This window comes from Macaca fascicularis, chromosome 20 (genome assembly GCF_037993035.2).
Source record: "Macaca fascicularis isolate 582-1 chromosome 20, T2T-MFA8v1.1".
In the NCBI taxonomy this organism is placed as follows: Eukaryota; Metazoa; Chordata; class Mammalia; order Primates; family Cercopithecidae; genus Macaca; species Macaca fascicularis.
The window spans coordinates 8715453-9003810 of NC_088394.1; the positions used below are offsets into that span (position 1 = coordinate 8715453).

A 288358-nucleotide genomic window follows, 5' to 3' on the forward strand; every position below is an offset into this window, starting at 1 on the left:
AATAATTACTATAGATTTACATATCCCGCCACAAGCAGAAACATGGGTCCTTCAGGGCTGCACAGAATGGAAAGCAGTTATATGAGAGAAGTGTGTATATATATGTATATACATACATACATACATACATATATATGTGGATATATACACACACATATATACGTTCCTTTTTAAAATAGAACCTTTTTCTTATTGAAATGATTGTAAAATAGGTAAAGACAAACTTACAACCAGAAAAACCATGTAGCGAGTTGAATAGTGACACAGACACACAAAATATCCAAGTTCTTATTCCTGGACCTTTGAATTTGACCGTTTTTTTGGAGATGGGATCTTTGAAAATATGATTAAGTTAATGATCTCAAGGAGTGGGCCTTACTTTCAATGACATATATTCTTATAAAGAAAGGTTTGAGGCCAGGCGTGGGGGCTCACACCTATAATCCCAGCACTTTGGGAGGCCAAGGTGGGAGGATCACTTGAGCCCAGGAATTTGAGACTAGCCTAGGCCATGTAGTGAGAACCCCATCTTAAAAAAAAAAAAAAGAAAGAAAGAAAGAAAGAAACCGAGTGTGATGCCTCGTGCCTGTAGTCCCAGCTACTTGGGAGGCTGAGGTGGGAGAATCACTTGAGCCTAGAAAGTCAAGTCAAGGCTGCAGTGAGCTATGATTGCATCACTGCACTCTAGCCTGTGAGACAGAGCCAGATCTTGTCTCAAGAAAAATCCACAAAAAACAAAAGACCCCAAAGTAAATAAAAAGAGAAGAAAAAGAAAGTTTGACAATTTGAGACACAGAGTATAGACTAATGCTCAGGCTCATAGATCCTGTAGAAACACTATCTTACAGGATACAGATTTTGGACAGACACAAAGGGAAGAAGGTGATGTCAAGACTGAGGCAGAGACTGCAAATGTATTGACAACCCGAAGGACACCACGCATTGCCAGCAGCCACCAGAAACTAGGAACGATACACATTCTCCCCCAGAACCTCCAAAAAGGATCAACCCTAATTTCTTTCTTCTGGCCTCCAGATTTGTGAGATAAGTTTCGCTTGTTTTAAGTCACACAGTTTGTGGTTATTTGTTATGGGAGTCTTAGGAAGCCGATACAATCAATATTTCTGTTAAACAGACAGAAAATCATCATTGCCCTCTGCATGTGAGAGAGATGTGATATATGAGATAGGTGCTATCAAGAGCCCTACTTAATGGAGAAGAAAACTAAAGGACAGAGAAAGTAAGCAATTTGTCAGAGTGAAATAGGTAATAAATGATTACACTGATATTTGAACCCAGGCCTACAGCTTCTAGGGCTGTGTTTTTCAATATGGTAGCCACTAGTCACACATAGCTATTTACATTATTTAAATTAGCCAAGATTAAATACAATGAAAAGTTCAATTCCTCAGTCCCAATAGCAACATTTCCAGGTCCCACAGTCCACATGCGACCGACTCCTGGTTACTGTCTTGGTCGGTGAGGATTTTAGAATATTTCCACCATTGCTGAAAGTCCTATTGAACAATGCTCCCATTTAGTCCATGAAAACTAACCCCTATAATACCTCGGCAATATTTATGAAGTGTTTCGCTCAGCGACTGTCATAAATTAATCCGTATATATCATCATTGTATCTTTCTAGATTATAGGATCTGTGTATGTCATAGTTATTACATCTTTCTAGATTTGTGTTGTGTGTGTATGTGTCTGAGTGTCTATACTCTCCTATCCATGTGTGTTTATGGGAGGTGGGATAATTATATTCACAAATGTATGTTTTATGTGGTTAAGAACATACTGTGCATACATGTAATTCCATTTTCTGTTTTCCCCACCATAAACAATACATTGTAAGACCTTCTGGTGGACATTTCAATTCTTTGAAACAGTCTCCCCAACTTGTTCCTGGAACTGTACCCCTTTTCAGACACTGTGAAATTTCTTTCTTAGAAGTAACAGTAGCTGGCTATCAGAAAGACTAGAATCCCAAATTAGGGGAACATGACATGGTAGTCAGTCTGACAAGGAAATAGAGTTTTCAAACATATTGTGAACATGTGTGATGGATGATAAATCATCATGATTCTCTGTGTAATAATTGACTTGCTCTGTAATAACTGATTCCCTGAGTAATAACTGACTTTGTATAATAACTGATTCTGTGTAATAAATGGTTCTCCATAATAATTAAATTTCAGTGTAATAATTAACTCTGCACAATTGGTGACTATCAGTATAATCGTGGACTCTGTGATAATTGACTGTGCGATAACGGATTCCCTATGTGATAATTGACTCCCTGTGTGATAGTTGATCCTGTGCAATATTTGACTCTGTATAATAATTAACTCTGAGCAATAATTGACTCTGTGTGTAATATTGGACTCTGCCCATCGGCACAAACATGCAAATGCTTGGACTAGTGGAGATTAGAGTAATAAGGCCCTGCTGGTTGCAAGTGGGAGGAAACCAATTCAAATCAACTTAGGATAGTAACAGGAGGAGGAAATAATTAGCTCACCCACCTGGGCCGCCCAGAGGTGAATTGGCCTTAAGTCCACATGAATCCAAGTGTTCACATGAGGTCTTTGGGATCGTGCACCTCTTTCCCTCTTTGGGCTCTTGGCTTTATTCCCAGATGGGTCCATCCTCTCCATGGTGGGAGATGACCTTAACAACTCGGGCTTCTGTGACACTTAGAGTACCTACCTGATCCCAGGAAATTTAATAGAGCAATGCTTTGCTTCCAGCATCCATGTCAGTTCCCCAAAGGAACTCTGGCTGGCCTGGTTTATGTGCCCACAACTGAGATGGTAGAGGCAGACACCTTGATTGACGGCTACATCATTATCACAGGGGGTGGGTGTACTTCACAAAATGAATGGATGTGGAGTAGAACAAACAAGTAACAGATGTCTCCTCTTGTTCACAACCTGTGAGCTACCGTCTCCTGAGGGGTGAGCATGAGCTGCAGGAATTTGTCCCAGCAAGTTCTTTAATCCTTGGGTGAACCAGGCACTGTCTTTAGAACAGGGACATGATTAATATCTGTTATAAGCATAAAGAAAACAATGCAAAGTCATTTAAAATATCAAACTTACAGCAATATTTTGTCTTTATGAATTTTCTCTATCAATGGCTACTAAATATGTAACTACTACCTGTAGCATACCATAATATATATTTCTTCTAAAAAGCTCCACATGAAATACCTACAAAGCATTGAAATACATGTGTTACTACCAGTTGGGGCCTTTGACTCTATGAGATTTTTGTCAATGAAAGTTTTACAATATATATGAAAATTTTGAATTATTACCCAAAATTAAGTTGCCCTGACTGAGACTAGGAAAATGAACCTCAAAGAAAATCTCAACCGTCTTTATGCCCCTTCATTCTCCTTTTGCCTGGTTAACCACTACGTATCTTTTAGGTCATAATATAAACATGACTTCTTTGAGAAAGTCTCCTTCTGAACTCTCTAACGAGGCCTGTTTCTCTTTTGTTGTATCTCTTATAATTCTATGTACCACCATCAACCCCTGCCCTCAATATGTGCACTAACATATATTATAGTTGTCTATGTGACCATTTGAACACTCTTTTTTTACTAGATTCCAAATTCCAGGAGAGCAGGGTTGAACCCGGTTGTATCCCTGGGACCCTAGTTCAGTGTTTGGGACATAATAGATGCTCACCAAATATTTGCTGAATAGATGTATGAGTCCGTAAGTGCATAAACACCAAAGGGTAATCACAGAATCAAATCCAATTTTCTTCTTACAATACATAAAATTTGGAAGACAAAGTGCCCAATTTCTTACGATCACTGGGACACAGATGCTTAAAGATTTTACTATGTAACTATATCTTTCCAGTTCATAGGAAATTTTTGTTGGTCTTATAAATGCATTCAGAAGAAATCATGGTAAACCATCAGAGATGAAGGGAGAAGACTTTACGAGAGAATGGGAAAGGTAGTTCAAATAGGCTTGATTGGCCAAGTGTGGTGACTCATGCCTATAATCCCAGCACTTTGGGAGACCGAGGCAGGCAGATCACAGGGTCAGGAGTTCGAGACCAGCCTGGCCAATATGGTGAAACCCCGTGTCTACTAAAAATACAAAACTTAGCTGGGCGTGGTGGTGTGCGTCTGTAGTCCCAGCTACTCAGGAGGCTGAGGCAGAAGAATCACTTGAACCCCAGAGGAAGAGGTTGCAGTGGGCCGAGATCACGCTACTTTACTCCAGTCTGGGCAACAGAGTGAGACTCCATCTCAAAAAACAAAATAAAATTTAAAAAAGGCTTGATTGACAGAGAACTTCAACACTATTGTCTAATTTAGAAGAATAAAAATTTAAGTTTTGCCACATGCAGAAACAGAAATCTTAAGTCAGAGCAATATAAAATCCTCCCAAGAAATAACTCTTGCTGGCCCTTTTAGCGGAGATCAGGCCAAATAGGTTGTGAAACCACAGATGGAAATACTGCTGCCGAAACCCAATGCCAATGGTAGTGAGTATTCCCATATTTGCCTGCCCAGCATGTCTTCTGCTGAAGAAGCAATGACTCTTTTGAAGAACCCATTTCATAAACTTGGCACTGGCTCAGATTTCCCACCTACCAGGATATGTATCCCAAGTCAGAGGGATTCATCTCATGGGTCACTGTCATTGGTCCTGAGATGAACATGTGATCTCAGCTGAGCCACTCAGAGTCTTCTCTGGGACTTTTCTGCCAAAGATAAGAAGGAAGTTACTCTCGTTGTGATGGGTGGGGTGAGCTCTAATATATGGGTTTGGGAAGGCTGTGAGCATGACACCTGCTGCATGGGTGGACCCACCTGAGGAATGAAAAGACAAGGATGCATGATTGCATCCTCTGGGACCTTGGCTCAAGTAGATGAGCCTGGTGGAACTTGTTAGTTATTTGAGTCAATCAATGAGTTTTTTGTTTTGCTTGAGTTAGGGTTCTGTGACTTGTGACTATTAAAACAGCTGTAGTTTAATTTATGTTAATGTGAATGTAAACATTTCTTGGATTGGATGAGTGGTGTTCTACAATTGCTGAGGCTAAAACAACCATTTTGTAGGCCTATCCATGACTGGTCTCAAATGGGCTATTACATAGTTGTTGCCATGTTTTAGGTTTCTGTGAGATTCTGCTACAGTTGTTGAGTGGTCCATTAAATGGTATATAACCAGACAGTGTGTTCAAAAGGCATTCTGAGAGTGTAGTGTTTTTCTTTTTTTAAATCTTAGAGAAAAAGTGGGACATTTTTCCTGTCTCTGGAAGCTCCATTATGATGCATTTGGACATTTTTGATAAAATTATGAGGCATAAAAACTTAGAAGCATTGAAGATTAATTTTCCTCCATAAATATATAGATCATTGTCAAATTCTATATGACTAGTTTTGCCCAGAGCAAAAAATATTTTCCATGTAATTTCATAGCAATATAGAAGTAGATAATGGGACAATGGCATTGAAAAAGGCTTTTATGGATTGTAAGTGTCAGGTTAACATTCACAACCTGATGAATCAAGCAGAAGCTGCTGTTAAAATGTAGGGCTTTGTTGTTTTAAAGTTAAAAATAAAGTTGGGAACTGGTACAATAGTAAAATTAAAGTAAAAGAAAATAAATAATCCATATCTCTTCTGTTCTGTTTAAATATTAAAGTGTCAGCTGCAATTTTGAAATGACACAAAGAAGCTTGCTGAGCTGAAAAAATGCTTCATTTGTTGGATTTCTATGCTGTCTGAACTACAATTTTGTCTAAGGATGACTTTCTGGTTAGAGGTGCCTGAGTTGTATGGTCTCTTACAGGTTAAGAGGCAAGAACACCACACAGATGATGATTTTTGTTTCTTCTAATTCCTCTCTGACCTCGTGGCCTCTTCCAGGAGTGTACTGTTAGGTGCCCAGGAGAGTGAAGTCACTCATTCTAGTTGGAATTGCAATTCCATCCTAAAGCCTCCAACTGCACTGTTTATCATGGCCAACTGGTCATTCCTTCTTCATGGGATTCCCAGAGGCCAAAAAGTCAGTATCTTAAGTACTTCTTTTCACATGAGGCCATCAAGGTTCCTTGCTCCGACCATTCAATCCCTTGAAACTTAAAGTCTTGTGCATAAGAATGGCTACTGATTTCTGAATATTGGTGTCTTTGTTGGAATCCACTGAGGAGCTTTGATAACTGGAAATGCTGCATCAGACATCCTGGCATGGCATGATCTGGCTGTGTTCTCTCCATGTTGAATTGGCAGCCTTGTTGAGAAAACCATGAGGAAAAGTAAAGGAATATTGGAGCTTTGCTTTTTTTGAAGGTGTCCCAGGGTAGGATTCCAAGAGCCACAGGGCTCTGGTGGAGCAGTAGAATGGGGAGTTCACATGGTCAAGCCAAGGTACCTAGGAAGCATCAAGAAACCAAGCTGCCCTAGATCCGAAGGCAGATATACAGGGGGTAAATCTCAGGGCCAAGAATTTGGAAAAGGGTTGAGATAGCATTGAAGCAAGCAGATGCCAGAAATAAAAGAGGAGGATTCTAGAACACCAACAAAGATTGCCTTTGTGGTATCTATTTATAGTGGAACTTTTATTATTTTTTTTTAACATCAGAACTCCCTTCCTCCGTGTAGGGAATTTTCCATTGCAGAAGTTTTTGGAGAGGCAGAGCTCACTTCTCACAATAGAACATAAAGTTTTAGCATACTAATTTTTCCAAAAATCCCTGAAGCTAGGACAGGGTTTCTCAATCTCAGCACTGTTGACATTTTAAACAAGATAATCTTATGTTGTGGGAAGCTGTCCTGTGCATTGTAGGATGTTTAGCAGCATCCCTGTCTTCTATGGGTGAGATCCCAGGAGAACCCCAACAGCTAAAACTGTCTCCAGACATTGTCAAATGTACCCTGGAGACAAACAGTCCAGTTGAGAACCACTGGTCTAGAGGGCGGCTCATGATCTAGATTCAGCCGATCAAATGCATTCTTCTCCAGAACTGGGACCTTGAGAGTCCATGAAGAAGCCTCCAGGAAGTTTATCACCTTCATCAGCAATGAGGGCTGCACCACCAGCAGCACCAGTAGTAGTCAGTTCTGAAATTATAGCAAACTGCAGGTGTCTTTGATAGGAGATTCACCAGTGTCCAGGGCCAGTCAAACTAGCAAGCATTTAATGTCAGTGATGTCACCAAACTAGTTCAGGACCATGATATTGGCTGAGGCACATTCTGCCTATATCCTGGAAGAAGGGAGGAAGGGAGGAAGGGAGGAAGGGAGGAAGGGAGGAAGGAAGGAATGAAGGAAGGAAGGAAGGAAGGAAGGAAGGAAGGAAGGAAGGAAGGAAGGAAGGAAGGAAGGAAGGAAGGGAAGGAAGGAAGGAAGGAAGGAGAAGGGAAGGAAGGAAAAAGAAAGAAAAGAAAGAAAGAAAGAAAGAAAGAAAGAAAGAAAGAAAGAAAGAAAGAAAGAAAGAAAGAAAGAAAGAAAGAAAGAAAGAAGAACCTAGCTGTCCAGTTTTTCTAGTGAACAACCAAAATAATCTTTCAGTAAATTGCTTATCTGCTTAAATGAGCTATGATCCATTTTGGTTGCTTAAACTAAGAGCCATAACAAATAGACCATCCCTTATATTTAACTGGAAAAATAGCCAGATCCTGGGACAGCAAGGGAACTCAATTTAGAGGTCATGAAAGAAGATACACCTAGCTGTATTCAGGTCTGAAGTCCAGTGGATGTCGAATGAAACAAATACGCCCCCAGGAATTTTCTCCCCTGCTCCACTCAACTTTTGCCTAACCTACCTCTGAAACTTCAGGAGATATACAAGAAAATGGTGCATAGATGCTCTCTGCAGAAAGCTTATGTATTTAAGAGTGCATTAGGAGGCCAACTCCCTGAGTTTACACATAGGCATGTAATAGCAGGTAAGTTTGGATACCTAACTGCCTTGTAATTCAGTCTCCTCATCTACTCTACAAAATGCAAGTGAAATTTCCAGTGTTAAAGACAATGGAAAAAAAAAAAAAAAAACCATGAAGGATGACTGGGTGCCATGGCTCATGTCTGTAATCCCAGCATTTTTGGAGGCCGAGGTGGGCAGATCATTTGAGGTCAGGAGATCAAGACCAGCCTGGCCAACATGGTGAAAACCCATCTCTACTAAAAATACAAAGACTATTAGCTGGGCATGATGGTGCGCTCCTGTAGTCCCAGCTACTTAGGAGGCTGAGGCAGGAGAATCAATTGAACCTGGGAGGCGGAGGCTGCAATGAGCCGAGATCGCACCAATGCAGTCCAGCCTGGGTGACAGAGTGAGACTTTGTCTCAAAAAAACAAAACAAAAAACACCCAAAAAAACCATGAAGGGGTTCTCAATTGATTTTGCCTGCTCTGCATACATTTATCCTTTTTGGTTTGTTTGTTTGTTGTTGTTGTTACATCACATCAATTTCCTTTTTCCTTAGGTGAATTGTCTATGTGTGGGAAATTGACTGAAGCCTACCAATCAGCATTTTCTATATCCTAAACCACAGTGATCAGTTTCAGGTGAAATCATGACTCAAACTTGTCTAATCAGTCAGTTTTTGAATGCTGGCTGAAGCAAGCAACAAGAAAGGTTGACTGTTCCCAGGACAGTTTCTGGGGGCTGTAAATATAAGCGTGATGCTTCTGGCAACCTTCCTGCTATTGTGAGGAAGGATTAGCTTGAGAATGGGGGGGTAAAGAGAAAAGTGCAGCAGAGAGAAGAGAGTAGAATACAGTTTGATATCTGCATTTGAAGCCCTGGATCCAGCTGTACCTTAAGCCAGTACTAGCCTCGAAGTTCCCAATGCATTCCCCAATGCATTCCCCTTCTTGCTTAGGGCAGTTGGAGCTGAGCTTCTGTCTCTTGCAACACAGAGTAGCTGAATTACATTGCCACCTAGCGCGCAGGGAGCCCTCACTACAAAGGTACCAACAGTAAAACCACAATAAATGTTTGAAGAACTAATCGTGATGATTGTTCTTTGATTTCCGTTCCCGGCATCTGGCACAGGAGACATCAATAATCACGTATTGTATTGGAGTTTAATTGCATGAATGCAAGGAGCCAGGTCTCAGGACATGAAATGATGAATTTCCATTCGTCAAGGCTACCGAGTTGAGACAGTTAAAGTCTTTGGGGAAAATTAGCCTCTTGCACTTGCACAGAGGACATTTGTGCTTCTCAAACACTCTATAGCTCTCCAATTCTGTGGGGATTAAGGTTTGTATGTCCAGGAAGGTATTTAGAATGCTTTTTTTCCAGGATGCTTTTAGGGTAATGAAATTGTGACAAGCAATACCAACCTGCCCCGAGGCTCAGTCACAAGTCCCTCAGCCTCAAACTCTGCAGCCAGGAGCTCTAACATGATCTCTGGCATAGAATGTCCATATTTAAAAGTCACTGCCAAAGGACTTTCAGATCAATATTATCCCCCGGTAGCATTTCCTCACCTATTACATTAAAAAGACTAATTCCTTAGAGAGTTGTAAAGATGTTTTAGTGCAGAGCATATATTATGAATGTTTCATCGTTATTCCTCAGGATTTATTTAACATTTTACTCGACAGTCCCTTTGGATTTTTGATTGATTACTAGGCAAATTAGATAAGAAAACTCTTCCTGTAAAAGATTCCCATGCAGCATCCATAGCCGTGGTGGTGATAACGACGATAGCTTAGTGCTTCTTGTGTCAACAACCACGCTAAGCAGTTCACATACACTGCTGTCATTTAGTTTTTACCCCATTTGAAGAAGATATTATCTCCACTGTACAGATGAAGAACTGAGCTTTAGGGAGTTCATGAGTCAAAGCCAGGGTTTGTTGAACTTCAAAGCCAGTGTTTTTAATACATGCTCTTTTCACAGTCACTTAGTCCCCACAACGTTATCATGAGGTGGGTGGTCTTTTTATCAACCCATTGTACCAAGGGGGCAAGAAATATTCCTTTTAATCCATTGTCTTTAATACTGGAAATCTCACCTGCATTTTGTAGAGTAGATGAGGAGACTGAAACATAAAGGAGTTATGTATTCAAATGTACCTGCTATTACATGCCTGTATGTAAACCCAGAAAGTTGGCCTCCTAATGCACTCTTAAATACATAAGAGTATTATTTAAGAGTGCATTATGTATTTAAGAGTGCATTAGGACTCTACCAGTAGAGACTAGTTTGATCCCCAATAGCTGAGATCCTCAGCTAGTGCAGGAGACAGTTGTACTTCATTGTTACCTGATACACCCTGATTCTCAGTGTGGATACGTTTAGATTACTGTTGCCATGAAAAACAAGTTTCAGGTTCAACTATGACAGGAAAGCATTGTTTACTCTCTTTTCTGTCTTTGGGATTCACAAACATATGCCCCAGTGAAAGGTTCTGAGACAATCTATGGAGAAGAATCCGGTTTTAAGTTTATTTTACAAATGTGTTTGGAAGGATCAGGTTCTGGAACTTTTGGGTTTGTTGGTTGTGTTTGTTGGTTTCCTCCTTATAGCAACAACTTGCTTACTTGAGTATATTAAAAGAACAATCAGGCCTTCAGTGTGATCTCTTAACACTCCTCAGGCAACACTACGGTGAGAGGGTGGGCTCAGTATAGACATAAGGAACCCCATGTGTGATGGCAGGTTCTAAGTTTCTTTACTAAGTAAATGACAATCATTAGATTGACTGACTCATTTTTCTTCTCTCCCTGGAAATATTATCCTAAGGGATAGGTAGCATATATTCTTACTGGTGATTCTACTAGAATCTAGAGAGGACTGACAAGTAGTTCATCTTCATCTGGTTTTTGAACAATTTTATAAAGTCTGTAGCTCTACTTTTCAGTATCTCAGTGAGTTTGCAAGTCATTAGGATTCTTGATGCACAGGGTCCAGTAGATGTAGAATGAAACAAATATGTCCCCAGGAATTTTCTCCCCTGCTCCACCCAACTTTTGCCTAACCTACCTCTGAAACTTCAGGAAATATTCAAGAAAATGGTGCATAGATGCTCTCTGCAGAAAGCTTATGTATTTAAGAGTGCATTAGGAGACCAACTTTCTGGGTTTACATACAGGCATGTAATAGCAGGTACATTTGGATACATAACTCCTTTGTGTTTCAGTCTCCTCATCGACTCTACAAGATGCAGGTGAGATTTCCAGTATTAAAGACAATGGATTAAAAAAAACCATGAAGGGATTCTGAATTGATTTTGCAGGCTCCACATACGTTTCTCTTTTATTTGTTTCATTTTTGTAGTTGTTGTTGTTATATCACACTAATTTTCTTTTTCCAGTCAGCCTGGACCAGTGGTTCTCAATGGGAGTGATTTTTTTTTAAGCTGCCCTAACCATTGTCCCCTTCCAGGGATTTGTCCTGTTAATAGTTGATATAGAAAAGTTCAATTTTAAGAAAAAATATAATTATTGTATCCATAATAGAAGGAAGATAAAAAAAATCGAAATTTCTCAATGGAAGGAGAAAAGACACCAGGAAAATGTAACTACAAGGTGGAGAAGAATTAGTAGTTCTTTCTTTTTTTTATTATTATTAAACTTTAAGTTCTGGGATACATGTGCAGAACGTGCAGGTTTGTGACATAGGTATACATGTGCCATGGTGGTTTGCTGCACCCATCAACCCATCATCTACACTAGGTATTTCTCCTAATGCTATCCCTCTCCTAGCCCCTCACCCCCCACCCCAGCCCAGGTGTGTGATGTTCCCCTCCCTGTGTCCATGTGTTCTCACTGTTCGACTCAATGGGAGTAATTTTTAAGCTCTTCCCACTCCCACGGAGCATTGGGCCATGTCTGGAGATAGTGGTGGTTGTCACAACTGAAGGGGGGCAGTACTGGCATCTAGTGGGTAAAGCTAAATATTTTACAGTGCACAAAACAGTCCCCTGCAGCAAGCAAATGTTCAGACCAAAATGTCAGTAGTACTGAGGTTGACTCAGAACTACTGGGTTAGACCATGTGGTGATAACACATAAACCCTGCATTTTGGGGGCTTAACACATGTTTTTGCTATGTTTTTAGCATATGTTTTTGCTGTGTTTGCTATGTTTTTGTTTTTGTTTTCTCAAGTATGCAAGATCTAATGGGAATGTTTGCAGCTTGTCACTCTTCTGAGAGATGCTTCTCCAAATAGTTTCTGAAGGATACAGACTTCCAAGCTTCTTCCATCATGTGAACTGCTGACTTAGAAGCCATAGTTTCCAACTAGAAGTACAGGTGAAAGAATACATGGATGACCGGGCACGGGTAATCCCAGCACTTTGGGAGGCTGAGGTGGGCAGATCATGAGGTCAGGAGATAGACCCATCCTGGCCAACATGGTGAAACCCCAGCTGTACCAAAATACAAAAAATTAGCCTGGCGTGGTGGTGCGTGCCTGTAGTCCCAGCTACTCAGGAGGCTGAGGTAGAGGAATCGCTTGAACCCAGGAGGCGGAGGTTGCAGTGACCTGAGATCACAACACTGCACTCCAGCCTGGCGACACAGCATGACTCCGTCTCAAAAAAAAAAGAATACATGGATGATTGTGCAGATCTTTCAGGGCTCAAGTCCAGAAATTAGGTACATCCTTTCCACCTACGTTCTTGTGGCCAGAACAGTAATGTAGGTATATAAAGACTCAAGGGGTTGTGGGGCAGTGCTGGAAAATGGCCTTCCTGCATTTTCAAAAGGAAAACGAAATGTTTTGATGAACACATCATATCGTCTCTGGCACGCACAGAAAGTTCATTTTGAATAAATGCTGAATAAATAAGGCACAAGAGCCAAAATGTTTATACAGCAATTAAACAGTGGCAAAACATAATTTTAATTTAAGAGACTAGCATTGTTGCTGAGAAAATAGTTCTCAGGTCCATGCATCAAGATTTAAGCAATAGAATTAATATTTACTAAGTACCCACTACTGTCACGCACTTGGAGTGTGTTAGTTCATTAAATCCCTCTGTGATATCGCTATCACACCTGTTTCATAGATTAGGTAATTGAAAATCAGAGAGTTCAAGATTCCAGCGTGAGTGCACACAGCAAATAAGTTACAGTGTCAGTATCCAAATCAAAGACAGATTCCAAAACCCCTGTCCTTTTCATCAACATCTTTCCAACCAGCCTTTGTCATGCATTATTCCTATGACATGATCCTTGCCAAAATAGTCTCAGGAGCTAAAGCATTTGAAAACTTCTGAATGCTGTTTTTTGTTGCTTTTTTTTTTCTATCTTGAAGCATCACAATGCCTATTAGGCTATGTAAAGCATATACAGCTTATTTTAAAGAGACCAATTAGACCAATTAGATGAAAGATTCCTATATTTTCATTATATGTATTAATATTCCATGCAATTAAGTAAAATAAGTCTTGGGAAATATTATTTTCTTGCAGCAGTTCTATTTGTAATTTGGAATTTAATTTTATGCCCACACCAATGCATATAATAGGTACTATTATATCTAAACCACTGTTTTTAGAAAGCAGTGTGGTGTACCTATAATGGTACTAGCTGGGCAATTCGGAAATAGAGGTCTGGTTCTTATTATTTTTAATTTTATTTTTTTAATTAGCACAGTGATTTTTCCCTAGATTTTATGCTTTATTTGATTAGGATATTTACTTTCCTAGATTTGGGGTTCATCATATATGATGGGGGGTGGTGCTGAATTAGTTAAGGGGTGGCAAGTAGGTCTTATCTTCTATTCCAAATAAAATATGATTGTGTTTTGTTTTGCTTCATCTGGTTTTATTTTGTTTATTTGGTGTCTCTGGGGATTAGCTTCCGTTCAGAGCCAGTATCAATTAATCCCCAAAAGAGTTTTACCTTTCATCAATTTACAGTCACACTAGTAAATGGCCTTACTTGTGTCTGGGGAAAGTTTTACTGAAGATTCACAAAACACACATGTGTTCACATTGCAGGGTCCTTTGGGGCCCCAAGGATGTGAGCAGGTTTAGTTCTAGCACCTGGATAAGAGGTTGTGAATCCTCACCCCGGTGACTTAGGTTGGGTTCCTGCCCACCAGCTTGGAGTCATTGCCTGAGTATGTCAGGAAGCCCCACGGTTGGGGCTGCCCTTGTACTTAATTCCTAAGGTCTTGTGACCAATTGTGCATTGTCACCTATCCCTAGAGGTCCTGCACTCTGATCACTACTTCATCTCTGTGGGTTATTCTGGTAATTGTACTCGCCTTGTGTTACGGGCTACCTGTTTGTGTCCCTGACAAAAAGACCAAAAATTAAAAATAAAAATTCCGAATCAAATATATTGAGTGTGACTGCCCAGAACAGTGTGTTGACAAGGAAGCTAAGTCCAGATTCAATAGAAATGAAGAATTCTCTGAGTGGTGCATAGGGTCTGCCTTGACCACAGATGGCACAAGTGATATCCCATGTGCTGTAAATATGCTGTGTCTGAACTAAAGGAAGCCTGAGGTCATTTTCAATTCTAGTATCTGTGATTGCTGTGGAAAATTAGATAACGATATGCTCCTCCTCCTACCTACAAATACAATGTGGTGGGAGAACAGGGTGGGTCATTGGCCAAGCATAACCTACCAGGTCCATGGCATGTTCTAAAATCCAAGTACAAGGGAATGCGAACTCTCTGGATAGATCAGAGAAATACATTGCTGATAGAGGCTGTAGGACATTTTGTAAGAAGTCAGATTTCAGCTAGATTCTGAAGAAAGTATAGGAGCTTGGCAGGCGGAGATGAGGAAAAGGCAGTCCAGGCAGAAGAAATAACTGCTAGCGGCTGACAAAGGAAGGTCTGTTTGATGACGGTGAATGCCCAGACTAGTGGGAGCATTTAGAGACTTCGGGCCTGGAGCAGGGACCAGGAGAGACCGTGGAACAGACTGGAGCCAGGTAAGTGGAGATCAGTTCTCCACGCACTCTGAATGCTAAACTCTGCAGGTTGCTGGCTTCCTGGTGTTCCTGTAGCTGTGGGGACTCATGCTGCTTAAAGCAGCCTCAATAGAGTGTCCTTGGAAGAACTGTCCTTGCTGGTGGCCTGCTCACTTGCCCACTGCTGACAGAGCTGGCTTGGGGCGTCTGTCCCCTCTGCTTTTCCTCACCGCCCAGGGCTGCCTTCCTGGGACTGGGCCTAATGAAATGTTTCCCGTTTTAATTTCAGCTCTGCTGGGAGGAGCTCTTTTATCTCAGCTGCTTCTCTGCCATCAAAGCCCACTCAACTTTGAGTAGCTGCCCGCCCCCTCGCTGGTCCTGTCCTCCCCAGAATCCTGCCTGGAGGTTTTAATTCAGAGTCTCAGAAGATAAGCAAGGGGGTTGCTTTTGATTGATCAGTCAAACACAATCCCCTTCACATTTGTCTTTGGAGACTCAGGCTCCAGACATGAAAGATAAAAACAAGAGATGCCAGCTTGGTTTAAGATGGAAGTTTGTGCTAGATCTTTCTGTTCTTCCTTCAACTCAGAAAATAAAATAAAATAAAAGATTTCTCTCTCTGTTCATTCCGTGCCTTGTTTCCTTTTCTACCCATCTTGCTCCATTTCCCAAGGGAATTTTTACTTATTTCAGAAGTAATAAAAGCCATCCAATCTTTACTGAGGTTCCTCTGATCACTTTATGTATATTCTAGGCATTCTACTTATATGACTTTTTAAATCTTAACCACTATCTGATGAAGTGGGTACCATTATTAACCCCATTTTACAGATACAGAAACTGAGTCAGGAAGTGCTTAAGTAATACATCCCTGGTAATGCAGCTATTAAGTGATGAAGCTGAGATTTAATATCAGGCAATCTGGCTCTCCAGAGTCCCTGCTTTTTTCCAACATGCCATGCTGTGTCCCTGACATTTCACTTTTGAGGTGATACACTATATGTTGACTTACAGCAAGGAAATCTACTAATCTACTGAAACTTTTTTTTTTTGAGACAGAGTTTCACTCTTGTTGCCCAGGCTAGAGTGCAATGGCATGATCTCAGCTCACTGCCACCTCTGCCACCCGGGTTCAAGCGATTCTCCTGCCTCAGCCTCCCAAGTAGCTGGGATTATAGGCACCCACCACCACGCCTGGCTAATTTTTTTGGTATTTTTAGTAGAGATGGGGTTTTACCATGTTGGCCAGGCTGGTCTCGAACTCCTGACCTCAGGTGATCCACCCGCCTTGGCCTTCCAAAGTGCTGGGATTACAAGCGTGAGCCATCACACCTAGAAGCATTTTTTTTTTTGTCACCGATGCATGGACCAAGAATGATGGGTTAAATGAAATGAAAATATGTAACCTCAAGGACTGAGAGCAACTTTGTGGGAGGTCTCCTAGGTGTGCCTATTTTAATATTTTAACCTAGAAAATAGACAAAGAAAATATGAAGGATTCTTCAAACTTCTATACTGCAGCCAATAGGAGAAGGATAAAAACGGGGTAAGGAATGAATACCATAGGATCGTGTCTTAGTCCATTTTTTGTTGCTATAACAAAAAATACCTGAGACTGGAGAATGTATAAAGAAAGGAGGTTTATTTTGGCTCATGGTGCTGAAAGCTGAGAAATGAAAAATCTGATGGCCACACTTGATTGGCTCCTCATGAGAGCCTCATGTTCATCATAACATGTGGGAGAAACAGAAGCAGAAGCGATTAAGCAAAGGGCTAACCATGGGAGGCAGCTTCACTGATATAGTTTGAATATATGTTCTCACCAAATCTCATGTGAAATTTTAATCCCCAGTGTTGGAGGTGGGGTCCAGTGGGAAGTGGCAGCAGATCCCCTATAGCTTGGTGCTTTGCTCACCACAGTGAGTGAGTTCTCATGACATCTTGTTGTTTAAATGTGTTTAGTATCTCCCCACTCTCTCTCTTGCTCCTGTTCTCTCCTATTCCTATTCTTGCCATGTCAGACACCTGCTCCCCCCTCAACTTCCCCATGATTAAAAGCTTCCTGAGGCCTCACCAGAAGCCAAGCAGGTGCCAGTGCCATACTTCCTGTATAGCCTAGAGAAGGGTGAGTCAATGAAACCCCTTTTCTTTATAAATTACTCAGTTTCAGGTATTTCTTCATAGCAATGCGAGAATTGCCTAACACACTCACTCTGTAACAACCCATTTTCATGGGAACTAATCCATTCCCTCAAGCACTAACCCAGTCTCACTAGAAAGACATGAATCCTTCTTAACAACCTTATCATCTCTTAAAGGCATCACTTTTCAACATGGCTGCATCAAGCACCAAGCCTCAACATGAGTTTGGGTGAGGACCAACCATATTCAAACCGTAGCTACAAGAAACACTGTCATAAGAGAAGGGAACTTGGCTAATTTAAACCACTTTCTATAGCTCCAGCTAAAATTTGGGGCTGATAAAATATTAACGAGTTGCATCTAATATGATTAAATTTTCTTTGCGTAAACAAGCTCTAACACTCACATCCAAAACTCCACTTATAATGTACATGGAATGCAGAAGCCAAAAGTCACTTGGAGACTATGAAAGAAAAATAAAAACTGAATACACTGAGAACACAAAATATCCCCCATGGGACATCAGACATCCCCAAAAGTGTCTAGGTTCTTAGATGGCCAGAGAGTTCTATTCCAGACACCAATACGTGGCCCACAGACTGGAAACAACTCACTGAGACTTTCTGGTGTGACCTGCACAGGTTTTGTTCTAATTTTATTATTTGAAAACACTTGAAATTTGGAATCATTTACATCCTGTTGATAACATGGCAGATTCAGAAAACCGACTTTGAAAAACCCTTAGGAACATACTTCACTAAAGGTAATGAAAAAAGTTGGAACTCAGTAGCAGCTGCATTTTATGGAGGGTCTGTGATCTTTGGTTGATAAAGGGCCTTGGCACTTCCTTTTTTTTCTTCAGCCAACATGCTTTTTACTCATGCACTTTCTTTGCTGGGGTCTTATAGATCCCACAGGAATATCTGTTGTAAGAGAAGTGATAAAATTATCTGCTTTCTGCTTGTTGGGCTACTCCTAGACTGTGGTGTTTCACTGTAGTCAAGAAGGACCAAGAAGAGGCAGAGCATATACAAGATTGAATGATGACTGTTTTCTGTTGACCTAAATGTGACCAACCAGAAGCTTCAGGAAAATTATTGTCCCAAATATAAAGACTTCTTGAACAAATCTGTTAGACCTGGACTGGGTTGTTTTAGGTGACAGAGGGCTTTCTTACGGGAAATTAATAAACTGGATCTGGTTGTGGTTGTTTTCAGAAGATTGTAGACATTCTACAAACACCATGGTAATAATCATTGCAGGTAGGAACCATCAATAGATGCTAGAATTAGGGGAGAAAAGTGCAGTGACAACAGGATATGTGTGCAGTCTCAAAGTATCTCCCCACAATGTCCTTATTAATTAAAGAGGGAAAAATGTTCACTTTGCAGTGGAGAGGTCTGACAGCTATTGCCTTAGCCAAGAGACGAGGGTTAACATCACCAGTAATAAGACATATCAACATCATGATACCCAGGCAGAATGCACTGGGGAGTGCACATCATTTTCTGTGGTATTCTTGCCTAAAATGCAAATCTTCCTTCTAATTGGAAGCATCTAATGAGGAAACATCAGATAAACCCAATCGAGGGGGGCATTTTACAAAATAACTCCACAGTACTCTTCAAAAATGTCCAAGTCGTGAAAAACAAAGAAAGACTCAGGAGTTGTCACAGATTGGAGAGGTCTAAGGAAAAATAATGAACGAAGTTTGAGAGCCTGGATGAGTTCCTGGAACAGAAAAGAGAAATCAGTTGAAAAACACTATTGAAGTTGCAGCAAGATCTGCAGATTAGTTAATAGTATCATATCCATAATAATTTCATGGTGTCAATTGTGCTATGGTTATGTAAGATGTTAACATTAGAGGAAGGTGGTTGAAGCATGCGTAGAACATCTTTGTAATGTTTGGCAATTTTTCAGTGGGTCTAAAATTATTTCACTGTTAAAAAATGTTTTAAAGATGCTGTCCAGCAGATTTATCAAATGTAAAAATAAAATTGATTTTTAATGTTTTTTTTCTCTAGTGTTGAATGTCTCCACAAGCATTTCTCGTCCTTTTCTTCTGAACTTTCTTTCTCGACATTTTTTTTTTTAAACTTTGCTGGTGCAGTGGCTCACACCTGTAATCCCAGTACTTTGAGGGGCAAAGGTGGGAGCATCGGTTGAGCCCGGGAGATAGAGGTTACAGTGAGGTCTGATGGCACCATTGCACTCCAGCCTAGGTGATGGAGCAAGACTCTGTCTCTAAAAATAAAAATAATAAATAAAAATAAAAAAGATCTTTGGGTCCAGATTACTTTTTAACCTAAAAATTTCTGAATCTTTCTTTGACACTTTTGAAGGGTACTGATGAGTTGTTTTGTAAACCAATGTATTTTCTCTTTCTCCTCCTCCTGCTCTTTTTCTCCTCCTCTCCCTTCTTCTCTCTGTCTCACAAGCACTTTTTAAAAATCACTAAAACACTTGCCAGATTCTGCCAGAAAACACTATAAATTATCCTGTCCTTTCTAGGGGAGAAGATGCAGAGAAGAACCAGCAGCTTGGAGAATAAAGAAATGGAGGCTGAGGTGAACCCAGGAGGGCATTTTCAGCCTGATACCATCATCAGTGATACAAAACTGCCTCGTGCAGAAGGAGAAGCAAACAGGTACACCAAGCACCCAATAATCAGTTAAAAGAAAAAAGTTCCAATTATTTTCACAAATTCTTGTGGAGACAGAGCCCTATTTGTTGGTAACCAGTGAACTATGAAATCAACCAAGGTAACTTTGTTCTACTGTATCTTGAGAACAGGGTTCTCTAGAGGGATAGAACTAATAGGAACTAATACATATATGGGAGTTTATTAAGGAGTGCTGACTCACACAGTCACCAGGTGAGGTCCTACAACAGGCCGACTGCAAGCTGAGGAGCAACGAAGCTAGTCCAAGTCCCAAAGCTGAAGAACTTGGAGTCTGATGTTCGACGGCAGCAAGTATCCAGCACGGGAGAAAGATGGAGGCCAGAAGATGAGACCAGTCTACTGTTTCCATGTTCTTCTGCCCACTTTTGTTCTGCAGCTGATCAGATGGTGCCCCCCCAGATTGAGGGTGGGTCTGCCTCTCCCAGTCCTGACTCAATTTTTAATCTCCTTTGGCAACACCTTCACAGATACACCCAGGAACAGTGCTTTGTATCCCTCAATCCAATCACGTTGACACTCAGTATTAACCATCACATCTCCTAACCATCACTCTCCTTGTAACCAACCTCCTGTCGCCTTAGTTGCTCCCCCACTAAAGGTTGCTCTACTTATCCCACTCAGCCTCCTGCAACCTAAGCATGATCAGCCAGTCCACAGCAAAGCCCTCCCCTTCCTGCTTGGACTCCGACAATCAGTGCTGGTCAACCTCAGGAACAGGTGGTTTCGTTTTCCTGCTAACCTACACCACCTCTTACCCTTTACCTAAATGGGGATGCCTGCTCTTTCCATTAGAGTCCAGTAACCTGTATAAGGCTACTGCTAAATAGAGATGGCACTTCTTTCCACTAGGGCTCCATCACCCCTTATAAAGCCACCCCTCAATAGGAATGTCCACTTCTCCCCACTAGAGCTGTGGCCGCCCTTTCTTGGGGACACTGCACTTACCCACTCAGGCTACAAAACCTTGCTCTGCTGTCTTCCTTATCCTGTTCCAAGCCATTTGCCCCAGCCTCCAACCAGGATGTCTATATTACTCAACCCCAACTAAAGTGGTTTTTTTTTGTTGTTGTTGTTTTTCTTTAACGTCTTGCTGAGACGCCCAGGCTGGAGTGCAATGGTGCGATCTCGGCTCACTGCAATCTCTGCTTCCCAGGCACAAGCGATTCTCCTGCCTCAGCCTCCAGGTAGCTGGGACTATAGGCATGCACCATCATGCCCAGCTAATTTTTGTATTTTTTTAGTAGAGACGGGATTTCATCATATTGGCCAGGCTGGTCTCAAACTCCTAACCTCAAGTTATCCACCCGCCTTGGCCTCCCAAAGTGCTAGGATTACAGTCATGAGGCATCGTGCTCAGACCTATCTAATGATTTTTGGACTGAGGCAAGGGAAGACAAAGAAGGAATACTGTTCTTTGCTTTTGTCTTCCTTTTTGTGTCTGAAAAACTCCTCTAAAAATATGCAGGTGTGTGTCTGCCCCCCCGTTCAACATCAAACTAAGCTGGTCCTACCCTTTTGCCAACAAAGATGAGTTCAGTCCAGGTCAGCCTGGGCACTGCAATAGCTTTTGCTCCTCTTCTCCCTCTCCCAGACTCTTTCTATTGTCACCTTGGCTTTTACTGCACAACAGCCTAGGGGGTAATGTAGCAATGAAAAAAATAGGACTAGGGCTTTCTACAAGGATCTTTGATGGCCTGGGTAGCTCCTTTGTGTGACTTAGAAGGATGCACTGTTTCCTCCAGGAAGACACAGCCCCATGGTAGGGTGCAGAACTTAGGAGCCATAACCGGAGTGGGAATTTACTCCCCTCACTGCACAACTGAACTCAGGAGACTGGTCCTGCTTATTAGCTGTGTAACAGCGCAGCCTTGAGTCATTGACTTAATTTTCTAAGACTCACTTTCCTCATATATAAAAATTAGAGACACTTAGAGTACCTATCTTAAAGGGAGGTGGTAGAACTAAATGAAGTAAGACTTTTCAAGTATTCATCGCCATGCCTAGCCTGTGGAAAGCACTCGATAAGTTGCTTTTACGCAGTCTCCACATCAAGACTGCATGAGGTGCACACTTCAGACTTCAACAGAGTCTTTCTTTCCCCCCGGCTGACTGGTAAGGGCCATGAAGGCAGCACTTATGTCTGACCTTTTTTGTTGTATTATCAGCACCTAGTATGGTATCTGATATACAGTCAGTATTTGATTAAAATGAATGTATGAATGAGATTTTTGAGATCAAATGAGATAATATATAAGTAAAAGCCTGCACATATGCTAATAATAGGTGTAGATTGTTTACCCTTCCTCCCTTTCGAAACTCACAAGAAGTGTCAGAGACTCTCTGAAATGGTCTGACCCCTGCTCTCAACTTTTTCCCAGGGCTTCAAGTATGTATGCCTACAATTTCTAATTTCTACCAATCATCAAATACTTAAGTAGATAGTTCATCATCTTTCACAGCACTGGACTGTTTACACATATGTGTATGAAGATCACAGTGTGGACCCCAGCCTTCAAGGAGGCCCCAGTGATGCCTGCTCACAAATTTGTGCCTTTGTGTAGTCCCCTCCCATGCTGAGTCAGGTCTGGGTACTGTGACTCCTAGAGTATAGAGTAGGGGGTGGTGTGTAATACCTAAGGCAAAGTTATAAAAAGCATTATGGTTTTTCTCTTTGCTTCTTTTCTCTCATTTGTTTTCTGTTTTTTTTTTTTTTTTCTTTTTTCATTTTATTTTTTTTGGAAACTGAGTCTTGCTCTGTCACCCAGGCTGCAGTGCAGTGGCATGATCTTGACTCACTGCAACCTCCACCTCCCAGGTTCAAGCAATTCTCCTGCCTCAGCCTCCCAAGTAGCTGGGATTACAAGCATGCACCACCATGCCTGGCTAATTTTTGTATTTTCAGCAGAGATGGGGTTTCACCATGTTGGCCAGGCTGGTCTTGAACTCCTGACCTCAACTGATTCACCTGCCTTGGCCTCCCAAAGTGTTGGGATTACAGGCGTGAGACACCAGACCTGGCCTCTTTGTTTCTTACATAATTGGCTCTGGGTGAAGCCAGCTGCTATCTTGAAGACATGAAGCTGTCCTCTGGAGAGGGCCACACACTGAGGACTTTCACCAACAGTCAGCACCAGCTGCCACTAATATGACCAAAGCATCTTGGGAGTGGCTCTTCCACCCCCAGTCAAGCCTTCAGATGACTGTAGCCCCAGCTGACACCTTGGCTGAAACCTCAGGAGAGATCTCAAGTGAGAATCTGCTCCAAAAATCCTCAGAATTTTTTCTCTCTCACATGTACCACAGAACATGTAAGAGATAATAACATTTTGTTGGTTTTGAATCACTAAAGTGTTGGAAATATTTTGTTATTCAGCAATAGATCATTGCTACAATGTGTTCTAATTTTTGAAGGCAGAGCTTCAATTTCTCATTTTCTGCCCAACTGTCAAATCATGTGTTCTTAACAGTGCTGAAAAAATTTATTTATGTATTTGTTTTAGAGACAGGGTCTTACTACGTCACGTAGGTTGGACTGCAGTGGCGCCATCATAGCTCACTGTAAACTCGACATTTTGGGTCAAATAGTCCTCCTGCCTCAGTCTCCTGAGTAACTGGGACTACAGGTGTGCACTACTATGCCCAACCAATTTTTAAAAAAAATCTTTAAAAGTGTCATTAGTTTACTTACTAGGTGCCTCTGTGTTACACACTTTTAGACACTCTCATTAATCATCAGTGCATTACTATGAAGTTATCTACTATTAAATCACTTTTCAGATGAGAAAACTGAGGCTCAGAGAGAATATATTGCCAAAGACCGTACAACCAGTAAATAGGGACAGCCAGAATTTGGATCTGGTGCTGGCTAAATCCATGGCTCATGTTCTTAACCATGGTGCCAGATTGTCTCACTGCTAAATTGTTAATGATTAATTATCAAGTTCTGGGCTAAGTCTCTAACATGTAACATACATTATCCAATCTGACCTTCACCACTGTGAAGTCATTTTAAAGATGAGAAAACCATGGCATTGGAATTCAGGGTCCAGTGTTTTTTGTGTGTTTGTTATTGTTTTGCTTTTATTGTTGTTGTTTTTTGAGACAGAATCTCCCTCTGTCACCCAGGCTGGAGTGCAGTGGCATGATCTCGGCTCACTGCAAACCCCGCCTCCCAGGTCCAAGCGATTCTAGTGCCTCAGCCTCCCAAGCAGCTGGGACTAAAGACGCCCAACACCACGCCTGGCTAATTTTTATATTTTTCATGGAGACGGGGTTTCACCGTGTTGGCCAGGTTGGTCTTGAACCCCTGACTTCAGGTAATCCACCCACCTCGGTCTCGGAAAGTGCTGGGATTGCAGACATGAGTTACTGCACCCAGGCTTCAAGTTGCATATTCCTATGTATCGTTTGGGGGAAAAGCATCATGCAATAAAATTTGCCACATCCTTGAGATGGTAAACCACATGACCTTTCTGTATATCATTCACAGTGACTGGAAACAGGCTAGGCACATAGGAATTGTTTAGGAATTACTTAAGGGAAAGAAGGGAGGAAGAGAAGGGAGGTTGGGAAGGACAAAGGGAGAAAGGAAAAGTTAAAGAGAATTATAAGATTCCCCTCAAGTCCAAACCTGGAGCGAGGGGGCAATGAAGAGATCTGGTTGCTCTACGATCTCTTCAGGGATGGAGAAGAATTATAGACCAGGGTTTGAAACAGGATCTCAGTAGGTAAACATGTGACATGGGCCTGGAAATGCATTAGAAGGAAGTGGTGACTTAGCAGTATGAAACACACTCGTCCAGTTTAAAGAAGGCCAATCTTTTCCACTTAGCCCATTAGACAACAGATATGCTGGCTCAATGTTGCAGATAGTTCCTTCCTTCCTCCCTCCGTCCATCCCTCTCTTCCTTCCTTCCTTTCTCCCTTCCCTCCCTTCCTCCCCTCCCTTCCTCCCCACTTCCTTCCTTCCTTACTGAAAATCTGAATTTCTACGTGAAACTTCCCTTTCTTTAAGAGTTGACAGCTACTTGTTTTTATTTTATTTTTTAAAACACTAGGTGGACCAAACAAAATACGTCTGCAAGCTTGTAGTGACCAGCAGGCTGTAAGACTGTGGTCTTGGCTGTAGAGAAACAAAAGGGCAGGAGGTAGCCAGACTGACAAGGACCAACTGCTACGAGAGAGAAGAACAAAGAGAAGGAGAAATCAAGAAGATTGTTGCTTGATTTTCCTCCCATCTTGTAACTTACAACCCAAAAGCTTGCTGGTATCACCACCAGAAGGTGGACTTGGGTGGGGCTGGGAGATCTTTGGAAGCTTGTGGGTGAAGAACAGCCAGTGGCCCATTCTGGCAACTGTTGACTTTGTACCCTCTGTTCTTGGGGGAGAAAAAGTGTTGTCAAAACAGAAAGAAATTTTATCCCAGCAGCCCTTGGTAGGACATGAGATCTATTCTTTGTTAAAGAACGCCTCTGATCGCTGATAGCCTTTTTTTTTTCCTTCTTTTCCCTTTTGACTGTGGGACAGAAGGGATTGAGCACAAACCGGCAGTGAATGATATCCCTCCCAACTTTGGGTGATTATGTTCGTTAATAATGATTATCGCTTCTATGTAATATTTGCATGATAAACTATAGACATCTGGTGGAGTGTGCATGTGCGCGTAGTGTTTGTTAGAAAACAGAAGCAAGTTAAATGCTGATGAAATGTGAAATCTAACCGTTCAGACTAAAAATAAAGTCGGCAGGCTTTAGGATTTCTGCATGCCAGCAATTCTGAACTGCTTACATACACCGTCTTAGTTACCGTGGAAACACTTGGCTGTGCATATACAGACACAGAGTACACAGTTTGTGGGCCTGGCCCCTGGGGGTCCCATTGCAGAATTTTGTATGTTTAGAGATATTTTGTAATAAGGCCCCTTGTGTCACTTATTAGTGATAAAATGTACAACTGCCTTCATCAGCATCAATCTCAAATTTGTTTCTTATTGAAATGAACCAGCACGCTTTCGGGTAAGACAGAGAGTGTGTATATATAGATGTATATGATTTTATGTTCCCTAAAGTGTTGGGTTATAGTTTAACTTTCTTTTATTTTTTTCCTCCGGAAATTCTCTTTCTTTTTCTTTATCCTGCAGAATCTACTGAAATTTCTAGGTGATAGACAAACATGTATTTCTCAAGGCCAAGCTCAGAGGCAGAGATACATTGAGGGGAGCATGAAGCCTGGGGTTTGCAGGGTGTTTTCTCTTAAAGTGCAGATTTTAGATAATGGCCGATTTTCAGCATCACTGACATCATGAATTCCAGGAGTCCTGGATGGGAAAGCCTTTATCCAGTTGTCAATGCTGTGTTGTTTCGGCACCATTTGAGTAACATTCACTTAAAGGGTCTAAAAGTAAAGAGATGACTCTGATTTTTTTTTTTTTCATTACCTGCTCTGTGTTGCCAGGACCGAATGACTCCCGTTGATATTTACTTTCTTGGTTCTTTTCCAAAGTGTTAATCTAAATGTCTTCGGTAGCAGAGAATGGAAGGCTCTCCTCTGTTAATGGTTTTCTGCCTGTTTCAGGAAGGCCTGCAGTTTAACACTCCCTGGTGGATTCTACAGAGTTAGAGGAAGGACGTGCATTGCAGAAACTCCAGATAGCCTGGCGCTTTCTATGCAAGTCCAGCCACTAGCTACAGACGCCCTGGGCCACACTGACTGGTCTGAGTTTGAGCTGTTCTTGTAAATTGAAACTGATGCCCGGTGGAGCTGGGAGATCTTTGCTTCTGTAGTTCATCACAGCTGGGGTGGAATACTGACTCTGCCATTCTTTCATCATGACCTTGAGTAATTCTCTTAATTGTTTTGAGTCTTTTCCTCATGTCAAAAGCTGAGGGACTAATCCCTTCTCCACCAGAACTTTAAAAACATTAAAGGGCATGAAGTTATATAAAGTTTCCAAAACACAGTCAATAAAATTTTAAAAAATACTAATAGTAACAATTAACAGTTAAGTTGATGACTTAGTACTGTATTGAGCAATTAATACATATTTTATTTTTGTAGCCTCACTATAATGCTTTAAAGTGAGGAATGATAATAATAATAATAGTGATATTTTTGTTTTACAGTTAAAAGAAAACTAGAGGCTTAGAGAAGTAAATACATGGTCTAAAGTTTACAAAATCAGTTGATGCGGTGTTCAAACCCAGGGCTGACTAAATTATGGGCATTTTCTACACAAGTAAGTGCGTGCTAAGCACTGTTGTTAATAATAAGAAAAATGGAAATAATTGGAAAATTTACCGCTGCAATTTTTGAGGTGGGAGGAAGGATGGGATTGGGGCATTAAAAACAGCTGAACTCCCGGGAGATTCCATATTGATGGAATGTTTACCAGGGAAATGATTCCATTTACAATCCAAGCAGTGAAAAAAAGGTAGATTTCCAGTTTGGAAATTTTATATTAGAATTTAGAACTAAACACATCAAATGGTTAAATACATTGGTGTGGCTAGCTCTTGTCATGATGTATCAATGGTGGGATTGGGATGGGCTTTCTGGGATGCAGGAGCTGAACCTCTCTCTCTCCCTGGCATTGGGACAGAGGTTAAGAAGAGCCATCCATGCATGAGCTCTCTGCTCCAAAGTGAGATTGGCAATGGTGGGAGCTGACACATCTAGTGCCATAGTTGCTTATTTGTTCAAAAGAAATTCCATTTACATTATAGATGAAGGTTGTTTTACAATAATCCCATTTACATTGTAGATTTGTATTGTTGATGTCAGAAAATCAAGCCAATATAGCAAGAGTCTTGTCCTTCGTCGATAGCTTCATTGAACTGCACTGTCCTAAGTGCTAGGGATAGCAGTATGGAGACAAGATTCCTGCCCTCTGGGGTAGCACTGTGCAATAGAATTTTCTGTGATGATGAACATGTTTTATATTTGTGTTAAACATTACAGCTATTGAGCTTCTGACATGTGGCTGCTGTAACTGATGCACCAAATGTTTAATTCAATTCCTTAAATTATAAATTTAACTAGACACATATGGATAGTGGCTACCAGGCTGGGCAGTGCAGATCTAGAGGATGAGATGTGGGATAAGGTGAACCAGTGACTGTGAAGAAGGCTATAACTTTAAGACTTACAGGAGGTGCTGGAGTCTGCAGCATCCCCTACTGCAAGTGGCGTAACTTCTGGAAGGTTAAGTATTTTATCTGAGCCTAGACCATGCATCTGTAAAATGGGGACAATTATAAAATTATTTCAAGATTGTTGTCAGTATGAGCTATTCTACACAAGTCTCTTAATAGAGCTTAAAACGGGGTGGAGAAAATACTAGTAGTTATTATTATTAATAGTGTTGTTATTATTATCATTATTTTGTAACCAAAGGATGCACAGGTTGCTACAAGGGTCATTGAGAGATTAACTCTGCTGTGACTGAGGCAGACATAGAAGGAAATATTGAAACCTAATTCATAGAAGGGATGATATTTGAGCTTCATTGTCTACTAGTGTGAATCACTCAACAAGGCGACAGAGGGTGACTCAGGCAGAGCCTTTGCTTGGCTAAAGCACTATGATTTGAAGGAGTCAGGTTTGTTTGGGGAACTGGGGAACCACAAGTAATGAGTCTATAGGGTCCTAGTGTCTCGCAACCACAGTGGATGTTTGGAAGCATCTCGTAGATTTCAGTGATCCATCATATTCATTTATAGGAGGAAGTGAGATCAAATTTTCATATCAAAAAATAAATCCAGCTGCTGTGGGGGACTGAATTAAGGTAGAAAGAGACTGAAGGCAGAGAGATCAATTAGAAGGAGGTCTTGCGCAAGATGACTGATTTGTTTTATGCGACCACCAGAGCAGGAGCCAGAGAAAAGGCAAGTAGGCAAGGTAAAAAGAAACTTTATTAACTAGCCAGTATGAAGGAAGAAAAGGCGAGGTTCACCGGCCTCCCGTGGCGGGGGCCGGGGAAGTCGCCCCGGCGTTCTCGTGCGAGGTTCCTAGGTCCGCATATGAGGAGGGGCCGAGGGGCCGGGCGCGGTGGCTCACGCCACCACTTTGGTGTAATCCCAGCACTTTGGGGGGCCGAGGCGGGCGGATCACAAGGTCAGGAGATCGAGACCACGGTGAAACCACATCTCTAAAAAAAATACAAAACATTAGCCGGGCGCGGCGCCTGTAGTCCCAGCTACTCAGGAGGCTGAGGCAGGAGAATGGCGTGAACCCGGGAGGCGGAGCTTGCAGTGAGCCGAGATCGCGCCACTGCACTCCAGCCTGGGCGACAGAGCAAGACTCCCTCTCAAAAAAAAAAAAAGGAGGGCCCGAGGAAGTTCGCGCCCTGCGACGGCCCGGAGCGGCTTTTGTGTCTAGGGCCTGGGAGTGGGAGGGCAGTAGGCGGGACATGGGCGGGTCGGGGGCGTGCGGTAGGCTCGGCCAGGTTGGTTTCTGTTTCCTCGGTCGGACGTCATGTTGCGCCTGCGCAGTTGACCTGTGCTTTTTCCCGGGCGCGGGAAAGTTGGTGATGAAGAACCCGGAAATATGCCATCTTAGTCATCTTTGTTCTTTGTTCCGCTACCCCTCCGTCCAGACAATGACAAGACATTTAATAAGGTCAGCAGCCATGGTGATGGGGAAGGCGTTTATTTGAGAGGCAGGTAAGAGGAAAAATTGACAGAGATTTTACAGAAAGAAAAGTTGAGACTTTATATTCAAAAGCTAGATTTAGGTCAATAAAAACAACAATGATGATAATATTGATTCATACATTTATCATGCTTTTCAGTTTATCTGAAGGAGTGTTTATCTCCTTCAACCTTCCCGGTAACCCAATGGGTACATCAAAGATTAAAATTGTTAATGTGTATAATGTGCTTAGTCCTGGCTGTGTATGCTACTGAGTACTCAATCAGTGACGGTCATAGTTGGGGTTATTGTTGGCCTTAATCAAGATTCTCGTTGTTGACAATGTTCTTTTGTTAAGAAAAGTGGATTTTATCCACTTGAAGAGGTTCAGTCCAGAGAGAAGCCTCGAGAGACCTTAGCACAAAAGAAAAAAATGAGGTACTAGAAAACCCTCAGAGACAGCCTCTCGTCTCCGGGGTGAGATACTAATAGAAACAACGGCTATCGGGTGCTTCCCAGGGCTGCCCCACCTGACAGAGACTCTGGTGTCCATTCATGAAAAATCTCTGATTATGAAACTGATCATCCGCTTTGCCCCGTGTGTGCTTTCTTTCCAGGTTGTTGACTGTATCTTTACTTGGACTTATCCTTCATGTACACAGTGTAGTGAAAGGAACTCTGGCTACAGATTAAGCAGCAGTGGACTTGCATATTATTTCAAGTACTTCTTTTTTATTGGTACAAATTTCAGGGGTACAGTGCAGTTTTGTTACATGGATGTGTTGTGTAGTGGTAAACTCTGGGTATTTATTTATTTTATTATTATTATTATTATTATTGAGACAGTCTTACTCTATTGCCCAGGCTGGAGTACAGTGGTGCAATCTCAGTTCACTGCAACCTCTGCCTTCTGGGTTCAAGTGATTCTCCTGCCTCAGCCTCCCAAGTAACTGGGACTACAGGCATGCACCACCATGCTTGGGTAATTTTTGTATTCTTAGTAGAGTTGGGGTTTTACCATGTTGCTCAGGCTGGTCTTGAACTCCTGACCTCAGGTGATCCTCCCACCTCGACTTCCCAAAGTGTTGGGATTACAGGTGTGAGCCACCGTGCCTGGCCAACTCTGGGCTTTTGGTGTAACCATCACCCAAATAGTGTACATTGTACTCATTAAGTCACTCCTCACCTCATTTCTTTTAAAAAAAAAAAAAAAATGTTTTTGGCTTACTGTTTAATTCAGAAAGTGGGTAAAAAGTAACAAAACTTTCTGGTTTCTCCTTGTTTCTCACCTGTCAAAATCAGGATAGTATCTACCTCATAGCATTTGTTTCATGCTGGTGGTATCCTCATATATTTTCTATGCAGGGGGGAGTTGAAAGATGTAGATTTATCTTTTTTCTGCCTTTTTTTTCTAGTATTTCTGTGGCTTGTGTGACCTTAAGACTTTGACCAGTAAATCTGAGAGGAATCTGGAGAATTCCAAATGGCAATAATCAAATTTAAACCAGCTTTCAGGGCAGCTTGCCTTAAAATCTTATTAGCCAGGGATGGCTAAAAAGAGGCTTGACAAACACTTCTAGCCTCAGAGCTGAAATGTGTTTCTCAGGATCAGTCCATGGGTGCTGACTCTTTGCACCCATTTCTCTAGGATGGGCAACGCTGACTCCTTTTTCCTCTGATGTTGTTCACTGTTCTGGACCAGAATAAATTCAACCATCACACCAGCACTGGCAAATATGCTGTAGTGGGCAGTTGGTGCCAATGTTGGTAATTTTTTTTTTTTTTTCCAGATTTCAGAAGCTTTAGATTTAAAGGTGACGAGGTCTCAATAGCAGGAAGGGGCTTGCAACACTGCCTTAAAATCTTTGGTTTCTCTTGGGACAGGTTTCTCTCCTTTCCCACCATGATAGCACCTAGCCATATATCATCTCTTCTGTTCTGATAACTCATTTATCAGGCAACATAAGAATGTGAATTGCTCTATGACAATTTAATTTCTAAATAACTTAAGTTTGAGCTCTTTATATACTCAAGTGATTTGTTCTTACTTTACCTTTTATTTTTCATAGAAGCATTTTAAATAAACATCTCACTTTCCCTTCTGCTCTCTAAAGAAAAATTTATCCAACACAATATACCTTTTCTCTAAGGATTCAAGGTCAAATGTCAAACAGGTTCTTTGGGCGAGGGTAACATAAAAAGAGGATGCTCTGGGGTTGACTCAGGTGGGAAGGCAGGTTTGTCTTAGCACTAAATGCCCCCAGAAATCCTCAGCTTTTGAAACTACTCTGTCTGCTTTTTGTGTGATTTTTAAGACTTGCTCTTTTTCCTCACTGTAAGTCTGGCATCCGATTTTACTTCTAATTATCATCAACTTCCAGAAAACTCCTTTTCTTCTCGCAATTTGTGGCTTTTAATCTACTTCCCTCTGTGAAGCTAGATTATGAAAGTTTATTATACTGGTTACCCAGGCAAAAGAAAACAGGCTTGGAGAAAAAGTACCGGGGGGCAATCCCCTAGGTCAAAGTGCTTGAATTCGAGAGGCTCTATTTTGTGAAATATTCTCCAGCCACCCAGAAACCTGACTGCGTCTTGTTCATTGTTGCTCTGGTTTCAGTGATGGTGTCCTCTTTCAAATTCATGTTGAAACATATTCACTAATGCAGTAGTATTATGAGATGTTGCTTGTGGGAGGTGTTAAGTCATGTGAGTTCTGCCCTCATAAATAAGATGAGCACTCTTATAAAAGGGCTCAAGACTGAGAGGAGCAGACTCTTGCCCTTCTGCCTTTCACCATGTGAGAACACAGAAGCAAGGCAGCATCTTGGAAGCAGAGAGCAGCTCTCCACAGACACCAATGCCAATGCCTTGATCTTGGACTTCCCAGTTCCCAGCACTGTAAGAAATTAATTTTTGTTCTTTATAAATTACCCAGTCCAAGATATTTTGTTATAGCAGCACACACAGAACAAGCCAGTTGTGAAGACTGATAACTGGTGATTCATTGTTGACAGTGGCCACAAATGGGCAGATAAAAAAGCATCACCAGCATTTTGATATGTGTAGCATTTGTTTGCTTTGTTTTGTTTATTTATATTTATTCTGATATCAAGACTCTGACTCATAAAGCATAAGAGAGGTAGGAGAGGAAATTCTATCTCAGTGGAGAAATATACGTGAAGGCATATGATACAGAGACTGTGTTATCTACTGGAAGAATAAAATTAGTTAAGGTAGGATTTCGTAGATAGTGCAAAAGCCATCTTCACACTGTTTTGAAAGGCATTGGAATGGGCTTCCGGCCAATAATCTCCCTGATACCCAGGTAAAAATGAATCTGAAATCTCATTAAAGATGTATCTTCTCCCAAGGGCTCTTACCAGGAGGGTAAACTCTTCAAACTCACATTGGGACTCTTGCTTTACCTTTTCTTCTGTTTTATGAGGATCCAGAATCATCAGAGTCATCATAATTTCTTCTATCATTCTTTATTGAAGTGAGTACTACTAATTCACATGGAGGAGTCAATGGTGGTCATTTTTTTAACAGCAAGAAGCAATAGTTGAGTGGTTAGGCAAATATCAGAAGAAGTGGGAAAGGTCTAGAAAAAATAAACCAAGGAGAATAAAAAACAATTGTGCTATTTTTTGCAATTTTGGACAAAAGTAGACTCAAAAAAGTGGTTTTACAAACATCTTCTTTGCCATTTCCTAGAATACTGGCCAGATTTAGGATCCCATGGAAGGAAAGTTACTGTGTCAAACCCTGTGTAAATCAACAAGAAAGGATTTACCTGTGGCTTGTCTAGGTTGCCTCTTGAATGAAGCCCTTGAAATTAACGTAGAAAAAGCTACTGCCTCCCATAATCACTATCTTTTCCTAGTTAATAAGCATTATTACCCTATCACTTATCCTTATAGAACTATTCCACAAAACCTCCTCCAGGAAAGAAACCTTATCTTCATTGTTTTCTGAATACTTTGCTGAAGATCTCCTGCTCTTTTCCCAAATTGTCGTCCAAAACTCCTTATTCACCTGGCTCTCGAGTCTGCAGATCTTGTCTTCATGAAATTTTTATTATATCCAACGTCTGCCCAATCTCAGGGTTCTCAATAGATCATCTTTGCCTTTTTATTTTTTTTTTCATGTTTTGTTTTGTTTCTCCATTTCTTTTCTTTCTTTCTTTCTTTTAATTTCATAGGTTTTTGGAGGACAGGTGGTATTTGGTTACACAGTAAGTTCTTTAGTGGTGATATGTGAGATTTTGGTGCACCCATTATGTTGGATCATACGTAAGAGTAGGCCAAAAACTTTTGAAAATCTCAGTGCTAAAGGTTTGAAAATAAAGTTGCATGGAAGTTGATGTGATCTCAGTTGGGAAAGGATATAAGGGGTCGTGAGTTGTGTTGGGTTAGAAGTTGGGAAGTCCACTAATATGGCGCTATTTTCAAGTAGTCTTGGGCCTATGGTTTCCACTAAAGTGAAGGAATACTCTTACCGTTGATCATCTTGGAAAGCAATTATTCCTGGGACAGGGAATGAGAAGGATTAAGTGTAGGTGACAGTTTGGCATAAGTAAAATCTTTCCCCTCCATTTGGGACAGAATCAATGGTAAAGAGGCACCCATTATGTTTCAGTGTAGAGAGTGGTAAGCTGCCGAATAAAGAAGTGTCAGAGGCACAGCTTTGTACAGCACCAAAGGAGGGTTTCTGTCATTGTAAGATTTATTTGCAATATATTTGCTGTCTTAATCCCCAGCCTTCCATATATTTTCAAAGCTGCAGCCCAGACTCAGGTGTGCTTGAGGAATTAGGCAAGGGCCCTGTCCTCACTTGGGAGGTGGCCCGGTGTGGTAGCAACAATGAACTCTGAGAGCAGAGCCACGTGCAGTGACAATCTCAGGAGGTCAGCAGCAGTGTTGGCAGCAGTGTGGTGGCAGAGCAAGGAGGCCAGAACAGAGGAAACGCAAGCACCTGTTCCTCAGCACACTTGAGCTTGCATTCTGCAAAAGCCTTAGGCAGCGGTGGAGCATGCATCAGGGCCAAATTCCAGCAGCCCCTGTGGATTGCTTTTCCTTCTTTTCTTCATCTTATTATCTCTTGCTTCATTTCTTCCTTTCTGTCTTTCTTCTTCCCCTTATTTCTTTTTGTTTTCCTTTCTTTCCATTTTTTTTTCTTTGTTAGGGGTTAGAGTTCTCTTTCCTTACATTTTCCTTTCCTTCCTTGTTTTCTATCTACCTTCTTTCAACATTTCTTCCTTTCCTTTTATGACCTGACCATATTAGTCCTCTTTCCATTGCAAATGAAAACATCTAATAACCTAATACTGTATTGGCTTGCAAAATGTATTGGCTTGTGGAAAAAAAAAATTGAGTTTAACCCAGCATTTGATTGGCTAACAAAACTGATGTCTGGAGGGCTCTATTGAGGCAGTGAGAGCTGCCATTCATTGCAACGATATCATCAGGGCTCCATTCCTCTCCACGTGTTTGCCTGCTTTCCTCTCTGCTGCCTGATCATAAGGCAGGACTTCTCCAGTAAGAGCATAGATGATGACCAGTAGCTACAAATTTATATTCTCCCGTTGCAAAGAGAGTGTATTATTCCTAGTGATGCAATGAGGAAAAAGATAGTTTTTGGCATTATTGCCAAAAGATGCAAAGCCTAAATTTAAAAACGGGAGGAATGGAGACTATTATTCTAAGTGAAGTAACTCAGGAATGGAAAACCAAACATCGTTATGTTCTCACTCATAAGTGGGAGCTAAGCTACGAGGATGCAAAGGCATAAGAATGATACAATGGACTTTGATGACTCAAGGGGAAAGAGTGGGAAAGGGTTGAGGAATAAAAGACTACAAATTGGATTCAGTGTATACTGCTTAGGTGATGGGTGCACAAAAATCTCACAAACCACCGCTAAAGAACTTTCTCCGGTAACCAAATACCACCTGTTCCCCAAAAACCTATGGAAATAAAAAAATTTTTTAAATGAGGGGAAATCAGGCAAACCAACATTAAGGGACATTCCAGAGAACAACTTGCCTTCAGTTTTCACACAATTTCACTGCCATGAAAGACAAAGAAAGGCTGGGAAACTGTTTCCAGTCATGAAACATGGCAGGTAGGCAATGTGTGACCTTGGCTTGGATCCTGGAATTTAAAATGTTGTAAGGGACATTGTTAACACACTTTACTAAATTTCAAAACATTAGATAATGATATTGTGTCCACATTAAAGTGCTTGAATTTGATTTTTTTGGTTTTTTGGTTTTTTTGTTTTTTTTGACAGAGTCTTACTCTGTCACCCAGGCTGGAGTGCAGTGGTGCAATCTTGACTCTGCAGCCTCCACTCCCAGGCTCAAGCAATCCTCCCACCTCAGCCCCCAAGTAGCTGGGACTACAGATGTGTTCTACCACACCCATTTAATTTTTGTGTTTTTATTACAGGCAGAGTTTCGCCATGTTGGACAGGCTGGTCTCAAACTCCTGACCTCAAGCGATTTACCTGCCTTGGCCACCCAAAGTGCTTGGATTACAAGCATGAGCCACCGTGCGCCAGCCTTGAATTTGATAATTATATTATGGTTACATAGGAGAATGTTCCTGTTCTTAGAATTTACCTGCTGAAATATTTTGTAATAAAGTATCATTGTAGCTGTGACTTGTTCTCAAGTGATGCAGAAAAAAAATATAGACTTTATGCTCACAGATTCATATATATACGCACCCCCCCACACACTGAGAGAGTGAGAATGAGAAAGAGTCAGAACATATTGAAGTGTTAACGTATTTAAAAACTGTAAATCTATTTGAAGGATATCAAGATAATCGCATCTTTGCAATTTTCAACTTTTTAGAAAAGTTTTAAAGATGTTTTTAAATAGAAAGAAACAAAAGCAAAACAGTTTCTCTTTCACAGTGTTCACAGAAAGTATGAGAATTCAATGATTTTGGTTTGGCTATTTTAATATCACAAGCTATAGCTGGACAACGGTTGTGGGTCCTCATGGATAGAGGAGCTCAGGTCATATGGGTGTTGGTTCAGTGCCACCTAAACAAAGAACGGGGGTAGGGGGAGCTCCTAAAGGAGAACTGAGGTCCTATCCCCAAATAAGGGGAAGCGGATGCTGATAGATAAAACAACAATTGTCTAGTTCACTCTTACCTCCCTTCACTGTAAGACAAAACTGCAAAATTCTGAAGCATTATCTTCAGTGTTTGCCTTCAACTACCATTAAAAGTTTGAGCAGCACTTAATGAGCTCAAAGCAACCTTCGCATCTGAAATTCTACAAAGCCATTCCAACTTCTTTTTCCTGTTTAGATGAAAGACAGTGAACTCATTGGCTGATCTTAACACACACATCAATTAATTTAATTGACTTAAAGGTTGTTCTTACATAAAATACTACTCTTTGAATTGTTCTAAAAGACATCAATTTGTCATTAAAAAAATACCTAACGGAAGCTTTAATTTTTTCCTCCAATTCCTTTAATGTCTGTTTCGCTAAATGCTTAGCAACAAAAGGCTGGCTTGGGTTAGGGTTTCTTTGCCAAGATAAAAATAATCTAAAATTTAGATGTGTCTGCAGTGATCATGGCAGTGTAAATTAATTAGCCACGCTGAGCCTGAATCAGCAGTGTCTCTGAATTGATCTTGCTTTTATGCTGCTCTGTTTTCTAAAATGTGTTCACCCTTGAAAGTAGCCATTCTTGTGATTACTTCCCTTTCTCACTCAGAAACCACAGTTGGCAAAAAAGTTCTTTTTTTTTAGTGTCGAAGTTAATAATACATTAATAAATATTGGAATTTGAATTTTGTGCCCCCAGCCAAGCTAAAGGCTACATGCCAAGGATGAGGATACAAACATAAATAAGAGATTATCCCTATCCTCGGGGAGTTTACATTCTTTTGGGGAGGTATTAAAATATGTATACCAAAAGTTAAATTATGCAATGTCAAACAACAAGCCATGTCATGAGGTAAGTTGGGTTTCGATGCCAAGAAATAACTACAAATACAGTGATGTAGAGAAAGTAGTTTATGTTGGGTGACAGGACTAGTCCGAGAAGACTTTTTGAAAGAAGAGAGTTGGAATAACAGTGTTGAATGTGTCTAGATTCCATCCTAAAACTTTATATATCTTTTCAACAGCTTCAGTGAGGTGTTATTTATATAACTCAAAATTCGATTATTTTAAGTGTACAAGACAATGATTTTTAAGTGAATTTACAGAGTTGTGTAACCACCACCACGATACAATTTTATAACATTTCCATCACCCTAAAAAACTCTCTCAAGCCCATTTTCAGTCAATCATTGTTCCTATCTTCAGTCCCAGGGAGCCAGTAACTTGTTATACTTTGCCTTTTCTCGACTTAATGGGTAACCAGAATCACATAATATGTAGTGTTTTCTGTCACTTCATATAATGATTTTAAGGTTCATCTCTGTTGTAGTATGGATGAGTACTTTGTTCTTTTTGATTTCTAAATAATATTTCATTATATGGATAGATCACATCTGATTTATCCAGTCATTAGTTGACATGTATCTGAGTTGCTTCCATTTTCTGACTATTATAAATAATGCCACTATTAACATGCACATAGCAAATTTGGGGGTGGATATATGTTCTCATTTCCTTAAATACTTAGGAATAGAATTGTTGGCCGGGCGTGGTGGCTCACACCTGTAATCCTAGCACTTTGGGAGGCTGAGGTGGGCAGATCACCTGAGGTCAGGAGTTTGAGACCAGCCTGGCCAACATGGTGAAACCCCATTTCTACTAAAAATACAAAAATTAGCCGGGTGTGGTGGCACATGCCTGTAATCCCAGCTACTTGGGAGGCTGAGGCAGAAGAATCACTTGAACCCAGGAGGCAGAGGTTGCAGTGAGCAGAGATCACGCCATTGCACTCCAGCCTGGGCGACAAAGCAAGACTCTGTCTCAAAAAAAAAAGAGTGGCTATCACGTGTGGCAAACTTATGCCTAACTTTAAGGAAACTGTCTTCCAATGTGGCAGCGTCACTTCACAAATCCCATCAGTAGTGTCTAAGGTAGAGCTTTACCTATATTATTTCACTTAATTATCACATGAGCTCTGTAAGGAGGAGAATTTGAGGAAGTAAGAAATGTTGATTGTCTTACCCAAGTTTATCTATCCCACCATTAGAGAGGCTGAGTTCTAACGAAGGTTTGACTGAATCCAAAACATTTGGATTCAGATTTTGAGGCACACTTAAGAGCTTTCGAAATCGGATTCAAAGGGTAATAAGGGTTGATTAATAATGTCTGCCAAGGACCCAGGCTGGAGATCAGCAGCCACTCTGCCGCCTTTATCAGCCCTGGACTGGTGCACAGGCCTCAGTATTCTGCAATAACATGCAATTCTTCTCTTGGCTCCTCACCGTCGTTGTTGAAGCCAGGCTAAAGATTATTTCAGAAAAATTCTCTTCTAAACTCCTCTAGCATGGAGACTATCCTCTTACTGCAAAACTGATTGCATTGTATTATAATATTCTGTTCAATACCTGTCTGTCCCGCTGGGGGGAGAGCATCCGACGGAAAGATGATCGCTTCTGCTCAGTATCCCTACCCAGTAAGAGTGCCTCGCTTAGAAATGGTGCCCAATGAGTGCTACTTTGATTGAATAAATGGAAGAATAAAAGTGAGCATAAAATTAGATTTCTCCTTTCTATTTTAAACATGGTGAAGCAAAGAGATGTGGACTTTGAATAATGTACCACATCTAGAGAACCAAAGAAAGACAGAGAGAGGAGCCTTGAGTCCCCAGATTTCTTAATCATTGAGCTTCAGCTCACTTCTCGAGAGAAATTGGCCTCTGTCTGTGACTGCAAAGCGATTGATGTGGCCCGTTAGATTGTGCTGATGCTGGAATGTATTGAGACGAAGGCTTCCAGGATACAAGGCTCTCCCTTGGTTTAAAGTGAACAAGCCATGGTCTACCCGATGTGCAGAGAAGAAAACACAGAACGAAGGATTTCCCAGCAACATTTAAACAAAACTTTAAAAGGTAATGTTTTGACCCAATGCAGTTGGTCAGTGGGTGGCCTGTGAATGTTATGTAATTATATCATCAACAAAGAAGGATGCAAAGTTCTTTAATTCAGAAGCATGGTGCTGGAGCCCACAGTCCTCCTTTTCTCCAATCTCTCTCTTTCTGTCAGCAGAAAGACAAAAGAGAATGTGTTAACAGTATTCAGTATTAAAATGATGAAGTTGGGGTTTATTTTTTTTTATAATTTTCAATGTTTTCATGCAAAAACGTTAATTATAGCAAAATACATATTATTTTTAAGGCTTCGATACTCTTTTAAGCAGTGATTTTTCATTGGCGTAAACATATCAAGAAACAAAGTCATATTAGATAACAAAAATGGTTTTATGCAAATGACACTCTCCATCTCTGTTGGAAAAGCGTTATGCCAAGCTCTAATTCCATGAGATCTTACCTAGCAGAGGTGAAGGTGAGCAGAAGGGAGTTGCAGGAAGAGTGGTCTATGAAGGGGCTGGTGGTAGAACTCAGCATAGTGAACTTGAGAGATTAAAGGCAGAACATCTTAGCTGAGTGTGGTGGCTCACGCCTGTAATCCCAGCACTTTGGGAGGCCAAGGTGGGTGGATCATCTGAGGTCAGGAGTTCGAGACCAGCCTGGCCAACATGGCAAAACCCCACCCATCTCTACTAAAAATACAAAAATTAGCCGGGCGTGGTGGCATGCACCTGTAATCCCAGCTACTGGGCAGGGAGCTGAGGCAAAAGAATTGCTTGAACCCAGGAGGCAGAGATTGCAGTGAGACGAGATTGCACCACTACACTCCAGCCTGGGAAACCGAGCAAGACTCCGTCAAAAAAAAAAAAAAAAAAAGCAGAACGTCTGGATTTTAGAGCAAGGGATAACATAAAGGGGAGGTGTGCACCAACTGTTATAAGACCTCAAGTAGGGTATTCAGGATAGGATGCAACTTGGTAGTTTAATATTTATCAAACTTAAGGATGAGTTGTAAGAAAGTACAAGAATACTCTTTACTCAATTGTTTACAAAAGTATCTCCTTTTGAATCACTGACTTTTCGTTCTATATACCTTATATCTGTAAGTATGCACCAGTACCTTTTCGGGTAACACACATATACATATATACAAATATATAATGTACACATACAAAGATTATAGATAGATATAGACATATAGATATAGATATATTATAGATAGATAGATTATAGATTATAGATAGTAACTATTAGAGAGAGAGATAGATTTAAATATAGATCTAATTTCCCTCATTTGGGGTAAATTGAATTATCATATCCCTTTATTCCTAAATTCTTCAATGTCTTTTTGAAAAGCAAGGATAGTCTCTTACATAAACACAATGCAATAATCAAAAACAGAAACTTCAACTTTGACACAATGCTATAATTTAATCCAGAGCCCATACTCAAATGTGACAATAATCCAAATATTGCCCACTATAGCTAATGCTTTCCTCTGTGTGCAATTCAGGATCATGCTTTAGATTCCTTTAGCCCACTTATGCCTACTGTTCCATTATTGGAACACTAAGCATGTGAGAGTTATATCCTACTGCTCAAGGTTATTATATACGATTAACATATATTTTTAAATAAATAATGTAAATGGATTATTTATAACTTGAAGGATAAATGCTTGAGGGGATGGGTACCCCATTCTCCGTGATATACTTATTTCCCATTGCATGTCTGTACCAAAATATTTCATGTACCTCATATGTGCACCTACTATGTACCTACAAAAATTTTTAAAAATTAAAAATTAAAAAAACATAAAAATAAATAAATAAGTGTGGCCACTTTGTTAAGCTGGCATCTGCCAGGTTACCTCTTTGTAAAGTTACATTGTATGTTTTGTAAATAATAAGTGATTAGAGGAAAATTCATTTGACTATGTGAATATCCTGTTATCCATCAATCTTTCACTCTCTAATTTTAGCATCCACTGGGGGTTTTCTAAGTCTGCCATTTATTCAATATTTGTTTTTTGGCAATATAAAATAAGAAAAAGCTTCCCTTCCTATTAGTTAATCTATAAATATCATCATGAATTCATAGACTCTTATTTTACTTAATAGGTAATAATGCATTTCTGTCATTGTTTATTTCAATGCTTACATTGTCCCAGATTCGGCCAGTGGGAGCCAGTGTAGAGTTCTGGCCTTAATCCCATGACCAGTGGGAAACATATCACAGGATTTTAGGCAGATGGGTGAAAATATCATATTTGCTCTTTGACAAATTACTCCAGCTAAATCATAAAAAATGATTGGAGGATATTATTTATTGTTATTATTTTATTGTGGTAAGAACACTTAATGGGAGATCTACCCACTTAGCGCATATATATGTAAGTATATATATGTATATATCAGTATATGTATATATGTATATATATGTGTGTATATGTGTGCGTATATATGTATATATAATTTTTTTAATGTTTTTTGAGAAAGAGTCTTGCTCTGTCACCCCGGCTGGAGTGCAGTGGTGCAATCTCAGCTCACTGCAACCTCCGCCTCCCGGGTTCAAGTGATTCTCCTACCTCAGCCTCCCAAATAGCTGGGATTAGAGGCATGCACCACCATGCCAGGCTAATTTTTGTATTTTCAGTAGAGACGGGGTTTCACCATGTTGGCCAGACTGGTCTCAAATTCCTGACCTCAGGCGATCTACCTGCCTTGGTGTCCCAAAGTGCTGGGATTACAGGCGTGAGCCACGGTTGCCCAGCCAGCATATTTTTAAATATTCAATACAGTATTGTTACCTATAGGCATAATGTTGTACAGCAGACCTCTAGAGCTTCTTTATCTTGCATGAATGAAACTTTATGCCCATTGAATAACAGCTTCCTGTTTCTCCCTCAGCCCTACCCCTGGCAACCACCATTCTACTTTCTGCTTCTCTGTATTTGAGTATTTTAGATACCTCATACAAGAGGAATTATGTGATATTTGTCCTAACTGACTAATTTCACTGACTGTTATTTCCTCGAGGTTCATCTATGTTGTAGCATATGTCAGAATTGCCTTTTAAAAGCTGGAAAATATTGGCCAGGCGCGGTGGCTCACGGCTGTAATCTCAGCACTTTGGGAGGCTGAGGCGGGTGGATCGGGTTTAGGAGTTTGAGACCAGCCTGGACAACATGGTGAAACTCTGTCTCTAATAAAAATACAAAAATTAGCCAGGCTCGGTGGTGCTCATCTGTAATCCCAGCTACCTGGGAGGCTGAGGCAAAAGAATCGCTTGAACCCACAAGGTGGAGGTTTTCTGTGAGCCAAGATTGCGCCACTGCACTGCAGCCTGGGCGACTCTATCTCCAAAACAAGAATAAATTAAATGAAAGCTGGAAAATATTCCATTGTATGTATACACCACATTTTACGTATCCATTTAGCCATTGATGGACACTTGAATTGCTTTTATATTTTATCTATTGTAAAGAATGCTGCTATAAACGGGGTATACAAACATCTATTCAAGATTCTGCTTTCAAATCTCTCGGCTAAATATCCGGAAGTCTGATGTCTAGATAAGATGACAGTACTATTTCTAATTTTTTGAGGAATCCTCATACTGTTTCCTACGGCAGATGCACCATTTTCATTCCCACCAACAATGTATAAGGGTTCCATTTTTTCATGTCCTCACCAACACATGTCTTCTTTTAAAAAATAATTCTAAGGTAATAGGTGTGAAGTGATATGTCCTTGTGGATTTGACTTGCATTTCCCTGATGAGTGCTGCTGAATATCTCCCCTTATACATGTTGGCCATATGCAGAAATGTCTATTCAAGTCCTTTACCCATTTTCAAATTGGGTTGTTAGGTTTTTTTGTTTTTTGCTATTGAGTTGTAGGAGTTTCTTAAATATTTTAGTAATTAATCCCTTATCTGGTATGTGGCTTGCAAATATCTTCTTCCATTGCATAGGTTTCCTATCACTTCTTTGATTGTTTCTTTTGCTGTGCAGAAGCTTTGTAGCTTGGAAGTTGTCCCACTTGGTGATTTTGCCTTCATTACCTGTGCTTTGATACATTATCCATGAATTAATTGCCAAGACCAATGTCACAATGTCATGAAGTTTTCCTCCATGTTTTCTCCTAGGAGTTTTACAGTTTCTGTTTAAGCCTTTAATGCATTTTTAGTTGAGCGCTGTGTATGGTATAAGCTATGGGTCCAAATTCATTATTTTGCATATGGATACAAAGAGAGGATGGTGCAAGAGCTGTGAAGAACATGGGAGGAACATACTGGAAGCTCTCTGTCTCTTTATCCTTCCTATCTATGTGTGTGTTTCTGCCGTATGTGTGCATGTGCATGCATGCGTGTGTGTGTGTGTGTGTGTGTGTGTGTGTGTTTCTCTGTCTGTGCTGGTCTTACTGTCTCTCTTTTATGTAAGTACATAGTTTCTTTAACAGTGTGTACTTTTCCCCTAACAACTGTACCCTGATGCTTTTAGAAATTCTCTGAACTATTTTTCCTTTTACTATGGTAATAAGCCTTCAGAAACATAATTGAATTCAGATATTAAATACTGTAAGCACTATCATTTAGCTTCTGATAAAAATGTGCATTATTGTATTTGAAATGACAAAAAAAAGAGTGAATCAAAACAACATTTTTTTTCTTCCTCCTGTGAAGTCTTTGTGTGGAATAACTCAATCTCTTGTAGGCTGCATTCTCTGTGATGTGGGAAATAGAACCAGGGCTATTATGCAGCGATAAGATGTGGTTTCCAATTCTGCAGCACAGTGGGAATCTGCTCCATTGTAGGTTTTATCACCTTCCGATTTGCCAAGTATTTCTAGCAGGGAGAACACAGCACTAATCATGGTGGAAGATGGATACAGGAAAAGAACATGAACTTTGGAGTTAGCCATTCACTTGCTCATTCATTCAATCAAACAATACTTATTGATCACAGATGCTGGACACTCAACTAGGTGCTTGGGGATACAATACCAGACAAGAGTGACAGGATCTGAATTCAATAGAGTTTGCTAGCACTGCTTTTGCTACGTGGTGGGGGCTTTCATTTTGGTCATTATTTAACTTCGTTGACCCTACTTTTTGATTTGTGCAGCTCTGTCAACCCTATTAGGGTGATGCCAAACATAACTGGGGGCATAGCAAGAGTTTCTTGCTTAAGCAGTATGGGTCAAGGTGGTCACCACTTTCTATTTAAAGCATTTCGTTTTCAGATTATTACTTTTTTTGAGACAGGGTCTTGCTCTGTTGTACAGGCTGGAGTGCAGTGGTGCAATCATAGCCCACTGCAGCCTCAACCTCCTGGGCTCAAGCAATCCTCCCATCTCAGCCCTCCCAAGTAGCTGGGACTACAGACATGTGCCACAACTTCCAGCTGATTTTTTTTTTCTTTATGTAGAGATGGGATCTCATTGTGTTGCCCAGGCTGGTCTTAAACTCCTGGGCTCAAAACAATTATCTCACCTCAGCTTCCCAAAGTGCTGGAACTATAGGCACCAGTCACCGTGCCTGGCCAGCATTTTCTTTTCTCTTCCACTGAACCCCCAAATGAGGCTTTTAAAATGCTTCTCACTTTTGCTCTTGGTTGATGCATGAGCTCTGTGCTATACGGGCAGCCAACTGGACCTTGCAGATTCATGCTCCAAGGAGGTTAGAAAATTCTCCATTTTTTAGGTTTTTATGCATAGAAAATTGGTCATAAGATGCTATAAATTTTCCTAAAAGAAAGTAGGAGACATCAGAGGGAAAAGAGAAACATTTCTGAGGCAAACTATGGTATTTTCTTTCCCCTGATACTGTTCCCATCTGGTTCCTTTTTCGTAGAATTTGGGCGTTCCTGTAGAGTTAGGAGAGGCACAGAATTAGGAAAAGTTTTGAAAGCTCTGCAGAGTCATTCTCGTGACCTGTGTCAGTCTCGGTCAAAAATATATATGCCGAAACAGACAAGAGGAGTTTCATTAACTGTCCCACTTGTAATTCTTTCATGAAATGAAAATGCTAAAATATTGTACATTAATCTCAGGTAGCTTGGACTTTTCGTCCATATCAGCCTCTGGGCCACTCATGGTCTAATGCTTTGAGACGGGATGCTGGATGCTGCCTGATACTTATTCTTGCCTTCGTTCTTCTTTCTTAGTGACAGAATTCTGATTTTCAGCTAGATACATGACTTCCCAACCAGAAGTTTACTCTTTTTTTAACCTCTCTCAAAGCTAGATGTGATGTGTAACGAAATTCTGGCCGAAGGTCTATAGGTAGAAGTGTCACAAGAGTCTTCTGGAGAGTCTCCTTGAAAAAGAAGAGTATGTCCTTTCTCCTTCTTGTTGGCTGGAACCTGGTTGTGGTGGCCGGAGCTAGGTCAGCTCTCTGGTACCATGAAGTCAACATGCTGAGGATAGTGGAGCAATAAGATTAAAAGCCTAGGTCTCTGAAACCATAGAGCTACTGTACCGGTCTTGACTTACCTACACTGGGCTATTTTTATATGAAACAGAAATAAACTTATCTTCCTTCCTTCCTTCTTTCCTTCCTTCCTTCCTTCCTTCTTTTCTTCCTTCCTTCTTTCCTTCCTTCTCTTTTGTTATAGACAGCTGAACCCTTCAATACACTTTTATTTTAAACAAGAAGAAACAACCCAGAGAGGGTATATGACTTACCTTGGATTCCAGTGGCAGGATTGTGATTAGAATACAGCTTTCCTGACTGGAAGTACAAATCTCTTCCAATAATCTCAAACTGCCTCTTGTTAATTTTGAGTCAGGTGTAAAAACAGGAAATACTGGACAAGTCAGATATATATCATTAAAATTGTTAGAGGATCACCAGTGAATGAGATGAAGGAACACCAAAGGCGTGCTTCTAGTATATCATGGATATTCTGGAACATGTGGATGTCCAAAAATGCATAGATTTCTTTCTTTTTTTTTTTTTTTTCAAGAATGAAGTAAGACAAATTGAGAGGTTAGTCTATCAACCAATATTGGTTTCGTCAAAAATGGTTGGTGTGGAACAATTACACCTACTGACTAGTTGATATAACAAGTTGTGCGTTGAAATGAAGTGGAATAACTTGGTCTTGGTGGAGTCCCGGGGGGTGCATGTGTTTGTAAGTTGAGTTGAGTTCTTAATGGTACTTTTAGAGAAAATTCCTTTAGAAGCTTTGTTTAGAGAAAGCAGGGGCATAATAGCCCTCTTGGATATGTACACATAATTAAGTGGCTTTTACTGCTGAATCGGGCTTCTTTTCATGCTGTGGTTACATCTTATTCTTGTTTAAAGGTTTTGTTTTTAAAGTATGAAATGGTTTATATGTGGAATCTAAAAAAGTAGATTCCACAGACGCAGAGCGGAGAAAGGTGTTATCAGAGGCTGGGTGGAAAGGAGGAGGGATTGGGAAAAGGAAGATACTTCTCAAGGGGCACAAAGTTTCAGTTAGACAGAAGGGATGTTTTAGAAAACTATCGTACTGCGTAGTGACCATAGTTAAAAATGATGTATTGTACGATTCAAAGTTGCTAATAGATTTTTAAAATTCTGACCACCAAAAAATGATAAGGTGGTGAGGTGACAGGTATGTTATTTAGCTTGATTGAATCTTTCTGCAGCGTACACACAGATCAAGACATCACATTGTACTTCATAAATATACACACTTATTATTTGTCAATTAAAAGTGAACTAATTTTAAAAATCATGAAACAGCTTGTAAAATGGGAACAGTTGTGATGTAGTAAAGATCAATACATTAAAATATTCAACTTAGTGTTTATTGGTGTAATGTGAAACAAGAAAATTTATTGTCTTCTGATAGCTAGTGCTGTTTTTTGTTTGTTTGTTTTTTGGTAGAGTCGCTCTCTGTCACTAGACTGGCGTTCAGTGGTGCAATCTCAGCTCACTGCAATCTCCACCTCCCACATTCAAACAATTCCCCTGCCTCAGCCTCCCGAGTAGCTGGGACTACAGGCTCCCGCCACCATATCCGGCTAATTTTTTGTATTTTTAGTAGAAATGGGGTTTCACCATGTTGGCCAGGATGGTCTCGATCTCCTGACCTCGTGATCTGCCTGCCTCAGCCTCCCAAAGTGCTGGGATTACAGGCGTGAGCCACCGCGCCCCGTCAGCTGGTGCTTTTTTAGAGTCAGGACACTGTTTGAACACTGTTTGCCTTCTGAGGAGGCAGGAGTCTGACTGACTTGGAATGTGGACTGGAAAATCACAATCTGAGTCTTTAAAAATCCATGAAATGTTGAAAGTGGTAAAAGTAAATTGAAACCCATTCTGTGAAGATGTCACCTCCTTCAGAAAGCCTGCCTTGATATTCAAGTCTTGTTTATCGGATCCTCCCACTGGCTCTCAAGCACCCTGGGGTTTAACTGTTAGAGCACATATTGCAATGTGTTACTGGAGCTTGTTATATGTGCACCGATAACAATACTTACCCAGCCCTTAGCATCATCTATTCAACCTTCATCAGGACCATCTTAGGTAACATTTGTATTGTTACTACTGTTTTTTATTGTCATCATTTTGCAAAAGTTTGGAGTCTAGACTTGTTCAGGGTCAAACAGTGAGTAAATTAAAAAAGCAGAATTTAAATTTAGTTTTTTTTTTCTACCCAGCTAATAACAATGAACGATTATGGAAATAAGAGAAAATTCAGAGGACTGAAGATTGGCACATGGTAGACAATTTAGCAACATATGTCAAATGCTTCAAAGATGTGCATCACCTGTGAGTTATCCTTTTTATTTCTAGGAATGTATTGTACGGATGCCATTGAAAATGCCATCTTAGTTTTGAAGGCTGAAAAGAAAGCAAGGGGCCGGGAGTGGTGGCTCATGCCTGTAATCCCAGCACTTTGGGAGGCTGAGGCAGGTGGGTTACCTGAGGTCAGGGGTTTGAGACCAGCCTGGCCAACATGGTGAAACCCTGTCTCTACTAAAACTTCAAAAATTAGCTGGGCATAGTGGTGGACGCCTGTAGTCCCAGCTACTCGGGAGGCTGAGGCAGGAGAATCGCTTGCACCAGGGAGGCGAAGATTGCAGTGAGCTGAGATCATGCCACTGTACTCCAGCCTGAGTGACAGAGCAAGACTCTGCCTCAAAAAAAAAAAAAAGAAAAGAAAAGAAAGCAAGGGTGATATTTTACCTCCCCCAAAAGAAGACTATTTGATGTCTAAAAAGCATAGGGTGTCTATTGTGCATTTGTTATAGTTGTTTTTAGTTCTAAAGAAAAGCTAATTTTACACTCTTCATTTCTAGAAGAAACAAAGTAATTTAAGGCTAAGCGTGCCACTGAGTTCTGAGGTTTTCCTGCTGCAGAGGTTCTCTAAAAGTCTTAATTCCTGTAATGCAGTTTGGATATTAACTTTTGGCTATTTTGCCCCCAAACCAACATGAACGTAGGAGGCTAACGGTACACTGACGTCCTCTTCCAGATTTCCAATACCCCCAAGACCTCGGGCAACAGCTTTTGGCCTTGCAGGGAGGTCTCAAACTACAACTGCAGTTTCTGACAAGTGTTTCCTTCTCTCTCCACATTTTGCCTCCCCTCCAAGCCCAGTAATGAGGAATCCAGTATAGAATAATTAGACTTTCTGCGATTGAGGTGCCTGCCAATTATGCTGATGGAACTGAAGTCTTATTAGACTAATAAGGTTTTCTAAATTGGACTTGGGGTTCTTGGTGATGTGAGGATTCCTGAGAGAAGTTGCTCAAGTATTGAAAATGAGTTTACCTAAGGATAAATGTTCACCTTGGATGAACTGGAGTGAGAAGTGGGTTCACACTCGAATTCTGTCACTCATCCGCTATGGGACCTCGGGCAAGCATTTCAATTTGCAGGTGGGGAATCAGTCTCCCGCCCTATCAGTAAAATGGCAAAATTAATTCCCACACACCTGAAAAGATTATAAGGATAATGAGCTAAAAAACACAGCACAACATGGGATATTTTATATGAATTATCTTATCAAGCTTAACTTTAAGCCTGGTTACTTAATCATTCTACATAGTAAACAATAAAATACAGGTAATCATATTATTATTGTTACAAACGTAGCATAATCTTGAAGAGTTCTGCAGACAGGGAAACCTGAATTTGAATCTCATCCACAACACTGACAAAGACTGTTTCGCCACTCTCAACCTTGGTTTATCTCTCTCCTTAAATAAAGATAAAAATAGTAACAAAAGTCGTTAGGTCATGTGACATTGTTACGAGGTTAAATCAACGAATACATGAAAAGTACCTTTACCACGCTGCCTGACTTAGGAAAGGAATTTCCTATGACTGACTGAACGGAAGTGTGATTGAGATAATTATTTTCAGTGGAACTTGAAATGTATTGCTGGTACAAGTTTTCCAATTCAAGGTTGTCCAAATGTACAAAACATATTTACATCAGGATTGTGGTGCTATTCGTGTTACGTGTAATTCCATGCATTAAGATTATTTTGGAAATAATTAGATCAAATCAACTAAAGAAAAAGTACTTTTTCATATAATGATTAGTTAAGTCTAGAGTTTATGTTGGATTCAGGATCTTGAACCTCATTAGCAACAGTGTGTCTTTTTGTTCATCTCTTGCGTCTCTTTGTCTTTAATCACCTATCTGCATGTGGATCTTAGCCCTCCACGTGGGAAGTATGGTTCGCTCTTCCAATGCTCAGATATTAATCATGGGGAAAGCTCTGAGACACTTTGCTTAGGTCTAATTTTAAAAAGTGCTATTGGGTCAACTGGAGTTGCTATCCCCATTTAAGCTGCTAAAAGCCTTTAGAGGCATCCTGGCCAGATTTCTCAAAGTCCTTACATAGCTTCTGACCCCTAACCTCTGTCTGTGCTAATCTTAGCAGCAACAGGGTCCCCTACTCTAATGACATCCAAACTCCTATTTTAGAAATGTCTCTAATTCCATATTTCCCGACAATAAGAGTTAAGCAGAGAAGGGCATGGAACTCTGGTAGCTAGTGAGGAATTCTTCCTTTCCTAGAAAGGACAGAGCAATGTTAGCATGACCTAGAGAACATCCACTTAGTCTGCAAACACACCTTAACCATGCTGTTAGAAGGCTCTTTAACCCCAGGGTTTGAGATATGAAGATGTAACATTGGGTTGTTTGGAGCTCCCATGTTTAGAGGGACAAACATTTCACAAATGACCAAAGTTAATATTGAGAAGTTTTCTAATAATAATAATAACCCTGAGTGAACAGGCCAATAAACCAGCCAGAGTTGGGTTTGCAGTGTCTAATAGGTCTCCTGGAGAAGGCACTCCCTCATTTGGATCCTACAGGATGGGCAGAAGTCATTTTCTCCTGAAATGGAGAGCAGAACCATTCCATATGATTGGTTGCCCTCCAACCTGCTGTCTTTGGGAAAAGCAGCCTGAAGAGCTGCGTCACAGGTGGTCTACACATCCCCTGGCACAAGATAACATCATGCTTTACCGAGGTGGATCCATCTGGGTAAGACAAGAAGAAATATTTTTAAAAAGAAAAAAGAAAACAAATGAAAGAGAAGAAAAAGAAGCAAAAAAAAAAAAATGTGTTTACCCAGTTCCTGTATCCCAATGAGAAGAGATTGAACTGCCAATAATTGAGCAAGGCTCTCTGATGATATAGATTAAACCAGAAGGGCCAACAGTAAACAAGAAGAACTTCAAACGAGCAGCGTTCTGGCTCTCTGGGGACCTCCATTAACCAGTCACCAGATAGGCAATTACTGTACAGTTCTTGCAATGACCGGGATCAAACACAAGCATTCTGCACAGTAGGCAGTCAGAAAGCAGGCAGACAAAAAACTGTGAGAATATGCCATTAAATCTTAATTATTCTTCAAAGGGAACAAGCACAACCAGGGGGCAGAGAAGGAAGGAATATTCGGAATCTCACCAATGCCTGGGGCTCGGGGCAGTAGCACAGCTACTGTTTCAACGCTTGTGTTTACTTAAAACTGAACCTCTTCTTCTGACTTCTGCATTGGGCTGAGGAATTCGGTTTACCTAAGCAGCCCAGTTTCTCTGACCCTCTGTATCTTCTTCTGGAGTATATGAAGGCTGTGGTACCCAGGCCAAATTTTGCACACAAGGTTTGAATTCGAATGATTGATATTTCTATGATGCCAAGAAATAGCACACCCTCCAGTGCTGACCACAGATGACACTTGAAATCAGATTAGTCTTTTAGCATCTTTGGAATGAATATTCTCTGTTCTGTAATTCACAGGCATCAAGTGTCATACTAGTCATGTGTCATTTCCCTGAGGCATGCAACTGAGGGGTCCTTGATTAGTGCATGGAAGCCCCTGCATCCTAAACTTAACACGTGATCCTGGTTAAATGGAAGGCTTAAAGAACTTGAAAGGTATTAATTTTGAATCCTGATTTTTAATACTGTATGTATCACTCTGGTGTATGTGTGTGTGTTTGTGTGTGTGTGTGTGTGTAAGAGAAATTGAGATTTTACAGAATATATGAATCTAGCTCCCATTTTTATCACTTAGCATTATGGTTTTAAATATTCTGTATCCGTAGTAGAAGCTAACCCAGCACTCACAGTGGAACATACAATGTGAAACGTGTGTAATTTTAAGTTCGCCAGTAGCCACATTAAAAAAAAAAGAAATAGCTAAAATTAATCCCAGTAATATATTTTATGGAACCCAATATATTCACAATATTATTCTAATATAAAAATTATTAATGAGATATTTTACATTCTATTTTTTTTTTTGGCACTGCCTGAAATCCAATCTGCATTTTACAATTCCTGCTTATCCCAGCTTGAACTAGCCACATTTCAAGTTCACTTGGGGCTGCTGGGTTTCATATTGGACAGCACAGGAGTAGACTGTCACCCAGTTCCATTCTGGATCATTTCCACCTGTAAGTTGTCATCTAAGAAAGACATGGTATGCTGTACAGAAAGTTCTATGTGGCTGCTGCCAGCGTAGTAAAATAGATTCGACATCTTATAACCTAAGAGCCGCAAAACCAAAAATGAAGAGGCCTGTGATGGGGTCAACGTTGAAAACTTCATACCACGATAGCTGTGTTCGAGGTCACAATGAGGACTGCACCAGTGAAATCCTCTTCACTGGTAAATTTGAACTTGGGACAAAGGGAGACCACCTAAGTCTCTTTCCTTCACTCTCCATTCAGCCATTGGAAGCACTCTGTAGGATAAAGGGAGGAGGGCAAATCGGAGTTCCCAGGACATATTTGTGCATACAAATCACGACAATGCTTTTGAAAATGCAAATTCCCAGGCCTTACCACAAGACATTCTGAATGAGTTTGGAGGTATCTGTCCAACAAGTCACGTTTTCAATTTAAAAGAATTCATTATAGAAGCAGCCTGTTGGGCTTGGAAAGGAAACACAAAACCCCATTACCCTATTCTGTAAATCCCACCACGTATTGCTGTGATGGTTAATATTGAGCGTCAACTTGATTGGATTGAAGGATGCAAAGTGTTGTTCCTGGGTGTATCTGTGAGGATGTTGCCAAAGGAGATTAACATTGGAGTCAGTGGGCTGGGACAGCCAGTCTCACCTTGAATCTGGCACCATTTAATCAGCTGCCAGCAAGGCTAGGATAAAAGCAGATAAAGGAATGGGAAAGGATTAGACTGGGCTGAGTCTTCCAGCCTGCATTTCTCTCTTGTGCTGGATGCCTCCTGCCGTCAAACATTGGACTCCAAGTTCTTCAGCTTTTGGACTCTTGGGGTTGCACCAGTGGTTTGCCAGGAGCTCTCAGGCCTTTGGCCACCGACTGAAGGCTGTACTGTTGGCTTCTCTACTTTTGAGGTTTTGGGTCTTGGACTGCCTTCCTTGCTCCTCAGCTTGCAGACAGCCTGTGTGGGACTTTACCTGGTGATTGTGTGAGTCAATACTCCTTAATATACTCCCTTTCAGATATACATCTATCCTGTTTATCCTGTTCCTCTAGAGAACCCTGACTAATACAATGATGTTTGCCTCACAATCTTTCATGTTTGGGGGTAAAGAGGTGAGAAACTGGAAAACGAGAGTGACTTCTTAACCGTGCTCTGATTGGAGTGTTCTATTCCACGCCCCCTCCCCCCCACCACAGACACACACACACAATTGTTCCACCTTCCCTGCACTGTGTGGCCTTACTTATAATGTGGCAAATATGTAGACATGTTGGATTGTCCAGATTTTACCCCAAGTGTTTCCTTCCCATGTTCCTTACTTGTTCTCAGCCCAATTTACTATCCTTAGGTACTTGTAAAATCAAGAAACAAAATCCCTGCTCCAAAGACATATGCAGAAGATAAAACAGACCTTTCAGGAGAAGATGATGGCCTATGACAGGGGTTCCATAGCAAATGGTACATACAGGAGCCACTGAAGATGACATGTGGAAGTTGTCCGTTCTCACACTACAATGAAGAAATACCTGGGACTGGGTAATTTATAAAGGAAAGAGGTTTAATTGACTCACAGTACCGCATGGTTGGGGAAGCCTCAGGAAACTTACAATCTTGGCAGAAGGCAAAGGAGAAGCAGGCACCTTCTTCACAGGGCAGCAGGACAGAGTGAGTGCAAGCAGGGGAAATGCCAGACGCTTGTAAACCCATCAGATCATGTGAGACTCCCTCACTATCACAAGAATAGCATGGGGGAAACCATACCCATGATCCACTTACCTCCACCTGGTCCCAAGTGGGGCTTACAGGAATTACAATTCTAGGTGAGTTTGGGTGGAGACATAGAGCCAAACCACGTTGGAAGTGTTGTTTACATCTCCTTAGCTCTTCAAAAGCTAATTGCTCCAATTTCAACCTGACTGTAAATGTGAAATCTTCATTCTTCCACCTGTTTGCATCACCTTTGATTGATTCCTCAACCTAACCAAAGAGTTCTCTAGTAAGAAAATTAAATACTCAAACCTTGCTGCTCTTATTGTTGTAATCAATACTAGAGCCTTGACTTTCATAACACATCCTCACTTAGAAATGGTTCATAATCTCATGACTTTGTATATATGACTGTGTTTTGTGTGGACTTGAACCACAATGAAGCTTGATGTTCATAGTATTCATTTTTTAGAGGATACTTTACTAATCAGAAAATATTTGCACTTACATTTTCTCTTCTGGCCCTTGAAATATTCCTTGTGTGGCTGAAGAAAGTCAATAGTGGAATCATTTAATAGATAAGGGCATTGAAGCTCAGGTATGTTAAATGCAAAATCACAGCATGGTGGGATGGCACAGCCAAGGAGAGGATGCTGGTCTGAGACCTCATATTTTGGTCCTCTTTCTACTTTACCTCTCACTGCCACTTTCTCGAAGAATATCAGATGCTCGCATATATCTGGCATGTGTGTTCTTTTACACATTCTAAGCTTCATCTAAAATGATGCTTCTGTGCAGAAATTCAGCCCTGACCACAGGGCTCCTGGAAATGCCTATCATGAGCAACAGTGAGAACTGCCCCCACGGTATTTGTGTTTCAAATCTGTCTACAGAAAAGATTGAGAACCAGAAGCCCTTTTCCTTTTTTGAATGCTAGCTGACTCACTGTTCAAGAAAGGAGAACACTTTCAATTATGCTGTTTGACTGCAGTGACAGGGATCCAAAGGAAATGGCTCCGTCCCTTCCCTTTCATCCCAACCTCAGTGACATCAAACTCTGATGTGACTGAGGGTTGGCTTGTGAAGGAGTCATTAGGAAATTCTGCCTAAGCCATGGTCCGATGAGAAGGATGTATCCTACGGTGGTGATTTTCCTGTGTCCCCCCACCCAGAGGAGAGTTGTCAGATGAGCAGGAGGAGTATATTCTATAACGAACAGCAAGCTAATAGGTTATACAGATAACTCGCTGACTTTGCCTTACAGAACCTGTGCTGTAGACCTTAGGACAAGATTCATGCTCAGGGGGCCAACTCTATGGGTTAGGATTTGAGTTTAAGCAGCTTATTCTCATATTTCATGGCAAGCCCAAAGTCCTCTGCTCTCTAGTGAGTAGGTCAGTCTATGCTGGTTCCATAGTTAGTTAAATAAAGCAAAACTCAGGTGTCTGAAGCCTAGGTCCAAGCTGAGGACATGCTGGTTGCATTATCTCAGGGAAGCAAGAGTGAAGCATCCATATGAAATGCATCTCATGACCATCTTCGACTTTTCCACTTGGCAAATATGAGTACTTGAAACCTGAAAGGGACTGTGACTTTCTAAAATCATACAGGGAGGGGCCAGGCACAGTGGCTCACATCTGTAATCTCAGCATTTTGGGAGGCCGAGGCGAGTGGATCACCTGAGGTCAGAAGTTCAAGACCTCTCCGACTAACATGATGAAACCCTGTCTATTAAAAACACAAAAATTAGCCGGGCATAGTGGCACACACCTGTAATCCCAGCTACTTAGGAGGCTGAGGCATGAGGATTGCTTGAACCTGGCAGGTGGAGGTTGCAGTGAGCTGAGATCACGCCACTGCACTCCAGCCTGGAGACTCTGTCTCAAGAAAACAAACAAAAAACCTCAATGAAATAAAATCATAGAGGGAGTAAAGAGAAAGTGTTTCTCCTGTCTTCTGGTCACCTGTAATTCTTTTCTCCTAGACCAACTGCGCACCTGTCACCTTAATGTTTATGAGTCTATGTCTGGATACTTGGAAAACAAATCCAACTTCTTTTCTAGGTTTTCACAGCTTTGAAGAAGCTCCATCCTGTGTCCTGAGCCTCATTCCTTCCATCTTCTAATCTCCTTCTCTTTGTTCACTTCCTTGAGCCATAGTAGCCTCTTTTTGTTTATTGAATGCAATATGTCAGCCCCAGAGCCTTTTCCCAACTGTTCTTGGTCTGCAGTTCTCTCCCTTTGATGCATCTGCAGATTTTTCCTTCCCATTCTTCAGATCCGGGCTTAGAAGTCACTTTCTCTGAGAGGCATTGCTGTGGGGCAATATTCAAAATTGTCCACCTTCTTCATCACATTACTTCACTTTCTTGTTCTCTTAATATCAACCTCCGAAATTATCTTTTGACATGTGTGTTTAATTCATTTTCACTTTTGTTCCTCTTGCTCCAGAGGGCAATCTCAGAGAGTACTTTGTTCATCACTCTATCCCTGGTACCTCCGACAATGCCTTTCAAATAGGAAATGCTCAAGTAATATATACGCAATGAATTGATACATGAGATGCACCTTTATTTGCTTGTGGTTTCTTTTCCTTGAATTCAGAATCCACCATGAGTCTGATATCTACATTTTCAATGGTAGTGCTGCTTTTTGCTGTATTTCTATAAATTCAAATACCTACATATCTATAGCAATGTCGATATACATATTGATATTTTATCTATTATTATATTAGGGGGTTTACCCTCTTAGAGCTAGCTTTTGGACTCTTCAATCACCTTCAACTTTTCAGGAGTCGACAGCCCAGTCTTGGTTGATACTACGACTCTCAACTCGACCACATGGCTGCAACATTGGTAAATTTTAATTTTCAAATACAAACAAATTGAATCGCTGCAACATTGGTAAATTTTAATTTTCAAATACAAACAAATTTAGTCCTTATTAATTTTCAGTTGGGAGCTCTCGGGGTGTTGAGTAAAAATTATGGCAATAACTAGGGACGTCTTTTAATGTTATTAATTCAGACTTAGAACTACCAGCATAGGAAAAACTTCTGTTTCCTTGAGTACGAAGTGCAAAAGCAAATGGTTTGGTCACTATTATTTCTGTAGAAAAAGTGATCTTATAGAATTAAAGATACTAGCTTCCTCAAGATTTCCTTCTCTCCCTCCTTCTTTCCCTCTGTACATCCTTCTCCTCGTCTATTTTCCTTTCTCCTTTCCTTTCTCCTTTTTCTTCTCCTTTTTTTATTGTCTCTTTCTTCATGCCCTTTCTTTTTTACAAAAAGGGCTTTCTGAAGCAGTAAAACCACAGTCTAAAATGAATGCAAGCTCACATTCCTCAATGGGGAGGTGATTTTCAAAAAGCTCATCTTTTTAAAGGCAATTTTTAAAAGGAAATCCTCACTTTCTCCCTACAAAAATCACCCTCGTCAGATGGGCTTCCGAGATAAAGATGAAGTGATCATTGTGCCCCCAATTATACAAGACACTGTATTTTTACAAAGGAGTTTACCTTGGAGAATAAAATTATTTTTTTCCTGATTTAAAATTGTTCTTACAAAATTGCTATCTCCTTTTCTCAAGGTACATACAGTGCACCATGATAACCTCAGCAAATAAATGTAGTTCCAGCAGGAAAGGAGGCAAAAGACTGTGTGGTATAACACTATCTGGCTGACAGATCAGCCCACACTGCAAAACACAAGGAGAGTAAAACAAATGACGAATAAATGAGAAAGCAAGCAGGATAGTGGTTGACTCCTACTCCACAAATGGAGGGGGGCTTGCACCCAGGGAGAAAATCCAATCGTGCATTATGATTGCAAGTACACTTTTATGGGTATTCTTGAGAAGGCAAAGAAGAACTTATTCCAGTCCTGCCTCCATGTGGACACGTTTTCCCTCTGCCTCCAAAACTGCGATTGTCTCCCTTGTGGTGTTTGGTAATGAATCCTCAGCTCTGTGACATAAAGGCCAAAGAGCTTTGTTCTGTATCCATGGAGTTTGCAAAGAGATTAGCAGGGTCTAAAGAAGTGAAAAAAATAAATAAAAACATCTGGAAACAGGGACTTGGCATTTTGCTTCAGGTGTGGGTGTGTTTGGAAGCTGAGAACTAGGGAGAGGACCACTGATTTTCCCCTTCTTTCTTTCTTTCTTTCTTTTTTTTTTTTTTTTTTTTTTTTTTTTTTTGAGAGATGGAGTCTTGCTCTCTTACCAAGGCTGGAGTGCAGTGGTGTGATCTCGGCTCACTGCCACCTCCACCTCCCGGGTTCAAGCGATTCTCTTGCCTCAACTTCCCAAATAGCTGGGGTTACAGGCACATGCCACCACACCCAGCTAATTTTTGTGGTTTTAATAGAGACAGGTTTTCACCATGCTGGCCAGGCTGGTCTCCAACTTCTGACCTCAGGTGATCCACCCACCTCAGCCTCCCAAAGTGCTAGGATTACAGGCATGAGCCACCACACCCAGCCTGAATTTCCTTTCATATTGCCAAGCCTAGTACCCACCGTAATTCAAATAGGTAAATAGGACAGGATCAGTCAACTCTCCTGCTAGGAGCACTTGTAGCCAAAATGATGACTGCCATTGTAATTTCTGTTTCAGTTTTTTTCCAATCAAAGTAGTATCTTGAAGCAGAAGTACACAGATAAAATTTTTGAGGCTTCTTTCCAATGCAGCAAAAATAGATTGAGCATTTTATGTATGTTCATCATTGTTCCAGGTGCTCTGGGAGTAAAATTAAATAAGCCTGTTCTTGCCCTTATGTAAGTTAGTGATATAGAGGGAGAGGCAGATATACACACAAGTACTTATAAGTAAAGGTCAAACTTTGTATTTTACTTATGTATTGTATTTGGCTATCTTTCCCATCAGAACGGAAATTCCTTGAGGGCAGGGATTTGAGAAAGAAGAGTTTAGTTTGTTAACTATTTTGTTCTATTCACTAGAAAATACTAAGCACCCAATAAATAATCACAAAATGAAGGAATTAGAAAAGTAGGTATAAAAGCCAACACAGAGGTTCCAGAGAATCAGAATTGTTCCGATAGATTTGCTCTAGATGAAATGGTGTTTGAGCGTGGATTTAAATGATAAGACACGGTATCCTTCCCAGCCTCTGGTAACCATCTGCCTCCTCTGTGTTCATAAGTTCAATTGTTTAGATTTTTAGGTACCACAAATAAGTTAGAACATGCAATGTTCACATTGCATGCCTTTATCAAAACATCTCATGTACCCCATAAATGTATACACCTACTGGTATGGTTTGGCTGTGTCCCCACCCAAATCTCACCTTGAATTGTAGCTCCCATAATCCCCTCGTGTTATGGGAGAAACCTGGTGGGAGGTAACTGAATCATGGGGGCAAGTCTTTCCCGTGCTGTTCTGGTGATAGTGAGTAAGTCTCACGAGATCTGATGGTTTTATAAAGGGCAGTTCCCATGCACAGGCTCTCTTGGCTGCTGCCATGTAAGACATGACTTTGCTCCTCCTTCACCTTCTACCTTGATTGTGAAGCCTCCCCAGCCATGTGGGACTGTGAGTCCGTTAAACCCCTTTTTCTTTATAAATTACCCAGTCTCGCGTATTTCTTCATAGCAGTATGAAAATTGACAAATAAACCTACTTTGTACCCACAATATTTTTAACTTTTTAAAAATGTAAAACTAAATAAATAAATATCGTGCAGAAGGTGGATAGTGAAGCCAGGAAAAACATGATGAAACAACTTTTAGTTCTTTAATTATAAAGTTGATATCATATCATATCGTAATATAAATTAATTTGGGGAAAAATAAAGAGCAGTGAGCAACCCAGAGGCTCAATTACCTGAGAACCACACATATTACAAAGGTGCATTCTTCCTTTTTTTTTTGTTTAATTTTCCTCAACATGTTTATCCCATATAGCCGCAGAGCCTTCCCTGTACTCGTGACACAAAACCTTACTTCTTTCAAGTAGCATGCATGTATCTATGTGTTGTTATGCAAGCCTTCATAGGTATTATTTTCAGGAAAGGAGTGAGATCCTCCACCAACTTAGCCAAAGCATAATTCGCTCAAGTATTCAATGAGTTGGGTTGTAAAAGACAGGTCAGCAAAAAACCAGAAGCAGGCAAGGACAGGTGGTCCTAATGGAAAGTTGAGGTGTGCCATGATGGGTGTATAATGGCACAATATAGTATATACTAATAATTATAACATAATATAAATTATTATTTGTCAATTAATTAGCTAACCAATACGTTTTTAAAAATAGTAAAGAAACTTACTGGCATAGTTTATAACTGGATTTTGGTTTTATAAATTATTACACACATGGACGGTTCAGCAGCCAGTCAGCAACTATGAAATGAATTAATTCAAAGTGTCCTGCCTGAGAAAAATTCTTGGCAAATGTTTCCTTATATCTCATGATCTTCCATTCCAGGGGTGGCAGACAACAGCCTGCAGGCTAGCCACCTGTTTTTGTAAATAGAGTTATATTGGAACCCAGCCATGCCTGTTGGCTTATAGATTGTCTATGGCCACTTTAGTGCTTCAAGGGCAAAGCTGAATAGTGGCAGGGCAGACTGTGTCCCCCACTGTGCCTAAAATATTTACTATTTGACCGTTTAGGAAAAAAGCTTGCCAACCCCTGTCATATTTCATTACCATTGTTATTGTAAAAGTCCTGGATTCATCCAACCATATATTTTGTCAAGAAAAATTGTGGAAGACTCTGATTTGAACAAAGAAGATTACTGGGTATCCTGTGTCATGTACCCTCCTGGGTTATGTGTGCCTTTTCCTCTCTTTGACCTCTTTTACAATTCTATAAGTGGTAGAAAACTGAGACGAATGCAGATGATCCTTATCCAAAGAAAAGCAAATGAATTGTGTCCTGTGAAATGCAATTGATTTATACCCTTTGGATATTGACCAGTTTCACTGCCATATTTGGGTCTATTTAAAATTCATTTCAATATCCTTGATTGCATATAAAAATATGGGATTTTTAAGCTTTCCTTTGAACTAATTGTAACATCTTACTGGCTCCCTTATGAATTGACAAAAATATAAAAATCTTTGTTAGCTATTCGTTTTCTATTTGCATGTGAATCATGATTTTACCATTATAAAAATGTGTCTTTTAACAACTTCTATATTGCACATATGCACACCTAAAGCCCTATGCTGAACAGGAAGCACAGAGTTAGGGTTAAAAGGGAATCCTTGAATTAGAGGACTTTCATTTGTCTCGTGACCACACTATTAATTAGTTGTTTGAAGTCGTGCAAATCACTTAACATCTCTGAACCTCAATTTTCTCCTCTGTAACATGGTTATCGGAATAATTCCTACCTCATATGGTGGTATGAGGATTAAATAACATAATCCATGCACAATTATCTAACATTCAGTAAACAACCTGGCAGTGTTAACTATGGCTGTAATTGTCATTGGAAATTGCATTCTCATTCATTAACTGAATGAAATTTTCAGCATCCACATCATCTTACCTTCTGCCAGTTGCCTGTATGCAACCCCACTGACCTGGTTTGGGTTCTTTTAAAAGCAGAGCCTGAGATAAGACTTGGAGCAGATTATTTTTTACAAAATGTCCTTGGAGGCAAGAATGAAGAAGCAGCAAAAGTGAGAAATAGAGGGAAGAAAAGAGGAAAAGATTGTTTTTTCCCTCCACATGGGTACCACTGTAGGAGCAGGGGCTCAGTCTTGCTTGGAACTCTCCAAAAAACTGTAGGATTTGCCTCAGAACTCTCTCTTCTAAAGACAGGAGGCCAAGACATTAGCCATCAACATCCATCACTCATTGATAGAAGATATTATCCAGGGACATCAATTCTCCCTCAATTCCTGGCTACTCAGATTGAAGGCCGAACAAACTCTGGTGGCATGGGAATGAACCTTGAGACAACGTTAGGTGCTTGGGGAGGACTGCTGTTGGTGTGTTTGGGAACTGTTCATAACAATAGATGCATTGGATACCCAAAGACAGGCCTAACAGATATGACAGGAACACAAAATGCTTGCGTATACCCACCATTGAAAGCAGAATCCTGTCCAATCTCTTCTCACAGCACTGCTGAACGTACTCTCTGTGTTCCCACAGCTTTCTTAGAGGCAGAAAGCCTAAAGAGTATGAGCATAGCAGCCATGCCAGGACCACCAGATGCAACAGTGTGGGGAAGTCAGATCTTGCCTTAGCGATGAGGCAAGCAAGATTCCTCTCTATCCCTGCTCCAGAGACTTATCCTGCTCCAGGACTGGGGTTTGCAGATACAGCAATTGGACCTTCTGATTTCTCCGCTATGGAATGCTTCAAGGAGGGCCTTAGGGAATGCCACAAGCCTGGATGTACCTCCCCAGTAGCCAAAAACTCAGGAGGAGAGCTGACTGGACTTTCTAGATCTTTCGTTTGCTTGCATCTAGGGAAATCACAATTGGATAGCTTATCATATAGACATTCCTCCTCCTAGAACTTCTCAGGTTGTTGGTCAACGACCTGAAATTTGCATTTTAAATACATGGCATTTGAAATTCATATGTAACTATAATGCACTGATGCTACTGTAGTTCAGCCATTTACTGAACAGTCAGTCTCTTCACCTGTATTATCTCAAAACTTTATAGCAAAGGTAAACTACAGAGACAGTAAAAAGTGGTTGCCAGGGCTCTGGAAGTAGGAAAGGAAGGATAAATGGATGGACCATAGGGGATTTTTCGGGCAGTGCACCTATTCTGTATAATACAGTAATGGTCAATCCATGATATTATAGATTTGTAACAATCTGTATAACTGTACAACATAAAAGTAAACCCTAATGCAAACTGTGGACTTTAGTTAATAATAAGATATTGATATTGTTTCATCAATTGTATCAAATACACCACACAAACACAGGATGTTAGGAGAAACAGTGTTGTGGGGAGAGGAGTATAGGGGAATTTGGTACTTTGGTACTTTCTGCTCCATTTTTTAATAAACTTAAATTGCTCTAAAAATAAAGTCCATTAATTAAGAAAAAAAAACTTTATAGCAAATCCTTATAATTGTATCCTTGTTACAGATGAGGAAAGCAAGGCTCTGACTGGCTAGAGAAGTTCCTGTGGGGGCCACGAGGCTGGTAACAGACCAGCAGAGATGGGAACCCTGGTTTATGAGGCTCTGAAGCTCAGGTCCCTGCCATTCGGTCTCCTCACTTCCTTCTTCACTGGCCTCCTGCCTCCTGGTGCGGTGCTCTCTCTCCTCCGTGGCAAGCTGCCTTTGCTCTTCACCCTCCGTGCTGCTTTGACATGGTCTGTCCCGTTGGGTCAGCCTGCCAGCACTCTGCAGTCACGCTGGGCGAGTGGCTCATCAACCTGAGGCTTCCTAATGAGTCTGTGAAGTGCCATCAATCCTCGGTCCCCATTTCACTGAGGCATCTTGGCGCTGTGATGTATGGATCAATCTAAGCGTTTCTGGTCTTTGAAAAACCTAGTCCAGTGGCAGCCCTGGGAATCCGGCTCACTCGGTTACCCTTTTGCTAATTTATAATTTAGCTGACACAACTCCACGGCTGTTTTATTTGTCTCAAATGAATGTCAGTTGGTACAGAGGACAAGGCGTTTGGGAGGTAAATTAACTAAATCATTGCATGAATTAGTTAGACTGCATTGAAATACAACACCCTTTCCTTCTCCCACTCTTTTTGTTTTTTTAACATTTCACAAAAAGCCTTCCCCTCCCCACACTGGCACCCTGACACACTCCTATATCCTCTCTCAATCCTACACCTCAAAATAATTTACTCTGGATGGAGTAGCACAGCTAGGAGTATAATGCTCCAAATATATAAATAATAATGAGAACCTTTAATAAAATCAGACATAAGTTATACAGCAGACATCAATTACAATGGATTTTAAAGGTTTTGATCTAGAACCCGGGTGGTGTTACATTTAGACTAATAACTGTAACCATGATTTATGTGTTTGCAACCAAAATGGTTTCAGTGCCTCGATATATGTCCAAAGTAAAATTTATAGTCTGCTACAGAATGTATAAATAATGAACAGCCATATGTCATCACATATTTAAAAATGTGACTCCTTATGCAGCAGCAATGGGATAAAATGAATTAAAATCTTAAGTTCATTGGGAATAAACGTATTTGGGAGCACTTTAAGAAATGTGCACAAATGCAAACATTGATTTAATATATTTTTTTCTCAAGTCAAAGAAAAATGGCTGTTGTAAAAATGACAAACCACTCTGGGGAAGCCTCAGGAGTCATCAAATTAAAGAGTAGCATGAAAGAGAAAAAGAACTGGTTCGAATATGGAAGAAATGATCCTGGGGAGGCTTTTCTCTGACTCTGCTGTGACCTCAAATTATTACAAAGAGCTTATAAATGATCAAAACCCATAAAAGAAGTTGATGATGGCATTCTACCTTACAGTTCCCCATAAAGTGTATATAAGGTGTTTGGAGGTTGGGGAGATGCTACTGATGAGGGCTGCAAGCCAGTTCACTTATTTCGAGTCCTCACGGAAGTTGTATACCAGTCTGAAACTCTGCTTTGTCATCTGAAAATAGGATGAATACGGTCCAGTAGATAGCATTGCTAGGATTTACTAAAGGGTGTCAAAGCAACTAGTATAGTGCCTGGCACAAGTAGTTGGAGCTCAATAAATGTTAGTCCTGGTCTCTCGTTTATCCCTCCCCCAGTGGAAGGTATGGTGTCGGAGGCATGAACCATGTCTTATTGATCTTTCTGTGGATGACATCTAGAAAAGGAATTCAGGGTGAGCAGATATCAATGCATCTTCCCTGAATGAATCAATGAATCAATGAATGTGTTTCCGTGGCTCTAACAGCACTGGGAAATCCAGACATCAGAAAGAGTTATGAGGCAAGCATAGGTTGCCAATGTAAAACTGTTGGGGAATTGACGTGGTCTTCATTAATACATTTACAGAAAATCAAAGCCTGCTCCTTAAACTCTGGGACAATGTCACAGTTTAATTTTTGACAATCAAAACCTTTTTTCAAAATAACGATTCCTTACCTCCGTGGGTGCTCCAATAATATGCTAATGAGAATGTAATCTTTCTTCCTAACTTCAAGCTGTCATGAATACATGATTCTTAAGTGATATAATTTAGTAATGTTTGTGGGGTGGAGCTTTGCACTGGGTTTGGTAGTTTTCTCACCTCTCTTCCTGCTAAATGGTCTCCAACTGCTGTGTTTGGATTTCTTCTTTTGATTTTAATGATCTCCGTTCCTTCCCTCGAATTTAACTTCCAGTTCCTACTGATTTCAGGTCTTACCTCAATTAGTCTTCTTAACTGCTCTTACAGAGCTGGAAATTTGGTAGCCAAGTTTTTCAGGTATCTATTACTGCATAACAAAACTCAAATGCATTGGTTTGAAACAATTTTTTAAGGTAGCTCACGGTTCTGTATGTTGTCTAGGTTAGAAGGCATTCCCTTAAACTGCCTCCCATGGTTCCAATCAGATGGCAGCTGGGGCTGGAGTTACCAGAAGGTTCAGCTGGACTGGACTTCCAGGGCTGCTCATCACACAGCTAACAGTGATGCTGGTTGTCAGGAGCAGGCTTAGCCGGGATTATGATGAACGCACCTATGCATGGATTTCTTGTGTCCTGAGTTTCTCACCGCTGGGTTCTGAGAAAGAGTAGTTCAATAGCGTGCATCGCAAAAGATCCAGCTGGTAGGAGTAAGTCTTCTTGTGGACTAGGCTGCATCACTGTCATCACTTTCATCCCATTCTCTAGGTCAAAATATGGAAGAAGACAACTCAAGGGTGAAATACCAGGAGATGTGGCTCAATTGGGAACCGTCTTTGGACACTGGCTCCCCCATCAGTTGTTGAAATTACGTCTGCAACATTGCATAGGGGGTCATCAAGATCCTCCAGAAGAAAAGTTCCTGGATTTCAATGCATAGAATTATGTATTTTATTTTGACTTCTCAAACACTTTTTTTCTTCCACCACTTGCCTTCCAATTATTTCCCTATCAAGGTTGCCATTTACACGATATTTAAGTGAGTGAGGCTTGGCAGTACTTAGAAGTCAATGGACGTTCAGGTAAGACTTATTAATGTATCTCATGAATTTGCCATTGCAAAGCACTTTTACTATACTAGAATTCCCCATTGCAAAGCACTTTACTACACTAGCTTGGGTACTTAGCTCTGGTTGTTGGTTACTTCTTTTTTTATGATGGAAATTAATTTTACTTAAAGCACATGGTTTTTTTCTATAAGCTAGAGTTTGGAATAGAGAATGTGTCTGTTTTGTGTATGAGCATTGCGGGTAGATAAGAGTCCTTATTTTAGGAGTTTTTCTAAGTGTTTATTCCCATGGGACCAAATACCAACTCGGTATAGTAAGAAGAAAAAGAAAATCATTCTTACAGGCTATTTGGTGTTCTGTAGATCACAAATGAATGAAAAAAATATTCAAGAGTCAGGTCATCTATGTCCCTTCAGTGGCTGTACTACAGTTCATTTAAATAACTCTCTATTTTTAAAGTATTTGCTTACTTCCTTCTCTTCTATAGATAAATCTTTGTGAGCACCCACTCTCTCCTCCTCAGCAAAGATTTCCCATGTTCATTTCTATCTTTGTGCCATCCATATAGCAGTCAACAACCACACCATTTGAAACTTCACCAAAGTATATAATTTGTATCTTACTTTTTAGAGTCCTGTAGCCTTGCACATACGTTCTGAAACATTTCATTGGTTGATACAAGTCACTGAAGACAGGAGTGTCCCTAGGGCTCTAGTCTTCTCTCCTTGAGCATTGGTCTAAAATTGAAATCAGGTTAAAGTATTGGGCACTGGGTCCTCTTTAAACTTCAGCAAGCAGCTTGATGGACTGAGTGGTACAGGGAAGAAAACGCCTGCTTTGATGCGTTGGGCAAGATGCTTCTGTCCTCTAAGCCTTCATTTCTTTATCTGTGAAATGGGAAGAATGTATTTTCCCTCCAAATGTGATGAAGAGGCTGGGCATGGTGGCTCACGCCTGTAATCCCAGCAGTGTGGGAGGCTGAGGAGGGAGGATCAGTTGAGCCTAGGAGTTTGAGAGCAGCCAGGGCAACACAGTGAGACCTCATCTCCATATTTTTTGAAAAAGTAAAATAAAATTAAATAAAAATGTGATGAAGAAGCTTCCAACAAAAATTCACACCCAGTCTCTGGTTCAGTGAGCAGCACATCACAAGTTAATTACAAAGGTGAGTTCTCTCCTCATCCACTCCCCTAATAAACATATGTGTAGTGTGTGTGTGTGTGTGTGTGTGTGTGTGTGTGCCGGCGTGCACACACATGCGCATTCCATCACCTTATTATCTTGGAGGCTACAGGTGCTTCTAGTCTTGCTGTCCAGGTAAGCACCTCTATTAATCAAAGTCCTGGTAAGGGAGGGGTGCATACTCAGATTGAATGATTTGAGGAGAGTTTATAAAAGGGGCTAGTTTAAAAAGTCAGGGGGGTTAGGGAAAATTACAAAGGATAGTTCAGTATCCCTGAGGTAGGGGACTAGTAATAGTGGAAAGGAAGGGGATGCCTGCTAAGATTTATGGCCAAGTAATTGCATCCAGCCTTGGTGACCTGAAAGGAGGAACCTAGGAGATCAGGATCTCCCCCTGCATATGCTTCCTTCCCTCTAGGTCAGCTGGTGCTTCCCATGAGATGAACCATTACCAAGCTCAGGTCATACTGGAGTCTGAAGCTTGGGCTTATGAGAAGGGCTGTCTTTTTTATTATTTGTTCTCAAACTGAAGTTCACCATGCCTCTAGGGTCTGCAGATATATTGTTGAGATCTCAGGATTCTCCAACAAGTGTTTTATTTCTATCTAGGTGATAGCCTAATAAAATTAAAACATTTTGGGATTCACCTTATTACCAGATACTGCCACACAATTACTGAGCCTGTGCTTTTGTGTGTGTGTTTCTACTTGAGTTTGGCCCAAAATTGCATTACCGTATATTGCAGAGATGAAGGTTTTGTGGTGAATAGAAAGAAGTATGTGTGCTCAAAGCAAAAAAATAGTATAGGAAGGCCAACCTGCAAATGTGTTGCACCAGAATTTTTAAGATCACAGTCTCTTGTGAGTGGATGTGTTTCATAGATATTATCTTTGTTTGCATGTGTTAACTTTGTAATGGTTCACAAGCAATAAGTTTAGAATAAGTTTTCTTTTTCTGACTCCAGTCAAACTATGATTATATGTCCATTTAATTCAGATTCCAAAAAGTGACAATGGCTAACCTCATCTTTCAGTGAACTAGTTAGCTTCATGGAAAATCAAGTGGCCTCCTCATAAGCTGACCTCACTCAATAGCAGAATTTTGGTTATGTATGGGAGCCTTATGACCTGATTATTCTAAACTAACAAGTAAAAACTCAGGATATATTAATGCCACTCAATGCAATATAATTATTGGGGAGTAGACATTTCTATATTACCATCCCTGAAAGAAAACACTAAAAGGGACTAAGTGTAAGCCTATACCTGAGATGAGTTTTCTACTATTGAACCCAATTATGCCATTTGAAAAAAAAAAATCTTTCACTTTAAATTAAGGCAGCAAATTTGGATTTCGTTGGTATCAGAGCTTGTGTGCATTCAGTTTGTAAAATCGTTTTGGTTTTTGTAGTTGCATAAGAGCTACAAGCATGAGCGTTTATGTCTACCTCATTGGTCCTACATCTTTCACTGAAGATATTATAAAACTAATGAGTCAACACTGAAGGTCTTCATTCCTCTTCTTTACCGAAAGTTATCCGAGCAACAGTGAAGTTTGAGAAAATGCTGTCAGATAATTCTTTCTCTTTGGGGCTGGTTTTGGCAATGGTCTTCAAAAGTATTACTGTGTTATCAGGTTCCTGCTGCTGGGAAGACAGGATCAGTCACTGTCAGAGACCCTAGAAACAGAAAAGAAAAAAGAAAAAGTACCCATAGCTCCACCACCTCCTGCTCTCAGCTCCAAAGTCCCCTTTATGGTGACGAAGGTTCACTTTTATCCTTTCGGAAAGTGACAGGCTGCACTGCTTCCCACCTGGGGAGATGTAGAAATAAAGAAAACTCAACTTGTTCTGGAGCAAAGCTGTCAGCCATAGGGACCCCTCTCCTTTAGCAAGCTGCCCAGCATTATTGGGAAGTTATCTAAAGTGTCAGAGAAAACACTATTGATTTTTTAGTCTGTTTTGTCAACTAGTCAATAAACCTTGCTTTTTCCAGGATATTTTTTCTAGCTCCCTGCCTCTCACCAATCTTCTTTCTCTTATCCTCGTTTCTCTTTCACTTTCTCTCTCTCTTACTTTTTCTCTTTTCCTTTTATTTCTTTCCTGCTTTCCTTACAGTGTCAGCAAGCAGGTACAATAACTTCTCATGAATTTAAACTTAGCTAATATCAGATTCATGATAATTTATCCATATAATTATTTTTTTTAAATAAATGGAGGTTGATTTGTATTGAAGAACGCTAGCTTCGAAGCTGCTAGAGATGTTAAATATATTCATTGTTCATTCTGCCTGTTTGCTTCCTCATACAGCCAGACTTTGCAGTTCCTTGCAACTCTTCCTTGTTGTTTAAATGATTACATAAAGAAGCCATTGGCAGACTCCATCACCATATTTAAAGCTCCTTCATAAAACCTGAAGGGTTTGTGAGATCACAGTTAAGTAGAATTCACTCTACGCCAGGCACTGTTCTCGGTGCTTTACATATGGTAACTCATTTAATTCCTGCAACAACTTTGTAAGGTAAATTCTATCGTTATCACCATTTTATACACGAGGAAACTGAGGGGCTAAGATGTTTCTTCCTATCTTCTACTTGCTGAGGAATGCCTATGCTAAATCATCTAAGACCAATATTTGACAGCCAGGTATTTATTTTTCCCCAGAACTGATTCCACAGGGCAGAAATGATGATGGCTGTCATGAATGTCTCATTGTTAGGCATGCAGGCCACATACCCAGTGTGTCTGACCTGTGTCACACCAGTGTATACAGGGGTAACATAGCCCTTGGCTTCTCCCAGGGCCATGAATAACTAAATACACCCTCCCTCACTTCCCCAGCTCCTCTCTTTTCCTGGCTTTTTCCTTTAATCCTAGAAACACACTCAAGTCTGTCTGATTACTTACTCTCCCCTTTTTTCCCCACTCCCTCATTTCCAAGTGACAGCCTTGTGTTGGTAAGGATGGGTTAGGCTTTGCTGCAGAAACAACAAAGCAATCTTTGTGATTTAAAATAACAAAGGTTATTTCTTGCCCATGCCAAATGTCCATTAGGGTCACCTGGGACTCTGCTTGATACGGTTTGGCCATGTCCCCACCCAAATTTCATCTTGAATTGTAACTCCCATAATTCCCACATGTTCTGGGAGGGACTTGGTTGGAGATCATTGAATCACGGGTGCAGTTTCCCCCATACTGTCTCGTGGTAGTGAATAAGTCTCCCAAGATCTGATGATTTTATAAGGGGTTTCTCCTTTCTCTTGGCTCTCATTCTTTCTTGACCGCGACCATGTAAGACGTGTCTTTTGCCTTCCACCATGGTGGTGAGGCCTCCCCAGCCACGTGACCTGTGAGTTTATTAAACCTTTTTTTCTTACACATTACCCAGTCCCAGGTATGTCTTTGTCAGCAACATGAAAACAGACTAATACATTGCTCTTCCCAACTGGGAAGAGCCCTGAGCTAATGGAGACTCTATCTTGACAAATTCTTCAGGAATTACCGTGGTGAGGCAGGGATAAGGAGGTATGAGAGTAGCTAGCTCCTTTTTTTTTTTTTTTTTTTTTTTTTGCTATCTTAGCCATTTTTAAGTGTACAGTTCAGTCGTGTTAATTATATTCACATTGTTGTGTGTGTATCCATGTGATTCTTACAGACTAAAAATATTGATAGTACTTTCTCTTTCTCTCATGTTTCAAGTTCAAAGGAAAAAATTTGTAACTTTCACAAGCCAAGGATTCCACAAACGTCAAGGTCTTAGTAGCTCTGTGCCTTTCTTCTTTGATCATCTAATGGAGTTTCTATCAGTGATATATGAACAAAGAAATACTAAGTGTGAGTCATCATATTCACATTTAGTTTAATACTACATATTTATGTTAATTGACAATATGTATGTAAGAAGAAAATTGTTATTTAGAGTTTCAACTGTCTTCTAAAGAAAGAAGATGTTGGAAAATGGCTCTGTATTTTTCAGGGTATTTTGATTCATTTTGGAATTAAGATTTGAAGCTAAGAGATGATATGTTGAATTTATCTCCTCCTTCTGTCGTTTCTCCATTCCTCCTCCCTCCCTCCCTCCCTCCCTGCCTCTCTCTTGATTTTCTTTTCCTTTCCTTCTTCCTTTTCTTTTATGCACAAATACATATGGAGCTTTCAGTATGTTAAAATATGAATTCTTGCCAGGCACGGTGGCTCACACCTGTAATCCCAGCACTTGGGGAGGCCGAGGCAGGAGGTTCACCTGAGGTCAGGAGTTCAAGACCAGCCTGGCCAAAATGACGAAACCCTGTCTCTACTAAAAATACAAAAATTAGCCAGGCGTGGTGGCGCTTACCTGTAGTCCCCATTACTCGGGAGGCTGAGGCACAAGAAGTGCTTGAACCTGGAAGGCGGAGGTTGCAGTGAGCTGAGATCGCACTACAGTACTCCAGTCTGGGCAACAGAACAAGACTCTGTCACACACACAAAAAAAGTTTTTAGATATGTTGGGAATAACACGGGAAACCAGGCAGATAAGGATCTCAGAAAGTCTACATTCCTAATGGGGGAAGAAAAGTAAATTCATAAGTTAAAAAGGCAAGAGACTGTCTGATAGAAATGAGACAATTAAATAGAACCATGTGGCAGAGCATGGCCAACTGCCCACAGGAGTCTGAGAGGCAAAGGAGAGCCTCTCCAAGAAACTATCCCTTGAGAAGAGACCTTAGAAAAAAGATAACCCAGCAAGAACCACATTTAAGCAATGACTGGCACAGAAACGATGGCTGGGATGAACATGATGCATTTACAAAACAGAAAAAAGGCCGGACTATCTGGAGAAAGGGAAGTGAGGAAGGATGTTGGCATACCAAAGACATTTGTGCTCTCATGTTTTGAAAATGATATTTAAGCAAACTATTGAAGCTGAGCACAGCGATGGCCCTCCCTGAAATTCTCTGAAACCAACAAATCATCTTTGAAAAGAAGAAAATCATTAAGGCACTGGCTATTTTCTTTAGGTGGCCTTGCCCCAAACATTTTTTTTCCAACTATGAGATGACATTTGATTCACCCTTATGAAAGAGACATGAGATGGGTAAAACTGCAGCGGAGGTCTGAGAGGGGAGCTACCCTTCCTCTGAAATGATCATGAACATCATTTTGTGAGTCCAAAATAGCAGGCTTGATTCAGCAAGTGCAAGCTTATTCACTTGAAGCAACAGGGTACTGGAATACAGACCATCTGAGCAGATCCAGTACAAATGGTCCTTGTATTTTAAAATGAACATTTGTTAAAATGTCTTTTCAAATGATGTTTTATTAAAGTATTTTCCTCTTATTACAAAGGAAACATGTTTATTGTAGCCTAAGGCAGAAACTAATGAGAAAAACACAGACCATCCCATCCAGAGCTCACCAGAATCAACCTAAGTGTGCATAGCTTCCTCAATCCATCCTAGATTATTTCTTCCTCAAAATTAGATTATGTTTTATTAACTCATCCTTGCATTCAATCAACAAGTATTTATTCAACCCCTATGGTGAGTCATATGCCTAGGATACAGGCTTGAACAAAATCGATATTACCATTGAGCTCATGGAGAAATTAGCAAGGAAGACAAGTTTTTTTTAAAAAACTCCAGACTTTCAGTTTTATAATAGTAAACATGTTTTACTTCATTCTTCCTTCAGCTATCATTTCAAAACAACAGAAAGAGAAATTTAAATGCATACTTCATTTTTGAAGACACTAAGAAAAACTTGTAGCTCAAAATACACACACACACACACACACACACACATAACTTCCAAATGCGGTGAAATTCATCGGAAAAAGGAAGAGAACAATAGTTACTATGTGCAGAAAGTTTTCCAAAATCAGAGTTACAACCTGAAGAAAAGAATCATCTATTCATCTTTTTCAGTATCAGAAACAGTGTATAGAGAATAACTAGTGCCTCTTCTTTCTACTTAGCCTAATAGATAAGTGGTCGGTGGAGACCAAATAAAGCACACATGCATAAACCCACACACACCTATACACACACATGCATGCCATATTTGTAGGAAGCTATTTGTCAACGAGGCAAGGTGAAGAGAGCTCTGACGCAGAAGTAATACTGTAGGTTCCGATCTTGGTTGTCTGGCCTGAAAAATATAATAATAAATTACCAAAACTCATTCTGGGAGTGAAAGAAAATCTAAGTATATTAACTACTAATGAATGTTGTTCAATAATAACTGAAATAAACCTCTTCAGAAAAGTGCTGGACTCAGATGTTTTTGAAGGGGAGTTTTACCAAAAGGTAAAGGATCAGACTACTCCTATACTATTTAACCTCTTCTAGAGCTTAGGGGAGAAATGTGAAACCTCCCAAATTCTTGTTGTGAACTGACCGTAACGTTGATAACAAGCGCTTCAAAAGATTGCAAAGATCAGTTTCATTTTAATCAAACATAATCCAGAAATAGATATGAAGTCTTCTGACTCCTTGAAGGAGTGTGTATGACCACCTATCTATGTGGTGTTTGACTGCTCCTATCAAAGCTTATAACTAATCCACATTTTCAGTGTTTTTTCTCCCTCTCTCCCTCACTGCTGTTCCTGTGGCCTCTGATTTTCTGGATTTCCTGGGTTTGGCAGAAGGCTTCAATTCATTTCTCATTAATACGCCTCTTTTTTGGTATCTAATTCTATCTTCTCCCTCTCACTCTGATAGGCAGGACTACTTTTCCATTCACTGTCTAACTTCAAGAAAATGTTAAGATCCTTCATTCATATAGGTCTCCTCCAATGCCTTTATTTCTACAGGTTTTTATTTACTTTATTGCCTCCATCTCACTTGAATGGCATTTCCAGAGGAAGAGCCAACACATACCTATGGCCCATACACCTGTTTAATCAGCAGCCCTTAGCATAGCGTTTTAAATAAAATCACTACAATATTATAATTGCACCTAAAAAGTAAACCACTACAATATTATAATTGCACCTAAAAAGTAACAGTAATTTCTTAGTATCATCCAGTATCGAGTCAGTGTTGAAACTTACTCAATTGTCCCCTGAATGTGTTTTAACACACTTTTTCTAGCATAGCTGTTTTAATCTGCTTTTCAGGGTTAATAATCATTAACTTTTAACATCATTAATGCATTTCTATGTTAGTAATTATTCAGTAATCACAATCCTAATGAAGGACTAGTATTTAGCGTACAGATAAATCATAAGTGATGTCAATATTTGCCATTTTAGTTACTTCAAAAGAAACCCAACTAAACTGTTCAGTAGCTAAACATTTTTGCATGCTTAAGTCCTATTTCTGCAAGTATAAATGATACACAAAGAGTATGTTTCTCTTCTAAAATTTTTAAAATACACTTTCTCCTAGAGTTGCTGTATATGTAAGTGCCTTGTTCTCAGACCCAGCTAGCACTACTATCAGTTTATCAGTTTTTTTTATATCTACATGAATCGTAGGAAGCTACATCTCATTTTTCTTTTAAAAAAAGTAATTTTTAATAATTATGGGTATATGATAGTTGTAAATATTTATGGGCACATGTGAAATTTGGACATAAGCATACAATGTGTAATGATCAAATCAGGGTAATTTGGATATTCGTTGCCTCAAGCATTTATCATTTCTTTGTATTAGGAACATTAAAATTCCACTCTTTTAGTTACTTTGAAATATACAATAAATCACTGTTAACTATAGTCACCCTATTGTGCTACCAAATACTAGATCATATTCCATCTATCTAGCTGTATTTTCACATCCATTAACCATCCTCTGTTTATTTCCCCCTCCCCACTACCATTCCCAACTTCTGGTAACCATCCTTCTACTCTCTTATCTCTGTGAGTTCAATTTTTTTTTTTTTAGCTCCCACATATGAGTGAGAACATACAGTATCTGTCTTTCTGTGCCTGGTTTATTTCACTTTCACTTCCCATATTCCAGTTCCATCCATGTTGTTGTCATTGACAGGATTTAATTCTGTTATATGGCTGATTAACATTCTATTGTGTATGTACCAGGTTTTCTTTATCCAGTCATCTGTTGATGGACACTCAGGTGGCTTCCACATCTTGGCTATTGTGAACAGTGCTGCAAAACATATGGGCGTGCAGACAGCTCTTCGATATACTGATTTCTTTTCTTTTGAGTATATGCCCAGTGGTAGGATTGCTGATTCATGTGGCAGTTCTATTTTTAGTTTTCTGAGGAACTCTGTGCTGGTTTTTATAGAGGCGCTAATGATTTGCATTCCCACCAATAGCGTACAAGGCTTCCTCTTTCTCTGCATCCTCCTCAGCATCTGTTATTGCCCATGCACTACATAAACACCATTTTAACTGGGGTGAGAGCATATCTCATTGTGGTTTTGATTTGCATTTCTCTGATGATTCGTGGTGTTGAGAGTTTTTTCCTGTACCTATTGGCCCTTTGTATGTCTTCTTTTGAGAAATGTCTATTCAGACTTTTTGCTCATTTTTAAACATATTTGTTTAGTGTATATACCTTTCTTAATGAGACTGACCTCTTTGATATATGCTTATTAGCCATTTGGATTTCTTCATTTTATTTGCCCATTTACCCCTTCTAGGGTTTTATTCTTAGACTTACCAGTTTGGGTGTTACTTTGATTCTAAATACTCCACTTAGAAAATAAAATCAACATGGTCAAGTTAGAGAAGGATATGCTAAGAGGAGCTAGGGCCCTTTGTAGATATGGTTGAGGTTTTTAGAGAAGTGAGTTCTCTACAAGAACAAGTATTCAAGGAGAAGTCTTAATGCTTTGGAAAAGCTGTCATTGGAGAGATTCAAGACTAAATGTGAAAATAATCCAGGCAGTTTTAAAATTTCTTGATATCTTGAGATCTTCCTGTCAAGGAAAGATGGATGCTTAAAAAACAGGTATCCAAGTCCTCAAAACTCTGAAAATTATAAAACAACTTGTATCCTGCAAAGGATAGCTTTTTATACTAGCTGGTTGAAATCTTGCCTTGTTTTCTTTTCTTTCTTTCTTTCTTTTTTTTTTTTTTTTCCAAGTCTCACTCTGTCACTTAAGTTTGAGTACAGTGGCGTTAGCTGAACTCACCACAACCTCCACCTCCTGGGCTCAAGGAATTCTCCTGCCTTAGTCCCCCGAGTAGCTGGTATTATAGGCGCCTGTCACCATGCCTGGCTAATTTTTGTATTTTTAGTAGAGACGGGGTTTCACTATGTTGGCCTGGCTGGTCTCGAACTCCTGACCCCAAGTGATCCACCCACCTCGGCCTCCCAAAGTGTTGGGATTACAGGTGTGAGCCACCGCACCCGGCCTTTGCCTGGTTTTCAAACTAACAAGATTGTAAGAATCAAGCTCTTTCATATAAAAGCTTACTGTAATTTCACTGATCATGAAGATCATTTAATTTAGGAGATGAGAGAGAGAAATAAAGAACACAGAGAGATAGAGTCAGATATAGAGATTGGAAAGGGAAAGAGAGAGAGAGAAACATGGAGAGAAAGAGAAGGAGGGAGGAAGGGAGAGAAGGCAGGAGGAGTAGAGAGGGGAAGACAGAGATAAAGAGAAAGAAAGAGAGGGAGATAGAAAGGGAAGAAACCCTTCATTAACTCATATATTGGCCTGAGCCACTGGATATGATTTGTATGATGTTGAATTTAGTATTTTTGTTTAAACATCCCCCTGTCCTCCTTTTTTCAGTGGTGGATTTCTTTAGCCTCTAAAAATATTTACAAAATATCAGTATCAGGTTTTTTTTCATGTTAGCTGAGTGCCATTGTTGAATTCCAAGATACAAAACCAAACAAGGATAGCGTGATAGCCTTGAATTAAAGCCCTGTCAAGGGTGACTTTCCGGAACACTACTCACAATATCAGCAAGAAAACTGCAGATGTGCAGCCTCTGTGCACAAACCGCCCTCCCTGGTTTTCAGAATGTATTACCCTTCCTGTTAGCACTTCCTATAGGCAGTGTGGATTCCAACATTTATTGACAATGTCCCTGAATTTGCGGTTAATGCTGTTTCTTTTCAGTGCTTGAGTGAAAATAAGAAAAATACTGAACAACTCTTGAGTAGGTAAGATGAATTAGGCATTGCATTAAATTGTTTCTCCACAAGAAATAGAATGTTTTTATTCTGTAATCTCAGTTTCCAGTACTTGCATCCCCAAACTTTAATCTCACTTTGTAGAAGGCCCAAGTCTCCGTGACCCGTCAGGAGTATCACTTAGAGTCTGCAACTCTAACTTCCTTGAACTCTGAATTCTATGAAACTAATAATGATTGCCCATATTCCTTCTGAAGAAGAACAACCAAACATAAAAGTCTAGTCAGTTAGCTTGATTATAGAATGGTTTCAGAAAGAGAAACATGTTCCATTCAGGGGTTAACCCCTGGATTCTGTGTTAGGACAAAGTAGATGAAAAATACTTTTTACAGCTCTTTGGGAATTGCCACGCTTCTTTCCACAATTATTGAACTAATTTACACCCCACCAACAGTGTCTCAGCGTTTCTTTTTCTTTCCAGTCTTGCCAGCCATCTATTATTTCTTGACTTTTTAGTAATAGCCGTTCTGACTGGTGTGAGATGGTATCTCACTCTGTGTGTGTGTGTGTGTGTGTGTGTGTGTCTGTTTTGAGACAGAGTCTTGCTCTGTTGCCCAGGCTGGAGTGCAGTGGTGCAATCTTGTCTCACTGCAACCTCTGCCTCCTGGGTTCAAGCAACTCTCCTGCCTCAGCCTCCCAAGTATCTGGCATTACAGGCACCGCCACTATGCTCTGCTACTTTTCATATTTTTAGTAGAGATGGGGTTTCACTATGTTGGCCAGGCTAGTCTCAAACTCCTGACCTCAGCCTCCCAAAGTGCTGGGATTACAGGCGTGAGCCACCATGCCCAACCTCATTGTGGTTTTTATTTACATTTTCTTGTGATCCACCTATCATGAGCTTCTTCTTTTTTTCATATGCTTGTTGGCTGCATACATACCTTCTTTTGAAAAGTGTCTGTTCATGCCCTTTGCAGTAGACTGAATAAAGAAAATTGGTACATATACACCGTGGAATACTATGCAGCCATCAAAAAAGAACAAACAACATCCTGTCCTTTGCCAGGACATGGATAGAGCTGGAAGCCATTATCCTTAGCAAACTAACACAGAAACAGAAAAAGAAATACCGCATGGTCACACCTAAAAGTGGGAGCTAAATGATCAGAACACATGAACACATAGAAGGGAACAACACACTCTGGGGCCTATTGGAGCATGGAGGGTGGAAGGAAGGAGATGAGCAGGAAAAATAACTAATGAGTACTCAGCTTAGTACCTGGGTGATGAAATAATCTATACAACAAACCCCCAATTCACAGATTTAGCTATACAATAAACCTGCACATGTCTCCCTGAACCTAAAATAAAAGTTAAAGCGAACATAAAATAAAAACATACTTTTATAGATTGTCCATGGCCCATATGGCTTCTAAAGAAAATCATGGGCCAGGCATGGTAGCTCACTCCTGTAATCCCAGCAATTTGGGAGGCCAAGGCTGGTGGGTCACGAGGTTAGAAGATCAAAATCATCCTGGCTAACACAGTGAAATCTCAACTCTATTAAAAATACAAAAAATTAGCTGGGCATGGTGGCGGGTGCCTGTAGTCCCAGCTGCTCAGGAGGCTGAGGCAAGAGAATGGCTTGAACCTGGGAGGTGGAGGTTGCAATGAGCAGAGATCATGCCACTGCACTCCAGCCTGGGCGACAGAGCAAGACTCTATATCAAGGAAGGAAGGGAGGGAGGGAGGGAGGGAGGGAGGGAGGGAGGGAGGAAGGAAGGAAGGAAGGAGAGGAGAAGTAATAAATTTTCACCTTCAAATGCACCGAAAGAACCAAAAGCCTTCTTTTGAAGATCAAGGGCAATGTCAAAGAGCAAGTATTCCAGGAAGGGGAGGATCTTTTGAATTACATACAGAGAATGGGATAGAGAGTTGACAAAGGCACCAAGAGACCCCTGCACAGCTTAGGAGGCCTAGTTTATGTTGATGCCTTCATTTGAGCCCCCATCTGATGCCATACCTGCATTTAATTAGCCCCGGAAACACAACGATGCATAAACATGGTCCCTGACCTCAAAGAGTTTAAAGTCTATGATACCTGCAGGGTGGAAAGCGGACATCTGTGTATACTTTTAACTTCTGTTGAGCAGGAATAGGCAATGGCTATTGTGATAAGTCCTGGGGGATACAGGAATAGAAGGGGAGATATTCAATCCAGATCAGAAGGCTTCATACAGCAGGTGATACTTGAGCTGAAATAACAGTTAAAGAGGGGTAGTGGGGAAGAGTACACAAACGGAGAGAGTACAGGATTGAAATCTCAGAGGCAAGAGAATGCAAGACTTTTTGAGGGTGGGGTAGTGTTTCACTATGGCTAAAATGTTGTCCTTCTGTTTTTCAAATGAAGCAACTGGAGCTCAGAAATTCAAGTGATTTACCCAAAGTCACAGAGTTAATAATGCGTAGAACCCAAGCCTTAGAACTGACAGCGCAGTGTTCTTCCACTAAACCTCACCCCTGCTTCCCTACTGAGTCACCTTAAGATAAGGACCCACATCACTGACTCCTGTTCAGCTCTTCTTCCTGTTTCCTTCCAAAGATGAGCAAGAAGACGGAAGCAAAGAGAAATGAAACCTCCCAACTTGGGGCAAAGGCGCCATATGTCTTCTAACTCCTGGGCACCACAGGGAGTCTCTTTAATGACCTTCCTAATTCTACCCACCCTCCTGCTCTTGCATCACAATGTTGGCTGCACATATGGTGCCCCTCCCTTCCCGAGGAATTGCTTTTACTGATATCGTTTCCTGTCACAACCTTAATATTCTTTTAATGTACTGCCATTGCTTGCTGCAGAGCTAATCTGTTATCCCTTGTTATGGAGACCTCATTCCAAATGCCAGAGCAGAGAATCGTGTCTCTGAACTAGAAGCAACACTTTGTGTGTTAGTATTAAACTTTGACTTTCAAACGATGGACATTATATTCTGGGTTGTGAAATCTTGCATTTGCACAAGACATGACTATAGTACTTTAGATTGCTTTCCATTGTCACAGTTGTTATAACAGCAACTGCAACTGCAATAGCAAAAAAAAAAAAAGTTATACTGTTTTAAAAGCATAATTCCACAGAACTGAAAAGTCCAACCATAAAGTGGAATACAAGTAAGGCTATATCAAGCAGATCACCAGTATCACCAAGGATCAAGGGATTTTTAAAATCTCTTCACTCTACCTTCCTTGGTCTTGGTTCCTTTCTTACCTAGGGTACACTGTTAATTCCAAAATGATTGACAGCAATAACCAGGTTATGAGTTTCCCATTTTATAATAAGCAAGAGAGGAAACATCTCCACCTGAAGTCTCCAGTAAATGCCTTAGTCTCATTGCCCTGAAATGCACCATGTGCCCACCTGTCACATGACCAGGGATAGGTGATGTGCTGATTGGCTTAAGGCCAACCAAACTAAACCTCAGTTCCAGATCTTTAGGAAGCATGGTAGGGGACTGGGTACGGTGGTTCACGCCTGTAATCCCAGCACTTTAGTAGGCCAAGGCGGGTGGAACACTTGAGGTCAGGAGTTCAAGACCAGCCTGACCAACATGGTGAAACTCCATCTCTACGGAGTCTCTCTAAAATACAAAATTAGCTGGGCATGGTAGCAGGCACCTGTAACCCCAGCTACTCAGGAGGCTGAGGCAGGAGAATTGCTTGAATCTAGGAGGTGAGGTTGCAGTGAGCTGAGCTGGTGCCATTGCACTCCAGCCTGGGCAACAAGAGCAAAACTGTCTGCGGCAGTGGGGCGGGGTGGGGAAGAAAACAAAAACAACTACAAGGAAGCATGGTAGCAATGTGGGAAAGGGTACTGAAATGGCCACCAATGAGTCAGAATGTGCTTTAGGGGGTCATTATGGAGATAAGGGTTTAGGTTCCAATTGTTTCCATATAAATACTAGCCCCATCCCTCCCTGAGTGATTTTGGGAATCACTCAGTTACTTAATGTCTCCGAGCTTCATTTTCCACATTTGTAAAATGGGATTTGTGTAAGAACAAGCTAGTAAACTAATTTTAAAAATGTAAAATCTGTGTGTGGCATTTAAAGACCTTCCAAAAGCTATAATAAAGACTAAGATGATGAAGGTTCATTTCATTGAGGGTGACTATCCTCTCCAAACTTTACAGTTGTATGAAGTACCACATTTAGTTAAACTCTTCCATTTTCCCCCACTGCCTTCAGCCATACAATAACGACATGAGGCAGGGAAAGAAGGGGCTCTTGTACCCACCTTACACAAGAGAAAACCAAGGCCCAGAGGCCTTCAATGACTTATCTGAGTTGAACATACAGATCAATTGACAAAATTGTTCTTTGGGGTTCAGAGCCCTTTTCAATATGAAAAGCGGGCATTAGAGTCCTTGACTTATTTTTCAAGGTTCTAAATCTGTGCTGTCCTATACAGTGTACACAAGTCACAAGAGACTGTCTAAATTTACATGAATTAAAATGTAAAATGAAAACTTCAGTGTCTCAATCATACTAGCCACGTTTCAAGGGCTCAAAAGCCACATGTGGTTAGGGAATACCATATTGGTCAATGCCGATATAAAAACATTTCCACCATCACTGAAAGTTTTATTGAGCAGTACTGGTCTAAACCAACAAACACATTAAATGTCTAATATTATGTTACTTTTTCACAGAGCTCAGACAGTAAGTGATGGGGTTAAAATACTTGGCCAACATTCCTTTCATTGTCTTGGTTAGATTACAATGCAGGTAGATTAAAGTAGTGGTAAGATTTATTTAAACTGACTGGTTAGGATTCTCTTGTCTATATGGGCTTTTTTGGTTCCATATGAAATTTAAAGTACATGTTTTCTAATTCTGTGAAGAATGTCAATGGTAGTTTGATGGGAATAGCATTGAACCTATAAATTACTTTGGGCAGTATAGCCATTTTCATAATACTGATTCTTCCTATCCATGAGGATGAATTGTTTTTCCATGTGTTTGTGTCCTTGAGCAGTGGTTCATAGTTCTCCTTGAAGAGGGCCTTCACATCCCTTGTGAGCTGTATTCCTAGGTATTTTATTCTCTTTGTACCAATCGTGAATGGGAGTTCACTCATGATTTGGCTCTCTGCTTACCTATTGTTGGTGTATAGAATGCTTGTGATTTTTGCACACTGATTTTGTATCCTAAGACTTTGCTGAAGTTGCTTATCAGCTTAAGGAGCTTTAAGGCTGAGATGATAGGGTTTTCTGAATATAGAATCATGGCATCTGCAAACAGAGGCAATTTGACTCCCTCTCTTCCAGTTTGCACACGCTTTATTTCTTTCTCTTGCCTGATTGCCCTGACCGAAACTTCCAATACTATGTTGAATAGGAGTGGTGAGAGACTCGTGCTGGTTTTCAAAGGAAATGCTTCCAGCTTTTGCCCATTCAGTATGATATTGGCTATAGTTTTGTCATAAATAGCTCTTATTATTCTGATATATGTTCCATCAATACCTAGTTTATTAAGAATTTTTAACAAGAAGGGATGCTGAATTTTGTTGAAGGCCATTTCTGCATCTATTGAGATAATCATGGAGGCATCACACTACCTGACTTCAAACTATGCTTCAAGGCTACAGTAACCAAAACAGCATGGTACTGGTACCAGACATATAAACCAATGGAACAGAACAGAGACCTCAGAAATAACACCACACATCTACGACCATCTGATCTTTGACAAACCTGACAAAAACAAGCAACGGGGAAATTGTTCCCTACTTAATAAATGGTGCTGGGAAAACTGGCTAGCCATATGCAGAAAACTGAAACTGGACCCCTTTCTTACACCTTATACAAAAATTAACTCAAGATGGATTAAAAACTTAAATGTAAAACCCAAAACAATAAAAACCCTAGAATAAAACCTAGACAATACCATTCAGGACATAGGCATGGGGAAAGATTTTATGGCAAAAATGTCAAAAGTAATTCCAACAAAAGCAAAAATTGACAAATGGGATCTAACTAAAGAGCTTCTGCACAGCAAAAGAAACTATCATCAGAGAGAACAGGCAACCTACAGAATGAAAGAAAATTTTTGCAGTCTACCCATCTGACAAAGGTCTAATATCCAGAATCTACAAGGAACTTAAACAAATTTACAAGAAAGAAACAAACAACCACATCATAAATGGGCAAAGGATGTGAACAGACACTTCTCAAAAGAAGACATTTATGCTTCCATCCAACATATGAAAAAAAGTTCAACATCACTGATCATTAGAGAAATGCAGATCAAAACCACAATGAGATACCATCTCATGCCAGTCCGAATGGCAATTATTAAAAAGTCAAGAAACAATAGATGCTGGCAAGGCTGTGGAGAAATAGGAATGCTTTTACACTGTTGGTGGGAATGTAAATTAGTTCAACCACTGAAGATTCCTTGAAAATCTTGAACCAGAAATACTATCTGACCCAGCAATCCCATTACTGGGTATATACCCAAAGGAGTATAAATAATCTACTATAAAGACACATGCACACGTATGTTTATGTATGCCTACTGCAGCACTATTTACAGTAGCAAAAACATAGAACCAACCCAAATGCCCATCAGTGATAGACTGGATAGAGAAAATGTGGTACATATACACAATGGAATACTGGGTGACAGAGCAAGACTCTGTGTCAAAAAGAAAAAAACAACAAAAGATTTATTAAAACTGAGAGAAGAGATAACCTCCATAATGGGATAGTATCTGTGCAAAATATACATCTAATAGAGGGGTAATATCCAAAATATACACATAACTCAAACAACTCCATCGTAAAACAGACAACCTGATTTAAAATTGGGCAAAGGACCTAAACAGATATTTATCAAAAAAAAAAAAAAAAGACATACAAATAGCCAACATATATATTTTAAAATGCTGAACATCACTAATTATCAGGGAAATGCAGCTCAAAACTGCAATGAGATATCACCTCACACCTGTTAGAATGGCTATTATAAAAACGACAAAAGACAACAAGCAGTTAGTGAGGGCACGGAGAAAAAAGAACCCCTGCATCCTATTAATGAGAATCTAAATTAACCCTGCCACAGTGGAAAATAGTATGGAGGTTCCCCAACACATTAAAAATGAAACTACCATATAAGCCAGCAATCCTGTGATGCAGTATATATCTAAAGGAAATGGAATCAGCCTGTTGAAGGGATATCTGCCCTCCCGTGTTTATTGCAGCACTATTCACTATAGCCAAGGTATGGAATCAACCTAAGTGTCCATCAATGCATGCATGGATAGAGAAAATGTGTCATATATACTCATAGAATATTACTCAGCCTTGAAAAAGAAAGAAATCCTGTTACATGTGACAACACAGACACACGTAGAAGACATTATGTTAAGGGAAATAAGCCAGGCACAGAAAGACAAACCCTACATGATCTCACTTACATGGAGAACCTTAAAAAGTCAAACTCCCAGAAGCAGCAAATAGAATGGCAGCTGCTAGAAGCTGGGAGCAGAGATGGGGGTGTGTTTACAGAGTCGTTGGTCAGAGAACACAAAATTTCAGTTTAACAAGTTCAGGAGAGCTATCGTATCATGGTGACTATAGTTCATAATATATTGTATACTAAAAAGTTGCTAAGAAAGTAGATTTTAAGGGGTCTCATCACACACAAAAAATGGAGAAGTATGTGAAGTCATGCACTGAGTTAAGTAGCTTGAGTCAGCCATTCCGCAATGTATACATCGATCAAACCATCCTGCTGGATGCCGCAAATATGTACAATCTTACATGTCCATTTAAAATGATAAATAAATACATAAATACAATCACAAGTGGCACCCACATTTTGGTAGGCCAGGTGTAATTGTAAATAACAGCATGAAGAGGGTGAGAACACATTTTTTAAAAAGCCCTGCAGATTATGGCAACCAAATAGATTTTTTTGAGAGAATCAATAAAAGAGAGAGATTGCTGTTGATCACCCAGAATCCTTTCTGTCTACATTATAGGTGCTATTTTATTGGATATTAAAATAAAATAAGACAAAGAAAGAAAGAAATCTGTTTGACTCCGTTTAAAGCAAATTCTAACTTAGAGGAGTTTTAAACTTTCTTTCTCCCCTCTCCCCACCCCATCTTTTATTTCTGCTCTCCAAAAATCACTCTTCTCTGCAGCAAGGAACATCCAGAGTACAGAAACAGTGAGCGGAAGGGCTTTGGCAATTTTAATATACACATTGAAAGCTACAAGGAACCTGGCATCCTACTTTGGAATGGTTTGGAACCATCTCCTCATTTTCATGCCAGACAATGTTTTTATAATTAGCTTCTCTAAAAGGGACTCATTCCTCAATGCATGTTGTGATTTGTGGACATGCTGCAAACAAAGAGGTTCCGTGGCAAAGGGAATGTAATGGGGCCTCTTCTGTTTACTCTCCCTCATTTTTCTCCATAGCTTATCTTCCTCACAAGGCCTTAGATGTGCCGTGTGTGTGTGTGTGTGTGTGTGTGTGTGTGTGTGCGCGCGCAAGTTGAAAGTGGCAAATAATATGGGTAAGTGGAAATATCATTGAATGAAAAAAAAAGTATTTCTTCTTGCTCATCTGTTACCTGGCCAGCCAAGACCATCACTGGATGGCAAGCACTCGGCCTCTGTTTCCCCAAAGCAGCATCTGGCTTTCTGGCTGACCCTCGCATGCACGTGTGCAGAAACACAGCTTGTTTCTCTGAATAATGACAAGCTCCGAGCTGCTTCCTCTCTCTAGAGCCATTTTCTTTGGCTCCCCTTTGACCTAGTCATTGCAAGGTTTTCTCCCCATTTGGAAACTTTTTCCTGCATTCATTTTTCATGAAGACTTTATGTGTCTCTGATCACCCTTTTAAGAAAGGGATGAGACAAATGAATTCTTCATATGCCTCTCCTATACCTGTGTGTCATATATTTTAGAGCCTCTGGTGGACTAAGCAGGACTTTAATGCCCTTCTATGTCAGGGGAAAACGATATGTTGATCTGAAAGAAATGTCATGCCAGCGGTGACATGTATGTTCTCTTGCGTATTTTCGAAGAGTATTGCTCTTAAAATCACCCTAGTTAAAACTGTGAAGTCTTTAAAGAGAACAAACAAAAACAAAGGCAAAATAAACCAAACAACAGCAAAAAATAAGGTTTGAGAAGTATATGCATGAGATGGCTTTATCTGCAACTTAAAGTTGGCTTTTATCTGCAACTTTAGTTCTAAAGATTTTAAAGAGAAGGATCTCAAATCTAAAGGTGAGGTTACGTATCCCCACTCCATTACTTTAAATGGGGTCAGGGAGAAAGAACTAGGAACCCCATGCTAACAGGTCCCCACAGCAGCTCTGCCTCTGCTCCCACTTCCTCTCACTCCCTGTTTTTCCCTGCTCAGAAGGAGGCTATACTGTTTTTCATGCACCATCATCAACCTAGTTCTCAAGGAAACATTCTAGACTTCACCTTTGATTCTTTCCCACCTTTTAAATGTTTGGCACCAAATACCTTAGCAAGCTCTGGACGTTCTATGTATAAAATATCTCATAGAATCTAGCAACTTACCGGAACCACACTCTCAACACCCTACTCCAAGCAACAAACGATCTCTCATTTGGATGATTTGCAGTTGCCTTCTGACTTGCCTTCCTGCTACCATTCTCCTTTTCGGGATTCTTATCTCCCCCATCAAGCGCTTCCTTGGTGAAATGTGAATCAGGTGATACCGTTCCACTCTTGAATACCCTCACCTCTTGCGCTTAGATAAAGCCCTTGTCTTTTCTTGGTTTGTAAGACCCTGAATGTTCTGACCCTGACTTGCACCTCCCAATGCACCCCACTTATCTGTTTCCCTACTCCCTATGTTTCAGCCACATCTGCCTTAAATGAATCTGTAAAGGCAGGCTTTTATCAGACCCTAGGTTTTCCCCATGGGCTGCTTCCTCTGCATAGAATGAATTTCCCCAGATCTTCACATGCCTAGTCCTCTGTCTTCCATTAGATCTCATCCAAAACATGACCTTAAATTTTGTTTCTGAGCACTTAATTAAGGACCCCTACCTCACTGCCTCCAGGAAGATCTTCTATCCTTGCCTTGTTTGTTTGCTGCAGAGCACTTATCCCAACAGCTGTTATTTTGTTGATTTATTTGCTTTATTTTTTTTCCCTTCTGTCTCACCCATCAGGATGTCTCCTCCATTGGAACAAGGGTCTGGTCTTCTTTTTACCTTTGTACTCCCAGAGCCTGACTAAGGTTGTGCATCTAAAAAAAAAAAAAAAAAAATCAGTAAATATTTTTTGAGCAAATGAATAAATGAATGAATGGATGCATGGATCTTTTTTTTTAATTGATTCTCATTCTGTGCTCCATGCTGGAGTACAGTGGCACAATCTTGGCTCACTGCAACCTCCGCCTCCTGGGTTTAAGCAATTCTCTTGTCTCTCAGTCTCCCAAGTAGCTGGGACTATAGGCACATGCCACTATGCCTGGCTAATTTTTGTATTTTTAGTAGAGATAGGGTTTCACCATGTTGGCCAGGCTGGTCTCAAACTCCTGACCTCAGGTGATTCGCCCGCCTCGGCCTCCCAAAGTGCTGGGATTATAGGTGTGAGCCACTGCACCCTGCCCTCTTATCTCTCTTCTGGATGGAATCTCTTTGTTTAGGTATGAGCTGTTAACCATTCCAGAAATATTGATCTTGAAATCTGGAAAACTCTGAAAGGATTCTATTTCACGTGGTCTCATTGCAAACACTACGTCAAGAGGTTGGGGAAAATTTTAGAGTGAAGGAGGACTTTCTAATAGTCAACAAATTAACAAAACCAAACAACAAAACAAAAAACAGTCAACCTGCCAGCTCAGTTCTGCATAGCAGTTCATACACATTATGATGTGCTGACATAAAAACCCTTGGCATTTGGGAAGGTGCATTTGTCTGGAACAGCTGGGGGGGCCCAGACACAGAGGATGAGAGGGTCTCACTCATGGGGTATTTCCCACAGGCCTCCATGAGTTCTCACCTATGACTGCTGACAGGGCAGGTCATCAGAAAAAGACCCCTCTCTCATTAATGCAGGTGTGCAAGAGATAGCTGAATGCCACAGTAGAAAGAAACAGACCCTGCTCCCCACCTTAAGCTCCTACAAAGCAAAATCCTTAAGCAGCAGGGGAGTAACAGAAAGCATCGTTGCCTCTAGAACACAAGTAAAGACCAACTGCTGCTAAGGGAAGGGCAGGAGCCATCCACAGGTTAACGTCAGCTTTAGACTGTACGAAACCAAGAGGAAGCGACCTGTGGCATCAAAGAGCACAAATTTTAGAGTCAGACTCTCTGACTCTATCTTTCTCATATGTAAAATGACAATAATAAAAGCATGATTATTAATACCTGTTAATATTTTTGTGAGGTGCATAGAACAGAGCCACACACTGTATTTATGCATCAGTCAATCAATGAGTACTTAAACACACACAAAAAATACAATCTATGTCAGTTCATGTTTAGTATTACACTTTGAAGACTATGGAGATGATTTCTTTATTACATGTTTGATACACGAAAAGAGCTAATCATTGTTATCTTTCAATTATCCTCATGTAACGATTGAAACTTTTATAAAATGTGTTTAACTTTCCTGTCTTGCTATTAGCCAGATTTCACTGGTTCAAGGTTGAAATTAACCAGGTAGCATTAATATTGAGGGAATTCTGGAATTAAACAGTAGAAAGAACCTGAAGCTAGCCATTTCTCTTTACCCTAGTACATGTCAATCCACATCCCATCGGAGGACAACGTAAGCTTCCTCTTCTCTGCTCACCAGTATCAAAGGAAAGTCAGCTGCCAATGAAGCAGAAAGATATCACTGATGCTTTTCAGGAACAACCTCTTCCTGAATCTCCTTCCTGGTCCTGAGATGATGATGGGCGTGATGTAGTTACAGGATCTCGCTTGGACAAAACAGGCTTTGTTCCCATGTTAACTATAGAGTTGCCGACAAAGAAATGCCTCCCTCCTCTACCATTGGATTGGCCACCTAGCACTGTTTACAGTTAAGCAGTGATATTGTTTCAATGAAAACAAAATTTATTTATTTATAGCTGAGTGACCTTCTGTTCACGAGTGTTAAGGATCCCTGGTGCCTGACCAAAAACCACATTCCTCTGAATATCTGGCTAACACCTTGGAATTTAGGACCTTTGGCTGTCTTCTAAGAGGGGGTCACATTTGAGCATTCTTTGTGCTGGGATCTAATGCTGATCTGATACAGGATATATGCAGACAGCAATCTCTCCTCCAGTGATTAGTCCGTCTCCCCAGTAGGCCACTAGGTTTTCTTCCTCCAACTCATTTATCCCATACTGGTGGTTCAGTGTGAATGTAATAGCTTGAAAGAAAGATTGTTCTGGGTGCCATGAAAGAGTTCTAGGTGTGGAAAAATCAAACCTAGTTCTGTACCTTGAATTAGTTACTTTCTGTACCACAACAGACAAACCTTTCGATTTCTTTTAATCTTAGTCTCCTGAACTATTACATACAGAGATTAATATCTATTTGCTGAGCATGGTTGCTTTGGGGGAATCGAATATGTAATACTAATAATTGAATTGAACCTGGTGCTTCTGATATGCCAGGTATCATTTGAAAACTTCACCTGTTTTATTTTATTTAATCCTTAAGCAACTCTAGGTGATATCTGTTACCATTATTTCCATTTAAGAGATAGGGAAGCTGGCCGGGAGTGGGTGGCTCATGCCTATAATCCTAGCACTTTGGGAGGCCGAGGCAGATGGATGACCCGAGGTCGAGAGTTCAAGACCAGCCTGACCAACATGGAGAAACCCCATCTCTACTAAAAAATACAAAATTAGCCGGGCATGGTGGCGCATGCCTGTAATCCCAGGTACTCAGGAGGCTGAGGCAGGAGAATTGCTTGAACCTGGGAGGCGGAGGTTGTGGTGAGCCAAGATTGCACCATTGCACTCCAGCCTGGGCAACAAGAGCGAAACTCCATCTCAAAACAACAACAACAACAACAAAAACCAGCAACAACAACAAAAACGAGATAGAGAGATAGGGAAGCCAAGTATTGATTCATTGATCTGCTAATCCATGCATCTAATGAATACCAACTGGCTTAGACCCTATGCTGGTAATTGAGATTCCCAAAATGAATATAGCCTACCTTCAAGGAGCTCACTGTATGGAAGACAGGAAAAAGCACCAAAATAAAAACTGCTTCAAGATGAATAGATTCTAAAAGAAGTGTAAACACAGTGTCCTAACCTCATGAAGTGGTGGCACTTACAGCAAGAAAAGAAAGCTTCAGACACACTTATAACCAGAGTGCTCTCTTCCTGGCCCTATGCAGAAATAAAACGGTTGTGGTCCCTGTCCTTGTGGGGCTCACAGGTTAGCAGGGAAGATAAGACGCCATAGAGAAAAACTTACAACAAGGAAGGAAATAACGAATGTCATGAAACAGATGCAAATAGGAGTTGAGGATTCTGGGGAGGCAGAAATGCACCCAGTTGGGGATATCAGAAGGCCTTTCTGGAAAAGGTGGTATTGGGTCTGTTTCTGAAGCTTCTGAGCATACATAATGCCCTGGGGCACTGGGCATGGAAAGATCCCACAAACAGTAGTACATTCAGTTTGATTTTGTACCTGACTTCTTGGTGCATGTGGCATTATTAAGTTCCTAAACGTAAACATATGCCTTTTAAAATCCATCTTCAAAGTAGACTGGAGTTTCAGGGCTGTGGGGACTTGACATATCAAAAGAAACTTGCTGACACAAACCGGAGTATGCAGCATGATCTGTTCTAATATATGATTTTAATGTTTCTCATTTTGCAGCCGTGCCAGCCTCCATCTATCATCCACTGTCACATTTAAGTTTCCTAAATTACTGCTTTTTAACTTTTGTCACCTATTCAGCAAAGAGATATATTCCAAAGCCTGACCTCCCCCCAGTCCACCCCGGTGATTGTATCTCAATATTAATAGAGAGAAGGAGAAGAGAAATCTTTGCTCCATTCACAATAAGCCAAGGGTCTTTTTTCAAAAAAGAAAATAAGAGCATAATATGTTTCTGGTTTCAAATTCAAACATTGATAGAATTCTGTCACCTCTCAATGATTTGGCATGAAAAAATATAAAACCAGTAGGAGTTGGAAGAATAGAATGTATTTAGAGTTGCAATTAAAGGAGAGAGGCAGGGAGGGAAGGGGAGAGGGAGGGAGAGAGAGACAGGGAGATGGGGGGGGATGGGGGGGGAGAGAGAGAGAGAGAGTTCTTTGTAACATTTCTGTATAAAGGATCAAAGGAAATATCTCCCTCTTCTCCAAAATGTAGGAGGGAAAGAGTCATACATTTCTAGACTCAGATGCTGAGAAAGAAATAAGCGTGTTGTAGGCTCTGCTTTAACATTACCATTCTGTGTGTTTTTTAATCTGACCTCCAGTTGATCACCTCTAAAGGTGCCATGATGTTAGGTGAACTTCCTGGGTGGATTTAGCTTTTTCCATCAAGTGGAAATGACTTATGGTGGGCAAAAGTGTGAACTAAGCACAGATGATGTGAGATAAAGATACTTATTTTAGGATGACCACATGCTCTGCTTTTCTCAAAACGAGTTCCAGTTGACACCTGTTTTCCCAGCATTTCACCTAGTTAGTATTATTTTTCACTAGTGTCTTGGTTTAGACAATGAATTACATGTTCACCCTGCTCATGGGTGAAATACACTCAGCATACAAAGCCCACAGCACAGCGAAGAGAACACTAAGAAACACGGAGATGCCTCAGTGTCTGTGGAGCCAGGTGAGTAAGGTCAGTCTCTCTCTCCTTATCCAAGGACAAGAGGCCAATATCTGTTCAAGTTGCTCTGTGTGACTCTCCCTGTAGACCAATTTAGCAATATTAAACCTGAGAAGGTGCTTGGTAAAGCCCCAAGTACTTTTCACAGAATGGTCCTTTGGTAATATTATTGGAAGCAACTCATCTGTTGGAGTAGCATGCAATCAGTAAGTGATACTTGTCCAATGGGAAAAATATGCTTAACTATCATCTCCTAATTTCTGTTCATTTAATCTCCATTAGAGACACCACAGGCTCTCTGTCCATGTTTTTAAAAAGAAATGAGAGCTTCTGGTTCTAGCTAAGATGAAATAAGGACATTCCATTCCATCTTCCCCACTGATTGCAACTCAAGACTCAAAATAGAATATATAAACTATGTGATCATTCTGGAAAGCAAATGATTTCAAGGAAATTGGGGAGGAAAATTAAAACTCAAAGTATAATTCATAAGGTGAAGAGTATTCTAGATATTTTTTCACCCGTATTTAAGGTTTAAATTGAAGAGCAATATAAATCCCAGAACTACACAGTATACGTGGACAGAAAAAGCTCTAGGAGAAACCCTCTCTGTCTTGTCAGAGGATGGAAAGGGGGATATCTGCAGATGGGAAAGATGGAAGGATGGAAGAAACCCTTGTGTGGCCTTTTCCCTATTTGTACTCCCCAGGTCCTGCACCCAACGCAAGCACCAGTCAGGAACCTGCCGTCCTGCAGCAGCAGTGGTAACAACAGACCTGCAGACCCTTAAAAACCATCCAAGATAAAATATTTCTCTCTGACCAGAGGAACTGAAAACAATAAAAAGCTCTGTATTCTGAAGATAGTGAGGGGATTTTTGTTATCTCTCTCTGTCTCTCTCTCTCTCTAAATCACTGCTTTCAGCCTTACTGGAACCTAGCTATAAGAAATATGTGGCAGTAAAAGAGACTGAAACCCAAATTTTGTAGTCAAAAGACCAGGAAAAGGAGCCCACAGAAGCCAGTGAATATAGGCGGATTCATAGAGAGGTAAGGATTAGAAAAAATATGTACTGTAAATCTGTACATGACATCCTGGCCTCACTACTGAGCGTATGTCTGGAATTGACACGACACAACACAGAAAATGCTGTGAAAAGTGAACTACAGAGTAGAAACACTATCCAGAGTCTATATTGGTCTCCGGGTAGTACCCCCTTACAGGGAGGACCAAAAGGCACCTCCAGCTGATCAAAGCCTTTAAAAACTTAACCAACAAAGAACCACAGACACAGAAGTCAGGTCAGGACTTGTGATCTGAATCTAAGAAAGTCAGGACCAGCTAAATAAAACATACCAATCCTGTCCAGATAATTTTAATGGGATCCTGATTCTCATAGCCTAATCTTCAAAGTCACCAGAAATCATTCAAGTTTGCTAGACATTAAAGGAATCAGTACAATATCAGTGACTCAAGGAAGGAGACAATCTACATACACGAATTCTGAGATGGTCCACATTTTGAAATGATCAGACAGACTTTAAAGCAGACATGTCCTATGAAACAGCAGTGACCAATTATTAAATAAATCATAAGATAGAAAGATTCAATGGGGAATAAAAACTCTAAAGAGAATTCAGTAGAAATTTCAAAAATAAAAATTATAATAACAAAATAAAACAAAAAACATCATTGGATCATAAAGGCGATAAAGGAAAAAGGCTTTGAACTTGCACACAGATCAAGAAATCTTACCCAATCTGAAAAACAGAAAGAAAAAAATGTAAAAACATAAGTTAAACAGTCTTAAAGACCAGTAGAACAATATATAAGATCTAAAATTTTTATCACTGGAGTTCCAGGAGGAGAGGAGAAAGAAATTGGTTCAGGAAAAAAGATTTGAGAATATAATGGCTGAAAACGTTCCCAAAAAGTGAAAGACGTACATCTAGAACTTCAAAAATCCAAGTGACCCTTAAAACAGAATAAACTCAAAATAAACCATGCTCAGAAAAATTATAATCAAAGTACTGAAAACTACAAATAAAGAAAAATTCCCAAAGCAGAAAAAAAGCGATGCATTATATTCAAATGACTTACAGATTTATCATCACAAACCATAAAGAACAAAAGATAGTGTAACAGCATTTTTACCACGCTGGGAGGAGAAAAAGAAAACTGTCAACCCCAAATGTTATATCCAGCAAAAAATTTCTTAAGAATATTCTGATACAAAGTAACAAAACAGTCATATATGTATATGCACCTAACAACAGCAATTCAAAATACATAAAGCAAAATATCATAGAACTGAAAAAAGAAACAGACTAATTCTAAATTATGTTTGAAGACATTAGCACTCCTATCTCAGCAAACGTTAGAACAAATAGAGAGAAAAACAGTACATATATAAAACACTACCACTCAACTTGACCTAAGCTACAATTATAGAATGTTTTATCCAACAACAGTGGAGTATATATTATTTTCAAGTTTATATGGAACATTCACCAAGATAGAACACATTCTGGGTCACAAAACCATATATTCATGACAAAAGAACAAATCTTTCGGCAAACTAGAAATAAAAGAAAACTTTCTTAATCGAATAAAGACCACTTATGTAAATTCTTAAAACAGTGCTATATTATAATTGTGATAGTGGTAACACAAACCTACACATGAGATAAAATTGTGTGAAATGACATACATATGCACACGTGCACACACAGAAATGTACATAAAACTGGGGAAATCTGAATAAATTTTGTGACTTATACCAATGTCAATTTTTTGGGTTCAACATTGCACTATAAGACCCAGCACGGTGGCTCATGCCTGTAATCCCAGCACTTTGGAAGGCCAAGGTGGGTGGATCGCCTGAGGTCAGAAGTTTGAGACCAGCCTGGCCAATATGGTGAAACCCCATCTCTACTAAAAATACAAAAACTAGCTGGGTGCAGTGGCACAGGCCTGTAATCCCAAGTACTCAGGAGCTGAGGCAAAAAATTTCTTGGGCCAGGGAGGCGGAGGTTGCAGTGAGCCAAGATTGCACCACTGCGCTCTACCCTGGGCAATAGAGCGAGACTTTAGCTTAAAAAAAAAAAAAAGATTGCACTCCAGTTATGCAAGGTGCTAACTTGGGAAAAATTGAGAGAAGAATACATAGGACACATCTATGCATTTTTTGCAACTTTCTGTGAATCTGTCATCATTTTCAAATAAAAAGTTAAAACAAAAACTTATGGCTAGCATTAAATCCGTTGTGAAAGGCTGAATGTTTTCCATCTTACATTGGGAATAGGCAAGGATATTCACTCACCATTTCTATTCAATATTGTACTAGAATAAGTTAAATGCAATAATGTAAGAAAAATAAATAAAACTCCTACAGATTGAAAAGAGGAAAGTTAAGTTGTTTCTCTTCTCAGAAGACATAATTGTCTGTATATAAAATTGCAATGACTTTACACCAAAGCTCCTACACATAAGAAGTGAAGTAGCTTTGGTATACAAGGTCAATATGCAAACATAAATCTTATTTCTTTACCCTAACAATGAATAATTAGAAACTAAAATTTGAAAAATAATGTCATTTACCATAGTTTAGAAAATAAAATAACTAGGTATATATCTAGCAAAGTGTGTGCAAAAGTCCAAAACATGAATGAAAGGAATCAAAGACCTAAATAAATAGAGGGATATATTGTGTTTATGGATTTGAATACTCAGTGTTGTCAGTTATTTCCCAATGAATCTATAGATTTAACATAGTCATCGTAAAAGTCCTAGCAATTTTGTGGGTAGATATTGACAAATTTATTATAAAATGTATATGAAGAGGTAAGGAACTTAAAAAGCCTAAACAATTTTGAAAAAGAACAACATTAGAGTACTCACAGTGAATGATTTTAGGACTACAATAACGAAGACTGTGTGGTATTGGAAAAAATGTAGATATGTAGGTTCAATGGAACAGAACACAGAGTCCAGAAACAGACCATCACATAGGGTCCAGTGATGTTTCACAAAGGTACAAAGGCAATTTAGTGGAGAAAGAATAGACTTTTCAACAAAGAGTCTGGAAAAATTGGACACCTATACACCAAAAAAGAAAGAAAGAAAATGTTGTTTTATACCAAACACTTTGCATGACAAAGTACTCAAAATGGATTATAGTCCTAAATATAAAATGTAAAACTGTAACACTTTTAGAAAAAAACATACATCAAAATCATCGTGATGATGGGTAATGCAAAAATTTCTTAATATAGCATGAAAAAATACATGGAATAAAACCAATAGATTAGGCAGGGCACAGTGGCTCACACCTGTAATCCCAGCACTTTGAGAGGCTGAGGCAGGTGAATCACTTGAGGTCAAGAGTTCAAGACCAGCCTTGCCAACATGGGAAATCCCCGTCTCTACTAAAAACACAAAAATTAGCCGGGTGTGGGGGCACATGCCTGTAATCCCAGCTACTTGGGAGACTGAGGCACAAGAATTGCTTGAACCCGGGAGGTGGAGGTTGCAGTGAGCTGAGATCACGCCACTACACTCCAGCCTGGGTGACTGAGTGAGACTCCATCTCAAATAAATGAATGAATAAATAAACAAATATAAATTAGCCTTAATCAAAATGAAAAACTGTTGTTCTGAGAGAGACATCATTAAGATAGTAAGAACATAAATTACAGAATGGGCTGGGCGCAGTGGCCCATGCCTGTAATCTCAGCACTTTGGGAGGCTGAAGCAGGTCGATCACCTGAAGTCAGGAGTTCGAGATCAGTCTGACCAATATGGTGAAACCCCATCTCTACTAAAAAGTACAAAAATTAGCCGGGCATGGTGGCACATGCCTGTAGTCCCAGTTATTCGGGAGGCTGAGACAAGAGAATTGCTTGAACCCGGAAGGCAGAGTATGCAGTGAGCTGAGATCACACCACTGCTCTCCAGCCTGGGTGACAGCAAGATTCCATGTCAAAATAAATAAATAATTAAATTACGGAATGGGAGAAAATATTTGCTAATGGCATATCTGAAAACTTATATTTAGGCCACACACACAGACTTATGTGTATATGTATATTTATATGTTGTACATATATAGTCAAATCAACAGTAAGATAGAAAACCCAATAAAAATCAATAAGAAAATTGAACAGACATAATAACTTATCACAGCACACCTTTTAGAATGCCTTTGAATAAAATAACAACACAAAGTGTTAACAAGGAAGCAGAGTACCTGGCACTCTCACACATTGCTGGTGGGAGTGCAAAATGATACAGCCACTCTGAAAAGTATTTTCATAGTCTCTCAAGAGGTTAAATATACCCTTATGTTATGACCAAGCAATACTACTAGTAAGTATTTATCATACAGAAATGAAAATAGAGGTTCATACGGAAACCTTTTCATGAACGTTTATAACAGTGTTATTCATACAATTCTAAAACTGGAAACAGCTCAAGCCTCCTGCAGCGGTAGAGAATGGATTAAAAACAAAATGATTCATCCATGCAATGGAATCGTACTCAGCATTTTATTGTTGGTATACACAACAACGTGGGTGAATGCATTATTTTTAGTGAAAGAAGTCAGTATCAAAAGATTATTCATTGTAAAATACCATGCATATGACATTCTGGAAAGGTAAAAAGTTCAGAGAGAGAGAGAACAGATCAGTGGTTGACAGGGGTTATGGGTTGATGAAAGTTTGACTGCTAAGGGGCAGCCCCAGGAAACCATGGAGTTGAGAAAACTGTTCTGTGTCCTCCTGTGGATGAGGTCACATGTCTCTGCATTTGTCAACATTCGCAGAATTGTACATCAAAAAAATGAGTTATACATGATGTACATTAAATTTCACTGTATGTAAATTTAAGAAATCAAATAGTGACGCTGGAAAAAATAGTCCTAGGATCAGTTAGATCACAAGATGTATCTCTGCAATTTTGACCTCTTTAAACCACCCTGGCCCACACAACAGGCATCCAGCATCGAGATAAAAAGAAATGGTCTAATGTTGTACTGAGAGTTGCAGACATGGTCCCATGTGCTGGAAATAGGAGCATCATTTAACTTGAGTAATAGAGTATGAGGATTTGGTTACGTTTTCTAAAATTTGCAAGTCTAGAGCAAAACAATTTATATCTTATGAAGGGACAAGTTTCAAAGATGGGCTCGCAATCATATTAGCAGAGTGACTATAGTCAATAATAATTGTACATTTTAAAACAGCTTAAAGAATGTAATTGGATTGTTTGCAACACAAAGGATAAATGCTTGAGTGGATGGAGAACCCCATGTTATATGATGAGATTATTATGCATTGCATGTCTGTATCAAAACATCTCATGTACCCCTCAAATATATCCACCTACTATGTAACCACAAAAATTGTTTTAAATAATAAAAAAAATTTTAACTTAGCTTGAACTCAGGTGGAAATTCCATCTACCTCAGAAGTAACCACTATTCCAAATGGTGTTCATTGTTTTACTTGATTTAAAAGAGATACTTCTTGCACACATACACATAGTTTAGCTTAATTTGTTAATATGCTTTTTAAAAACAGTATCAAACTGTATCTTGCTTGTGGAACTTTGTTTTCCAAGCAATGCTCCTAAATCAAACCCATAGTTATTTGTTCAGCATTCATTTTCATTGCTGTATGGTATTTTATTGTATGACTATCTCTAAATGTATTTACCTATTTTCTTCTTCCGGAATTTAGGTTGTTTCCAAGCTTATTTTCTTGTATATTTGTTTTCATAGTAGATAATGCTGCTAGGACCAATCTTATATGTGTTTCCAGGGAGTCACGTGACAACATTTACCTGCAGTAAAATTGCTAGGCATAGAATTGCTAAGTTGGGAAGTATATGCAAGTATCAGATTTCACAATATAATATAAACTTGTTTGCCAAAATTCTTGGACAAAATTATACTCATATCAAAAGTTTATAAAATAATCCTCTTCATCCATACCCTTTTCTACCCTTAGGATTATTAAGACTATTTAAGTTTTGCCAACCTATTTGGCACAAATGTTATTCTCATTGGGGCTTCTTTTACATTTATTTGTTTTCTAATTTTTTTCATATTATGGAATATATTAAAAGTACCATATTTTTCCTTGTTATTTCATAAGTAACATAAGGCTGCTCCAAGCTAGAAGTGACTTACCCAGCAGATTTGGACATTTCAGATCCCATGTGGATATCCTGAGAGCTGAAGGGATTAATATCTCATTCTACTAATATACCAAATAAGTTGGGGAGGTCTGGATGAAGAATACATTGGATAATGGTGCCTGGGAGAACTGGAGAACTGTCCACAGGGCCAATTAATTGCCCACATGAAATTGATGACTTTCATACACACGCAGATAAGTTCAGATGTTGATGGGAACATGGAGGATACAAACTCTTTCTAAGGAGACTTCTCCTTGATGTATTTTCTGCTAAAAATTGAGTCATGTACAGTTGCTAAAGTCTTGGGCCCTCAGCATCATTGGGCAAGTGTAACAGCTTGGGATATCCCAGCCCCATAATTCAGTTTCACAAGACAAATGAACCTATATTTCTCAAAGCTATTGTTAGTTGGGCCTTTGTTGCATACAGTCTAACATGTTGCTAATTGATATACAGCTCAATATTCGTTGAACACCTCGTATTGTCATAGTACTAGACATCTTAATAATGTCAATAAATAGAGAAAAAGAAACCACCTCCAACCACTGTCACCAAGAGGTGATATGTAAGAAGAAAAGATAATGGTAATAATAATATCCATCATTATTGAGAGACTTCTCTTTTTTTTCTTTTTTTGAGATGGAATCTTACTCTGTCCCCCAAGTTGGAGTGCAATGGGGTGATCTCGGCTCACTGCAACCTCTGCCTCCCAGGTTCAAGCAATTCTCCTGCCTCAGCCTCCTGAGTAGCTGGGATTAACGGTGCCCACCAGCATACCTGGCTAATTTTTGTATTTTTTGATAGAGGTGGGGTTTCACCATGTTGATCAGGCTGGTCTTGAACTCCTCACCTCAGATGATCCACCCGCCCTGGCCTCACAAAGTGCTGGGATTACAGGCACAAGTCACCACACCTAGCCTATTGAGAAACTTCTAAGGGTCATATTCCTTATTTCTGTCATCTTTAGTACCAGTCAGGCAACTGGGGACATGCATGTAGCCTAGACAAGTAACTTGATGTTTGGCTGACTTCTGTCATACCAAGATCATTCAATAAATTAGTGGTAGAACATTTGTTTGAGACAGATTTATGAAGCTCCAAAACCCACACTCTTTCTCCTAAGACTTTTTCATCCACTTCTATCACTCACTTATTCCCTAACTCACCCTTGCAACGACAATAGAATTCAAATATGAAAGAAAGATTCTGACACCAGTAATTCAAGACAAACGCTATAGCAAGACCTGTGCACCAGCTACAAATGGTGCATTGGCATAAGTTAACTGGACTTAGGTGGGAGTTCTTACATCCTCATTTGCCTAGATTAGTCCTGGTTTATTTCTGTTGTCCCATCCAGTTTGTGGCTCTGTTAACTCTCAAAAGTGTCTCAGTTTTCCTTTCTATAGGAAACATCAGGATGACAAACATGTACATGAAAGTCATGGTTTGCACCGAGAATTAATCTCTTACGGGCTAATGTTTCCACTCAGTTGTCATCATTGCCATCAACATGTTTCTTTGATGGCTGTCATAAAGTGTGACTCTAGATGTTTGCATGTTCTTCTATTTTTTCTGCAGCTGACTAAGTGAAGGAGAAAATAGGGTGTTTGTGACTTTTCTTCAGCTGAAAATCATTTTGAAGTAGCGAGCAACTCCTTTAAGAATTAATTTAACCCTGATCACAAGCAAAGGATTCCCACTTTGCAATCAGCTTTCTGGGGTTTTGTGAGATGACATTTAAAGAGATGGAGATTTCTCAGCACTGCAGCATTTGCAGGTGCAGCCAACACATTGTAATTTTTGCTTCTGAAAGACAGGCAGCACATGGATAATTAAAATATATGGAAAACTCCCCAACCGTATTTTACTCTTAAGAGATGCAGTAGAATATAATAGTTAGGCATTCAATTGGATGTAAGATTAGAGATGGGAGGACATAGTGTTACTCGGAGGTGGTCTCCGAAGGCAAACTGCCTGGGTTTGAATTTAGATTATCCCACGAACCAATCATGTGGCCCTCTTCAAGGTATTTAACTTATTTATGAAATAGAAATTTTAATAAGACACGGAGACTCTACTGAAAATTATATGATAGAACATATGCAAAGCAGTCGGGATAGTTCCCTAGCCTGTAGCAAAAATTTGATCTTATCATTGTTAACTTAAAGAGAGATGGAGGCAGTGCAATACACATCTGGATTCTAGAGATGAGGGTCAAACACTGGGGAAAGTGAGTATAGATATCTGTTTTTACCTTTATGTCTAATTATGCAGAAATTCATGTCAATGAAACATTTAAATGCATCTTTCAATTTCCTTCACTTTTTGTTTTCATCTCTTTCACCAGCCTAGTTGTAGTCACCAGTATCTCTACCCCACAGCTGCTGCTGCTTCTTCTTTTTTTTTTTTTTTTTAGATGAAGTTTCGCTCTTGTTGCCCAGGCTGGAGTGCAATGGCACGATCTCGGTTCACTGCAACCTCCGCCTCCCAGGTTCAAGCGATAAGCGATTCTCCTACCTCAACTGGGATTACAGGCATGGGCTGCCAGGCTCAGCAATTTCTTTTTTGTATTTTTAGTAGAGACAGGGTTTCACCATGTTAGCTAGGCTAGTCTCGAACTCCTCATCTCAGGTGATCTACCCACCTCAGCCTCCCAAAGTGCTGGGATTACAGACGTGAGCAACAGCACCCGGCCCCCGTAGCTTCTTTCATTAGTCATGGTGTATCATCCGCTTCTCCTCTCTTCCAATCCCTTATGAACAGAGTAGCCAAGTGGCTTTTGGAAAAGTAAACATAATCATGAAGCTTCGTTGTGTAAAGCCCTTCGTTGTCTTCCCACGGCTCTCCTAATGTGGTCAACAGGGTCCGGGTAAATCAGTTTCACTGCCCTTCCAGGCTTGTCAGGTGCCAATTTGCCACTTGCCTACTATACTCATTCCGTATATATTCTCAATTCCTTAGTCAAGGCCTCCCCCACTGAAGAACCTGGGACATGTACCCCTCACTATCTCTCTTGTCTTCTGTGTACATCTCAGTTATTATTAAGTCTCAGTTTAAATGGTATGTCTCCCAGGGACCCTCCCCTTATCACTCAGACACAGGCAGCTATCCTGTTATTTGGTCTCCAAAACTGCATTTCCTACATACCTATTTCTTGCTTAATAACTTTAATTAGTTACTGAAACCCACCCACTAAATGACAAATACAAAAATAAAATATTTACATTGATTTTAATGGGAAAATTATTTGCAGTTCTGTATCAAATCAGTATATCTAAATAATTCATATAGCTAGCAATAATATATAGGAATTGAATGATAAGAAAGCAAGGAATAAGCAATAGTTTGAAAGTAAATAAATAGTCTGCATGTGGAATGTAATCTAATGAAGATTTTACCAGTCAGGGGAGAGAGAATAGTTGACTGTGGATAGTAGCTAGAAAAGCAGTGAAAGAAAAGGGAAATTATTTGGAAGAATTCTTTCTCCTGTATAAATGTTGCAACATTTTGGGGGAACTCATGCTACCTTTCACTCAAACTGCACTTGAAAGCGAAGTTATATCACAGAAAAATATCTTTAAAGTAAAATTAAGACTAAACACAAAACTGTCTAGTTTTTGCTCTGAAATAATACTCAAGTAAAAAGAACATATGAGTAAGATGCTATATCATCATCCCTCTCACTTGGCATATGCAAGATATTTGAGGTTCATCTAAACATTGCACATAATTCAAATTTGTTACACATGACATTCTCTTACTAGAAATTCTTATAAAGAGAAAATGTATTGTAATGTCCAAATATAACTTCTTAAAATGTGCTTTTTTTATGAGAAATTGTATTGAAAGAAAGGGTTTTATTAAGCTAAAAGTAGTATACGTTTTCAAAACAGCTTATAACTTCATACTTTTAAATTATATATGTAATACGTGTGTATAATTGTGTTAGTTATAATTTATAACTTTAAGTCAATAACTAAGATATAATTCTCTAAGGCAAGTCTATAATTACATATTTACTTGCATAAATATTTGTTTAATATTCCATGTCTACCACTAGGGAATAAACTCCATGAAGGGAGTTTACCGTTGTATTCCTGGCACCTGGCACAGTGCAATAAACAATGTCTTAGGATGGTGTCCCATGGTACAGAAATCGGAGCCAGGAAAAAGCAAGGTTGAATTGAAAGCAAGAAATAAGCAAGTTGGTGGCAGGATAAAGAAAGGAAAGATCTTAAACCATTACCATGAGAGAAAGGGGTGGGGGGGACTATGTGACAAACACACACGTTACTTTCAAGCATTCTTTTATACTTACACTGGTAGATAGTTGATTGTTTTTGTTTCTGCATTTAGACCCAAAAGTAGAAAAGATGTGATCGGGTCTCTATATAATGTCTCTTTTTCTCTCTGTCTTTCTATACAAATAAAACATCTGATGTGATGGTTGTTACAGGAAGTGACATGACCCAATAAATGGCTTGCATATTTCACAGGGTAATTTATTTCTCAAAATACAAATGAACAATATAAGTTATGTGTGCCATTAGCCCAGTGTGTGATGCCACAACCACATATACGCTAAATCATGTGTGAGCTTTTTAACACCTTCTCTCCCGGTTTCAGCACCGTGGGGTTGGACACTTCCTTTTGGCTAGATGGGTTTGGCCTTTCTAAGCCATAAGTTCAATTAGATTTGACAAATAACCTTTGTACATGCTAAGATAATTTAAACATGAGACAATGTGACCGAAAAACCACAACCTCAAGTCTTTTCCTACAGGGTGAAGCAAAATGTGCAGCGGCTTTGAAAATGACCTTCTTAATGAAGACATAGGTTGGACTGGTAGCAAAGTTTTATTCAAGTGCCTTTCAGATTCATACCTGTTTTCAATCTAGTTAAATCGCCCCCCGCCCCACCCTGACCCCCACCAAAAGGGAAAGAAACAAGTTTGACCTGTCTTGAGCCAAAGTCACACTGTTCTGGCTGTTAAGAATATGATTAGCTTCTGAGAGTGACTAATGCCCTGGGTTTTCAATCATGTTAGAATTCTGGAATAATGGAATTTCTTATGAGGTCCATGAAAAGGTCTTACAGACTTTCAACAGCAACTTCCTTCTCCTTCCTGGGAACCAAATTTACTTCTGCCAATCAAATTCTGTTTACTGCTATCTGGACATACAGGTTTATAGTTTGGTCTGTGTCAAAAGATCTGAAAAGTAGTGGTGCATTTAGTAATTCTCCTAGGTTCAAATGCCAACTGATCTTGCTTTGATGGTAGTTCATTAGCTTTTTCCAGCATTAAAAATTCAAACAAATATTATTTTAATGAAAAATGGTATCAGTCTAGGCCATAAGTAAAAGTAAGACCCCATTATCCATATAGAAACCTGTATTTGAATCCTAGATTCACCACTGACAAGCATTTGGTTATTTCTTATTTCCATGTGGCTTAATGTCCTTATCTACAGGGTGGGAATCACAGCAATATGTAATATGGCAGAGTCCCTGGCATATTACTATTAACAGTAGTACAGAAGTATCAATGTCATGCTTGGTATTATTTTTATACTTGTGGAGTTTTTTAAATAAAATATAAAACTTAGAAACCATTTTTCAATGAAGAAACTGCTTTGGATTAATATTTCAGTCTTTCACCCAAGAGGTGGAAATGTTGAGATACGAGTTTATCTCCTTTAACTTTTAGAGGTATTTTTATTGATAGAGATTGAGAAACACTATTACAAGTTTTCCAAACTGTGTATGTGGTTAAATTAAATGCTATAGTTATAATTTAGACACATTTCCTGAGATAAGCCCTATGCTTTTATCAGATGAAGTTATAATTTTTGGTTTGCATTTTCGTTGAGTTTATTACCTAGTATAAACACTTATAAATACATGAATCATATTAATTTGTTAAAGAATATATACTTCCGGCCAGGTGTGGTGGCTCACACCTGTAATCCCACCACTTTGGGAGGCTCAGGTGGGAAGACTACTTGAGGTCAGGAGTTCAAGACCAGCCTGGCCACCATGGTGAAACCCCATCTCTACTAAAAATACAGAAAAATACAGAAAAAAGAAAATTAGCCAGGCATCGTGGTGCACGCCTGTGCTACTCAGGAAGCTGAGGCAGGAGAATCGCTTGAACCCAGGAAGCAGAGGTTTTGGTGAGCCGAGATCGCACCACTGCACTTCAGCCTGGGTCACAGAATGAGACTTCATTAAAAAAAAAAAAAAGAATATATAATTCAGTTTGTCTTCCATATGACTGAGAACCCTTTTATTCTACTGACCCTCCCATAAATAATAACTATAACCTCCATAGAAAATAAAAACGTAGCCACTTGAAGGCACTTGGAAACAAATGAGCAAAACATGCATGGACACATGAAAAGGATCATTATTTGAAAGAAGGGAATGACACTGGGTGAGTTTCCCATTTTCACAGCTTCTAGCTGATGGCAAGCCACCCCCAATATGCTATATTGGGTGATTAAAAGTCCAATGGAAAACCACAGTATGTTTTACCTAACACACTAGAGGATAGAGGTGGGGACACTCATAGCTACACAAAGTGAAAAGCGAAAAGGGTTCCAAAAAGAGAGAACAAGAGAGGAGGACTCTAGGTTTTGAATATAAACTTGACCTGGATCTCTGACTGACTGTTGAAACACCCATGAATAGGAAAGCCTACCAGCATCCAAGCTACACAGAAGATAAGTAAACTGAGATTGGAGCTGTTTCCCAAAAGGTAAAGGTTACAGTTTGAGTTCAACAACCAACTTGATTATCTGCTAAAGCAGAAGAGTTATCAATAGGTTTTGGAGGCATTTAACAAAAATTAAAGTCTCGGCTGGGCACGGTGGCTCATGTCTGTAATCCCAGCACTTTGGGAGGCCAAGGCAGGTGGATCATGAGGTCAGGAGATCGAGACCATCCTGGCTATCACAGTGAAACCCCGTCTGTACTAAAAACACAAAAACAAAATTAGCCGGGCATGGTGGCATGCGCCTGTAGTCCCAGCTACTCGGGAGGCTGAGGCAAGAGAATGGCATGAACCCAGGAGGGGGAGCTTGCAGTGAGCCGAGATTGCGCCACTGCACTCCAGCCTGGACAACAGAGTGAGACTCCATCTCAAAATATAAATAAATAAATAAATAAATAAATAAATAAAGTCTTGACAACATAATATCAAAATAGCCTCAATACAATCCAAAATTATTTACCATATTGAAAAAAGGCAAATATGATTGATTTTCACCACAGAAAGACAATCAGTGGAGACAAACCTGGAGATGCTAAATAATTAGAAAATTTTAAAAAATTATTTTAAAACAGTTTATGTATGCTCAGTGATGTAAGTAAACCTATGTTTATAATACATAGAATGATAAGAAGTATCAACAGGGATATGTAAACTATTACAATGAAGAAAATTGATATTTTAGAAGTAAAAAAATACTTTTGAAATTAAAATTTACTGGATGAAATTAAGTTACATTACAGATCATAAAGAGATGGTAAACTTAAATATAGATCAGTGAAAAAGTATCCTATCTGTAAAACCTAGAAAAAAAGTAAAAAGAAATTGAGTCTCAAGGGTCTGTAGGACAATATTGAAAGATCTAACATATGTGTAATTGGAGTTCCATTAAAAAGAAGAGAAGGAATGGGGCATGATAGTTTTTTTAAGATCTAACATGTATAAGCTTTGCACATTTGGAGGAAGAAATGAATTTACAGAATAAATGCATATAGTGAAGCCCATTCAGAATAAATATAAAAATTTCATGTCCAGAAATATCATAAATTGTTAAAAGCAAAAGTAAAGAAGCTTAAAACCAGCCAGAGGAAAAATATGACATACAGGGAAATTATTATTGAGTTCTCATTAGAAACAATGGAGACCAGAAGATGATGTAGTAACATTTTTAAATGCTGAGAGAAAAAATAATCCAAAATTATTTTAATATATACTTCAAAAATTAAGATAAAATACATGTATTTCCAGATAAAAGAAAACTAAGATAACCCATTGGTAGCAGATGTTCAGTATAAAAAACCCTAAAGGAAGTTTCTCAGGGTGAAAACAAATGACTCCTGTTGGTAACTCAGTTTTTAGAAAAAGGGAGAAAAGCACTGGAAATGACAAGTATTTCGGTAAATGTAAATTACTATTTTCAACTTAATTTCTTAAAAATACTGGTTTCTAAAGAAAAAAAAAAACTTTTAGGTTCATGAGTACATGTGCAGGTTTGTTATATGGGTACGGTACACTTGTGTCATGGAGGTTTGTTGTACCCAGGTATTAAACCTAGTACCCATTAGTTATTTTTCCTGACCTTTCCCTCCTCTCACCCTCCACCCTCCAAAAGGCCTCAGTGTGCGTTGTTCCCTTCTATGTGTCCATGTGTTCTCATCATTTAGCTCCCACTTATAAGTAAGAACATGCAGTATTTGGTTTTCTGTGCCTGTGTTAATTCATTTAGGATTATGGCCTCCAGCTCCATGCATGTCCCTTTTGCAAAGGACATGATCTCGGTCCTTTTTCTGGCTGCATAGTCTTCCAGGGTGTATATGTACCACATTTTCTTTATCCAGTCTATGATTGATGGGCATCTGGGTTGATTCCATGTCTTTGCTATCATTAATAGTGCTGCAATGAACATACGCATGCATGTGTCTTTATAATAGAATAGTTTATACTCCATGGGTTACATACCCAGTCATGGGATAGCTGGGTCAAATAGTATCTGTTTTTAGGTCTTTAGATAATAGATGCTTAGTAATCTGTAGTTGAATGAAAAAAAATGGGGAGAGTAAAGGGAAAGTTGCATCAAAGAGAAAAATGAATGATGCTGGCTACTTTGATTCTGATATGACCAGTGTATTTGTAGAACTCAGACATGGTGATTTCATAATAAATCAAAGGGTCATTTTAAAAGCCTGTCTTGATTGTCGACTAAATTCAAGGAACTTTGCAGGTGTTCAGTGTATGGTGGTATTGAGCAGGACCCTGGCATAAAAACCGATGGCACATTCAAAAAAGGGTGATGAAAAGCAGTTTAATGAATGAATTCCTTATAATGTGTTGGAAATCAACCAACAGGGGATGCAGGAGTATCCTGAAGCAAACAACAAGGGGAATGCCATTATCACCCCTCGATTACTCCACCGGGGAAAGTGAGGAAAGTCACTGCTAAAGCCTGATGAGAGCTGTAGTTGTGCAATAAGCCTGTCTGGTGGAAGCTGTGGTCTTGGCTAGAGGAACCCAGCTATACTAATGAGCATAAAGCTCTAGTAAACGTACTAAACCATAGTCTAGGAGGAAGAAAACTGGGGAATAAACATTGTAGCATCTCTCTCCTCTCCTACTTCATCTGATCTCCTACCAGTTCCTCCCATGGGCTTAACTAAACTGGGGGCGAGAAGGCAAGGAAGCCCAACTAGTGCAGCTTCTTAGGGCTTCAGTGAACGAAGCAAAGTGGGGATGGTTAGAAGGCGGGTCCTTTCGATGGAGGAGAATGAGAACAGAGCAGACAAAGCCCCTATCCTTCAGTATTTGTAGTCGAGTTGTTAAATAACAGGACAACAATAGGCTTGGTCTTTATCACCAACCCCTCAAATCACCCCCACAAAGTGATCTCGCTTGAACTATTCTATAAAACCAACATTGATTCCCTCATTATGAGCATTTTCAAATGAACAGTCAGGCAGGGTTTGGCCTTAACATCTCCAACCTGGGGATGTTTAATCACCAAAAAAACAGGCTGAGAAATATAAACATAATTTGCCTAGGGTTACATGGTTTGTTATTGTGAGGACCAGGATTGGAACCAAATCTTCTTAATTTAATCTCGCCAGCATTTCTTCCGTTACAACTTTAAACATAAAAGTTTAAACATAAAATGCAGCCATTTTATTCTGGTTGCCAGTGAAGTCTCTTGCAGCCTGGTTTTAGAGCCTTTTACCATTTCAGGTATGTTTCCTCCGGCTCTAATGGGATCTGCAACAAGTGTCTGCTTCCCAAGCATAGAGCACACGCACAACGTTAAATCCCGGTTGGTTTCTCAAAATAATTAACGTACTCCTAAGAGCAACAATGCAATGAGTGTTTTTAAAATACCAGACACTGAAAAAAAAAACACCTTTAAAAAAGTAATCCTGGCACTCTGGGATGCCGAGGTGTGTGGATCACCTGAGGTCAGGAGTTCGAGACCAGCCTGGCAAACATGGTGAAACCCTGTCTCTACTAAAAATATAAACAATGAGCCAGGCACGGTGGCGCGCACCTGTAATTCCAGCTACTCGGGAGGCTGAGGCAGGAGAATTGCTTGAACCCGGGAGGCAGAGGCTGCAGTGGGCCAAGATCACACCATTGTACTCCAGCCTGGACAAGAAGAGTGAAACTCCATCTCAAAAAAAAAAAGCATTAATTCATTGAATTATTTTGAAGACCACGCAACATGGGTAATATCATCCCCATTTTACAGATGAGAAAATTGGAGCGCCAAGAGATCAAGTAACTTGCCATATGTCCTGTTATTAAGATGAGAGGATAACCAGAAGCTGAACCTCTGTAATCGAAGCCCTATGCTGTTAACCATTCTATCACCTTGGGGGTAAGTGAACTGAAGCCATGCCTGACCTTGGTGGCTGGTGATGTATTAGCACCAGGCTGATGGAGTGGGAGCCAATTCATAATTTATCTCTGTGAAAAAAATGCTTCCTGTATTGTGCCCCTGACAACTGAACCCTTTAGCAGCATCAAGGGGAATTACGTTGGAAGAAAAATGGCATGTCTGTGAATACTACATTATCTTCGGGTCCACTAAATTGATTTTTATTTTCAGAGATAAAATATTTCCAGGAGTGCTGTCTGCATTGGCAGGATGCCAGGGGCAGTTGAACTTTTCCTTCAAGTCTTTTGGGTTAGTCCACACCTTCTAGTTTCAGAGTCTTCTTAGGGAAGCCTGTTGGTGTGGAAAGAATGTAGACATCTCTGCCTCTGTTAGAATTCATCTTTGGAATTAAAGAATGTATGTTCTTCACATTTCTTATCAAAGAGGTCCAGCACAGGAGAAATAAAGCAATCCAGAAAGAGGGAGCTTTGCTTTTATCAAGAGAAATTTAGGGGCCGGGAGAAGTGGCTCATGCCTATAATCCCAGCACTTTGGGAGGCCAATGCAGATGGACCACTTGATATCAAGAGTTCAGAACCAACCTGGCCAGTGTGATGAAACCCCATCTCTACTAACAATACAAAAATTAGCTGGGCATGGCGGCATGCGCCTGTAACCCCTGCTATTCGGGAGGCTGAGGCATGAGAATCATTTAAACCCAGGAGGCAGAGGTTGCAGTGAGCCGAGACTGCACCACTGCACTCAAGCCTGGATGACAGAGTGAGACTCTGTCTCAAAATAAAAATAAAAAAGAGAGAGAGAAATTAGGGATTCAAACCTCATCTTGGAGCCTTTTAAACTAACTGACTCCAGTGTCTTCTCTTTCCTCTGCATCACTGCAATAAATATTCATAAATCAAAAAAACATGGCAAGAATACCCAACATTCACTAGGGCTTTTGTATGTGCCAAGTACTGTCCCAACTGCCTTACATGGCTGATTGCGTTCAATCTTTGCAACCAACTGATGAGGTTGGTGCAATTATTAACCACTTTTTCCATATACGAAAACTAGAAATTTAGAAAATTCATCACGAAACCAAGATTAAAATTTAAATTTAAATTTTTAAACTTAAATTTAAAAATTTGTGACTGGGCGCAGTGACTCACGCCTGTAATCCCAGCACTTTGGGAGGCTGAGTCGGGAGGATCACCTGAGGTCAGGAGTTTGAGACCAGCCTGTCCAACATGATGAAACCCCATCTCTACTAAAAATACAAAAATTAGGCAGGCATGGTGGCAGGCACCTGTAATCCCAGCTACTCAGAAGGCTGAGGCAGAAGGACCGCTTGAACCTGGTTGCAGTGAGCCAAGATCGTGCCAATGCACTCCAGCCTGGGCGACAGAGCGAGACTCTGTCTCAAAAATAAAAAATAAAAAATTAAAAATGTAATTTAACATTAAATATTAATCATGAAACCATGATTAAATTTCTAAAATTTAGAACTTTAATCATGAAACCAAGCAGCTCAGTGTTAAAATTTATATTTTAATTTAGATCTGGTTTGACCTCAAAAGTTGTTTTCAACCCATCTTTGAATCACTTGTAGAAAACATTAAATCTGCTGGTACCAAAACCCCTAATCACAAACCCAGTACAATCGATCTGGAATAAGCACTGTGCAATGTTTTTCAAAGCTCCCCAGGTGACTCTGATGTGTAGCCGAGAAACTTTAGCACAAGAACCCAGCACAGGAGAAACAAAGCAACCCAGAAAGAGGGAGCTTTGCTTTTAACAAGAGAAATTAGGGGCCAGGAGCGGTGGCTCACGCCTGTAATCCCAGCACTTTGGGAGGCCAATGCAGATGGATCCCTTGATATTAGGAGTTTGAAACCAGCCTGGCCAACGTGAAGAAACCCCATCTGTACTAACAATACAAAAATTACCCGGGCGTGGAGCGCACCTGTAACCCCAGCTAGTTGGGAGGCTGAGGCATGAAGATACATCGTATCAGCAAGCAAGCTCACTGAAACAATGAAGTCGCTTAAGATTGGTGGGGTTTTTGTTTTTGTTTCATTTTTGTTTTGAAATGGAGTCTCGGTTTTTGTTTTTGTTTCATTTTTGTTTTGAAATGGAGTCTTGCTGTGTGGCCCAGGCTGCAGTGCAATGGTGCGATTTTGGTTCACTGCGGCCTCTGCCTCCCAAGTTCAAGTAATTCTCATGTCTCAGCCTCCCAAGTAGCTGGGATTACAGGTGCCCACCACCACATCCAACTAATTTTTGTATTTTTAGTAGAGATGGGGTTTCACCATGTTGGCCAGGCTGGTCTCGAACATCTGACCTCAGGTGATCCACCCACCTTGGTCTCTCAAAGTGCTGGGATTACAGGTATGAGCCAAATAATGGTGTTTATCTTCATAATACTCTACACATCACGCTCACCTCTTATAAGAAAAGATTCAAATCCCTCTATAGATGAAGACTTGCTGAATTGCTTCTAGCAGCCAATATATAAGGTTGACTTTTAGACATCAACTTATGCAGGAAGTGTTAATATTTCATCTTGGTGGCTCTGTAATATTTCAGGCCCATCCAACTGTCCTCGAGGCAACATTCAGAAAGAATAATCTGAGTGACCAAGAGGGAGATTTTCTGTCATTGATAAAATATAACATGCCAGCCCCATGTCAAGCCTGAGTGCATCTTTACCATTGGACCTAGCAGAGACCACCAGAAACCTAACCATTCATTCTGTAAAATAACTACTCCGACATTTAACATGACTTATCAGCGGAACAGAGCAGTTTTCGTATTAACCCTTCTGATAGAAAAGGCATCCATTTTTGTAGGGCAACAGACACTGACTACAAGATTATCCTATCACCCATCTTTAATCAGTTGAATGGGAAAAGTCTTTACTATCAAAGGGCAGTTGAGGAAAAGTGACATTTCTATAGATCATTATGGATAATATTTTGTTAAAAGAGAATATTCATTGCCTAATTTATAAGCAGCATGACTTTCAAAGGGTTTTCATTCATAGAGACCATGTCTTTATTAAAGCAGATTTAAATATAAATAAAATATGGCTAAACATCTAGGAAAATGGACTCATTGCCCATTCATTGGACTTTCCCTGGACTGAGAAAGTCAGAATAGAAAGATTGCCTTTTCCTCAAAGTTCTAATATTTACCAATATGTAGTTGGTAGGAAAATGAATACTAGGAGAAAGCAATAGAGTTACCTGATGAGTCCTTCCACAATTAAAAATATATGCACTATTTCATGAATGAAAATGTATTACTGATTTATAAATTATAAAGTAATATATAACGGTATACCAGTCAATCACTAAAGAGAAAGAAGAGCATCGAAGGTTTCGATTTTGAAACCTTTCTTGTGTAGCCTACCTTTAATGCATCCTCTTACATTCAGCCTCAAGATTTTGAATGTTGTGATGATCACATCTTCACTTTTCTTTAAAATTTTACCAGGTTTTGCTTTTGCTTTTCTTTTCTTTTTCTATTTTATTTTACTTTAAGTCTGAGATACATGTGCAGAACGTGCAGGTCTGTTACATAGGTGTACACGTGCCATGGTGGTTTGCTGCACCTATCAACCCACCATCTAGGTTTCAAGCCCCTCATGGATTAGGTATTTGTCCTACCACTCTTCCTCCCCTTGCTCCCCACCCCGCGACAGGCCCTGATGTGTGATGGTCCCCTCTCTGTGTCCATGTGTTCTCATTGTTCAAGTCCCACTTATGAGTAAGACCATGCAGTGTTTAGTTTTCCGTTCCTGTGTTAGTTTACTGAGAATGATGGCTTCCAGCTTCTTCCATGTCCCTATAAAGGATGTGAACTTATTCTTCTTTATGGCTGCATAGTATTGCATGGTGTATACGTGCCACATTTTCTTTATCCAGTCTATCATTGAAGTGCTTTTTCAATATGTCATTTACTTTTCAAGTTTGGAAATAATATATAAAAGACATCATACTGTACATATTATTTTAATATTTGTTTTTGTTTTATTTCTTGCTCAAAGTATTTTGTGAGATGTACTTACGATGTGTGCAGATACTGTTTATTTTTATTTCTGCATAATATTCCCTGTTATGAATAAGCCCCAATTTATTTACCCATTTGACCATTTTTGGATTGGTTGGATGTTACCAGTTTTGTTGTTTCTTTCTTTTTAGGTGTCCTGCTGGAAGCAATGGTGTTAACAATGTTGAAGAGGTTCCTTAGGGCATATTCCTAGAAATGGAATTGCTGTTCTCTAGGACGTAAACTACTTTAACAATATTACATAATCACTAATGCATTCTAAAACTGTTGCAATGCTCCCAGCAATCAAGTTTATGCAAGTACCCATTCTCCACATCCATATTTTCAGACTTAGTGATTTGGCAAAACTGATAAATATGAATATTTTTTATTGTGGTTTTAATTTACATTTTTCTGATTACCAGTGAAAATGAGTGACTTTTTCTATTTTATTGGCCATTTGTCCTTTATCTTCTGTGGAGGTTGTTTTATTGATTTTGTCTGTTTTATTATTGGTTGTTTGGTATTCCAGCCTGACCAATATAGAGAAACCCTATCTCTACTAAAAATACGCACACACAAAAATGCAAAATTAGCTGGGCGTGGTGGCGCATGCCTATAATCCCAGCTAATCGGGAGGCGGAGGCAGGAGAATTGCTTGAACCTGTCAGTCAGAGGTTGTGGTAAGCTGAGATCGCGCCATTGCACTCCAGCCTGGGCAACAAGAGCAAAACTCCATCTGAAAAAAAAAAGAAATATTGTCTTCTCAGAAATCTGTACCAATTTACCATCCCAACAGGAGCATATGTGTGCCTATTTTACAACACCCTTCTCACCACATTAGAGCATCATCTTTCAAACAAGCATTATTGATTGAATAAGTAAAATGTAATTCCATTGCTTTTGTAATTAACATTTTTTCTTGGGTTATGAGTCAGGTTGATGTTTTTCTGTAAGTTTCTTGAGTAGTTGTAATTCTACTTCTGTGATACTTTAATGTTAATGTCTATCCTTTTCTGGTTTATCTGTTGTGTATACCTTGATTAATTTGGAGGAGCTTTTTATATAGTAAAACCATCAATCCTTTGCCGTATTGTTGCACTTCTTTCCGTTTATTTTTTGCCTCTGGTTTTGTTCATGCACTTTAATTATTAGTATTTTAACAAATAGTCATTTGTTAGTTGATTTTATTTCCTTGCATGTATTAAATAATAGTCGGTATCTGAGGTTATTTTTTCTCTCCAGCAAAGTAAATAAAATGGTAATTATGAAGAGATTGAAAGTGGTTATGATATTGCAATACTGTCAAGCCAGTTTTGGAAGCAGGGAATGTCCTACCAGACATATGACCATACCAGGTCATATATATCAAGTCCTGCCACAGTGGATATGTGGCTCACTTCAGCTTTTGTGGAGCGGGGAGCTTAGACAAAGTTTGGTCAATTCAGAATATGTATTTGGGCTCATTGACCCTGTCTCTAGACATCTCACACTCATGCTAGGTCTCTTAATTAGAGAAGTCTACACTTGCCAATGTCTTATCCTACTAGCACACCCTTTTAAGCATATTAGCTTAGGTAATCCTCAAAACTTATGAAGAGAGTATTAGTCAGGGTTCTCCAGAAAAACCGAACCAATAGGATGTATATATAAATATATAAAAGCGCATTTCTTTTAAGCAATAGGCTCATGCAATGATGGAGGCTGGCGAGTCCAAAATTTGCAGGGTGTGAGGTCAGACTGGAGACCCAGGAAGAACCAAGGCCACCATTGAAGTCCAAAGGCCATTTGCGTAGAATTTTCTCTTGCTCAGAGAAAGTCAATCTTTTGTTCTAGTCTGGCCTTCAACTGACTGGAGGAGGGCCTGCCCTCATCATAAAGGACAATCTTTTGACTCAAATCCACTGATTTAAATGCTAATCTCATCCAAAAACACCCTCACAGAAACATCCAGAACAATGTTTGAACAAGTATCTGAGCATTGTGGTCCAGCCAAGTTGATACATAAAATTAAGCATCACAAGGCTGGGCGCGGTGGCTCATGCCTGTAATCCTAGCTCTTTGGGAGGCTGAGGTGGGCGGGCCACAAGGTCAGGAGTTCAAGACCATCCTGCCAACATGGTGAAACCCCGTCTCTACTAAAAACACAAAAATTAGCTGGGTGTGGTGGTGAGCACCTGTAGTCTCAGCCACTAGGGAGGTGGAGGCAGGTGAATTGCTTGAATCTGGGAGGTGGAGGTTGCAGTGAGCCGAGATCGTGCCACTGCACTCCAGCCTGGTGAAAGAATGAGACTCTGTCTCAAGAAAAAAAAAAAAAAATTAAGCATCACACGAGGTACTTTTATTAACTCCATTTTATAGAGGACAAAGTTGGAGCACTCAGAGGTTAAGCGGTGAATACAATTTTGGAATCAGACCTTGGCCCAGGCAGCTGGGATCTTCGCCACAGAAGTAGGATTCGCCCTGCTCTCCAAAGTCCCTGGGATGTTAGTCAAGTTGATGTGTGTAAAAGGTTTAGTTTAATATTTGACAAAAAGTAACTGTTCAATACAGGTTTTTCAATAATAAAATCTCACCAAATCTAATTTCTGGATTTGCATAGAGTCAGGAAAGATCTCTTCCTGAAAAGAGTGAAATCCATAGCAGCTCTGCCTTTAACAATCAGGTAAAATGCAGTCATTTCTGATTTCCTTGATTAGAATTTATATTAATAATGCTTATTATCCTGGTTCAATTAAAAATACCAGAGCTGGGGAATATACGCATGTGGGTTCTAAACTGAAAGACTTAATTTTACGTTAAGGTTTTCATTCCATTTTTATTTCTATGATCTTCATCATTCAAAAAGTTTTTGTCTGATCAGAAGCATAGACACTGGTCTAAGAAACCTAATTCCTGCACTCTCATTTAGCAGCTAGGTGGTATTAGCTATATGAGGCATGAATGTGCCCATTTCTGAAATGGGAATGTGACTCCACACTGTTGCAGGATGACTGGGTAAATCATTAAAGCACTCTTCCCAAGCAAATGTGAATACAAATGAATGTTATTACATAAAGACTTTTCCAAAAGGCAGATAATCCTCATGCCTATGGGGCTGCACTAAACATTACAGAAGGAATTTGAAATTAAAAACAAAAAAAAGTTAATTCTATCTGAATAGGTACTATATTAATAATAATAAATGATAATTCTAGATTGCCAGATTTAGAGTAATTATTTTAATTGCATGTTTCACCATCTGGATGACAGTCCTGGGTGTTTAAACAAGTTTTCAATTAGTATTTCGAGGAAGTGCCAAGAAAATTGTTCTCTAAGCGTTACATTTCTTTCCCTTCTTTCATAATAATTTCCCTTTGTTTTCCCTTTTAATTTTAGGTTTTAAAAGATGATCTGTACCTCTGGCAGAGTGAATACAGTGACAATGACAAGTAAAGGCAACAATTTGGGGATGAACTTTGGCTCCGCTACTCAGGTAGACAGGACTTTGACTTCTTGGTGCCTCAGTTTCTTCTTGTGTCAAACTCGAAAGGATACCTATTAAACAGAATTGTAGTAAGGATTCAGTATGACAAGCCACATAAAATTCTTGGCATGGTGCCTGACTCACAGAAGTTCTATGCAACCTACCTCTTATTACCAATGGCAAGAACATCATTCTGAAAAGTGCAAAGCTATTTTAGGCACATATATGGTTGTATCTTCACATCAGCCCTCCAAGTTGCAGATTATTAGCCCCATTTACAGACGTGGAAACCAAAGCTCCAACAGGTTAAGAAATAAGCTCCGGGCCAGGCGCGGTAGTTCACGCCTGTAATCCCAGCACTTTGGGAGGCCAAGGCGGGCAGGTCACCTGAGGTCAGGAGTTCAAGACCAGCCTGGCCAACATGGCGAAACCCTGTCTCTACTGAAAAACACAAAAATTAGCCGGGCATGTGGTGGGCACCTGTAATCCCAGCTACTCGGGAGACTGAGGCAGGGAGAATTGCTTGAACCCAGGAGGTGGCGGTTGCAGTGAGCCGAAATTGCGCCACTGTACTCCAGCCTGAGAAACAGAGTAAGACTCCATCTCAAAAACAGACAGAAAGACAAGAAAAGAAAAGAAAAGAAAAGAGAGAAGGGGAGGGGAGGGGAGGGGAGGGGAGGGGAGGGGAGGGGAGGGAAGGGAAGGGAAGGGAAGGGAAGGGAAGGGAAGGGAAGGGAAGCAAAGCAAAAGAAATGAGCTTCGTCTCACTTGGCTTCAAGTGTCTTCACACTGGAACCAGTCCTTCTGATTCCAAGTTTCATGTTTTCTCTTACTGAGCTATGGAGTTTCCCAATGTACATATTTTGTATTAGAGATCTTCCTAAGAACAATTTCGGTGAAAAATGATGTGAAACAAATCAGAAAGAATTCAAATAGCTTACATTCACATGAGGCACTATACCAGGAGTTACTTACTTTAATCTTCCAACCACCATGCAATTTAGTTTTTGTTCTTCTCATTTGTAAATGATGAAACTAAGGCTCAGCTAGTGTCACACACAAAAAAAGGTTCACATCTAGAAGCTTCTGAATCGAAGCCTGTATTTTTTGCTGTGTTTAAAGGAAATCAAGAAGGATGGTCACAGATGAAAGGTACAGCCCGAAATGCAAACACAAATATCTCTCAGCCTCACTTTCCTCTGGGGCATGATATGAGGCATTCACGGGTAGCACCTGGCAAAAGCAATGATCAGCTTGTGAGATGTGGGCAATAAAGCTATTTTAAGATGCTTGAAAAAGATTTTCCGTGAAGGTAGACCTGAGTTGGAAATGCAAAGCTGAACCTTCCTGCACACCAGGGAGGGAAAGATGGCAAGAGTGGTTCATCGTTTCTCTCTTGATATTGAGTGATTTGCAAGCTGGAAGTGAAGTTGGCTTGGAAAGGGAGAGAGATAACAAGGGGAAAATATTCAATTTGAAGTTGCCTTCAAGGAAAAAATGTCACCCAGAAAATGATTTTATCAGGTTTGAAATGCAAATGCAATAAAATCCTTGACATATTTGGATTGGTAAAATAATTTCTCAGTATTGGGTGAGGAGAGGTTTTCAGTGCAGGGGAAGTTGTACGACTGATTTCTATGTGGGCTTCTTTTGCTCTATGTATATGAAACAACCTTGATTGGTATTTTTGTTCTATTTAATAATATAGATAGATGTTTTTATATAGAGCTCTCCATGTAAATCCTATATAGATACAAGGTCAAATACTTTAGTGTCACTGCACCTAAATACCTTAGGTGGTGTAACTCCTTTTGTGGAAATAATTTGCCAGCAATTGAGCCCTATGGGTCCATAGCTACATGACTGAAGCTGGCCAGTACCAGAGGCAGGACCCACTGCTTTTTGTCATCTGACATGGAAGCTTGGGTAGTGTGCACTCTATGTTAAGTTTGTTGGACAAAGACTCTTAGATGTCTATGGAATCGCAAAATGGGGGGAATCTAGAAATTTTCTCGGAATTGGGTTGTGATATCAATAGAACATTTTATGACCTAAAACAAAGAAAAATAAAAGACCCTTAATGTAACAGCAAGCTGTATTAAATGGGAAAATGACTAGGATAAGAGAGAGAAGGCATTTGACTGCAGTGCTCTGCAAAACCTGGTATTTTATATTCAGTTCTACACAGTATTCTTTAAGAGGGAAACTGAAAAACTAGAATTTTTCAGTAGAAAGTAAGCGGAGTGGGATGAACACTAGAAGCTCAATGTAAAAAAAAAATAGTTGAAGGAAAGTGAGCTATTTTTGTGTTGAGAGGCGAAGCTCTTAGGAATATAATTATCTTTTTAATATCAGAACCTTAGTTTACTGGAAGGAGTGATAAACAGTGAAACCCTGTGATTGCTACTAGGATACGTGAAAGAAGCTTAAGGGAGGCAAAGTTAGGAGCAATATCAGAATGACACTCAAATCATCAGAAGTCAAGGCCCAAATCTCAGACATTTTGGTGCCAGCTTCACTGCCTGTGCAGAAAACCCGTGCTATGTTTTCGTCCATCTTTCTTCTCAATTGACTTTCTCATTAAATACAAATAAATGTATTATAAAAGGATATTTTACATCATTACCACAAATGGAAAATAAGTATCATCCTTCATAAATAAGAGGACAAATAAAATAAATAAGACGAAAAGAAAACAACGCTATGCATTTCAGCTGTATACTGTCATGTGCGTAAGGCTCCAGGTCTGAGGGCTACTACCTCTTTGTTAAAAAAAAAAAGAATATTAGAAAGCATTAGGGCCAGGCGTGGTGGCTCATGCCTGTAATCCCTGCACTTTGGGAGGCCGAGGTGGGCGGATCATGAGGTCAGGAGTTCAAGACCAGCCTGGCCAACATGGTGAAACCCTGTCTCTACTAAAAACACAAAAAATTAGCTAGGCATGGTGGCAGGTGCCTGTAATTCCATCTACTTGGGAGGCTGAGGCAGGAGAATCGCTTGAACCCGGGAGGCAGAGGTTGCAGTGAGCCACGATTGTGCCACTGCACTCCAGCTTGGGCAACAGTAAGAGAGTTCATCTCAAAAAAAAAAAAAGAAAGAAAGAAAAAAGGAAAAAAGAAAGCATTAGGTGTTCAAGACAGCAAACAGAGATTGCTGCGGTCTCCTCCTTGACATCTGAAGAAATGAAAGCAAACTGAGGATGTAACTTTCACTCTATGACAATTAACATCATTTAATGTTTCATATGTGCAATGTAAGATCTTTTTAGAGGTGGATCTCACATTTTGGGTAACACTGACCAGAGTGTGCAATGATGGGCCATTTAGGAAACAGGAAGCTTCAAGTCAAAGTTTTCCGAAGAGACCTGAGTCAGCAGGGCTGTTGGTGAGAATGTCACCTGGCTGCCAGGTGGCCTCTAGAGCCCTTCTGGCTCAGGGCAGCTGGGCTTGCTGTCAAGTCCCTGGACCTTGCCTCCATCCAGGCCCATGGTTGGAGCTCCTGGTGGGCTCCACACGCTGCTCTTTGATGTCTGCGTGTTCATTATGCACCACAATTAGAGTTCCCTGTTTTCAGAGACAAATGTGAGAGGGGCCATTTGTGCTGTGGCTGGCAGGCATACAAATCTGGCCGTACAGTGCTTGTGGCAGGCCCTCATTTCTCAGCGTCACTATGGATCTTGTATAATGTGCATTGTTTCATTTTCCTAGCAATGTAGTCATGATTTCCTACTGACGGAGTGGGAACTGGTGCCAATGGGTGCCTGCTCCCATAGTGAGGAACCCTGGGTGCCAGTTTCCAGGGCAGCACCCAGGAAAGGTGAATCAGCTTTCTCACTTCTTCTGCATAAAATAAGAGCAGATGAGGATGAGGTGCCTCTCTCATGGGGACAGTGAAGACCACATACAACAGAGTGAAAATTAGCACGAGTTTTCAAGCTGAGGTAGCTGAGCTCTAATACCAGCCTTGTCCTACACAGCTTTGTAAATTTGAGTGATGAGGTGATTTAACCACTTTAAGCCTCAATTTATTCATAAATAAAATGAGGTTAATAAAGTAACAAGTCATGAGACTTTTCATGAGAAATGGCTGAGATGATGTGAAACCAGTGCACATAAAACTTCTGTCTAGTCCTCCCTTCTCTTCTTCATATACTGGTGTGATGAGACAGAAGGACAGGCAGGAAGGAACCATGAGCTTACCCCATCATTGACTCGCCTGTGTATTGTCATTTCCAAGGAAGATGAGGCTGGGAATTAGAGGAGGGTGCTTCGTGGAGAATTCAAGATAACTGAGGCAAAAAAAGAAATTAGCCCTTTTTGCTAATTGCTGTGGCATGCATTCATTTGTTTACTTAGCAACTATTTTTATTAAGCAGCTACTATGCTCCAGGAATAGCCTTAGGATTCATTGGCACAAAAGATAGGCACCATCCTTGTGCTGGTAGAGTTTAGAGTCTACCGAAATGGAAGAGACTCGCCCTGACTTAGCAGAAACACGTACAGGGAGGCCGGGCATGGTGGCTTACGCCCGTAATCCTAGCACTTTGGGAGGCTGAGGCGGGCAGATCACCTGACATCAGAAGTTTGAAACCAGCCTAGCCAACACGGTGAAACCCCATTTTTACTAAAAGTACAAATATTAGCCAGGTGTGGTGGTGTATGCCTATAATCCCATCTACTTGGGAGGTTGAGGCAGGAGAATTGCTTGAACCTGGGAGGCAGAGGTTGCAGTGAGTCAAGATTATGCCACTGTACTCCAGCCTGGGTGACAGAGAGAGACTCCATCTCAAAATAACAACAACAACAAAAAACCACATACAATAAGCGTTCTGAAGAAAAGTGACAAACATAACAGGTGTCTATTACAGAAAGATTAAAGTCTCCAGAGTCAGAACATATTTTTAGGAGCAGGCAGTTTTTAATCCAATCCTTGTTGAATGAATTGAGCCAGCAAAGTCATAAGGTCTGGAAGAGGACAAGGCTATGTAATCAGAGCAATAACAGTAAGTCCAGCCTGTCTAGCGGCCTTCAAAGAGTGGCCAAATGTTCATTTTGCTAATTAAGTAATCCATTAAAGCAACTATTTAATATTATCATTTTATGAAACAAAAGACATTTTAATGCCAAGAAAATCAGGAGATACCATCAGATTAATGTCAGCCCTTTAAATTGAAAAATTTTATGTTATAAAGAATTCACTTCGTTTTGCTTCCTTTTACTTAAAAATATGTCTGTGACCACTGTAGGTTCCTGAGAGAGGTATAGAGTGAGCAAAATCATTCTTATTAAGTAGGGCTTTTGGCCCCAAGTCAGTAAGTTATTTTCTACCAGGGCGGCAACCCTGCAGATGGAGGAACAGGAATGAGCTGCATGCATTCACCTATTCACTCATTGGGCAATATTCACTGAGCTACCACTATGTGCCAGGCATCCTGCAAGACAATGGTGAGCACAAAATAGCCACAGTGCCAGCTGTCATGGAACCCAACATGGAGAAAGGCAGACATGGAAGTCAAATGTTTATTAAATATAAACTTACAACATCGTAAGTGCCATGAATGGGAATTCAATGAGGCTATTTTTTAGGGGATTTGATGGCATCTGAAAGATCAAAGAAAGGGTTCCAGTGGAAGAAACTGCTCTTGCCTAGATCAAAGAAAGCTTTGACCACCTGTTCCTGCTTTTTTCTGCTGGCCCCCTCCTGGTCCCACTTTATCTTCTAAGGAAGCTATTTTCAGAAGGGAAGGTAAGTTCTCTCCATGCGCCATAAGTGGTGATCATAAGTTAGGCGGGAAGATTTCTAGAAACTAAATCAGAAATGAATTCAAAACCCAAGAAGGACTATTTCATGTGAAAGTAAAAGTTTGTAATTTAACTATTTATCTCATCTCACTGGAAAATTCGTTTTTCCAATATCATCAGATCTTCTTTTCCTAGTGGAATGGAGTAAGGTTTAAGTGTATTTATGGAGATGAAGATGGGTAAGAAGAGGGACCCTAAGACAAGTTGGGGTATGTCATGAACAAATCATATATTAACTAATCAATCCACTTATGTGTTAATTCACTTACTAATTATCTAACAAATTTGTCTTTTGTCACAAACTTCCCGCAATTTTGAAACTGGCATTTTAAAAATCATTGACTCACATAAAGCTGAGAGGTAGAGTAGGCCCAGAGTTGGAAAACATTCTTATTCTGAGTTGAGGAAGTGTACATTATTATTTAGGCAATGTGGAGTCCCCGAAGGACTTTAAGTTTATAAGTAACATGATTAATTGATTCAGTTAATCAACCATCAAGTATTTATTATCTGTTATACATGAGGTACTTTTAAATTTTCGTTTTCTAAACAAAATGGCAGCAAATATAATTTCATGAAGAATGTAAGCGTTTTTAGTAGTTTGCCCCAATATGGTTTTCTTTGCGTTTATTTTGCTTGTGGTTTGATGGTGTTTTTCTAACTATAGACTGTTGTTTTTGCACCAATTATTATTTTCTTTCTATTTTCTCTTCAAATATTTATTTTTTCTGCTCCATTCTCTTTCTCTTCTTCTTTCAGAACTACAAGTACATGTATGTTGAATGGTTCGATATTGTCTCACGTACAAATCCTAGATTCAATATTTCCTCCTCCTCCTCCTCCTCCTTTTTCTTCTTTTCATTCTTTATTTATCACTGTGCTTCAGTGTGGGCAATTTTTATTGACATGTTTTCAAATTCACAGATTTTTCTGCTGTGCTCAATCTTCGTATAAGCCCGCGGAGTAATTTTGTCTGAGATTGCTTTTCAGATCTATTTGCTTTTTTAAAAAAAGCTTCTACTTCTCACTGAAATTTCCTAGCTGTTAATGTGCTTGCAACATTTTCTACCAGATGCTCTAATGTATTTATTGTAGTTATTTTACTTGTTTCTGCCAATTCTTACATCTGTGGTATCTGCAGATCTTCTTGTGTTGGCTATTTTTACTCTTGATAATGAATCATGTTATTTTCCAAATGTGCTGGAGATATACGTATACATGTGTTGTGTGTAAACCAACAGTAGAAACAAGAGGATAATATTTGCCCTTGGAAAATGCGTATCTCTTCCTTTGTCAGACTGATAGAATTGGGGCAGAGTCAATATAATCTAAGTTAAGCCTATCTAGGTTTTGTTACAGTTCTAGTTAGATTCAGTTCACAACTGGCCTATAGTATTTTGGGAGTAGGATCAAGACATCCCCTTCAACGGAGTTTGGGATCTGAGCACTGGCTACACTCTTAAGATCTCACTATACTTAACTGATCAGCCACGAGCCTTGGGGTCATTAAAAAGCTCTTTTTGTTGCTCAGCCCAACCCATCTTTCTCTGCCTCAAGTGATTTCTGCGCACCACACTGTCCTGCTACCAGCTTCATCAGGCTACTGTCTTGTACCTGGTGAAGACTCCATGTTTCTTAGGGGATGTGTCTCAGTTCTTCTGTCCTGCCCCAACCTTTATCCAACCATGGCCAAACAGTCTGTGCCTCAAAGTTTTCTCCCAGCCCATCTGACCATCAGCAGGCCATTGCTATGCACTCAGAGAAAAATCCTTACTCCTTGAGATTCCTTTAAGCCTTTCTTTGCTACTCCCAGCCTCAGCAGTCTCCCTCTGTGCACTGCATGAAGCCATCTCGCCCAAAGTGAAGAGTTGTCAGGTTAGTGCAGACTGCATCTTTGACTGGGGCTTCATAGATTGGAATCTACTGTGCCAGTCCACAAGGCCTATTAAAGGTTTGGCTAATTTCTCCTTTCAATCCGTGTTGAGTCTGTTCCCTCTTTACCTTTCCCAGAGATGAGAGAAGTCATGGGTTTCTGGGTTTCTTCTCTTTCGTAAATAGCTCAGCCCTTTGTGCAGTTTAGTTTACTTGGATTTTTTTTTTCTTTTCTTTGATATTTTCTCTCTCTCTCTTACTCTCTCCCTCTCTGTAAATAGAGCTAAATTTCACATCCTGCCCTCCTCAAAGACATTTTGTTACCTCTTCCCTGAGGAAATAATAGATTTTTTGTTCCTATGGCCCATCTTTTGTATACATTGACTAATCATAAAAATATACAGAGTATGTTAGTAATCTAGATAAATTATATCCTATTATGCATACCATGCTGAAATTGAATTTGTTCATTCAAGGATTCTGCTTTTTCAATATCCATGTAAATGCTAACAGATATAGTTCTTAGATTTCATCTTCTGTATAGGGTTCCACTGTATGAATAAGCTACCATATACTTAATTAATTTGTTATCTTCCTTATGGACATATAAATTGTTATTTATTAGGGGTCAAGAATATAAACATAGAAGAAAGAAAAAAGTAAAGGTAGATAATTTGAGCACCTATTTTACCTCAGATATTATTTTGGGACTATAGACACAGGGAAAGATATAATGCCTTTAGAGTCTAATGGGAGAGACAGGGAAGTAAACAATAATCACATTTGCATTTTGAGACGATTAATCTAGCAGTGTATAGGACATATGGGAAGAAGGAGCAGTTGGAGACAAGGGAACCAAATAGGAGTGGTCGCTAATGATCTGAAGAATTCAAGTGAGACCATGCAAAATTAAAGCAGTGGTAGTGAATTAGTGAAGAAAATACGGATGTGGTACCAATATGAATGAGACTGAGATGGCAGAGTGGGAGATAAGTTCACTTCTGTCTTTCCCCAAAGCCTCTGCTTGCCCACCAACCAAACCACATGCTGTCAGGACAGACAAAGGGTCACTTTGTGGGGACACCAGATGTTTGGTATAAAATAGTATGTAGTTCTCAGCATCTGCTCCTAAGAAGTCCTTAGTCTAGTGGGAGAGACAAGCAAACTGACTTTACAACATAAAGCAAAACCATATTCTCTGCTGATGTATCCAATTCCAGCATTAAGCAGGCACAAAGAATGAAGAACTGACCTGGACAATGTTTTCAAGACATGCTGCCATTTCAGCTGAGACTGATGGAGAAGTAGCAGGTAGCCAGAAAAAGAAAAAAGAATCGATTTAGTCATATTTTAGGTAAAACAAACAATTTGCAGGACAATATGGCCAGGACACATTATGTGCTTGAATCCTGTGATGATTACCATGTGCTGGGCACAATTCTAAGTTTATCTCATTTTTACAACAGCCCCATAAGATGGGTAGTATTATTACTATTACCTCAGTTTTCTGGAGGATTGAAGTGAGGCAGAGAGAATTTAAAGTACCTGCCCAAGGTCACATAACTAGTCAGCAACACAGCCAGGAATTAAGCCCTAACAGTGAAGCTCAGGGACTCTCCTCTCAGTCACTGTGCTAAATCAACACTTGCTGTCATTACAGGCCGTTTAGCACAGATGCAGCCAGTGGCCCATATTCCAACTCAGGATTTAGTAGGATTTTCTGTGTAACAATGTCAGGCAGGAAAAGCCAGAGTGAGAAAATGGGGCCTAGGGATAGGTGGTAAGAAATATCGAAGGGAGGAAGGATGTAGCGGGTGTACCATGGAACCCCCCAAAAGCCAAGTTTTGGTAGGAAGTAAGAAAGGCTGGAAGTAACTGGAAATGACATTCAACTGTACCCACAGGCTGATGCTCCTGGGTCGAGCTGTGTGTGGGGCTTCACAGGTCCCTTACACAGGTGACTTTCAGTTTTGATCATTTCTCCCACTTCCCGGTCCACATAGCCAACTGTTTTCTGAACTTTTTCCAACCAGAAAATGCCCAGGCAACCCTGTTTTAGAACAGGAATTGTATAAAAGTCAAGTCCCTCTCTTCTTCCTTTCTATCCTCCCTTTTTTCTTCACAAGTTGGATGAGAATCTACTATTTACAAGACCACGTGTTTTGCGACGCTAGAGTAGGCATGAAGATGGTACGGATAGTTACAAATGTGAAATAACTATGAATTCCTGACTCCAAGAGCTTGCAGTCCAGTGGAAAAAAACCATTTGCCCTAAACTAATTTTTTTTTTCCATCTGAGAAGTCTTGAGGAGTAGGTTATGTGATGTCAGAAGTTTGAGGGCAGAAGAGTTTTTCTTTCTTTTATTTTCTCTTTTCATACAATGCTCAGATCAGAAGAAAGCTCAGAAATAATTTTATATTTCGTTTTCTATCTTTCTGCTTCAGAACTCTGTGGTCTTCCCAGAGTTTCTACACATACATCTAGTCTTTTCTGAAAAATTAGTACTTCCATGATAATGTTTTTAAAAAGTCATTATGATTTGTGAAATATAAATTAATAAGAATAGCTGAGATTTACATAGCATTTACTATTCTTCAGTGCTCTTTCTAAGTGCATTCCAAATAGTAACTCACTTGATCTTTGCAATTACCCCATGAGGGAGGATGCTATCATTAGCCTACTGTTTAGAAGAGAGAGCTGAGACAGAGAAAGGTATACAATTTGTCTAAATTCACATAGCCAATAAGTGGCAGATGTGAAATTTGCACCCAAATGGTCTGAGTCTGGAGGCTGCCCTTTTAACCACTATTAAGTGTTTTCTCTTATTTATAAATATTAAATTATTGAATACACACAAATTGTATTTTCTTTATTTTCTCAATGACTGTTAAAAAAACAAACATATTCGGATGCTTGAAAAAATGTTTTGGCCTTTTTAAAAAAAGGCCCACCCACTTTAATAAACTGTGATTTCTACAAATTTAAATCAATCTTATTTTACAGATAAGCAAACTTAGAAAGGAAGTGACTTTCTCAAGATCACAAAGTAAGGTGGTAACCGAAGCTGGATTTGCATAGAGAAACGTTGGTGAGTCTAAGCTTTGAGATAGGGACAGCTAGATCTAAATCCCAGCTCAGTCCCTTGTTAGTTCTGCAGACTGGCACATGTTGCTCATTTGCCCTCTGCCTTCGTTTCTCCATTTATAAAATGGGCATGACATTATATCAACCTTATTAGGGCTGTTACAAGAATCAATGGAGACAATGTATCTAGGATGCCTAACACAGGGCCTGCATACTGTACCATCTATGTTTTCCCCGTTATTGTTGTTGTTGTAATTATATTATTTTAATTCATTCAGATCTCTTTGATTTAAGTTTGGGTCATGTCTACCCCCCTGGCCTCCTGGACCAATGACTGTGTCTGAAAGGAGAGCATGCTCTCATGGCTTAACTGCAGTCACATGGCAACCTTATTGGTTAAGAAGACAGACAGAAAGGGCCGGGAACAGTGGCTTATGCCTGTAATCCCGGCACTTTGGGAGGCTGAGGTGGGCAGATCACCTGAGGTCAGGAGTTCAAGATCAGCCTGGCCAACATGGCAAAACCCCATCTCCACTAAAAATACAACAGATAGCTGGTCATGGTGGCAGGCACCTATAATCCCAGCTACTTGGGAAGTCAAGGCAGGAGAATCGCTTGAACCCGGGAGGCAGAAGTTGCAGTGAGCCAAGATCGCACTGCTGTGCTCTATCCTGGGCAACAGAGCGAGACTCCATTTCACACACATACAAAAAAAAAAAGACAGAAAGGACAGGATGAGAAATTTTGAAAAGAGAGATTCCAGTACATCACATACTATTTCAGGCAAAACAATCTGCTTATGTGGATGCGTGCCCCACACTTCTAGATTTTATCAATAGAAGCACCCACTATAGCCAAATAAAGTTGGCTAAATGACTTCTTATCATCATTTTTGAAATGAACAGAGTTGGTGAACAAGCACACGGCTTCCTAGCTCTGTCAACAATCAAAGAATCATTTCTTCAATTGTGAAGCCCTTCAGAAGGTTCTGGATTTCCAGCCGATGTATCATGTTTCATTCATTGCATTTCTGATAGTCTATAGAAGCGATCTAAAATAAAATGCCAATGTGCAGATTCTAGGATGAGAATTTAAATATCAGCTAAAGATCTTCATCATCACATGTTCAGATGCAAAAATAAAAATAAAAAGCAAAAGGAGGGGCAAAGAAAGAAGAATACAAACAAAAGGATAATAGGAAATGCTGGTTCTTTTCACGTAGTGGCTGAGAAGGATTGATCACAGACTGTCGTATCGCAGCATGAAGAAAACTTAGTTTGGGATCCTAATGGCATCCTCCTTGTCCAAAGAGACCCATTATTCTTCTAATAGTGGTGAAAGTAAATTCAAGCTCACATTTGAGCCTTCAGAACCTGCCGTGTGCAACTGCGCTCGTCTGTTCATCTGTGGGCAAAGGTTGTTCAGTATTCTCCATGGATCTCTGATTTTTTAAAGCAATTTCCTACCCACTTCAATATTTGTCACATTTTCTCCTCGGCTTCTTTCTGTCTTCGTTTTTGCTGCTTTCTTTCCTTCTTGGGCTTATGAAGACATCCATCCTGCTCAAGGAGACTGTCAATAAAAATTACCTTGTTTGATGCTGTGGTCGGCCAAGAACAATGCTCTGCCTTACATGAGGTTTTGCCAACTCAACGACACGTGTTTCTGCCTTTCTTTACCTCTAGGATTTCAGATGTTGGGAAGTATTATTTTTTAAATGATAAATGACTAAATCTTCCTATAATGAGAGGATTCCAGGAGAGACATCTGGCCGACAATGCAGACTTTGCTTCAGCAAACACCCCTGTCAACACTGAGTGGGTCAGGTTCATAGTTCTTGATAAGCCATTTGAGCAGAACTTGAGGATTTGAATGAACCTTTTATAGACACGGCATGGCTTGAATATAGGTCAGCAATGGACATCTAGTCTGGTATGTTGCCCAATATCTCTTCTCATCTTTCTAATTATAAAATCTCTCTCTCTCTTTTCAAAATCCCTCATTCTGTCCTTTCTGTTTCTTAACCAGTAAGATGGCCATGTAACTGCAACTAACCAATGAGAGCAACCTATCCTCCTAGACACAGTCATTGGTCCAGGAGGCCAGCGGGGTGGACATGACTCAAGAAGGGCTAATCAGGTATTGAATAAGGCTGCTAAGAAAGAGATCCCTCTTCCTCAAAAACTGTGAGGTCTATGTAAGTCTGGAACTTTACATTCACTTAAAGTGGGTCTGGTTGAGAAATACACCAACAAAGAAGTAAACAGATCTAAGAGTGGAAAGACAGAGATAAAAGAACGAGAGAGAGAGAGGAGTAATAGAAAACTGGTGATATTATTTAAACCCCTGCAATAAGTGACACCTGAATCCAAAATCCAGTTTCATGCAAGGAATTTTTGGTTCTATGACCTAACAAAATAGCCTCATTCTCACACCATTCCTCTCTCTTTTGTTGCTTAATTTAGTCTTAGTTGGTCATCTTTCACCTGCAACTAAGAATCTGAACTGATTTAATATCGTATTTTACAAAATTCTTCATCCCCAGTAGATTTTACAAAACATTTGTGCTAGTGTATGGTCAGAGGGCTCCCCAAAATTTTATGGCAAGGGCAGAGATAGGTTCAAGTCGCCTGTATTCTCAAGTATCAATGACTGCTAGTGAAGGTTTGGAACCGCGGAGGGAAGGTCACTGATGTAGGGGCTGGGAAAGCTGAATTCTAACTCCTGCTCTGCACCTGACTTGCTATGTGTTACTGTGTACATCACTGCACCTCTATGAGCCTCTGTTTTATTTCATTTCATCCTTTACTTGTAAATAGAGAAGTGGGTGCTAATAGTGGGGATTGTGGTCAGGCAGAACAATACCAAAACTTGGCTCTTCCATGTAGGATTTGAGTGACCTTGGATTGAAGGAAAAGAAAATTCCATCTTTCAGATTCTTCATCTATAAATTAGAGATGAAAATAGCAAGTAAAGTATTTGGCATAATGTCTAGTATATAGTGAATCTCAATACACATAGGCTAATTTTATTACCTTACTAGGTCTTTGGGAATCCATCCAACAGATGTGACATGCATAAGCCTGGCCATCAATGCAGTGTGTGTGTGTGTGTGTGTGTGTGTGTGTGTGTGTGTGTGAGAGAGAGACACAGAGAGAGAGACAGAGAGCCATATTCAGTGGATTCTGAATGCACAGATTGAATCACATCTCATTGAGGGATCATTTGATTGATAAGATCTTTCTCACTTTTCGTCTTTTTTTTCTCCTTTGCTTCAATAATGTATTAACATATACAATGTGCCAAACCTTTTCTAAGAATGAAGTATAAAATAGCAACATCGTACACCTAAACCTTTCCCTCATGGACCTTAATATTTAACGTGGTCTTTATGATGATTTTCCCTGCAACCACCACATGTATCTCTCTACGGAGAATTCACACTGAGCTCTTGTCAAGTGCTTGTCTGTGTCATCAATGTTTTCCCCTCCTTTTCCCGCAATTTCTGGGGGAAAAAGGGAGGTAATAAACCTTGTGGGAGCCAGTGGAGTGCGGAGACTGATGCATGCATTTTTTTTCCCTAAGTTTCGGTCATTGGAATTGCAGAAGCGATTGGTAGCTACCTATGGGATTAGACCTGCATTTTCTTTATCTGGGAAAATTAAAATACATGTAATGAAAAAGGCATCACTCCAATTGTCCCAGATTTCACACTACAAGCCAGATCGGTCATGCCTGGATCTCTGTGACAAGGGTAAATTATAAACCAAGAGCTGCATTTGTTCCTCATTCCTCTCCCCTTTACGCCTTGCTGCGCTCCCAGGTGCCCATGATGGAGATGTGATTGCAGTTGCACAGAAGGAAATATTTTAAGACCTGCCAAAACCCTTGGCTCAGAACTCACTTTTCCAAGCAACCTGTCTGAGCATGGTGACTGCGGTGAATTATTGAGATTCTGGAGGGTTCGCTGAGAGGAATGTTCACTGGAAGGGTGGGGCTGGAGGCTGCAGCTGGAATCCTGTTACCTTCCCTGTTTCAGACACCAGCTGGGCTCTGGATTCAGTATCTCCTCTGCAAGCTGACTCCTGGGTCTAGACAGGAAGGGCAGAATGGCATCAGGCCAGGGGCAGCTGAAAATCCAGGGCATCACATTTATCCTCGATGGCAAGAAGCAAGACATTAATAGATTATTATCCACATACATCTGACTTCATGTCTCAGGAGCAGGATTGGGTAATTAAAACACATGAAATCCACCTTTGTATACATGACAAGTAAGTACACCTTCTTTCCCGTATGGAAACAATCACAATGACTGTCCCTCGTTCCAGGCACTTTCCATGTATGTGTGCAGTTAATCTTCGCAACAATCCTATCAGGGAAGTGCTATTTTTATCCCTCAGTCATGGGGAAACTGAGGCAGGGAATATAAAGCCTTGCGTGAAGTCACATATCTAGAAAAATACAGACGGGATTCAACCCAAAATGAGCAGGTTCCCAAGCCCAGACTCTATACACTATTCAATATTTCCTCACTTTGATGATGATGACAATGACAATGATGATGATGGGATCCAGCGCGTCACATGTATCCTGGATGATGAGAAGCAAGTACCTAACATAACTACCTATGCTAAGTACTTTGTCTGCCTGCTTGTATTTTTTTACTTCAAGAATTCTCTAAGTCCATGTTTTTCACAGTTGCACAAAATTAGGATAAGAGAAGTTAAATGATGTTCACAGGATCACACGGTTTAAAAGCAAAACAAAAACATTAGAACCAGGACTCTAACCTAAGTCTGTTCAACCCGAAGGTTCATGCTTCCTGAAATACAGTGTACTCTCTTCAGGGAAGCTGTCTCTATCTATGAGGGAGAAGACCCAAGACCTTCACTAATCCTTAAATTTCTAAATACCACCAGAGCAACATTCAATATTCCTCATGAATGCATAAAGCATGACGGAAGAAGTGCAAATTACTCCTTCAGAAAAACAATGAGTCTGTAAGTATAAAACTAAATTCCCACATGAAATGTGTTTCTGTCTCAGAATCACCACTTCCGTAAATCCCTGCTACTTCTTATCATTTCCATTTCCAGGACAAGCAGTGGGGTTTCCTGTAGAGAACATTTATTTCACAAAGTAACAAGTTGTGGTCACTTTCTGATGGTTCTCGTGATAGGATGACGGGCTGTGAACAACTGTGATAGGCTATGTAGGGGAGGCTGAGCCTTCTTGCTAAGCCAGGCACTCATTCCTGCACCTTGCATTTCAGGAAAAGAGAGATGGCACAGCATGTTCCTGTGAGGTTGTCTATAAATAGAGAAATCACACATTTTGAATCTGTAAGGATAATAATAACATTCGCTCTAATTATTATTATTATTATTGTTTTGAGATGGAGTCTCACTTTGTCACCCAGGCTGGAGTGCAGTGGCGCAATTTCGGCTCACTGCAACCTCCGCCTCCTGGGTTCAAGAGATTCTCCTGCTTCAGCCTCCCAAGTAGCTGGCATTACAGGTGCTTACCACCACACCCAGCTAATTTTTTTTTTCATTGTATTTGTAGTAGAGACGGGGTTTCACTATGTTGGCCAGGCTGGTCTCAAACGCCTGACTTCAAGCGGTCCTCCCACCTTGGCCAAAGTGCTGGGATTACACGTGTGAGCCACCGTGCCCAGTCAGCTCTTGTGTTTTTGGTTTTTTTTATTTTCGAGAGAGAGTCTCACTCTGTTGCCCAGGCTGGAGTGCAATGGTGGCATACTCTCGTCTCACTGCAAACTCTGCCTCCCGGGCTCAAGAGATTCTCTTGCCTCAGCCTCCCCAGTAGTTGGGATTACAGGCACATACCACCACGCCCATCTAATTTTTGTATTTTTAGTGGAGACCATGTTTCACCATGTTGCCCAGGCTGGTCTGGAACTCCTAATCTCAGGCGATCCATCCGCCTAGGCCTCATTTGTGAGCCTCTGCACCCAGCCACATTACCTCTTATTTAGGGGGAAAAAAGTAAAGTCAGGTCCCTGCCTAGTATCTGCCTATCAGAGACTGGTTAAATAAAATGCCTACCATTCTTCTTCTTTAACATTGCCATCACTCTGGGCTTCTTGTTCTTCTTGATAGTCCCTACTCACTGTATGAATTTAATCAGGGAAGAAGGGAGGGGGAGAAGTGAAAATGAGCCAAGTTTGTGGCACATGCAGCATTCATCATGAGGCCAGCTCGGTCTCTGACCTGTTTCCACATAGTCATTTGGTGCCTATTGTCCTAGAATCATGTAGACACTAGATCACAGTGCCCCTTCACTCCTCTACAGCTAACAACTTGAACATTATGAAATGTTATGTTTCCCATCTGAAATATTCTTTCAGTTCCTGCATACCAGTGAAATTATTCATGTCAGCTGGTCTGAAGGACCCCATGAGAAGCTAACTCATCAAGGAATGGAGTCTCCACATTCTGATGATTTCAAACTCCTTACCTTACCAATCAATGACCTCAATTTTCCAACCCTTCATCCTCCATGATTCTGTTAAAAACCCCAGCCCGGGCCAGGCACAGTAGCTCACGCCTGTAATCCCAGCACTCTGGGAGGCCGAGGTGGGCAGATCATGAGGTCAGGAGATTGACACCATCCTGGCTAACACGGTGAAACCGTGCCTCTACTAAAAATACAAATAATTAGCCAGCCGTGGCAGCAGGCACCTGTAGTCCCAGCTACTCAGGAGGCTGAGGCAGGAGAAACACTTGAATCTGGGAGGCAGAGGTTGCAGTAAGTCAAGATCGTGCCACTGAACTCCAGCCTGGGAGACAGAGTGAGACTCCGTCTCAAAAAAAAAAAAAAAAATTCCCAGCCCAGAACTCCTCAGGGTGATAGACTGAAGGTGCCCTCCCATCTCCTCCCTTGGTGCCCCACCATCATTAAACTCTTTCTCTGCTGCAAACCCTGCTGTATCAGTGTATTGGTCTGTTACTGTGCAGTGGCATACACACCTGGTAGTCCTACAATATTCTGATATCCCAGCCCCTCCTCTGGCCCTTTGTACTTGCTGGTCCCTTTGGCAGAAGCACGTTATCTTCAAATATTCATGTAGGTGACTCCTGTTAGCTTCTCATGGTGTCCTTCAGACCAGCTGACATCAATAGTTTTACTGGTATGCAGGACCTGAAAAAATATTTCAGATGGGAAACATAACATTTCATAATGTTCAACCTCCACTCCCTTTCCACCTCCTCAGATCAGTCCGGATCAAGGCCTCTCTGGTCAACCCAGGCACCATGTATTATTTTACTTTGGTTTTGCCTTTCATAGCATTTAGTACTAACTGGATTTGTATTATTTGTATATATGTTTGCTTGCTAATTATCTGCATTTCCTTCTAAACATCTCTTTGCCTATTTTGTTCACTGCTAGAAAAAGATGCCTAGAACAGAGATGGCAGAAAGAAGACACTCAATACATATTTATTTAATAAATAAATATAAGAATATAAAACATATTTTCTTTCCTATTATTGCCAAAGGGTGGATCATTATTTGCCCCACCTTTGACAGAGGACTCTGGGAATATTCTACCAAAAAATTAAGTAATTGGTAAGATTTTTTTTTTTTACATTAACACCCAAATTACTTCTTCTCATCACCTGAGACAGCAACAGTGGCTGTTTACTGACCACAGATACCTTTCCCCTACTTTTCTCCTGATCGTACTGAAATTTCCTGTTCATCAGGAAATATATGCTTTCCCCTCTGCTGATATTATCTTGAGTTCATTGGCCACAAAACTGTCATAGGAGTTCTGTTGTTTGGATAATTTAAACTCTGTGAATGTCTTTGAAATTTTGCTTAAGTGAATTATCTAACATGTACTCCTCAGAATAACTTCTACTTGGTTCCTAGAATATCCAGCTTCATCTCATTCTCTTTTGAACGGCAGCCTGCCAGCGCTTGCTAATTGCCCCTGGCCAAGTCTCTATGGAGGAAAGTAGACAGAAATATTTCATGCCTAAATATTATTGTTTGAATGGTGAAGCACACTTCTAGGATTGAAAACTTAACATTTCAAGGAGATATTTAATAGCTTCTGTTTTCAGTTCCATTGCTTAATTAGATGGCAGCAGAGTATTTCCATTTGGGTGATTTGACCCTCTGGGAATGGATGGGGCTATTCATTTCAGGATATCAATGGCACAGATGAAAATATGCAAGGTAGTGAACTAGTCCATCAGGCATCTGTTCTCCAGTGAGGTTTTTGCAATATTCAACGGAACCTTTGCATGTTTCTTCTCTTTCCTTGGAGAAGTTAAACAGTGAGTCTCAACTGAGACACTCTATCCTACAAAGGCTACAATTTCAGTATGCAGAAGATATTCCATTCTGTGAATAAAGTGCAGAGGAGAGAATGGCTTACATTTGCCCTAATACTACAAATTTGCAGTGTGCTCTCTTCTTTTGATTTGCAGTAATGCATGCGTATACATGCCTATTGGAAAAATGTGTGAAGGGTATATTTGAAGGGTTCCATCACTTTCCGTAAACAACCCTATTCTCTTCTCAGAGGTAAATTCTACAGTTAATATAGTGTGTGTATGTGTGTGCGTGTGTGTGTGCATGTGAGGGTGTGTGATATGTAAAATAAGACTAAATTACAGAGTAAATTTTATTGAAATATGGTCATGTTCTGTCACTCAGGCTAGAGTGCAGTGACACCAACATGGCTTACAGCAGCCTCAACCTCCTAGGCTCAAGAGATCCCTCCCACATCAGCCTCCCAGAGTAATTTCTGAAGTAAACAAAATATAAGAATAATAGTAATAGGCAGTGTTTATCAGTGTTTATGAAAATTTTTCTCAATGCCAGGCACTGTGCAAAGTGCTTTATCTACAGTATATTTTATCACTTAATTCTCACAATTACACTATGCAGAAAGTATCATTTTTTTAATTTTTAATTTTCAAAAATTTTTTGTGGGTACATAGTAGATGTATATGTTTGTGGGTTACATGAGATGTTTTGATACAAGCATGCAATGTGAAATAAGTACATTATGGGGAATGGAGTATTTATTCTTTGAGTTACAAACAATCCAATTACATTCTTTATTTTAACATATACAATGAAGTTATTATTGACTATGGTCACCCTATTGTGCTACCAAAGTGTAGGTCTTATTTGCTCTATTTTTTTTTTTTTTTGATACCCATTAACCATCCCCACCTTCCTCCCAACCATCCATTACCTTTCCCAGCCTTTGGTAACCATACTTCTACAATGTCCATGAGTTCAATTGATTTGATTTTTAGATCCCACAAATAAGCGAGAACATGTGATGTTTGTCTTTCTGTGTCTGGTTTATTTCACTTAACGTAATGATCTCCAGTTTCAGCCATGTTGTTGCAAATGACAGGATCACATTCTTTTTTAGGGCTGAATAATATTCCATTATGTACATGTACCACATTCTCTTTATCCATTCATCTGTTGATGGACACTTAGGTCACTTTCAAATCTTGGCTATTGTAAACAGTGCTGCAACAAGCATAGGAGTGCAGATAGCTCTTCAATATACCAATTTTCTTTCTTTTGAGTACATACCCAGCAGTGGGAATGTTGGATCATATGGCAGCTCAATTTTTAGTTTTTTTTTTTTTTCTTGAAGACCCTCCAAACTGTTCTTCATAGCAGTAGTACTAATTTATATTCCCACCAATAGTGCAAAAGGGTTCCCTTTTTAAAGTACCATTTTTAGATATAAAGATACTGAGGGAGCAAGGGATCAAGTAGCTTACCCAAGGCCACACTGTTGACAAGTAGAAAATCTAGGAATGGACCCAGGTAGTCTTGCTATAGCCAAAACTCTTAATCAAAATTTTATAGTTAGTAGAGACCATAAGACATGTAAACACTTTGCATCATGGTTTCATGTCCTTTAACTTTATAACCAAGTAGTTCTCTTCGACATTATCATAAACATTATTTTTAAAAGCTATTTCCTCAAACTCCTGACCTCAAATGATCCACCCACCTTGACCTCCCAAAGTGTTGGGATCGCAGGCATGAGCCACCGCACTCGGCCAACATGGTGAAACCCCACCTCTACTAAAAATACAAAAATTAACTGGGCATGGTGGCGAGCGCCTGTGGTCCCAGCTACTCAGGAGGCTAAGGCAGAAGAATCACTTGAACCTGGGAGGTTGAGGTTGCAGTGAGCTGAGATCGTGTCACTGCACTTCAGCCTGAGCTCAGAGCGAGACTGTCTCAAAACAAACAAATAAACAGTGTCCTTTGAATTGAACAAATGTGTCACAGTTTCCTGAATCAGCCTCTTATGTTGCATGTTATAATAACAGAAGAGCTTCTATGGAGACCTGGACCATCAAAAATTGTATGTGCGTCTTTTCCCATTGTTCTTATAAATTTCTGAAAGGAGTTCATGACACCCCTCATCTAAAATATATAGAAGATGACCAGGCGTGGTGGTTCATGCCTGTTATCCCAGCACTCTGGGAGACTGAGGCTGGCGGATCACCTGAGGTCAGGAGTTTGAGACCAGCCGGGCCAACGTGTAGAAACCCCATCTCTACTAAAAACAGAAAAAATTAGCTAGGCGTGGTGGCATGCCTGTATTTCCACCTACTTGGGAGGCTAAGACACAGGAATCACTTGAGCCTGGGAGATGGAGGTTGCAGTAAGCCGAGATCGTGCCACTGCACTGCAGCCTGAGCAACAGAGCAAGACTCTGTCTCAAAAAATAAAAATAAATAAATAAAATAAAATGAGAAAGTATAACAAAATAAAAATTATATATAGAGAAGATGATGTCTGAGTTTCTTTATACATTAAGGTTAATTTTTATTTACATCTTCAACAATTATTTCCTGACAGTGATCAAAACTTTGGGCAGACCAATGAATTAGACATGGTCTTCACCCTGAAGGGTTCCCAAGAGTGTATTTGCACATAGTTATCATGGCCCTTTGCAATTCTGAGATGTTAAGAGCTAGCAACTACTCTAGCTAGACCAAACTGTGATAATCTGTTCCTTTGTAACCTACCCAGAGTCATAGCAACACAGTTCAACATATCACTGTTTTAAAATTAGTCCCGATGTATTAATTCTTCTCTTCCTATTTGTATCACGAATCTCTTCAAAGTAAGGATGATGCCGTCCACATTTCTGGCATTTCTACCCAGCATTTCTTCCAGAAGTGGGCATGGAACAATTGTTCAGTGGATGCTCATTGAACATTCTTCAATAAGCCCAGAACAGAGAAGAGAATCTGGAAGACATGGATTCAAATCCCCACAACTCTACTTACTGGCTGTATGACCTTAAGTCAGTCATTTTACCTGTTGTGTCTTCATTTTTCTCATCTGGAAAGTAGGAAAGTCAATCTCTAGCCTGATGATTGTTTGATAGAGATTGCATGTGTTAAATTTCGAACACATAGGAAGCTCATTGTAAATGTTTGTGCTTTTGTTTTTCTGAGTTCTCACCCATTGGCTGGACTAAGTCAGAGGCAGAAGGAGGTGTTTCTCTGCCTGCAACTGTCAAATGACCCTTTTCCTGCACTGAGCTCCAGTCAGCGAGTGGATTTCCCTTCAAATCGTCCTATCTCTGCCATCTGCACAGCCAACTGTTCTCTGACTGTGAGTTTCCTGCTAGCAACCCTGCTAAGCAGGTGTGGCTGATGCCTGCCTCCTCTCCACTTTGCTTGCGGAAACTGATTGTGTTTGACAGGCTGCTCATAATGGAGGAAAAAACGATGAATTGGATTAAATGTTCTTTGTTTAGGCTTTATTAGCCAAAGATGCTGCTGCATAATTAATTAGAGAATAAACTGTAATCTCACATTGAGGCAGGGACTCAGACCCCTAAAACTCAGTCTTGCTTACGTGCAGAATGATTGGGACTGGGAATAAGGGTGAGTTCATAATTTACTAGTGGTCTTTGAAGAAGAAATTGGCATAGATGAGAAGAGAAGAGGACAATTATCCTAGTCAGCTTGGGCTGCTATAACAAAATAAATATTGTAGGCTGAATGACTTAAGCAGCAGACATTTATTATTCACTGTTCTGGAGGCTGGGAAATCCAAGATAAAAGTGCCAGCTGATTTGGTTCCTGGTGAGGGCTCTCTTCCTGACTTGCCAAAGGCTGCCTTCTTGCTGTGTCCTCGCATGGCGGAAAGAGAGAGACAGAGAGAGAGAGAGAGAAAGAAAAGGAGAGAGGGAGAGAGAGAAAGAGAGAGAGAGAGAACCATAGTGTCTCTCCCTCTTCTTATGACACTAATCTCATTATAGGGGCTACACCTGCATAACCTCTCCTAAATCTAATTGCTTTCCCAAGGCCTCACATCTAAATACCACTGTATCGGGGGTGTATTAGTCCATTCTCAGGCTGCTATAAGGATATACCTGAGATTGGGTTATTTATAAAGGAAAAAGGTTTAATTGACTCAGTTCCACAGGGCTTGGGAAGCCTCAGGAAACTTACACTCACGGTGGAAGGGGAAGCAAACACTTCCTTCTTTACATGGTGGCAACAAGGAGAAATGCAGAGCAAAGGTGAGGAAAACCTATTATAAAACTATCAGATCTTGTGAGAACTCACTCACTATCACAAGAACAGCATGGAGGTAACTGTCCCCATGATTCAATTACCTCCTACTAGGTCCCTCCCATGACACGTGACGATAATGGGAACTACAGTTCAAGATGAGATTTGGGTGGGGACACAGCCAAACCATATCAGGGAGTTAAAGCTTCAACATATGAATTTTGATGGGACGTAAACATTCAGTCCATAACAACCATAAAGATGTGTCTTCCACGCAGACCTTCAACATTTACAAGCTAGGTCACCTGGCGAGTTCCTTCTTCAGTTATAAAATGGGGTAAGTATAAAGTTCTGATGAGGATGCCTGGTGGTAAGCCCTTGACAAGTGTTAGAGGATATAAAATAATATAACAATAATAAATTATGTATTCATTATAAGAATTATTATTTTTAAAGTGTACAACTTACAGAGAAGAACTCAACCATTCTCGAGTGGTTCATGTTGGATGTCTGAGGTAGCCCTCTAATATCTTAAAATAATAGAATCCCAGAAACTTCTGGGAACTTACAGTCTGATCATCCTATGTCACCTCAATTAGCCCAGAAAGAAGAAATGTCTTGTTCAGAGAGAAATAGCAATTCAGTGGCAGCAGAGAAAGGTTTCAGTGCACTGGTCTATGCTTTATTCATGACAATGTAGATAAGTGTCTTGAAAGAACACAAATACACCTTCCCCCTTTTAATATCATCCTATTAAAAATACAAGTGCAAGCAAAGACATTTAAGAGGTTTTAAATTCACCCCTGTTCCCATATCATTAATCTGAATTAGCATTAAAAAGCTTAAAAGAACTTTTCTCAAAAAGTTAAAAAGAAAAAAAGTCATAACTCCCACCCTATTTCAACATATGTTTCCCAACTCGTTTTCCTATTGACTGAAATTCCTGTCTCTGACAGCTTTCCTTCTTTGTTGGCAAATAGTAGACATGCAGCAACCATGTGTTGAATAAGCAAGTAAATCCCAGATTCTCCTTGGGCTGATGCTATCCATTGTGTCCAGCTACAATCCCACTTGGGTCCACAATTCTATTAACATAGCTATATCTGCTTTCTTTTGGATACTGTTTGCATGGCATATCTTTTCCATGCCTTTATTTTCAAAATCAGTTTATCCTCACGTCTAAAGAACGTTTTTGTAAGCAGGAAACATCTCCCCATCTCTATCTTTCTATCTATTCAATTCTGACAATCTTTGTCTTTAAATTACATTATTTCATCGATTTACATTTAACATAATTTGTGATATATTTAGGTTTAACATCCCCTTACTAATTTTCCTATTTGTCCCATTTCTTCTATGTCCCTTTTTCTCATTTCTCTTGACTTCTGTTGGAGTATTTTTGTTACTCTATCTCAGCTTCTGTTGACATAATAATTATGCATACTTTTACTACTCTTTTTTTTGAGACAGAGCCTTACCTTTTTTTTTTTTTTTTTTTTTTTTTTTTTTTTTTTAGATGGGGTCTTTCTCTGAAGTGCAGTAGCACGATCTTGGCTCACTGCAACCTCCACCTCCCAGGTTCAAGTGATTCTCCTGCCTCAACCTCCTGAGTAGCTGGGATTACAGATGTCTGCCACCACGCCTGGCCAATTTTTGTATTTTTAGTAGAGACTGGGTTTTGCCATGTTGCCCAGGGTGGTCTTGAACTCCTGACCTCAGGTGATCCACCTGCCTCAGCCTCCCAAAGTGCTGGGATTATAGGCATAAGACACCACACCTCGCCATTTACTGCTCTTTTAATAGTTGCCCTAGAGATTATAGGATGCATCCTTGACTATAGTCAAATATAAGTTACTGCTTTAATTGCTTTCCTGATGTTAGAACCTTAGTATACTTTATCTCCATTTACTGTCTCTCCTGCCTTTTGTCATATTATCATATATTTTCAGTCTATATATATTTTAAATCACATAAGATAATATTATTTTTCCATATAGCAAATACATACATATTTTATATACATACATATTCAAATATATTCAGATTTTTAAAATCCTTCTTTATTTCTTTATGTATATATACATGTATATATATAGTAACATATAGTATATATAGAATTCAACGTTGAAATTTGCTTTTTCCCTGTGTTTCATTCAGATTTGCATTTTTTCCCTAAGAATCGGCTATCATATTTATTACTATTTCTGTGAATATGATGTGGATTTTTTTCTCTGTTTTTATAATTTTCTGTCTTTATTTTTCAACAATATGACTATAATATAATATAGAGTGGTTGTATTTGTATTTATCTTACTTTAGTTTGTAGTGCTTCCTGAATCTGTGGGTTTATGCCTTTCAACAATTTGGGGAACATCTCAGTAATTGTTTCTTCAAATATTTCTTGTTTCATCCAATTCTGATACCTCAGATACATACATGTTGTTAGAGCAAACACTGTGCCCCATTTACCACTTTTCTGGGCTTTTTTATTTTTTATTTTTTTGTAATAAATACCTTTTTCCTAGAACTTTTGTCTGAATGCCTTCTACTAACACCCTCTATTTCATTAATACTCTCTTCATATATGCTCAATTTGTGATTTAATTATTATAATGATTTTTACAATTCTAGAGTTTGACTGCAGTTAACTTTTCCATATTCCCATTAATTTTCTAAATTCTCTATCTCATATCATTTTCTGAATATCTTAATCAGAGTTGTTTTTCAGTCCATATTTGACATACTATCCAATATCTGAATCACTCTGGTTTTGTTTCTGTTGTCCATTTTTTTCTATCAGCTTCATCTCTTGGTATGCCTGATCATTTCTGGATGAATACCATACAACATAAATTTTTGAAAAGTATAAAGGATTTGCATTATCTTTCTCTTGGAGGTATTTATTTGCTTCTAGCAGAAAGTTTAATTAAGAATGGATCACCTTCATGCAATTAAGAATCAAGATTATCCAAAGTATGTTGTAATGTTTTAAGAACATTTCTATTTTTACTTCAGCTCTCCCCCTAGGATGTGGTCTTTCCGTTGTCCTAACTAAATGCCTGCCATGCATATAGAGCTCTGCACTCTAACGAATCCTAAACTTAATCCTCACCTCCTCTTTACCCTTGGCTAGATACATAGCCTCCCAGCAGCAAGTTTCTGCACAGTGATTCTGCCACTTATCCTGTTCTCCTCTCATAAATTAGCCAATAATTAAAGAGAAAAATTAACATAGATTATCAGGCTCTGTTCTTGAACTTCCTCTCTTCCTGAAATCTTGACCACATGAGTCTCAGAATGTCTGGATAATTCCGAACTCCATATTTGCTTTTCTCTTTGGCCTCCACAATGCTTTAAGACTGAAAAACATTCAAGTCTATTTCTCTGGCTCTTAGAAGATGCGTTCCACTCAGATTCTCCAGTTTGCTGGGCTAACTCAGCAGGTTTTCCTTCTCTCCAGAACCTCCCCCAACTTCAATGTATAGCTGATTTGATAACTATCAAATGCCTTTTATTATATTAAGTGTTTTTTTTTTATGTTCCTGGTGAAAGTGTTGATCTAATACAAATGTGTTTTTCAGAATTGGATATTTGGTTCCATACTTCAAGCTGTGGAATTTGTTAGAATCTAATTTCTAGAGAAGCCACAATTATCTGTGTCTTCAAACTGAGCCCCAGAAATCTGAAGGCAATTTTCTTCTAGGTCTTGTGGTTTCACTTGGGTACCCCTCAAATGAACCCCCATTTTGCTACAGGGATGGAAACCCAGAGGAAGCCTGTGATTTTCAAGAATGCCGTCTGGTCCCTTGGCAGCTTCACACCTACATTCCCTCTTCAGAAAGAACGCCTAGTTCCATATGTTCCCCCAGACGGGAAGCTCTGTCCAGGGCCTCTTTCCAAAAGCAAGTATAATTTCCCACACTGAGAGTTTGGGATTTTTTTTTTATTGTTGTTTCTTTAGGCTTTCATATAAGTCATTTAAGGTAAGTTCTCCGAGCAGTTTTGAAGTCTGTCATTTGAATGCAAAACTTGAAACAACACTGGATGCTGGGAGTCAAGAGTAGATTCCTCTCTCAAGGCCTTGGTTTCCCCATCTTTCCAATGTGGGCCCTTGTCTAAACCCTTTCACCCCTAAGATGACATTTGAAAATTCCATTCCCTCCTTTCAGCAGTCAACCTGTCTGAGTTCTCATGCCTAGATTCTGCACTCCCTACACCCTCTGCTTCTGCCACATCTCTCACTCTAGGTAACTGCAAACTGGTTTCTCCTTCATTCCGTCTTTCTGCATGCTATGGTTTGAATGTGTCCCTCCAAAATTCAGGTGTTGAAGCTTAATGGCCAGTGTAATAGGATTAAGAGATGAGACCTTGAAGAGGTGATCAGGCTATGAGGGCTCCTCCTTTATAAAGAGATTGGAGCCATTGTACAAAAAATCTTTATGCAGGGTTCAATTTTCTTGCCCTCTGCCACCGGCCATGTGAGGATCTAGCATTTCTTCTCTCAAGAGGATGCAGCAACAACACGCCATCTTGGAAGCAGAGGACAGCCCTCTGCAGACACCAAACCTGCCAGCTCCTTGCTCTTGGACTTCCCAGCCTCCAGAATTGTGAGTAAATGGATTTCTGTTCTTTATAAATTACCAAGTTTATAGTGTTTTGTTATAGCAACACACATGGATTTAGATACCACCTCAAACCCATTCCTTAAAATTGAAGCAACTTCTATGTAATATTCCTAAAATACACACTTAAGTCATGTTCATCTCTCTATCTAAAATGTTTCAGTATTATATGCAGTGCTCTTTTACTTTATTGGTGTGAGTGTAAGCTCACTGCAGTTTCCCTAAAACAAAATTTGGCAATGTAAACTATTAAAAATGCACATATTCTTTATCCTGAGATTCCAATTTTCCTGACTTACCTTCAGAGGTAGTAGTCAAGTATATTTGTTACAACATTGCTCACCACAAACCCTGGTTAAAAAAAAAACTAAATGATTGTTACTTAATGCTGTTTAAATAAATTATGCTTACTCTAGCAGGAATGCCATGTGGCTTAGCAAAAACAGAAACAACAACAACAAAAAAACAAGAGATGGATGCTTAAATGCTTTTATGGTTTAATTGCCAAGATATTCTTCAAGCAAAAAAAAAAAATCAAATTAAAAAACAAGTTCTAGGCTGGACACAATGGCTCATACCTGTAATTCCAACAACTGGGGAGGCCAAGACAGGCAGATCACTTGATGTCAGGAATTCGAGACTAACCTGGTCAACATGGTGAAACCCCATCTCCACTAAAACTACAAAAATTAGCCAGGTGTGGTGGTACATGGCTGTAATCCCAGCTACTCAGGAGACTGAGGCAAGAGAATCACTTGAATCCGGGAGGCAGAGGTTTCAGTGAGCCAAGATCACATTGCTGCACTCCTTCCTGGGTGACAGAGCAAGACTCTATCTAAACAACAACAACAAAAAAAGTGTACATAGGATAATCTAATCATTTATATGTTGAAAAAATGTGACAGGAAAGTATGTTATATACTTTTTCATGCATGTTTTATCTGTTTTTTTTTTTCACACTGAAATGTGACCTCCATGAGTGGAAGGACATTGTCTTCATCCTCTTACTCCCTGCTCTATCTTCAGTATGTAGGCATAATAAGTGTCAATAAATAGTTGCTTAATGTATCAAAGAATAGAACCTGGATGATAAAGGCTCTCGAGTGGGTGAGAAAGTTGCTTTGTATTGTTTTCCCCACAAATTCTAGAGTAGGGAAGCTCCAGTCAGGCTGAATCCCCTTCCCACCATACTACCTGACCTCCGGCCACCCCGACCTACTTGCTCTGTGCTAAAAACACAGGGGTTGACCACAGCAGGAAACATGTACTCACTCTGTCTCCTCTACCTCTGATCACCTTCCCAGCCCTCCCACTAAACTCCCACTCACCTAGCTTTAATATCTGACTCCATTATTTTAGTTGCAAACATACTTGCTCCTTTCTCTAGATTTCTTCAGCCTCCCAAAGTATCTACTTCTTAACCATGACTGAAGATTGCCATTTTTTTACCTGGACAGAGACCAACTCTTACTCATCTTCACATAAGGAGACCAGAAGAGTACCCAGAAAACAGTGGATGCCAATCAACGTTTAAGAATTTAAAAGTTTCATTATACTAAATAAGTGGAGACAGCCCAAATGTTCATTAACTGCTGATTGTATAAATAAAATGCAGGATATATACATTCAAAGAAGTGTTATCCAGTGCTAAAAAGAAATTAAGTGCTGGCCAAGCACGATGGTTCATGCCTGTTATCCCAGCACTTTGAGAGGCCAAGTCTGGTGGATCACTTGAGGTCAGGAGTTAGAGGCCAGCCTGGCCATATGGCAAAACCTTGTCTCTAGTGAAAATACAAAAACTAGCCTGGTGGGGTGGCACCAACTGTAATCCCAACTACTGAGGGGACTGAGGCATGAGAATTGCTGGAACCCAGGAGGCAGAGGTTGCAGAGAGTCGAGATCCTGCCACCGAATTCCAGACTCCATCCCCCCCCAAAAAAAGAAATTAAGTACTGATACGTTCTGCAATGCTGATGAATCTTGAAAACATAACATTAAATTTAAAAAGCCAATCAAGAAGGACCACATATTATATAATTGTATTTATATGAAGTGTCCAGAATAGGGAAATTAATAAAGACAGAAAATAGATCATTGAGTTCCTAGGGCTGAAAGGATTAGGGGAGTAGAGGCTAAGGAGTGCCTACTTTCTTTTCAGGAAATGGAAACATTCAAATCAATGTGGTGATGAATGCACAACTCTGTAAATATACTAAATGCCATTGAATTGTACATTTTAGATAAGTGAATTTGTCTGGCATGTAAATTATATCTTAATGAAATTTTTTAAGTTTTGAAAATAGTGTGAATAAATGAGTGAAGGAGTAAATCATGAATAATACAGGCTAATGGGACATTCGTTAAGGTAGAAGTATAGTATCATTTGAATTTGTGTCCCCACCCAAATCTCATGTCAAATGGTAATCCCCAATGTTGGAGGAGGGGCATGGTGAGAGGTGATTCAATCATGGGGGGTAGACTTTCCCTTTGCTGATCTTGTGATAGCGCGTGACTTCTCACAATATCTCGTTGTTTAAAAGTGTATAGCATCTCCGTCTTCTCTCTTCCTCCTGCTCCAGCCAAGTAAGACATGCCTGCTTTCCTTTTGCCTTCTGCCATGATTGTAAGTTTCCTGAGGCCTCCCTAGTCACGCTTCCTGTACAGCCAACAGAACCATGAGCCAATTAAACTTTTTTTTTTTAATAAATTACCCATTCTTGGGTAGTTCTTACAGCAATGTAAGAATGGACTAATACGAGGTAAAAATTCTCCCTCACTTAACTCCCTATACCTCCCAAAACAATGCCTCCAAAATTATTGACTTATTTATAAAACAGATATCAACAAGTCTGTTGTGTGTCTTCACAATGCTAGGCACTGGGGATAGAAAAGTGAATAAAACAGGAATATTCTTCTTTATCATATAGCTAATTGCTCAAGGTGATAGTCTAATATTTAACAAAGCGTTTCACAAAAAGGTTTATTATTATTATTTCAATTGTATTAAACATTACAATATCGGAAGCACCAAGAGAGTATAAGGATATTGCTTGTCTCATCCAGACAAGGCCCCCAAGGTCTGGTAATTTTCATGCCTAATACCACCCATGTGTCTGGGCATTTTCTAGGAACGTTGCCTGGCTTCACCTTCTCACAAACCAACTGAACTTTTAGTAAAAGAATGACGAGATGGGCAGTGTATGCTTGGAGTCTCCTGTCCTGTTGCTGCAGGTATGAATAGCTCTACATGGGGTTCTGGGGAACACCTGCGGATTTAGTCTGGATACTGCTCTTGGATCCAAATCGCCAAACCCGCCTTCCCATGCTCAGCGACATGATAGATAGCTTTAATTACACCAGCTTTAGAACTCTTCCAGGCCTTCGCTGATGCATTTCATTTCCTTCTGCTATGGGCCCCTGATGCCTGGTGATATAACTCAGCGGAAGACATTCCTAGGAGGGATTTTGAAACCTAAACCTCCAACTCTGCTGATGTTGCAGGTATTGACTGAACTGGGCTCCCTGGACCTCCTTTCTTAGAGTTGTGATTCAGTTTCAGGAGCTCATGAAAATCTGGGCAAGCCAGGCTTGGACGGAAACTCCTGTATCCCCATCATCTGCGGGACAGAGTCCAAATTCCTGCTGTGGTGTAAAGGGTCCTCTAAATCAGGCATTTGCACATTGACCCCTTGCACAGCCTTCGCTATTCCGCTCACTGTCCTCATCTTTACCAGCACTTTACCAGCAGCATTTATTAAGCCCTCACTGTGTACTACACATTACACTGAACCCTGTGCTTGGATCGTGTCATCTCAACCCCCCAGTAACCCTTTGAGGCCAAAAGTGTTCTTATCTTTATTCTACAGAAAAAAAATACGCATACATATTTATATACACGGAAGGGGAATAACTTTCCCAAGTCTTACAGCTAATACGTGGTAATACCCGGATTTCAACTCAGGCCTTCCAACTGTGATTTTAATCACCTCCCTATTTCACGTGAGCAATACCAAATTACTTGCAATTCCCCCAGTGTGCAGTTTTCTCATGACTCTGGGCAGGAATGGATCTGGTTTTTGTAGGGCTGAAAGCGTATACAGTTTTGGAGTCCCTCTACGAGAAAAAAGAAGGCAAAAGTAAAGCACTACGGAAAATTTCTATATTAAAGTGACACTTATTTCAAATACTAAAAAGATGGCATATTGCAAGTCTTAAAAACCTAGTAAAATTCACAAAAATCTGCAAAAAGGAAATATTTCTGCAATTTTCTGTTTGGCATAGATAATATGATTTTCCTACATATTTTTGTGTTTCTATTTATCGATTGCTTCTTCATATGCCAAAAATTGTGTAATATCATCTTCTACAAGGAGAATAGAAGGATCGTTTAGAATTTCCTCAAGGGCAGAGGTTGGTAAACTGCAGGGTGAGGCCAAGTGCCGTTTTTGTGAATAAAGTTTTATTAGAACAAAGTCATGCCTATTGATTTACCTATTGTCTGTGGCTGCTTTTTTGCTACAATGAGACAGAATTGAGTTCTTGCAGTAGGGAATGTATGCCCATAAAGCCTAAAATATTTACTATCTGGTCTTTTGCATAAAAAGTTTGCCAACTCTAGTGTGATGGCCTCTGAAGGAAAGTCTTTAAAAGTAAGGTGCTCCAAAACTTAGCTCCGTTCACTTCCCATTATACACTTTGCAGTGTCTAGGAATGTCCTCCCAGTCCAGATTTCTCCTTTGAGATTTAACACAGGTGTGTCCTCCCCCAGAAAGCACTCCCTGGGCCCTCCTCATCATTTTATAACTAGGGCCACCCCTCTGTCCTCCCACACTCCCATGCGAACCCCCCTTCTTTTATTATGGAAAAATAAAAAAAAAAATTTCTCGAAACTTCCCTCCAATTGGGCCACATAGATCATATTAATTTACCCTCCTTTGAGGAGGATGCAAGGATGTTGGTGTGATTTGACCAGGGATAAACACTCGAAAGCTAAAACGATCCACACTGATTTGGAAAGGTTGACGGATATGGCTAGCTGACTGCCTCATCTCTGGTCCATCTTTTTTATTTAGCAAAGGAATGTGATTTTGTAGAGAACAACACTGCATAAGTTCAAAGACTCCACTTTTTAACCTCATGGACAATTCTGGTCAATAAGATCTAAGTGGAAGTGTTGTGTAGGATTTTTTTAAAAGCTGTCCAGGCACGTTGGCTTGTATCTGTAATCCCAGCAATTTGGAAGGCCGAGGCGGGTAGGTCACTTGAGGCCAGAAGTTTGAGACCAGGCTGGCCAACATGGTGAAACCCCATCTCTACTAAAAATACAAAAATTAGCTGGGCGTGGTGGTGGGCTCCTATAATCCAACCTACTAGGGAGGCTGAGGCAAGGGAATCACTTAAGCCCGGGAGGCGGAGGTTGCAGTGAGCCGAGATCGCACCAGTGCATTTCAGCCTGGGTGACAGAGAGAGACTCTGTCTCAAAAAACAAAACAAAACCAAAAGGTTAACTATTGAAAGCTGTCTCAGCTTAGCAATCACTCCTTCTCTCATAACCACTCTTCCTTCCTTTTGCTTCTAATAATATAGATGTGATGGCTGGAACATCAGCAGTCATTCTGGACTGTGAGGAGAATTTGTGTATGGAAATCAGTGTTAGGATTAACAAAGTAAAAATATGAAAGCTACCCTGGATCTAAGCTGACCCTGTGAAGCCACTGTAAGTGTTCTAATTACCTATCCTCAGACTACTCTTATGTTAATGAATAAATTCTTTTTTTTTTTTTTTTTTTTTGAGACGGAGTCTCGCTCTGTCGCCCAGACTGGAGTGCAGTGGCCGGATCTCAGCTCACTGCAAGCTCCGCCTCCCGGGTTTACGCTATTCTCCTGCCTCAGCCTCCCGAGTAGCTGGGACTACAGGCGCCAGCCACCTCGCCCGGCTAGTTTTTTGTATTTTTTAGTAGAGACGGGGTTTCACCGTGTTAGCCAGGATGGTCTCGATCTCCTGACCTCGTGATCCGCCCGTCTCGGCCTCCCAAAGTGCTGGGATTACAGGCTTGAGCCACCGCGCCCGGCCACATGAATAAATTCTTGTGTGATCAAACCACTATAGATGAATCTCTATTCCTAGCAATGAAATGCATCTCCTAAATAGGTGAAAAGACACAATTCTGCTGGGCGCAGTGGCTCACACCTGTAATCCCAGCACTTAGGGAGTATGACGTGAATGGATCACCTGAGATCGGGAGCTCAAGACCAGCCTGACCGACATGGAGAAACCCTGTCTCTACTAAAAATACAAAATTAGCCATGCATGGTGGTGCACGTCTGTAATCACAGCTACTCGGGAGGCTGAGGCATGAGAATCACTTGAACCCGGGAGGCGGAGGTTGTGGTGAGCCAAGATTGCACCCATGCACTCCAGCCTGGGCAAAAAGAGTGAAACTCCAAAAAAGAAAAGAGAAAGAAAGAGGGAAGGAAGGAAGGAAGGAAGGAAAGAAGGAAGGAAGGAAGGAAGGACAGAGAGAGAGAGAAAAGAAAGAAAGAGAAAGAAAAGAAGAAAGGAAGAAAAGGAAGGAAGGAAGGAATGAAGGAAGGAAGGAAGGAAGGAAGGAAAGAAAAGAAGGGCACAAGTCTTAGATTATTTAATCAAATAGAGTGAGAAGTGAGAAACACTTTGGGACTATTAAATAAAATAAACATTAGATTTTTGTCATATGATTTTGCAAATTAATGATAATTGACCTTGAATGAGGCACTAAACAGATTGTGTTATGAGAGAAGTTATCTTAGAATATGTCTTAATCAAGACAGTGTTGGTTGGTGCCAAATAAGAATTCTAACATTTATGTATTTAAGCCAAGAAAAAAAAAAAAAAAGAGCATGTATTTGTACTTGTAACTGGGAAGAATGGTATTGGATCCAAGGAATCAAATAGTCATTACCTTTGGTCTTTCTCGCTTCCTATGCAAATGCCTTTTCCACGTTACTGGAAAATAGGAAGCTGTAGCTAAAACAGCTAAGGCCTAGAATATTTTCATTTGGAACCCAGAGGAAATATATTATTTTTCTCTGCCAGTGTCCATGCAGAAAAATCCCAGAGAAGAGCTCTGATTGGTCAGTGAGGATCACAAGCCCACCAATTGGTAGGGGTGAGTATGGTAACTGTGCAGTCTTGGTCACATGCTAGCCCATGTGGTCAGGAGACAGAATATCATGTTTAGCAGCCCCTCTGGAATCACATCAAACATAAAGTTAAACGGATAACGGTAGATGAAGTATGCCCCAAAGGGATGCCTTACTCAAAGACGTGGGTTTATTCAAAAACCACAGTGTTCACTCTTTAGAACCTGTCTGTCGTCCACAGTAGACAGGAACATAGATTTGAAATTCCCTCGTGTAGATGATCTTTGAGGTGGTGGCTGTTGAGAACAAGAGTCAGACCTGGTTTTTGTCTTTGGCACATGGAAGACACCCTATAAATGAATGCTGGATGAATAGGTGTTTAAATCTTCACCAATAGAAGCTTACTTTTGTAATTTTGTAATAAGAGAATTAGTAACCATTTGCAGACTGCCTTGTAAGCCAGGATTTGTTCTCATTTAGTCCTTCAAACAATTCCACATTGTGATGACTTAAGTGAGGCTTAGAGTCATCCAGTCACTTGTCTGGAGCCATACTGAACTGGAGTAAGATTCAAACTCCATTCTTATCTGGATCCAAAATCCATGTTTTTCCTTGGCAACGCACTGCCTCTAAAAGTAATCGAGTTGGTATATCTTACTATAGAACTATGCATGTTTTTCTTCTCAAATCATCTTGGAGATCATCAGCACCACAGATCTGGTTGCCCATAAAAATCAACTTGGGTGCTCACACTGACTCCTGGGCCTTGTTCCTGGTTACTTTCATTTAATATGTGTTGAGAAAGATCTGCATGCAAATCTGTATTCTAGCTACTACTATAAACTGTTACAAGCAAGCAATATTCATAGAAAATGAAACAAATGCTTATGTATTTACCACCAAGTTTAAAAATAAAATGTATCCTGGATGATGGAAGTCTCCATTCTACCCCTCTCTGATTTCATTACACCTTTCCCTCCCCGGCGATGGTGACTTTTATTCTGAATTTTATGTTTGCTATTTCCGTCTATGCTTGAATATGATTACTACAAAGATGTATGTCCACATGTAACATACAGCAATGTTCTGAGTATTTTAATGTTGTATACATGATATAACTTTACATAGTTTTCCACATTTTCTACTCTTACAACTGTATCTTTTGAGATATAATCATATTGATGAAGATAGTACCAGATCCTTTGTTTGCACAGATATATAATATTCTCTTGTTTGAATTTATCAGTTTATTTATCCACATTTTTATTGATGGGCATCTAAGATATTCCCAAGTTTTGACTTTTGCAATGTTGCAGTGGACATTTTTGAACATATCTCCTTGTGCACAGGCATGATAGTATTTAAAAAAAAAAAAAATCGTACTCCAAGGGGTGGAAATACTGGGTCGTATGGAATGGTGAATCTGTATGTTTTTCAAAATGGCTCAGATTATTGTAATGTGTAGCCAAGTTAAAGACATTTAACCAAAGTTCACTAGAAACTACGCCGACTCCAATACGTCGTATTTCATTGTTTGTCAAGCTTCAACTTTCAAATGACATTCCTTGGGATCTTGTTAAAATGCGGGTTCTGATTCAATATCTCTGGAGTGGGGTGTGAGGTTCTGTATTTCTAACAAGCTCCCAGATAATGTCAATGCCGGCGTTCCACAGGCCATATAATGACTATCAAGTTCTACCCGAACAAAAATTAAAACTTATTCTCAACAAAGTGTACTAAGCACTTATTATGGGTTAAGGGCAAAATATATGGGGAAGAATAAGAAGGGTGAACATGCATCCAGTTTTGTCTGGGATAGTCCCAGTTTATGCCTGGACTCTTCATGGCCCTGTTTGAGTGACCAACTTCATAGTCATCCTAAATGAGGCAGTTTATGTGTCTTATGCTCTAACTAGGAAACCTTAAGCAATCAGTAGCTTGGTCAAAGGTAAACTCTCTACTGCATGCAAGAAATTCTAATATCTGAACTGGATTCAGGTTCAGCCTCTTGTGCCCCTGCACAAGAAATTGGGAGCTCCAGCTGTTCTTCTCGGGAAGGTACTCCTATCAACTCCAAATAATGAAAGAGCAAGAAGAAAATCTGGAATACTTTGGTATTTCATAAACTTTTCTCCTTCCTAAAATACTATGGAATTACTTGATTTATACCAAAAAACACTACCACATGAGGATGCAAACGCTAAGCCCAAACAGATGCAATGGTTACAGGGCCATGAAATGTCACTGAAGGCATCGTCATTTGGATTTTGATTATAACAGGATTAAATTAAACAGTTTTGAAGAGACTGCAGACACATCTCTAATATCCTCCGCCCTGCTATGGCTGCTTTCTTTGCATACCCCAGGAAAATGAGTGATTTTTTTCACTCCCAGCTAACCCTTCTTTAACTTTGAGATGTGCTTCTCCAAGCTAAAGGAGAAAGCAATTCGAGAAAAAAATAAATGTGGGCATCTTGTAGCCTTCACTTCAAGTCCTCATCTGCAGGAAAGCGGGGATACGTGCCCTCGCTCTGGCAAAATCCTGCTCCTTGCCTTGCAAGGAGGCGGGATGAACACTTGGCTTGGAGTCCAATATCTGAACTCAGCTTCCAGACTACCTCACATGAGCAATGTGATCTTGGGAAAGCCACTTGCCTTGCTGAGCTCCCAATTCAGTGGCATCTAGATGTTATGGTTTGGATATTTGTCCCCTCCAAATCTCATGTTGATAGGAGATCCCTAATGTCGGAGGTGCTTGGGTCATGGGAGTGGATCCCTCATGAAAGGCTTGGTGCCCTCCCCATGGTAATAGGTGAGTTCTCTGTTAGCTCATGCAAGAGCTGGTTGTTTAGAGGAGTCTGATACCTCCTCCTGTCTTGCTCCCTCTCGGCATATGACACGCCTGCTCACACTTCAGCTTCTACCATGAGTAAAAGCTTCCTGAGGCCTCATCAGAATCTGAGCAGATTGGAGCCATGCTTGTACAGCCTACAGAACTGTGAGCCAAATAAATCTCTTTTCTTTTTCAATTACCCAGTCTCAGGTACTCCTTGATAGCAATGCAAAATGGACTAATAGACTATAATAGAACTAATAGAACAGAAAATCATTCCTTATGGGAAGAACCTCAGACAGAATCATGTTTCAGATAAAGATATGTACAACGAGAAACACACATGAATTTCTCACTGACACAGAGCCAGTGTGGGTTTATAGAGTTTTGCCACAAAAAAAAGGTATGTGCACAAGCTGTCAAATGTAACTAGTTATAAAAATTGAACTTGTTATAAGTGCATCTTAGCTTTTACAGTTCCAGTTGACCTTTATTAACTTTGAAAGATGTACAACATTATAATAGATAATGTGATTATCCATATGCCCTAAATATTTGATAGGAATAATAATTTTATTTTTTTCAAGTGGGCTGGATGCAAATGCAAAATTTCTAGAAGGGTAATAGCTCCTCAGTCCCTTTATGCAATAATTATTGACTTCTCGTGTATAAGCAGGCCTGAAAGTAATGTTTCTTTTTAATTAGTTTCCTGATGACTTTCTTTTTCTTTTTAGATTAAACAATGCCACAGATAAACTTTTGAAGCTAAAGACTCTTTAATGGATATGATCTGTCTGCCTTTCTTTTTCTGACTGTATTCATTATAGGCAAATCAATGAAAATTGATAAACTCATGATGGAAAAAAGGATGTATTTGTATTCATTACAGAGGATTGAAGAAAATAATAAAATGAAATGTTGTTATAGTGAGATATAAACCCAACCTACGGAATTGTTCAATATGAGAATAGCTAGATACATTTCATTACCATGATAGGAGCAGCTCGGAAGCGGAAGCCAATAATTTTAAAAGTCTTGAACACAGGGTTATGCTGACTATACAGTTCAATACGTTAATTGACAATAAATCCTGCTTGCCTCTAAAAGGCGCTTGACTAGTCATTTTCAAGATGGTCATATTTTTTATGATGCGGAACTTTTAATTTACAGGGATGATAAAAATAGATTTACTTTCAGCCACTTGTATTTGATTTAATTACCTAATCAACGATAAATCATCTACTATTGAAAAAGTAATTTAACATAGATGATATTTGGCTGTCATATTTTTGGGTTACTGCTAGGGAGAGTTTGGTGAGTGGAGAGGAAAGAACCTGTGGCAGTGTGAATTTTCTACACTTTTCTTGAAAATCTGCAAAAAGTCTGCAGAGTTGAAATCAGGTGACTTGGCTCCACCTTGGAAAGCCGTCCGTTGTCATTTGTCCTACTTATTTCTTAAACAGATACACCATGGAAGGGTGTGATAGTGTCATCATTGTGGGAAAAATAGGGATTTGATTGTTCTTTAGCATTTTTCTAGCTCTTCTATGCTGTTGTGTCAACCCTAGTGACACGTTTGATGTGAATCTAAAATAGTAGTTAAAATTGACTATGGAAAATAGTGGCTCAGCTCAACTGAACCTTTTAGATTAAATGCCTGATTGATAGATGATGGTTATTTATTATTAAAAAAGAAAGGCGTGGTTTCCTGGAATAAATGGAGGCCCTGAAGCCCCACTGACAGAAAATCTGCTAGAATGTTTCTTTCCAGGCTTGGTCAGACAGCTCAGACACTCCCCTTTCCTATTTGCCTCTCTGGGAAATTAAAGTCTGCAGCCCTTTGATGACCATATGCTAATTACTAGCCACTTGCTTCTAAAAGGCAGATCTTATCTTGTCACTTGGCTGCTCAAAACTTTTTAATTTGTTTTCCATCAGGCTCAGGGTAAAGTCTAAACTTTTAGACAAAGCCTCTTCTTAACACTTAAGACTCTTTCTACACTAACACTGTACTACATGTTCCAAACATTCTGAAGGTCTTTCGTTTTCTGCAAAATTATGATTTATTGACTGACTGGCCAGACGGAGGGATGGATGGGTAGATGGATGGATGGGTGGGTGGATGGATGAATAGCTGGAGAGATGGATAAACAGATCAGTTAATGAATGAACTCCCAATTTATTTCATAGGGGTATTTAGTTATAGTCCTTAAAATACTTTCCTTTAGTCTAAATCATTCTCTACTTGCATCTCAGACACGTGCATGTGTCTGAATCATATTTACTCACCAGGTGCTGAGGTAGTTATGCCCTTTGGTGATGTTTAACTTCACTCATGGTTTTAACCTGTCATCTTGGTTCAGCCTCTGGGAGGCCTCGAGGGCCTGGTGGTGGACATCATTTTCCCTGATTCATGTTACACTTAATTATCTCCCTCTGACAACCAGGCACAGATTTCTAGTATTTTTCTCTTCTCGTTCTTCTATTTTTTTTTTTGAACTCAACCCTTAACACCTACCTATTTTGGCTCAAATGGAGGGCCAAGATGAGTGACAACTTCCAAGTGGAATCAGTCAATAGATTTTCAATTTCTAACACAACACTCTTCCCCAGGTTTAGTGATGATCTCCAGGATTATTTTTTTTCCCAAACTTCTTATTAGTTTTGCAATCATAAAAATGCCTTATGCAAAAAAAAGTTAATAATTTTTGAAGCTGTATAATGAATACAATGGGTTCATTATTCTATTCCATTTGCATGGATGCATAGAATCTATTCTTTTATTCTGTTGAGCTCTACATTTTAAAATGAGCAAAGATATGAAACTCATGATACCTAAAAGATGTGTGTGTTTATGTCTATTATTGAAAGAAAGATATAATAGCCCAATTATATTGTAATACAGAAATATTATCCAAAACATAATTATTTTCACTTCTAAATGCCTTACCCCAGTCCCTGAGCATAGGCCCACATTTTTAGAAGATGGCATTAATATTGCCCATGTCATTTTATGTTCTGCTTTATTCATTTCATAGTTGATCAAAAACATTTTTCGTATTTCCACACAGTTATATGATAATTTTTAATATCTGCATAATTTCCTATCACGTTGATAAAACAACACTGAGTCCATCCATCCCCTATGGAGGGACATTTTTATTATTTCTATGTTTTTGTTGCCATTGCTGTCATTGGAGATAATGTTACAAACCCTAATAAAAGATGCTGAATATAGAAGGTCTTATTGAAAATTTTCATCAATTTTTCCCTTTTCCAAAGAGTATTTGATTATCTCAGAACTCATAGTGTCCTTAGTTTCTGTTTTCATTTTTTTTCATGGTTTTCACACTTACGGATCATCTTTCTTAATATTTTGTAATCGTCTCCTCTCTAACTTTAACCTTAAGGAGCATATTAAATACTGCTGGCACAAGCACGCAGGTCTGGGGTCAAACCAACCTGAACTCCAATGCTTTATCCAACCAGTTAATAACTGTGAGAACTCAGAAGTGTGATTGACTATTTCTAGGTTTCAGTGTTCTCACCTGCAAAATGAGAATCGTACAGACGTCATAGGTTTATTATAGAGTACTTGAAGAAAACTTTTGTTGCTACTCTTAATATTTTTGTTATTACTGTATTTTGTTTGAATAGCCTGCAAAAGTTGAACTCAGAAAAAACAGGACCAGGTCTGAAAACTGTAACAGAATTTTTTTGTTTGCTTTTTTGGTTTGGTTTATTTGTTTGCTTGTTTTCTTTCCAATTTCCATTTTCATAACCAGAGAGCACTCTGCTGGCAAAAGATCAATTTTAGGGTATCCTCATCTAACTGGCCATACTAATCTTCCTCTGAGAAGTCTTCCCCTAATACCACACAATATTCATAAAAATAAATTTTAAGGCCAGGCGTGGTGCCTCACACCTGTAATCCCAGCACTTTGGGAGGCCAAGGCCTCATGGGCGGATCATGAGGTCAGGAGATCGAGACCATCCTGGCTAACATGGTGAAACCCCGTCTCTACTAAAAATACAAAAAATTAGCTGGGCGTGATGGCACGTGCCTGTAGTCCCAGCTACTCGGGAGGCTGAGGCAGGAGAATCACTTGAACCCGGGAGGCAGAGATTGCAGTGAGCCAAGATTGCACCACTGCACTCCAGCCTGGGTGACAGAGCAAGACTCCATCTCAAAAAATAAATAAATAAATAATTTAAAAATAAATGGCGACTGGCCTAATGAATGAGCTTCCCTCATTTTTCATAATCATGGTGATTCACTGAGGTGGTTTTGAAGTTTTCACCATTGTTAACAATTTTGCGGTCAATAATTTTGAGTAAAAAATATTTCCTTCAAAGGAGGATTATTTCCTCAGGACGAGTTTTTACATTTGGAATAACTGTGTCAGACAATTTAAATTTGACTCATTTTGAAATTATGCTTTTCTAAAGTTTCTGCATTGGGAATAACTGTGCTTTTCTAAAGTGCTGTACCAATTTTCTTACACCAGCTAAACCTTTTTTGGTTCAGTAATAACTAGAGGAAAGAGGATAGAGCATCCAAAAATAATGAATTCAGTTCATTTCAATAAGACAAGATTCATGTTCTGGGAAATGTCACAGGTGCATATGTCTTCTTTTATATTTGTTGTTTCAGACTATGTTTGTATATCAAATAACCAAACAAATGTTTCCATGGTAAAAGTATTGTAGCTTCTACTTAGCAACATATAAGCAAAGATTCAGAAATTAATCTGGAAAATAAAATTATGATAGGGGAAAAAACAAAAAGAACATTTGCTGTGCTAAAAACTCAACGGACTGAGCAAAAATACAATAAATCTTGATTAGGTTCAGTCTAATTTTGTCTTCCTTTATGTATCTCACAAATGTTAGCCGAACAGCAGAATATTGCTTAAAATAACATTCTGCTTTTAAACTTTTGGGCTTACAGAAATCTTTGCTTGTGGTTGTTATTATTAAGAAATAGTGATTTCCCTTTAGTCTTAGTTATGAAGTTGTTCTAGATTAGAATGCCAAAGTGTGGGACTGTCTAAGCTTGGAATTCCCTCCACCATCCTTTCAGTCTCTCTCTCCCTCTCTCTCTTCCCCCCAACCTTCTCCGTTTCTCTCTCCTCTATCTCTCTCTCTTTCTCTCCTTTCCTGTCTCCCCACTTCCCAGGCAGATTGCTTCTATTCTGTCAAACGTTCATTCACCTTTGCTAATGAGTAGCTAATGGGTTTTGGCATCATGTGACCCACAGGGATTGACAGGGCTGTTGGATCACGAGATGGCCTGGTGTGCTGTGATTGTGCCTATGGGATCCTTAAATCCAGCCCCAGAGCCATTTCCTAGTTTCCCCAATAGTTTCCTGGAACATAGGGTGTTTAGAAATAAAGCTCTATTTTAAAACCTCTGATTCACCACTTTATCTGGCTAACATCCTTCCCTCTTGGAATTGATAACATGTTGACTGTGAGTCATAATGGTAACTTCCTCATGAACATCTGATGTTGTGAAATTAACAAAGTCGAGAACTCCCCAACAGTTGAAGCCAAGAAATGAATTATAAAAATGTACTTCAGTCACAATACCAGAGAGAATCCGGTTATGAATTAGTAACAGATGGGAAAATACTATTCACTTCCAGTTTTACATAAATGTCTATAATGCTTGTTCTGATCATAAGTTTTTATTTCTTCCAGAGCTTCATTATGGTTCTGGAGATTCACCATTAAAAAATATAATAAAAAGCGTGGGTTGGGTAGATGCTATTTTTCTTTCTTCCCTCTCTGCTAGTTAAGCAAAAAATATTTAAAAAAATAAAAGTAAATAATTCAGGTGAACAATATACATATCATTTCATTGCTTACTTTTTGCTTTACAAAACAAATTATTATGCATTTCCTCAAACCAATTAGTCAAGGGTATTTATTTTTCTTTTTTTAGATTTGCATCTATGCTATGAAAGGAAACTGTTAGCTAATGAAATCTCTTAACTCCCTTTTTTCTCCATATTACTACAGCTCTCACACCACCTTTAAAAGTAAAACATGGCCGGGCGCGGTGGCTCACCCCTGTAATCCCAGCACTTTGGGAGGCCGAGGCGGGCGGATCACAAGGTCAGGAGATCGAGACCATGGTGAAACCCCGTCTCTACTAAAAATACAAAAAATTAGCCGGGCGCGGTTGTGGGCGCCTGTAGTCCCAGCTACTCGGGAGGCTGAGGCAGGAGAATGGCGTGAACCCGGGAGGCGGAGCTTGCAGTGAGCCGAGATCGCGCCACTGCACTCCAGCCTGGGCGACAGAGCCAGACTCCGTCTCAAAAAAAAAAAAAAAAAAAAAAAAAGTAAAACATACTGAGTATTTACAGCAAATTCCTGACATAAAAAGTGTCTATGTGAACTCACCAACAGTTGAAGCCAAGTGGTTAGATCATAGACAAAGAAAGAAGATTAATGCTCTTTGGTGTTCAGTTTGGTAGAGCCCTGATATTTTTCCCGGTCTTAATACTAATATCAGGCACAAAACATTAGCCTTCTTGGATTTCTCTCTACAGCCTCCTTCCCTGGAAAATTACCACCCACATTCTGGACCTCTTGACTGTCATCTTTGCTGGTGCCCTAGCTAGTTTCCCTGAGTTGTCTGGGGTCAAGGTTGAAGCCCTGGACCTGGATGATCCTCACTTCCAGTAGGCTGAACCACCTTGAGTCAGCTGTCTACTTCTGATCTTGAATGGACTGCAATATTGTGAGGTATGGGATCCGGCTACCTGAGGGAAGTTCAAGGGCAGATGATATAACCTTGAAGTGTGGAAGATCGGTCCTCCATGGAGTGAAACTTGACCAAAGGGAAACAGGGAATAGCAGAAGCTAGAGTAATAAATTCCTCCTCGTTTTTCTTTTATAGACCCTTCTCCTAATTGTAGATCTTTCTTGCAACACTGTTCTGTGAACATCCCTTCTGCTGGGCCACCAGGCTTGCTCAGCATACCTGATTTGCCTCTGTGCAGCACTTACAAAGTAGTGCTCAGCAGTGAAATGCAATGCACAGCATTACCTCATATCTTTCCCTGCCTTCCCTTCGTTTCCCCCAACAACCGTCGTTGTCCTAGGCTTTCAACTCTCAGAGTATCATTACTGTAATCCTTGCCTCAATCTCTGCTTTCTAGAAATGCCCTCTTCTACTTTGGGCATCGTAATTATTGGTACTGTCCCTTTTCACTCTTTTAAGTGGTGGGGACAACTTCTTTCCAGAAGAGAGAACTTTGGGAAAAAATAAAATAGAGTGTAGTAAGTTGAATGGTGGCTGTAAAGAAAGATAGGTGCTGATCCTCAGTACCTGTGAATATGGCCATATCTGAAATAGAGACTCTGCAGGTGGAATTAAGGATCTCAAGACCTGATAATGCTGGGTTTAGGGTGAGCCCTAAATCCAATGATGGGTGTCTTTATGAAACAGAAAAGGAGAAAATACAGAGAGAGACACAGAGAGCAAGGGGCCTGTGCAGCCACAGGTGGAGAAACTCTAAGAACTGCAGCAGGCACCACGAAGTAGGAGAGAGGCAGGAGATAGATTCTCCCACAGAGTCTCCCACAGAGTCTGGTGACACTGTGGTTTCAGACTCCTAGATTCTAGAACTGTGAGAGAATAGGTTTCTGTTGCCTTAAGCTGCCTGGTGTATGGTAATCTGTTATGGCAACCCTGGAAACAAATACAGAGAGGATGAACATTTACAGGTTTTCTTTTTCTTTCTTTCTTTCTTTCTTTCTTTCTTTCTTTCTTTCTTTCTTTCTTTCTTTCTTTCTTTCTATCTTTCTTTCTATCTTTCTTTCTTTCTTTCTATCTTTCTTTCTTTCTATCTTTCTTTCTTTCTATCTTTCTTTCTTTCTTTCTTTTTTCTAATGAGAGAGGAACTGGGCTTGCTTTGATTCATGCTTGTGTTTATGATTTGGAAATTATCCACATTCCTCGAATCCCCTTTCAGATATGTACTTCTTGCAAGCAACAGTGGTTGGATCATAGACAAAGAAAGAAGATAAATGCTCGTTGGTGTTCAGTTTGGTAGACCCCTGGTATTTTTCCCAGCCTATAAACTCTGGTTTACTCTAAGACCTACTTCATGGATGCTTTCTCGTCAGCTGCCCTCTGCAGTGGACTGAGCCATACGTCCCAAGCAGAAAGTCTTTCTCCAACCTGGTGAACTCCGATTGACCCTTCAAGAACTAGCCCAAATGTCATCTCTCCTAAGATGCCTTCCTGATTTTTCCCAGTCATTGAGCACTCACTCCCTCTTCTGTGCTCTTGAAGTGCCTGTTTTTTAGAGCACTATTCACCCTTTACTGCAAATGTAAATATGATTTTTCATCTCTTCCACTAAACCAGTGTGCATTTATTTGTGCTCAGGGTGGCCCATGAATTCCTACAGAAAATAAACAGCGGGTCTTGTTTGCAAGGCAGGATGCTTAGTGCAGTGTCTAAGAACAATTCCAAATTCAGAAATTATGTTCCTCTCATATCTTTTTCATTCTAGCTAAGCGGCTTACTCCCCATAGCCAATCTTCCTTCCTAAAGGCAACACTTTATTTGTGAAAGTGCTTTTAAAAAAAAAAAAAAAAAAAAGTGTGGGGGATATAGGCATTATTTTAGAGAGACTTTCTAAAGAACCATAACAAGTCTATTTGAATCTTTTATTTGGTATTAACTAGATATTTTATCATAAGTGAGCAGGGAGTTTCTGGTTCACTAGTCTTTATTGCTTTCTTGAATGCATTTCAACCTTTTCCATAGTTCAAGACCATATAATCCCCAGTCCTTTTTTCCTTCAAATTTTAACTCCTTCTCTATGTTCCTCATAACTCCTCCTGTTAACGTCTCTCAGAATTCATCGCTGAGCTGTCACCTTGAATGAAGATATGCTTTGAACTCATGGTGAATTGTGCCTTTTAAATAGGACCGTAACAATGGGAGTAGTTCAGCTTGGTTCACCCTTAGTCAAAAATACTTGTTCCAAGAATTTTTTTCTCCCCTCGATTCAGAGTAACCTGAGGGAGCCCTGCTCTGTAGCAATGGGGTCTATAATAGGTTTATCTTAGGAGGAGTTCTAGTCCCTGATCCTGGAATAATTAAGGAATGTTCTTGATGTCCCTTTTGAATTCCTGCAAAAGGGCACAGTGAATATTCACTGCAGTTTCCTACTGGTTATATGTATATATTATATATACTTTTTTTTTTTTTTTTTGCCTCTGTTCTTCCAACCTATTCTGTTCAACATCTGGCACCACTGTCTTCCCCAGGCTCATCTCCTTCAACATATTTTGTGCTTTAACCACAGAAAACTGTTTGGAACCTGTCTCTTTGTGTCTGCACATCCCATCCTTTCCAAATGGGATGACCTTTCTCTCTTTTTGCACCAGGAAAACTCGTCCTCAGCAATCAGAAAGAAACTTCCCTTCACCATAATGCCTGATGACTCAGAGGACATTTTTCTCGCCCTGAAATAATCTATTGAGATGTGAGTCTGTTCTTTGTTTCTTGTGCTCTAGGAAGCTCTAATAAATGAGGTACACTTTTTTCTCCTCCATCAAAAGACAGTGGCTGAAACTTTCTTTCCTGAATTTAGGTGTCTAGCCTGCATGGAGCTGGGGTTAAGGTAGTACAGGCATTCTTGACATCCCACCAAACACACGTTAATGAGCACTGTCTTAAGTGATTCTGAGCAGAGCAACTGCTTATTGTTGTCTACAGAGACGTATGCTAAGGAGTACAGAAAAAGGAAAGGATCGATTCTATCACAGGAATAGCAGGGTGAGGGTTTATGATAAAGCAAAGCCTGGTTTGGGAATGTCAGAGTGTAGAGAAAGCAGTATCAGGAGATGGGCACACTTTAAGTGGAAATAAAGGAGGCAGGAAGGAAGCTGGAAAGCCAGGAAATTAAATTGAAGGTGAGAGAGGTGAACAAGCCTAGATCCATCTGTAGAGTTCCTAAGGTTTGAGTCAAGATCCAAGTCTGTTCAGCGATATACGGTCTCCAGTTCTATAAAGGGATGGGTCAGAAAATTACCATTGTGTGAATGTTTAATCTATGCCCAGCACAGTGTTAGGTAATTTGATGACAGCATTTCATTTATTCACCAAGTGACCCTGTGAAGGATGTATTATTAAGCACGCTGCTCAGAAAAGGACACCGAAGCTCAGAGAAGGCCTTTGAGAATCAAAATGTGAGTTCCATTTCAGTATGTCTGAGCGTAAAGATGCTCTTTTTAGTCTACTAGGTCATCTCGCCTTTTGAAGCCAGGGATCTAGGCCATACCTGGTCTCATATAGGTATTGTCCCAGTGGTATCAGCCTCTACCTCACAGGAGAAGGAACCCAGGACAAATAAAGCCCATATCACCATTTGGAGGCACCAAATCAAGTTCTATAATGCCTAGTCCGGTCCTGACCCCTAACAAGATTCCCTCGCTACCCAAGAAGGCAGCGGAGCAGTTAGAAACTTAACTGTCAACTTGGAAATTCTCTAAGCCCTTCTACCTCTCTCAGCCAATTGCTTTTCCCCAGCGTGAGCAGTAAAGGCCTGTTGACACTCATAGGTGGAAGGCTTCCACCTCTCTTGTGGGGATGAATCTTTGGCTAACTGTGTTGAGCCTCTTCTGTCATTATTATTGGTTTCTTTTATGGCCTCCCCTGGAGCCTAAGACTTATTGTAAGTATCAGCCCTGTTAGAAGGTTCCAGAGGGGATCATTGGAGCTTTACGGAAAATTTTCCATCTGCTAAATAACCTTGAGAAAAGAGTTTAGTTACTGACTCCCTGACTCATCTCTCCACCTTCCCAGCCAGTCTCTGGGGGGAGTTTATGTTTCTGACATCAACTAGAACTTGAGAGTTTCGCTCCATGGTTGACATAAAGCATTCATTTAATGACAGAATAAATTGGAGTTTCTGATTGACCTTGTTATGTCCTTGTCATTTAAACCTGTTCAAGTCTGGAGTGCATGCTCCCAATCCACCTAGTATGTGCCTGCCCCCTCCACCCTTACATGCATATAGATGACATTTTGTTTGCCCTCTTTCAGAGTCTGGAAAATAGATACATGGTTCCAGGCTCTAGTTCTTAAATCCCTCATCCTCCATTAAGCTCCTTGAGATTACTCTGTGAATCACTATGGTTTAAGAACACCATGCCTTGAAAAAAATAGATTGATATAAGTATGGATTTAAAGACTTTCTCAGGCTTTATGCTACCCTACAGGTGAGACAGGAGGGGAACTATGTCTTCATTCATCTAGGGATCACATGGGAGCCTGTGAACCACAGCACATTCGACCATCAACCCACCATTTCCCCCCAGAAGTGTCACAGTTGAGAGTGAGCTGGGTGTACAAGAAGAAGGTGCAAGGCATCAGGGAAGTCACTGAAGCAGGACAAAGGTATGTTGCATTCGGCAAGATTATGCTGGCATGGAACAGCAATGTGACCATAAGTAAATATCCAAAGTGTGGATATTTACTGTAATATTTACTGTAATAATCATTTTTGTACTTGTAAAAATCATGCTACAATTATTTCTTGCAATTTCTCCATGAATAAATATCTTCCACCCATTCTACAGATGCCAAAACTGAATCTCATACAGTTGTATATGTCTTTGTTTTTTTAGATCCTGAGTGTGAGGCTTGACTTTTTACTTTTTGTGTGCCAGGAGATGAACTTGAGGTTAGGGTTCAAGTTAGGCTGGGTGTGGTGGTTCATGCCTGTAATCCCAGCACTTTGGGAGGCCAAGGCAGGCCGATCACTTGAGGTCAGGAGTTTGAGACCAGCCTGGCCAACATGGTGAAACCCCGTCTCTACTAAAAATACAAAAATTATCTGAGCATGGTGACATGTGCCTGTCATCCCAGCTACTTGGGAGGCTGAGACAGGAGAATTGCTTGAATCTGGGAGGCGGAGGTTGCAGTGAGGTGAGACTGGCAACTGCACTCCAGCCTGGGCAACACAGCAAAAGTTTGTCTCAAAAAGAAAAAAGAAGAAGAAAGAAAGAAAAAAAAAGAGATTAGGGTTCAAGTTTGTTGAGATTAATTTGAATGATGATTCTGCTATTGAGTCTGCTAATGATCTTGAGCCCAGGAAGCATTAGGAGCCTAAAGTAAATAGACCCTGGAGCCAATGAGTCTGGATTTGTAGCTTGTCTTCTCTAGTCTGGAAAATGAGAACTATAGTGTTTAGTTTCTGGAGATTTGTTGGGAAGTAAGTGAACTACTATTTTTAAATAGATGCTCAATAATTGTTGGGTCTCTGCTTCTCACAGAATAGTGTCAAATATTCATTGTTTCTAGTATAGCAAACTGTCTCACCCGTCACCTCTGAACTTCCACAGATGTTTATCCATCCCTATCTTAGAGAACCTGGCAACTTCTACTTTCATTATGCACAAAATTAAGCCTAGTGTTACAAATAGTGGGAACAGGAACTTATCACTGAATGTATTACTCAGGTTTCTCCAGAGAAACAAAACCAATAGGATATATGTATAGATGATGATAGATAGATAGATAGATAGATAGATAGATAGATAGATAGATAGACAAATATAGATAGATAGATAGATATGTTGATAGATAAACAGATAGAGACAGATATATAGGTAGATAGATAGTTAGATAGAGATATATAAACAGATTTATTATAAGGTATTGAGTTGATGCAATTTTGGAGGCTGACAAGTGCCAATATCTGCAGAGTGAGTCAGCAAGCTGGAGACCCAGGAGAGACAAGAGTGTCATTTCAGTCCAAAGGCCACCAGGCCTGAAACCCCAAAAAAGCAGCCGATGTCTAAGTTTCAGTTTGGAGGCAGGAAAAAGTCAATTTCCCAGTTCAAAGGCAGTCAGGCAGGAGAAATCTGGGGGAGGGTCAGCCTTTTTGTGCTATTCAAGCCTTCAACAGATTGGATGAAGTCCCCTCACATTAAGGAGTGCCATCTTCTTGACTCAGTCTAATGACTTACATATTAACCTCACCCAAAAGCACCCTCACAAGAATGCTCAGAATAATGTTTCACCAAACATCTGGGCACTCTATGGCCCAATCAAGTGGACACATAAAATCAACCATCACACTGAATAAGTGAACTTCTACAAACTGGGCCCCACTAACTCCTCCTCTACAAACAGACACATCTTTCCCCCATCTTTGTGTTTCTCAGGCCATATTGGTTGCTCCTGCCTGCCTCCAGAGAGTTTCCTCTGGTAATTAGAGCACAGGAGTTAAAAATGTTATCGGCACTTTGTAGTCACTCACAGAGAGCATTAGGACCCAGTGTTCCTTGGGTTCTCCAACCAGCCTCTCTGCACCTGCTCCAGAATCCTCCTGTCATCTGGCTCTTTTCTTTCTGCCTTTTCTATGGAACCTCTGAATCCTACACATTTGATGCTGAAGGTCTTTCTCAAAGCTAATCAGGGTTTTAAAAATGCAGCTCAGCCCGAGTATGGGAGAAAGGAAATTGAGGCTTAGGCATAGCCAGCAACTTCCCCCAGGCTACCCCACTAAGAAACCGTGAATAGGAGATTTGAATACTCTGCATTGCTCTTTGCTCTGCTGGCACTTCTCTTTTAGACACTAGAGAAGCCAGTATTAGAAGATGAAGTGGCACCCCAAAGAAAGAAAAAGATAAACCGTCAGAGGAGATAGGGATTGGAACAGAATAAAAGATAAAGAACTTCCTTCTCCAAGAGCTCTGTTGGGTAAGTCATCAAAAAAAAAAAAAAAGGTATACTATTTTGTGTGTCTAGCAGTCATAGTAGCATATTTTTTACAACAATCATTGGGTGTGGTAACCTTAAGAAAGGCACTTCCTTGAGGATTTTTAACCTCTAAGAGATCGACGGTCTTGACTCTGGTGAAGTCAGGTGTGTGCTGGGTCTTCCCAGCATTGCCAAGCTACAGAGAGCAGAGGCTGCATCCTCCCCCCTCATCTATCCCCTCATTGCTGATTTTATGGAATCAACCACAGTGACGAATGGCTCTGCATTTGGATGGCTGTCCCAGCTCTGGTCACAGCTGAAGCTCTCTATCACTGTTGACGTATGTGCACTCTGAGAGTTCAAGTGCAATCGGCCATCTGTCCAGGAGGCTGGACCCATCCTCAGCATTGAAATAGCAATGGAAAGAGCCAGCTCTCCTCCAGCAGGCACCTGGAGCCCAAAGCTTGCAGGCACAGCCTCACCAGCAACTGAACAGGACTGGGAAGGTCCCCAGTTCAGCAGCAGGTAGAAGAAGGGGGTTGTGCAAAATAAATGGGAGTGCACAGCCATTACCTCTGAAAGTGCCCAAGAGAAACGATTCCCAGAGTGAGTGGGGCAAAAGGCAGAGGGCGTGGTTTGTGGCTTCAGTCAAATTTGAATGTATTTGCTCTATTCCCTGCAGGATGTGCGACCTTGAACATGTCACACTATTTTCCAGTTGAACAATTTCTTCAACTGGAAAATAGCAGTAGACTCCTTTTTTTTCCTGCTACTCGGACCATTGTGGGAATTACTGACATGAAAATTGGCTTTGTCCATTAGAGAACAATGTACTGTGGTTAGCACTGTTTCCTCGGTTTGGTCAGCTATGGCCCACCTGCACAACATAGATTTTATTATTTATGGAGGGAAATGAGGGGGGGAAGAACCAGATGGTGTGGCTCAAGCTCATTTTAGGAAAAAAGCAATATAAATATATATATATATATGCCTCAGAAATGTTGACGGAAAAAAGAGCCAAATGAAGATCCTTTACTTTTATTTATTTTTGTTTTCATTTATTTATTTTTTTAAGATAGAGTATCTTTCTGTCACCCAGGCTGGAGTGCAGTGGTGTAATTTTGACTCACTGCAATGTCCACCTCCCGGATTCAAGCAGTTCTCATGCCTCAGCCTCCTGAGTAGCTGTGATTACAGGCACCCGCCACCACACCCGGCTAATTTTTGTATTTTTAGCAGAGACAAAATTTCACCATGTTGGCCAGGCTGGTCTCAAACTCCTGACTTCAGGTGATCCACCTTCCTCGGCCTCCCAATGGTCCTTTACTTTTAATTGAAAGCGTGGCACATAATCAGGGAAAATTTAAGTAGCACCTATAATCCCAGCACTTTGGGAGGCTGAGGCAGGCGGATTGCCTGAGCTCAGGAGTTCGTGACCAGCCTGGGCAACATGGTAAAATCCCATCTCTACTAAAATACAAAAAATTAGCCGAGCATGGCAGCGTGCACCTGTAGTCCCAGCTACTCAGGAGGCTGAGGCAGGAAAATTGCTTGAACCCAGGAGGCGGAGGTTGCAGTGAGCTGAGATCGCGCCACTACACTCCAGCCTGGGCGACAGAGCGAGGCTTCATCTCAAAAAATAAACAAATACATAAATATAAAGCCATAATAAATAAATAAATCTTCTCTCTCCCTTCCTCAGACTACCAGGTCTCCCTCTCCCATGAAACCACTGTTGCTAGTTTCCTGTATATCCTTCAAGTAACAATCAATGTGTGGACAAGAGGAGCATTCTATAAAACGTACTTTTTACTTCGCTTTTTATCACTAAGTATCTCTTGTTCCTTATCCTAACGTGTATATCTGTCTCCACCTTTGCCTGACTGTGCAGTATTCCATCTTATGAATGTACCATTATTTATTGTATCAGTTTCTTCTTCCGTAACAAGTCTTTTGTTATTATAAACAATGCAGCAAAAACAAACATATTACAAAAATCATTCTTTGTGCACATATAGCAAATGGTGGGATAAAAGCCTGGCTGAGTATGATACAGACACATTTATTCCCAGTTTGACAAACCGATCCGCCCTTCCAGCAACAATGTATCCAGGTATCTGTTTACACATAGCAGCACCAAGAGATTTTACTTTTCCCTTCCGGAGCATTTGCCCATAGTATCTATGTATATTTTTATTTATGTTTTGTCTTTTGGTTTTGTTGAGGGGTTGGGGGCGGAAATGCTGTCAAGATAAATGAACCATGAAACCCAATTTATAAAAGAGCTACGCTCAATTGCGGCAAATGCAGGGATACTTGCATCTCAAATGCACCCCTGCAATGACGTCTGTGGGGAGCCTATGGAGGGAGCTGCCTCACCGAGAAGGCCTCTTGCCTTTTTATTTTTGCAAATATTCAGCAGGGATGGAGGGAACTGCGTCTGGTCTCTCCACTTTCTTCCTGGAGAGAAGAGGACATGAAGGAGAACAGAAGGCAAGGACAATACATTCCACTCACATTTCTAAGAAGTCCATGACCGGAAGCTGCCACAAAAATAATGCAAAGGTCTGTCACCACTCACAGACGCGAGGCCTCACAGGAAGCCCACTTGAGCTGAGAGGTGAAGTTGTTCCCTGCAGATGCGCACATGAAAATGAGATAAATAGTGAACTCTTTGAAGGTAATTTATCCACCCCTCACTACCTGCCTTCCCAGATACACAGACAAGCCTGTGTTTGCCACAAGCAGAAAAGAAAGGAGAGATAGGTTGCAGTCCCTTCGAGGCTACCCCGGGTCAACTTTATCAAAATGATAAAATGTTTTGGGTCTTGGCAGCCCCCCTGGGCTGACTCTGGGTTGGGCTTCCTGAGGTATTAAGGGGTGAAAGAGGTGAGTGCACGGCTCTTCCTGGTGCATCCCAGGGGCATCTCTTATGTCGCCGCTGATAGCAGTTTTATCAAGATAAATCTAGTGCTGCTCTGGAAGGATATTAATAAATTATCTAGTAATGAAAAATGTGAGAGGAACCATACTCTTACATCAGGCCTGTGATGATTACTTTGATAGATGCACTGGCAAGATTTCCTTGACAAGGCAGAAATGAGAAACACGACACATAAACCTTTAAGGGTGACCTCAGAGGAAAACAGAAGTTGCTGGATGATACAGAAGCAGAAACGGGAAAACCAGAGCTCCGAGGCACCGCGTGTCAACCACCAGATGGATTAGCTCTGCTGATCAACCAATCATGGAGTGTGGAGCCAGAGGCAGAAAGGGAGGAGAATAGAGAAATAAAAGGGAGGGAAGAAGACACAAAAGGCTTAGCTGTAGTCACAGCAGTGTGGGCTCTCGATTGACACGGACCTCGGTTGGAATCCCAGGTGTTTCTGGAACATTGCTGGAATACTCTAAGCCTCAGTTTCATCATCTGTCAATGAAAAGTATGGTAATAGCACTATAATATGGTTTGGCTCTGTGTCCCCACCCAAATCTCATCTCAAACTGTAATCCCCACATGCTGGGGGAGAGGCCTGGTGGGAGGTGATTGGATCACGGGGGTGGTTTCCCCTGTGCTGTTCTCATGATAGCGTTCTCATGAGATGTGGTTGTTTGACAAGTGTGTGGCTCTTCCCCCTTCTCTCTCTCTCTCCAGTAAGACGTGCCTTGCTGCCCCTTTGCCTTCAGCCATGATTGTAAGTTCCCTGGGGCCTCCCCAGCCATGTAGAACTGTGAATCCATTAAACTTTTTTTTTTTTTTTTTTTTTTAAATAAACTGCCCAGTCTCAAGTAGTTCTTTATGGCAGTGTGAGAATAGGCTAATGCACACCAAAATTGCAGAGTTGTGGGGGACTGCATACAATAATAATTGGAAAGCTTTGGGAAGCAGTAAGTACTCATAAACAATAGCATAATCACTTAAAGTAGTGGGGTCTATGTGAAGAGCTGAGAACTGTGGTTATGTTTACTATGAAAGAAGCAGAAACTAAGATGAAGCTGTTGAAAAGGGGGACCTGGGTGCTCAATGTTCCTTAACACAAATCATTGAGTTCCTGTTGCTCTGTTAGATTCTGGGGATGCTAACTGAAATTGGGCATTGCTTCACTCCATAAGGAACACAGATTCTAGTGTGGGAGACAAATGTATTAGTAGACAAGTAATCCAAATAAAGTAGAATAAGGGCTAGAAGAAAGGAGAGCACATACAAACTTACGGGGTGGTTTTTGAATCAGACTGAGGGAAGGCTTGCTTGGAGAAGGAAACTTGAAATGGAATTTTGCTGATAAATAGGACTCATCGATGGAGTGAAGAATGGGAAATGTTAAAGATGTTTCTGGTAGAGCAAATTTACAAGAAAAAAATCTGGGAATGGCATGGGATTTGGTGCAATTGTGGTACAGGATGGAAACCAGGGAGTATCCACCAAAAAGAAGAAGTTAGAGAAGTAAACCTGGCCAGATTAATTGAAGTCACGTTGCGAGCATGTGTGCAATAATGTAGTGAAAAATCACTGACTTTTTAGCATCTGTTTCTCCCCTATGTTAGCAACTGCTCCTTCATTCACTTTCAGACACTTTCCTTTCCAGCACTCCCATTGATTTTTGAGCTGCAGAACTGCACGCAGAAGGCTGGGGGCAGGGCAGAAGAGCAGGCAGAGTCCTCAGAGGCACAGTCACCTGCTAATTATTTGTATCTGAACCTCCATGAGTACATGGTGCAGCTCACTGAAGGCTAGGGGGGCATAAGGACTAAGAGACAGCTTCAAAAAATCTGAAAATAACTGGGCACGGTGGCTCACACCTGTAATCCCAGCACTTTGGGAGGATGAGACAGGTGGATCACCTGAAGTCAGGAGTTCAAGACCAGCCTGACCAACATGGTAAAACCCCATGTCTACCAAAAATACAAAAATTAGACAGGCATGCTGGCCTGTGTATGTAATCCCAGCTACTCGGGAGGCTGAGGCACAAGAATCACTTGAACTTGGGAGGTTGAGGTTGTAGTGAGCTGAGAATGAGCTATTGCATTCCAGCCTGGGCAACAGTGTGAGACTCTGACTCAAAAAAAAAAAAAAAAAAAAAAAAGAAGAAGAAGAAGTGAAAATATGCAGGTGGGCTGTAGAGCAGAAAGAGTTCTCCAAGGTCCAAAGAGCTGGAGCCTTGGTAGCGAAGGAGAGACAGAGATCGAAGAAGTCATGCTAGGACTCAGATCCCAATTCCTGCTGAAGGAATAATCTTGATCTTACGTTCAAATCATTTAAAACCAATGGTGAACTGAAGGACACTGAAGCTGCAACCCAACCCAAACCCAGTAAAATTAGGATGAGATTAAAGGGAATGAACCCTTCCACTCTAATGTGGATGTCTGAGAAGGGACAGAATAAACCATTTTCTGGGGTAGTATTTCTTGACTCAGGCTCTAGTCATCTTGTATATACAATGTCTTTCTTTTTTCTTTTTTTTTCTTTTTTGAGATGGAGTCTCACTCTGTCCCCCAGGCTGGAGTACAGTGGCACAATCTCAGCTCCCTGCAATTTCCACTTCCCAGGTTCAAGTAATTCTCCCATCTCAGCCTCTCAAGTAGCTGGGATGGGATTGCAGGTGTTCACCACTACCTCTGGCTAATTTTTGTATTTTAGGTATAGACAGCATTTCACCACGTTGGCCAGGCTGGTCTCGAACTCCTGATCTCAAGTGATCTGCCTGCTTGGCCTTCCAAAATGCTGGAATTACAGGTGAGAGCCACCACATCCAGCCCACAATGCTTTTCAAATACAATTCTAAGATATTTAAAAAGTAGGCAAATGTGCTCAAATTAGCTAGAAAAAAAACTGATTGATAAACACACAAATGACCTAAATGTTAGAATTAGCAAAAAACACTTTAAGATAACTACTATCAATATGTTAAAGAATCTAGTGGGAAAATTGAACAATATGCATAAATAGAAGGGGAATTAAAACAGAAATGTTAAAATACTACAAAAGAAACAACTGGAAATGTTAGAACTGAAAAATATAATAGCTCTAAGAAAGAATCCAAACCCAAATGCCCATCAATGATGGACTCGATAAATAAAATGTGGCACATATACACCATGGAATACTATGCAGCCATAAAAAAGAATGAGTTCACGTCCTTTGCAGGGACATGGATGGAGGTGGAAACCATCATCCTCAGCAAACTAACACAGGAATGGAGAACCAGACACCACATGTTCTCACTCATAAGTGGGAGTTGAACAATGAGAACACATAGTCACAGGGAGGGGACCATCACACACCGGGGTCTGTCAGGGGGTGGGGGGCAAAGGGAGGGAGAGCATTAGGACAAATACTTAATGCATGCGGGACTTAAAACCTAGATGACGGGTTGACAGGTGCAGCAAACCACCATGGCACATGTACACCTATGTAACAAACCTGCACGTTCTGCACATGTATCCCAGAACTTAAAGTAAAATTAAAAAAAAAAAAAAATCCATCAAATGAGCTTAACTGTAGCCTGAAATAGAATAAAAATATAATAAAAAGTAAAAGTCAGTAAAATTATCTATACTGATTCATCAAGAAAAAGAAAAGGAGCATCAGAGACCTGCAGGACAAAATCAAACAGTATAATTTATGTATAACTGGGGCAGGTGTGGTGGCTCACACCTGTAATTCCAGCACTTTGGGAGGCCTAGGTAGGCAGATCGTTTGAGGTCACGAGTTCGAGACCAGCTGGAAGTGGTGGTGTGTGCCTGTAGTCTCAGCTACTTGAGAGACTGAGGCAAGAGAATCGCTTGAACCCAGGAGGGGGAGATTGCAGTGAGCCAAGATTGTGCCACTCCACTCCAGCCTGGGAGACACAGTGTTACTTTATCTCAAAAAACAAAATTTTTTATATATATATATAGAGAGAGAGAGAGAGAGAGCGCGCGAGAGCGAGAGAGAGAGTCCCCATAGAAAAATGAAAGAAAAATAGTACAGAAGAAATATTGGAAGATAAAAGAGGAGAATTATCCAATTCAAAATACAGTGTCAATCCCCAAAACCCAGAAGCTTAACAAACATTTAGCAAGATAAATAAAAAGCAAATTACACGTAGACACATTGCCCTCCAATTCCAGAACACAAAAGACGTAGTGAAAAACCTTAAAAGTATCCCAGAAAAAAAATACGTCTTACAGCAAGAGAACAACGAGAGTTGGCTGATAGATACTTAATCAGAGACAAGGCAAGTCAAAAGACATTTGAATAACATCTTTGAAGTTGTAGAATTTAATTAATTAATTAACACATCTATCAACCTCAAATTTTCTACACTGCAAAAATGTCTTTAAAAATGAAAGAAAATTGAGAATATTTTCCATTAACAAGAGGTAAGAAATTTTGGCTTCAGCAGATGCACAGCAGAAGAAACGGGGAAGGTTGAATGGTGGAGGCTCATATATATCTACAGATAGAAGTGCAAAAAAGTAAACATGTTGGTAAATACAAACAACGATTTATTTTTATTCTTATATTTTTATTTTTTAAAGCTCAAGTGAATTTTTATTTTAAAATATTGAATTAACAACCTAAAGGAAGCATGATTCTAAGGTCTTGTGGGTTGACAACCCATTTAGAAATAGCGGGTATGAACACAATCGTGCAAGAGCAAGGTACAGATGGAGTAGTATTGCTACAGTAGGTAGCTGGTCAGGTAGCAGCACGGCAGGAGAGGGCTCCCTCCTATACATACCAGGACTGTCAGGCAGCGATCAGGTGATGGTCGGATGGCTGTTACACTGTCTCGCTAAAGTAATCATTGGTCACAGCTGGCGTCAGGAGAAGGCGGTCTCCTAGTTGATAGAAAACATCTGAAACTGGTGACCAGCAGCTTCCTGATAAGATCTCAGGAGTGGGAAGAAGTAATGCAAGTAAGGCGGATTTCCAGGCAACGTCCTGTAAGTATGCCAGTGTAGAAAACCCCCAAGCAAGAGGTCGAGCCGTGCACTTGGTCGCTCCAGTGGCCTGCTTGGCCCTCTTTCAAGTGGACTTTCCTTCCTTTCATTCCTGCTCTCAAGCCTTTTAATACACTTTCCCTCCTGCTCTAAAACTTGCTTGGTCTCTCCTTCTGCCTTTTGACCCTCAGGAGAATTATTTCTTCTGAGGAGACAACAATTGAATTGAGGTTGCTGCAGACCCTTATGGGTAACTACTACCACCGCTAACAGCATGACTGGAAAGTCCTTTTAGTGTTTGTGTAGGGGCATTATAGCATTTAAAGGTAGATGGTATTTTTACTAGAGACAAAGTTGCACTATTAGCCGGGTGTGGTGGCGGGGTCTGCAGTCCCAGCTACTCAGGAGGCTGAGGCAGGAGAATTGCTTGAACCTGTGAAGTGGAGGCTGCAGTGAGCCACGATTGTGCCACTGTACTCCAGCCTGGGCAACAAAGCAAGACTCCAGCTCAATAAAAATAAAAAACAAAATAAAGGTAGACAGTAATGTTAAAGATGCACATTATAAACCTGACGACATCACTAAACTGAACAGAGCATTACTGCCTTTAAGGCCTTGGACGGATTTGATGAGTTCCACCCGAGTTACGAAGGGTACTCTGCTTTACTTAAAATTAACTGATTGTAAATGTTAATTGCATCTAAAAAAAATTTGGTTTTTTTGAGGCAAAGTCACACTCTGTCACCCAGGGTTACCTGTGAAAACGCACGGTCTCTGAGACATGCTCCAAATCTTCCGAATTACATTCTCTGGATGGGACGCTAGAATCTGCATGCACCATCAGGCTAGTTGATTCTGAGACACTGAGAAAACTAAAATCAGAGCTGTACCTATAGTAACAATAGGAGGAGACCAGCAGCAGGAGGAAGCCACAGAATGATTTGACAGAGGAAGAACTCACAGAACTTGGCAAAGACCTGCTTGTAGGAGTGAGAAAGAGGAAGGTCAGCTCTGCAGTCCCTGCTATGGGGGCATTTAAGGCTCCTGCTGCTCAAGTGATGATAATGGCTCGCACGTATTCATTCCTTACTATGTGCAAAATACCTGCTGGTTATTACCTCACTGAATCCTCATGATACCTTCCTGAGGTTTCAGTGTTTTAATAGAAATGATGAGTTGGAGCCAGTGTGCATCAGCTCATTGGAGCTGACGTTGCACATTGCCTCCTATCTTTGCATTCACCAATATTACACTGGTAACTTAAATCATGGTGTTTGGGCATGGTGACTCATGCCTGTAATCCCAGCTCTTTGGGAGGCCGAAGGTGGACCACCTGAGGTCACAAGTTCAAGACCAGCCTGGCCAACATGGTGAAATCCCATCTCTACTAAAAATACAAAAATTAGCGGGGCGTGGTGGCAGGTGCCTGTAATCCGAACCCCTCGGGAGGCTGAGGCCGGAGAATCACTTGAATCCAGGAGGTGGAGGTTGCAGTGAGCTGAGATCACGCCACTGCACTCAAGCCTGAGCAACAGAGTGAGATTCCATCTCAAAAAAAGGAAAGTCAGCCATGGTGGAAATATTTACACCACAGAAATTGGCAAATATTACAAACTAGGTCCTTCTTTTTTTTTTTTTTTTTTGAAATCCACGTATTAAACCTTAACAGCACACCACTAAATGTAAGTTCCATGAAGACAGTGACACTATTTGCAGGTTTTTTTAACCCTCGCAACTAAGGGTAAAAAACTCCTGTGCTCAAGCAATTCTCCACAGTGCCTTGCACAAAACAGATGTTTCATAAATGTTAAATTCATTAATCAGGTTTGCTTAATATCCTCATTTTTAACTCAGAAAACGGAGGCTCAGAGATGTTGTCACTTGCCGAAGTGTTACCACTGGAGGATGTCTAGGTTCTTGGCATTTTGAACAAAGAATTGGGCAAAAACACACAAAGCAAGGAAAGAATGAAGCAATAAAAGCAGAGATGTACAGAAAACGAAAGTACACTCCACAGGGTGGGAGCAGGTCCAAGCGTAGGGGCTCAAGAGCCCGCACACAGAACCTTCTCTGGTCCAAATACCCGCTAGAGGTTTCCCACTGGCCACTTGGAGCTCACCTCAGGTAAATGAAGCCGTGGCTCGCCATCAGTCTGATTGGTTGTGAAAAGCAAGCAACCAGAGACTGAAGCGAAAGTACCTCTTTGTTGGCACCAAGAAATAATTCAGGACATGGACCCATGTGGGTGGGTTAAGGAGTGGAAAGTGTAATAGAAGAAAGAAGAGAGGTGAGCAGCTCTGAGAGAGGAGAGAGAAGTCTGAAAAAGGAGGGAGGCTTCAGACCACAGCAGATTTTATTTATTTATTTATTTATTTATTTTTGAGATGGAGTCTCCCTGTGTCGCCCAGGCTGGAGTGCAGTGGCACGATCTCGGCTCACTGCAAGCTCTGCCTCCTGGGTTCACGCCCTTATCCTGCCTCAGTCTCCCAAGTAGCTGGGACTATAGGCGCCCGCTGCCACGCCCGGCTAATTTTTTGCATTTTTAGTAGAGATGGGGTGTCACTGTGTTAGCCAGGATGGTCTCCATCTCCTGACCTTGTGATCCGCCCACCTCGGCCTCCCAAAGTGCTGGGATTACAGGCGTGAGCCACCGCGCCCGGCCCCCAGCGGATTTTATAGGCAGGCTGGAGAAGGCGGTGTCTGATTTGCATAGGGCTCACAGATTGGTTCGATCGAGTATGACTTTGACACAGCGTGTGCGGAAGGCTGTTCGCCTCACCCTGATCTTCTTATGCAAATGGTCTTTCCAGTTGATTGGTGCCGTCTTGTCTGCTCTTTACTGTACACGTGGCTGACAAAGAGAAGGGAAGATGGTGCAACCATCTTGAACGTGTCTAGTTCCTAGTAACTGCCCGCATTCACCCGGGCGAACTCCCCCAGTGTTTGTGTATGTCTCCAGCTCAACTTTACAGGCTGCTCTTTGTGAGAAAATGATTTGAGGCTGCTTTTCATTAAAGAGAAAAGCCTTACAGAGGACTCCCATACCCTTACTATCCGTTTAAGTGATTTCCTCATAACTCATAAATCACCTCCGAAAGGATTCTAAGGGAGAATCACCACGATCAAGACCCAGGGCAGCTTGGGGAACTACAGGTCTCAAGAGAGCCAGCTTGTTTTACAAGCATCCTTGACACATTCCCCTCCGTATGACATGGGTCTGACAAAAATAAATTCTCTCTGGGCCCACAACTACTTAATTAGGCTATACTCAAATATCTCCAGACTTCAGAACGACAATGGAAGCAGATTAAAGCCAATCCCAGCCAACAGGAAGGGTAGGGTTGCCGCTAGCAGTATTTCCTCTTTGCTCAGTAACCCACTTCTGGCCCTAAATCTGTATTATTCTTCCAGGAGGATGGTCACGATTAAAGGATTCCTTCTGCAGCTGAGGCTCAGTGATAAGGGCTTTCTGTTCAGACCCTCCTAAACTACAAAAAGAAAAAAAAAATCATAATTTTGTATCAAGTTGGGTTCTGTATTTTTACTGAGGTTTTGGGGTGGAGACAAAGCAGGCTTGGAAAATTGGGTTTGATAAAAGAAGCAGGTACCTAATTTGTTTGATGGCTTTTTGATGGGGGGAGTCAATTATACAGTATTGTTAGTTAATCGCTCTTAATTTTGAGACACACCAACCAACTTTCAGGGAAGGGACCAGGTATTTATTAAGTCGTACTGTGTGCCAGGCACAGTGCACTGTGGCCTATATGTTACCTCTTATTCACATGAAAATGACATAAAGTTTGATGTTATTAACCCCTATTTTATGGTGAGGAAACTGCACACTGCAGGAGTTTAATGCCTTGCCCAAGGTCATATGGCTAGTGAGTGACAGAACTGATAAAGCAGCCAGGCGCAGTGGCTCAGGCCTGTAATCCCAGCACTTTAGGAGCCTGAGGCAGAGGATTGCTTGAGCACAGGAATTTAAGACCAGCCTGGGGAACAGAGTGAGATTCCATCTCTACAGAAAATAAAAACTTAGCTGGGTATGGTGGTGCACGCCTGTGGCCCAGGCTACTCAGGAGGCTGAGGTGGGATGGTCTCTTGAGCCCAGAAGATTGAGGCTGCAGGGAGCTATGATTGCACCACTGCACTGCAGCCTGGGTGACAAAGCAAGAAGCCTGTCTCAAAATCCAACAAACAAACAAAACCCCTAAAGCAATCCAAGCATTCTGAATCCACAGTTCAAAGGATTTCATCCACTTGCTGCCTCCATGATCTGGAACATCAGTGGTCAATCTTTTGACTTCCCTGGGCCACATTGGAAGAAGAAGAATGGGCCACACAGAAAATACACTAACACTAATGACAGCTGATGATCTAAAAAAAAATCACAAAAAAGTTTCCTAATGAAACTGCCTTTGCAAAAATCATACCTGAACACATTATGACAGTGAAAGAGATCAGACCTAAGTGACTTCATCTTGCTTCTAACCTCTAAACTGTCCTGGTTCATTCCTGGGCATCAACCAAACTAGCTTTGGGAAGGAATTTAGTATATAGTTTATATAATAGCCCTTCCCAAAAGGCTAAACTGTTCTTGTAAAACAAATGAAAGGCCACCACCCACCAAGTCAAGATGAGAGGGACAGGAATTCTAAGTATTACCAACCATTATTGCAGAGGCCATAAGATGTGCAACTTCCCCAATTATTCTTGAAAGTACATCGCTCTTGTGAACCTAAGATTGACTTTTTGAGATGTCTTTTCAGACTTTTGCATTTCTGATGACCAGATGGCCCCACCTGAACCTGCCAACCAGTTCTGTGGCCCTTACCCAGGAATGGGCTCAGCAGCCCAGACGAGAACAGTTTCGACTCCCTGTGAGTTCATCCCCAAGCCAACCAATCGGTATACTCCTGATTTGCTGGTCCGCCTACCCACCAAATTATCCTTAAAAACTCTGATTCTCAAGTTTTCAGAAAGACTGATTTGGGTAATAAAAAAAACTCTGGTCTCCTGCACAGCTGGCTCTGCGTGGATTACTCTTTCTCTATTGCAATTGCCCCGTTTTAATCAATGGGCTCTGTCTAGGCAGCCGGCACGGTGAACCCTTGGGCAGTTACAGTCATGTTTTAAGAAAGTTTGCGAATTTGTGGCCAGGCGCAGTGGCTCACACCTGTAATCACAGCAGTTTGGGAGGCAGAGGCGGGCAGCTCACCTGAGGTCGGGAGTTCGAGACCAGCCTGGCCAATGTGGTGAAACCCCGTCTCTACTAAAAATGCAAAAATTAGCTAGGCGTGGTGGCGGGAACCTGTTATCCCAGCTACTTGGGAGGCTGAGGTAAGAGAATTGCTTGAACTCGGGAGACAGAGGTTGCAGTGAGCTGAGATTGCGCCATTGCACTCCAGCCTGGGCGACAGAGAAAGACTCCATCTCGGAAAAAAAAAAAAAAAGAAAGTTTGGGAATTTGTGTTGGGCCACATTCAAAGCCATCCTGGACTACATGCGGCCCACAGGCTGCAGGTTGAACAAGCTTGGTCTAGAATCTGAGCCAGGACTTCCCATCAACAGAATTTCCCTGAACAGAATCTGAAGGAAGCAATGCTGGACCTTGGTCTATGCGGTGACTTTCAACTAAAAGGAGAGGCGGCGGTGGTGTGATTGTTGTCCCTACTCAACTCCCAGGAGATACTTGACAATGTCTGGAAATGCTTTCTGTTATTGTCAGAGGCCTTTGAACCAGAGTGACTCCATTTTGCGTGAGGGCTGGAAAATGAGGCGGGGACTTGCTGGGCAGCTTTCCCAGAAAGTTAGACATTCCGAGCCTCTAGATGTGTAAGGTTAAGGGAACCAATTAATAAGGTTTACTAAACAGACCCAGACTTGGGAGTGTCCAGATATCCCAGTATCTGGAGAACAGAGACATTCCTCATTTTGCTTTAAAAATAATACCGATTCTTGCAAAATATAGTAATTAAGAAAATTAATCCTTTATCACAAACCCTTGTAGGAGAGCACATCTCCCCATATATTCAAGCGTTGTACCTAAGGTGGACAGGTTCTCCTGTTACTTTCGGAAACGCCCTACTCTGTCTATAGAGTAGCTGTTCTTTCACCACTTGACTTTCTTGATAAACTTGCTTTTACTTTGCACTGTGGACTCGTCCTGAATTCTTTCTCGTGCGAGATCCAAGAACACTCTCTTGGCGTCTGGATCGGGACCCCCTTTCCTGTAACATTATCACAACGGAGGGGTCGGGAGTGCTAGTGGTATCCAGTGGGAAGAAGTCAGGGATGATGCTGAACATTTTACAGTGATCAGAATATCCGTCAACAAAAAAGAATGATGCAGCCCACAGTGTCGATGGTGTCCAGGCTGATAAATCCTGGTCTTTAGTGACCAGATGTTTTTCTCTTCCCAGAAATAATCCCCCTGGAGAGGAGAGGACTCAATCCACAATGGTGGCATTTCAGGCAAATATTTAGGGTGATATTTGGGGATATAAAAATCTTACTCTGAATCGCTTGCAACTTTTTTTTTTTTTTTTTTTTTTGAGACGATGTCTCGCTCTGTCGCCCAAGCTGGAGTGCAGTGGTGCGATCTCGGCTCACTGCAAACTCTGCCTCCAGGGTTCATGCCATTCTCCTGCCTCAGCCTCCCAAGCTGGGACTACAGGTGCCAGCCACCACGCCCAGCTAATTTTTTTGTATTTTTAGTAGAGACAGGGTTTCACCGTGTTAGCCAGGATGGTCTCGATCTCCTGACCTTGTGATCCGCCTGCCTCAGCCTCCCAAAGTTCCAGGATTATAGGCGTGAGCCATCGTGCCCGGCCACTTGCAACCTTTTGAAACTGGCTTCCCAATCTGTTTCCTGTACCCACCCACCCAATCCCATCTCTTTCCCCAGTTACTAGTTGAAAATTCTTACAAATCTTAAGGTTTCATCAAAAATATTATATAGTGTTCTCTGGCTGGGCATGGTGGCTCATGCCTGTAATCCCAGGACTTTGGGAAGCCGAGGTGGGCAGATCACCTAAGATGAGGAGTTCGAGACCATCCTGGTCAACATATAGTGAAACCCTGTCTCTACTAGAAAAATACAAAAATTAGTTGAACGTGCTGGTGCATGCCTGTAGTCCCAGCTACTTGGGAAGCTGAGGCAGGAGAATCGCTTGAACCCAGGAGGCAGAGGTTGCAGTGAGCCAAGATTGTGCCTCTGCACTCCAGCCTGGCAACAAAGCAAGACTCTATCTCTAAAACATGTGTGTGTGTGTATATATGTATGTGTATTGATAGTGTTCTCTATCAATTCATTGCCTGGCTTTGAGCTTCTTCACTTTTGTTAAGAATTAAAACAAAACAGTCTTTAAAAATGAAAATAAAAACAAAACTTTAATGTTTTTATTACCAAAGTAATATGTGTTCACTGCTAAAAATTTAGGAAATAGAAGCAAAGACAGGCAAATAAAATTCTATGGCCAACCCATCACTCAGAAATAACTTTATAATATTTTGGAAAACAAACTTCAAGTGTTTTTTTTTATATAAATACTTAGGTAAATGAAATTATTCAAAGAGGCCCTGCAATAATCAGGAAGGCATGCAAATTGCCGCAAATATAATAAACATAATAAATAACAGTAGCAACAGTAGCAGAACTACAAGCTAACACTTCTGTAGTACAGCTTCTATGCCAGATGCTCTTCGAAGCCATTTACATTTAGGAGTTTACTTAATCCTCTCGACAATGCTACAAGGTGGGTGTTATTATAGTTCCCATTTTCAAGATGAGAACACTGCTACAACACAGACCATACTGGAAAGGACCAAGCTTACCTGTAGCTTCTCAGGAATGCACCTGATGTCTGCAAGATGAGGCAGGCATTCCTTCTGCTTTCTTCCAGTCACCTTTTGAAACCACCATTGCAAGATTACAACTGAGAAAATTATAATAGTTAAAGAGATCTGCCCTAACCAACTCCATCTTGCTTCTAGGTTAGAGTCTAACCTGTCCTTGTTCCTTCCTGGGTGTAGGCTGAACTAACTTTGGGAGGCACTTAGTTCATAGTTTAACTTTGAAACAAAGAAGACAATAGCCCTTTTCCAAAACAAAGCCCCCTTCCTGCCTGGGGACTAGACTTCCTTTGTAGGACTAACAAATTAGCCACAAGATTAGAAATTCTGGTTTAGGAGTCATGTAGCTGGAGGCTACAAAATTCTGACCCTCCCCAGATTGCTCCTGGGGAGAGCAACACTGTTGCAAAACCTAAGATCAGTGCTTGAGATATTTTGTAGACCCTGCACTTGATGGATCAGCTGGTAGCACCTAGATGGATAAACTGGCTTATCTGGTCTTATGGCCTTCAACCCAGGAACTGACTCAGCAGAAGATAGCTTCCACTCCCTAGGATTTCATCTCCTACCCAACCAATCAGTACTCCCAACTCACTCCCTGTCCCTCATCCACAAAATTGTCCTTCAAGACTCCTATCCTGGAATGGTCAGGGAGACTGATTTGAGTCACAGTAAAACCCAAATCTACCAAACAGCCAGCTCTGCATGAATTAAACTCTTTCCCTATGGCAATTCCCCTGTTTTGATAAATTAGCTGTGTCTAGGCAGCAGGCAAGGTGAACCCCTTGGGTGGTTACACTTTTCATATAACTTCCCACTTCCCGATACTAAAAGCTGTGTTAGTTTCCCCTGGCTGCTGTAATAAATTGACCACACACCCCATAGCTTAAAACAACAGAAATTTATTCTCTCAAGTGTTGGAGGTCAGAAGTCAATATTGCTGTGCCAGCAGGGCTACCAAAAAGTTCTAAGGGAGAATGTATCTTTCGTCTGTTCCAGTTTCTGGGAGCTGTCAACATTCCATGGCTTATGGCCCCATCTCTCTCTACTACATCCTCAGATTGCATTCTCCTCTGTGGGTTCTTCCAAAACTTCTTTCCCTCCACCTTTATTCCTTCTTGCAATTCTAGTCTCCCCCCAGCTTCTCAGCTTCGTCATGTCCCAAGTCCTCTAGGCTGTAAATCTCATTTCATGTGTCCACCCCTGCAATCCACATCATCTGTCTGGTTGACTCTGAATCTTAACAATCTTCAAAGCATGGTTCTTGGAAGGAAATTCAGATTTCTCTTGCTAACACTGGCTGCTTCTCACGGCATAACTCAAGGCTCATTCCCTGTGAAGAGAGAGGATGGAGAGCAATGGCTGAAGAATGCAAAGAGAGGCAGAGGAATTTGATTTCCTTCTTTCACAGTGACTTTTGTTATTTTCCTGCCAATTAACTCACTTGACCAAGGGAAAATCTATTAAATCAGCTCAGCACCACTTTTAGCCATCCTGGACTTCTCTTTGGCACAACTGAAGAAGAAATATTTCTCAGGGAGAAGAGAAATTACTTATTGAGAGAGTCAATCCTTTAAAAAAACAACAACAACAAAAAAAACTCATCCCTCTGATTTTCGAATCCCTCTCTTCGAAACCACCATTACAAAATTATGACTGAGACAGTGACAGAGACCTGACCTAACCAACTTCATCTTGTTTCTAACCTCCAAGCTGTCCTTGTTCATTCCTGGGCGAAGGCTGAACTAGCTTTGGGAGGAACTTAGTCTATAGTTGAAAACAAAGATGATAACAGCCCTTTCTCAAAACAAATTATTTTTGTTTTGTTTTCTCAAAACAAAAATCACTACTGTATAGCCTAAGACTGGTGCTTGAGATATTTTGCAGACCCTGCACTTGATGGATCCGCTGGCACCAATCATAAACTGGTTCATCAGATCTTGTGGCCCCCACCAAGGAACTGACTCATGCAAGAAGATAGCTTTGACTTCCTATGATTTCCTCTCTGACGTGATCAATCGGCACTCCCAACTCACTGGCTGCCCCCCACTCATCAAATTATCCTTAAAAACTCTGATTCCCAAATGCTTGGGGAAACTGATCTGAGTGATAATAAAACCCTGGTCTCCCACACAGCCAGCTCTGTATGAATTACTCTTTCTCCATGGCAATTCCCCTATCTTGATAAATGGGCTGTGTCTACGCAGCAGACAAGGTGAACCCACTGGGTGGTTACATCTTTTCAAACCCCAGAGATGGGCAGACAAGGGACTTTCTGCTTTTTAAAGTTACTGTGATGTACTCTTTAACTCAAGAAAGCAAAGTCAGGACTACGAGTGAGCCCTTCATCAGATGACACAGACATTCTTGTGTTTGCGTTCTGGGCACTCAGTGCCATCACGTGTCAGGGCAGGTAATTAAATTACAAAGCAGAAACTAATGGGGAACAGCATGGATGGCATAGTGGACAAGAACTCAAGCCTGCGGCAAAGAGAGACATAATTTTGTTCCATGAGCTGCACACTCCTGAGTTCCACTTTATTGCAAAACAGACCCCATTTCAATCAAATATTTTATATGTATGCATATATCTTTGTACTTTGGAAATGAGAACATCTTCATATTCTTAACTGGTATTAAGTTTACAGTGTTGGAGGTTTCATTTGCATAATAAAATGCTATGCAAGAGGAGATGAGGGTTAATCAAAGGGTTTTATCACTCTTTTTAATTATCTTCATTATGCCATAACAAGATGTAAATTTTAATTCTACCTTGTTAGCTAGCAGATTCTACCAAACTTTGGATATCCTAATCATCTGTCATTTTTAATAGGCACAGATGCCAGTGATTTTAGCAAACTAAATGCCCTAAATATTGTAAGCTTTATTAATTTGATTGATAGATCACTTCATATCATTTAGCAATTATTAATGTTAAACATACGGTGTGTGTGCGCACCTGAGACGGAGGCCCCTGTGAACCCCAAATGTGCCCCCTCAGTTTTCCTTCCTCATCCCGTTCTTTTATCAGTCTACATTTGAAGTTCCTCTCTGTTCACACAGCCCCTCTTTTTTCTCCTTCTCCTCCATCAAATCTGTAGCCACAGCTTGGGATTTGTGAGTCGTTGTTTTGCATTGACCTACACTCTCTCTAAGTGCCTGAAAGGATAAGGCAACGTGTTCTTAGCTCACAGAGAGGACAGATTTTCAAGGGGTGGACACAGTGGGGGTGCCTCTGCAGGTGTTGGGTTTATCTGCTAAGCTAATCATAGAGGAGTGAGATGAGGTCTTCGTCCCAAGGTTGGGGTACCAAAGGCATGGCCTGCAGATCACATTCAAGCGAGTACATTGCTGGGGTGTAAACACCGATGGTAACTCCCTTTGGGCTCCAGGAGGTAAGCACTAATGCAATAAGAGGTGGCTGCTGGTCGCAGTGGCTCACTCTAGTAATCTCAGCATTTTGGGGGCCGAGGCGGGTGGATCACCTGAGGTCAGGAGTTTGAGACCAGCCTGGACACATAGTGAAACCCCATCTCTACTAAAATTACAAAAATTAGCCAGGCGTGGTGGCGGGTGCCTGTAATCCCAGCTACTCAGGAGGCTGAGGCAGGAGCATTGCTTGAACCCTGGAGGCAGAGGTTGCAGTGAGCCGAGATTGTACCATTGCACTCCAGCCTGGGTGACAAGAGTGAAACTTTCTGTCTCAAAAGAAAAAAAAAAAGAAATTGCAGGTGCCTTTGCATGCAGTCTGTCTCTTTCTCTCTCTCGTGTGCACGTACACACACACACACACACACACTCACATGTTATTATAATACCAGCCGATGGCAAAAACCTCAGGCCTCCCTTTCTGTGCAAAGCCTGATTAGTCGTTAACTTCAGCATCTACTCTTGGTTTGAAAACAATTGGAGAAGCTGTCACATCACATGCTTCGCCCAACCAATGAATACCATGTCAAGAGGTCATGTTGAGTGTCAGTCTTCCAGTTCTGCAGAAACTATAAAGCTGATCCACTCTAAAAGAAAATTGCCATAGTTGCTGGAGCCAAGAGACTCAAGCTACCTGTCACCTCATGGCCAGAGGATCCAACCAGCTCCCTTTTAAAGTTATGCACCAGGGAACAGATGCTAAACGTGTGGCATCCTTGTGGCAATGGCACAAAATAAATGGCCCAGTTAAAATCCAATTGTCTTAAAGTTTCCCTCAAACAGGACATTTTTACTGTGACATATAAAATTCCTCTTGCAACAAGTGTCTTTTTAGTTAAAATCAATAAATGTTCTTTTTATAAAATCAAAGTGATTAGTGGTTTGGGTAGTTGTGTGTGTGAGTGTGTGCACGATTTTATATGAGTTAAAAATAAATGCGGAGTGGAGGGAATGGACCAGTTACTAAGATTATAATATAGTCCCTTTACAGAGATGCAGGAACCCTATAACAGCACTGTGCAATAGAACTTTCTGTGACAATACAAATATTTTATACCTGTGCCATCCAACATGGTAGCTACTCACGCATGGAGTAATTGGCATCTGGCTAGTGCAACAGAGAAACTGAATTTTTAATTTTATTTAATATTAAGTAATATAAATTTAACTTTAAATAGCTGTATGTGGGCCAGGGGCAGTGGCTCATGCCTATAATCCCAGCAATTTGGGAGGCCAAGGCAGGAGGATAACTGAAGGCCGGGAATTCAAGAATAGCCTAGGCAACATAGCAAGTCCCCATTTCTACAAAACAAAAAGCTTTAGCTGGGCATGGTGGCATGTACATGTAATCCCAGCTACTCAGAAGACTGAGGTAAGAGGGTATCACTTGAGCCCAGGAGTTCAAGGCTGCAGTGAGCTGTGATCATGCCACTGCACTCCAACCTGGACAACAGAACAAGACCTTCTCTTTAAATAAGTAAATAGCCATACGTGGCTGGTCTCTGGCATATTGGACAATACCACCCTATTTTAATCCCAGCCTGGAACTGAGACCCTCAGGGAGTTCTTATGCTACAGATGGGCCTTGTCTCCTCCTTGGACAAGTTATTGTCAACCTATTCCCAAGGTCCAGGAGGTTGGGGCAACCATCTCATTGTTTTTTATCATTTCCTTCATTTTTCAGTGAGTGAGCATCAATTATGCACCTAGCCTTGTGCTAGACATTGAGAAATCAAATACAGTGATGATGGCCCCAGAAGATCGCAGTGGGGAAGACAGACTAGAAAAGAGGTAAGTGCAACCCTGGCGTTCCATGATATATACAGAGCACCAGGTTCTGGGAAAGAAGTCATTCATCCCAGGAAGGGGAAGTGAGCATAGACTACTGGGACCAGGAGGATGGGAATAATTAGCCAAGATAAGGGGAAGTGATTCTAGGAAAAAGGCAGGGCCTAGCTGAGTACAGTGGCTCACACTTGTAATCTCAGCACTTTGGGAAGGGAGACGGACACATCACTTGAGGTCAAGATTTGAGACCAGCCTGGGCAACAGGGCAAAACCCTGTATCTACAAAAAATACAAAAATTAGCTAGGCGTGGTAGTGCATGCCTGTAGTTCCAGCTACTCAGGTGGCTGAGTATGAGATTCACTTGAACCTGGGAAGCAGAGGTTGCAGTGAGCCGAGGTTGCACCATTGCACTCCAACCTGACAGAGTGAGACTCTGTCTCAGGAAAAAAAAAAAAGGCTGGGCCCATGCAAATAATGGTGACCTAAGAAGACATGGCCTTGTACCCAGTTTCCACTTTCAACCACCGCATATATTCTGCAAAGAAGTATGACTGTAAGGGAAGTTAGACCCTGGTTCTAACTGCCTTCACCTCCCAAAGTGCTGAGATTAGGGCATGAGCCACCATGCCCAGCTGGTAAAGTTTTTTTCTTAGCAATTCATCTGCTACAAAATATTCAGGAAATGGTATGTGGATCATTATAACACACCAGAGAATATCTAATCCTAGAGTACTGAATTATTAGGGTGAGGGTATAATGGATATTTTTCAGATGTTCTGTCAGCAGGGTTTGGCTTCTGCATCTGAACCTCTTTGTATGTGTAAAAGAAATTAACTACCATGCATAAGTCTTGGTAGCCACTATAGCCTGCCTCGTATCAAATAAACTGAAAGGCCAATGGCATGGGTTGAATTATGTACCCCAAGAAAGATACATTGAAATCCTAGCACCAATAACCTCAAAATCTGACTTTATTTGGAAGTAGGGTCTTGTCAGATATAGTCGAGATGAGGTCACTAGGGTGGTCCCTAATCCAGAATGATGGTGTCTTTATCAAAAGGGGAAATTTAGACAAAGCCAGACAGACATAGAGGAAAGATTTATGTGAACAGACATGGGGAGAATACAGTCATTTACTAGCCAAAGAATGTCCAATGCTACCAGAAACTAGGAGAAAGGTGTGGAGCCAACCCTTCCCTAGTGCCTTCAGAGGGAGTATAGCCAAAACTGTGAGACAATGCATTTCTATTGTTCTAAACAACCCAGTTGGTGGTACTTTGTTATAACTATGGTAGGAAACCAATATGGCCATTCCTCACTTCCTCAGCCTCCCTTGCAGCTATACTAGTGCCATGTGACTGAGGTTAACCAATCAGATGCATGCAGCAGGACTTGAACCAGAAAAGGGGCACAGCACCAGCATCCTTTCTAACGGGAGAGTCATGCCAATCAATGGGGCAGCAAGTGCTCAGTGGTGCTCTCACTGGACTAGTGCTATGGCATGAATTTGCCCAGGGTTCTGGCTGTCTTAACTTCCTTTGTTCCTGCCTGTTTCCTGAGGTTGGTAATTCTATGGGCCAACTGAAAGCCTTCTGGTAAATTCCATTACTGCTTAAATCAGCAAACGATAGTTTATTTTGCTTGTAATGAATAACCCTGGCTGATACAGATGGAGAACCGTGAAGGAGTGTAATGCTTTCTCATGGTGGTGGACAGGGGTAGAGGAGTCTGTAAGTGGAGTATCAAGTGGCTCCAGGCTGGAGGAGGGGATTAGGATCCAGGAGGGAATCTGGAATTCGGGAGAACCTGACATAGACTGAGTGTGTGTAGTGTAAGGCAGGGGTGGATGTGTGAGGGTGGCTGTGGGTGGATGTGCACACACGTTTGCACATTCTCAGCAAGCCTCCCCAAAGGAACGCAGCTGAACATGCCCACGGGGTGAACCCTGGTCGCCTGACGGAGCTCACTAAATAGTGTGTTCAGGCTTCACCAGCGCTGAGCGGGGCCAACGACAGTTTCCAAGTTTGAAAAATGAGCCGCTTCACTCGCCTGGTGCTAATGCCTTTTTCAAAGAAACTTACATCTTGGAAATGTCATGACACATTGCAATCACGGAGAACACAGCCACAGTAATTGGGAGTGTTTCTTCAAGAGCAGAGCGTGTCAAAGAAGATACATGGCTCGAAGCATAATTTCCTGCAATAGTGGTGGGGAGTTGCGGGGGAAGGGAGGGTGTGCAGGAAAGCTGCCTTTGAAATAAATCCTGCCTGGAGCTCCAGCACCTGGGCCTTGTTCTGGGTGATGGGACTGCTGGCTGCAAATGCACTGTGTGACTGTGGCCATTCCTATAAACTGCTCCGTGATTCAGTCTCTCTGCGTTTCAGATGAGAGTGTCATTTGCATGAGGCAACCACATTTCAATGAACTAATAATAATCATTAACGTTTATTAAGCACCTACTACTTGCCAGGCATCAAGAACTATTCAAGTATAACTGACTTTAGTCAAGTAAGAACCCCATAATGTGGACACCCCAATTATCACTACTTAGAGGATGAGGCTATTGAGTCACAGAGAGGCTAAATATCTTTTCAAGGTCATTAGAATGTGGTGACACCAGGATTTGAGTACAGATAGTCTGGCCTGGCATCTGAACTCATGACCATCACATGATTTACCTGTCACAATGGGTACCATGTCATTGTGAAAAGTACAAGCTGCTAGTAAAATGTATCATCATGTGTTCATATTATCAATGTTGGGGCATCTTTAAAAGACAGTGTGAAGAAAATCAGAGCAGATCTGCTTCTAACTGCAACAGTTTTGAATAAGCCATGAAAACAACAGCAAAAATAACTATAATAGCTTGCACTATGTGCCACGCAGTAGGTACTTTCAATAAAAGATCCCAGTTTGTCACTCAGGAACTGAGCAAGTAAGGCTACGGTTTTCCCATTTTACAGATGAAAGACTTCAAGCCCAGAGTATCTTATATTCCCAAGATTATCCAGCAAAAACGACCATGGATAGGTGCAGTGGCTCATGCCTGTAATCCCAGCACTTTGGGAGGCAAAGGTGGGTGGATCACTTGAGGTCAAGAGTTTGAGACCAGCCTGACTGACATGGTGAAACCCTGTCTTTACTAAAAGTACAAAAATTAGCTGAGCCTGCTGGCACACGCCTGTAATCCCAGCTACTCGAGAGGTTGAGGCATGAGAATCGCTTGAACCCAGGAGGCGGAGGTTGCAGTGAGCCAAGATCATACTACTGCACTCCAGCCTGCATGACAGAGTGAGACCTTGTCTCTAAATAAATAGATAAATGACCATGATGGGATTCAAACTGAGATGGGTGGATAACAGAGGCTATACTCTTTCCTCTATAAAATGCTGTGATAGACCAGATTCCCTCCAAGGAACACACATTTAAAATATTTGAACCTTTGGGCTCATATCTCAGAGAAAGAGAAAGCATAAAGATGTTAACAAGATAATGTAAATATTAACATTCACTTCAAGAGGTTAGATTACCTGGAAGCCCTCATTTCTAAAGGCCAAACTTCTCTGGTCTCCATTCTCAAAAAGTGCTATAATCTTTTCCATGAGGAAATTATGCAACCGATACTTGCTTCCTGGGACCTTCGGATTTCTGGGCTGTGTTCTGGGAAACAAAGACAAAGGAGAAAAAGGGCTTCCTCCTGTTCATCGCTTGCCATGGGACACTGGGTTCCTTCGGTCGGTTCCTGGGATGTGTGTGTGGCTCTAGCCTTTCTGCTCTTGTTAGCCCGCCACTCAAAAGCAACAAAGGGTATTGTGAAACCAAAAGCATCTGAAACAGCTCAATCCACGTAGACAGTTTACTTAGCCAAAGTTAAGGATATGCCCAAGACACAGGCTCAGGAGATCCTGACAACATGTGCTCAAGGTGGTTGGTGCACAGCTTGGATATATACATTTTAGGGAGACATGAGACAGTCTGTGAATGATATACATTGGTTTGGTCCAGAAAGGCAGAACAACTCGAAGTAGAGGAGGGAGCTTCCGGGTCATAGGTATGTTAGGAGTAACGCTCAAAATCCTAAGGAAATTGAACACTTGTACAAAGGATTCTTAGCAAAGCAATTTTACATCTGCACAGAGGGGTGCCTCCTTGGCCAGTCGCCATGAAAGCACACCTGAACAAAGTGGCTCAAGACCCTTTATCCCTGATGCAAGTCCTGCCCCTGTGTCTTTTCCCCATTGGTTGGGGTCGGTTCGTACAATCTAAACTAATCCTGGTTGGCTAAACGTTTGATTTTTTTTAGATAAGGTGGGCATGTAAAAGAAAGCGGAGAGGAAAGGGGAAGGGGTGTCTGTTATGAACTAGAAAGTTAGTTGTCTTTCCAAATAAGGAAAGGAATGTGAGCTGGTACGGATAATGCCTGGTACTGTGGCATGCCTGGGCATCTAACAAAGGTAAAAGGTGACAAAGGAGAAAAGGTAGGGGGGAAGGGGTACTATGAATTAAAGAATAAAAGATTGATCAGGTTATTTGAAGAGAAACTTCATCATATCCCACAGGTACATAAGAGAGAATCGATTGCATTCTTTGGAGTCTCTGGATGAGCCTTTCACTGAATACACAATTTACATGTGAGAGGAGGGTAGAGGAATAATCACTTATACCTTCGTCTGGCTTAGTGAAATAGGGCAGAGGAAGCAGTCAGATGTGCATTTGTCTCAGGTGAGCAGAGGGATGACTTTGAGTTCCGTGCATCCTTTGTCCACAAAAAACTTTCTTTGTGGGAAGACTGTGAGGGAGGTATGTAGCTTTTCTATCTTTGTAGCTATCTTATTTAGGAGTAAAATGGGAAGCAGGTTTGCCTGACACAGTTCCCAGCTTGAGTTTTTCTGTTGGCTCAGTGATTTTGGGGTCCCAAGATTTATTTTCCTTTCACAGTATTGTAAGAGATGAGGATTTAGGGTTTCAACTTTTTAGTAGAAATGAGACAGGAAAAATAGAGGGTGGTCACAGAATAGAAAATTCGAGGCAGGAGTTGCCCATGACCAGCAAAAAGGAAACTGTTGAAATAGCTGCAGAATCTAGGGGCTGAAATGACCCTGAAAATCAGGATGTGGGCCAAGCTGGCTAAGACCAACTGGACCCAACATGGCACTGGATTTGACCTAGGTCTTACCTAGGACCTCATGATAGACTCATTCACATACTAAACCACACACCCACCAGCACCATGACAGGTCTGGGAACACCCATTTCTGGTATAACAATGGATGGCACCACAGTTCCCAGAAATCTTCACTTTTTCCAGGAATCCTCATGAATATTCTACCCCTTGATTAGAGAAATCCATAAAGACAGAAGCCCCAAACCCAAAGTTGGATGCTACTCTGTCTCTTGAATGCTCCTGCACTCGCCTTTCTTGAGTGTGTGCTTTTCCCTTTGCAATACATGTCTGTATTTTCACTATTTTCTGACTCGTTCTTGAATTCTTTCTTGTAATGGCATCAAGAGCTTGGACACCAGCTGGGGTCAAGGTCCTACCAGCATTTGGGTACCTCCTCTAGCCCACAAGTATCAAAAAACAAAGATTTATTAAGAGGATAACACAATGTGTGACTGAATATGAGTCCTGTAGAACTCCTGCTTTAAATTATCAGATTGATTTGTAACAAAATGGTCAGCGTTTGCTCATGTGGATTAAAAGTTGCAAGTGTGCTTAAAACATGTAGGTTGGTTGTCTTTCATATTTTTCTGTAATATGGGTAGCATTTTCATCTTCTGTCTTTCCGATGGAAGGGATAATAGAAGTAAGAAGAGTAAAAAGAGTCATAGTTTTGATATCACATGCACATAGCTTTGATTTTTTATTATTATTTTTGTACTTTTAGTAGAAACGAGGTTTCACTATGTTGGCCAGGCAGGTTTTGAACTCCTGACCTCAGGTAATTCACCTACCTCAGCCTCCCAAAGTGCTGGGATTACAGGCATGAGCCACTGCACCTGGCCTATATTTTTATTGCAGATTGCATGTTTTACCAGTGTAAAGTGATCCTTGTTGCATTTCATGAACTTTGCTTTGCATCTTACCTTAGCAAGAAGTAGAATTTCCAACTCTGCTTTTTGCTTGTTTTCTTCAGGTAAAACTTGGCTTGTCCCGTTGATTTTAACTATTTATGTCATTTCCCTTTCCAAATAGTTGCATTTGATTTTCATTTCTTTACTTATTCTGAAAAGCCACTCAGTTTACCTTCTGTCTTCTGTCTGTTCTGTTTGTTGTTGTTTTGCTTTTAGGGCTTCCCTTTCTTTTCTTTCTAGTTTTTTTTTTTTTGACAGGGCTTTGCTCTGATACCCAGTGGTGCAACCTTAGCTCACTGCAGTCTTGACCTCCTGGGCTCAAGTGATCCTCCCACCTTACCCTCCCGAGTAACTGGGGCCACAGGCATGTGCCACCAGGCCTGGCTAATTTTTGTACTTTTAGTAGATATGACATTTTGCCATGTTGTCCAGGCTGGTCTGGAACTCCTGAGCTCATGCAACCCACCTACCTCGGCCTCCCAAAGTGCTGGGATTACAGGCATGAGCCACCGTGCCTGGCCAGGGCTTCCGTTTCTGACTTTTTTTCTGGGAATATGTTTTGGTTACCATGTGCCTTTTCCAATAATGTAAAGAGCATACCTCTTATTCTTTACCTTATTATTGGCTAATACTAATTTTCTCAAGTCAGCATCGTTTAAACTATTTTGTTATGTGTGACTCATTTCCACAACTATATGCATTTTAACTTCTTCTTCTTCTTTTTTTTTTTTTTCTTTTTTTGAGACGGAATGTTGCTCTGTGCCCACACTAGAGTGCAGTGGCACAATCTCAGCTCATTGCAACCTCTGCCTCCTGGGTTCAAGCAATCATCTACCTCAGCCTTCTGAGTAACTGGGATTACAGACGCCCACCACCATGCCCAGCTAAGTTTTTTGTACTTTAGTAGATATGGGATTTCACCATGTTGGTCAGGCTGGTCTTGAACTCCTGACTTCGTGATCCACCCACCTCGGCCTCCCAAAGTGCTGGGATTACAGGTGTGAGTCACCTCGCCTGTCCATTTTAACTTTTTTATAATCTGTCTTTCCCATAGGATGTATGACTTTTGTTTGATGACGTACCCCATAGATAAACTCTTATATACCTGACTCATGAGATCAGGTACTTTTCCTTGTCCCCACTGCAGCTCCAGCACCAAGCAAAAAGCATGGCACCCAACACAGGCTCAGTAACTTTTTTTATTAAAGGAAGGAATTTCTTCATCCCGTCTTCCTTGCTTCTCAGACTTTGCAAATACAATCTGAGAGTCAAACCCAGATGGTTTCTATGTTATTATTTTCATAAGATAGAGCTTTTTTTTTTTTTTTGAGAATTATTTTTGGCCTTCAGGTACAATTTTGTGATCATGCCTACAATGATCCTCCTCCCACTTTCCAAACACTACCCTAAATTTCACTACCTCTAATTCTACTTTTAGGCAGTAACAGGTGTTCTCCTTTATGCAGAAAAACAGCCTAGTCTTATGAGACAGAGCTGCCTCAACCTCCATAAGATGACTGTGAGAAAAGAGGTATAAGGTGAAATTGGGTTGAGATGATTCCATGCAGTGGGGAGTTGTTAACTACCAAATTCCTGAGTAGTGCAATGTAATGGATATAAATTTAGCACCTATTCTGTGCTGGATACCATGTAAAGTACAGGTTTAATATAAATGAATGAAACGTGTTCATTCAGTAAATGTGAATTGAGTCCCTACTACGCAGCAGGGACTGTACTGAGCTCTTAGGATTTAATGATGAACTTCATAGACACACGTTATGCCATACGGTACTTACGAACCCAATCGTACCTCCTGTCTAATTGACACATAACACAAATATTGGCATAAGAAAGAAAATATGGTTTTCTTTCCTTTAAAGAAAAGGAGCCCTGAAGGAGATGAAACAAACAAAACATCATTGCCAAAAACACACACAAAAGTTTCAGAAATTCCAAAGGCCTTTCACTAAAAACTAGGCAAAGGATATTCTGAGCCAAGGGTTCAGGTACATCACTTTGAGAGACAAATTACCAGTAATCCAGTTAAATTTTAAATAGCATTATCTAAATGAAAAATATCCAAGTGTGAGATATCCTAGCAAGAATAGCTCCAATTTCCTGCCTGGATGCTAAGTAAGGAATAGACTGTTTAATATCATCTTGATAACATTTTTATAGGTTCATGTTGGCCCATCAGATTGCAATTTGTCACCTGCTATCTAACAATTTTCTAATTCTTCATCACTTTACAATGTAAAATAATAGGTACCAAATTGTGCGGCTTTTTTTTTTTAATAATAGAAAAGGTAGAGTGAAAGTGAGGGGCTTTGATTTTACCAAGTGATGCTTTTTCCTGGTTAGAATAAGAATAGTTGTCAATAATTCAGACACAATATGACACTGAGCTCATTTTACTTTTCACACTGAATTAATTTGTTAAACACAAAATGAATGAGAAAAATTCCCAAATCTCTGTTTTCCTTACCTCCCACCCTTCCCAAAAGTTAGCAAAGGGGGACAATGTTGAGAAGACACATGCATAGATCCACAGTACAAGGACTTGGGCATTGAGTTAGAGTCTTGGGTTTGAATCCAAGCTCAGTCGCTTAAGGCAATATGACATTGAGCAGCACCCAATCTCACTGAACTCCTTTCTTCTTTGGTAAAATTGGGATGACAAGTCCTCCTCACAGGTTCTTAGGATAATTGAGGTTAAGCTGTGAAGTCTACTCCAGAATCAGAAATACTGTAAGTACTTAGCAAATTATAAATTTTAATGTTACAGCTCTTGTTCCATTTCTTAACTACCCTTTGCAGGACGACACCTTGAAAGAGTTGTCTGGCCGGGCGCGGTGGCTCAAGCCTGTAATCCCAGCACTTTGGGAGGCCGAGACGGGCGGATCACTAGGTCAGGAGATCGAGACCATCCTGGCTAACAGGGTGAAACCCCGTCTCTACTAAAAAATACAAAAAGCTAGCCGGGCGACGTGGCGGGCGCCTGTAGTCCCAGCTACTCGGGAGGCTGAGGCAGGAGAATGGCGTAAACCCGGGAGGCGGAGCTTGCAGTGAGCTGAGATCCGGCCACTGCACTCCAGCCCGGGGACAGAGCGAGACTCCGTCTCAAAAAAAAAAAAAAAAAAAAGAAAGAAAGAGTTGTCTGTCGTTTTTCTTCTCCCTTTTCTAGTCCTCCACCACTTGACTGACACTGGTAGACACACAATGATGTGACCTAGTAAGCATTGGCCATCTGCTCTCAAACAACATGATATATTCTCTGATAACTCCAATTTAGATTCCCAGCCTAGAACTCTCTCTCAAATGCCAGACTCTTAAATATACTTCTCTTTTTTAACACCTCTATTTGGATGACCAATTGACATCTCAAACTCAAAATATCCAAAGCTAAACTCTTCATCCACCCTTCAAATCCTGCTCCATCCACAGCCTTTCCCATCTCCACTGAGAACAATCCCATCCTTTTAACTGCCCAGAACAAAAAACCATAAACGCATCCTAATTCCTTTCTTTTTTAAGAACCCCACATCCAGTCCACCAAAAATCCTATGGGTTCTGCCATCTTGCCAACCCAGAACTTGACGGAATGAGGACTATGTAGCTCTGTAAGGAAACAAGGATTTCAAAAGAAACTTTACATGATGTATTTAGTTGTTAGGTTAACTCTGTTGGCAACTACTCGATCCTAAAACTTGTTTTTGCTCACTGGTTTCAGTTATAATGAACACTATATCAGTCAGTTTGAGTGTTTAACTATTATGTGTCTGTTTCAATGGAGGAAAGAAATGGTGTGATTGTTTTTCTCTCAATCATCAACAAGTAGAAAAGGAAGAAGATGTGACATTCCCCAGTGAACTGCAGAGAGGCTCTGATTGGCTTACTGGCTTTGTGCCTGTGGTGATATTACCAGTAGCATGGGGACTAGAGAAGTATCAACCAAGGTAAAGGGGTCACACTTCTGTTCCTTATCTTCTGAAATGCCATCTCCTAATTACTATTGGCCAAGAACCAAGGATATTTCACCACTAATAGATAATCCTTTACCAGGAGAAAGAGTGAGATAGATGTGTATGTGTGTGCATGCATGGATGGGTGAAGTCTTTGAAAACAGCCTTCTCAATTATCTTAACTAATTTATTTTACAAAATAGTTTCTGGAACTCTTTCACTGTCTGATTTCATTTGATTCTCAGAGATATCCTGAGATCAAGGGAAGAATGTCCATTACTATTTCCATATCATCCATGATTTCCTTACTCCACTTTACATTTTATTTTTTTTCTAATGCATACATCACTTCTCACATAACACTTAAACTCCTTGTTCATTATATAGGCTGCATATTTTCTTACTTCTGTTAGAATGAGAACAGAAATTTTTACTTACTTCACTCATTAATCCCTAATATCTAGAATACTTCCTAGTACACCATAGGCACTCAATAAATCTTTGCTGAGCGAATAAATACTAATTTGTCTATGAAGTACATATCAACATCTACATTATCATCACCACTCAAAGACTGTGACTCCCCATGGACCTCTATTCTGCTGTTCCCGCTCCATGGTACTCTTTTTTGGGACATAGCTAGTCCCTTCTTAATATCCAAACCTCAGTTAAGAGGTATGATGTTTCTGAAGACCTGATAAAATAAATTGGTAATCAGACCATGAAAGCCTTTACTGCATCACTTTTCTACTTTCTATTGTTTACCAGGAAGCTCAGAGCGAGATGCATGGTCCAATTCAGTCGTTAGTTCACCCCTTTCATTGATCTCTTCCTAGGTGCCTTTATTCTATGGGCCTGTGTGGTTTCACAATAAACTCATTGCTTTTTTTAAAAGGCAGGTATACCCAGCACATCGGTGGCCCAGGTGGGTGGATTGCTTGAGTCCAGGAGTTTGAGACCAGCCTGGGCAACATGGCAAAACCCCATCTCTACTAAAAATACAAAAAATTAGTCAGATGTGATGGCATGTGCCTGTAGTGTCAGCTATTTGGGAGGCTCAGGTGGAAGGATGGCTTGAGTCCAGGAGGTGGAGGTTGCAGTGAGCCAAGATCATGCCACCGCACTCCAGCCTGGGCCATAGCGGCAGACCCTGTATTTAAAAAAAAAAAAAGAGATTAAATTTAGATTAAATACAAACTACAATATTACCAAAGGAGTTCTCTTTCTATGAAATTATGATGCCCAAATCACAATCCTAAAAAATTTACTGGATGCTTAATATGTACCAGACTTACCACCACTCTCTATTTTATAATAACTGACTCACTTCTCCAATTTATGAGACATTCCTGGCTCCTAAAAGTATTGGAATTTTAAGCTCCTGGCCTAGAGGTCAGATTACATTTGAGACTTGGTTACACGGGCAAGAAGGATTCGGGAAAATGCATCTTTTTAGGCTTAAAGGAACGTGTGTGGAACAGAGAGCAGCTGACACTATGGTAAATACAGAGACACACTACACCTTAAAAGAAACCATCTAGTCCACTGCTTTCCATGTGCCCCCCTAACACACACACACACACACACACACACACACACACTCACTCCTAGAGTGTTTACATCTCTATGTGCACCACTTTGTCCTGATTGCCCAAAGCAGGTACTTACCTTCAAATGATGCAGCCTATTGTATTATATTCACCCTATAAGACTTCAGTGCTTGTTCAAAGCAAAGATCTGGTGATGGCTGATGAGATGCCTGCTTTCTCTCTGCCTTTGTTATGTAGATTAGTTTCCATTTTATTTTCGGTGTTTCCGTTGAATCCTGAGCATTTTAATAGTTGTGAAGCTTCGGTGAACTCGAGTGGAGCTTAGGATCCAAGATGTTAAATCGACTCGGCAATAATATCTAGCAGAAAATGAGGGCCTCGTTCTTACTTCTCCTTTTCCTCCTTAATAATGAAGAACTGATTTCTGCTATTAATGTGACTCTTATAGGAGGAACTCTGCAGTGGTCCAGGGTAATTCATCATTAATTAATGTGCCATCTTTTCAACCTGTCCCTATTTAATCATAAAAGCTGTTGAATATTAGAGCTAAGGGGTAGCTGATGGTTGAAAGAGTAGAAGGAAAATATTAACTCTGGGCACGTTTCAGGGTGAGAATTATTTTCCCCTTAGAAAATCATAAGAATGCTTGGCCGGGCGTGGTGGCTTACGCCTGTAATCCTAGCACTTTGGGAGGCTGAGGCGGGTGGATCACGAGGTCAAGAGTTCAAGACCAGTCTGGCCAAGATGGTGAAACCCTGTCTCTACTAAAAATACAAAAAATTAGCCAGGCGTGGTGGTGGGCGCCTGTAATCCCAGCTACTCGGGAGGCTGAGGCAGAGAGTTGCTTGAATGGGAGGCAGAGGTTGCAGTGAGCCAAGATGGTGCGGCTGCACTCCAGCCTGGGCCACAGAGCAAGACTCCAGAAAAGAAAAATAAAAAAAAAGAAAAGAAAAGGAAATTGTAAAAATCCAACAAGTTGTTTGCAAGTGCTGTGAGCCCCATGGGATACCTGCCACCTGTACTCTGTTGCTCTGATCTCTGGCTTCTTAGAGACTTTCTATTTAGCAACTTTAGGACTCATATTTTTGTTGCTTTTTCATGGAATCTGATTTGAACCATTTTTGAGCCTTCTGTGCTAACCTCTTTCATTTTCAAGACTTTTAAAATTATAGTAAAATATACATAACATAAAAGCTGCCATTGTGGCCATTTTTAAGTGTGTACAGTTTAGTTCATTAAGTGTCTTCATGTTGTGGTGCAACCATCACCACTCTTTTTTTTTTTTTTTTGAGACAGACTTTTGCTGTGTTGCTCAAGCTGCAGTGCAGTGGCACAATCTCAGCTCACTGTAACCTCCGCCTCTTGGGTTCAAGCGATTCTCCTGCCTCAGCCTCCCGCATAGCTGGGATTAAAGGCATCTGCCACCACACCCAGATAATTTTTTTTTTCTGTTTTTAGTAGAGACAAGGTTTCACCGTGTTGGCCAGGCTGGTCTCGAACTCTCGACCTCAGGCGATCCACCCACCTCAGCCTCCCAAAGTGGTGGGATTAGAGGTGTGAGCCACCGCACCCAGCCACCACTATCTATCTCTAGAACTTTTTCGTCATCCAAAAATGAAACTAAAACCCATTAAAAATTAACTCTCCATTTTCTCCTACCCTGAGTCCTTGATAACCACCATTCTACTTTTTGCCTCCAGGAATTTGACTATGCTAGATACCTCACAGGAGGGGAATCATACAATATTTGTCCTTTTGTGTCTGGCTTATTTCGCTTAACATAATAATGTCTTCGAGGTTCATTCAGGTTGTAGCATGTATCCAGGTTTGCCTCCTTTTTAAGGTTAAATAACATTCCACTATTTATCTGTGTCTGTATGTGTGTACCACCCTTTGTCTATCCATTCATCTCTCCGTGGACATTCGTGAGAGTTCCACACTTTGGTTACTGTGAATCCTACTGCTATGGATTTGGTGTACAAATACCTCTTTGAGCTACAGTCCTCAGCGTTTGTGTGTGCATATACCTGGAAGTGGAATGGTTGGATTATTTGGCAATTCTGTGTTTAATTTTTGGGGAGCCGTCCTACTGTTTTCCACAGCGGTTGCATCATTTTACATTCCCACCAGCAATGAACAGGAGCCTCAGTTTCTCCAAATCCTCACCAACATTTGGTTTCTGGTGTTCTTTTTTTTTAAATTTTTTTTAATAGTGGCCATCCTAATAGATGTAATGTGGCATTTTATTGCAGCTTCGATTTGCATTTTAGCAATGATTTGTGATATAAATATCTATTCATATGCTATTGGCCAGTGGTATATCTGTTTTGGAGAAATATCTATTCAAATTCTCTGTCGTTTTATTTATTTGTTTATTTATTTTTAAGAGATGGGATATTGCTCTGTCACCCAGGCTGCAGTGCAGTGGTGCAAAAACATGGCTCAGTGCAGCCTCAACCTCCTATGCTCAAGCGATCCTCCCGCCTCAGCACCCTCAGGTAGCTGGGACTACAGGTGCGTGCCACCACACCCCGCTCATTATTGTATTTTTTGTAAAGAAGGGGTTTCACCATGTTGCCCAGGCTGGTCTCAAACTCCTGAGCTCAGCAATTTGCCTGCCTTGGCCTCCCAAAGTGCCGGGATTACAGGTGTGAGCCACCATGCCCGGCCACCTGTCCATTTTTAAATTGAGTTCTGTTATTGTTGAGTTGTAAGAGTTCTTTATATATTCTGGATAGTAATCTCTTATCAGATGGAAGATATATATCTATTTTTTTCCATTCTGCAGGTCTTCTTTTGACTGTTGATAGTGTCCTTTAAAGCATGAAAGTTGAATTTTGATGAAATCTAATTTATATTTTTTCTTTTCTCACCTGGACTTTTAGTGTCATAGCCAAGAAATCATTGCTAAATCCAGTGTCATAAAGATTTTCCTCTATTTTTTCTTCTAAGATGTTTACAGTTTTAGCTCTTACATTTAAGTATTTAATTCATTTTGAGTCAATTGTTGTATAAGCTTGGATAAAGTATTTAATCTCCCTGATATTAATTTTCTCATCTGTCAAATGGGTATGGTAATGCCTGCCTCTCAGAGCTACTGTAAGGATTATATGAATAAAATATTGAGCACATGGTAAATGTTCATTAAATGATTGCTCAATTTAAAATTTAAAACCTCTCTAAGCTTTCATTTTCTGTCTGCATAATAAGAAAATTAACATTTACTACATAAAACATGGCTCATGGGTTAGTGAAGATGAGAAAAAGAGGGAAAATAAAAACATCTGGAAAATGCCAACTGGAAGAATGTTTGAACTTTTGATATGGCTAATTTAAATGTGAATCTTTTTGCACAGCGTAAGAACAACTTTTAAGATTATCTGCTCTTTTATTGATAAACATCACACATAGCTGACAACTGCATTTCATCCCTGAGATTTACTCTTAACACTTTTCCAACCTGACTTTTTCCATACCCAACTGAAAAGATTAAAATTCAGAGATGCCTTTTGTCCCTACTACATGTAACAAAATGTTTTGTTTTGTTTTTTTTCCAATTTTGATATGTCTATCTAAAATGCGTTTGCATTGACTGGCATAACCAAAATCTTTTGTTAATTAAAAAAACAAAAGATGACTAGGCACAGTGGCTCACACCTGGAATCCCAGCACTTTGAGAGGCCAAGGCAGTTGGATTGCCTGAGCTCAGGAGTTTGAGACCAGTTTGGGCAACATGGCAAAACCCCATCTCTACCAAAAATGCAAAAAATTAGCCAGATGTGGTGGCATGCTCCCGTAGTCACAGCTACTCAAGAGGCTGAGGTGCCAAGCTCGCTTGAGTCTGGGAGGCAGAGGTTGCAGTGAACTGAGATTGTGCCACTGCACTCCAACCTGAGTGACAGTGAGACCCCGTCTTAAAAAATAAAAATGAAATAAAAACAAATGGCAATACCGTGTGCTAGCAATAATGCATGGCACTCTCATACACTGCGCAAAAGGGTACTTAATTTTGTTGGTGGCTACATAACTGTGGGCGTTTTTCATAATTCACAGAACTGTACACAAAAGATTATTTTTACTGTATATAAATGATGCCTCAATTTTAAAAGAATGAAAAAAATTGTGTTGACTTTCTTATTTATTTATTATTTAATTCTGTCACTCAGGCTGCAGTGTGGTGGTGCGATCTCGGCTCACTGCACTGCAACCTCTGCCTCCTGGGTTCAAGCGATGCTCCTGCCTCAGCCTCCCAAGTAGCTGGGATTACAGGCACTTGCCACCATGCCCAGCAATTTTTTTTATTATTATTTTTAGTAGAGACAGGGTTTCACCATGTTGGCCAGGCTGGTTTCGAACTCCTGACCTCAAGTGATCTGCCTTCCTCAGCCTCCCAAAGTGATGGGATTATAGGCATGAGCCACCGTACCCGTCAAAATCTTGTCGACTTTCAAATAGTAAGTGCTCAAAATATGGAACTCAGATGCTCACCCCTGGCTAGCCTGGGTATATTGTTTCTGGCTAGGCAGTGTCCTTTTTGTATCAAATGCATAGTCCTTGGTTGAACTTTTGCTCCAAACCCTTCTGAACCTGTGGAAATCCAGGGAACACTCCATGATTCAGTGTTATTATCCACAGAGAATAATCCGGAGAGTCTACAACACTTACAAGGTACCAGGACTCAATATTTCATGAGGCATAGTTTGTTAAATGGTTGCCAATCGTTTATGTTCGTGAACGGCTAAATATGACTGGTGACTCTGACAGTTACAATATGTCAGCAGCTGCTTCCAGTGTCTTTACTTCATTTTAAGTCTTGCACGTTTCATTATGAATGGCGGGCTAAACGTATCTATAACTTTGATAACTCAATTCACTTTGTTAGTAATGGCTTCCCAAGCAGTTATAACATAACAATAACCATGCTAGGGATAAATGTTTCATAAAGAATCCATTATTATTTATTTATCATTTATAACATGTGTTCCAAAAGCATTACAGAATATTTATTAAACATTTATAGATAATTTTATGCTACTACTAGCATGTGATATAAATACATTATTAATTCTGTTGAATTGTTGATGGATTGAGCTCAGAATAAAGCAGTGCCAACTGGCGTTCTTGCCAATAAAGTAGGGGAAAAAAAGAAAGAAGTCTACTGCATCTGAAACTTTCAGAGACCTGCAGAAGGTTTTTTGTTTGTTTGTTTGTTTGAGACAGAGCCTCACTCTGTCGCCCAGGCTGGAGTGCAGTGGCATAATCTCAGCTCACTGTAACCTCCACCTCCCGGGTTCAAGCAATTCTCCTGCCTCAGCCTGCCAACCAGCTGGGATTACAGGAATGTGCCACCATGCCTGGCTAATTTTTTGTATTTTTGGTAGAGATAGGGTTTCACAAAATGTTGGCCGAGCTGGTCTTGAACTCCTGACCTCAAGTGATCAGCCCGCCTTGGTCTCCCAAAGTGTTGGGATTTCAGGCATGAGCCACCGCGCCCGGGCCCCTCAGAAGGTTGATTTGTGAATAGTGGCTGTGAGTTTCGGGAATCACTCAGCCATCCAGAACAAACACACATTAATGAGGAGTGGATTCAAGACATCTCTCTTCTTGAGGTGGCTGCTTCTTAGGGGGTGCTGCTTTGAAAAGGGAGCCCATCAGCTCAAATTCACATTAGGTGTCCTAGCAGTTCAGGGAACCAATTTCCTCAAAGCAGGATTTAAGTTTCAGGACTGTTCTTCCTCTGCATTTGTGTGTGTGTGTGTGTGTGTTTGTTTGTTTGTTTGTTTTGAGACAGAGTGTTGCTCTGTTGCCCAGGCTGGAGTGCAGTGGCTTGACCTCGGCTCACTGCAACCTCTGCATCCCGGGTTCAAGCGATTCTCCTGGCTCAGCCTCCCGAGTAGCTGGGATTACAGGCTCACACCACTAGGTCCGGCTAATTTTTGCATTTTTAGTACAGACGGTGTTTCACCATGTTGGCCAGGCTGGTCTCATACTCCTGACCTCAAGTGATTCACCTGCCTCAGCCCCACGAAATGCTGGGATTACAGGCATGAGCAACCGTGTCCGGCCTGCATTTGTTTTCTTTTACCTCGATTGCACTTTTGCACCAGTTTCTGGAGACCCCACCCTGTTTTCTTTATGAAGCATGGGCTGTTTGAAATGCTAAAGTCAAAGCTAGTCTCCTTCCCCATGAACAGGCATTTCCCTGAAATGAGGATGCTTTGTCAAATGGATCCTGCATTTCTGCTGCCCCTTATTGGATTGGAGGACCCTTGCCTGCATTCAGCACTGTATATACTGGAAATAAACTGTTATTCATTGTTTTTGATGCCTTTTTATAGGCTATTGTGTTGAGAGGTTCTTTTTTTTTTTTTTTTCCACCTTTTTTCTTGCAACTCTGTCTTTGTAACTATGGAGATTTGCATCTATAAAAATGGGAAGAGGAGACTTGGTAAGGTTTCCAAAGTCTTAGGTCAGCACAAGGCAACCATGTTTATAACAAAAATAAATCAACACAGAGTAAAGAAGTACCTTGCTTTACTAACAGAATGTATAATGACTCAAGCTTTGCCCTATAACCTGTGAGTGAGCTGGCTAGGCTTGTTCTGTGGGTTTGTTCTGGTTAGTTTCTGACACTGGCTAATATTGACACCAACTAGACAATTTTGAAAAATAAAAATCTATATGACTAGCAAAGGTTTACAGGGACAAACATGTTTTGATAATGTTCACAGCCAAATAGTTGGCCATGATCAGATGCACACCAGATGGAAATCCTACTATTTGTGCATGAGATTATTTTATCACTTTAAAAACTTTAAATACTATGGATAAAAGAGTAATATAAATGCGTTTTTTTCAGAGCAGTGTATGAAGATTAAGTCAAATTTAGAAGAAGTTTTAGTCTAAGAATTCAAAAAAGGTAGCATTTTCTAGGTGTAACATTCTGAAACCATCCAACTGCCTTCCATTTCATACGTATTCGTTGGATTGTACATCGTATATAATTGGCAGGCCAAAGTCAAGATTGACCTGGCAATGTGGATCACTGATGCAAATTTCAAGAGTATGGAGAGTTATCAATCCCTCTTCTGGGTTTATCAATACCTCTCAAAGGAAATGAAATCACTACCTCATAAAAATATCTGCACTCCTATGTTTATTTAGAATAACCAAGATACGAAAACAACAAAAGTGACCATTGATAGGTAAATGAATTTAAAAACTGTGATACAGACACGCAATGAAATATTATTCAGCTTTAGAAAAGGATGTCCTCTGTGATCACAGCACTTTTTGGGGGGCCAAGGCAGGATTGCTTGAGCCCAGGAGTTCAAGACCAAGCCTGGGCGACACAGTGAGAACCTGTCTCTAAAAAAAAAAAGAAAAAGAAAAAGAAAAGAAAAAAAAGAAAAAGAATATCCTGCCATTTGCCATACTATGGATGAATCTGGTGACCATTAAGATAAGTGAAATAATCCAGACACAGAAAGTAAAATACTGCATGATCTCACTTATGTGTAGAATCTAAACAAAAAAAAAAGTCAGATATACAGAGGATTAAACAGTGATTATCAGGGATGGGGGAAAGGTGACATAAAGAAATGAGAAAATACACGACAAAGAATTCAAAGTAACAGATAAGTAGGATGAAGAAGTCCAAAGATGTTATGTACGACATAAGCACTGTACTTAATAATACTGTATTGTACTTGGGATTTTTGTGATAAGAATAGATTTTAGGTGCTCTTGCCACATTAAAAAAAAATGGGTAACTCTGTGAGATGATGGATACATTCATTTGCTTTACTACTGTAAACACTTCACTCTCTACGTGCATATCAAAGCACGTTGTACACCTTAAATATATACAATAAAATTTAAAAAAATAAAAAAAGAATGTGGAGAGTTGATTAGATGGTATTTAGTTTCACCAGTACTTTGTGAATACCTGTGATGTCCTAGATGAAAATACGAAGACCAATAAGACAGTCCCCTTTCCCCCAAGGAACTGCTATCTAACAGATTTGCTTAGTCTCAGATACGTTATGGTAGATTCTGGGAACTCACACCGAAGATTTCAAACTCGAACAGCAATGTTATGTGCAGGGAAGCCCAGACTAAGAAGAGAAATTTGTCACTAAGCAGCCATCATTGATCTCTTCAAAGCTAATCCTTGTATTATTGTTCCTCTCCTGGTTTAGTGATTTGTTTGTGTGTATTGCTTATATGGCATTTTATTTGAGGGCCTTGGTCATAGATCCTCAAATTAATTAAGATTTGGTCCAAGAACCGCTTAATTGCTTGTACTTAGAATGTGGAGATTCAGGGGAGAGATGGAAATGACAAGGCAAGTCATGCATAATGCATCCTCCACACCCCTTGCTGAGTGACCATTACACTGATGGCTGCTATTTAGGGTTTCTTTTCTTTTCTTTCTTTTTTTCTTTCTTTTTTTTTTTTAAATCAGTGCATGGTGCCAAGAACCTGGCATTTTCAAATACTCATTAGTGCTATTCTCTGGGGGCTTAAGATAGCAGTTATTAAAGAATGAAGTCTCAAGAGACAGAATGATACCACAGTGGCTAACAATGACAGAAGTTCAGGTGTATCAACCCTCGTCACTTGCGGAGGCATAGCATGGCTAAATTAGCTTTCAAAGTCTTAAACCGAACATGTGAGGCCCACAAATGTCATGTGGTATATTCTCCGGCGGTTAAATTTAGGTTTTCCCTGGCTCCCGCTGCCAATTTGAAAGAAAGGAAAATGTCAGCGGGCATGGAGTTGAAGTTGAGGTAAGAGACTGCCAGTGTGGAACCCACTGACGTTGACATTAAACTGCCTCTGGAAATCCGAGCTGGGGAGCGGCATCCGCTGCCCCCAAACTCTGCCGGATCGCTCGTTAGGTCCTCGGTTTGCTCCCATGCAGCGGCAATTTGCTCCAGTTGACTTGCCTGGCCAGGGGGTTCTAGCCACACTGTTGCCTTCATGATAATTGAATGTATTTAGATGCAGCCGACAATCTGCTGGGCTGGCATTAGAAAGAGCAAGATAAGAAAGAAATGCTATTTCTCCGGCCAAGGGCGCCAACCGCACAGACAAAATGTGCATAGTGATTCTATGGCCTGAGGATATTGCACGGGAAAACCTTGGCTTGAGGGGATTGACAGAAGCTTACCTTCCAACCCTCAGCACCCTGTGAAACCATCTCTAGTAGCGAAATTGACTTCAAGTTGAGATCTGAATATAAGTGATTGGGGCCAGGTGGGTGTAATCCCAGCACTTTGGGAGGGTGAGGCGGGCGGATCATTTGAGGTCAGGAGTTCGAGACCAGCCTGACCAACATGATGAAACCCTGTCTCTCCTAAAAATACAAAAAAAAAAAAAAAAATTAGTGGAGCGTGATGGCACATGCCTGTAGTCCCAGCTACTAAGGAGGCTGAGGCAAGAGAATCACTTGAACCCGGGAAGCAGAGGTTACAGTAAGCCAAGACCGGACCACTGCACTCCAGCCTGGGCAACAGAGTGAGACTTGGTCTCAAAAAAGAAAAAAAAAAAAAAAGAAATAAATAAAAATAAGAAAAATAGTGTAAGAGATTGGTGGAAAAGAATCTCTTCTCTCCTGTATCCAGAAGTTGGGGGTCTTGACTACATACCCTGCATAAAAAGATGCTATGTGATACTCTTAGATCAATTATGAATGTGCTTGGCTGCATTTAACAGAAAAACTGAAAGGATGAGGGCTTAGGGAGAGCTTTGTTCCACCCTCACATTAAAAATGAAGTTTAGAGGCTAGGTGTGGTGACTCACGCCTGTAATCCCAGCACTTCGGGAGGCTGAGGCTGGCAGATCATGAGGTCAGGAGATTGAGACCATCGTGGCTAATACGGTGAAACCCCATCTCTACTAAAAATCCAAAAAAAAAAAAAAAAAAAAAAAAAACTTAGCCGGGCGTGGTGGCAGGCACCTGTAGTTCCAGCTACTCAGGAGGCTGAGGTACGAGAATGGCGTGAACCCGGAGGTGGAGATTGCAGTGAGCCAAGATCGTGCCACTGGACTCGAGCCTGCATGACAAAGCGAGACTCCATCTCTAAATAAATAAATAAATAAATAAAGTTTAGAGACAGGCAGCTTGGGGCTGACAGAGTGGCTTAGGAACTCAGGCATTCATCCTCAGGGTCACTTCATGGTCCAAGACGGCTGCTGGAACTGCAGTCATCATGGCCCCATCCCAGGCAGCAGGAAGTAGGAAGAGCGTAAAGGATCCACTTCCCAGCCAAGTGAGCTTCTTCTAAATTTTGTCATAAATCCCGTACATTTTCATGTATATATAATTGAAGAGAACGGAGATGCATAGCCACTCCTTCTCACTAGGAAGGTTGCAGTGTTGTAGTAACTGTAGTAATGTAGTATTGTAGCAATGTGGTGGTGTAGTAATGTGGTATTGTAGTAATGTAGTATTGTACCTGAGCACTTTGCCACACCAAATAAAATGAGAGCGTTTTTTTGCTAAGTAACAAGGGAAGAATAGATGTTAGGTAGGCAATAGCAGTCTCTGCAATTGCCATAAACCTAACACCTGTTATCTAGAATCTAGAGAACCAATCTTCAAATTGCTTTCTTTTTTTTTCTTTTTTTTTTTCTTTTTTTAGACAGAGTTTCACTCTGTCGCCCAGGCTGGAGTGCAGGAGCGTGAGCTCAGCTCACTGCAACCTCCACCTTCCAGGTTCAAGTGATTCTCATGCCTCAGCCTCCCCAGTAGCTGGGATTACAGGCACGGGCCACTACGCCTAGGCAATTTTGTTATTTTTAGTAGAGATGGGGTTTTGCCATGTTGGCCAGGCTGGTCTTGAACTCTTGGCCTCAAGTGATCCACCCGCCTCAGTCTCCCAAAGTGCTGGGATTACAGGTGTGAGCCACCGCATCCGGCCCAAATTACTTTTTAACAGACCTTGTGGTATAGATGGAAGTGCTTGGATTAGGAGTGAGACCATCTCTGATGCTTACTAACTGGGTGACCTTAGGAGATATATTTACCTTCTCTATATCTCTATTTCCTCCTCTGCAAAATGATTATCTCAGCCTATTCAGTACACAGGTTAAGTATCTGCTCAGATAAGAAACGTGGAAGCAGTGTGCCAAACAATAAAGTATCAAATAGATGCTGGAGATTAATTAACATTATTATGACTGATCCAGGTACCGTATTCTTTAAGAAAACTGATTCAAAAATGCTTCATTATTCATACAACTCTAATTTATATTATTTGTTATACTGATAGCACCTTTCGGGTATACCACACTTTACAACCCATAAACCACTTTTATACACGGATCTCACTTCGCCCCATGATTCTCCCTGAGAGCAGGATGGGGGAGGAATCGTCATTTACCCACATTTACTGGCGGTAAAACTGAAGTTCTGAGAACTGAGTGTCTTGTACAAGCTCATACAAAGTTGTCTGTGAGTGATAATGGCTTAAGTATTAGAACTCATGAGACTCTGGCTTTTTAAACAAAATGAATGCCTGAATTTAGAGATGGGGCGATTGACCGTGGCTTTGCAGACTTGGCCCCAGCACCTGGAAGCCCACGGACACCTGATTCTCATTCTACCCAAGTTGGAAACCATTTTCTTTCCTCCTCCTTGCAGGTTTCTCTTCTTAGATCTTCATCTCAGAGGCGGCACCACCACCCGCTCTCAGCCAAGCCAGGGATCCAGAAGCCCTTCCAGGTCAGCCCAATGCCTCACTTCCCACCCACTTCCCCTGTTGTTGGCTTCTTTTTACTTGCTGGTTCTATATCTTCTCAGCCTGCAAAAGCAGGTCAGCCTCTCAAGTGATCTTTCTACATCTTTCCTTTTTTGTTTTTCCGTATCCCTAAAATATTTACCACCCCATGGGCACAGGGAGCTTCATAAATTAGTGCAAGTCTAATTCTATCATTTCTATTTAAAATTCCTGAGTGGCTCCCTGTGGTTCCCAAGATAAAATTTCCAAGATAAAACAAAATTGTATAATGCTTTTGTGGTCTGACCCCTGCCTGATGCCCCAGCCCCCAAATCTCACTTCTTTCCCATCTCCCGCTCAGGGAAGGCACCATGCGCTTTCTCTCAAATCAGAGTGTTTGAATGTGCTGCTTCTTTTATCTGAATTACTTGTATCTTCTTTGCCAGCTTGGTTCCTTCTTGTCCTTAAGCCCATCCAAGATATCACCTCCTTCAGGAAGGTTCCTCTGCTGCCCCAGGCTGGATCAAACAGCCAACTGTTCCAAAAATACTTGGTGTGTCTCCCCATCACAGCACTTGATATGCTGAATTGTCATTTTCTGTTTGCGTGTCAACACTTTCTCTAGACTATAACTCTTACAGGCCAGGAACAGCAATGTTTTGAGCTCTAATGCATATCAGGGACTGTTCTAGGCTCTTCATATGCAGAAACTCATACAGTCCTTCCAGGAATCTGACAACATGTTGTTTTGTTATCTCTTACAGAGATTAAGGCACTGATGCATTTAAAAGTTGGGTATAGAACCGGGCATCATGGCACATGCCTGTAATCTCAGCACTTTGGGAGGCCGAGGCAGGTAGATCACAAGGTCAAGAGATCGAGACCATCCTGGCCAACATGGTGAAACCTGGTTTCTATTAAAAATAAAAAAATAGTTGGGCATGCTGGCAGGCACCTGTAGTCCTAGCTATTCAGGAGGCTGAGGCAGGAGAATCACTTGAACCTGGGAGGTGGTGGTTGCAGTGAGCCAAGATTGTGCCACTGCACTCCAGCCTGGTGACAGAGGGAGACTCTGTCCCCCCACCGCCCCCAAAAAACAGATATGGGGCACAAGATCTCATGGCCAATGTCAGAGCTGAGATTACAGAAGCATGGTCGAAAGCAGCGGCTCATGCCTGTAATCCCAGCATTTTGGGAGACCAAGGTTAGAGGATTGCTTGAGTTCAACAGGAGTTCAAGATCAGCCTTGGCAACATGGTGAGACCCACCTCCCAGGTGTGTACAAAAAAAAAAAAATTTTTAAGCCACGCACGAGGGCATGCACCTGAGTTCCCAGCTACTCAAGAGGCTGAGGTGGAAGGATCACTTGAGCCCAGGATTTCGAGGTTGCAGTGAACCGTGATGGTGCTACTGCACTCCAACCTGGGCAACAGAGCAAGACCCTATCTTAAGTAAACAAACAACAAACACAGAGTCAATCTGCTTTAGAAATTTGGGGTCATGACTAGCTATATAGTTTTTTAATTCACATATAATCCACATACTACAGAATTCAGTGGGTTTTTTTTTTAGCATAGTCAAAAAGTTATAAACAACCATCACCACTATATAATGCCAGAATAGTTTCAGTACCCCCAAAAGAAACCCCCCATTTCTCACTGCTCACAGTGTCTAGCAGCCACTTATCTACTTATTTCCTCTATGAATTCGTCTGTTTCACACATTTCATATAAGTGGAATCACACGACCTGTATACCTTTGTATCTAGCTTCTTTTACCTAGCACATTGTCTTTTTTTTCATTCATTCATTCAACAAATATTTATTGAATGCCTAATATATGTTAAACATAGTTTTTTTTGTTTTTTTTCCAACTTTTGTTTTAAGTTCAGGGGTACATGTGCAGGATGTGCAGGTTTGTTGCAGAAGTCAATGTGTGCCATGGTGGTTTACTGCAGAGATCATGCCGTCACCCAAGTATTAAGCCCAGCATCCATTAGCTATTCTTCCTGATGCTCTCCCTCCTCCCACCCCGTACCATCCAACAGGCCCCAGGATGTGTTGTCCTCCTCCATAAGGTCATGAGTTCTCATTATTGAGCTCCCACTTACAAGTGAGAATATGCAATATTTGGTCTTCTGTTCTTGTGTTAGTTTGCTGAGGATAATGGTTTCCAGCTCTATCCATGTCCCTGCAAGGACATGAACTCATTCCTTTTGATGGCTGCATAGTATTCCATGGTATACCACATTTCTTTACCCAGTCTATCATTGATGGGCACTTAGGTTGATTACATGTCTTTGCCATTGTGAAGAGTACCTATATGTTTTCAAGGGTCATCTCTGTTGCAGCAAGTATCAGTGCTCCATTCCTTTTGGTGGCTAAATAATATTCCATCTCATGTATATGCTCCAATTGCTTTATTCACTGATCAGTTGATAAATATTCAGGCAGCTTCCATTTTGAAGCTACCTTGAGTATGCTTTTACAAACACTCTTACATAAGTTTTTGTGTGGACCTGGGTTGTCAGTTCTCTTGAGTATAAATCCCTAAAAATTGAAATTGCTGGGACATATGATAATTCCATGTCTAACATTTTGAGAAACTGCCACACTGCTTTCCAAAGCAACCGCACTATTTTACTATTCCCATGAGGCGAGCAGTATACAAGGGTCCTAATCTCCCCACATCTCTGTCAAAACTTATTATCATTATAAATACATTATTTATATATTGTATATTTTATATATTAGTTACATATAAATTATATATTATATATTTTATGTTATTTATATATAAATTATATATTATATATTTTATATGTTATTTACATATAAATTATATATTATATATTTTATATGTTATTTACATATAAATTATATATTATATAATAGCTGTCCTTCTGAGTATGAAATAATAGCTCATTGTGGTTTTGAATTGCATTTCACTAATATTGGATATTTTTTTCATGTCCTTATTGACTGTGCATTTTCTTTAAAAAAAGTCTATTAAAAATTTCCCCACAAATTAAAATTAAAAATACACAATTTTTGATGGTGTATTTGTTTTTTTATTGTTGCATTATAAGAATCATTTATAGGCCGGGCGTGGTGGCTCACGCCTGTAATCCCAGCACTTTGGGAGGCCGAGGTGGGCGGATCACAAGGTCAGGAGATCGAGACCATGGTGAAACCCCGTCTCTACTAAAAATAGAAAAAATTAGCCGGGCGCAGGGGCGGGCGCCTGTATTCCCAGCTACTCGGGAGGCTGAGGCAGGAGAATGGCGTGAACCCGGGAGGCGGAGCTTGCAGTGAGCCGAGATTGCGCCACTGCACTCCAGCCTGGGCGACAGAGCGAGACTCCGTCTCAAAAAAAAAAAAAAAAAAAAAAAAAAAAAAGAATCATTTATATATTCTGGGTACTAGAATCTTATCAGATACATGCTTTGCAAACATTTTCTTCCATTCTGTGGGTCATTTTTTTCATTTTCTTGTGTCCTTTGAGAAGGACAAGTTTTTAGTTTTGATTTTTATTTATCTGTATTTTTCTTTTGTAGCTTGTGATTTAAGTGTCTTATCTCAGAAACCACTGCCTAATTCAAGGCCACAAATATTTATACCAATGTTTCTTCTAAGAGTTTATAGTTTTAACTCTCAATTTTGGTCTTTGACCAATTTTGAGTTAATTTTTATATATCATGTGAAGTAAGGGTTTGACTTCATTCTTTTGCATATGGATATTCAGTTGTTGAAAGTACTATTTTTCCCCATTAAATGATTTTGTCAGCCAGGTGCAGTGGCTCACACTTGTAATCTCAGCACTTTGGGAGGCCGAGATCAGTGGATTGTGTGAGCTTGGGAGTTTGAGACCAGCCTGGGCAACATGGTGAAATCCTGTCTCTACTAAAAATGCGAAAGTTAGCATGGTGGCATGTGTCTATAATTCCAGCTACTCGGGAAGCTGAGGCAGGAGGATCACTTGAACCTAGGAGGTGGAAGTTGCAGTGAGCCAAGATAGCAGCTCCACTGCACTCCAGCCTGGGCAACAGGACAAGACTCTGTTTCAGGAAAAAAAGGTTTTGTCATTGTTGTTGAAAATCAACTGACCATATATGTAAGAGTTTATTTCTAGGTGTTCTGTTATATTCCATTGATCTGTATGTCTGTTCTTATGCTAGTACCACCCAATCTTGATTTGGTAATCAAGATTGCATTGTAGTAAGTTTTGAAATGGGAAATGTGAGTCCACCAGCTTTGTTTTTTTTCAAGATGGATTTTGCTGGTGTGGTCCCGAAGGTCTGGTCATCTGGCACACAGACATGCACACAAGGAAGGTTCAGTTCTTTTGGTGCTGGAGCTCCTCAGTTTTAACCAACAGCCCTCTCAGAACTGCCCCTCCTCGGGGACATCTCTGCATCCTCAGTAGTCATTGACACAGGGAGATTTTAACTCCCCTCTCTCGGAGCTGCTGTCAGGCATACTCTGAATGCCCAGGGGCACAGGATTTCTCATTATTGTTGTTTTTCCTCTTTTCATAAGGACTTGAGTTTTACCTAAAACCCAAGGGCTCCCTCCAAGCTCCAAGCTGCCTCCCTTAATTCTATCAGAACATAGGGTAACCCTTAGTACCTCACTGGTAGGTCTTAGAGGCTCTGTGCAAGTATTCTTGCTCTCTTCTCACTTTGCACACATGCTAGGCTTGTACTTCGTGCATTTGAAATTGTGAATGATTATGTGAGTCCATTTGGCTAATGACATGGGTCCCTTCTGGACCGAAGCTTTAAAGGCAAATGTGTGGCTTGTGGTGTGCCCCTTCCTCCCGCCTCTGACAATGAGGAGCAGAGAGACGCAGTCTTCTTCAGCTAAGCCTGTGCTCCTCATTGACCACAACGAGTCGAGCCCTCCTCACACCCATCTCCATCAAATGTGAACATTTAATGTGACCGAGAAATAACTCACTTTGTTGTTTCAGCCTACTAAGATTTTTGGGCTTGTTTGTTACTGCGGCATCATTTAGACTCTCCTGACTGACACATCTAGGACTTTCATAGCTAGAGAGAAGTCAGTGTCTGGCTTCAAGCTTCAAAAAAGAGGCTGACTCTCTTGTTAGGGACTAATGCAGCTGATGACTTTAGGTTAAAGTAAATGTTTATCTGCCATTCTGAAAATCCTAGGGCTCTTAAGAAATAAGCTGAATCTACTCTGCCTGTGCTCGATAAATGAAACAAGAAAGCCTGGATGACAGCACATCTGTTTATAGCATGGTCTGCTGAATTTTTAAAGCCCACTGTTGAGATCTACTGCTCAGAAAAAGATTCCTTTCAAAATATTACTGCTCATTAAAAATGCACCCGATCACCCAAGAGCTCTGGTGGATAGGTACAAGGCAATTAACACTGTTTTCTTGCCTGCTAATGCAATATTCATTCTCCAGCCCATGGCTCAAGGAGTAATTTTGACTTCCAAATCTTATTATTTAAGAAATACATTTTGTAAGGCCATGGTTGCCATAGATATTGTCCTCTGATGGATCTGAGCAAAGTAAAATTGAAAACCTTCTGGAAAAAATTTACCATTCTAGATGCCATTAAGAATATTTATGATTCATGGGATGTCAAGATTTCAACATTTAGCAGGAGTTTAGAAGAAGTTGAGGCCAACTGTCAGGGATAACTTTGAGGCACCAAGAGTTCACTGGAGGATGTAACTGCAGATGTGGTGGAAACAGCAAGAGAACTGGAATTAGAAGTGGAGCCTGAAGATGTGACTGAGATGCTGCAATCTCATGACCAAACTTTAATAAATGAGGACTTATTTTTTATGGGTGAGCAAGTAAAGTGGTTTCTTAAGCTAGAATCTACTCCTGGGAAAGATGCTGTGAACTTTGTTGAAATGACAACAAAGGATTTAGAATATTACATAACTTAATTGATAAAGCGGTGGTAGGATTTGAGAGGACTGACAGATTTTGAAAGGAGTTCTACTGGCTGGGCACGGTGGCTCATGCCTATAACCCCAGCACTTTGAGGCCTAGGTTGGTGGATCGCTTGAGGCCAGGAGTTTGAGAACAGCCTGGCCAACCTGGCAAAACCCTGTCTCTACTAAAAATACAAAAATTATCCAGCCATGGTGATGCATACCTGTAATCCCAGCTATTCGGAGGCTGAGGCACGAGAATCACTTGAACCAAGGAAGGAGAGGTTGCAGTGAGCCAAGGTCACGCTACTGCTCTCCAGCCTGGGCGACCAAGAGAGACTGGGTTTCAAGAACAAAGAACCCACCAACCAAACAAACAACAAAAAAGGAAGAAGTTCTACCTTCGGTGAAATGCTATCAAACATCATTGCATGCTACAGAGAAATCTCTAATGAAAGGAAGAGTCAATTGATGTGGCAAACTTCATTGCTGTCTTATTATAAGAAATTATCATAGCCACCCCACTGTTTAGCCCAGTGTTACCCTGATCAGTCAACACCCCTTGCCATCCCCATCAAGGCAAGACCCTCCACCAGCAAAAAGATGACAATTTGCTGAAGGCTCAGATGATCATTAGCATTTTTAGCAACAGTATTTTAAATTAAGGCAGGTGCATTTTTTCAGACATAATGCTATTGCATACTTCATAGTCCACAGAATAGTGTCGCTGTAACTTTTATATGCACTGGGAAACCAAAAAAATCTGTGTGACTCACTTTATTATGATATTTTATTTATTGCAGTGGTCTGAAATTGAACCTGTAATATCTTCAAGGTGTGTCCGTATGTGTGTGTGTGTGTGTATGTGTGTGTGTCCTAGAATATTCTCTGATGCATAGTAGGTACACATCATACAGTAGATGCCTTCTTTTCTTTTCTTTTCTCTCTTTTTTCTTTTTTCTTTTCTCTTTTTTTTTTTTTTTTTTTTGAGACGGAGTCTCGCTCTGTTGCCCGGACTGGAGTACAGTGGTGTGATATCGGCTCACGGCAACCTCCGCCTCCCAGGTTCAAGTGATTCTCCTGCCTCAGCCTCCTGAGTAGCTGGGATTACAGGTGCCCACCACCCCGTCCAGCTAATGTTTTTGTATTTTTAGTAGAAACAGGGTTTCACCATGTTGGCCAGGCTGATCTCAAACTCCTGACCTCAGGTGATCCACATGCCTTGACTTCCCAAAGTGCTGCGATTACAGGCGTGAGCCACTGCACCTGGCCTGATGCCTTCTTTTCTTATATGCTGCTGCCTCACTGAACTCTTCTCATATAAAGGATATCTTCCAAGAAAGCTCATCTATCTCCGTATCCATGTGGTTTCCCAGTTACTTCTTCCTCTTTCCAGTTGTGAATCATGGTATGTTTCCAGGCATGCTTTATCTCCTATTTCCTACATAAATAATCATCCTAGATCCAAGGGGCAATGTATATGCAATGGTCCCAGGGCTGGCACAGCACTTAGCTCAGCTTTTAATATGCAGTGTGGTGAAAAGGGGTGTCAGGTTGGGAGAGAAACCTCATCTAACATAGTTCAGGCCACTTACATTCATCTGAAGAGAGAGAAGGGATGCGTTTGGACTGCAATTCCGCACCTTATAAATAGACATATATAGCTCTGCATACATTATTAATATGGGCTTTATTGCTAGCTTTATTGAATCCACGATGGGGATTCTCTCGGGAAGCCACAGAACATAGGAAGATTGCACAGACGCCAGCATTAACCAGGACCACGACAGACCAAGCAAATAAGGCTGTGCAAACAGCAGTATTCATGGGAGCTGCATCCTACAATTCAAATAACATAATAACAAATAATGTGCTCAAGCAAGCCCCACAGCTCCTATTTAAAGTATTTTATGCATTTCTTATCCATGTTGCTCATGCTAGCACGAAAGTAGGCAGGGAAAATGTATTTTAAAGAAGTATTTTAGTACGGCCTACTGAGCCCTACCTAAAGGGCCCTGCCTTCCTCGGCAACCTCACCTTGCACCCGGCCTCTCCCTTTGCTCACTCTGCATGAGACAAACTGCACATCCTTTGAACAGTCAAAATTATTTCCTGTCTCCAGTCCTTTACCCTGGCAGTTTTCTCTGCCCAGAGTGAGCGTTCTCTCTCACACACATGCACACGCACACACGCACACACAGATGTTCACACACCTTCCTATGTCACTGGATGTCTCATACCCTTCTGGTCTCAGGTCAAGTCCGATCTCTTCTGAGAGCCTTTCTTTCATCACCCAGTCAAAAGCGGAAACTCCTGTTCTTTTCCATCATTTACCCTGTTTACTAGAAGCATTTATTTTTGGATATCATTTTTTTATCTATCTTTTCATATCTTTATTAACCTCTAGAACAGGTGTCTCCCTCTAGAACAGGTGTCCCTAACCCCCGGGCTGCAAACCAGTACTGGTCCGTGACCTGTTAGGAACCCACTGCACAGTGGAAAGCCAGTGAGCGTTACCACCTGAGCTCCACCTCCTGTCAGATCAGCAGTGGCATTAGATTCTCATAGGAGCACAAATCCTATTGTGAACTGTGCACGAGAGGGATCTAGGTTGCGTGCTCCTTACAAGAATCTTTTATTATTATTATTATTATTATTATTATTATTATTATTGTTATGGAGTTTTGCTCTTGTTGCCCAGGCTGGAGTTCAATGGTGTGGTCTCGGCTGATTGCAACCTCTGCCTCCCAGTTTCAAGGGATTCCCCTGTCTCAGCCTCCCAAATAGCTGGGATTAAAGGCACCTGGCTATTTTTTTTATTTTTGTATTTTTAGTAGAGATGGGGTTTCACCATGTTGGCCAGGCTGACCTAGAACTCCTGACCTCAAGTGATCTACCCACCTCGGCCTCTCAAAGTGCTGGCATTACAGGCATTAGCCACTGCACCTGGCCGCCTTATGAGAATCTAATAGTCAATGTAATAGGCTTGAATTATCCTGAAACCAACCCTCTATCCCCTGTTCATGGAAAAATTGTCTTCCACGAAACCAGTCCCTGGCGCCAAAAAGGTTGGGGCCACTGCTCTAGACCATAAACTTCATCAGAGCAAAAATCCTATCTGATTTGTTCATCACTGGATCTCCAATACATAGACAACAGTGGTAGGCATGCAGTAGGTTTGCAATAAATACTTGTTAAATGAATAGATGAATGAATCAGAATAAATCCCACAGCACAACGATCAATGACAGACAGGCTCCTTCATCTTCTTTGTCCACTGTGAATCTCTCCTTGATGTAAACTTCATGAAGGGCAGGGCTCTGCCTGTTTATGGCTGAAACTGGGAATGGAACTTAGTAGGTCCTCAACAAGCATGATTAAACTGAAGAGAACTAAAATCTGTTCCAGAAGTTTCAGGGGGGGTCTGTGTGGTCCATGGGGGCTCTAGCCGTGTTTTTCCCCATTGTATTTCTTCCATATTCCATCTGGGAGAGAATGGAGTTTTGAAGAGTGAGGCTTTTCCCCTGCTTCCTCTGAGTAGAAAGTTACCCCTTTGTAATACTGGGCCGGGGAAGCACCCGTCCTTTATTGATAACAATGACTCTTGGAACACAAGTTGCCCCCTGCATACAGAATTTAGGGAGTGAATAAATAGTTGGGGTTAAAGTTGTTATTATTTGAAAATGTCCAATAAGAGCATCCATTCCCCTTGCCTCCCCTAATAGACATTTATAAATTGTTATAAACCCATCACCATTGAGAGGCTCCCCTTAGCCAGATCCTGGTTTAACAGAGAGCATGTGCCCAAATGTGGTCAGTAAGACATGCAGACGGCCGGGCCCGGTGGCTCATGCCTGAAACCTCAGCACTTTGGGAGTCCAAGGCAGGTGGATCACTTAAGGTCAGGAGTTCGAGGCCAGCCTGGCCAACATGGTGAAAGTCCATCTCCACTAAAAATACAAAAAAAATTAGTCCGGCGTGGTGGCAGGCACCTGTAATCCCAGATGCTTGGGAGGCTGAGACAGGAGAATCACTCAAACCTGGGAGGTGGAGGTTGCAGTGAGCCAAGTTCGCACCATTGCACTCCAGCCTGGGCAACAAGAGCAAAACTTCATCTCAAAAACAAGATAATAATAAAACAAAACAAAACAAAACAAACAAAAAAAACATGCAGAAAAATCAGCTTAAGGGAGTGGTGGTGTCCAGTAAGTACCTCCCAGAAAAAAAATAAGAAAAACTACACATGTGAAAAATATTCTGCAGCACACACTGGGGCCTGTTGGAGGTTGGGAGGGGGAGGAGGGAGAGCATCAGGGAGAATAGCTAATGGATGCTGGGCTTCATACCCGGGTGATGAGATGACCTGTGCGGCAAACCACCGTCACACACGTTTAGCTATGTAACAAACTGCACATCCTGCACAGGTGCCTTTGAAGTTAAAAAAAAAAAAAATCAGAAGTTCTGTGGCACCCCTGAAGCCCCCCTTGCTACCTCTTTGGAAGGCTGTCATGGGAGGATATGATGCCTAGACTGAGACATCCACCTTGTGACTGTGAAGGGAAATCTCTCCATTACAGAAGGTGCAGTACAGAAAAAGTGGAGAAGTCTGCATCTGAAATGACATTTCGGAGAGTCCAACCCAACCCTGGGACCACCTACGTCTGCACTTCCCTTTAGATACACGTGGAATGTTCTTTTGTTCTAAGCCACTGTTAGTTACGAAGTCTGTTATTTGTAGCCTAGTGTATTCTCAGTGTTATGCACGCTCTGTGCCAGAGGTTGTGCTAATTCGGGAGAGTGGGAGATGAATAAAACAGAATATTCTCCCTCAAACATTTCCCGGGCTAATGGGAGTATCAAGAAGTAAATTCGCAGCTGCAAAAAGGTGCAGGTCAGGGCCAGAACTGGAGCAGGCACAGGAAGGTTTTGGAACCTGGGGGAGAAACATACAAATTTTACTGGGGCGTTCTAGAAGACAGAACCCCCAAAGAAACACAAATCTGGCATTGAGTGTCTTTTGTTGCTGTTGTTACTTTTTTGAGACGGAGTCCTGCTGTGTCACCCAGGCTGGAGTGCAGTGGCACAACATTGGCTCATTGCAACCTCCACTTCCCGAGTTCAAGTGATTCTCCTGCCTCAGCCTCCTGAGTAGCTGGGATTACAGGCGCCCGCCACCACACCCAGCTAATTTTTGTATTTTTAGCGTAGATGGGGTTTCATCATGTTGGCCAGGCTGGTCTCAAACTCCTGACCTCAAATAATCCACCCTCCTCGACCTCCCAATGTGCTGGGATTACAGATGTGGGCTACTGCACCTGGCCTTGGCATTGAGATTTTAAGATGAGTAGGAGTTAACAATTAGAAGAAAGAGGAGGGTGGATTTCATTAAAAAGGGGAGCAGTGAGAAAGGTGAGAGTCATGAAGTCTTACGGAATGGAATGAGCCTCTACGATTCTGGCGTGAAGATGAAAACTGTTGGACTTCCAAGTGAGTGTGAGGGCCATTGTGGTGCTTTTTATCCAGGGACAGAGTAACGGTCAAATCCTGCCACCCATCCTTCTCATGTCTTCATTTCCCAACAGCAATCTTTACATTACACACAGCAGCCGTATTCCTTTTCCCACGGCTTAGCCGGCGTGCCAAATTCGACCCTTGCATAGCTCCAGTGAGAGCTGAGTTGACGGGACAACGAAACTTCATTCTCCTTTGAATCTATGGAATGTGGAAGTACAGAAGAGAACCTGCCCTAACTTACCTACCAGTGAAGAGCAGGAGAAAGGGGGCAGAGGGAAGAGGAAACAAGAGTGTGTTTCTATCACCTGGAAGCAGTCATTGCAAGAGGTGGACCACACAGGGCCTCCAAAGGTTAGGAGCTCCACTGACCAGCACGCAGGAACCTAAGCTCTGACCGAACCTATCAGCAACCCACCTCTTATGCGAAGGAGAAATGTTTTAGGAGGGTGCTGAGAAATACGGCAATGTTGGAGGAAGACAAAAAATTTGCCCCCACCCCCACCAAAAAAGTCAAAGACTGAAAGCAGAAAAACCAGCCTGGTGTAGTGGCTCACACCTGTAATCCCAGCACTTTGGGAGACTGAGGCAGGTGGATCACGAGGTCAGAAGTTTGAGACCAGCTTCGCCAATATGGTGAAACTCTGTCTCTACTAAAAAATACAAAAATTAGCCGGGCGTGGTGGCGCATGGCTGTAGTCCCAGCTACTCGGGAGGCTGAGGCAGGAGAATCTCTGGAACCTGGGAGGTGGAGATTGCAGTGAGCCAAGATCACGCCAGTGCACTCCAGCCTGGGTGAGAGAGCAAGACTCCATCTCAAAAAAAAAAAAAAAAAAAAAAAAAGGAAAGAAAGAAAAAGAAAGTAGAAAAACATAAACTCATTGGTCATGAAAAACCTTCTGATCCCATGAGAAGGAATTGGGATGTCATCACCAGGCCACAGCTACCTGAGCCGTGGAAGGAGTTTCAGCAAGTGGTAGGAATCTGAGGCGAGTCGTCCATAGACCACTGGAGCATTAGCCCTGAGAACCGGCAGGAAGAGGTAATGTGGGCAGAGCCTTGTGGATGCACAGTTTGGAAGCAAAGCAGACAAGGATGATTCCCTTCCATCCGGGCCTTTCCTCTTCTGAACCAAATGGTGCTCTTGGATCTTGGGTGATTCTGTGTCCTATAAGACGTCAGCATCAGGCTTCCGGGAGAAAGAACCTCTGCGATAAATAGTAACTGTGATGAATAGTGAGAGCTCTAGATGAGGGTTAGCCATTTTTTTTGTAAGGGGTCACATACTGAGTATTTTATGCTCTGAGGGCCAAAGGTCTCTTTTGCAACAACTCATGTATGTCATTGCAGCACAAAAGTAGACATAGACAGTGCATACATAGAGAGGTGTGGTTGTGTTCCAATAAAACTTCAGGGGTGGCGGCTAGATTTGACCCCTGGGAGAGGATGTAGTTGTTAGTTTGCAGACTTCTGCTTTGGAAGTGGTCCTGTTTCCACCTCTACCTGTGTGCCCTTGGAAGAACTCCTTAACTTCCTGAGCTGCTGTGTCCTTTTCTGCAAATTGCACATAATACCTACGATGTAGTTCTGTGATGAGGAAGAAATGCAATAATCTTTGTAAAATACTTAGCACAATGCTTCCTTCACATGGTGGTGAGTTTTGTTTTTCTATTGCTGCTGCTGTTGATTGCCCTGGCCCTATCAGGTGGGATTGAAAATGGAGCCCAACCTAGAAGCCAGCATTACTGGAGAGAAAAATGTTCACCGGGGCTGAGTCCAAAGGGAAGATATTCTCTTTCCAGCTGTGTTTTTCTTTAGCTGTGGCTGAGGCTGTCTCTAATTCCTGAAGGACTTGGGCCATTTAAGTGGATGTGATTGGCATTAATTATTTAAAACAATTATTTATTAATAAATAAGAACCTAAGAATGCTTTGCACTTGTTCAGTGCTTTATAGTTTTCTTTTATTTTTGCTTTATTCTTTTCAAAAGGCTTTTAAACTGGGGCACACAGTGTACCGGGAGGCATATGAAAATAGGGGAAGAAACGCATCTTCCTAGATTATCAACTGTCCTCAATTTTTGGGGGGGGAAACAACATTATTTTATGTTAAAGCAAACTGGAATATATTGTGGTGCAGAATAGGAATATATTATGGTGCAGAATACAGAATGTGTGTGATTTTTTTTAAAGATAAAGTATGAGACTTCAAAGATATTTCCAGTTTTAAGATTCACCACTTTGGGCTGTGCCCCAGACGGCTGAGAGATAAGGAACGTGCTTATGTCTTTTCTGCACAGCCCCAGAAGGAATTTTTACAAATTTTGCAGATGAAGAAACTCTGCAGAGAAATTGGTGGGCCTGCTGAAAGTCTACCCAGAACTCAGGGGCAGAACGAGTTCTTTTTTTTCTTTTTTTGCATGTCCAAATAGTATTTATTTTATCCGATGTGTTTGAATAGTGTCTTCTGGATTTTAGAGATTTGCCGGGTTCTAGGGGTTTTTATATGATATGTAGTTCAGGCCTGGGTGACACAAAGTGAGGAAGGCAAAGGTACTAGTCAACTGGATCCTTGGATCTTTGATGAAATATGAAGGCTGCATAGGGCTCCTCAGTGCTCTTTCTTGTTGTTGGTCACTATTGTCACTCTTATTATTTTTTAGGTCACTATTGTCACTCTTTGCTTCATCATCCTTGGTCCATACCGGTTTGTTTACCTATCACACAATATTCAGTCAAGCAATTAAAGCACAGAGGTATTGTGACATGTGTGGGGGAAATCTAGATACACACACGATATGCACAAAGGTGATCTGACTCAAAGACTAACTTCTTCATGATCGTCCAGTCCATAGAGAATGCTCCCTTATTTCCCCTGACTTCTTAGAAAGTGAGATTTTTTTTCTCCTTACTGTTTCTTTTTTCATTTCCATTTTTACTATTTATTTATTTATTTGTTTGTTTCGTTTCTGTTTTTGAGATGGAGTCTCCCTCTGTTGCCCAGGCTGGAGTGCAGTGGCACAATCTTGGCTCACCGCAACCTCAGCCTCCCGGGTTCCAGTGATTCTCGTGCCTCAGCCTCTTGAGTAACTGGGATTACAGGCACATACCACCACACCCAACTATCTTTTGTATTTTTAGAAAAGACGGGGTTTCACCATGTTGGCCAGGCTGGTCTTAAACTGCTGACCTCAAGTGATCCAACCTGCCTCAGCCTCCCAAAGTGCTGGGAGTACAGGTGTGAGCCACCACACCCATCCTTTTTTCTTTTTTTTTAATTTCAGTAGCTTTTGGGGAAACAGGTTGTGTTTTGTTGCATGGATGAATTCTTCAGTGGTGACCTCTAAGATTTTGGTGCACCCATCACCTGAGCAGTGTACACTGTACCTAATGGGTAGTCTTTTATCCCTCACCCTCCTCCCACCCTTTCCATTGTATCGTTCTTTGCCTTTGCATCCTCATAGTTTAGCTCCCACCTATGAGTGGAGAACATGCCGTGTTTTGTTTTCCATTCCTGAGTTACTTCACTTGGAAATAATGGTCTTCAGTTCCATCCAGGTTGCTGCAAATGCCATTATTTAGAACGAGCTCTTAAACCTAGGATATCTGGCTCCTATTTCCTTCCCATGCACACTGGTGAAGGAGACTCACAGTGAGGCAGGAGCCTTAGTAACACTATGTTTCAGGCACTGTGCTAAGTACTGAGGGTATACAACAGGGATTAAGACTGGGTCCAGAGGCCAGGCACGGTGGCCCACACTTGTAATCCCACACTTTGGGAGGCCAAAGCAGGAGAATCACTATGGTCAGGAGTTTAAGACCAGCCTGGCCAATATGGTGAAACTCCGTCTCTACTAAAAAAATACAAAAATCATCCAAGTGTGTTGGTGCGTGCCTGTAGTCCCAGCTACTTGGGAGGCTGAGTCAGGAGAGTTGCTTGAACCCAGGAGGTGGAGGTTGCGGTGTGCTGAGATCGTGCCACTGCACTCCAGTCTCCAGTCTGGGTAACAGAGACTCAGTCTCAAAAAAAAAAAAAAAAAAAAAAAAAAGACTGGGTCCAGAAAGATATAGCAACCCTCAATTTCAACAGCTGATGGGCCTGAAAAAGCACCTGGCATTGAGCCTGCTGCATCCCCAGGAGAGCTTGAATCACACCTTTTATCGACACTCTTTTCCCCAATTCCATCAGGATTCAGTCCATTCACATTAGTTTTGGCCTCGGTTTCCTGACACGGCATCAAAACTTTCCACTCAACTTTGAGCTCTGCCATTAATGCTTGCTTGCTTGCTCGGACATGACTGTTTGCCTAGCAGGAAAGATCCTGCTGCGATGGCCATATATTCCATGAATCCCCCTTTGTATCACCTGCTACCTGGATCTTCAACTGCAGTGCACAGTGTATCGGTATCTGCATTTCTTCTCTTCTCTTTTCTTTTTTTTTTTTTTCAGACAGAGTCTTGCTCCGTCACCCAAGTTGGAGTGCAGTGGTGCCATCTCGGCTCACTGCAACCTCCACCTCCCTGGTTCAAGCCATTCTCCTCCCTCAGCCTCCCGAGTAGCTGGGATTATAGGTGTGCACCACACCTGGCTAGTTTTTATATTTTTAGTAGAGACGGGGTCTCACCATGTTGGCCAGGCTGGTGCTGAACTTCTGACCTCGGGCGATCCACCCACCTTGGCCTCCCAAAGTGTTGGGATTATAGGCATGAGCCAACTTGTCCAGCCTGTATCTGCGTTTCTCCCCACCCCATTGAGAGGAATCTGACCCCTGTCAGAATCTTAGTTTTGCCTTCTTAATCCCCTTGGATTCTGTGGCATCCCTCTTTTTTTTTTTTTTTTTTTTTTCAAAAGAGCCAGTCTCATCCACCCCTGTTTCTGCTACCATACCTCCAACAGGCTGTGCAGTTGACACAAACTGTGTCATGACAGAGATTGTGCCTTATTTCCTCTGAGTCCCTAGCACATAGCACAATGCCTGGCACGTGGAGGCTGCTTTGTAGTAATCACAGAATCCATGGATAAAGACTTCTTGTTGGCTTTTCTGCACTACAATGTCAATCATTGCCTGTTGCCTGATGATATAGTTGGTTACACACCTGCAGATTCAACACCCTCACAAGATGGTAGAAATGAAGCTTTTAAAAATTTCTAGCCTCATCCAAAATTGGCTTGGTTACTGAGATGAGGCTAACAGTGGGTATTGGGGGAATAGAAAGCAGGAGGGGGAATGCCTTTTCCTAAATCCATGTGAGAAGAAATTGGGGAAACAGTAATTCAAACACTGCAATTATCATTGTACCTGAGTGGTGTGGATGGCACGTTCCGCAGACATAGTAGGTCTCAGAGTTTATGTCTGTGTCGTAATATGTCAGCTGCTAGGAGTGCAGGGAGTCCTGAGTCCAAATCTTGCCTGCCACTTATTAGGTTGGTGCAGAAGTCATTGCGTTTTTTACCTCTAAAAGTAATGACAAAACTGTAATTACTCTTGCACCAACATAATCGTATTGATGTGGACTTTGGAACATTTCTTGTAAAGCATGAGTTACACAGTTCATAAAACAGAAACAGGGGGCCTCCACCAAAGTCTCAAAGGGAGGATGGAATTAGTCTAAACGAACTGTCAAGTGTGAGGGTTGGCATCCAGTAGGTGTGAGGTGATGTCCCAACAGGTCTTCACTTATGACAGATTTGGTTCCTTGAAAGCGTTGTCAGTGGGGAGTACTGTGGGGAGGGGGCAGTGGGGACTGGAACTCCATCAGCCTTGTGCTTTGGTGACTATGCATGATTGTCCCTAACTTTTGTCCCCAAATAAAACAGTGTTATAAGGACCCTTGACCTGATTTCTGGCTCAGAGCCCTCCATTTTCTGCTCCTAGCAAACTACCCATGATATTCTGCCCCAGTCTTCGGAAGGAGTCTATTTATAGCAGCCATCATTAAGTCTCCCTTCCTGGTCCACAGAGCCTCACCTGTTCCCCCCTCTCCTGCAGAAGTTGACTTCAGAGCATTTTCGGAGAGTTCTTTGTAATATTAGTTAACATGTACAGGAAAGCCCCAAGGTCATGTTCCACTCTTGGCACGCTTCACTTTAGATTTGAGAAATCCCCTAAAACTCTCATTAGCGGAGGCTGCCTCACACCTATGAAACTTTAAAAATATCTGGCTAATCAGCCACTTTGCACACCTCCACGCTGGCAAAGAAAGAACCTCTGCTTTCCTCCACATCCCTTCGCCCGGCATCACATTTGCGCAGACGAGAGCTGTCAAAATCTGACTTCCTACGGTATTTAAAATACAAGACAGGGAACATCTCATCTGAAACCGGCATTACCACTTAAAGAGAAACCAAAACCAGGAGGGAGAAGCAGAAAGTGGAGTGGGGAGGAGGGAGTAGTATTCTGGAACCGACCTTCCTTGTTCCAATTCACTTTTTACTGGAATCTGATCACTGGAATTTAAAGGGATATTAATGATAATAATAGGAAAATAAGTCATCACTTATCGAATGCCTACTACATGCTAGGAACTCTGGTAACTACTCAATTTTCTTATCTCTGAGTCTCTCAAAAACACTGAAAAGTAAATCTCGGCTTACATATCAGCAAATCGATGTTAAGAAAGGGTTAAGCAACCGGATGCGGTGGCTCACGCCTGTAATCCCAGCACTTTGGGAGGCCGAGGCGGGCGGATCACGAGGTCAGGAGATCGAGACCGTCCTGGCTAACATGGTGAAACCCCGTGTCTACCAAAAATACAAAAAACTAGCCAGGCGTGGTGGCGGGTGCCTGTGCCACTGCACTCCAGCCTGGGTGACAGAGCGAGACTCCGTCTCAAAAAAAAAAGAAAGGGTTAAGCAGTAGCCTCAAACTAACGCAGCCAGTGTGTAGCCTGGGCAGGATTCTTGCCTATCTGTCTCCAAAATCTATGCTCGTGCCAGCATGCATGCCATCTCCCAGGTGAAATGTACATTTCCAACATGGATCATTCTCTAACCTACTTAGATGGAGCTGTCATGGGAACTTCTCCTATTGCCTACCCTTCACCAGAGATAAAGGCAATCAGTATTCTACAGTGACATTTGTAAGCTTGTGAGCCACACAACACCGTCATCAGAATTATCTGGGAGCGTTTATCGAAAACACAGATTCCTGAACCCTCCTAAGAAGTACTGAATTTGAATCTCTGAAGGGGGCCACGGACACCTCGCCCCACTGAGCATCTCTCGGTGGTGCTCGTCCACAGTGATGCTTGTTAACCACTATTCTATGTCTAGGCTGATTTGCAGAGATTCTTTAGGGCTTGGCTGAGGATAAACCCTGCAGGTCCTCTGCAGAAGATGGAAGGCTCCCTTCTCAACACCACCTCCTAGAAAAGTCAACATCAGGGTGAAGGGAGAGAAACTCCCCAGCCCGTGAGCAGATGAATTAGTCTATTCCAAAAGGTGCCCAGTACTGAATTATGAAAACAAAGATAAGTGGCACAAGAAGATATCAATTTGTCAGACTCACAAGGAAAAGTCTCTTGAGTTAAAATAGCAGCATCTTAGATTTTGAACTCGTAGACTGGAGAAAGGCGGGATGATGCAATTAGAAGAAAACTTGCTTATTTGGGCAGAGGGAGAGACTTGAGAAAATATCACAGTTATGGAAATGGTTCAGGAGAAAGCAGTTCATCCAGTCAACACAGGCAGGGGAGAGGCTGATTCATTTCAGGCTTCCATCAGGGAGGCAGAAAAACAGGGAGAAGATGTGTCCCTGAAAGATGGAGATATGATGAAGGAGTTTGCAATGATTGACATTTTAGTGCAGAAAACCCAAGGAGAAGCTTTCGTCTATGACTTTTGCAATCACTACAAAAGCAACTACTATGTACCATAGCTATGTGCTAGGGTCTCAGAGAAAAGAAAACACAATGTCTGTCCGGATACAGTATAATTCAACTGTCACAGTCTGGTGGAGGGACAGAATTATAAACAGACAACCATAATGTGGTGTAATAGCACTGTACTACAAACAGAGGCAAGGGGACTGTGAGAACATAGAGGGAGGGCTGTGCTAAGTTAGGGAAGGTAAATCAAGGAAGGCTGCCTGGAGGTGATGATATCTCAGCAGTCTCTTGGTAGATTAGAATTAGGCTGGGAGGAAAAAATGGGGGCAGATTCAAAGCTCCCACAAGATGGGTAGAAACTAGGCTTTTATAGTTTTTATTTTTTACTTATTTATTTTTTTGAGACAGAGTCTTGCTCTATTGCCCAGTCTAGAGTGCAGTGGTGCAATCTCGGCTCACAGCAACCTCTGCCTCCTCGGATCAAGTGATTCTCATGCCTCAGCTTCACGAGTAGCTGGCATTACAGGCGCCTGTCTGGACGGAGGGAGGAGAGGGACAAAGAACAAAAGGGACTAAGATGGCGCATTTCCGGGTTCTTCATCACCAACTTTCCCGCGCCCGGGGAAAAACAAAGGTCGACTGCGCAGGCGCAAGCTGACGTCCGACCGAGGAAACCGAAACCCACGTGGCCGCGCCTACCGCCCGACCCCCGACCCGCCCATGTCCTGCCCACTGCCCTCCCACCCCCAGGCCCAAGACATAAAAGCCGCTCCGGCAGGCGCGCGGCGCGAGCTTCCTGGGCGCGTCCTCTTTTGCGGAAGTGGGAACTTCGCTCTCTCTTCCTCCACGGTGGCTAACGAAGTTTCTTTTTTACCTTGCCTACTTGCCTTTTCTCTGGCGGCTGCTCTGTGGTCGAATAAAACAAATCACTGCCACCACCCCTGGCTAATTTTTTTGTATTTTGAGTAGAGAAGCGGTTTCACCATGTTGAGCCAGGCTTGTCTCAAACTCCTGACCCGCCTTCACCTCCCGAAGTACTGGGATTATAGGCATGAGCCACCACATTCGGCTGAGGCCTTTATAAATTTCTATCCTCATCCAAAATTGACTTACTGAGATGAAACTGAGACCAAGAATTTGGTGTTCCTGGTTAGTCCCATCAGGAACTGGGGGCATACAGGGCAAGAAGAGGGATGGCTCTTCCTGGACCCGTGTGGTGGAAGAAATCGGGAGAACAGTAATTGAAACACTGCAGTCATAATGGCCCCTGAGTGGTACGAATGGCACTTTCTGCCGGTTCAGAAGAGGGTACTAGCAGGCCAAAACGGTCAGCAAATGTGGATCAGGCGGAACTTGCGTGAGGGGCTAGTTTTATATTGGTAAGGTTGGAATAGACAGATAAATTGAATGTGTTAAATAGATTATGTGGTTGGGGTATGCTGTTTCCACTGTCTCATCAGACTTGGGCTCTCTGGGAGGGGTTCATTTGAGGATGGGTTAGTATTTATTAGGCATGGAGAAACAGCACGTCTCAAATAATCCTTCTGAGTCCCCCAAGGAGTGATTTCCTACGTGGCCGAGGGTTCGTTTGAGTGCAGAGGACACTACAGAAGGATTGCATGCTGACTTGTGGCATTTAATCAAAATAACCTTTCTGTTCCATTGTAACTGTTGAACACATTCGATTTATTTGTTCCATCTGAACCTTTAGGGAAGGTGTCGTTCATTGACAGTATTTAGTCTAAATTCTACGAGTGAGGTTAATGAAATCCAGTTTGCCATGTTGAAAGAGAACAGAAGATGGGTAGTCAGATGTCTGTCATTGTTCTTATTTATTTAATTTATTTTATATTTATTTATTTATTTTGAGTTAGAGTCTCGCTCTGTCGCCCAGGCTGGAGTGCAGTGGTGCAATCTCGGCTCACTGCAAGCTCTGCCTCCCAGGTTCACGCCATTCTCCTGACTCAGCCTCCCAAGTAGCTGGGACTACAGGCGTCTGCCACCACACCTGGCTATTATTTTTGTATTTTTAGTAGAGACGGAGTTTCACCGTGTTAGCCAGGATGCTCTTGATCTCCTGACCTCTTGATCCACCTGCCTCAGCCTCCCAAACTGCTGGGATTACAAGCGTGAGCCACCGCACCTGGCCATTGTTTTTATTAGAGTTCTCACCAGATGTGATGGCTTATACCTGTAATCTCAGCACTTTGGGAGGCCGAGGCAGGAGGATTGAGCCCATAAGTTAGATAACAGCCCTAGACAACATAGTGAGAACTTGTCTCTACAAATAATTTTTTTAGAAAAGAAAAAAAAAATGGAATTCTCAATGCAATTTGAGCTGCACGCAGAATGGGTTCTTAATCCATGAAGCACAGATCTTAATCCACAGACACCTCTAAAAGTTCTCTGAACCCCCTAAAATTCTTTATAGTCTTTTGAGTACATGTACATACACTTTTTTTTTTCTGGGGACTAAATCCATTGTTTTAACATTTTCAAAGAGAAAAGGCTCACACACCCGTGCGCATGCATTCACACTCACACAAAAGGTTAAAAGCCGTGGATTTAGGGAGATGAGCTTGAGTAAAGCGTTGGATATTGGAAGCCTGACAAGGCTTAGATTTTGGTTTCTGTCCAGAATGAATTATGTTCTCCAGAATCACATATTGAAGGCACCTTAGGTAAGCCAGGGTTATTTTTTTTTTTCAGTTACTCTTGGTTAAGTTGGATTTGATGATGAGTTAGGATGAAGGTAAGGTCAGATTTGTGCCACATTCAAGAGATACACAGACAGATAAGTCTGATAATTGCCCCATAGGGAAGAGGTGCACGAGACACCACAGTCTGGCAGAGTGACCTAATGCGCTCCTTCTGTGTAGGAAATAGAATTAAGTAGATATTAATTGAAATGCAAATGTTTGATTTGCATTGAATTGAATAGAAAGAACCCTTTATGTGCACTTAATACTCATGTACACGTTGCTGTTGAGGGCAAACACATTTGGCATTTGCCCACTTGATGTTTACAAAAATGGAGGCATTCCCATTTTGCAAACAGCCCACAGATACATTAAATAACCCATTTCATGATGGACATCTGGACTCCTCAAACCTGCCAAATGTGGATAGGCTTATGGCCGGCTTCCAACTTTATGGTGGAGAGCGGCTCCCTTCAAATGTAAAAACCATCACTCTGCAAAGCGTGGCAGGTTAGGGTCTCATCTGTCCAAATGCAGCACACACATTCATTTTGATTTCAGCTGTGTCCAGTTCGCTGCCTGCATATGCAATATCTCACACACCTGAGTAGAAAAAAAAAAAAAAAAGCCTTGTCAATTAAAGCAGCAATTCTATAAGGTGGCCTGACAGTGGTCACCTGAATGGTGGCGAAACTCAGTGACATACATAGGTAGGTAGGACTATCTGACAGAACGCTTTAATTTGGGATTTTGCATAAAATTGTGAAAAACAGACTTCGCTGAGCATAATGAAACCCACACTGTGCAATGGAAAGCAGAAATAATTGACTATGGAGTTAGTGTAAGCATCGTTTCTAGTCTTCCGCACTGCGTGTATGGTAAAGCCCTTGGCCAGGTGTGGTCAGGATAATTCACTCTAACTTGTACCGGCCATCCTTCGCTTCTCGTTGATGATCTTTTGTGTGTGCCCTACTCATTCCAGCCGGTGCGTTTGAACAGCGCTTGTAGTAAAAGCTGGGAGAGTTTGAGGTCGCCACCTAGTGGCCACAGTAAGACTGCTATTCACGCTCCCATTTTGTCCGGGACCAGCGGGTCAGCTTGCAGATCGTTCGTGAGTCATTGTAGTACTGGGACTCAAATATCAATGTTTGCCTCTAAAGTTCAGTTCAAATAGAAATGCTAAAAAAAAAAAAAACCCTAGGATATCTCTAAGTGGCGATCTCTTGACCTCATCCCATTTGATGCGTGCTATACTACAGATAAAAAGCAAAACCCATGGCAGAAAAGGAAAGAAAAAAGAAAAGGCTATTTTCGGAGGCCCACAATGTAAAGCAGGCATACGTATGCATGTGTATTTTTGCAGGCGTGTATCAGAAGTTGCAGATGCAAAGATTTTGCAATTGAGTGTTTCCAACTTTCCTCCTACGTCAATATAATATTTTCATTTTTGTGCCCAAATGGTTGATCTTCAAGGTATAACAATTACGCGATTAGGATCAGAAAGATTGTACTGAGTACCAATTATGTGCCTGGAACTGTGCTAGGCAATTTTTGTATGTTATTCATTAAAACGTATATAATTCAGTCTTACTAGGTAGGGACCTTAATGTGGGTGCAGCCCAGCCTTTCTACCCAATAACAGAAAACCCTCGACACTGGTGCCTCTCAGTTATCTATGAGGAAGCACGGGCAAATGCTTTTATTTATTTATTTATTTTTATTTTATTTATTTATTATTTTATTTTATTTTATTTATTTATTTTTTTTTTGAGACTGAGTCTTGCTCTGTCGCCCAGGCTGGAATACAGAGGCTTGACCTTGGCTCACTGCAACCTCTGCCTCCCTGGTTCATATGATTCTCCTGCTTCAGTCTCCCAAGTAGCTGAGATTATAGGCACCTGCCACCACATGTGGCTATTTCATATTTTTAGTAGAGACGGGGTTTCACCGTGTTGACCAGGCTGGTCTCGAACTCCTGACCTCAAGTGATCTGCCTGCCTCGGCCTCCCAAAATGCTGGGATTACAGGCGTGAGGCACCTCACCTGGCTTATTACTAAAAAACAAAATAAGTTATTTGAAGAATGAAATTAAGTGTGCAATATAAGCCTAAGTTATTTCAATTATTTTTATTATTTGATTCAACAAATGGAAAATTATTGTATCAAATTGCTAGGAAACCTTATAAATGCTTGCTCTCAATTTCTGAATTTACCTCGCTGCAGACCAGTAACAATGTATAGAATGGTGTCAATGTTCAGACCACATTTTGAGTAGAACTGATCTATAGGATCCTTGCCAGGCATCAGCTAGTCATGGAAAAGCTTCCATGTCCGAGACTACTACCTGACAAAGCAGCCCATTCCATTGCTGGACTGGTTTGATGACCTCAAACCTAAATCTGCTTTTCTGTATTCCTTGGCTGTGACTCTACCTCAACAAGACTCATCTCTCATTCCCCAATCACAGCTTTTCAGATATAGGATAACTGCTTCAGGATCAAGTTCTGACTTCCATCCTGCTCCTACATACTTGAGTTTGTGATAGTCCACTTAAAGTGGCTTTCAGGAATAAATGCAGCTGGAGGCAATAACGGAAGCTTCCACCCCATTGTCTTGCTTCTCTGTCACCTAATTTCTGACTTATTCAAAAAAGGAGAGAAGAGTGATCTCATGGTTCAGGATGCAGATACTATTTGACCTTGTTCATGGTAGGCTAGGTCACTGTGGAGTTCAAGATCACGCACGCAGGAGTCATTCTCTCCTTCGCATTTCTGCCATCAATTGACAGAAAGTAAGATGTTCATGGCCGCCTGATTTCATAGGAGCATTCAGGATGGTTACTCTTTTTTCTTGCATGATCTAAAAGGTCATTGCTTTAAGTTCCTGTATCATGTGGCTGGCATACATGGAAAGGTACATCAATTCATATTCGTGTTTAAAGGAACAGGTAAAGAACTTGCCTAGGCTTCAAGATAAAGCCAAAAGCTTCAAGACTGCTCCTTCAAAGAGGTTCTTTGGCCTGGACCTAAGTAATTGCAAATTCATACTTGTATTTTCACTTGCTCTGCCTCTTGATGTGAAATGTTGGTCCAATTACTAAACGTTCCTGTGCCTTAATTTCCTCCTCTGAAAAAAAAAGTGGACATAATAGAAGTTACTTCACATGGTGGCTGTGAAGATTAAATGAGATTTAACAAAATAATCCATGCAACACACTTAGAACAAATCACTAAACCTTGGAAGCAAATGCTTAGGGTGATTTTGATTTTGACACACGACTATTGTCTTTTAATTTCCCAGGGAACTTTGAGAAAGAGGGGTTTGATTAGAAGGCATGTGAATATTGCTGGAACTTCTAATCAAAGACCATGAAATACCATTGCAATGACATGAAGTCAGAATACATAGAGTATGGTCTAACCACCAGGAAGTAGGGAAGGAAATTTACCTTTCTGGTTCTGAAGGTGTTCTTACTGTTAATTTAGCCCTCAAACACATCAGTTTCCTATGGTGGTGCTGGTCATTGCTTTTGCCGGTAGCCACTTTGGCTTGTTTTCTTGTGGTAACATCATAATCTTGGTTCATACTGATCTTTTCCCCAGCCAAAACACCCAAGTAGCTCTCATTTGTGTCTCTCTAATCACATCCTTTAACCTCTACTTGGACTTCCTTTGGGGGATTGGGTGCAGAATCTTATGTGTATTCCTGTTCAGTTTTATCTCACACTTGGCCCACTGCTTCCAAATATCATCATTAGTATTAAATAGAGATGTCATCTAGTCTAGGGTTTGGTGCACCCTATTTTTTTCCATAAAACTCTTTGTTCAACTCTTATGTGAAATCCAAGAAGTTACAGTAATGACAATGGAGATTTCTGAGAGAAGTGGGGACAGGGTCTTCCCCACTGGATTTCCCCAGAAGCCACTGGAAGTCCTTTATAAAACCCCAAGAAGCTGAGAAGCCAAGTTGTAAACATGCTTCCCAAACATGTAAAACATGCTTTCTATTATTTTACCAATGGGGAGACTGAGGCCAAGAGAGCATATGAGAGTTATACAAAATGATGCAGCTAATTAATGGTGCAGCTGGGTCTATTTCATTTCTACTAGAAAAATGGAGAATGGGATATCGCCTTTCCTTAAATCTAAGTCTTAAATGTCAGAATCTATCAGCTTTGGAGATTTATCTGTGAACACAGGGTCAAAGCTGGACTCTGAAAGGTTAAGCCTTTAATCAAATCATGGAATTGATCCCTTGCAAGTCAAGTGGATTCCTATAAAATGTGCTCATGCATCATTAGCCACCTATCCAATTTTGTATATATGCAACCCTGGTCATTTAAATGGGATTTGGTTAAAACAAATGCCGCAGCACAGAACGGCTTGAGTTGAGACCTCCATGCAGCAGTAGTGTTGTCTCAGGTAATTTATTCCTTATTCATGAAGTTCTTCTGACTCTAGAGGTTCTGCTCTTGACCACGATGTCTGCTTCTTCTCAGTGTGCTCACCGTCCTATAAATAACATAGTTAGCAAAGACAGCTGAAGAGGAGCTAACATTTAGCAAAGAATTATTAGATTCCAGGCAACTGCCTTAAAATATTTATATTAATTAATTCATACAATGCTCACAATCACCCTTTGAGGTAGGTAGGTAGTAGTACTCAACAGTAGTAGTATTTTAACCATTTCATTTATATCCATATTTCAGAAATACATATATTCATATATATATAAATAGCTATGAGAAATACATCTATATTCATATAGAGAGATACATATAAGTTATATAGATTGTAAATCGGGGACCATCTGTATATATATTTATAGGCCATCTGTATATATATTTATATTATACAGATGGTCCCCAACTTACCATGATGCAACTTACAATGGTTCAGCTTATGGTTTTTCAACTTTATGATGATGCAAACGTAATACACATTCAGTAGAAACCATACTTCACATATCCATACAACCCTTCTGTTTTTTACCATCAGTACAATATTCAACAAATCACATAAGACACTCAACCCTTTATTATACAATAGGCTTTCTGCTAGATAATTGTGCCCAATGGTACGCTAATCTAAGTGTTCTGAGCATGTTTAAAGTAGGTTAGGCTGAGCTATGATGTTTGGTCATAAAGTTAAATATACAGAATGTATTTTTGACTTCAATATTTTCAACTTACTATGGGTTTATTGGGGTGTAATGCCATCATTAAGTCAAGGAACATTTGTGGGTATGTATGTGTGTGCATATGTATGTGTGTGGGTATGTATGTGTGTGTATACATATATCTCATGTCTAATTACCTAATTATCTCTATATTATATGTACATATAAAGTAGCTTGTCTAAACTCACATAACTTGTAAGCAAAAGAGACAGAATTTGAAGTCAGAAATCCCAGTTTTGACTGGGTGTGATGGCTCATGCCTGTAATCCCAGTACATTGGCAGGCCGAGGCAGGCAGATCACCTGAGGTCAGGAGTTCGAGACTAGCCTGGCCAGTGTGGTGAAACCGTGTCTCTACTCAAAATACAAAAATTAGCCAGGCGTGGTGGCACATGCCTGTAATCTCAGCTACTTAGGAGGCTGAGGCAGGAGACTCACTGGAGCCCAGGAGGTAGGGGTTGCGGTGAGCCAAGATTGCGCCACTGCACTCCAGCTTGGGCGACAGAGTGAGACTCTATTTAAAAAAAAAAAAAAGAAGAAGAAAGAAAGAAATCCCAGTTTCTAAACTGTGAGTTTAACCACCTTGTTGTGCTATTGCTAACAATTGTGCCAGATGCCTTCATCCACGGTATTTCATTTCAAACACACACACACACAGAGCCAACTTATCCATTAGGTACAGTAGGCACAGTGCCTACGGCTCACAATAATTTTCAGAGTCTATGAAAATGTTTTCATTTCTTTTAAAAACAGAAAAAAAGGAATCAATTTTAGGTTGAAGAAAATGTCATGATATATAATCTCAATATCCTTGCCTTGATACCAAATGAAATATGCCGTTCAATATTTCCTATGGAGAGGGAGACTATGGCATCGGAATATGACCTTCCGTGTACCAACAGCACTCCAAGGTGGAAGCTATTATGCCCATGAAGTTGAGGCTCCGAGAAGCGAATTCACATGTCCCAGTTAACTCAGGACCCAGCAGACAGGGCCTGCACACACACTGTGGTCTGTGAGCTCCAAAGTCAGCAATCTTTGCAGCAGATGCTTTCGTGGACAATGGCAGAAAGGTTCTATTTTAGAGTTCCCTTTCAGGAGGCACGAATAAACATGCTCACTCCAGCTCGAAGCCAAAGAACCCCAGTTGCCACCTGGTCATGATATTTTGGGGTAGGGAAGCAGGCATCCATGGTTACACCCTTCTTCTACAATCTGGAAAAGCAGGAAGAAAGCAGGAAGCTGGAGAGACTGTGGTTAGAAAGAAGCTTGGAGCTGAGCAAGCACTGCCCAACTTCAGGGTCTTTGTTTTTCTCAAGGATGAAAAAAAAGTATTCTCTTCCCACACTCCAGCCCAGCTGTCTACAGTGATAAATGATGGGCCTTTCTTTAAATTTCCTTTCTGCTCTGCGTGAGGACTGGCCAGTGTGGATATGTACTCGACACGGATAAATGGCTCTGGCAAGCCCACCAGATTGTCCACGTGGCAACAGATGGTCCAGCTCAACGCTTTTGTTGTGCTAATGTTGGAACTTGCTGCTACCTGAAGCAGTTATCATTTCATAAACAATGATGCTGCCACTGCTCTGTGGATAAACTGTCCTTTATACTTTGCAGGGCCCACCATGGGTGTTGACAGCTTCATGATGGTAAAAAGAGAACCCCCAGTCATTCAGCTGGAGTGGCAACTAAAGAGAAACACTTAAAGGGATGGAGAAAGTGAAGCTGGAGATGATATTTGGCTTCTGTTCATGTGCTATGCATATGTCCAAATGTCTACCGTGAATTACGGTTAATGAGAAGGAGTAAAGTTCCACTGTGTTTCAGAGTGAAAAGTGAGATTGGAGACAAATTGTTCCCTTGGAGTCTTGACTTTTGCATAGATTCCCTTCGACCTTTTGTAGAAACTGTAATGATGAATATATAGGGAAGGGGTAATAATGAACATATAGAGAAGGGGTAATAATGAATATATAGAGAAGGGGTAATAATGAACATATAGAGAAGGGGTAATAATGAATACAGAGAAGGGGTAATAATGAACATATAGGGAAGGGGTAATAATGAATATACAGAGAAGGGGTAATAATGAATATATAGGGAAGGGGTAATAATGAACATATAGAGAAGGGGTAATAATGAACATACAGAGAAGGGGTAATAATGAATATACAGAGAAGGGGTAATAACATATAGAGAAGGGGTAATAATGAATATACAGAGAAGGGGTAATAATGAATATATAGGGAAGGGGTAATAATGAATATATAGGGAAGGGGTAATAATGAATATACAGAGAAGGGGTAATAATGAATATATAGGGAAGGGGTAATGAATATACAGAGAAGGGGTAATAATGAATATATAGGGAAGGGGTAATATATAGAGAAGGGGCGACAGTGAATATATAGGGGAGGGGTAATAATGAATATATAGAGAAGGGATAATAATGAATAAATAGGGAAGGATTTGAGATTTTTCAAGGGCCTACTATGTTCAAGGTCTTACAATAACATAATTATTGTTTTATTGTCGGTAGTAGTATAGTAGTAATTGTAGCAACTATCTTCTAATGAAAGCCTCCTTAAGGCCAGGCACTGTGCTGAGACCTTTACATAAATTATCTGATTATAATTATTGCTAGAAATTCACAAACAAACTAAAGAATAGTGTGCTGGTGAATCAGTTCTCTGGTGGGGAGGTGGAGGGTGGAGCTCTGCTGTGCAGTGTTTGCTGATTCCTCTGGTGTAAATGCTCCCACCATGGCCAATTTTAAGTTGCCAACAATGTAACAAGCTGCTCACAAAATTTATGAATATCCAAAAATCGGCCCTTCGTGAACCAGAGCAAGCTGGTTCTGGCACATCACTGAAACTCAGGTACAGACGGTTTGTCCAAGATCACCCAACTGTTAAGGGACAGAACTGAGATATCTGCTCAAGAACTCAGTATACTGCTCTAAGTCTATACCCCCATCAGCTATTTCAATCCACATAACAACTCCATGTGGCAGGCATTACATGAGACCTCTGACTTTCAGGAGTTAAACAAAAGAGCTGCCCAGCATCACACACCTGTGATGGGACCGGATTCAGGCCTGGCCTGTCTGAGCTCACAGCAAAGGCCCTGGCTGAGCTTCCTTTGCTTCTAGTGCCAGCCAATAACACATGAAAAAGCTGGGATGCGTATTTCTCACATCTTTGTCTTCCCTTGAAGAGTGGAGAAAATCAAAAACAAAAGCAATCAATATCCCAAAGAAATCCATTTCTATTGGTGTCGTCTCAGACATTGGTCATCGTATTTGGGGAAGCAGCCTGACTGGGTTCCTGAAATCACACCACAGAGGTGATGGCGGTGGGACTTCGCCTACCCCTTAGGTTAAAAATTATCCACTTTAGGCTGCAGAAGTTATTTAGAATCTTCAAAGTGCTTCAGGTGAAGGCTGTTGGAAGGCAAAGAGTATTTTTAACAGACATTCTTGGTAAAATATCTCATCTTCCTGAAAACTCCAGAGAGCCCACCGGAGCATATAATGGTCACTGCTCCCAGAAGGCTGAGATTCTAGGATACACGCACAGCCCACTCTCAACTCATGACCTCCTCTGTGCCCAGGGAGCAGAACCTGCTAATGAGAGGAACAGAAAAACCCACGCAGGTGAGCTCAGCAGATAGTAAAACTTGTTCCCCATGGTTATGTGTCTCCCTTATTAAGTCATAAGCTCCCACAACCTCTTTAATACATGGGTAAATACTGAATAAATGAATTATTGCAGAAAATGTTATAAAGAGGAGACAAGAAACAGATCAGATATCGAACTACCGTATTTTCTGGTATGCAAGAATCAGAGGTATACAAGAAATTACTCTCATTTTACAAGGACATTTTGGGAAGGAAGTAAGGAGAACCAGAATAGATTTCATCATCCATGTGTTCAGAATTATTTTCAATTGCATTTATAATGATGGCTTTTTTGTTTATGCTCATACAAGTATGTTTATACTGAAATGATACAAATTCTTTTCCACCACTGAAAACCAAATTATTATTTTATATCTGTTTGATTCTCTGTAATCCATTTATTATTTGGGCATCTTAGATGAAGAGTATTTTAGTTTTGGAGTTTTCTTTTTCTGTTTTTTTTTTTTTTTTTTGATAGAGTCTCACTCCATCACCCAGGCTGGAGTACAGTAGCATGATCTTGGCTCACTGCAGCCTCTAATTCCTGGGTTCAAGCCATTCTACTGCCTCAGACTCCCCAGTAGCTGGGACTACAGATGTGAGCCACCACGTCCAGCTAAGTGTTTGTATTTTTAGTAGAGACAGGGTTTCACCACGTTGGCCAGGCTGGTCTCGAACTCCCGACCTCCCAACCTGCCTCAGCCTCCCAAAGTGCTGGGATTATAGGCATGAGCCACCACTCCTGGCCGGTTCTAGGTATTTTTAAAAATGCAAAAAAATGCCTGCAAATACAGTACCAATTCTTTAAGGAATATTCCAGCCCTAAAACTTCTCTAATCATTTATGCCTTTGTTGTTTCCCCCTCAGAGGACAGTGAAATATTTCCCCAAATAGAAGGTTAACATTTTGGGTTGTTTTTGTTACTTTTGCTTTGTCTCCCCGCAACCGTGCCCCATCACTACTGTGAGAGAGAATGCACATTTTCTTCCACCCAGGGTAAAATTGACAACGGAAACACTGTCCTCTCCAATTCCCAATGCACTGCACCACTGCTGCAGGCAAACAGTGAGTCTGAAGTGAAGCGGGAGGGGGTTGTTAGAAATAAGGCCCCACCCAGCGCAACACTTCCAGATGATCTGGGGGCCACGCGATGCAGGTGCTATCAGCAAGTAGCAGGCTGCATGGCTGGCTTGTGAGTTATTGCTGTGGTTACCAGATCTCCTTGCTGTAGCATCCTGCGTGTGTAGGTGATAAATCTTAGGGACCCAAGGGAGCACATCAGGCTTTTCTCCTCTGGCCCATTATTTTTCTCCTACATCATTTAGAAAAGTGCAGGTCTGGACCTTTTAATTTTTTTTTTTTTTGGATCATGAATGTTTTCTTCAGCTCCATGCCACATTTCCTTATGCAAGTTCAATTTTCACAATGGAGTATATTTTTAAAGCCTGGCTCAATAGAAGACGAGAGAACAGAAACCTTAAGCAGGAGACAAGAGAACGAGACAAATACATGGGTTTACTCTCTTTGTTCTCTTGCAAACGGCAACGTGAAAGTCCGGTGGAGTCAGATATAGTTCCTGCTTGCAAAGGGAGTGAAAGGGAAAGAAACTTACATCTTTTAAGACCCTACTATGTACCAAAATCTACACCACAGTCTGCAGTCTAAAGCATGTCATTGTGGTCAACGCATCTATACTGCAAATCAAGGTACCTGGGTTCAAATCCCAGCTCCTCCTCTTGCAGTTGGGTGCCTTGAGCAAATGACTTGATGTCTTCACCTGTAAAATGAGCATAATACTAATCCCTACCTCACCAGACATTTCAAAATTTAGATCAAGTTAAACACAGTGTGAACTTAAGCATGTTTAAAAGTATAAATAAGCGGTATTTAGTACATTCACGTTGGACAACCGTCACCTCTGTCTAGTTCCAAAGCATTTTAATCACCCTTAAAATAAATCCTGTACCCATTAAACAGTCACTCCCCATTTCCTCCATCTCAGCCCCTGCCAGCCACTCATCTGCTTTCTATCTGTATGGATTTGTTTCTTCTGGAGGTTTCCTATAAGTAGAATGATACTACATGTGACCTTTTGCATCTAGATTCTTTCAGTTAGCATAATGCTTTTGGAATTCATTTACATTGTAACGTATATCAGTACTTCATTCCTTTTTTTATGGCTGAGTAATATTCTATTATTTGGATATGTACATTTTGTCTTTGTATTCAACCATTGATGGATATTTGAGTTCCTTCCACCTTTCAGCTATATGATGTTGCCATGAACATACATGCAAAGGTATTTGAATACTTCTTTTACATTCCTTTGAGTATATACAGTTATTTCTCATTATTCCCAGTAGTTCTGTTCTATTAAGACATAACAAACACTGAATTATCAAATACTAAATCATAGCTAAGAGAAATATATTTGTTTCCCTACTGTCATCTATTTTGTGTGTGTGTGTGTGTCTGTGTGTGTCTGTGTGTCTGTGTGTGATAACTCATCCTGGTAGATTCTATTTTATTTTACAAAAGAGAAAATAAAATTCAGAACTGTTTGAGTGGCCGGGTGTGGTGGCTTACACCTGTAAACCCAGCACTTTGGAAGGCCCAGGCAGTTGGATCCCTGAGGCCAGAAGTTCGAGACCAATATAGTGAAACCCTGTCTCTACTACAAATACAAATACAAAACAAAAAAATAAAAATAGCCAGTTGGTGGCACACACCTGTAGTCTCAACTACTTGGGAAGGAAGCTAAGACAAGGGGGATCGCTTGAACCCAGGAGGCAGAGGTTGCAGTGAGCTGAGATCGGGCCACTGCACTCCAGCCTGGGCAACAGAGCAAGACTCTGTCTCCAAAATAAAATAAAAACGAAGTGTTTGAGTGACTTGCTTGGGGACACCGCACTGACAGATGCCTTAGTTGTGCCTTGAACTCCATATATAATTGGCCCCAAAGCCAGAGCTTCTTGCACTGTTCTGCACCACCCATTACCAGCTCCACCCGGTGGGCATCTCTGCATGAGAGCTGACATTAGAAGGTAGAGCAACCTTACCTGGGAACGTGTGCATCAGGCAACTCAAATTTGGGGTCACCATATGCACATCTGCACAAATGACCCTAAGAGAGCCGCACGTACTGATTGGAAGGTTACAGATATATTCTAGCAAAAAGGCAAATTTACAAATACAGAATCTATGCATGAGAAGGATCAATGGCACCTAGGTGTGCAATTGCTGAGTCAGGTGGTAATTCAGTGTTTAACTTTCTAAAGAACAGCTCAACTGTTTGCCACAGCAGTCGCACCATTTTACAACCTCATAGAATTTTTATGACAGATAAAGAAGTTAGGATTTGTGGGAAATTACAACAGGACCTGGCAAATAGTTACTTATTGTTAATTAAATTAATTAAAGAGGTAACACTGCCAGTTTTAGCTGCCAATCTCAATTCTTTCCCACTTATAGGAGAGAGTAGCTCGCAGTCAGATAGCGTGGGTGCACTAGTAGGTCTAATTCAAAACAGAAAATGGTAACTGTTTCAGAGCAAAAACTACATTCAACCAGAGGGCGGATGCTTCATTTGTTTTCACCTTTACCCATATCCACCTGGTGCCGCCCACTCAGCGTATACTCAAGAACTGAATCTATTGTCTGTTTTACAATTATTTTCTTTATAATGAACTCGTACAGATTTATTGCAGAAATCTGGGGAGTCACAGACAAACATAACAAAAATATTGTGACTCGCCTGTAATCTTGAAGCCTTGCTTTTGTATTGCATTTCCTTTCTTTGTTTTATGCCATTAAACTCATGTGATGTGTGGCGGGGTACAGTGGCTTACACCTGTAATCCCAGCACTTCGGGAGGCCGAGGCAAGTGGATCACTTGAGGTCAGTAGTTCGAGACCAGCCTAGCCAACATAGTGAAACTCTGTCTCTACTAAAAATACAAAAATTAGCCAGGCATGGTGGCACTCGCCTGTAATCCCAGCTACTCGGGGGGCTGAGGCAGGAGAATCCCTTGAACCTGGGAGGCAGAGGTTGCAGTGAGCTGAGAAGGCGCCATTGCACTCCAGGCTGAGCGACAGAGTGAGACTCGGTCTCAAAAAAGTAAAAAATAAAATAAAAAATCATACAATGTGTACAGTTTTGTAGCTGTATTTTTCACTTAACACTGTATTAACCCGCAACCATGTCCCTAAAGAGTCTTTGAAATCCTGATTTCTAAATACCACATGGGGTTTCATTGTGTTTATACCATGCTTTCAATATTCTCCTATTGCTGAATATTGTCTCCAAATTTCTGTTATTATTAACAGCACAATAACTGAAAGCCTCGTACATGAATAGTTACATACATTAATGATTATTTCCACAAATTTGATTCACATGAAATGGTTTAATCAAAGGTTTGTCTTTTTAATACTCTTTTCCATAGAACTAGTTCCTCAGGGAAGTTTTTTTGCTTTTTGGGTTTTTTGCTGTGTGTGTGTGTGTGTGTTTTTTTTTTTTTTTTAATTTATCTAAATGCTTTTACTTTATTTTACCCAGCCGAAACCAGGCTTTGTTATGTTTACATTTAGTACACATTTTTTTCTCACAACATTTTCTTAGTTTGCCATTCTATTAGGTTGGTGCAAAAGTAATTACGGTTTTTGCCATTTCAAACTAACAGCATTTAAAAATAATGGCAAAAAATGCCATTACTTTTGGGTCAACCTAATACATTCACAGGGAAATTATTGGATTAATTGTCTTTTCTCCACTGGAATATAAGCTCCTAAACGGTCAGCATTGGACCCATTTATTTCTGTGGATCCAGCACTCAGTAGGGTTGTGCAAAGTCAGTGCTCAGACAGCACTAGAGGCATGAATGGGTAAATCTCTCCACTGAGGTTTTATCAATTTTCACTTCCACTAGTGGTGCATGAGGATGCACGTTTACCAACCCCTCACTCACCTCATCCCCTCCAGGATTTTCAATGTTGCAGGTATTATGATTAGAAAAATAAAGTTGTCATTTTGATCAATGAAAATTAGGATCCTGTTATTTTATTTTGCATTACATTGATTACCAGAGACATTAAAATTTTTTCTCTTCTTGGCTAGGCGAGGTGGCTCCCGCCTGTAATCCCAGCAGTTTGGGAGGCCAAGGCATGTGGATTGCCTGAGCTCAGGAGTTCCAGACCAGCCTGACCAACATGGTAAAACCATGTCTTTACTAAAATACAAAAAATTTAACTGGGTGTGGTGGTGCACACCTGTAGTCCCAGCTACCTGGGAGGCTGAGCTATGAGAATTACTTGAATCTGGGAGGCGAAGGTTACAGTGAGCTGAGATGGTGCCACTGCACTCCAGCCTGGGCAACTGAGCAAGACTCTGTCTCAAAAAAAATAATAATTATCTTCTGTTTAATATTTGCATTGATTAGTTACTTCTCCTTTGTTAAATACGAATTCATATACTAATTCATGTTCTTTGCCCAATTTATTTTGTTTCTTGCACGATTTACTTGGTCCACATTTACTGAATATTTCTCTACTGGGCTCCAAGCTCTCCCTGGCACTTTTATGTGCCTTTAATAAAATTATTTCTTTAGGTGCCCATGCATAGGATGCAAACATAATTCTTCATGCTGCTGACATAGGGAAAGTATATCTTCTTTTCTTTTCTCATATATCTATGTCATGGTGCTGGAGCACCTCAAGGAACGCATTCAGGTGGTGTTCTACGATCTTGTGAGTGTCAGATTCTTAGGGCGAACATGGGGAAAGACAGCTGGGAGAAGCAGGTCAACTGACGGTATTTGGTTGTTGTGTGTCAGACTCCAATTTTGGGCTTAAGTCCCAGCTACTCCACTGACAAGCTACATGACTCAAGCAAGGAACCTAGTCTCCCTAGACTTTATTTTATTTATTTTTTTCATTTGTAGAATGCAGACTGGTAATAGACAATGCATAGGTTATTGTGAGAATGAACTGAGGTAAGATAGAAACAGGGAAATAAAGAAGGAAGAGAAAGAAAGAGCAAGGAAGGAAGAGACGGAGGGAGGGAGAGAGGAAGGAGGGAGGGAGAGAGGGAGGGAGAGAGAGAGGGAGGAGGGAGGGAAGGAAGAATATGAATGAAGGAGGAAGAAAGGAAGAAGGAAGGAAGGGAAGGAAAAAAAGAAGGAAGGGAGGGAGGGAAAGGAAGGGAGGGAGGGAAAGGAAGGAAGGAAGAAAAGAAATGAGGGAAGGATGGGGGAAGTAAAGGAAGTGGGAAGAAAAAGAAAAAGGAAAGGAGGAGGGAGGAAGAACAGGAGAGGGAACAAAAGCCTCGTTCCTGTTTCATTAGTGTGGCTTGTATTTGAACACTTTCTGTTTACCCAATGAGGGTGTTTCCTCACTTCCAGGGCAGTCTATAATCCATCACTGTTGTCTTCCTTTGGAAGCTGTTATGAGGAGTTTTAACAGTCTCCGTTCTGTTTGCTGGAAGCTGATGGAAGAACTCTCCTTATCTCCAATATTAGAACTTGTAGAAAATCGATACAGGGTATAACATCCTTCACCATCATACTTGGTAATAAAGCCTAACTAGAAAATGCGCAGAACCTTTCTGCATCTGGTCCATTTTGCTGGTGTGAAAAGTAACCCAGTATATCCGGAGTGATTCCCTTCATTGATCGAAACATATAAAGAGGAAGGTGCTTTGTATCGGCCCTCATTAAAAATGGAAGACTTGTCTACAACTTCTCACTTGAAAAACTGACCCTGTTGGGGGGAAAGCACAGGATGTGCCTGAATTTTGTTTTTCTTTCCTCTCGCGTCTTTAGGAAACATGCTATAAAGACAGTCTTCTTAATGCCAACAGAAGGCCGTACAGTTCTGAGCCTTTTATAAATGACATTTGTCCAATAGTCTGATTTACTAAGCATGATTGAAAACCACAATCAGGCCACAAGTGATATTCGGGGGAAAAAAAAATACAACAACAAAAGCATTAAGAAACGAGACAGCTTTCCAAGGCTATGAAAACTTATCCAAAAGGAAATATATCACTCAAATATTTACAAAATTGCCGGTGCAATTCAGCCTTCTCAGTAGCAACAATTTTTATGTCCTAAAGAGAGTTTGTATCTAGAGGTAATTGTGTTCTGCAGCAGTTCGTAAGTCTGGGCATTTACGCTGGCAATTCCAGATTTATAGGAATAGAAGAAATTTCCGTGCATGATATACTGTACAAATTGTATGTAATAACCACAATAAAAAATTTCATTAGGCCTGCTATCACCACTCACCAATTCCCCGGGGAGGATTTATGTGCAAACTTCAGTTCCGTTTACCATCTGGGATATTCTTTGGAGGATGGGTAGCCCCGGGTTCCTTGGAAAAGATAAGGGGTATATATATATCCTCTCCCTCTCTTGCCTTTGGGACAAGCATTTTAGAAAAAGAAGGCCTTTGTGTTTGAGGGCACAGCCATCTCCAGACACCCCTCCATGAGCTTGCTCACATCCCTCACCTATCCCAAGATCGCTTCGGCAGCTGTCCTTAAATTTTGCAGCTCTCAAATCTGAGCAGTACGTCCTGTTGCATATTTTATGCAGCCCATCACGGAGATGTGGATGCAGATTTCCATAGTTATAGGAGAGGAGGCAGAAATGGAAAAGACAAATTGGGTCATCTTATAGTTTGCAGCTGTGAAATCCGTTTCAAAATTGCAGCCTTGCAGACCTGAGAGGCTTCCCCGGACTCGATGGAGATATAATCATGGTATCGCCAAGGAATCGCATTCAGGCCTGGCAGTGCTTCTAGGCGAGTAGCATATGTCCTCATAAAACGTCCTGTTTATGACCAGAGTTTCTGTGCATATGCCGCGAACAGTCACAACCTGGATCTCGCCTTTGGTAAGGGAATAGGAAATTAAACATCTCACCACTGCTTTGCAGAACGGGAGTCGGCATTTAATAAGAAAGGCTTCCCCACACCCTCCATCCCTCTCCACAGCCCCCTCCCTGAGTTCTGCCTGTGCCTTATTGATGGGCACGTGCCTGTGTCTGGCATTGTCCAGCTGCCGTGTCCACAGAGTGGGGCAGGCACAGTTCCAAGCTCGTCCTAGAAATCTCCTTGTTAGATTCAAGCTTGAGGAGGACACGAGAAGGGGTGGTGAGGAGTGGGGCTTTTGGAAAGCATTTGAGGATGTTCTAAGTGTCTACTGACAGTTAGAATCCTAAATCCAACTTGTGAAAATTGACTTGCTGAGTGCTAATCCCTACACTTTTCATTGTGTACATAAGACCTCCTTTTATCCTGAGCACCCCATATGGTAACCTCAACTTTATTTTATTTATGATTCTTTATTTATTTATTTGAGACAGAGTCTCACTCTCTCACCCAGGCTCGAGTGCAGTGGCGCCATCTCAGCTCATTGCAACCTCCACCTGCCGGGTTCAAGCGATTCTTCTGACTTAGCCTCTCGAGTAGCTGGGATTACAGGTGCGCACCACCATACTCAGCTAATTTTTGTACTTTTAGTAGAGATGGGGTTTCACCATGTTGGCCAGGCTGGTCTTGACCTCCTGACCTCAGATAATCTGCCTGCCTCGGCCTCCCAAAGTGTTGGGATTACAGGCATGAGCCACCACCCCTGGCCGGGACTGCTCCACTTTAAAAACCAGGAAAATAAAGGTTAAGACGTTAAAAGTCTTAGGAAGTACAGATTGCTGAGCATCTACTTTGTGCCAGGTGGTGCATGAGGCAATAAGACTGCAGATACAGAGGAGACAGGCTCCCTGGAGCACAATGGTTATGACGATCCAAGAGGTAAGCGTCACTAAAATTAGATATACATGCGCTGTTATTTATAGTTTCTATGTACACAGCACTACTTTGTGCCTGGTACTATATTGGGAACTTTTGATCCATTTTCACTCTCAGTCCTCACACCTCCGCGCCGCAGTTCTTATCTTCCTTTTGCAAATGACTAAACTAGGACTCAGGTCACTTAGGTGGCTTGAGCAAGGCCACAGAGCAAGAAAGGGCTCAGTACGAGGCTCAACTTCCCAGCGGGGATCTCCCTCCTGCACCACATTACATCATTATCTTCTCTTGGCATGTGAAGTTTCGGTTTTGATTGGAATGGATGATAAAGTGTCAAAACACTGTAAAAACAATATCTCTTTATGAGAAGAGCTAAAATCAGTTGCTATAAATTCTTCAATGTTAAAGGCACATGAAGAAAAGATAGAAAGGTTCTGGCATCGAATGGTCTGGATTCCAGTTTGAGCCCTGTTGTGTGGCATGATGCAAGTTACTTAACTTCTCTGAATTTTATTTCCTGTCTGTCATGTGGAGTTAACAAAAGTATCCAATGAAGACTGTCGTGTGTGTTAAATGTACATTTTTGACACAGCACAGTGTATAAAAATATTGCAGTAAGTTATTTTTTTCTAAAAAGCTACACATCATAATTATGTCTTTTGGCCAGGTGTGGTGGCTCACGCCTGTAATTCGAACACCTTGGGAGGCCGAGGCGGGTGGATCACTTCTTGAGGTCAGGAGTTTGAGATCAGCCTGGCCAACATGGCGAAACCCTGCATCTACTAAAAATACAAAAATTAGCCAGGCATGGTTACAGGCGCCAGTAGTCCCAGCTACTTGGAAGGCTGATTCAGGAGAATTGTTTGAACCCAGAAGATGGAGGTTGCAGTGAGCCAAGATCGCATCACTGCACTGCAGCCTAGGCAAGTGAGCCTGAGTGAGACTCCAGGGCACTGCAACCTGAGCAAGACTCTGTCTCAGCAACAAACAAACAAACAAAATCAAATCTTTTGACTTCTGGAAAGGGACTAGCATTTGAAGGTCCAGTCTTTTTTTTTTGTTGTTGGAAACAACAAAAATGAGTTTCCAACAGAGCCCTGCAATATGATGTCTGAGTGAATGGAAACAGAGGCAAAAGTGGCTTTGTCAGTTCAGTCACTTAAGGGGATTATTTACCAGGCATCTGAGCATGTTCAGTGTGTAATGAGAAGACTTCTTGAAATGAAGAATTTGGCTTAGTTCTGCAACTTATTAGCTTTGTACCTACCATTATGCAAGAATCCATGTTTGGCACAATGAGAAAAATAAATGTAAAATGAGATATTGCCCCTTCCCCATTTAATGGAGCTCACATTCAAGTGCAGAGGACAGACACATGCTTGAGTCACCACAGCCCAAGGCAGCATGGCCATGGCAGAGAAAGAGCCCAGTTGTTCTTCAAGAATGGTGAGCATGCAATCCCAGGTAACACTGGAGGAGACAGGAGGGGACTGTGGTGAGGAATGTGACTCAGATGTCAAGTTCAAAATATACGTTGAGCCTAAAACCTAAAAGGCACTGAAGGTTGTGCTGAAAGGCCATAACTTTATTCTGTAGATGAATGTGGTTGAAAAGTGAGATGTTTCATGCACGGTGTTTAGGAAGTCTATTAGTCAAGATGTTTCTACTGCAAATGGTAAGAGATTTAGCAGAAAAAGAAAAAAGACAGTTATTGACTACTATCACTGGGAAGTGGAAAGCAAGAGCATTCTGAATTCTTAAATAATGTCATTATGAGCCTGTCCCTCACCATAGTTCAGCTTTTGTTTCATTGGGTAGACTTTATTCTCCTAAATGTTCTTCCCAAGTGGTGGTAAAAATGGCCACCAGCACTTGTAGGGTTACATGCTACCTGCTTAATTAATTTCCCTGTGTAAAGAGAGAGCTTCTTGCTTAACTAGGTATTGATTTTCATTCCTGGGCTTGGGTCATTTGCCTATTTTTGAACGTGTAATAAAGGGCAAGAGGATGAAACATTTTGTTTGGCCAATATAGAACCAGATAATCACCTCTGAAATGGAGAGGAAGAGGTAGCCAGCCATTCACTGTTTACCCAACCACAAAGAAAAGGTATGGAGGGAGCAGCTTGCTTCTATAAAAGAGAAACAAATGAAACAGTATTAGTCAGATAAGATGGGTTACGCTGCTATAACAAATAATCCCAAAACCTATGAAATCAAATGAAAATGTATTAGTCAGATAAGATGGGTTATACTGCTGTAACAAATACTCCCAAAGCCTGTGAAATCAAATGAAAGTGTATTTGTCAGATAAGATGGGGTATACTGCTGTAACAAATACTCCCAAAATCTACATGGCCTAAACAATGCAGGTTTATTTCGCATCACACTATATATTGATGGTTGTTAGAGGTGAGGCAGTCTACTTTACTCGTCTTCACTTGAGCTGAAGGAGAATGCATTCCCAAAGTTCCAAGATTGCTGAGGTAGGAAAAATGAGTATGGTAAATTTTACACTGTTAAAAGCTCCTACTTGAGAGTCACACACATCACTCCCATTTTAATTTTCGCTACACCTAACTTCATGGGGTAGGAAAGTTTATCCTATTATGTGTCTGGAATGAAGGAACTCTGAAAATATTTTGATGGACAGCACCAAAACTAACAGCAAATAGCAACAGCATATGTCCATTGTAAGAAGACAACTGGTAAAGTGATGTATTAATGCAAGCATCATATTTCTGAAAGTATGGTGTGTCTGCATGTATGTTTATGTGTGTGTGTGTGTGAGAGAGAGGGAGACATTATGATAAGCCCACATATTCAAGATCATGCTTATTGGAATCATTCCTCATTGAGATAATTCTGTCTTTTTTTCCAGTTGTATTCATGCTGACAGTATGAATTTATTGACACCATAGAAATTATTAGAACTTTCTGACATCCTTTATTTCAGAGATACAAGATGCTTCATTATGAAGAAGAAGCAATTAACTGGAAAAAATTTCCTCTCTAAAATGATAATAATAATAGCAACAACAACAGCAGCCTATTTCTCTTCCCTTAAAAACCAAAATTACTTACCATGATTTGAAAAAAGAAAAGAAAAGCAAAAGTTATTTGACATACGATGTGTTGTGGAAAATTCCTGCTCTCCTTTCACTGCAAAACTATTGAAATTCAAGTAGTGTCTGTCCCTCTTTAGCCAATTAACTGCAGTCCAAATGGTGAATGGAAAACTCACTTTGAAGATTATGATCTCCAACTACCTAACACATTTTAATAGTAAATAAAACCAATTTGCCCTAACCTTTATAATTATATAATATTTAAATACTGAAATTAAATTTAGAAATAATATTCCAAATTCTAAACAACATTGCAATACCTCTGTGGAGGCCATTGGTGGCAAGCAGCTAAGAAGTGCATTGGAAGTAGACACACATCAAGTTTCCTTCTGTTAGTTAAAGTGTCCTGTAAGGGTCCTCACTTCTCCCCATCAGGTCCCATTACTGTCAGAGACCACACAGTGATGTTACTAGTAAAAAACCTCCTTGTGAACCTCAAGGCAGACACTGCTTCCTGTCAGAGCCTAGCTGCTTTCTGTGGGATTTCACACTAAGTCTTGGCAGAGTCCTTAGGGACTGTCCTTGCCATGCTGCAAATTCCAAAATGGCGCCTCATCCGTAACATTCTTTACTGCCATGTCCTGAAAAATGGTTGTTATGACTATACAAACCTATAACCACCATGGGGTAGATGGGACTCCTGGAATTGAGCTGTGCTTAGTCTGCCCAACCAGAAGCACACAATCCTGAGGTCTGCCTCAATCTCCTTCTGGTGGGACAGGAATGGTGGTCTCTGGTTGCACCATCAAAAAGAAACTATTCCCCATTACTCCACAGCACAACCCACATGTACTGTAACCCATCAGATAACCCACTCTCTGCGATCTGATTTGCCTTCCAGCGCAAGATGTGGACTTCAAACCCAGTTAGGCTGTGGTGTTTCTCCTGACATCCTTGACCTCTTGTCAGATTCAAAGTCCCTAATGGGCATTTACTCTGCCCTTGTCAGTGAATGAATGAATGACTTGAAGAATGAATGTCAGTATGAGTAGGAGTGATGGAGGGAGAGCTTAGGTAGGAGAGCGTGAGTCCGTGTGCAGGAGTCAGTAAACAGTGGCCCAGGCATACCGGGTTCAAAACTCCTCAAACATTTCAGCTTCTTTTCCTGGCATGTTTGTTTCTGTCCTAGTTCTTTTATTACTTCCAGCTTAGCTTTCTGTTTTACCGTGATTCCTTAATCAACCTTCTTGAGGTTCCAGCCTGCTGTCTGGACTCCAGAGCCCTACTGAGCAGTGCTCTGGTCAGCAATGGCAGTCCTGAGCTGGTGGCTGGATGCTGCCCCTCTCTGGCACTAGCTGGTACTACAGGCTTCTTCCAAAATACAGCTCCTGTTAAGTTTTAACATCTTACCCTGGGGAGAAAAGAGCTCCCAAGTGAACCTGGTGTCAGTGATAATGAATTCAAGACGAGGACTTGGGGAATGGTAGAGGACCATGGTGAGTGTATAGGCCAGGCCTTTATGCCCTGGATCCTGGGCAAAGGTGATGAATAAAATCAATAAAAACTAACGTTTATTGGTCTTTTTATAAAAGTGATAAAAATGACACATACCTGATCTCACATAGGCCTCCCAACAAGCCCGTAAGGAACAATTATTGTTCCATTTTATAGACAAAAACATGGTAGTCTAAAGGAGATAAACAAGTTATCTGATTTCATGCTTTTAAAATCTTGCAGTGCCCAGATACAAACTAGCTCTGTTTATACCAAAACTTAGTCTCTTAATCCATAGTTATGGAAGACCTGGGGACTGATTTAAACAGGATCTGAAATCTTGTGGCTCCAGAAGCATAATAACCCTTTTTCCTTTTATTGGAAACAGGATTACCAACTGTAAAAGGTCTATTGTTCTAACACAGAGCAGCCTAAAACACTCTATTCCTTCCAGAAAGTTAAGCTTCACATTTGCACATAAAGAAGATATCACACACGAAAATAAAGTTAAGGGAAAAACCCGTAAATCCTCTGATTAAGAACGTTGTGTTTAGAAATCATGCCTGCTTGCCCTTTTATGTTTAAACGTCTGTCTCTTTGTTTCAGAGGAGGAAGGGACTCACCCTTTGCTTCCCAAATAATGTCAAGAAAAGTCATGATTGCCCGTCTGCGTGAGCTCACAATTTCTATCCCAGGAAAGGGAGTAAACAGAATAAAAGCACCCACACATTTACCAAACAGTTGCTAAGTATTTAAATAAGGGTTTTACTCTTGATATATTCCCAGTGCCAAGTAAGCTATGCCAGATCCAGGGATTGGGATTTCTTGGACTATTTTGTGTATGTGTCTGTGTGTTTTTAGTAGAGACAGGGTTTCACCATGTTGGCTAGGCTGGTCTCGAACTCTGAACCTTAGGTGATCTGCCCGTCTTGGCCACCCGAAGTGCTGGGATTACAGGCGTGAGTCACCATGTCCGGCCAGAAATTAGGTTTTGCCATATTGTCCAGGCTGGTCTCGAACTCCTGGACTCAAGCCATCTACCTGCCTGGGCTTCCTAAAGTGCTGGTATTTCAGGTGTCTTGGACTATTAAAGGCTACTCCTGTCCTCGGACAGCCAAATGTGGGGCTGGTCATTAATGCTCAGCCTTGTCTCTGGTTGAGAATAAGGAAAGATTGGATCCTCTCTCTTGGTTTTCTACAATTAAATTATCATTATAATTAAAAAATATATACAACTAACTCCCCAAATTGGGAAGCATCTCCAACTATGGCAGATCCTAAAACAACTATACTTACTACACTAAAAGCAATATTTGCATTCAAAGCAGTTAAAAAGTGATGTGTTCTATGAGCATGGACCCTTTGACCAATTCCTGCCAAGGGTCTAGGAGTTGGTGCTAGAAAGGATAAGGGAAATGAAATGGGAAAATATGCAAAACTCAGAATCAGAAAAAATGAGTTTGAATCCTATCTTCAGCATTTGCCAAAGGAAAATCCTTGGGACAGAGACTTGGTCAATACTTGTTGAGGGAGGAGCAATTGGGGGCATCGTTATTGGGCACCTCAGGGCACTCAAGAGGTCAGCCAATTTTTGGTTCCAGGTTTAGTGTGTCCAGCTCCAGCCTTTAATATTCAGAAACATTGCTTTGACCTTTCCTGTCTCCATATTCTAATAGGAGATGTGACCAATGATGGACAGCTGATTTAGAGCACCCGGTTTGTGCACCAGAGGTGTTTTGGATGTTCTTGCAGGATCTTAAGATACTGCAGCTTTTTATAGGCTGCCCTGCTGGATGATCTGTAGACTCACCAGCATGGTTTCCTTCCTGTAGGTTGTTCTTTTGGGACATTTTTCTCATTGTGGACTTTTTAAAAATCGTCTTATTTTATCTTTGCAGAGACGGGGATCTTGCTATGTTTCATAGGCTGGTCTCAACCTCCTGGCCTCAAGGGATCCTCCCACATCAGCCTCCCAAAATCCTGCAATTACAGGCGTGAGCCAATGCACCCAGTAGTGACATTCTAATATAGAAACCACCTAAAAAATTAAAGAGAGTTCAGGCACAGTGGCTTATGTCTGTAATCCCAGCACTTTGGGAGGTCGAGACAGATCACCTGAGTTCAGGAGTTTGAGACAAGCCTGGCTAACACGGTGAAACCCCATTTCTACTAAAAATACAAAAATGAGCCAGGCGTGGTGGTGCCCACCTGTAATCCCAGGTACTCGGGACACTGAGGCAGAAGAATCACTTGAACTTGGGAGGCGGAGATTACAGTGAGCCAAGATCGCATCACTGCACTTCAGTCTGGGTGACAGGTGACAGAGTTAGACTCCGTCTTAAAGAATAAAAGAAAAGAAAATTAAAGAGAAAATCACAGGGCCTGTTAGTCCTGTTTTCAGTTTCTCTCAAATGTGGTACCACGTTTTCAGCCTTGAAAGACGGCATCGAGATTCAAATAAAGTCAAAACACTTCAAAAAACGTTGTCAAAAGGCAAGTCACCTGGCCTGATAGGACTGTTAAGTATATATTTGACGGTTGTCTTATTTTGTTTGTTTGTGTATAAAAAGAGACTCTTAGAAATATCCTATTTCTGGGCTGCTTAAATTTCATCCAAACCTGTCTCTGTCAGGAGAAGCAGATATTTATTTGCTTGATTCTTCCCTACAAGGCTTACATCAAAAGGTTGGGGACTTCCTACCTAGGCCAATAATTCTGTTTTCTTGAAATAGATATGCTCGAAACCTTTAAACCTTATTCCGTCTCCTGCTATACTGAGTGTGGAAACAAAGGAGAAGGCAAAGGAAGAGAAGGAGAAGAAGAAAAAAAAAAGAAGGAGAAATCTCCCCAGTGTTTAATTCTTGTTTCCATTTGTATCCTATGGGGCCACTGGGGGAAAAAAACAAAAAACAAAAAAAAAACAAAAACAAAACAACATTTATTCTATCTTTAACACAATTCTCTTTCAAATAGAGGAAGATATCAATCGTGCCTCATTTGTTAGCCTTTGTTTTTTGTTTGTTTGTTTTCCACTCTAAAAACCTTTGACTCCTTTAATCAAGAAAAAAAAAAATAGCTTGGATTTTGTTCATTTGTTTATTTTGTTAGAAGGTCAAATTCAAAACTCAGCTTTGTCACTTACAAGCTATGAGTCCTTGGGCAAGTTGAACATTTTTCAGTTTATCTCTAAAATGGGGATAAACTTCAGTGTTGTGAATAGGAAGACCTAGATGTTATAAAATGTCTAGAATTATGCTCCCTCAATAATTGGTAGCTAAATTAGGCACGGTAAGCAAACTGTTACAAAGCCATCCCAAAATGTCAGTGGCTTGGCATAATAAAAGTTTAATGCCTGTTCACACAACCGTGGAACTGGGTTTCCTATCAGCCAACAGTGCTTCTGATTGATTGGGTGGCTCTCCTCCAGTTGGTGACTCAGGCATCCAGACCTCTTCTATCTTTTTGTTCCACTGTCCTCTAAGATATTGAAGTTCTCTCCATTTCAAATGGAGAAATAAAATGGAAGTACCGATAGAAGGGTTTATAGACCTGCCATTGAAATAAATAACATCACTTCTGCCCATATTTTATTGGCCAGAACTCAGTTGCCTGGCTCCATCTCACTGTAAGGAGACTAGGAAATGTACTCCAGCTGTATGCCCAGGAGGAAACAAGAAATGATGGGTGCACAATAGCCACATCCTGCCACCTTGGCTCTTTCTTGATTTTATACTGTAGTATTGAGCTTCCTGATAAGAGGTAACTCCTGACAATGAGTTCCAGTTGATCTCTCACTGCCTGAAGATAAGGTCAACTCCTCTATCATCTACAGAGTCAGGATGCTCATATGTGTATTTACTATGTTGTGTATGGTGGTAGAAAATGTCCCTGTCCTCATGGAGTTTACAGTCTCCTTGGGAAATGATTTGGTTTGGATGTGTTCCCACCCAAATCTCACCGTGATTTGTAATAGTCTCCACATAGCTGGGGAGGCCTCACAATCATGACAGAAGGCAAAGAGGAACAAAGTCATGTCTTACAAGGCAGCAGGCAAAGAGGAACAAAGTCGTCTTATATGGTGGCAGGCAAGAGAGCATGTGCAGGGGAACTGCCCTTTATAAAAGGGTCCCTCCCACAACATGTGGGAATTATGGGAGCTACAATTCAAGATGAGATTTTGATGGGGACACAGCCAACTCATATCGCCTGTCTTCCTGGCTTGCAGATGGTGCCTTCTCACTGTGTTCTCATGTGGCCTTTCCTCAGTGTGTGCATGGAGAGAGAGAGGTTGAGAATTCTCTCTTTCTTTCTCTTCTTATAACGCCACCAATCCTATTGGATTAGGGCCCCACCCTTACAACCTCATTTAACCTTAATTACCTCCTAAACACCCTATCTCCAAATCTAGTCACATTGGGGGTTAGGGCTTCAAAATATGAATCCAGACACAATTTAGTTCATACCACTGCTCTTTCTTTTCTTCAAACACAGTAGTTCTTTCTGGTCAAAATGCTTTTGTAGCCACAATTCCTGGAATGTTCTTTCCCTCTTAGCTCCACATCCTCCAAATCTCAGCTGCAATGTCACCTGCTCATAGAGGTCTTCCTTGGCCATGCAGTCTACTGAGACCCCGTCTGTCATTGGCAATGTGAAGTAAAGCAGAAGTTACCTGAGTCCCCTTTAACCAAGGCAGTCCTATTTTGCCTGCTTTATATGCTGATACTCTGTTTTAAATTTTCTATAGGAAAAAAGGGTTCTGTGGTTGGGGAGTGGGGTGGAGATGGAAAATACAGGTTTAGATCAATGATTCTTGAGTTATCAGAATCACCCAAGTAGCCTTTTAAAAATATCAACGCACAGGCTGCACCCAAATCTATGAAATTAGAATCTCTAGAGCACTATCCAGGGAATGTTTATTTTTCAAACCTCCCCCAGGGGATACTGGATGCCACTCAACAATCTGAGTTTGGGAGGCACTCTACCAACTTATCTCTGAAGTCCTTTCTCAGCCAGAGATTCTAGGATTCAAAATTTCCCCAAGATAAAAGACCAACACTTTGAAAGAAACTACCTGTTCAAGGAAGGCCACCTCCACCCTGTTGATCTAGAAAATGAGTTTATCATTGGGGACTGCTCCTCTTTCTCTGGAATTTCTGTGTTCTTGGAGCTCTTTAACAGTTCAGGTGCTTTCAGCTGCAGATATTGGAATCTCAGATGCAACTAACTTAGACAACACAGCAATATGTTATCTCACATCAGAGGTGGAACAGGCCATGAATCAGCAGCTCAGTAGTGTCATCGGAGATCCAGGATCTGTTCGCATCTCCACTTTACCTTTCTCAGCATTTACTTCAGCCCCAGCGGGAGGTATAATAAGATGGCTGGACATATCCAGGCATCACGTCCAGACATGACAGTGCCCAGGGGAAGGAACAGCCTGTTCTTCCTGTGTTTCTGTCTTAGGAGAGAGGAAGATATACCCAAAGGACCCCCAGCATACTTCCCAGGCATTAATCAGCTAGAATTCGACCATCTGATTGTCTCTAAGCCAACGATTCATAAAGGGACAGGGAGGCGCCCTTTAGACCACTTGGGCCTATCTGAACTAGGAGTGCATCTGCTTCTTGGGCAGCACATACTGCAAGGCAGGGAAGTGTTGAGACTGGAACAAGATTGGTTCCTATTAAGAAAGGGGAATTGGGTGAATGCTGTCCACCCCAAGCTCTGTCCTGAGAAAGAGTGCACAGTGATAACTATTATTGCCATCACCCAAGGGAAGAAGGGTGTGAGGAGATAGTTATACTTAAAACAAAATAAAAGCTTGCAATAATTTCTCAGGCTCCAGATGCTCTTTATTACATAATGGTGATCATAAAAGGCTTTAATGGGTATGATTCTCCCGGAATTTCTACTCCCTCTCAGAAGCAGGGCTGGGGAGGTCTTTGCATGCCAATGAGCAGGTAATTGGAGCCACAAAGAAAGAAGATGGTGCAGTGACTTCCTGGCTCAGCTTTTGAAGGGGAGAAAAATCAAAGAATGTCCTAGAAATGCCCAGGTCCCTACTGGCTAAAAGTGTAGGTCCACAGTGAGTGAGGAGTCCAGCCTAACAGGGTTTTAGGTGCCGATGAGTTACTTCTTTATCTTCATGCACTCAATCTTTCCATTTATTAATTCAGTCATTAATTCAACAACCTTCATAGAGTTCCACTTAACTGGTGATTTTTCTAGGCTTTGGAGATACCAAGATAAATGAGACAGTATTGATATATCTCTCTCTGTCTCGCTAAGGAGTCTTGGTGTCTTGGTTAAATATGAAGTGTCTGGAGTTAGACTCAGATTCAAATCCTGTCTCTGACACTGTCTAGCTGGATTTTATTGGTTTATCTCTTTCTCCCTCCCTCTCTTTTCACACCTCAAAAGGAATATATATATGGCCAACTCCAGTGGGTTGCTATCAAGATTAGATGAGGTAATGCAAGCACAGCACACAGCTGCGTGTTCCCTGGCAAATAGTAGGTGCTCAATACATGCTTACTATTGTCATGATAATTATTATTATTAAACTGTGCCCCCAGCCCACATGGAGCTCAGAATATAAACCAGATGTTACAGGAAAATGCCCATGATGAGAACATATGAAACTCTAACTAATAGTACTCTCTGTTTTGGGGGACGGGCTCTCCATGATTTAAAATTTAAGAAGTTGCCACTTATGGAGCAACTACTATCTGCCAGTCTGTGTGAGAGGGGATTAGGAGTGGTGTTTTGTTTAACCCTCATAGCAACAGAGCAAGGTAGAATTTTAGTATTGTTCTCATTTTACTGATGAGGAAACTGAGACAAAAGAGGTTAAAATGGTAGTTTGAGGCTGTACATTTTTCTTTGTGCTAAGGGGTGGAAAGATCCACTACTGACAATTTAATTGCTTCAAAAGTTTGTGTTTTCTTCCCTCCTACTATGCATTTTAAATAATCTTTTATATTTAAGAGGTACAGTCCCCCCTTCCCTTCCAAATACATCTCTCTATTATCTATGAATATGTACAATATCCACTTCCTTTTTTTTTCCTGTGAACCAAAAATGTTGTGAAATCAACATTATGTTGAATGGTAAAATTCTAGAAATTCCTTGCTAATTATATGTTCCCATTACATTTCTTAGGGATGGTTCTCCCCCAAGAAAAGGGAAGGTCAAAATTTTGAGCATTTTCTTGAAGGAAGCATTTCTATCTTTGGAAGAATAACAATCCTCTAGCACAAAATATAGAGCATCTATATTCCAGCAAATACTTTTGAACTATTACCACCTGAAGAAGCTACATTAAATCTCTAAAGGATTAAACTTTCCAGCCTCCTGTAGTTGCTTATTCTATTGCAAATTTCCAAGTACTATAGGTCCCTGGTGACATTCACTGTAATGGAATATCTACCAGGAGTGGGGTGGATGAATAGAATTGTTTGTCAATTTTTATTTTTATTTTTTTTGAGGCAGAGTCTCATTCTGTCACCCAGGCTAGAGTACAGTGGCATGATCTTGGCTCCCTACAACCTCCACCTCCAAGGTTCAAGTGATTCTCCTGCCTCAGCTTCCTGAGTAGCTGGGATTACAGTGCCTGCTACTGCACCCAGCTCATTTTTGTATTGTTAGTAGAGGTGGTGTTTCACCATGTTGGCCAGGCTGGTTTCGAACTCCTGACCTCAGGTGATCTCCCGCCTCAACCTCCCAAAGTGTTGGAATTACAGGTGTGAGTCACTGCACCCGGCCACTTTTTTTTTCTACTTCTTATAGAGACTATGGAATATGTGACATACGATTTGAGTTTGAGTCCCACCATTACACTATCCAAAGTACGATTGGATTTTAATAGCTAATTTGGGTTTGAAACAGAGGTGACTTATCTAAGAGGACCACAGGAGAACTCTCCCTTAACTCCAGACTCATATTATTAATGCTTATTGTGTATCATCAGCTGGATATTCCACAGATAATTCAAATTTAGCAAGCCCTAGTCTGATTTCCCCATCTTCCCAAGTACATCTAATCAGCCTCCTGCATTGCCTCCTCCATCAACAGTCAATACTATCCACCCCGTCCCCCACAGCAGAAGCCTGGAAAGCATCCTACGCTTCTCCCCTGTTTCATCATCCCAAATATGAGTCTGATCAATTTCATCTTCCTAATTGTTAAGACCCACAGTGTTGTATCCCAGAGCATATGGGTTAAGAGTCCAGTGGTGTTTCTTTGCTGTGGACATGGAAGTTCTAGGATGCAAAATAAAAAGCTTAATTAGAAATGGAGTGGCAGAAACAGATATTTCAAACACCAAGAAGCTGAGAACATGTTTGCAGGTTGTTACATGCTGGGCACTAATTAACAATGATGGAGATGAACTCCAGTGTTCCATTGTTTCACTGGGGATGTAAGCCATAGCTCAGGTGACATAGCAGGTACAGTGAATACTGTGGCTGTCAGCCTCTTCTCTAGGCATTGACAATGGTGTAACTTGAACTTGGGCTCTCTCCCTGTGCTCCCACACCCAGTGGGCTTACCCTGATCAGAGCCCTTAATAGAGAGGATTTTAGGTATCCATTTACTTGTCTGTCTCCTTTTCTAAACTTGAGCAACTTGAATGCAAGAGCTGTGTCTAATGTCTCTCACATCAGTAAGTCCTGGTGCAGTTGGAAACACTCATTTAGTGGGTGCATTACTTTCTTGTGGCTGCCATAAGAAGTGACCACACACTGGGAGGTTCAAGACAACAGAAATTTATTTTCCCATGTTTCTGGACCCCAGTTATCTGAAAGATGTTATCAAGGCCCTACTTCCTCCAAGTGCTATTGGGAAGAACCCTTCCTTACCACTCCCCACTTCTGGTGGCTTCTGGCATTCCTTGACTTGTAGCTGCATCACTCCAATTTCCGTCTTTGTCTTCATATGGCCTTTTTTTCCTCTCTCTGTGTGTGTTTCTGTAATCTCTCCTCTTCTTACAAGGACAGCAGCCGTTGCAGTTACTGGATTAAGGGCCCATCCTAAATCCAGTACAATGTCATCTTGATATCTTTAAGAATCTGTTTCCAGATAAGGTTACATTTCTGAGGTTCCAGGTGGACATGAATTTTGAGGGGCACTAGACATCCCACATACAGCAAATATACAATAAATAGTAACTGCTATGATTTTTCTATGATTCCCTCGTGTAAACAGATTCCTTCACTATACACTGTCGCTGAACCATGATCCTTTGAATTCACAAGCTTCATGATAGTAGGGACAATTGTGGATTTCGCTCTACTCATTTTATCCCTAGTACTCACTACTGTGCCTCTCACATAGTGGGACACAATAAATAACTGTTGAATAAATGAATGACTGAATTAATAAATAAATACATGAATAATTACCGATATAAATATGCTGCAGTTCCAATCCTGAGCTACGAGGTTCCAACAAAGGCCTCAGAAGCTCTGGCTGCAGAGCCAGCCTTCGCACAAGGTTCAGCTGGCTCTCTCTGGAACTGGTTGAGTTTGTTTAATCATATTATACAGTGTGCGTGTTTTACATGATCAATATATGTCACCCTAAGTGAACGTGTCACCCAGCCTAATGGCTTCTGCAGGAACAGTTTATTGTGGTTGGCATTCTCCTTTGTAGATGCCTGCTCCAGCGATGGCAGCAACAATGGGCCCAGGACCCTCAGTGCCCCTCACCTCCCTTGTGCTGTTTTTTGCTAAATGAAATATGACAAGAGAGTGGCTTCGAGTAATTGCAATAATTGACTGTAGAGAGTCCATGATTATGTCATTAGCTCCTCTCTGGTTAATGTATTATGATTGTGGCCATATTTCTCTGCTTTGGAAACCATCCAAATTGCAAGAAGGGATGACCAGGATAGTGGAAAACTGCCTTCCCCGCTTCTCCCCACTAGACCCCAAGTTTTATCCTACTAGTGAAATGTTTAAAAAGTAAGGGCTATAGTAAGAAGACCTGGGTACCAGTTCCAGCTTGACCATTTATTACCATGTGGTCACTGGTAAAAGTTTTTAACTCTGAGATCTCTGATCTCTCAGGGTGGAGGATTGGGAGAGATGACATTCCCTCCCTACTACATATGGTGATTGAGAAAATCCAGGTATGCCACTGTGCACATTGCTAACATCATAGAATTCATATTATTTAAAATGCTTGCATTATACCTGTTCATAGAGAGAGAAAGATAGCCCAATGTTTATGACGAGCCTACCTGGACATTACTCAGCTAATAGTTTATTGGATAATTATAAAAAACAGAGACAAGAGACTATGGTCAGCAGATGATAAACTGGACCTCAGAATGTCTTTTCTTTCAGAGTGGGAGCCTATGCTAACAACCCTTTCCCTGATGAAGCAATTTTTCTTCTAAAAATGCAGAAATACCAAGATTATCAGTGAAGTGAACATGACAGAAATCAACTAACCAGAGACTGCAAATATACATTCATCACTCATTGCTTTTATATCCTCTTCCTGAGGCTCTGGCAAATATTACAGAAAATAATTGTTCTTTTTCCCATGGAACTTTGAAATGAGTGGTGCAATGAAGAGTGTTTAACAACTCACGTTTGGTGAGGCTGCGGTGAGCCCTGGTTCATAGCTGGCAGACACCCATGGTGTAAATTTTCCCATCATGGCTGACATCAAGCTACCAATGTAGCATTGCCAAATGCAGAGTTGGTAAGTGACATGCTCGGTCAGCTCTCATGAGCCTGTGTGAACGGACTTCCCCACACCATTGAAGTCTTTTTCAATACAAAGTTCCAGAGCTCCACATCCAACCATTCAGAATTGTCACAGAAAAGTGAAAACATTTTGTTATGTCTTTTAATCCTCTAATTTTACAGATAAATAAACAGAGATCCAGAGAAGAGAAAGAAAATGTATAAAAATCACATAGCAAATCAGGGAGCTAAAACTCCAGTTTCCAGCACGCAGGTTCTTTCCTCTGTGTGACACCTTTCCAGAGGCTGCATGGAAAGGTACGATGATTCTACAACCACATGGTCAACAGTGGTTCAGAGAAAGATCTAGCACAGTTGCCAGATATCTTAATATCTCTCTATTTATTTAAGCCTAACAACTCTATGACATAGGTACTATCATTATACCTATTTGACAGATAAGAAAATAAAGGCTTAGGGAAGTCACATAGCTTTCCTGAGGTTGGAGGGTGACTAATTGGTGGAGATATAAAAATCATACTTCAAGACGCAGGCTCTTAACTACTTGCCTTAGGCAGCTTCTGACATGACGCCAATAATTCCTACCACGTGGTATTTGTGGTCTTGCACAGTTCCTTCCCTTTGAAGGTAGACTGGATCAAGCAACCTGCTTCTAATAGGCAGAATACAGCAAAGGCAATGAGATGCTTTTTCCATGATTAGGTTACAAAAGACTGTGACTTCCATCTTGTTGGTACAGTCTTTCCTTCGCATCCACAGGGGATTGGTTTTAGGACCTCCCTGGACACCAAAATCCACAGATGCTCAATCTCTCATGTAAAATGACCTGGTATGTGCATATAACTTATGCACATTCTCTCAAACACTTTAATCATCTCTAGAGTACTAACATATAATACTGAATACAAGGTAAATGCTACATAAATAGTTGTTATACTGTATTGTTTTATTTGTATTATGTTTTATTGTTGTATTACTTATTTTTTTAGCATTCTTGATTCACAGTTGATTGAATCTGTAGATGCAGTGCCCACAGATACATAGGGTCACCTTTATTCTCTCTTCTTTCTTCTCTATTGCTTACTCTGATGAAGCTAACCACCATGTAGCAAGATACTCTATGTAGTGGCCCATATGGCAAGGAACTGAGAAAGACATCTGGTCGATAGCTCTTGGAGAACTGGGAGCTTAGTCCAATAGCCTTAAGGTTCTTAACTGCCAACAACCACATTTGTGAGCTTAGAAGTAGAATCTCTCACCCATTCAAACCTTCAGATGAGGCTGCAACCTCAGCAAATGCCTGGACTGCAGCCTTTCAAGAAACCCTCAAGACAAGGGTACCATCTAATTTATGCCAGGGTTCCTGACCCACTGAAACTGAAATAATCAATGCTGTTATTTAAGTTGCTACATATTGAAGTCATTCGTTAGAAATAGATACCTAACACAGCACTAGTCTATCCAGAGTTAAACATTCAAATAGGATAACTTGGGTGACCCAGTTACCTAGCTACACTAAAACTCAACATTTTCTTCTTTAAAATTGGGGGTAGGGGGTGTCACAACAGAATCTGCTATACAGGAAAAGGGTTGTTGGGAAGTGGAATGAGGTAATACAAAGAAAGTGCTTAGCACACAAATCAAAAGCATAAAAAAATATGAATGGAAACCAATTTCTGGCCTCAAATCCTTGAAGTAGTATATAAACAGAAAGGGAAATAAGAGGTAAGGCAGATATGAGGTGAGAGAAAACAGGAGGGATTTCTTATTTTCATGAGCAGGACGGAAATGAGTGAGTGGTGTTTGAACTTAAGGCATAGGCCCAGAGAAGATCCTACAATGTGTCAAGACATTGGGAGATGTTGGGATAGATAATGTCTACAATGCAAGCAAGGACAGCACCATTTATTCTCCATAAAAATCTCAGCAGGCTGTGTACTTTTCCTTAGAAAAATAAAACTAACTGGTAAATAAATATCATTATACATCCCATGTAACCACAGGATATAATTATTGACTGCACTCACCCACACATCACAGAGAAAATGGAACTTGTTTAGGCACAGCCTTCTCAACCCACCAAGCTTGTGTGTGAACTTAGTGCATCTCTTTTGATGCCACTGGCTGACAGTTTAACTTTTGTATCTACTAAAAATATTGAGAGCCCTTGGTCAGCAGATCTCAGTTGAACTAACAGTCAGAAATGACCTTTTTACAAAGCAGAAATTATATTTTTTCTGGTTAGATAGGGATGGGATCTTAGTTCCCAGATTATAATATCTTGGTGGCTAAAAAAGCAGACTTGAGAGTAGGCTGTCTGGGTTTAAACATAGCCACATAATTTTACCATCAGTGTGTCCCTGGAAAAGCAACTCTACCTCTCTGAGCCTCAGTTTCCTCATCTGACAAAAAGTGATAACATTCCCCAGCTTCACTGTGGTTTTGATAACAAAATGAGTTTTGGTATGCAAAAGCTACTTAATACAATAATTGGCATATGAGAGGGAGCATTCTGCTTCATTTTATTTGCTTTATTGTACGCATGAAAACAAAATGCAACACATTAAAAAATTCTCAAGGTAGGTGTGTTTGCAGTCTGTGATTTGCAGAATAATGTTAACTGGCATTGAGCAAAATTAGAAATGATAGAAGAAAAGGAGGAATAAAAGAAAAGAAGAAATGAAAGAGGAAGTCATTTCTATTTTATTTTTGTTATTCTTATTTACTATGGTTTCATAGTAAAATAAGTTTAGAAAAACATGAACATATAGAAGAAAAAATTTTTAAAGTTTTGTTGATTGCAGGATTTTTCAGAAACTTTGCAAATTTACATGTGACTCTTCAAGGGAACGATAAAGTGTGTGATGTTTTTATAATGTATTTCAACACAGAAACTCTTTTTTTCTCCCTAGAATTCATATTAATATATTACAGAAACCTGTTTTAGGGGACATACTTTAGAAACCATTGCTGTGGGATTATCATAGTCTGATCAGACATTCTCCACTAGAAATTTCTGATCATTTGTAGCAATGTTCCTCATACTTAGAGCGGTAAGTAGAACCTATTCTGTGATTTGCTTTATTCTCTTTCTATACTTTCAGTCTTATAAAAGCCATCTAAATTTTTGGACCACCAGATGGCCTGTTTTTGTTAACTCTTCCCCTGGCCCTGCTGCACAAAGTCTGAATTTCCACTTTGATTTTTGCATGTACTGCATCAAATCTCCCTGCCACCTTCTCCCCTCTCCCTTAACGGGGCTCGCAATGCTAAGTGGGCAGGTTGCTCAGGAGTCTGACTTGAGGATAGAAGGCATCCACTTTCCTGGTCTCTGTCCTTGTGTGATACAATAAACCTTGAAACAACTCAGTCCCCAAAACGTTGGTCCTCCTAGACACTGATCCAGAGTGTCACTCTGGTTGAACACCTTCAGCAGCAAGATTCCAAGTATGTCAAGTTCTGGTCCTTAAAGAGCAAGGACTAGTGGCCCAGGATGAAATGCATGCATTTCTTCGTGAAGACAGAGATTATTCTTCCAGCTAAGTGTCTCTCCTCCAGAATAAACCTGAAGACTCCAAAATGTCAGGCAGTTGCTTCAACAAGAGCTGACAGCAGAAACGAGAATTGCCCCTTGTAGAATGGGTCCACGGCTGAACCCGAGAAATATTCCTGCCGTAGCCTCAGATTCCCTTTTTTTCCTGAAGCTTTCATCTCCCTATATTCTGATCCACCCTGAGTTGTTTTCCTGTATCTCCTCTCAGCTGACTGTCAGCTAATCCCTAAAAGTGTTAAGCTGCTTGCTTTCGCGTAAACTGATTGAAAAGAAAAGATGCTAGCTAAACAGGCTAAACATTATCAGAGAATCATATTAGATAGGGTACTCCAAGACAGATAAGCCCTAAACCTCCTGTAAAGCCGTAATTGTGGCACAGAAGAAAGAGAGGAAAAGAGTGATAAGTTGAAATCTTGGTTCTGCCAATTTATTTCTTCTGCCTGCATTTATTCACTAAATACATACCGAGAACAAGCTCTGTACCCTGGTTGGGTACTATGCTGGGTGCTTAGAGTGGTGAACAAAACATCCTGCCACAACCCTGTCATGGTAGGCTTTACCAAGCTAAATAATTATTGTACGATTATAAACTTGTAATAAAGCTATGATGGTAAATAATAGGATTTAGTGATAGGCAATATGTAGAATATCGTAATGCAGACAGAATGGTCAAGGAAGTTCTCTCTGAGGAGGTGGCACTGAAGCTGAAACTTCAAGGATGACAAAGGAGGAGCTATGCAGCTGTGTAGAAAGAGTGGGGAGGAGTGCATTCAAGGTGAAGCAGCAGATTTGCAAATGAAATAAGAAAAGAGATTGGCTTGTTTGAGGGAGTGAAAGAAACTCAGTATGGATGTAATAAACTTAGTGAGAGAGAGAGTGCCAGAAGATGATATTTTGTGTCAGCTATCGTTGATAGAACAATGCTGCCTAACAAACAACAAGTTCCAGTGGTTTTAATGTTACATTTATTGTTCATGTATCTGAGGTCAGCTTGGGATCAGCTCTAAGTTCTGTTTCACAGGTCTCTTATCTTCTGACAGTGTAGTCCAGACACGTTCTTCAGAGATGGCAAAGGCACAAGGATGCAAAAAAGCATGCAATGCCCCTTGCAGGCTTAGGCTTGGAACCAGCATAGCATTATTGTATTAGTAATGCAGATCACAAGCCTGATCTCTGAGCCAGCACAGGCAGACATGGTATATTTACATGGCAAGGGGTCTGCACGCCAGGAAGGGTGGAGAACTGAGTCCATTGTTGCATCTTTCACAATTAGAGAAACAGGCACACAGAAACCATTCCAATTAATTCTTTGAAGGCCAATGTATGAAGTTAGATTTTATTCTAAGTACTATGGGAAGTTATCAAGCTGGTCATCTATTGACCAAGTGACCTTGGACAGATCCTCAGTGCTCTTGAATATTTGTCTTCTCATCTATAAAATGTGTGTGTATTGGGGATGAGAGAGGGGTTGATTCTCAAGTAAGATACTCAAATTCTTTGAACCTTGTAATATTTATGTGTAAAAAATGAATTAATCATATATATAATATATCATATGATTATTGTGAGATTTAAATAAGATTATTAATGTAAAAGTGCTATGTAAACTGTGAAATGCTCTGCACTCATCATTTCATATACTGTTTATAGCAATTCTACAAAATGAGGTTAACATTTCATAGATAAGGAAGCTGAAACTTGGGGTTGTTAAATAACCTGTATTTCATTCCACAATGGGGAAAAAGACAAGGAGCCAGGGTGAAACACTCATCCATCTGATTCCAAAGCTCCAAGTCTTCAATTAACTATAAATTAAATAAGTTGCTTCCCTCTATGAGGAATTGGCCGTGGTAGTACCTTTAACAGAGATTACTGGCTTTGCAGGAAGTGATGGGTGTGATTTAGACCTTTGCCAGACGCTGCTGAGCTCAGCAATAGTTTCTTATCCCAGGCAGGCCAGTAGCCAAGATCTAATTCACCAGGGGCCATCTGAGCTGATTGGTTCATCAATAACCCATTATCTCTGCCATTGTAAATATCTCGGAAAGAATGTGACTTTCAGGAAAGAATACCCAAGCACACCCAGGCTGCAGCCTGTCCATAGCATAGATGTCCGGGAAAGAAAGAAATATCTATGCCTTTTCTGGCTTTACATGGCAAAATGTTACAAAATCCCTCTGCAGTCTCTGACAAGAGAGAGCTGGTTGAAACCATCTGAAGATAGGGTCTTTCCTTAAGGAATATGTCCTATTGGCCACTCCGGGACACTGGCAGGATAAAAATGATAGTCATAAAATAAAGCGATGGCTTCCATCGCCTGGACCACAGAGCAGCAGAGGGCTGGATGCATAAGAAACAACCAGTGATCTTGTCTGTAAAACTGATTCTCCGGTTTTGTCCCTAGACATTCTCATTTAGGAGATCTGGATTCAAGCCTAGAAATGTGGGGTTTTATTTTCACCCAGTGATTCTGATGTTCTGATGCAGAGCCAGGTTTGGAGACCACTAATAAAATCCAGTTTTCATTTAACAAACACAGCTTGAAAATCTATTGTGAGTCAGACCCTCCTGCTGAATGCTTAGACAGAGATGAATTAAACACAGCCTCTGACCTCAAGGATCTCACAGATCAGTTGGCAAGACAAATACATGAGTATATAGTGAAAAGGCGTCAGCTGAGCTTACCTAGGTTTATTATACCAACACGACACCTCAGCTGCACAAAAAGACAGCCCATTGGTGGTCTGTTTCTCCCACACATTCCCCAGCTCAGCTTTCATTTTCATTAAATTCTTTCCTCTTCATTGCTTTGCCTTATCCTTCACACCTGATTCCACGGTTCTGACCGTGGCTTCTCCCTCCAATGGTAATTTGGAAATTCTCACTCTACAGTCTCACTCTGGCTGACTGGGACAGACATTCTGGTCAGTCCTAATCAGTACAGAGGAGTGTTCTACCACCATGCTTCCCACTCCACTTCTGTGCAGGGAGGAAATCCCAAGATAACCTTGAACCCTAAAACAGGTAGGAATAAATGGCACGGAAGCACACGAGAGGCGTTGGCTCATTTTCTCTTACCCAGATGTAGAGAAAGCCATTATCCCTCACTCAACACTAAAAGGATTATGGACGTGAACACAATCATACCCAGGAAATAGAGAGGGAACAGTGATGATGGTCCATTTTGTTAACTAAAAAGAGGCTTTGTTTTTTCCAAGCTGTTGGATAATTTGGGAGGTTGACATTTTTCTTTGGAAGCAAGTGGATTTCTGTCTAAGCATTCAGCGTTCTCAAAAATCAGGCTCTTTGCAACTTTTAAAAATTATTGCCCTGTGCTTAGATGCCATGTAGGAGCTGAGCCCAGGGAGTGGGGGTGGTGGGCGTGCTGTCTGAATATCAAAGCAGGAACCAAACTGGAGAGGTCACTAAAGTCTTTTTTTTTTTTTTTTTTGAGACAGAGTCTCGGTCTGTCACCCAGGCTGGAGTGCAGTAACACAATCTCAACTTACTGCAACCTCTGCCTCCTGGGTTCAAGCAATTCTCCTGCCTCAGCCTCCCAAGTAGCTAGGATTACAGGCATGCACCACCACGCCCGGCTAAGAAGTCATTTTTTTAACCCACGTTGGGTTTCCACCTGATCCCAAGCATCAAGTACAAGGGTGCTTACTGCAATGACTTTGTAACAATAAAAATTTGGGAGGAAGCTATCTAAAGCAGATTTATTAATATCTGCTACATATGGAGAATGAAATAAATGCATGCAACTGTTTAAAAATAATGAGATCTCTAGGGTTTACTGACTGAAAAAAAAAAAAAAGATTGGCTGGGTGTGGTGGCTCACACCTGTAATCTCAGCACTTTGGGAGGCTGGGGTGGGAGGATCACTTGAGGTCAGAAGCTCAAGACCAGCCTGGGCAGCATAATGAGACCCCCCATCTCTACAAAAAAAAAAAAAAAAAAGTAAAAATGTTGCCAGATGTGGTGGTGTTTGCCTGCACTTCCGGACTGAGGCTGAAGGATCACTTGAGCCCAGGAGTTTGAGGCTACAGAGAACTATGATTGTGCCACTACACTCCAGGTTGCAAGACAGAGCAAGACTCTGTCTCGAAAAAAGAAAATAATTTTTTTTAAAAAAGATAAAGAAAAAATATCCAAAACACTATGTATAGCATGTTTCTATTTGTAGTAAGAAGATCACACACACACACACACACACACAAGCCTATTGACAGTAATTTCTTTCTTAAGAGGAACTGTGAGAAGGAGCTGAAGGTGGTATTTACTTTTTAAATTTTTTATATGTAGTACTAACTTGTTAAAAAAAAATAATGGTCATGGGCATTACTTAAGTGGAAAGGTTATAGGGTTTTGTTTTTAACCTTATAGTTATATATAATATGTCTCTGTGTTTTTTAGTAATGATTATATTATTGTATACATATACCAAAGAAAATATCTGCCTATATATACTACTACATTATGTACCAAACTACATTGAACTTGTCAGTTTATTTGTCTTATTCATTGGAAATATTATTATTATATTAGTATAATTAGCTTATTATAATTAGCCATATTGAAATTATCAGCTTATGTATTTATTAATTGATAAGATTATTATTCATTGATCATTTATTGATAACTGGAGCATGTAATATAGTGCTGGAATTTAGCAGATTACCCAGCGAATGTCTATTATTGCTGAGTCAAAGAGACAGCAGCTCCATTATTTTTTAACAGATCAACTCTCAATGTCACTTTTACGGAGCAAGATTCTTATTTCTTTACGTGCTTTTTCTACCATTTCAAGCAGGCAAGACCTTTATTCAAGGATTCATTCATCCATCCAACAGACATTTATCATGCTATTCAGGAAGAACAAGAGAAGAACAATAAAGACAGCACAATGAAGTCTCCTGCCCTGCTCCTACACTTGAGCTTCTGGGTTTATGTTCTTTTGGAGAGAAAAAATACATTGTGGAAGAAGACTTTGTGTCCTCGTAAAAGTGATCTCACACCCCGAGGTGACCCCACACTGGCCTAGGCCTGGCATTTGCAACATCAACTCATGCCACTCACATGCAGACATTAATTAGGGCTTCTCAGATGAAAGCTGAGTATTTAAATGTTATCTGAGGGGGAAATGCCATTGACCATACACACTTCTCCTTTCTCCTCAAAAGACATAATAAAATGACAGTAAAGATTGACAAGGTGTTAACAAAAAGGACAGAGAATATGGGCTAGAAGAAAGTAGAAGATGGGAAATAAAAATGGAGAAAGTTACAACCTAAGTGTTTGAAGAAGGATATCTGAGCAGCAAATTCCTCCTATAAAACCCCTGAGAGCCGGTCGTGGTGGCTCACACTTGTAATCCCAGCACTTTGGGAGGCCGAGGCGGGTGTATCACCTGAGGTCAGGAGCTCGAGACCAGCCTGACCAACATGGTGAAACCCCGTCTCTACTAAATATACAAAAATTAGCCGGGTGTGGTGGCACATGCCTGTAGTCCCAGTTACTCGGGAGGCTGAGGCAGGGGAATCACTTGAACCCAGGAGGTGGAGATTGCAATGAGCTGAGATTACACCATTGCACTCCAGCCTGGGCAACAAGAGTGAAACTCTGTCAAAAAAACAAACAAACAAACAAACAAAAAACCCTGAGAGTTTCCTACTGGAAGAATTTCCTACCTAGCCTACCTAATCAGCTTCCTTAACCTGAGAGCAGTGAGGACCGAGGCTGAAAGGAGATAGCTTTGATAGACCATGATAAGACCATCTGTTTACCCCATAGATCTTCATGGCCACTACTAGAGCTTAAAGATTCATTTACTGAAGAAATTTTACAGAGAGCCTCTAGATGCAGGGACATAGGGCACAGCAGAGTTTCTCTACCGGAATACCAGCCATCAGGCACTCACCTTCCAGGGCAAAAAAGACAGAAGCCTTATTTCTGGAGAATCCCAGGGAAGTAAATCCCTGATCTCTATTATTGACATTGTGGGTGCTTTAATAAAAAGTATACAACACTGAATGGTTAAAGTGAAAGATACCAGATAACCACCATCCTCTCGCCATTATTCATGCAGAGGTGTTTTTTGTTGTTGTTGTTGTTTGTTTGTTTTTTGAGACGGACTGTCACTCTGTCGCCCAGGCTGGAGTGCAGGGGACACCATGTTGGCTCACTGCAACCTCCATCTCCTGGGTTCAAGCAATTATCCTGCCTCAGCCTCCTGAGTGGCTGGGATTACAGGTGCCCACCACCACACCTGGCTAATTTTTATATTTTTAGTAGAGACGGGTTTCTCCATGTTTGTCAGGCTGGTCTCAAACTCCCGACCTCAGATGATCCACCCACCTCAGCCTCCCAAAGTGCTGGGATTACAGGCGTGAGCCACTGAGTCTGGCAAGAGGTTTTTAAATGATTCCTAAATATATGAACAGTCTTTCAAGGAACAAGAGACATTAGAAGGAAACCTTTGGGATGAATGAGTGAGACTCTAATAAAAGGACCCAGAGAGAAAAAAGAACAAATAATCCAGAGAGAAGAAGACATTTACAAATAAGTTATCTCCAAAAGATAAGAGCAAGACATCACATTTGTAAAGCAAGAAAAAAAAAAATAGGTGAGTGCAGGAGAAGAATCAAAGAACACAAATAAGGTGAAACTTTTTTTAATATTGTAGAAAAATTTTTAGAAGTCAAGAGTGTTTAGAGAACAAATTCAAATTTCCGGAATATAAAATAAAAAGACAGAAAATAGGCAATTTGAGTTAAGTGTTTGTTTAAAAAATCAGAAGGAAGTCTAATATTCAAATAATAGATGTTTCAGAAATAAAGAACAGAAAGTAAAAATGGGAGTGGATTATTAAAAAACAACAAAACACACTTTCTAGAACTGAAAGATGTGTGTTTTCATGTCAAATGTGTCCATCTTCAGCTAAGGAAGGAAGGAAAAAAAGAGAGACAAAAGGAGTAAGGGAGAGAGAGAGAAAAGAATTCCACACCCCACACCATGATGTATTATCATGGAATTTCAGAACGTTTAAGATACAGGATGGTCATTAAAAGATTTTAGGAATGGGATAGAAGTGGGGAGAGAAGCAACATGTCACATACAAAAGAATAAGAATCAGAATGGCATCAGAAATCTCAATGGAAACATCACAGGCTAGAAGACAGTGAATAAATGTCATAAAAATTTTAAATAAAAAATGATTTTCAACCTAAATTTCTATACCCAGCCGAATTATCAATCAAGTGAAAAGGCAAACTAGAAAATTTTCCAATATGTAAGTACAAAAAATCCTTCTGTTCATGCACCCTTACTCAGGAAACTCCCAGAAGATGAGCTTTAACACAGTGGAGTAGTAAATCAAGAAAGATAAATATATAAGATCCAGTACACAAAAGATGCAACATAGGACTAAAGAAGAAAACAGATAAGAGGGGATAGCTGTGCTCAGGCCTAGAGACCAAACAGAGGAAGAAGGGTGTTTATGGACTGTTTTTGGTGTTTGGTTTTGAGCATTGGGTAGAATTGTTTTTGCTTCACATATCAGTTGCAGTATGTGTCAGACATTGTGCTAATCACTGAAATTCCATACTTTAATTATCATATTGTATGGAATATAATTATTGCATGTTTACTATTACAGAATTCCTATTATTTATGTTATTATTAAGTTATCGCTACCTCACCAGAGGAAAACATCTAAATGGGTTTCCACCCTATTTTAAAGATTTTGAGTAAAAATACAAACTCTAAGGTTAGCACAAATTTTGCTTTGAAGACCAAGACAAAGGTATCAGCTGGAATTGATCCACAATGAGAGATGCGACTGCCTGACAAGAGACATAAGAAAAGACATAAGAGACAAAAGACATGAAAGAAAAGAAAGAAAATAAATGAACCTCCAACATGGATCCAAAATAAAAAGGAGCAGGAAAGATGATTCAATTATGGGAATTGATGTATGACTGTGCTGCTTCCCACAAGGGCAAATCTACCTGTCCCTGGGTGAATAACAGCAGGGATTCATTTATATGGTGAAAGCTAACAATTCTCCCCTGAATACCTGAATTCCATGTCCACAAACAGCTCAAATGTCATGGGCCCATAAACAGAAATGCGAGGCTATGATTTGACAAGGACAGAAGTAGAAGCATATAAAATCATTGTCCGGAAGAGTGGTCCTTCCACCCTCCCTGAAGAACTAGAATCTTTCTACCGAAGGAGTCTCATGGGAAAAGTAGAAATTGGCCGGGTGGGAGGAGCTGACACTGTTATCTGTGGTGGATGAGAGTGCAAATTTGAATACGCATGATCATAGAACAGGAGAGACAGGAAAAGAGATGAAAATCGGGCTGTAGACAGACTGCAACAGATCTTGATTTTCACATTTTATAATGGTAACTGTTTAAGTTTATTCCAATCATACTACAGGGCAGGTGTTAGGCTAAGCACTTATTTTATTTAATATTCGTTCCTGAGTTATTTGCCTAAGACCACTTTACAGACTGAGAAACTGCCACGCAGAGACAACAAATATGTATTCTGTAAGAGGTAAGAAGGCCACAATAATTCCTAAATGCAAGATGGGTTATTTGAGAGAGCAGGAAATATTTGGAATTTAAAACTGGATTTTGAAGCTGGGTGCTGTGGCTCACACCTGTAATCCCAGCACTTTGGGAGGCTGAGGTGGGGAGATAACTTGAGGTCAGGAGTTTGAGACCAGCCTTGCCAACATGGTGAAACCCCATCTGTACTAAAAATAAAAAAAATTAGCCAGGCATGATGGCCCATGCCTTTAGTCCCAGGGAGGCTACTCGGGAGGCTGAGGTTAGAGAATCACTTGAACCTGGGAGGCAGAGGTTGCAATGAGCCAAGATCATGCCACTGCACTCCAGCCTGGGTGATAGAGCAAGAATCAGTCTAAATAAAATGAAATAAAATAAACTGAATTTCAGGAAGGACAGTTGTACCCCTGCCACCATTCTCAGGAGCAGAGTCTAGAATGCATAGTCCTGCATGGCATTTCACTAGCCTGGCGCTTGTTAATTACTGTGTAAGTTAATTTCCTCTTATTCCCTGACACAGGGAAAAGACAGGGGAAATGGACCTGGCTCTCAGTTTCACAGGCCTGGATTTGAGCTTTCCGACAGATCGTACACTGCAAGAAGCGAACTGGACAGATTGACTCTCTGGTCTGTCGAAGCTGGAGAAAGTTCAATAAGTCAGCTGTCAGCGTAGGGTCCCTTGCAGGCTCAGGAATTTCAATTTCAAAGTACAAGAGATTGAAGTCTCAAAACACAAGATCATCAAAAGCTAATGATTCCTGAATTCTGCTAGGGGCGTGGAAGCAGGTGAGAAACTGTGGCTATCAGAAGGGTGTGCAGGAGCTGAGACACGTCTTACACAGGATTAATTCTGCAGGCGTTGTGAGGAGAGAAGGGAGCTTGAACGTGAAGGGTGGGCCCCCTAAGATATTTCAAAGGCATGGGAAGGGCCTTGTATTCACACCCACCCTGGTCTCTGTTGCTCCCTGGCCAAACAGGTGAATCTCCAAAGAGAAAGCAGAATCACTGAAGAGGCAGGTGACCCTCGCAGGAATAGAGCTCAAGTTGTCTATTAAAGAACAAAGCCTTATTGCATGAGAGGGTTTTCCAGACACGGTACCTTTGTACGGTACAGGCTTGAGGTTTTTGTGTTCTAAAGAAAAGGTGAACATTTATCTTGATTCCCCAGAACAGCCCCCCTTCTATGCCTGCTGTCCCACTCATGTCAATAGTGAGCCTTTCACTCTCAAATGGATTCCAGTTTGTTTCGCTCAATATGATGTTTCTGAGATTCAACCTTTTTGTTGAAAGTAGTTCATTCTTGGCAGGGCGCGGTGGCTCACGCCTGTAATCCCAGCACTTTGGGAGGTCGAGGCAGGCAGATCACGAGGTCAGGAGATCGAGACCATCCTGGCTAACAAGGTAAAACCCCGTCTCTATTAAAAATACAAAAAATGAGCCAGGTGTGGCGGCGGGCACCTGCAGTCCCAGCTACTCGGGAAGCTGAAGCAGGAGAATGGCATGAACCCGGGAGGCGGAGCTTACAGATCGCGACACTGCACTCCAGCCTGGGTGAAAAAGCGAGACTCCGTCTCAAAAAAAAAAAAAGAAAGTAATTCATTCTTTGCTATTGCTGAGTACATACAAAAAATACATACTGCATGATCTCATTTAGATGAAGATCATGAGCAGGCAATGTTAATTTATGACAGAAATGAGAAAAATGGTTACCTTTAGGTAAGTAGGGAAGGTGGCCAGTGACTACGAAGGGTCTTGTTGGAGCTTTCTGGGCTGAGAATTGTTTTCTATATTGCTCTGGGTGGTGGTTACATGGGTTAATATATATGCAAAAATGTATCAAGATATACAGATAAGATTTATACATTCACTTTGTAGAAATTTCACCTGAATAAAAAGTGTCCTGGTTTGGACAATAAATTATAGGACCACTTTATTTGACATAGTCTCCTTTCAGCCAAACACTTGAGTGGGTTTCTATGCTTGCCAACTGTTTCTTTCGCTCAGAGGGTGGAGTTTTTCCTACAAAATGGGCTGTACAGTGCTTCCAGGACTTACATACAGTGACTTCAGTCCTCTTCATCCCTGGGGCATTCCCTGATTTTGCATTCAAGTTATGTAAACAAGCAGGTATAAACTCCTAGTGTGTGTGGGACCTATGGCTTCACCAAAAACTTGCAGAAAGGATTTTTAGTTCTCTTCTTTAGGGCAAAGCATCGGTGATGTCACCTCCTATCTCATTGTCTTGTTCTCTTAATATTTCCTTGACTACTGCAAGGTACCAAGTGAGCACAGGGCTCAGCATCTGAGAGTAGATCACTGCCAGCGTCCTGTATTTGGATTGAATATATCTAAAATGCCACCTACTAGTCATACATGGAATGAGGTCACATCTCCAAGATCAATATCAGAGACTACTTTTGGAACAGGCATAACGATGAGTTTCAGCCAATGCTTAGATCACTTGAGGGTTAAAAAATGCCACCCCTTCCATTTTTACAGCTAACCCTATTCTCTTACCCTATGCAGAAGGCAGGCACCATTCTCCCTAAAGGTTCAGGGAAATCCGGATATTGGAATGAAATGGAGACCTGCACTATCAATAAGAGAAAAGGAATTGCCAATTTCCTAGACTCTGAAACTTCTGCACCTAAGCGGCCACAAGAGGAAAGAGATTAGGGACTTTTCAATTCAAGAAACAGCGAGATGAACACAGAATAAAGGCAGGACTTCCAAACCGTACTGGGAGCAGAGGAGGGGAGAACGGAAGAAGGTGAGGCTTGTCAAAAAAGGTTGAAAGTCAGAAGAGACTAGCAGATTCAAAGCAGGCCAGAATGTCTGCATCCATTTAAGGTAGGGAGTCTGCAAAGTTAGTTAAAGAAAGTCATCCTTAGGCATTGGGAAAATTCAATTTTCATCACAGGTCCTGATGACATTTCCTTTAAACGCCAGATTCAATAGCGAGATACACCTTCAGGGGGAATAATTCTCTACAGTAAGAAGGCCAGATAAGGAAACGAGTTAAAAGTTCTTTTTCCTGCTATGCAAATATTCTCCAGTAACACTAACAAGATAAATGTATTTCTGCAAGATACCAAGTCACAGGTTTATTTGGGAAGATTTCTATCCACTCTTTGCTTCTAAATTGAACACCTTGTGGCTGAAAATTTAAAGGTGTTTTTCTCCAACGGAAAGGTCTGTGTTCGACGTTCAAAATCCAAGGGACAGAACACAGGTGGCAATTCGGTCTCTGTTGTGTCCACAGATCTGGATGAACTGGAAATATCATGCCAAGGTCTCATAGAGATGAAGGAATAAGTAAATGTCACTTTGCCCACACCTTCTGCCCACATAGATAAACAGACAGGCCAAGAAAAAAGGGATTCATGAAAGGTCACTCCACCGGAGACAACACCTGATTATCCATCATCCATTTCTGCAGTCATTCCACCATGCCATGAGTCAACAGCAAAGGAAATATTGAGAGATCACCCCTTGGTAAATGTCAGTTCTTGAGCAAACCACTCAGGACGGAGATTTCTTATTATGGTGGAGCCATATGGTAAGAACATATACTCTGGAGTCGGACAGACTCGGGCTCAATCTCTCTAACTTTTCCCGCTGTGTCTCATTCATAAAATGGAAATGATAATTCCTTACTTGCCAGGTGATTATACATGTAGGTCAGAGAACATGGGCAGAGCACTTAGCACAGAACCAGAAACAGGAGATACTTGGATTTGCCATCAACGGTATGAGTTTCCTATGGTTGCTGTGAAAAATTATGACCAATTTAGTAGCTTAAAAGTGAAGAAATTTATCATCTGACATTTCTGGTGGTCAGAATTATGCAGTGGCTAAACTCAGTGTTGGCAGGGCTGTGTTCCTTCTGGAGGCGCTAAGAAAAAATTCATTTCTTTGCTTTTTCCTTCCAGTTTCTGGAGGTGTCCTGTATTCCTTGGCTCATGGCCCCTTCCTCTATCTTCAAAGCAGCAGTGTGGCGTCCTCAAATTTCTCTCTCTCTCTCTCTCCCCCCCATCTCTCTTTTAATCATACTTACACACACACACACACACACACACACACACACACACACACACACACACATTCTTTCCATTATCACATCTCCTTTCCTCTAATTATGATCTCCCCCATCCCTCCTTCTGATGAAGACCCTGTGATCACATTGGATCCACCCAGTTAATCCAGGATAATGTCCCCATCTCAAGATCTTTAACTTAATCACATCTGCTAAGTTCCCTTTCCCATATAAAACAATAATATATTCACAGGTTCTGGGCATGAAGACATGAATGTATCTGAGGGGGACGTTATTCAGCCTCTCACAACTGTTACTGCTTTTATTGGTGATATGGCTTGACTCTGTGTCTTCACCCAAATCTCACCTTGAATTGTTATCCCTATAATCCCCACGTGTAAAGGGTGGGACCAGGTGGAGGTAAGTGGATCATGGGTGTGGTTTCCCCCATGCTGTGCTTGTGATAGTGAGTGAGTCTCACAAGATCTGAGGGTTTTATAAGCGTCCGACAGTTCCCCTGCTTGCACTCACTCTATCCTGCCGCCCTGTGAAGAAGGCGCTTGCTTCTCCTTTGCCTTCTACCATGGTTGTAAGTTTCCTGAGGCCTCCCCAGCAACGCGGAACTATGAGTCAATTAAACTTCCTTCTTTTATAAATTACCCAGTCTCAGGAATTTCTTCACAGCAGCATGAAAACAAACTAATAATTGAGTTGGTAACTTTTCAAGCAATGGCACTCAAGAAATCTGGATTCAATATGCTGAGATTATTTTTCCAAATTTATGTTGTTTTTAAATATTGGTATTTAGTTATTCATATTTTTTTCAGTCTATTGATGTGTCACCTAAAATAGACCTCTGTTCCACAAGTGGTCCCCATGCAACATTTTGGGAGACTAGGGACACCAGCTGTTGCTCTTCATAATGGAGGAAAATATTCAAAGTCCATAATTTTTGGTTCTCAGTCACTTCAAATTAGGAAAGAGGGGTCAGTGATATATAAAGCAGTGGTTGTAAAGAGATGGAAAGAAAGAAGACGGAGGCATGGCTGGGCATGGTGGCTCACTCCTATAATCCCAGCACTTTGGGAGGCGGAGGTGGGTGGATCACTTGAGGCCAGAAGTTTGAAATCAGCCAGGGCAACATGGTGAAACCCCCTCTCTACTAAAAATACAAAAATTAGCCGGGCTTGGTGATGTATGCTTGTAATCCCACTTACTCAGGAGGCTGAGGAGGGAGAATTGCTTGAACCTAGGAAGCAGAGGTTGCAGTGAGCCGAGATTGTGCCACTGCACTCCAGCATGGACAACAGAGCCAGACTCCAATCTCAAAAAAAAAAAAAAAAAAAAAAGAATAAGACGGAGGCAGAAAGAGCTGCAGAGAAAGGAAGCCAGGAAGCTCAGATCCAAGAGAGAGGTTTTGTCAAAAACCAGTAATTCGGTCACAACAAAATTGAAATGCCACATTTCACCTGACTGCTTAGTTGGCACAAAGAAGTTTTTAGTGAAGGATTATAATAATGCCTCTCTGCCATCCTCTCCACAGTAAGCTTGGGGAAGAGAAAATTAGCTCTGCCAGAAAGTGTCCCTGAAATCCTCTCTCCTTATTCTATTTTGAGCCCTTGCACCAGTTGCCTCCTCCAAAGATAATTTCCCGAGGGCAGCCTCAAACCAGAAAAAAATAATTGTGTTTTTGCTGGGGTCCATGTTTCTCTGAGTGGATTTGTACTCTCATCCGTACTTTCATACTTCTGTTCAGAGCTGCACATGGACCATCGAACCCTTTGACAAAAAGAAAAATGCTAAAACATGAACAGAATTAAACCATAAAGGCAACCTTCAGTTTTGGAATCCAGGGAACAAATGGCCTTTATGTCAACGGGTTATTCCTTTCAACCAGGGTTTACCAATTTTTTTTTTCCATAAAGAGTCAAATAATCTTTTAGACCGCCTGAGAGTCAATCTAATCCTTTAGACTCAGTGGATCATATGTTCTCTATCACAGCTACTCATCCCTGCCTTTGTAGTCTAAAAGCAGCCGTAGACAACATGTACATGAATGGGCATGGCTGTATTCTAATAAAACTATTTACCAAAAACAGGCAACACATGTATTTGGCCTGCACGTTATGGCTTACCAACTCCTGCTTTAAACTTTCGTAACACTTAGGGTGAAAAGAGAGGAAGGCAAAAATGAAAACAGAGGGAGAGAGGAGGAGATCCAGGCTGAAAAGGAACTGAAACATTTGTTGGCCTCCCCGGGAGCCAAATAAGTGACTAAAAATTTGGGAAAATTTTATTTTCCACCTAGTTCAGGGTTGGCCCCAGGCAAAATGATGAAACTGGAGTGCCTCAATTCTGCCCGTGCTTTCAGCCTTCCACATCCCACTGTGCACCCTCATGCTCATGGAGCGTTACAGTCAGGAGGCACCTAAGAGCTCATTTCCACCCTTGATGTGAAGAACCCTCCCTTGGTCATTCTGAACAGGTGGCCACTGAGCCACAACATGAACATCTCAAGTGATGGGGATCTCGTTTCTCCAGAAGGTGACTGATTCCAGCAGGTGGAATATGATATGGTAGAAAAAAAAAAATGGATCTTTGAAGGAAAAAAAAAGCAAAACAAACAAAAAACAGAATTCAGAGTCTGTAACTGTCCACCTTGTCACCTGACTCATGCCTTTAACCTGGGACCTTAAACTTTGGATCAATGAAGCCCTGACAAAATGTCTTAACCATGGTTATTCTCCCCAAATATCTAGTCTATATGGACTAGATGGAGTTCCAATTTTAAAAAACACCAACAGAGAAAAAAAAAAAAACTATGAGTTATTCTCAGAGCTTAGAGCTTGACAACATGATTCTAAAACTTTTATGACCAATAATTATCAGGATAAGGGAGGCAGGAGGTTCACCCTACTAGGGTATCAAGAATTAGGATAAACCTAGAATATATGTCTACCTTTCAACAAATCTAAGATGCCACTGATTGTAAGACACATACTATCTTATGCGCCGTAACAAGAGAAAAACAGTGCCTTGAGTTGCATTGATAGTAACATGCATCACAATTTCAGAGATGGCAAAGTGTGGGGGAGTAAAAGTACATCTCAGAATCAATGATATATAGTACAAACAGTGTGGAACACAAATAAAATTAGATCCCTCACTCCCACCATATAAAAAGTATATTCTGAATAGATTAAGGTCCTATCTGTGAAAAAAAATCTTTAAAATATTTTGTATGACCAAAAAAAATAATAAAATACCAAAAGAAAAGTTAAAAGACAAGCCACAGCCGGGAGAAGATATTTGCAACACATAAAATGAAGAGTAGATTTGTTCCCAGAATATAAAGAAGCCCTACAGATCAATAAGAAAAGATAAACAAGCTAACATAAGAAGGGGCAATTCACAGAGGAGGAATCCTGCATGGCCAGTGAATGTGTGGAAAAGAGCCCATCCTGCTCTGTAAGCAGAAAAATGCAGATTAAAACAATAAGATATATACCCATCAGGGCAGCAAAATAATATCAAGGGTTGGCAAGAATGTGTACAAACACAAGCTCTACAGCTTATGGGAACAGAAACTACATGACCACTTTGGAGATGAATTTGATAATGCTTGAAATATTTGAAGATGTTCATCCTACATCCCAATATCTAGTGCTTTGAGAAATATACTCTAGAGAAGCTCTTGACCATGTACATTTGGAATCAAACAAAAAGATGTCTAATTATAGCATTGTTTGAAACTGCAAAAATGTGGAATCAACTGTCAACTGAAGAATGAATAAATATATTATAGTATATTCTAACAATGGAATACTACACAGCTGTCAAAAAGAATGGCCTAAATCTATATAGTG

General features: G+C 40.9%; 2 long non-coding RNA genes across 14 annotated transcripts; both read left to right on the plus strand.

The window, feature by feature from the left end:
• The first annotated feature begins 29227 nt into the window (after positions 1-29227).
• On the plus strand, positions 29228-118149 carry LOC102141943 (uncharacterized). Of its 2 annotated transcripts, XR_006694669.2 has the most exons (5): positions 29228-29361; positions 47999-48110; positions 51607-51744; positions 109857-109985; positions 117414-118149. It is a non-coding gene; the product is annotated as an uncharacterized lncRNA (long non-coding RNA). The 2 variants fall into 2 exon arrangements; XR_012429125.1 differs by lacking the exon at positions 47999-48110.
• A 65-nt stretch (positions 118150-118214) lies between these two features.
• LOC102142331 (uncharacterized) lies at positions 118215-216172 on the plus strand. Of its 12 annotated transcripts, none has more exons than XR_010584010.1 (14): positions 118215-141152; positions 144571-145422; positions 148566-148668; positions 151024-151153; positions 151589-152585; positions 161950-162145; positions 164807-164904; positions 165529-165610; positions 166680-166820; positions 169003-169130; positions 170833-170932; positions 171149-171243; positions 171550-171810; positions 172197-172893. It is a non-coding gene; the product is annotated as an uncharacterized lncRNA (long non-coding RNA). The 12 variants fall into 12 exon arrangements; XR_010584008.1 differs by lacking the exon at positions 171149-171243 and having other exon boundaries at positions 151589-151828; positions 152513-152585; XR_010584006.1 differs by lacking the exon at positions 171149-171243 and having other exon boundaries at positions 118215-140823; positions 140930-141152.
• The last annotated feature ends 72186 nt before the right edge of the window (positions 216173-288358 follow it).